Here is a 231,022-nt window from a genome sequence, read left to right as displayed (position 1 = left end):
CTGGTTGCCTGGGAGAAGAGGCCGACTCCCACTGTGCTACAACCTCCCTTCAGGTAGTTGTAGACTGCACTAAGGTCACCTCGGAGCCTCCTCTTCTCCAGGCTAAACACCCCCAGCTCCCTCAGCCGTTCCTCATAGGTCAGACCCTCCAGACCCTTCACCAGCTTGGTCACCCTCCTCTGCACTCACTCCAACACCTCAACCTCTTAAAAACCTCATCATATTAAAACATATGAATACACAAAGAAAGGCACCAATTCTTTTCAAAAGGTTATGATAACTTTTCTCACAAGTAGGTCCTCTATTAAATTCCATGACAGACTTTTTTCTTCAACACTATTTTTTCCCAATGAGATTTGGGGCCAAACGCCTTGCCAGGCTGCGTACAGCCACTCCAGCCGTTGCATCCCTCTGGGATACGGGCAGCACTTAGGACCAGTTGAACACAACCAGCTGGTAATTTCCCCTTCTGAAGTCACTCTGCCTTTATCTGGCAGCAAACTCACCAAAAACCTCCCTGATCCCATATTCACCCCTTACCTAAACACCACTGGGTGCCCAGACTTCCAGCAGAATTTGAGTCTAGGGGGACAAGAGCAGCGTTTTCTGGCAGGTGTCTGAGGTAGTTTCAAAAGCAGGAAAGCTATCATCAGCTTGAAATATTACGAAGTCTGCCAGGTGGTGTCTGTGTGATTGTTTTTACTCACCATCCTTATTCTGTTTATTAAATCTTAGTCAGAAAATGTATAAAAACACAATCTGTGCTCAGGTGCGCAACAACGCCAAACCTCCTCTAAGGAATCTTAATTTAAAGGATGCAGAAAGCAAAACTTACACAAAAAAAAGCTATTGAGAGGCCATGTGGCTTCTTCCCCTAAGATACCCAGCAGTTTTTGGTCTCTAGCTCCCAAAAATTTGTCCCAAGGATGAGAGAAGACACCCAAATTCATAAACGGACTCAATGCTTGGCTGGGGCAGATCTTGCACCTCTGGAAACCAGCTGGTCTGCAGGGGTTGACATGGCTCCCTCCAAACATGCTGTGCTTGAAGTTTCATTTCATCCCACCCAAATCTATACAATTTAAACGCTGTCCTGATGAACACTGAATTGCTCAAAGGAAAAAAAAATAAATTATAAGATGTGAAATTAATCGTTCACGTGGTGCACGGTCTGGTGCCCATCACCATGGCCAGTGCCCTGGATTTCTCGTTGTGCACCCCAGCCTCCAGGACTCCAGAAAGAAACATCAAAATGAAACTGGAAACAACATTTTTTGAGAAGTGAGAAGCTAATTATGGGGTTGTAGTGGTTTTTTTTTTCTTTTCCAGATTATTTCTAGCTACCTCAATGCTTTTGCATACCAGCTGTTGAGTCTGAGCATGATTTAGCTGAATGGTGTCATCTACAGGTGTAGATCTCTTCATCTGACCATTCTCCACCGCGTTGCCAGGTGCTCTAGGAAGCAATTCATCTTGCTCCAAAATAAACATCCTAAATAACTTATCTGAATGTTACCTAAAAGTTCCCACTTCTCCCCATCGACTGCAGAACTCAGGTTACCTCCTGGACCAGGAACACGGAGGTGAAGGATGCTCTGGAGAAACTCCTAGGAAGAGTTCTTGTTCCCTCCCAAATTCAGACTGGTAAAAATATATAATCAACTAAATGCAAATAACTCGGATGTTCTTAAGATTGTATCTTTGTTCTGCAGCTATAGTGATGAAAATAATGAGCACAGAACATGGAGAGCCATGAAAGCTCTGAAAATTCTCTTTCTGGGGTGCAGGGAGTAACTCCGGGGATCTCTGGGGGATGCACAACGGTGCAACAACGTTTTGTCCACTGCAAAGGCCACACCGAATAGCTGAACTACACACTTCAGGGACTGGGGCTTTAAGGAAACGCAGAATTAGGATAAATATCCCATCAGTGCTTCCTGGGAGAGACCATGAGTAAGTATTTCTGGGCAAAAAGGGCCAAGAAGGGATATGGTGTCACGGATAGCCAAGAAGATAAATCTTCAAGGGGATCCATTGAAAATTCAGTAGCTCAGGTGGAGCTCCATGTGTCGTGAAGTAACATGGGCTGCCCAGGGAGGTGGTGGAGTCACCATCTCTGGATGTGTTTAAGAAAAGCCTGGCCATGGCACTTAGTGCCCTGGTCTAGTTGCCATGGTGGTGTCAGGGCAATGGTTGGACTTGATGATCCCAGAGGGCTCTTCCAACCTCATTGATTCTGTGATTCTGTGAACATGGCTCTGCTCCTGAGCTGTCCCAGTTGTTTCTTCATGATGCTGTATTGAACCACACAAATACCCTTCACAGTCCCAGAGTATTTTCCTAGTGAACCGTTCACACCAGTGTGGATAGGGTGGGTCGGATTGGAAGGACCAATGCCAAGAAGCACAGAAGCATCTGGGATTGAGTTCAGTTACCTGAACGTAGACTATTAACACCCTAGAGATGCCCCCAGGTCTCCCTCTGAGCTTGCAGATGTCGCTCTAGAATGGCCCAACTCTTCTGAACGTTGCATGGCACACGTCAAGTGCATGTCAATGTCCCTGGCACCACAGGAGAGAGCAAATGGCACCAGATTTCTACAAGAGGGCAACCAAACCTGGACCTGGCCTGGGGAATTTCACTACATCTTGCTCCTTTCCTGCAGCTTAAGCAAAAGTTTCCAGCAGCACTTGTAGGAAAACATGCAAAAAGGGTGAAGAGGTTTAAAAAAGATGAAGTGGTTTCTTAGCTATTAAAGTATCTTTTATTTCCTTTATGAAGTTTTAGTCCAGCTGAAAGGAAAAAACAAACAAACAATAAAGCTGTTTTTTTATTATCATTAAGAATGTTGGGAGGAGGGATTAAGTGGTCCGAAGTGATTCGTCGCCTTCAAATTTACATAAATAAAAGCTGAGGGATTAAGTCAGAGTTCCTTGTCTCCATTTGTGATCAATAAAGATGTGTTTCTGTTCTAGTTTTTGTTCCAAGAGTGCAGTTTGAAGAGTTTAAGTTTGAAGAGTTTACGTTTGAAGACCTCAAGTTTGAAGACCTCCCAGCTTTCTCCCTTCACTGTGTTTTCGTTTGCACCACAGGCTGGGGTCAGGCTGCATGAGCTGGGTTCCTTTGGGATGAAAACAAAGTGAAAATGGGGCACCTAATGCAGTTTGACCTTCAGTAGGTGTTCAGATCCCTGGACCAGAATAAATTTAATCCAGAGGAAACTATTCTGAAATGAGTATACCATGGACAGCAGGTCAGTCCTTTTGATGTTCAGACCTGCTCCTGTTGCACCACATTCTTCAAATCACCCCCTTAGCAAGAACCAAGGGAACCACATTATCTGCACATGTCATGAAGACAAGGATGTCTCTTTCTTTAATGAGTGTCTACGACCAAGCTTGTTCAGGCACAGAAAGCCCTCCAGCAGGCCCGAGCTCCAGGCTCTCACCATACAGGTGGTCACAGCTATTTCCATCAGAAGTTATGCTGTCCCCTTCTGAGAGCAAGAAGTGGTCCTTTGGGACCAACCACCCTTCCAGGAGTCATCAGCTTAACAAGACCTTCTGGGGTTTACCAAGAAAGTTTCCTAATCACCATGAAAGCTTCTCAGAGGGCTTGTAGTCAACTTACTTCATTCTTCTTAACAAGCCATGAGAGACTAATTAGCCGGGGCTAACAAGAAAGAAACTTTGTTCCTTGTTAACAACAAAGTGTACTTCTACAGCTGCCTTGCTTGTCAGAGCTCCAAAGCCAATGAGTTGGAGGGTCAGCGTGTTGGCATGTGACTGTATTACAAAGAATTAGATGGGCCTAGATGGATGGAGAGCAATGCTCCTCAAGGTTTCTCTGATTAAAGTATCTGCCTCTCATCCCCAAGGTTAAAACCTTACTTGGCAGACTGAGGTCCTTCTTCCTTGGTGGGATGGTGCAGTGACCCAGCAGCACCCTGAGCTCCTTGCTGAGGAGGTTTGGTGGTGTGCTTGGCAGGAGCACTGGTTGTGGTGGGAGCTTCTTCCCATGCCAGTCTTGGGTCTGCTTGGGATCACTTCTAAATATTTCTACCCCATATTTGTTCCTGGTCAGCACTCTTTTCTCTCCTATTGGTCACAGAATCACAGAATCAACGAGGTTGGAAGAGCCCTCTGGGCTCATCAAGTCCAACCATTGCCCTGACACCACCATGGCAACTAGACCAGGGCACTAAGTGCCATGGCCAGGCTTTTCTTAAACCCCTCCAGAGATGGTGATTCCACCACCTCCCTGGGCAGCCCCTTCCAATGGCTAATGACCCTTGCTGAGAAGAAATGCTTCCTAATGTCCAACCTGACCCTCCCCTGGCCAAGCTTGAGGCTGTGTCCTCTTGTCCTATCGCTAGTTAGATCTGTGGGGTTAGCTACACTACAGTTACTAAAGTTTGTTAATCATTCCCCTGTATCATTATTTATTTTAGAGGGGAAATCTCACAATTGCTCAAAACTAAGCAAAACCAGTTAATAATAATATAACCAAAATAAGATCAAAATGCCGGGATAGGGAGCAGGTACCTGTCTAGTGGGTAATTTTAGCATTACTCAGGAGATGCCCGATGATAGCTCCCTGGTCCTTGAGCAAGCTGCAGGCACTGCAGAATTTTCTCAAATAAATTTGAAAATACAGCTACAGTTGAGCTAAAATAAGTTGCAGAAAAAGCCTGATGAGCATTTGTTACAAAACCCAGTGTCTATTGCTAGTGCTGGGAGCACTAAATTACCCGAGTCTTGTGTTCACCAGAGATGTGCCCATTATTTGATATGAAGAGAGCTCTGGTCATCATTGTCATGCTGAAAGCAAGAGGTGTTATTTGTTGTCATTGCCCAAGACAACAGTGGTAACACATTCTCAAACCACAAATTGTCATAAGGGCTTAAGTTCTTGAAATTAAAGTAATATCAGGCAGTAAACACAAATAAAAGTAGCTAACACATCCCTGAGACAGGTCAGTGAATGGCCTCATCCAAGAGAAGTTAACGACCCAGTATTTAGGAACAAGGTAGAGGTTTCCCAGTACATTGGTTGCTAGTAGCTCACAGGAGAGCACTGCTTCTTTTATACCATAACAGTACAGAAATGGAAAGTATAAATGTTTCTGAGAAGACCTCTCAGTTCCTCTGATCCACCAGGGAAAACTATTTTTCAGATGAACGTTTCCTCTCCATCACTCTCCCCAGCGCATTCTTCACCTCCTTGTTCCTCAGGCTGTAGATGAAGGGGTTCAGCATGGGGGTCACCACAGTGTAAAACACAGAGGCCACTTTGTCGAGGTCCTGGGAGTGCCTGGAGCTGGGTCGTGAGTACATGGATGCAGCAGACCCGTAGAAGAGGGTGACAGTGGTCAGGTGGGACACGCACGTGGAGAAGGCTTTGTGTTTGCCCGCGGCCGAGCGCATCCTCAGGATGGCGGCCAGGATGTAGGCGTAGGAGATGAGGATGGTCAAGTTGGTGACAAAGAGGTTGAAGCCAACCACAATGTACATCATGATCTCATTGATGGTGGGGTCCGTGCAAGAGATGGCATAAAGCGGGGGCCCCTCACAGTAAAAGTGGTTGATGATGTTGGGACCACAGAAGGACAACCGAAGGGCAAACCCCGTGTGGATAGTGGCATTCACGATCCCAGCAAGGTACGAGATGGCTACCAGCAGCACACAGACTCTGCTGGACATGGAGATGGCGTAGAGCAGTGGGCTGCAGATGGCCACGTAGCGGTCATACGCCATGCCAGCCAAGAGGTAGCACTCGGTGGTGGCAAAGACCACATAGACATAAAACTGTGTGAGGCACGCAGAGTAAGAAATGACCTTCCTTTCTGCTAGGAGATCCGAGAGCAGTCTGGGGGTGATTGAGGAGGAATAGCAGATGTCTAGGAAGGACAGGCTGCTCAGGAAGAAGTACATGGGGGTGTGAAGCTGGGCATCCAGCCTGATCAACACGAGCATCCCCAGGTTCCCTACCAGAGTGATCACGTAGATCACCAAGAAGACCATGAAGAGGACAGCTTGGATGTCCTCCTGCTCTGAGAACCCCGAGAGAACAAATTCAGCACTGGGGGTGCCATTTCCTTTGGCCATCATCGTAACACAGTCGCTGGAGGAAAGCAGAGCTGCAGAGAGACACAGAGTCAGCATATTCCTGGTTTCCCCACAAACAAATGCTAAAGGTGCATTTATTTTTATCAGGAAATACAAATTTCAGAGGCAGTTGAACAACACATTTAACATTTGTCTCAAAATACATTTTAAATGAAACAAAGTGCACGAAATAATTTATTTCTAACGGGTTTATTCTGGTGTGGTCACTACTAATTTGGTTTGATAAAGTCACTTTGCAAATCACAAGTCTTATTCTACCTCCTGAAGAAGTTTGTTACTCCTCAGATCCAAGGAGGTAACCAGAGCAATTTGTTCTGACATTAGAAGTCAGTCTGCATTTAAAAACAAAGAAAGAAGCAAAAAATCCCCCTCAAAAAAATTTTTTAAACCCCCCTGTTTCAGAAGATTGAAAGAAAATAATCAGTGGTGAGAGATCACGACATTTTTTAAATAATTTCCTTTAGGAGAGTCAGAACAAGTTAAAATAAAACTCTAATTTCTTCCCTCCCATGAAACTCTGAAATTAAGTTTGAAACAGGAGGTTTAGTGTGAGTATTAACCCCCCTTTAAATATGATGGTGTCTGTGTCGTTCTTGTGGCGCCACTGAATTGAGAAAGACAGTGGAAAGGGCTTTAAAAGGTTCATACTGGTGGAAACCGCAACAAAGCTACAGTGCTGTAATGAACTGGGAGGGGAGTAAGATGCTGATAATGCAGTTAAAGAAGAAAAAAAGATAAAATTAAGCTCATGTCTTCTTAAAACAGGGGTTAGAAATAGGCACAGAACTTGCTCACTGAGGGTTTTTGGACTGTTGAACAAGATGCCATCAGAAAAGACCCTTCTGCATGAGGAGAGTTCACCACACGTGCCCTTGCTTGACTTATTGAGCCTCCCTTAAATCCAGACTTAGCCAAACAAATGTTTTTATTTCACTCCAGCATTAAATCCATTGCAGAAACTTTCACACCCTCTAAAACAATCTGAAGTTTGCCAAATAACCCTGGTGGTGCTTCTACGCCGTGATCTTCCCAGTAGACCATGCACCATCTGTCCTCTTACCCACTTCGTGTAAAAGCTCTGAGATGAACCAGAACTTGAGGACAGCAAGGGGGTTTTGCCAGCATGATAACACTTTGTAGAGCCACTTCATCCACTTGTCCAAGCTGCTGCCCTCTCCAGCCCCTGGACAATAATTATAAATCGCAGTAATCTTGATTAAAATAATGAGCTGAGATTGAGGGGCAGTGCCTAGGTGTCTCGGTTGGCTCTACTCATAGCCTCAGCGAGTGGCCGCCTTAAATTTGGGAAAGCAGCTTATAAATGCCTGGGTTTTGCATGATATATCACCTTGGGTGACTATTTCATGTGCAAACAGGCTCCTGCTCCAGTCCTCCCCTTGCAACAGAGCAACTCTTTGTAGCATTATTTAGGCTAAAACTCACCTGTTTGCTCACATCTCGGTTTTTGGTCTATCAGAGACTCATTATCTCCTAGACCAAAATTTTATCTGAGAAATGAGCCCTGATTCCTCCCAGTGTTGGTGTTACAAGCAAGAACGATTTGCCAGTCATGAAGGACATCAATCCTTGACCAAGAAAAGCCACGGTTTATAGGCTTCTTTCCTTGCAAGACCAAGGGTTTTGCCGCTGCTCTCCCCTTGGTGTCACGCAGGAAATTCCTCGTGGGAATTGATGACTTTGGAAACAGCTCCTTAAGGAGGAGACATGAACTGATAAACACAATTAGTTTCAGCAAGTTAAATGTACGCCTGAGTGTTTCCCCCACTTCTTTTTTTATATATATATATATAATTTTGTGTGTGTATATACGTATAAATTTAACTCTTGGAATATATAATTCATCTCTTGGAATCACAGAGAATTAAAAAGAATTGGTGTAATAAATAGAGGTTCAAGGATTGGGAAATAGCTCAGGGTTTGGAGAAGTGTTGCAAATGCTCTTGGGGAGGGGAAACTACCCAGAAACTCTTGTGCTGCCATTTGTTTTAACATTATCTGGGATATCCTGGTGTTTAAAAAGCCAAAGGGTTGGATCCAGGCATCCAGCGAGAGGACAAGAGGACACAGCCTCAAGCTTGGCCAGGGGAGGGTCAGGTTGGACATTAGGAAGCATTTCTTCTCAGCAAGGGTCATTAGCCATTGGAAGGGGCTGCCCAGGGAGGTGGTGGAGTCACCATCTCTGGCGGGGTTTAAGACAAGCCTGGCCATGGCACTTAGTGCCCTGGTCTAGTTGCCATGGTGGTGTCAGGGCAATGGTTGGACTCGATGAGCCCAGAGGGCTCTTCCAACTTCATTGATTCTGGGATCTGTGGGAGTCAAAGCCAGGTTTATGGAGAAAAGTTTCTCCTTTATTGCTCTTAAAAGAACAAAAGGGTACCAGTATCTGTAATCAGATCTAGGGAATTATTTCCGATCCAGCCATGGAAAATACAAACCTTTCTTCAGGAAGGTAATATCTGGAATTAGTGAGCTTTATATCAAAACAAAAGCATAGCTTTGATGCTATTTGTCATCCATTTTGCTTTTCTGTTCCTTCCAGAAAGTGCTTTGTGGCTGCTGAGCATCTAAGCTCAACTGAATTATACATTATTGATTAAAAGCTAGTTTCACCTTCACACTTTTGAGTGGGGTTGTTGAAGGACTCCAAAACATCAGCATGGTAAGCTGAAGCTTTCCCCCTTATAGAATATGTTTTATTTAATTAATTTCTTAGTTAATTTATGTAGATTTAGTTAATTTATGCTGAAATTAGCTCTTCAGAATATGCCCTGAGTGTGACTGCTCTGAACAAAACCCACATTTGCCGTGGAGCCACGTCAGCCCCTCACCCTTCTCTGCCAAGCAGCACATGGAGAAAACCACACATTTTCCAGAAGAATTCATCTCACCCTGATGTGGGTGTTTAAAATAGATCAGATGAATCAAAGCCCCCAAAAGCATTGTTGTCCCCATAAGGGGAACCAATGGTGACTAATTCAGATGTGAAAGCCCACAATTAGATCAGATGACTCCTGGACCGAGATGACTCAACCCCTGAAACCTGGAAGCAGAAATTATTAATAAGATATTATAAGAAATTAATATTTCCTGGGATGGAAAATAAACTTTGCCTGGATGGAGACACATACGTAGGAGAGGAGATTGTGGGGGAGTTTTGGCCAACGTTGAGAGTCTTGGAGCCATTGAATGAGTCAGGCATGTCTGAATACAACATATGGCCAGGAGCATGGTGGCTTTCTGTGTTGTCAACACCAGATGACAACCTGGGAAAAGCCAGGACTGCTCAGACAATGTCTTGAAAGACCATTCCTGGCCAAGCTGAGTGACTGCTTGTCACAGGGGATAAAACTCCACCCTGCTCCTAGGCAGAAGAGCGTGTCATCATGGTAGCTCCAGGCTGGTAGATGTCCACAGGGAAGATCCATCCAGGAAAGCAAGATGCCCAGCACAATGGCTGCATGCAATATCTATGGAACATGAGGGGGGATGTGCTATTCCCCATGAAGACTATCTTTAGACACACCAGAGAAAAAATAATAAATCAGGTTTATTATACTAAAGCAAAACCTTAGGCAACTACTTAGAAAATTTGAAAACAAAGTTATGACAGACATTGTCCCTCTCCAATGTGTAGTCTTTATTTAGCTTGTCCCCTTCTGCTCTGAGCCACCTCTTTCAGCCCACGGAATTTAATGTTGTTGTAACATTGAGTAAACCTTCTTTGGTAAAAACTACCAACTGTGCATGTCCTAGAGGTGCTTATGAGTTCATTTACTCCAAAAAGTTTCACTGGCACTATGTGTTTTTAGGATGGTCTGTCTCTCCTGCATTCTTTCCTTCTTTCAGACATTGTAATTACAGGTAATTTATTTTTGAAGGGACCCCCAACATGGAACTAACTTGTAATTCAAACCCTGCGGTGTTCAGCACGAGGTAGAGCATGTACATCTCACCAGATGCACAGAAATGTAGAGTGCCCTTCTTCTGCCAGGTGTCAGCCTTATTTCTTCTGCTCACTCCACTGTGGCAGGTGATACTTGCTTTGGTTTGGTTAGAGCAGAACCTGTGGGAATACACTCAGGAGAGGAGCTTGTTCATGGCTCTTCTGAGGGTGCTCCTCACCTCCTTGTTCCTCAGAGTGTAGATGAAAGGGTTGAGCATGGGGGTCACCATGGTGTAGAAGATGGAGGCTATTTTCCCTTGATCTTCTGTGTGTCTGGAAAAGGGATGGAGATACAAGAAAGCTGCAGAGCCGTAGAAGAGGGCAACAGCCATGAGGTGGGAGGTGCAGGTGGAGAAGGCTTTGTGCCTGCCCTCTGCAGAGCCAATGCTCCAGGTGGTAAGCAGGATGCAGGTGTAGGAGACAATGATGGCCAAAACCGAGGTGGTTGTGATGAAGCCAACACACACAGCCATCACCATCTTGTTGAGCCAGGTGTCGGAGCATGAGAGCAGCAGCAGCGGTGGGATTTCACAGTAGAAATGATTGACAAGGTTTGGGCCACAAAAAGAGAGTCGGAGGAGAGCGATGGTGTGCACGAGGGCATTTAGGCTCCCGGCAGCATAGGAGCCCACGACCAGCTGGACACAGACCCCATGGGACATGGCTGCTGAGTAGTGCAGAGGCTCACAGATGGCCACGTAGCGATCGTATGCCATGACGGCCAGAAGGATGGCTTCCGTGGTGCCGAATACAGCAAAGAAGAAAAACTGTGTCATGCAGCCATTGAAAGAAATTATGTTTCTCCCTGCAAGGAGGCCTGACAGGAGCTTCAGCATGGTGGATGAAGAACAGCAGATGTCCAGGAAAGAGAGGTGGCTGAGGAAGAAGTACATGGGCACGTGAAGCTGAGAGTTGGTCCTGATGAGGACGATCATCCCCAGGTTCCCCCCCAGCGTGGTGATGTAGTTGAGTAAAAAAATCACGAAGAGCAGCTCCTGCAGGTTGGTGAAGCCCAAGAGGACAAACTCGGTCACGCTCGAGTGGTTTCTGCCAGCCATTCTCCTCGTGCTGGCACAGAGGAGACAAAGAAACATGGGGAAGAGGTTAAATAATTTCTCTCAGCTAACACAAACACGTAGTGCCTGAGGCTAACGCAGGATTTGGTGTTTCCTGGATGAATACAGCCGCTTATTTGGAGAAAAAATATTATGGAATTGCAAAAGATCTTGCAAATGGTGTCTTCTCATGAACAGCCAGGTTTTTTCCAGCATGTTTGGGAGGTCTTCTATCCTTTTGTTTCATGGGGGCTGTTCTTATTTAGAGGGAAGTAAACACAATAATATTGTGCCTTAATTTCTTCACTGAAAGAGTCATTAGGCATTGGAAGGGGCTGCCCAGGGAGGTGGTGGAGTCACCATCCCTGGAGGTGTTCAAAAAATGTCTAGATGTGGCACTTCAGGACGTGGTTTAGCAGGCATGGTGGCATTGGGTCAATGGCTGGACTTGATGATCTTTTAGGTCTTTTCCAACCCTAACAATTCTATGATTCTAATTTGCCACATTAATTGGTGTTGCATTAAATAGATAACAGACCACATTGGAGTGATTTTCTGGCTCTGTAGTGATATGTTTGGGTCAATTAAAATGAGACTATCATACCTGAGTGATTGTCATTTCATGTATGTGCAGCTTCAAGAGAAAAACACCCCCTTCTGATGTGAATCATGCCTTCACGCCATCTTCCTTGTGCCTCTTGGGTTTGCTGAGAGCAGGAATTGTTATCCAAAATTCGAGTTATGAATTAGGACTCAGATGTACCGGAGTCTGCGTTTTTTCCTCCAGGAGGGACCTTAATAACTTCAATATTGCTTCATGGCAGGGTTCCTGCTTCTGCAGGGGGTGGACACGCTGGTTAAGGAAGCCCTTCCCCATTCAGCAAGAAAATTGTCTCAAAACCTCTCAAAATTTCACCCTCCCTCTGGTTAACGGTATCTCGAGTCGTTCTCAGCAAGAGACTCGCTGGTCCTTGAGCTGAAGCTGAAACACAAGCTCCATGGGGCTTTTCAAAGCCAGGAAGGTGTCCCCATGGCAGCCTCCAACGTGGCTGGAAGATTGAAGTTTTACCCCGCGCCCACAGGACAAATTAGCTCTGGGCACCTGGGAACAGAGTGAGCCTTCCCCAAAGAGCCCGGGATAAACACCCAGGTATCTCCCCAAGGTTTGAGGGATGGGATCCCCACGGCACATCAGAAATGATGCCTGCAGAGCCTGAGCAATTTGAATTGTGTAATGAGGAGCAGAACACAAGGCAAGGCATTTTTGTTGAAGACTCAGATTTGAAAGATTTTTTTTCTTCTCCAGGAACATGGGAGAAAAAAAATGATAACTAAGTAATGGATTAATTTAAGGAAATTATTGCTCTATATTTGCAATGATCAGTTAGATTAATTTTCTTTAGTACTATGTATTTCCATAGAGCAAATCACAGAATCAATGAGGTTGGAAGAGCCCTCTGGGATCATCGAGTCCAACCATGGCCCTGACACCACCATGGCAACTAGACCAGGGCACTAAGTGCCATGGCCAGGCTTTTCTTAAACCCCTCCAGAGATGGGGACTCCACCACCTCCCTGGGCAGCCCCTTCCAATGGCTAATGACCCTTGCTGAGAAGAAATGCTTCCTAATGGCCAACCTGAACCTCCCCTGGCCAAGCTTGAGGCTGTGTCCTCTTGTCCTATCACCAGTTGCCTGGGAGAAGAGGCCGACTCCCACTGTGCTACAACCTCCCTTCAGGTAGTTGTAGACTGCACTAAGGTCACCTCTGAGCCTCCTCTTCTCCAGGCTAAACACCCCCATCTCCCTCAGCCGTTCCTCAGAGGTCAGACCCTCCAGACCCTTGGACAGATGTGGACATATTAAAGAAAAAGTGGGTTGAAATGCAGACATCAGTTTTCCATTGTGTTGTCACTTTCCTTTTTTGAGATAACTTGTCATTTTCCATCCATGCTCGAATCTTTTTGCACCATTGCTTCCCAGGAGGCAGTCTCAGAGCGGGTCCTATGAGCAGCATTTGCAGGGATGCAGCTCTCAAAGCCTTTCTCCAAGGGTAGGGTGCATCACCCATGCATGTGTTGGGACGGTGAACTTGGACTTAGGTCTTCTAGACATCTGCTGTTAGGGGCATGAATTTCAATCAGTTCTTTTTTTAATTTTTCTTTTTTTCCTCCTGCTACCCATCTGCTGGTCAGACACCTTGGGGTTCAGTACCATGATAATTTTACCTCGTGTATTTTTCTTCCTCTGTTCTTATTCATGGTTTAAAAAAAAGAGAGGTGACTGCTTCTCACGTTATCCACTAGAGATGACCTTAAAATATGTGTACTGCCTGTTTGAGAAATGAGTATTACCATTTCCTCCCTTCTCACTTCCCTCTTTCCATCAGCCTCGCTGCCTGTTTTGTAGCACCAGCGAGATGACCGTTTCTTCAGGACGATTCCTCTTCTCCCATCACCCTTCTCAGAGCAGCTTTTACTTCTCCATTCCTCAGGCTGTAGGTCAGAGGTTCATTGCAGAAAATCCCTTGACCCGCTGCCAACACTCTTAGGGTGCTGGTGGGTGTCTTTTCTGCAAGGACATATTGATGGCTGATCTTCAGCTTGGTGGCCACCACAACCTCCGTGTCCTTCTCTGCGAAGCTGCTCTCCAGACTGTCCTGGTGCCTGGGGCAATTCCTCCCCATGGGCAGGACTCAGCATTTTCCCTTTTTGAAGTTTGTGTGACTCCCATCTGCCCATTTTGGACCAAAAACCTGCCTCCAAAAAGCCCTTTTGCATCGTGTGCTTCAAAATTAACGTATCCCCAGGATGGGTGTCTTGTGAAAGCAGGAAAGGGAACCAATAGTGGCTTGTTCCTTGTAGAACAGAGCAGCTGGTTGCAGACAGGGTTATGCTAAATTGCTTTAACACCTTTAAATGGGTTCAGGAGATCCAACTGCAGCTGGTTACACCTGCCTTGGGCAGCAGGAAGGGGGCTGCTGCTGCTTCCCATTGCTAACACCTCACACGTGGGATGGCCATCTCCTCATCCTCATTAATATCCTTCCCCACCTCGAGTGGTGTTTATGTAACTGAGCAGAAACACCTAAAACACACACATTCCATCTCTCAGCATCCAAACCAGAAGTTCTCAGTGCCCCTGCTAGTCTGTACAGAGCAAAACATCATCCATCCCACCTCAAACAGCCACATTTTACCTCACCCAGAAGCATCCCTTTCTCTGGGGTGTCTGCCTTAGGTGCACGTGCTGATGTTGCAGGTGTCTAAAACCAGATGAAATTATTCCTGCCCCATGTGTCTCTCCATCCTTGCTCAACCCAACCTTCCCCTTCTCACTTCCTCCCTTTCTCAAGATGTGGAAAATGCAAATTTCTCTTTCTTGGGTTCAAACTGTCTGAGACACGAATGGTGGTAAAGGCAAACACAGAGAGGAACTCACCGGTGTCTGAATAGGGTCTCCTTGCTTCTTCCACCAGGACCTCAGGAGGGTTTTTTGCTCCAGAAAAGTAACTGTGTCCAAAATGAGCCATTATAATATCTCCCAATTCTCTGCCAAAAACAAGAGAGAGATACCTTGGGCATCAATTTTAGAGGGAGTGAGGCCAAACTGAGACTCTCCCTTTTGTTTCTGTACTCAGGGAAGCTGAAGGTAGCTCAGTTTCCAGCTAGCCTGGAGAGAAGAGGTTCCTGGTTCTTCCCATACCTCCAGAGGAGACGTTGCTGTAGTGGGGAGCTATTTGTGAGCTAAGGTCTCGTTACAGCTAACGCAACTCCAGCCATTGCAATCAGCAGTTTATTGATCTATTCAGCTGGAGAAATGGAGGGGTCTGCACCCCACCCCACCCCACCAATGGATTTGGCCAACTGTCACTCAGCAGTAAAGGGAGCTGATGTACCCAGTTAACGTGGAGAAGTGACGTGGTGTATTTAAACGTAAGGAGAGAAGTCCTTTGCCTAAGGACGTTTGTGGTGATTCCCAAATCTAATCATTAATTACCTAAACGAGGGGAGGTGTCTCCTTCCTCTGTGACAGCAGCTCTCTGTTTAAAACAGATTTAATTAGAATTAAGGCAGCTCCACCTAAAAGCAGAGCCTGTTTGGAGGAGAGGAGACAAAGCAATTGGGGGCTAATCAGCGCGAATGCCAAACAAGATGCAAGACGGTCACTGCCCGTTCATCATGACCCACCAGGAAGGTGGCTTGCAACGCTGGGTGCTCCTTCCCCCTCCTAGGACCACGCGTGGTGTTTCCCACCGCTCTCATGGTCAGATGCCAACCCCAGGGGAGTCAGCCGTTAGACACAGCTGGTTTCCCCGAACACCACGAGCTCTGCTTGCACAACGAGCAAAGAGCTTTCGGTTTTGGGAGCAGCAGCTCCAGCACGAAGCTACGACGAGCAGAGCAATAGTGCTGTAGACACAGACTTGGGCTTTTAAGACACTAAGAGCTCACATTCCTGTTTAAACACGGGGTGAAGGTGAGACCAGCTGGACACAAAGCCATTGGATATTGTTGTATTTTACTTATTTCCAACTAACATCTGTAGGTCACTGCAGCAAGAAGAGATGCTCTGGGACTGTAAATAAAACATTAAAAATAATCTTGAGTCTTAAAGAAAAAAGCATCAATCTTCCCTGCACCTGAATTAAACAAAACCCTGAGGGTGACGGTCACGGAGGAGCAGAAGTGTGGGAGAGCAGCAGGAGTCATACATGGAGGTCCCAGTCCAGTAGGTCCTGATGAACACACTTGGAGACATGGGAGATGATGAAGAGAGGGGAAACCTTGTTCGCTGTGGCTGTGTCCAGGCTCTCACCGTCGTGAAAAGGGTAGTCTGCATGTAACGTGAAATATCTATGGCTGAGCACATTTTGTAACTCATTTCAGGGTCAAAGAAAGGATACGTGAAGGAGTTAATAACGTCATATTCCTGTTGACTTGATGCCACCAGCATGATGGTGCTTCACATCCCAGAGGAGGGTAAACCTGAGATTTTCTATCGTGAATTGAAACATGGGAAATTCCACTTAGAAACAAAGGAAGGGAAAAAAAACACTGTAAGGGTGGTCAGACAGTGAAATAGGGGCTGGGGAGGGTGTGAAACATCTGCCCTTGGTGGTCCTCAAGGCTCAGCGGGACAACGGGGTCTGAGCTGGCCCTGGCTGGTGTGGGTGGCTGTACCGGAGACCTCCCGGGGTCCCTGGCGTGGGGGACCCAGCACAGCCCCTCCTGGGCAGGGCGGCCCCGACGGCAGCACCGCTGACCAGAGAGGAAGAGGAGCACAAACAGCCCGGGAGGAGGTTTGCCCCAGGCTGACGGGGCGAGCCGGGCAGGCGACCGTCGGCTGGATTAAACAATAACCAGGGAATTATCAGGAAGCTTTGGGAACAAAGAGGGATTCAGCTGATTGACCCTGGGTGCCTGTCAGTTGTGTGTGGTTAATAAATCAACAAACCGCTTTGATCCTGACTGGATTTAATCCAACTGTGCAGCTTCTCCCTCCAACCCGAGGTATTACACATCCCTGGGACAGCACTGAGGCTAAGCCAGCGCTCCAGATTTCCCCGTGGTCCTGACAGAGGCTGCAGCCTGTACGGGCTGAGCTAATACACAAATTGGAGTATTTTTGCTTTTTTTTTTCATGTGTGCAACGTTTATGCACCACCTGGCCGCCCTCTCTGCAGGAAAGCAGCAGGAGAGGTCATCAGCCATTGGAAGGGGCTGCCCAGGGAGGTGGTGGAGTCACCATCTCTGGAGGGGTTTAAGAAAAGCCTGGCCATGGCACTTAGTGCCCTGGTCTAGTTGCCATGGTGGTGTCAGGGCAATGGTTGGACTTGATGAGCCCAGAGGGCTCTTCCAACCTCATTGATTCTGTGGTTCATTCACAACAGAGGTCACCTGAAAATCATATTTAACTGTTGGTGTCCTGAGGCCAGTTGTTATGGCCCTTAATGACGTTACAACGCTGTCTTGAAATGGAATTTCGTTTAGTGGAATAGTAGACTTCACTCCCTGTTTATTCTGGTTTGCTAAGCAAAAGGCAGAGCAACACATGACCTGGTTCATCATTTGAGTCCAGCCAATTGTAGACATTTTTGCCATGTTCCTCTGGTTTAATTTGGCCTGACACGTAGGACTGAATAAATGCAAGAGGGTAAAATCTTAAATGAGGAGTAGTGCATGCTTACAGTTCTCTACCTGTGTCTTCGTTAGGTTAAATTAACTACTAAATATGATTACTGATGTTTGGAGAACTGAGTGAAATTATGAGTATCCTGAACCAGCTGAGGATATTGAATCAGCCAGTGCAGCTTCTAAGTCAAAGTGCAGAAGACCCCAAAAATGCTCTCGATCAATATTTAATCAAAAACTGTGAATATCGCCCACATCTCCATTCGATCTGGCTGTAAATTTACAACATTGGAGATCATTTTATTTTTGTGAGTCTCCTCAAAGCCTCCTTCACCTCCTTGTTCCTCAGGCTGTAGATCAAGGGGTTCAGCATGGGAGTTACCACGGTGTAGAGCACCGCAGCCCATTTGTCTTCTCTTGAGCTGTCTGAGCTGGGCTTTAAGTACACAAAAAACACTGTCCCATAGAAGAGGCTCAGAGTGATGAGGTGGGAGGTGCAGGTGGAGAAGGCTTTGCGCTTGCCCTCGGCTGAACTGATGCTCAGGATGGCAGAGATGATGGCCACGTAGGAGACCAGGATAACCAAGCTGCTGGACACACCAAATAAACATGCTGAAGTTCTTAGGATAACGTGGCTGAGGGTGGTATCAGAGGTTGAGAGTGATATCAGAGGGGAAATGTCACAGAAGAACAGGTCGATGACACTGGAGCTACAGAAGGATAAAGTGGACATGCCAATAGTCTGACCTATGCCATTTGTCAACCCTATGAGATACGACCCAGTCACCAGCTGGAAACAGCATTTTGGGGACATGACAAGGGGATACAGCAGGGGATGGCAAACGGCCATGTAACGGTCATACGCCATCGTAGCCAAGAGGAAGCCTTCGGTCATCCCAAAAAGATCATAAATGAACACCTGAGCCATGCACCCAGCATAAGCAATGCCCTTCTTTGAGATAAAGTCAACCAGCATCTTGGGGGTGATGACGGTGGAAGAACAGAGGTCTACAAAAGCCAGGTTACCCAAGAAATAATACATGGGGGAGTGGAGCTGAGGGCTGACTTTGATTAACAGGATCATCCCAAGGTTCCCCAGGACGGTGACAAGATAGATCAGCAGAAACATCAGAAATAGGGTGACCTGAGTCACTGGGTTGTCCGTGAACCCTGTTAAGGTGAACTCAGTCACTTGGGTGCAATTGCTTTCTGCCATTCGTTGGACGTGTGCTTTCTGTGTGAACTCCTTGCCGGAGGTTTCTTCTAAAACAGGCAGATCTCTCCCAGGTGGAAAACCCTCTCTCCAGTGGGACCTGCTTGCAGACAACCACACAAGATCTAAAGGAGGAGTTTAGGCACAGATCAATTAGAAACAGCTTGCCAAAAGTCCCATCACAGTGGGGGTGCTGCAAAAGCAAAGCTTTGCTCCAGCTGTAAAACCCCACGGCACAACGTGGTGTGTGGTCCCCTGGCTCACTTCTGGATGCTCAGCAACAACCTTCGTGAAAGGCTGTAGGGAGGTTACACACCCGAGTAGCTTTACCTCAGTGCTACATTTCATCCCCTTTGTTAGTGTGCAGCCTGGGACTCTGAGGTCATCCAGCTCGACCTGAAACACAGAGAAACAGAGCAGAGCTGATTATTCATCCTCTCGTTGGCATTTGCCAACCACCCGCTTCTTCCCTCTTTGCTGGGACTTCTTCCTAACTATGAAACCTTACACAGAGGTTTACGTTGGTTTCCCCTCCCTCCTGATGCACTGTTTTATCTATAAAAACTTCTCCTAGGTCTTCAGCCTGTTCCTAGACTCTTCAAATTGAAGTGGGCAACCCCCAAAGCTGAGCAATCTCTCCTTGAAAATATTTTTGGGGAAAAAAATCATCTTTTGGACCTGCCTCATCTCAGCAGTGGCAAGGTGCCTAAATATTCTTTGCAGGAAAGCTTCTAGTCCTCATCCAGGAGCCCTTTGTGGTCAACGGGGAGAGGAAGCCTCCTGAGCATGCTCTCCAACAGAGTGACCTCCAGACCTCCCTTCTCAGCAGTTGTGTGGTGAGGACACAGGACAGCCAGCTCCTTGGTTTTGGTGGAAAGTCCAGAGTAGTATGAAGAACTGAAGCCCAGGACCCTGCAGGTAGGGTGTGAGATGAAGATAGGAGATGTTTCTTTTCTGCCAGAGAAAACGATGGGAGATGGGTGGCTCAGCACACACTGTCCTTGCTCGTGAGTGTGGTGCTGGAGCTCCCGCTTGGGCTGAAACACGATGACCCTCACTTACATCTCAGCACTCTCTCTGCTTCCCTCCTGATGCTCTTGGAGCTGGATGTGAAGGTGCATCTGCCTGAAGCTCTTCAGGGGAGCCTGAAAATAAACCACCGTCAGCAAACACCCTTAGTATGTCACATAATTTGGGGATTTGGGGACTGAGGATGTCTTTGAGCCCCAGGAGAGTGACAAAGCCCAAAGCGGGTCATTATCTTTTCTCTGCACTTCGTAGTTTGGAGAAGGGTACCCAGAGGAGATGACCTCAGCTTGAGTGAACAACAGGGCTTTGGGCTCTCTTCAGAGCAAACCACAGAACAACACCCCGTTCTCACGTCCACTTTTTGAACATTTCAGAGGCAGTAGAGGCTCCACAAGTGCCATGGTGGACATTACCATGCCAAGGAGCTGAGGGGGACCTCATCGATAGGGCACAGTCCCGCAGGGGCTAATCCAGGGCTGGCAACAGGGTCCATCAGCAGTCCCAGTCACCGTGGACCATGAACCACCTTTCTACCTATCTTAAATTCCTTGTTTGCGAACCATAGCTCACAAGTTTGGCTGCAAGGAGCCAACAGAAGATCGTGGTGACCTTGCTAAAGCTGAGGTAAACGCCACCCACTGCTCTCCTTTTCATCCACACAGCCGTCATCTCATCACCCAAGGCACTCAGGTTGGTCAAGCATGACTTGCCCTTGGTACATCCATGCTGGGTACTCACGGTCATCCTCCTGTCCTTCCTCTGCCTGGAGAGGGCTTCCAGGGGGATTTGCTTCTTAATCCTGCTGGGGACTGCTGCAGCCCGCAGTCCTTGTGCCCTCCATCTTGGTGATGCCATTTACCTTCTTCCACCCATCATGTGGGAAACACACCAGCCAAAAGGGCTAACAGGAGCCTGAGGGAGAGGTGCCCAAAACTGGCAGGAAGGTGGTGGGAAGGATCAGATAAGGAGCATGAAGAAGGACTGAAAGGGACAGCAAGTAGGGAAAAGGACCCTTCTGAAGGGATGAAGGAAAGCTCTAGGGCTGGCCCTGTCTCTGACGGAGATTCCCAAGCCCAACAGGAGATGTAAACCACCGTGGGATAAGGTCTTTTGCGGAGTGGGAAGTGGCTTAGATGCAGAAAGCCCTGACCCACACTCTTTGCAGGCTGAAACCTCCCAGAGCCCAACACAGAATCACAGAATCAATGAGGTTGGAAGAGCCCTCTGGGCTCATCGAGTCCAACCATTGCCCTGACACCACCATGGCAACTAGACCAGGGCACTAAGTGCCATGGCCAGGCTTTTCTTAAACCCCTCCAGAGATGGGGACTCCACCACCTCCCTGGGCAGCCCCTTCCAATGCCTAATGACCCTTGCTGAGAAGAAATGCTTCCTAATGTCCAACCTGACCCTCCCCTGGCCAAGCTTGAGGCTGTGTCCTCTTGTCCTGTCGCTGGTTGCCTGGGAGAAGAGGCCGACTCCCACTCCACTACAACCTCCCTTCAGGTAGTCACACGGAGTCACACCAGTTTGGCCACATCCAGGCCTCCCCCTCTGCTCTTGGTGAGGAAACACTGCTCCAAGCGGGGCTGGCTCAGCCGTCACCTCGGACACCGCGAATGGCTCCATCCTCCTCCGCACTGTCAGCGCTGCCTCTCGCACCTCCTCATCTCCTCGCTCGATACGGGCCCTGCGGCCACGGCTGCCTGACAGCGGGAGATGGATGGGGCCGCGCTGGCACCGCAGGGCAGGGGACACGTGCGGGGACGTGATGGATGCGGGGGGCTTAGGGAGGTGGCCCCTCCCTGCTTCACATCCCTGCAGTGCAGGGAGGGGGTTCAGCCCTTGCCCAGTGCCACCATCACCGGGGTACCACAGAAAGCCACCAGCATCCCTTGACCATACCCCCTGTCCCCTCCCGACCCATCCCCAGAGCCCCAGCGTCCCCCATCCCACCCGAGTACCCTCCCGTGCTGTGCAATGAGATGGTGTCCATCACCCCGCTGCAGTTCGGAGGGGGCTGGGGGGGCTCTGGGGTAGGCCCTCTGCTTCCCCTCCCCCCCCCGTGTCACCTCCCTACACACATCCCTCACCCCCGCGGCACCGGCTTGTCCCCATCCATCTCCCGCTGTCACACCGGCATGGATGGGAGGCACGGGGTGGTGGGGGCTCAGCCCCGGGGCAGGACCAGCATTTGGGGTGGGTGCAGGGGAGGGGGGAGCACTGTTGTCCCCCTCCCCGGAGCCGCAGAGGCTCTGCGGGAGCCGCTGTTGTGGTTTTACTGGCGGGTGTTGACGGCTGCCACGTGCCGAGAGGGGCTTTGCCCAGGGGAGAGGGTCAGAGCAGCCCCCATCTCCCCCCGCTCAGGTGTGTGACAAGAAGGGGACAAGGAGACCCCAAAAGAGCTCTCCGTGCCCTGCGTGGGGTACCCCAAGATCCATCTGGGGACCAGTGGTGGTCCCAGGGCCACCACTCACCTCCCGTCCATCATCGTTGCGTCAAGGCGCGAAGGCAGGTCGGGGAAGGGAGGGGGGGCCGTGCTCCGGCCCCCCGGCTCCAGCCCCCGCGTCTCCACCCCCGAGCTGGGCCATAAAAGCCCCCGTCAGGCTGCGGGGGACGGCGCAGAGCCGGCGCAGCGCTGCGGGGGGCTGCGTTGGGGTCCCCACCGCCGCCGCGCCGGGGGACGGAGCCACGGACACACCTCGTGCCCACCCGCTGCACCCATGGCAGGTAAAACCCCCCCGCAGCAACGCTCCCCTGCACCCACCCCTGGGGTCCCGCGGTGTTTTCGGGGTGCGGTGGTGGGTTGCAATGGGGAGGGGGATAAAACCCCGCTACAGCGCGGGGCCAGGACCCCCCCCGGTCCTCCCACCCCCTCCATGGAGGGAGGATGCGATGGGGTGGCTGTGGGTCTGCTCCCACATCTGGGGTGCAGGATCAGGCCCCCCAACACCCCCCTCACCCCTCTGCAGCCTTCCTGGGGGGTCCGGGCGAGGGGTCCCCCTGCGGCACCGGCCTCGGGTGGGCAGGCGAGGGGCAGGGGTCCGGCGGCAAGAGCCGGCACGTGTGCCACGCCGCGGCGCGGCTGGAGATGGGCAGCCTCTGGGAGGAGTTCAACCGCCTGGGCACTGAGATGATCGTCACCAAGGCGGGCAGGTGGGTACGGCAGCGGGGTGGGGGGCAGCTGGGGTGGGGGGGGCACCCCCTTCCCACCCCTCCCTCCCCCAGGAGGATGTTCCCCACCTTCCAGGTGAAGCTGTCAGGGTTGGACCCGCTGGCCGACTACGTCCTGCTCATGGACTTCATCCCGTTGGATGACAAGAGATACAGGTGGGCACGGGGCGATGGGGATGCTGGGGAAGGGGGGGGTCGGATCCTGGTGGTGCTGAGCCCCCACACCCCGCAGATACGCCTTCCACAGCTCCTCGTGGCTGGCGGCGGGACGGGCCGACCCGGCAGCCCCCGGCCGCGTCCACTTCCACCCCGACTCGCCGGCCAAGGGCGCCCAGTGGATGCGGCAGATCGTCTCCTTCGACAAGCTCAAGTTGACCAACAACCTCCTGGATGACAACGGCCACGTGAGGACCCGGCCCTGGGGCGGGCGATGGAGGGGGGGGCACAACTCACATAGAATGTGAGGGGTTGGAAGGGACCTCTGGAGATCATCGAGTCCAACCCCCTGCCAGAGCAGGACCAGGCTAGGGCAGGTCACACAGGAACACATCCAGATGGGGCTTGGAAGCCTCCAGAGAAGGAGATCCCACACCCTCTCTGGGGAGCCTGTGCCAGGGCTCTGTCACCCTCACAGTAAAGAAGTTCTTCCTCATGTTGAGGTTGAACTTCCCATGCTCCAGCTCACATCCATTGCCCCTTGTCCTATCACAGGGCACAAGTGACAAGAGGTTGCCCCTTCCCTCTTGACACCCACCCTCATCTATTTATACCCATCAATCAGATCCCCTCTCAGCCTTCTCTTCTCCACACTCAAAAGCCCCAGGTCTCTCAACCTTTCCTCCTAAGGCAGGTGCTCCAGTCCCTTCATCACCCTCGTAGCCCTCCATTGGACTCTCTCCAGTAGATCCCTGTCCCTCTTGAACTGGGGAGCCCAGAACTGAACGCAATACTCCAGGTGAGGTCTCACCAGGGTAGAGTAGAGGGGGAGGAGGACCTCCCTCGATCTGCTGGACACACTCTTAATGCACCCCAGGATCCCATTGGCCTTCTTGGCCCCAAGGGCACATCGCTGTCCCATGGGTAACATGGGGGGGGTCCTGCCCACCTCCCTCCCCTCCTTCCCCAGATCATCCTCAACTCCATGCACCGCTACCAGCCCCGCTTCCACGTGGTCTTCGTGGACCCGCGGCGGGACAGTGAGCGCTTCGCCCACCAGAACTTCAAGTCCTTCAGCTTCCCCGAGACCCAGTTCATGGCGGTGACGGCGTACCAGAACCACCGGGTGAGCCCCGGGGTGGGGGGACACTGGGGTGAGCCCCGGGGTGGGGGGGACATTGGGGTGAGCCTTGGGGTTGGGGGGACATTGGGGTGAGCCCTGGGGTGGGGGGGATATTGGGGTGAGCCCTGGGGTGGGGGGACAATGGGGTGAGCTCCAGGGTTAGGGGGACATTGGGGTGAGCCCCGGGATGGGGGGACATTGGGGTGAGCCCCGGGGGTGGGGGGACATTGGGGTGCCCCCCCAGGACCCCCTGACCCCGCTCCCCCCCCTGCAGATCACCCAGCTGAAGATCGCCAGCAACCCCTTCGCCAAGGGCTTTCGGGACGGTGACCCCGAGCCGTGGTGAGACCCCCCAGCCCCAACGCCGCCCCGACGCCACGGTGAGGGGCTCCGTGCCCCCCCACCCCCCCACCCTGAGCCCCCCTCATCTCTCCCGCAGGTGCAGGGTGCCGGCGGGGTCCCTGCTGGGTGCGATGCCCCGCGCCCGGCCCACCGCGCTGCCCTCCCACCCCGAGAAGCAGGAGGAAGGTAGAGGGGCCTGGGGGGGTGCTGAGCACCTCGCGTTGTCTCTCCCCACCCCAGGGGCTCCCCACAGCCATGGGGCACCGGTTGCCACCGTACCCCCACCCCCTTCCCCCCCTGGCTTCCCCGAGCCCCCCTTCCAGCCCCCCACCTGCCCCCCCGGGCTCTACATGGGGGCCAAACCCCGCACCCTGCCCTACCCCCTGCCCGCCTTCCCCCCGCTCAGCACCTTCGGCTATGGGCAGCAGTGATGGGGGGGGCACCCCTCGCCACCCCCCAAGACCCCCTGCCCACCCCCAAGACCCCCTGCCCACAGAGACGCCGAGCTGGGGACGAGCCACGGGGACGGCTTTATTCGCTGCCGAGGAGGGGATGGGGAGGATGGGTTTGGGGGGGTGGGTTTGGGGGGGATCCCACCACAGCGGGGTGGGGGATTGGGTCCAGCCCCCCCCGGCTACTCGCAGGCGTCGGGCGCGAAGGCGAAGGGGCACAGCTTGTACCCGGCGCCCACGTAGAACTTATTCTGGAACTCCACCCTGTGAGGAGAGGCGACGGTGAGGAGGGGTGCCAGGGGTGGGGGGGACGGTCACCCCCGGTGCCAGGCTCACCAGTGCAGGCGCAGGGCGTGGAGGAAGGCGGAGAGCCCCTCCATGACCAGCAGGATGGCCACGGTGAGCAGGGCGAAGGCGGCGAAGACGGGCACCAGCACCACGGCGCCCACGTAGCTCAGGCGCACGAAGCCCTGGCGCATCACCATGGTCCAGAGCACCTCGGAGAGCTCTGGTGGGGACACATGGGGACAGGAGGAGGGGGTGAGGGTCTGCCGGACCCCTTGGTGGGGGGGCACATGGTGGGGGGGGGACACTCACGGGCATGGGCCAGGCTGAGCGCCCAGAGCCGGAGGTAGGACGCGGTGTTGGAGACGCAGCCCAGGCAGAACTCGATGGTGTGGATCGCCTGGTGCATGAAGACCTCGGCGAAGTCCTTGTGCTGCAGGGACACGGGGACAACATCAGCCACCCCCCACCCCATTGCTTCCACCCCGCTGAGCCTACCAGCCCGGCGCCCCTCACCTCGGCGTCAGGGCTGTGCCCCCCGCTCTCCACGTCCTCCTTGGTGGCGTTGACCGAGTTGCCGTCCTCCTGCCCCTCCAGCAGCGGCTCCTGGTCCCTCGTGGCCACCGGCTGCGTGGGGACAGCACCGGTGTGAGACCCCCCCCCCACAACCGAGCCACCCCCCCTCCCCACGGTGTGACCCCCCCCCCCCAGCCTTACCGCGGGGCGGCCCGTCCCCCGCCGGCACCACACGTACAGCGGCGTCCCCAGGAGCAGGACGGGCACCGACGCCAGCGCCAGCACCACCAGCACGGTCTGCACCGGCACCTGGGGCACAGGGACACCGGCTCAGCGTGTCCCCACCCCACCCAGGGGGACCCCAACCCCACCTGGGCTCCAGCCTGGGCAAAGAGGAGGGTTCCCAGGTGGGTGCCCCCCCACCCACCACCTCGGCGGGGTCCTACCTGCCCCCGGTAGAGCGGGAGGTTGCCGGCGTTGGAGGTGAAGAGGAACATGTCGATGAAGTGGATGAGGATGCTGGGGGCCACCAGCGAGTCGGCGGCGCTGAACTTGACCCACTTGTAGAAGATGAGGAAGACGAGGTAGCCGAAGAGCGCCAGGAGGAAAACCAGCTCGGGCAGGAGCTCCAGCACCAGCCGGTGCCGCTGGCGGAAGTGCCTGGGCAAGGGGGGACACCAGCCTGGCACGGCGCATCCCACCCAAGGTACGGGACTCCACTCGCCCACCCCACTCGGGTGAGTCCAGCCCCGGTCCCCTTCACATGGCCATGGGGTGGCTGCACCCACGGGGACTCACACGTGGTTGAAGGCCCCCAGCACGACGCCGAAGCCCATGTGCACGATGCCCAGCACCACGGACATCTTCATCTTGAAAGAGTTGAGGAAGTTGAGGTGGTTGGTGGCCAAGCTCCAGATCTGTCATGGACAAGGTGGGTGAGACTCTGGGCCACCCCCACCGAGGGTCCCACCCTGTCCTCCCCCTCCACGGGACACTCACTGGGTCGATCCCGAAAGGATAGGGCCCTTGGAAGACGCCGGTGATGTTGGGGTCCAGGGTCAAGACGGGGTGGGTGGCGAGGTAGTCAGAGCTGTGGGCAGAGCGAGGGGGTGTCAGTGCAGGCAGGGACCTGGTGGGGTGCTCACAGGGGGGCTGGGGTCCCACCTCCAGGAGGAGTGGTTGGCCATGGTGGCCACACTCCAGGCGGAGGGGAAGATGACGGTGGCTTTGCTGAAGCACTCGTTGTAGATGAAGCCGGTGTAGATGGAGAAGGCCCCCATGAGCAGGATGAGGTAGCGCCCCTCAAAGAACGTCTGCCAGATCTGGGAAGGGGGGGCAGACGTGGCTCCCATGTCCCACACCACCTCCCCTGCCCCACACCATCCCCCCCCCACACCACCAGCCCCATCCTCTACCACCAACCCCGTCCCACACCTCCAACTCCATCCCATGCCTCCAACCATGTCCCACGCCTCCAACCATGTCCCACACCTCCATGTCCCACGTCTCCAACCACGTCCCGTGTTCTCCAACCCCATCCCACGCCTCCAACCATGTCCCACACCTCCAACTCCATTCCACACTTCCAACCCCATCTCATGCCCCAAAACATGTCCCACGCCTCCAACCCCATCCCATGCCTCCAACCATGTCCCATGCCTCCAACCATGTCCCATGCCTCCAACTCCATCCCGCGCCTCCAACCCCATCTCATGCCTCCATGTCCCACGCCTCCAACCACGTCCCGTGTTCTCCAACCCCATCCCATGCCTTCAACCATGTCCCACGCCTCCAACCCCGTCCCACGTCTCCAACTCCATCCCATGTCTCCGTGTCTCACGCCTCCATGTCCCACACCTCCAACCACGTCCTGTGTTCTCCAACCCCATCCCATGCCTCCAACCCCATCCCACGCCTCCAACCCCATCCCACGCCTCCAACCCCATCCCATGTTCTCCAACCCCATCCCACGTCTCCAACTCCATCCCATGCCTCCAGGTCCCACGCCTCCAACCACGTCCCATGTTCTCCAACCCCATCTCATGTTCTCCAACCCCATCCCACGTCTCCAACTCCATCCCATGCCTCTAGGTCCCACGCCTCCAACCACGTCCCATGTTCTCCAACCCCATCTCACGTCTCCAACCCCGTCTCATGCCTCCAACCCCATCTCATGCCTCCAACTCCATCTCACGCCTCCAACCACATCCCGTGTTCTCCAACCCCATCCCACGCCTCCAACCCCGTCCCACGTCTCCAACCCCGTCCCGTGTTCTCTAACCCCATCCCATGCCTCCACCTCCATCCCATGCCTCCAACCCCGTGCCATATCTCCAACCCTGTCCCACGCCTCCAACCACGTTCCATGTTCTCTAACCCCATCCCACACCTCCAACCGCATCCCATGCCTCCAACCACATCCCATGTTCTCCAACCCCATCCCACGTCTCCAATCCCGTCCCACATCTCCAACCCCGTCCCCACCGTGTCCCCCTCACCTCGTTGCTCGCCTGCCGCAGGCTGGGCCTGTTCTCGTACAGCACCATCCAGAGAGCAAAGAGGAACATGAGCAGCCCGTGCCCCACGTCCCCAAACATGATGGCGAAGATGAAGGGGAAGGTGATGATGGCGTAGGGCGCTGCGGGGGCACAGGAACCGTGTCACACGGGGCACCCCCCCCTGCAGCCCTGGGCCGTGGCAGGGGGCCGGGGGGGCCTTACCGGGGTTGACCTCCTGGTAGCTGGCCACCCCGTAGGCATCCACGATGCTCTGGAAGCCGGCGGTGAACTTGTTGGTGCGGATGAGGGTGGGGGGGCTCTCGGCGGTGGGGATGCGCTGCACGAAGCACTCCACGCTCGAGCCGCTCTTGTACTGCGGGGAGGGCACCCGGCGCCTGACCCACGGCACCCACCCCACCACGGCAGGAGGGCACGGGGACACCGAGAGACCTCTGGCATGGGGACACGGGGGCACCAAGCAACCCCTGGTGTGAGGACATGGGGGCACCAAGCAAGCCCATCACAAGGACATGGGGACACCAAGCAAACCCCAGCACAAGGACATGGGGACACAGAGCAACCCCTGGCACGAGGATATGGGGGCACCAAGCAAGCCCATCACAAGGACATGGGGACACCAAGCAAACCCTGGCACAAGGACATGGGGACACAGAGCAACCCCTGGTGTGAGGACATGGGGGCACCAAGCAACCCCTGGCGTGAGGATATGGGGACGCAGAGCAACCCCTGGCACGAGGACATGGGGACACCAAGCAACCCCTGGTGTGAGGACATGGGGGCACCAAGCAAGCCCATCACAAGGACATGGGGACACCAAGCAAACCCCGGCACAAGGACATGGGGACACAGAGCAACCCCTGGTGTGAGGACATGGGGGCACCAAGCAACCCCTGGCATGAGGATATGGGGACGCAGAGCAACCCCTGGCACGAGGACATGGGGACACCAAGCAACCCCTGGCGTGAGGACATGGGGACACCAAGCAAGTCCAGCACGAGGACATGGGAGCACCAAGCAACCCCTGGTGTGAAGACATGTGGACACCAAGCAAACCCCAGCACAAGGATATGGGGACACCAAGCAAGACCATCACAAGGACATGGGGACACAGAGCAACCCCTGGTGTGAGGACATGGGGACACCAAGCAAGACCATCACAAGGACATGAGGACACCAAGCAACCCCTGGCATGAGGACATGGGGACACCAAGCAACCCCTGGTGTGAAGACATGTGGACACCAAGCAAACCCCAGCACAAGAATATGGGGACACCAAGCAAACCTGTCACAAGGACATGGGGACACCAAGCCATCCCTGGTGTGAGGACATGGGGACATCAAGCAAACCCCAGCACAAGCACATGAGGACACCAAGCACCCCTGGTGTGAGGACATGAGGACACCAAGCAAACCCCATCACAAGGACATCATGGGGACACCAAGCAACCCCTGTCACGAGGACATGGGGACACCAAGCCACCCACCGATCCCTGGCGCAGGGCATCCTGCACTTGGGTGAGGTCCCGCACGGGGCACCAGACCTCGGCGATGAGGCACTTCTCGGTGACGTCGAAGCTGCACTGGTTGAGGACGAGGTAGATGGCCTTCATCTTCTGGACCTGCACCCGCCAGGTGGGCAGCGCCAGCACCACCTTGTCCAGCACCTGCGCCAGGTACTGCTCCGTCTCCTCCAGCACCTGCGGGTGCCCGGCGTGGGTGAGGGACTGGGGGGGTCCCAGCGTGGTCCCGTCCCCCCCGTGGTGCCCAGCTCACCACGCTGAGGTCCTGGATCTGGCTGTGCAGCCCGCTCATGGTGTCTGCCCGGCTGGCCTCGCTCTCCGGGTAGGGGTACACGTGGCAGTGGAAGCTGGGACAGATGGGTGCCAGCGCGTTGAGGGGTGCCAGGGCTCCCCAGCTTGTCCCCGTGGTGGGGGGGTCCAGAGTGGGTCTTGCTAAATAAAACTCTGTGGTGTGGGGCCACCAGCTCACCAGTCCGAGATCTTGCGGATCTTCTGCCCGATCTGCTCGCCCCAGTAGGAGATGAGGAAGATGACCCAGGTGACGCTCTCGCCCTGGGGACAGCACAGCCCACGTCAGCCCCGGCCGTCCCAGCCCCCCTCCCCTGCCAGCCCCCCGCTCACCGTGGCCGGGTCCTCCATGGGCTCGGGCATCTCCACGAAGCTGGCCACCAGGTAGCCGCGGCAGGCCCGCCACAGCAGCCGCTCGAAGGCGCTCACTCGCCACGGGTGAATGACACCGGTCACGAAGCTGCGGGGACATGGCGGGGGCGCTGGGGAGGGCACGGCTCCGCTGCTGCCCCTGCCCCGTGGCCAGGCCACCGCCCCATGGTCCCTCTCCAACCCTTACCCTACAGCCAGGCCCCATGGGAAGGCTACTGCCCCACAGCCCCTCTCCAACCCTTACCCTACAGCCACACCCATTGCCCCATGGCCACACCACTGCCCCATGGCTCATCTCCAATCCTTACCCTACAGCCATGCCCATTGCCCCATGGCCAAGCCACTGCCCCATGGCCCCTCTCCAACCCTTATCCCACAGCTTCCCCAGCTGCCCCATGGACAAGTCACTGCCCCATAGCTCATCTCCAACCCTTGTCCCACAGCTTTCCCAGCTGCCCCATGGCCAGGCCACTGCCCCATAGCCCATCTCCAATCCTTACCCTAGAGCCTCTCCTGCTGCCCTATGGCCAAGTCACTGCCCCATGGCTCATCTCCAACCCTTACCCTAGAGCCTTTTCTGCTGCCCCATGGCCTATCTCCAACCCTTATCCCACAGCTTCCCCAGCTGCCCCATGGCCACACCACTGCCCCATGGCTCATCTCCAACCCTTATCCTACAGCCATGCCCCATGGCCGGGCTACTGCCCCACAGCCCATCTCCAACCCTTGTCCTACAGCCTTTCCTGCTGCCCCATGGCCTATCTCCAACCCTTATCCCACAGCTTCCCCAGCTGCCCCATGGCCAAGTCACTGCCCCATGGCTCATGTCCAACCCTTGTCCCACAGCTTCCCCAGCTGCCCCATGGCCACACCACTGCCCCATGGCTCATCTCCAACCCTTATCCTACAGCCATGCCCCATGGCCGGGCTACTGCCCCACAGCCCATCTCCAACCCTTGTCCTAGAGCCTTTCCTACTGCCCCATGGCCAAGTCACTGCCCCATGGCCCCCCTCCAACCCTTATCCTACACCCATTGCCCCATGGCCTATCTCCAACCCTTACCCTACCGCCATGCCCCATGGCCACACCACCACCCCACAGCCCCTCTCCAACCCCCCACCCCACCCTCCAGCCCCCCTCACTTGATCTTGCGGTCGAGGTGCTGGTGCAGGGAGGGGTCGAGGATGGGCTCACGCTCCGATGACGCCCGGGGCCGCGGCGGGGAGCCCAGGGGGGCCTGGGGTGACGGAGAGCGAAGAGATGAGGCTGGCTGGGGTGGCGGGTGGCACCCTTGGGGTGGCGGCCCCACGGCGGACCCACCGGCAGGCTGGTGAAGCGCTGGCCCTCGCGCAGCACGTGCAGGTACTGGCGCAGGTCCCGCAGGCGCCCGCGCAGCGACGCCCGGTTGCCGCTGACCTCCCGCAGCTCCCGCGCCAGCTGCTCCGACTGCTCCTGCACCCGCAGGGCCTCCCGCGCCAGCGGGGCACGGGGGCTCTCGGGGCACGGCCCCAGCGCCCGTCCCGCGCCCCGCAGCTCCTGCTGCAGGAAGGCTGCGAGAGAGGGGGGCTCAGGGGGGCTGCACCCCCCCGGAGTCAGCCCCACGTCCCCCCCGGGCACTCACTGAAGGTCTTCTCCATCTCCTCGCAGCGCCGCACCTCGCCCACGAAGCGCCGCTGGAAGGGGCTCACCTTGGGGTTCAGCTGGGGGGGGGTGCACATGGGCACGGGCATGGCACAGCGGCGGTGGGAATGGGGGGGCTCGAGCATCCCCGGGCAGCCCCAGCACAGTGCCACAGCCCCCAGTACACGGGGCACCCCGAATCACCCACACCCGTTCCCTGCACCCATGGCACCCCAAAACACCCACACCCACCCACTGCACCCCAAGCCACCCACCCCAAACTCCCTGCACCCGTTCCTTGCACCCATGGCACCCCAAACCCACCTGCACCCGTGGCACCTCAACCCCCCTGCACCCGTTCCCTGCAACCATGGCACCCCAAACCCCCTTGCACCCAGTCCCCTGCACCCACAGCACCCCAAACCACTCACCCCAAACCCTCTGCACCCAGGTCACCCCAAACCACCCACCTCAACCCCCCTGCACCCAGGACACCCCAAACCACTCATCCCAAACCCCCTGCACCCAGGACACCCCAAACCACCCACCCCAAACCCCCTGCACCCAGGACACCCCAAACCACCCACCTCAACCCCCTGCACCCAGGCCACCCCAACCCACCCAGGCCAAACCCCCTGCACCCAGAGCAACCCAATCCACCCAGGCCAACCCCCTGCACCCAGTGCACCCCAAACCACCCACCCCAATCCCCCTGCACCCAGGGCACCCCAAACCCACCCCTGCCACCCCCCGGCCCCCACGTACGTCCCTGAACTCGAGCAGCCCCCGCTCGCCCAGCTCGCTGACGCAGCTGTAGGCCGAGGCGGACTGGAGGAAGAGCTGGGCCAGGCAGACCTCCTCGCTGCGGAACAGGGAGCCCATGGTGCCCCCTGGGCTCCCGTGCCAGCCCTGGGGTGCAGAGGCACGAGGGCACCCGCCTGGGGCAGGGGGTGGTGGACAGAAGAAGGGGGTGAGGGTGGGGGGGTCAGGGACGGGGGTGGCAGCAGGGCTGGGGGGGTGGCAGAAAGGTTGGGGGGGTCACCCCAGAGGTGGCAGCAAGGCTGGGGGGTCACCCCGGGGTTGGCAGTGGGGCTGGGGGTGCGGGGGTCACCCCGGGGGTGGCAGCAGGGCTGGGGGGGTCACTCCAAGAGTGCCAGAAGGGTTGGGGGGTCACCCCGAGGGTGGCAGTGGGGCTGGGTGGTCACCTCGAGGGTGGCAGCAGGGCTGGGGGGGGTCACCCCGAAGGTGGCAGAAGGGTTGGGGGGGGTCACCCCGGGGGTGGCAGCGGGGCTGGGGGTGTGGGGGTCACCCCGGGGGTGGCAGAAGGGTTGGGGGGGTCACCCCAGGGGTGGCAGAAGGGCTGGGGGGGTCACCCTGGGAGTGGCAGAAGGGCTGGGGGTCACCCGAGGGTGGCAGCGGGGCTGGGGGGTCACCGCGGGGTCCGGCCGGGGGTGCCGGGGCGGCGGAGCCGGGGTGTCCCCGCAGCCGTGGCCGGGCGAAGTGACCCGCTCCGGTCCCACGCGGCTTTTCCCAGCACCGGCCCTTGCACAACCCTTCCCGGCTCCCCCCCCTTGTCCCCCCCCCCCCCGCTCAGCTGCCCCTGAGTCAGCGCCAGCGCATCCCCCGCCGGGCACCGGCCGCCTCCCCCCGGGCACGGCGGCTCGGGCTCCCCCGGACCCCCCCCGGTGCCCCCCCCCCGGTGCCGCCCGCCCCTACCCGCAGCCCGGGGCCGCCGGGGCTCGGCACTTCCTCTTCCCCAGGAAGGGCCCGGCCACGGGGAGGGACCGACCGGCCCGCCCGGCCCCCCCCTCCCGGGACTCCCCTTCCCCGGGGCGCAGGGGACCGGCAGCGCACCCCTCCGGTCCCCCTCCCCGCGGGGGGCACCTCTCGGAGCCAGGACCCCCCCACCACCATCCCCCCGAGGAGCACGGAGATGGAGACCCCACCCCCCGGAGCCGGTACCACCGGACCCCCCCTGAATGGTCCCCCCACAGCCCCCGAGCCGGCTGCAGGCAGGGACATCCCCCCTTGCCACCCCCAAACCCCTCTGACCCCTCTGTCCCTGCCCCTTCATCCCTGCCTGCGCCCCCCAAACCATTCCTGACCCATCCCCTCCCCACCCCACACCCTTCCCTGCCACCATGTCCCTGTGCCCCCACCCACGGTGTCCCCAGGACCCCCCTTCCCTTCCCCAAGATGCACCCCCAGGGCTCCCCCCGCCCAGGGGGGCTCAACCCCTCCCCTTCCCCAGCGCTGGCAAGGAGGAGCCACGGAGAAAGCCGGACCTCTGGGTTGGGAAGGGGCAGATGCGGGGGGGGCAGAACCCCCCCCAGACCCTTTATTAGGGGAGCGGGGAGGGGACGTGGCGGCCCCCCGGCCGTCACCGGTACAGGTAATCGGCTTGGATGTTGGCGGCGATCTCGGCCTCCCACTTGTCGCCGTTGTTGAGCAGCTTCTCCTTGTTGTAGAGCAGCTCCTCGTGCGTCTCCGTGGAGAACTCGAAGTTGGGGCCCTGGCGGGATGGGAGACGGTTGTCCCCAAAGCTCGCCGGACCCCCCGCCACCACCCCGGGCACAGGGGGGGTCTCTGTGTGCGTCCCCCCACCCTAAATCTCACCTCCACGATGGCATCCACGGGACAGGCCTCCTGGCAGAACCCGCAGTAGATGCACTTGGTCATGTCGATGTCGTAGCGGGTGGTGCGGCGGCTGCCGTCGGCGCGGGGCTCGGCCTCGATGGTGATCGCCTGGTGAGGAGGGGGGGGACACACCGTCAGCTCCCGCTTTGGGGAAGGCCCCGGGGAGGATGAGGAGGGGGATGAAGGCTGACCTGGGCCGGGCAGACGGCCTCGCAGAGCTTGCAGGCGATGCAGCGCTCCTCGCCCGAGGGGTAGCGGCGCAGGGCGTGCTCCCCGCGGAAGCGCGGGCTCAGCGGGCCCTTCTCGAAGGGGTAGTTGATGGTGGCCGGCTCCCGGAACAGGTAACTCAGCGTCATGGCCAGGCCTGGAAGAGGGAGAAGGGGGCGGGGGGGGGGGTTAGGGCACCCTCTGGCACCCGGGACTCGTTGCTCTCACGGAGGAACCAGGCTCACCTCGGAAGAGCTCGGTCCACAGCAGGGTCTGGGCGGCGCGGTCGGTGATGGAGCGCATGTCCATGGCCGGCTCCTGCACGTTGACGTACTCTGCGGGGAGGGGGACGCGCTGTGCCCACCCCGTGGGGACATGGAGGGGCTGTGCCCACCCCGTGGGGACATGGAGGGGCCGTGCCCACCCCGTGGGGGGCACCTGGGAAGGGACGGGGCGGCAGCACCCCCCCTACTCACTGTAGCAGCCCCTGGGGCTGGTGGTGCTGAGCGGGCGCAGGTAGCCCAGGGGGGCCGGTGGGCCTGGGGGAAGGGGAGAGAGAGAGAGGGGTCACGGGGGGTTGGGGACGAGGGAGAGAGGGGCGAGGGGGTGCCCGGCGCGGCTCTCACCTGCACGGGCAGCCCGGGACAGCAAACGCAGCGTCGCCATGGCCGGTCCTGCTGCCGGCAGAGGGGCCTGGCCTGACGCTCGCCACCAGCCCTCAGCAGGCAGCTGGGGGGGGGCCAGGCCCCCCCACTGCCCACAGGAGACCCCAACCCTCCACCAGAAGAGACCCAGACCCCCCAGGCACCCCTCCTCCCGCAAGGGACCCAGGTATCCTATCCCCCCCCCCACCCCAAGAGACCCAGAGCTCCTACCCCCCCCAAATGAACCCAGGTATCCTGCTGCCCCCCCCACACCTCCCCCAAGGGACCCAGATGTCCCACTGCCCCCCAAAGGACCCCCCCCCACCTCCAGGAGGGACCCAGGCTGCTGTTCCCCCCCCCAACTTCCCACAATGGGCCCAGGTGTCCCCTCCACAAGGTACCCAGATGTCCTACCCCCCCCAAATGGACCCCCCCACCTCCCCCAAGGGACCCTGGCTCCTGTTCCCCCCCCTAATGGCCCCAGGTGGCCCCCCAAGGGACCCAGGCTCCTGTTTCCCCCTCCCCCAATGGCCCCAGGTGGCCCCCCAATGGCCCCAGGCATCCTGCCCCCCCCACACACACCCCCCCAGACACACAGGCAGGCTCCCCCACACCCAGGGACCCACAAGCCCTGCCCCAAGCCCCCCTCCCCGCCCTCCAGCACCCCACTGACGGCCCCCCCCACACCGCACCGAGCCCCCCTCACACCCCCGGCCCCAGGAAGGCCCCAGGCGCCCCCTATGAGTGTCTCCAGGGAGGGGGCCCAAGCGGCCGGGCCGCCCCCTCGCTCCCAGGCGGGTTCTGGGGACCAGGACAAGCCACCCTGGGCCCCCCCAGCCCCGGTCAGGCCCCCCCCGCCGCCCCAGGCCCCCCCAGCCCCGGCCGGGCCCCCCCCGCTCACCTCCCCCAAGGACCCGGGCGTCCTGACCCCGCCCCGCCCACAGCGCGCACTGCGCAGGCGCGGCCGGCAGCGGCGCAGGCGCAAAGCGGCGCCGGCGTCACGGGGCGGGCCGCCGCGCTGGAGGCGGGGCTTTGGGGGGTAGGCGGGGCCACGCTCGCTTCCCATTGGTCGGAAAGCGCTGAGGAAGGGAGGAGCTTCGCGGACTGGGCGGGGCGGCGGCGGAGCGGAGCGGTGATTGGTCGGAAGTGAGGCGGCGGGGCGGGTCCGGAGCGTAGGCGGAAGTGGGTGTTTGTTGTGGCGGCGTGGGGCGAGGGCCGGTACCGGGGCAGCGGACGGAGCCCGGAAAGCCACCGGGAGGGAGCGGAGAGGGGCTGCGGAGGGCAGCACGACCCGGACCGCTGCAGGACGCGGCCTCTCGTCCCTCCTGTCACCTTATCTGTCCCTCTGCTCCGGGCTCGGCTGCCCGTGCCCGCTCCCAGGCCCCTGATGGCTGCGCCAGCCCGTGCCGGAGAAGGGGGGGTGGATGCCCGGGCAGGGGGCGGAGGAAGATGGGCTCATCCCAGCTCAAGGATCCGGGAGGGAAGCGTTGCCGTGGGCCTTTTAGGGGGAAGAGTCCCCAAGGTGGGGGGTACGGGCAGCAGGAGGTGACCACCGGCATCACCCCGGAGCACCCCACCAGCCCTTCCGCCCCCCCGGCTGCGGTGGGGCCAGGGGAGATGGAGGAGGATGGGTGTGGAACCCGTAGAGCCAGCGAGGGGCTGTGGGACCTGTGTGGGGTGCGGAACCTGTGGGGTGCAGGAGGTGTGGGGCACAGGAGCTCTCTGGGGTGCAGGGAGGTGGGGGGTGCAGGAGCTCTCTGGGGTGCAGGGAGATGTGGGGCACAGGAGCTCTGGGGTGCAAGGAGCTCTGGAGTGCAGGGAGGTGTGGGGCACAGGAGCTCTGTGGGTCCGGGGAGATGGGCACAGGAGCTCTGTGGGGTGCAGGGAGGTGTGGAGCACAGGAGCTCTCTCGGGTGCAGGAGATGTGGGGCACAGGAGCTCTGTGGGTGCAGGGAGGTGTGGGGCACAGGAGCTCTGTGGGTGCAGGGAGATGTGGGGTGCAGGAGATGTGGAGCACAGGAGCTCTCTCGGATGCAGGGAGATGTGGGGCACAGGAGCTCTCTGGGGTGCAGGAGATGGGTGCAGGGAGATGTGGGGCACAGGAGTTCTGGGGTGCAGGGAGATATGGGGCACAGGAGCTCTAGGGTGCAGGGAGCTATGGGGCACAGGAGCTCTGGGGTGCAGGGAGCTATGGGGTGCAGGGAGATGTGGGGCACAAGAGCTCTGTGGGTGCAGGAGACGTGGGGCACAGGAGCTCTGTGGGTGCAGGAGATGTGGGGCACACGTGGCTCTGCCCCTACCTTACTGGCCAGCAGCTCCATCCCATGCCCTGACCGGAGGGTGGCCACGGAGGCAGGGGCAGGCAGGAGGCCACCGGTTGCAGGGAAACACCTTTCATTGCACGTGGCCACCAGGACCACTGTGACCGGCAAGCAGGAGCCATCACGGGGCAGCCAGGGGCCCTCAGAGCAGGGTGCAGGCCCCCTTGCGCTTCACCTCGGAGGCGGCGCGGACGATGCCCAGCTTCTGCGGGCTGTAGGGCGGGTAGCGCAGGGCGTTGAGGGCCTCCCGGCCCATGCTGCGGTGCAGGCAGCCGCGGTGGTGGGTGAAGGTGTCGAAGGTGAACTTGCCGTGGTACATCCCGTGCCCGCTGCTCCCTGCAACACACGGCACGGGCGCCCCGTTGGTGGCTGGGTCTGCCCGTCGCCCACCCGTTGTGGTCCCCTCTCGAGGAGGAGGCGCCGGCGATGGAGACCTACCGATGCCACCGAAGGGCAGCGAGGTCAACGTCACGTGCATCAGGGTGTCGTTGCCGCAGAAGCCACCGCTGCTGGTCCGCTCCAGGACCTGGTTCACCACCTGGGAGGGAAGCAGAGAAGGTGGACACGGGTCTCACACCCTGTTCCCGCACCTCCAGCTGAAATCCTTCCCCCACAGCAAGGGCTGTCTGCTCTAAAGATAATTTTTGGAGCGTGAACATGGCTGAAGACACCCACCAAGGAGCATGGGGCAAGCCCAGCCCTGGCCATGGCCACAGGGCTGGCCCTGGCCTCACCCAGCCCGTATGCTCTACCTTGTCATCAGAGGAGAAGGCGTAGACAACCAACGGCCGCTCACGGCTGTTGATGAAGTCAATGGCTTCATCCACGTTGGCCACAATGACAAAGGGCAAGATGGGCCCGAAGATCTCCTCCTGCATGATGGGATCAGAGGGCTGCAAGTCCACCAGCACCGTGGGAGCTGAGGAGGAAGAACCCCAAACGCATCAGCCACGCAGAGGTGATGACACCTTGGTCCTCTCACCAAGACCCACACCTCCTAAGGCAGGACACCTCACCAAGCTCCCCTGCAAACCTCCCCTAAATGTCACTTCCACCTAGAACCTTCCCTCCAGTTGTGAGACCCTCTCCAAAATCCAAGTCCACTCCACGCAAGGATGATGTGAAGCTCAAGCCCTCACCGATGTAGCGCTCCTTCTCGACCGTCTGTCCTCCGATGACCACGCGGCCGCTGCGCATCAGCTCCTGCACCCGCTGGAACTGCTTGTCCCCCACGATGCGGCCGAAGTCGGGGGACTCCTGGGGGTTGGGGCCATAAAACTCATCGATGGCCTTACGCAGGGCGGGCAGCAGCTTCTCCTGCATCACCACGCTGCACAGCACGTAGTCGGGGGCGATGCAGGTCTGCCCCGCGTTGAAGAAGCGGCCCCAGGCCACCCGCCGGGCCACGTTCTGCACGTCGCAGGAGTCGGACACGTAGCAGGGGTTCTTGCCCCCCAGCTCCAGCGTCACGGGCGTCAGGTGCTGGGCAGCGGCCGTCATGATGATCCTCCCCACCGAGGGGCTGCCTGTGGGACAGGAAAAGGTGCATCATGGTGAGGAACCCACCACGCTACAGCCCAACCCATGGCCTTACCCTTATGAGGAGCGAGGGACAGGGAGGTCATGTCAAGTCCCACTCCTGTCCTGCACCCACCCTGGTGAGCAGCACGTGGCTGAGCCCTCACCTCGAGCACCCTCTCCAGCTCCACCATGGCATCCCCCAGCTCAGCCATTACAAAACCCAGTTATGGCCACCAGATCCTTAGACATGTTGGTGGCAGATCCTCCACTGGATCCTGACACCGGATCCCCAACACAATGAGCCCTCCCCTTCACATTGATGGGCCCAGTAAGCCCTGGTGGGAACCCCCATCCCATTCTGCACGAGAAACCAGGCAGGGCTCAGCTCTGGCCTGCGGGACGGACCAGTGTAGAAGATGTAGTCAAACTTGTTCTCCAGCAGCCTGGTGGTCTCCTGCACGCCGCCAGTCACCACAGCAAAGCAGTCCTGCAACAGAGGAGGAAGGGTCCTGTGCTGTCAGCATCTGCAACCGCCAGGGGAGGGTCAGGTTGGACATTAGGAAGCATTTCTTCTCAGCAAGGGTCATTAGCCATTGGAAGGGGCTGCCCAGGGAGGTGGTGGAGTCACCATCTCTGGAGGGGTTTAAGAAAAGCCTGGCCATGGCACTTAGCGCCCTGGTCTAGTTGCCATGGTGGTGTCAGGGCAATGGTTGGACTCGATGAGCCCAGAGGGCTCTTCCAACCTCAGTGATTCTGTGAGCCACTCTGTCCCCATTCCCACCAGCAGCATCCCGGGCTGCTGGGCCTGTGGCCACCAGCTGGGCATGGAGAAAGGAGGCACGGCAGCACCTGAGACCGGGGATGGTGTGGGCTGGTGTGTGCAAGGCAGGCGCAGTGCCAGGAGGGCACAGCTCGGTGTGTGCAGGGGGTGGGAACACCCCAGCCGTGAGACAGGGAGAGCTGCTTACTTTGTCCAGGTAGCTGGGCAGCACTTCAGCCATGAGTTTCTCCGTGTTCTTGGTCATCTCCGAGGGTTTGACGATGACACAGTTACCTGGGGGGAGATAGGATGTCAGAGCAGCGACACGGTGACACCAGCCCTTCTGGCACCTCAGCTGGGGGACAAGGTGCCCTCACCAGTGCCCAGCACTGCCTGGATCCTCCAGGCCAGGGTAGAGGTTTGGCCCACCTGCAGCAATGGCCCCAACGAGGGGCCCCACGAGGAGGTTGACGGGGTAGTTCCAGGGCGCGATGATGAGCACCACCCCATACGGGTCCTTGCGGATGAAGGCAGAGTCCAGCTGGGTCACCTGCAGGACACCCACCCTGTCAGGAGTGCTTCATGGCAGGACAGGTCCCAACCTGCACCACCATCTCCATGCCAGCGTCCCACCCAGCTCTGCCCAGGCGGTGGGTCCTTCCCCCCATCCTCCTCCTCTTCCCCCTTACCAGAGTCTTGTCCACGTTCTCATCCTTCACCCAGTGGGACAGGTTGTTCAGGGTCTCGTGGAGCTCGTTCTTGCAGAGGAGGATCTCGGAGAACTCGGCTTCGAAGGGCGGCTGGGGATGCAGAGCACATGTCACATACACGTCACCTCGGCACGTGCTGCACGCTCTTACCCCTGCCCTGCGTGGCTTTTTACCCAGGATTTGGGGACTCAAGGCCCTCACGTCCCGTGGTGGATGCACACTTTGTGCTCACCCCAAACAGAATCACAGAATCAATGAGGTTGGAAGAGCCCTCTGGGATCATCGAGTCCAACCATTGCCCTGACACCACCATGGCAACTAGACCAGGGCACTAAGTGCCATGGCCAGGCTTTTCTTAAACCCCTCCAGAGATGGTGACTCCACCACCTCCCTGGGCAGCCCCTTCCAATGGCTAATGACCCTTGCTGAGAAGAAATGCTTCCTAATGTCCAACCTGACCCTCCCCTGGCCAAGCTTGAGGCTGTGTCCTCTTGTCCTAGCGCTGGTTGCCCGGGAGAAGAGGCCGACTCCCACCCCGCTCCAACCTCCCTTCGGGTAGTTGTAGACTGCACTAAGGTCACCTCTGAGCCTCCTCTTCTCCAGGCTAAACACCCCCAGCTCCCTCAGCCGCTCAACCAGGGACCCTTCAATGTTCGCCCTACAGTTGGGTTTCTTCTCACCCAGGGCTACAGTGGAAGGTGAGGTGGATGGGGACTGGTGGGGAAAGGGCAGGTTCCAAGGATAAAACCCGCCGGGCCTGGGGGATATCCACCACCCAGGTGTCAAGATTTGGGAGGAAATATGGGAGAAAAGGGAATATGCAGATTTTGGAGCCTGTACGTGCAGGGTTTTTTGGCAGAGTGAGCTGAGGAGGTGGGGAGGAGATCCACCACCGAGCCTAGGAAGGAGGGAGAGCAGGAAGCAAAGGCTTCCAGAGGTTGTCCTCAGCAGGACTGGAGGAGGGATAGCCACGGGGAGAGGGAGCACGAAGGGCGGAGGAGTTTGGGAGCAGTGCAGGTGTGGGGCTCGGCACGACGTCGGGAGGAGAAGCAAGATGAAGGAGAAGCTGGGCTGCTCCTCAAGGCAGATGGCATGAGCAGAGCCACACGCTGGATGTCTCTTCCAAGGAAAAGGGAACCTCAAGCAGATGAGGAAGCACAACTGACACCAACGATAGCGATCAGCCCACTGCGGTGGGCACTGGGACGAGCGGGGTGTCTCGGGTGGGCTGGAGCGGCTGGGCTTGTGCCAGGGGATGCGGCCCAAGCAGGAGCTGAGCCCCGCACGGGGCTTTCCGAGATGAGGCCAGGGAAGCCCGAGGCTGGTACCTTACTGGGGAGCAGAAGAAAGAAGAAGCAGAGACACAGCGACCAGGGAGGGCATTGGAGGTGTCCAACAGTGCCATGGCAGCATGGATGGAGCACACCCACGGCTCTCACTGCGGGTGTGCTCCATCCTTGGATGGAGCATCCATGGATGGAGCATCCTTGGAGCATCCTTGGATGGAGCATCCATGCATGGAGCATCCTTGGATGGAGCATCCATGCATGGAGCATCCTTGGATGGAGCATCCTTGGATGGAGCATCCATGCATGGAGCATCCTTGGATGGAGCATCCATGCATGGAGCATCCTTGGATGGAGCATCCTTGGATGGAGCATCCTTAGATGGAGCATCCTTAGATGGAGCATCCTTGGAGCATCCATGCATGGAGCATCCTTGGAGCATTCATGCATGGAGCATCCTTGGAGCATCCTTGGATGGAGCATCCTTGGAGCATCCTTAGATGGAGCATCCTTGGAGCATCCATGGATGGAGCATCCTTGGATGGAGCATCCTTGGATGGAGCATCCTTGGAGCATCCATGGATGGAGCATCCTTGGATGGAGCATCCATGCATGGAGCATCCTTGGAGCATCCTTGGATGGAGCATCCATGGATGGAGCATCCATGGATGGAGCACCCTCCAACCAGGAGGCAGCACTGCTGGCTTCCAAAAATATTTGGAAGTATCACGTTTGCCCCGTTTCTGAGCATCCTTCAGCGAGCCTGGGCTGGACAGACCTTAGATCTCACTCAAGGCACCATCCTTGTGTCCATGGATGAGCTGGAGGGGGTTACTAAGCCATAGCAATCGCCAGCAGCTGGGGGATAACCCTCAGCAAGGTGCTGCCAACCCGGGCTTGGTGTGGGCAGGGAGAGGCAACCATGTGATTGATTAAAAAAATAATTCGTGCCTGGACTCCTGTGAAATGGTTAATAATTGTACGAAGGAAGAGGTTAAATTTTAACCCCCAACAGCATTGCGCCGTCTTGGGTTCGTCGGCAGAGTTTTTCCATCTCAGGTGGGTGGTTATCAGCCACCGCTGGTTTTCTTATCTCATGCTGAAGGTTGGATGGGCAAGACCTTCACCCGAGCACTGAGTGCCAGCCCCGGCCACCACCAGTGGCTGGGCACCACAGAATCAATGAGGTTGGAAGAGCCCTCTGGGCTCATGGAGTCCAACCATTGCCCTGACACCACCATGGCAACTAGACCAGGGCACTAAGTGCCGTGGCCAGGCTTTTCTTAAACCCCTCCAGAGATGGTGACCCCACCACCTCCCTGGGCAGCCCCTTCCAATGCCTAATGACCCTTGCTGAGAAGAAATGCTTCCTGATGTCCAACCTGAACCTCCCCTGGCCAAGCTTGAGGCTGTGTCTTCTTGTCCTTTCGCTAGTTGCCTGGGAGAAGAGGCCACCACGTGAGCTGCGAGCCCTGCACCAGCCAGGCCTGACTGGAGATGCTCACCAGCGGGCAAGGGAGGGAAGGTGGCCCCATGTCTCTCCACCGAGGGAGCATCTCACCCGGGATCGAGTCAGCCCTTCCCAAACCCCACCTGGAGGCTTCCCAGTGCAGGTGGGTATGAGGCCACTGCCCAGACAAGGAAAGGAGAAGCACAAAGGGTGCAGAAGGAAATGGGAAACAGGGTGGCACACCTTTCCCTCAGGGGATCAGGCGTTGCTCTGGGTCTCCTCCCAGCACAAGAGCTGCTTAAAAATAGGAGAAATGATGTGGATCCCCTGGATCCAGACTGCGGTGAGGAGGGGGAGGATGTTCAAAGGGAAGCTGTGGACAAGGGTGAAGAAGGAGGGATGCTGAGCCCTGTGTGGTGACAAGGCTTTGGCTGTGGGCAGATGAGCTGTACCGAAGGGGGAACTGTTGGGCTGGGGGGACTGGAGCTCCTTGGGGACTTATGGAGACGCAGGGGACAGGTCTGCTCTGCCTCTGTCCTTAGTGGCCCTGACATAGGTGTGGGGGAAGGAGCAAAGAGGTGGGAGACGATGCAAGGCCGGGGGGTCTGGGCTCTGAGAGCTGCAGCCTGGGTGAACACCAAGAGAGGGCAGGGGTGGCCCTCTGGTGATTTGGTGGAGATTTGGTGGCCTCCACCCACACCCACTGGCTCCGAGCCCCGACCAGGTGGGGAAGCTTCACCAAGGCATCGCATCAGCCCTCTACCAGCCGCTACCCCTTGGCTCCCCCAGCCCCTGGGTGCCCCGGTTCCTGGCCCCCTCTCACCTTGCCCATGTCCAAGGCGGTGGCATCCAGGATGTCCTGCTTCTTCTCATCCAGGAAGCGTCCCAGGGCCTCCAGCTGGGCCATGCGGTACTCCATGGGCCGCGTCTTCCCCGAGAGCCAGGCTGCCCGCAGGTCATCCACCAGCCTCGCGTAGGGGTTCCCGCTGCGGGGACAGGGATGTCAGACATGACCCAGCCCCATCCCAGCCCCTCGTGCTCCCAGTGACAAGGGAGAGGAGCTTCACATCGCCCCAGCACCAAACCAGAGCCCTGGGGACAGGGCAGAGCACCCGGACCCCTCCCCTCTCCCCTCTATGCCCCGGCCCCACGCTCTCACCTCGTGGCATCGCCATCCACGCTCCCCTTCCCACCACCACCATCATCCTCGGGAGCTTTGCCGGCCCCACTGCCCAGGGGCTGCTGCACGCTGGGCTGCGGGGAGACGCCGCCGGTCTCCATGGTCCCCTGGCAGCGGCACGGGGCTGCCCGCGGGCTGGGCAGGCTGCTGGCAGCCTCACACCAGCTGGGCTGCGAGCCACGGGTTCCTCGCCCCAGCTAACGGGGTGGCTTCAGGGAACCCAGCCAGCACCCTGGCACCGCAGCCAGGACCCTGCCGAGCTCTGAGGCTGGCTGTGGTGCAGGCAGGGTGCAGGCAGGCTGCAGGCAGGGTGCAGGCAGGCAACCGCCCCTGTGCCCGCTACCGGCTTCCTGCTCTGCCCCTTGGCTGCCTGCCCCACCGCACGTCACCGCTGGCTCCGCTCCAGCCCAAACCACTTGGGATGTGAAACAAGGCCCGGCTCCAGCCTTGGGCACCTCGCTGACACGCAGCCACCAGGCACGGGGTGATGGAGGGGGACACGACCCCAGCGGGGTGCGACGGTGTGGCTGAGGGGGTCGGTGTGATGGGTGGGGACATTGGGGGTCTGGGCATGCACCCCCTGGGGCTTGGCTACCAGATTCCTGCCTAACACCCCCCCCCCAAGCCAGGCGACGAAGGCACGAGGCGAGGCCAGGCAGGAGAGCTCAATGCAAAGGCTTTACTACAGGCAGGTTACACGGAGGAGAAAGCCAGCACTGAGAGGAGGGAGAGCGAGGTTCACCCAGGAGGAAAGGGCCGTCTAACGGGCGACGGGGCTAACGGCCGGTCCTCAGCCTCGTGGGGACCGTTCCGCCGCTGGGAAGAGAAGTGTGGGGTGAGAAAAAGGACCTGCTGCCACTTCAGATGCGTCCCAGCAAACGGTGTGGAGCAGAGGCAGCTGGGGAGGAGCGAGAGTGCGGGAGGAGATGTCCGTTCCCCTGTCTGATGGGCATCAGGGAGGCGAAGGACATGCCAAGAGGAACGGGGTGCTGAGGAGTGAGGAGGACACCAGCCTCCCGGGGAGCGTGGGTTTGCTCCCCCGGGGGGGGGAACCCAGCCAGAAGTGCCCCCCGTGGTCCGTGCCCGGCGCGGAGCAGCCCTCAGAGCAGGGTGCACATGCCCTTGCGCTTGACCTCGAAGGTGGCCGTCACCAGCCCCAGCTTCTGCTCATTGTAGGGCGGGTAGCGCAGGGCGTTGAGGGTCTCCAGGCCCATGTTGCGGTGCAGGCAGGCGCGGTGGTGGGTGAAGGTGTCGAAGGTGAACTTGCCGTGGTATTTCCCCAAGCCACTGTTTCCTGCAACACACAGCACGGGTCCAAACTTGCCCCGGGACTCTGCTCCTCCCCATGCTGAGCATCATCGTCAGCACAAGGAAAACTCCTCAGTTTTTTTTATCCAAATGCCATGGAGGAGGAGATCTCACCCTCCCCTGGGCCTTGTCCCAGCTCTACTCAGCCCAGCAAACCCTTCTGCAGCCCACCACTCTTCATAGGTCCAAGTGCATCATTTTGACCAACCTACTTTTATCTACATAAGCTTTGCTGGGTCTACAAGGCTTGATGTCCCCCTACCACTCCTACAGTGCTCTACCATATCTACCCATGGTTAGGAGCTACCAGCATGGCCCCTACAAAGGTCAGCTTCTTCCTGGAGCTCTTAAAAAATCTGAGCCCCATTGGCAGCACCGGCAGCTCCTGATTCCTGTGGCTGGTTTAAGCTTGAGGTTGCAGATGGAGGTTAATAGCCCAATGACTTCACGTCCGAGCTACTGCGGAAGCTTTGGCAAACGCCATCTCACCCCGATGACTTCAGACCCTTCACCTGACCGAGCTGCTATAAAATGGCTTCACCTGATAATTTGAGGCACTTTGTCTGAATCATTTCCATAAAGATAAGTTACAGTATTGGGAATCACCAAAAATTGTTCCCTGAGCCACAGGCAGGCGAGGAATTAATTGTGCTTTGCTGTCGTGGTGTCCTGTGATGTCTGAATCAGGCGTCAGCCCCGACAGAGATGCTGAGCATGGGCAGCAGAAAAGAGATATTTTCCCCAGAGAATGTTCTGGAGAAGAGAGCAGGAGATGGGGAAGTGTCCTGGGGAAACCTCATCAGAGGCATCCTGTGTTCCTCTGCTCTTCCCTGGACAACCAGGGCTCAGGGCTGGGCAGGCCACACTGTCCACCCAAGAAAACAATTGTGGTTGCCCCTGGAGAGCAGAAACTCTCCCTCTTCGCCGAGGAGGATCCCCAAGTTACCATCAGCAGGTTCACCAGACATTTGTAAGCATTTTGCTCCCACTGTTTAGTCCTAAAAGGAGCTCCCGGGGAAGCCTGAGCAGGGCAGGAACCCAGCCCTGGCACAAAATTCCCTCGCGGTGCCCACGCTGCTCAGAAACACCAAGGAAGGATCCCAGCGGTACAAACTTCTCTACAGTCCTATGAAGCAGGGAACACTGCGCTTGGGGTGGCAAACACGGAGAGGAGAAACCTCAGAGGGCTCCACGTGTGTGCAGCAGAGAAAGGGCTGCAAAGCCTGAGAGCTCAGCCCTGGCGCAGCGAAGCAAAGGGCTTCTGGTGGGGTCCTACCTGGTGCAGGATCTCCCTACAGAGCACTGAGCCCAGCCCTGGGTGCCCCATCTCCCCTGAGACCCTTCCTCACCAGGGGTAGGGTCACGCCTGGCTCACATTGGCCAGGGGCAAACAGGCCCAGGGGATTTGGACCTACCGATGCCACCGAAGGGCAGCGAGGTCAACGTCACGTGCATCAGGGTGTCGTTGCCGCAGAAGCCACCGCTGCTGGTCCGCTCCAGGACCTGGTTCACCACCTGGGAGGGAAGCAGAGAAGGTGGACGCGGGTCTCACACCCCAGCTCCACGAGCAGCGCTTGTCAAACATCCCCCACCTCATCCATCAGCCCGGTGTGCTCGGAGCAGCCAGGCTCCAAAAGACCCTTCCAGAGCATTTCATGGGGTGTCGGTGAGGTGGGCACTGGCCCCACCACCCCATTTCCCTCACCCCCCTTTCTGGTCCCTGCACCACACACACCTTGCAGTCACAGGAGAAGGCGTAGACAACCAACGGCCGCGGCCGCGCGTTGATGAAGTCAATGGCTTCCTCCATGTCGGCCACAACGACGATGGGCAGGATGGGGCCGAAGATCTCCTCCTGCATGATGGGATCAGAGGGCAGCACGTCCGCCAGCACCGTGGGAGCTGAGGAGGAAGAACCCCAAATGCATCAGCCACGCACAGAGGTGATGACACCTTGGTCCTCTCCCCAAGACCCACACCTCCTAAGACAGGACGCCTCGCCAAGCTCCCCCATTCCCCTGCAAACCTCCCCTAAGTGTCACTTCCATCTAGAACCTTCCCTCCAGTTGTGAGACCCTCTCCAAAATCCAAGCCCACTCCACGCAAGGATGATGTGAAGCTCAAGCCCTCACCGATGTAGCGCTCCTTCTCGTCCGTCTGTCCTCCCATGGCCACGCGCCCGCTGCACAGCAGCGCCCGGACGCGGCGGAACTGCTTGTCCCCCACGATGCGGCCGAAGTCGGGGGACTCCTGGGGGTTGGGGCCATAAAACTCCGTGATGGCCTCACGCAGGGCGGGCATCAGCTTCTCCTGCATCACCACGCTGCACAGCACGTAGTCGGGGGCGATGCAGGTCTGCCCCGCGTTGAAGAAGCGGCCCCAGGCCACCCGCCGGGCCACGTTCTGCACGTCGCAGGAGTCGGACACGTAGCAGGGGTTCTTGCCCCCCAGCTCCAGCGTCACGGGCGTCAGGTGCTGGGCAGCGGCCGTCATGATGATCCTCCCCACCGAGGGGCTGCCTGTGGGACAGGAAAAGGTGCATCATGGTGAGGAACCCACCAGCTATGGCACAGCTCTGGGATGTGGCACTCTGGGGAGCCAGGGCCAGGGGAAGAGGAAATCCCTCTTCCTCGCTGCACAGAAACCAGGCAGGGCTCAGCTCTGGCCCATGGGACGTACCAGTAAAGAAGATGTAGTCAAACTTGTTCTCCAGCAGCCTGGTGGTCTCCTGCACGCCACCAGTCACCACAGCAAAGCAGTCCTGCAACAGAGGAGGAAGGGTCCTGTGCTGTCAGCATCTGCCCGAGCCACTCTGTCCCATCCCCACCAGCAGCATCCCGGGCTGCTGGGCCTGTGGGCACCAGCTGGGCATGGAGAAAGGAGGTAGGGTTGGAACACCATGGCCCCAGGGCAAGGACAGGGACAAGGAGAGCATCTTACATTGTCCAGGTAGCAGCTCAGCATTTCAGCAATAAGTCTCTCGGTGTTCTTGCTTATCTCCGAGGGTTTGACGATGACACAGTTACCTGGGGGGGAGACAGACAGGTCATCAGAGCAGTGACATGGTGACAGCCATCCCTTCTGGCACCTCAGCTGGGGGATGAGGCCCTTGGCCAGACCCCCTCGCCAGTGCCCAGCCCTGCCTGGATCCCCCAGGCCAGAGGACAGGTTCTGCTCACCGGCAGCGATGGCCCCGATGAGGGGCACCAAGAAGAGCTGGGTGGGGTAGTTCCAGGGCGCGATGATGAGCACCACCCCGTACGGGTCCTTGCGGATGAAGGCACAGTCCAGCTGGGTCACCTGAGAGGAAGGCCACCATCTCAGTGCCATTCCCACCACCTCCTGCCCTGCATCAGCCCACTCTGCCCATCCCCACCATTTCTCTCCCCCTCTTCCCATCCCAGGTCAGCCCCGAGCTTCTGCCTCACCAGATTCTTGCCCACGTGCTCGTCCTTCATCCAGTGGCACAGGTTGTTCAGGGTGTTGTTGAGCTCGTTCTTACAGAGGAGGATCTCGGTGAAGTAAGCCTCAAAGGATGGCTGGGGACAGACATCACATAAGTGTCACCCCAAGTCCGACCCCATCTCCTCCCCGTCGCCATCTCTCCCCTCTTCTGCCCACGAAGAGCAGAAGCTGTTAAGCAGAAGGTTGCTGCCACCTCCTGCAGCCCCCAGGGAATATCACAGTCCCTGAAATTTTATGAAAATAGGTATTTGGCCAGAGAAAAAAACCAATATTTAACATCTTCACAATATCTAACAGCCTCTTGAGCTCAGCATCGGTGAACAGAGCTCAGAGCCAAGGGGGGACCGAGCAATGTCACCAGAAAAGCTGGTACCAGTCTCAGAGGCAGCTCCACACCACTGACCTGGGATGGGACAGTGCTCTTGCACTGTGTCCCCACCGCTTGGGCACAGAAGCTGGAAGCGAAGCCCCGAGCTCCCTCTCACAGCCCGCACACAAAAGCTGAACTTAAGGCCTTGCTTTGGTCAAAGAGAAATGGGAAGAAGAGCAACCGCTTAATTAACCACCTCGTGGTGGAGCTCAGCTGAACGCCACCAGACCCCCACCCCAGGCAGAAACCCCCCGTAGCTCCTGGGGCTCCTGCAGCGAGCTGGCACGTGGCTGGGCAAGGCAGGTCGGGTGAGACACCCCGGTCGGGGAATTAAACAAACCCAGCAGGTTGCTCTAAGATAGACCATCCCAACAGGCAATGACTAAGTGGATGGTGACTCAGGTGGTGGGATGTCAGAGCCGGGATCGCAGTGGCCGCTGAGGCATTTCCTGCAGGTGCTGGGTCCTCTCCGCTGCCATAACCACAGCTGAGAAGCACCAACTCTTTGGATCCACCCAAAAGCATCCCCAGCTGGGAGCCGTCCTCCATCGCTGCAGCAAAACGCCACGTTGGGGTTGGGAAGTTTGGTTGCTGACTCCCAGGAGGCAACAGAATCAATCAATCAGGTTGGAAGAGACCTCTGGGATCATCGAGTCCAACCTCTCCTGCTCCACCACCAAGCCTCACTCAAGAGACCTTCAGGTCTCTTCAGGAGGCCGAGCTGCTCCTACACGTGAGGGCTCAGCAGGCCCATTGGACGTCCCGTGAAGCGACGGGGCCGCTCTCGGCCCGGGATGACGGTTGCATTACTGGGAGGATGAGGAAATTGCTGGTAAAGATGGACCACGAAGGGTTTTGATGGAACATGGAGGTTGAAAGATTAAGTCTGAGGTCATCCAAGTTCCTTCGATCATCGGTGGAGAGAAACCGGCATCCCTGGAGGTGAGGTCACCTCAGATACGTCAGACCAGATGAATTGTCCATCTAACTATGAAGGCCCGACTGCATAACAAGCACATTACTAGACAACGAGCTCTAATTACACGCAATTAGGAGAGATGAAGGACGCATTTCGAGCACTGATGCCTATCGAGCCCTGGCTGAAGGAGAAGGCGCTCACCTCCAACAAACAAGGCAATTACAAGCCCAGGGAGATGTCACGACGTCGAAACGCGTGTCTGAGGGCAGGGCCGCTGCGGTGATACACCCACGGACACGAGTCTGAGCACTCCCACTACCAGACAAGACCAGTTAGGCTGCACCAGGGCAAAGCCATCCCTCCAAAAACGTTTCCTAAAGCCACACGACCAAAGCGTGCGGTGGGTCTGTTGGGCTGCAGCACGTCAGGAAAGGAGAAAGGGGGACAAAAGGGTCCTGAAGCCACCAGGCAGAGAAGAGATGAGCTGAGACCACTAGACACTGAAGGGAGGTTGTAGTGAAGTGGGAGTCGGCCTCTTCTCCCAGGCAACCAGCGATAGGACAAGAGGACACACCCTCAAGCTTGGCCAGGGGAGGTTCAGGTTGGACATTAGGAAGCATTTCTTCTCAGCAAGGGTCATTAGCCATTGGAAGGGGCTGCCCAGGGAGGTGGTGGAGTCACCATCTCTGAAGGGGTTTAAGAAAAGCCTGGACATGGCACTTAGTGCCCTGGTCTAGTTGCCATGGTGGTGTCAGGGCAATGGTTGGACTCGATGAGCCCAGAGGGCTCTTCCAACCTCATTGATTCTGTGACACGGCCACGGCGGGGATGCTCCCGCTCCCTCGGCAGAGCTCCCGGCGTGCCACGACACCCAGAGCCACCCCCAGGTCCCCACCTGTGCCACCGCACGGCTCAGCACCGTGCCAGCGGAACCAGTCCCCGCGAGGCCGACCGACGAGCCGCCCCGGCCCTGAGCAGCCCCGGGAGGAATGTGCAAGGCCAGCGCGTTGCACAACGCCGGTAATCCTGGGTGCAACCTCTGTGAAGCCACCGGGGACCTGGCACGTGGGGTGGATGCGGCGGGTGAAGCTCGGTGACGCTCAGGTTCCTGGTTCAAGTGCACCAGGGATGGGGTTGGCAGCATCAACCCTGCCCAGTGGCACAGTCCCTACATGTGCTGTGGCCAACCCCGGCTATGGAGAGCTCCGCAGGGCCCCAGCACCTATGGGTGCTCCACACCAGCCCTGGAGCACATCAAGGGGGATGCAGGACCCCAACGAGGGGACCCCCACGCCCAGAGCCCCACCCCTCACCCAGGAGGATGCAAGACCCAGACAAGGGGGTACGCAGAGCCCCAGAGACGTGACCCCGGTGGCCAGCACCCGGCCCCCTCTCACCTTGCCCATGTCCAAGGCGGTGGCCTCCAGGATGTCCTGCTGCTTCTCCTCCAGGAAGCGTCCCAGGGCCTCCAGCTGCGCCCGGCGGTACTCCATGGGCCGCGTCTTCCCCGAGAGCCAGGCTGCCCGCAGGTGGCTCACCAGCCCTGCGTAGGGGTTCCCGCTGCGGGGACGGGCATGTCAGAGGGACCCCAGCCCCATGCCAGCCTCTCACACTCCCGGTGAGGAGCTCCACATCACCCCAGCTCCACATCGCCCCAGCCCAGCATCAAACTGGAGCCCCCGGGGTTCCTGGGGACAGGGCAGGGACTCCACACCCCTGAGTCTTCCCCTTGCTGCCAGGACCAAGGGCTCCTTGTGCCCCCTCCACGGCACCGTTCCCTTGGGCCATGCCAGCGTGTGGTGGCCCACAGACCCCAAACTTGCCACCCAGCATCCCGGGGACCCCAGCACTGCCATAGCACCCCTGCCCACCTCTTCCCACCACCCCATCTCCCTCCTGCCCCCCAGCCCCTCGCTCTCACCATACGGTACTGCAGATCACCGGCCCCTTCCCCACGCTGCCCGCGCTGCACCCCACGGGGTGGCACTTGCCGTAGCCTGGGGGCTGCTGCCCGGGGGGCTCGAGGTGCTGCTGCACGCAGAGCTGTGGGACGGGGCTGCAGGTCTCCATGGAGAGCGTGGTGGCCCTGGGGAGAGACACGGGGTGGGTCACGGTGGAGCTGGAAGCGCCGGCTGGGTCCCACGAGGAGTCACCTCGCAGCGAGACATCCGTGCCCCGAGCTGGCTGGGGCTGCCCGCGGCACCTTGGAAGGGTGGCTCGGAGCTCGGGGCTGTCCTGGCCGTGGGGTGACTCAGCCCGGCGCGGCTGCCCGAGGCCCCGGGGCGCCCGGCGGGGGATGCCTGGGATTCCCAGGTCGTCACGGAGCTGCTCGGGCTGCCCTGCCGACACGGGGGCACCCTGCGGGGACCCCAGTGTGGGGCAGCATCCCAGGCTGACCCCTGGAGACCCCAGGGATCCCGGTGTGGGGCAGCATCCCAGGCTGACCCCTGGAGACCCCAGGGACCCCAGTGTGGGGCAGCATCCCAGGCTGACCCCTGGAGACCCCAGGGACCCCGGTGTGGGGCAGCATCCCAGGCTGACCCCTGGAGACCCCAGTGTGGGGCAGCACCCCAGGCTGGCCCCTGGAGACCCCAGGGACCCCGGTGTGGGGCAGCATCCCAGGCTGACCCCTGGAGACCCCAGGGATCCCGGTGTGGGGCAGCATCCCAGGCTGACCCCTGGAGACCCCAGGGACCCCAGTGTGGGGCAGCATCCCAGGCTGACCCCTGGAGACCCCAGGGACCCCGGTGTGGGGCAGCATCCCAGGCTGACCCCTGGAGACCCCAGGGACCCCGGTGTGGGGCAGCATCCCAGGCTGTCCCCTGGAGATCCCAGTGTGGGGCAGCATCCCAGGCTGACCCCTGGAGACCCCAGGGACCCCGGTGTGGGGCAGCATCCCAGGCTGTCCCCTGGAGACCCCAGGGACCCCAGTGTGGGGCAGCATCCCAGGCTGACCCCTGGAGACCCCAGGGATCCCGGTGTGGGGCAGCATCCCAGGCTGACCCCTGGAGACCCCACTGTGTGGCCACTTGGGCCAGCAGCGGTACTGCCACAGCCCAGCCCACCTTTGGGCACAGCATCGCTCCTCCAGCACGTGAAGACGTGCCCAGAGCTGGGGGGCAGAGACGCAGCCCCACATCTGCCCCCCCTCCATGCCCAACGCACCCCCCCCTTCCTCGAGAGAGCCCACCCAGCGGGGTGCCCAGTGCCCCACAGCCGTGGGGCCAGCCGAGCGCCACGCAGGGGGGTCCGGTCCCCGGGGTGCCTACCTGGGGGGCTGAGTGGCGGCGAGAGGAGCACGAGGCCGGGCTGGCAGTGCCGAGGCTCAGGGTGCCCCCCCTAAATGCTGTGGGGCTGGTGGCTGAGCCCCATGGCCAGGGGCGGGCAGGACTGTGCCCCGCCTCCATGGGGCTGGCAGTGGGGACAAGGGATGGGATGGGATGGGATGGGATGGGATGGGATGGGATGGGACCTCCCCCATGGGACGGTGGCACTGGGGAACTCCCATGGCCACCAAACCACCACCATGAACCCTGACCCACAGAGATCCCACAGATACCCCTCACCCTGCTCCCCAGGGCCACCCTGACCCACAGGGACCCCATGGGGACCCCCTACCTTGCTCTCTGGGACCACTCTGACCCACAGGGACCCCACAGACACCCATCATGCTGCTCCCCAGGGCCACCCTGACTCCCAGGCTCCATAGGGCTGCCCCTTCCCACCCCAGTACCAGCCGGCTGAGCCCCCGGCTCACCCCATGCCCATCCCTGCCCACTGGCACCAGTTCCCCCCACCCACCACCGCAGCCCTCACCTCCCCGACACCCACGCCCCGCACACGCACTCCCCCGCCTGACCCTAATTACCCCTCTTCGTAAACAGGAAGGGCAGCAGCCCTGCCCCACGCACCCTGTCACCGCACCCCGGGCTCAGCCCCCTGTGGCCACGCTCCCAGGGGACCCACGGCAGCCCCCCAGGGAAGGGGGAATGGCCTCAGCACCCCAAACTGGCACCGTGAGCTTAGCCATGATGCCTGGGGCAGCCCCAGGAGCCAGCCCTGGCTTCGAGGGGTGCATCAGTACCCGGAGTGGGCTCGTGGGGGGTACCAGGGTCCCCCACCCCACTCTGGGATGTGCCTGGGGACGAGATGCTCCGCACGGCCCCCGGGGATGGGGAAAACCGGGGGGACCAGCTCCCCGTTGGCATCACCGGAGCCTGAGCGGCGGCGGCTGCAGACCCGGGGGGTACGTGGAGCTGGGGACCCACATCGGCCCCAGGGGGACACGCTGGGGCGGGGGGGTGCACCCAGAGCCTGGCTCGCTGCTCGCCATCGCTCGGGTTGGGGGCCATGGGCACGCAGCCCCCAGGAAGGGCCTTTTCCCCCCTGCAGGGCCACATCCTGCACCACTGCCATGCCCCCCTGTCCCACGGCCTCAGCGCCCTCCCCACGTGGCGCTGGCTGCTCCTCCAGCGCAGCTCAAGAATCCCCCGGTACTGGCTGGGCCAGATCCTGCCCCAGCTCCTCGTGACGGAGATTTCGCCCTCTCCACCCTGCCCCAGGGCACTGGCACGGCAAGGCCGCGGGCACCCCGGCATGGCCACGTGCCTGGGCGCCCTCCTGGCCACGGGTTTTGGGTGACGTGGGGAGAAACGTATGCCCCAACCCCTCCCCAGAGCAGCCCCGCACCCCAAACCCTGGCACCCCCCACCCTGACACCCTGCCACAGCACCCAGGCCGGGAAGGGGAAGCGAGAGCAGCGGGGCCCAGGGCAGGCACCCAGTGCCACGGGCCACCCCGGGCAGCACCAGGGCCTGGTGAGGGTGCTACGGGGGACAAGGGTGCTGGGGGGGGGGCAGAGGTGCTGTGAAGAGGGTGGGATGGGGGCTGTGGGGGTTGGGGTGCATGCTGTGCAAAGGGGGTGCAATGGGTGCTGTGCAGAGGGGGTCAGGGTGCTGTGCAAAGGGGGTGCAATGGGTGCTGTGCAGAGGGGGTGCAATGGGTGCTGTGCAGGTTGGGGTGGGATGGGTGCTGTGGAGGGGGGAGGTCGGGACGCTGAGGACGGGTGTGGGTGGGGGGCGCTGGGGGTGCAGACCAGAGGTGGCAGCAGTGCAGGCGGGCGGGGATCGGGGACCGGGAGGTGCGGGGTCCTGGGGGGTGCGGGACCCAGGGGGTGGGGGGGTCCTGGGGGTGCGGGAGCGGCCCCTTTAAACGTCCCCGTCCCGCCCGCCCCGTCCGAAAGAGGAAGCGGCGCCCGCCCCGCCCCACACAGCACCAGGGTGCACGGACAGGGTGCTGGGGTGCAAGGTGCTGGGTGTAGGGGTGCAGGGTCTGGGGGTGCTGGGTGTAGGGGTGCAAGGTGCTGGGTGTAGGGGTGCAGCGTGTGGGGGTGCTGGGCACAGGGGTGCAAGGTGCTGGGGGTGCTGGGCACAGGGGTGCACGGTGCTGGGTGCAGGGGTGCAAGGTCTGGGGGTGCTGGGCACAAGGGTGCAAGGTGCTGGGTGCAGGGGTGCAAGGTCTGGGGGTGCTGGGCACAAGGGTGCAAGGTGCTGGGTGTAGGGGTGCAGGGTCTGGGGGTGCTGGGTGTGGGGGTGCTGGGCACAGGGGTGCAAGGTGCTGGGTGTAGGGGTGCAGGGTGTGGGGGTGCCGGGCACAGGGGTGCTGGGTGTAGGGGTGCACGGTGTGGGGGTGCTGGGCACAGGGGTGCAAGGTGCTGGGTGTAGGGGTGCAAGGTCGGGGGGTGTTGGGCACAAGGGTGCAAGGTGCTGGGTGTAGGGGTGCTGGGTGTAGGGGTGCAGGGTGTGGGGGTGCTGGGCACAGGCGTGCAAGGTGCTGGGTGTAGGGGTGCAAGGTGCTGGGTGTAGGGGTGCAAGGTCGGGGGGTGTTGGGCACAAGGGTGCAAGATGCTGGGTGTAGGGGTGCAGGGTGTAGGGGTGCAGGGTGTAGGGGTGCAGGGTGTAGGGGTGCAGGGTCTGGGGGTGCTGGGTGCAGGATGTAGGGGTGCAAAGCACACGGGTGCAGGGTCTGGGGGTGCAGCTCTGGGGGCACAAGACACATGGGTGCAGAGCTTGGGGGTGCCAACAGGGTCCCCCCCCACCCCAGACACCACCCAGGCCCACCCCCACCCAGAAGCAGCGATGGAGAAAGACCCCAGCTGCTACCAGGATGCGGCCAAGACGGTGGCGGGTGACGGGCTGGGCGCCGAGGGGACGGAGGCACAGGTGAGGCCGGGGTGGGGGGACCCCCTGTGGTGGCTGTCCCCAGGGCTGACGGCCGGGGTCACCCACAGCTGGACGACGTGGTGGGTGCTCCCCCCGACTACAACGAGGAGGAGGAGGAGCAGAAATATTTCCGCCGCAAACGCCTCGGCGTGGTCAAGAACGTGCTGGCCGCCAGCCTGGCCGGCACCCTCACCTACGGCGTCTACCTGGGTAGGGGCAGGGACCCCCCGCCGTGGTGGGGGGCTCGGGGTGGGGTGGGTGACAGCCACAGGACCCCCCCCACCCTCCCCAGGCCTCCTGCAGATGCAGCTGATCCTACACTACGACGAAACCTACCGGGAGGTGAAGTACAGCAACATCCAGCTGGAGGACATCGACCGCAAGGTCCTCATGGGCATCAACGTCACCCCCGTCGCGGCGCTGCTCTACACCCCCGTCCTCCTCAGGTACGGCGCCACCCCACTCCCTGTTGGCACGCTGGCACGGGTGCCCACGCTCCCCTCGCTTCGCCCCCGCAGGTTTTTCGGCACCAAGTGGGCCATGTTCCTGGCGGTGGGCATCTACGCCCTCTTCGTCTCCAGCAACTACTGGGAGCGCTACTACACGCTGGTGCCCTCCGCCGTGGCCATCGGCGTGGCCATCGTGCCCCTCTGGGCCTCCATGGGCAGCTACATCACGCGGTAGGCAGCGGCGGGGGCGGCTGGGGGTGGCCGACGGGCACGGGCTGAGCCCGCCACGTCCACGCAGGATGGCCCAGAAGTACTACGAGTACGTCAACTACAAGGAGGAGCACGTGCAGGAGCAGCAGCGGGCGCCGCGGGGCGCCTGCAACGCCTACGTCGTCGTCTTCCAGACCATCTTCTACGCCTGCTTCCACGTGAGCGCCGGCGGGGCGGGTGGCACGGGCGAGGGGCTGTGCCAGGCAGCCGGGCGCTGAGCACCCCTCTCTCTACGTCTTGCAGCTGAGCTTCGTCTGCGCTCAGATGCCCACGCTCTTCTTCCTCAACAACTACCTCTACCAGCTCAACCACACGCTCTTCGGGGTCAAGCACTGCGGTGAGCGCGCGGGACGGCGCGAGGATGGCGTGGTGGCACGGGGACCTCCCCGGTTGGGGCTGAGCTGTGGCGTGTGCCCCCTTCCCTGGCAGGGACGCTGAGCCACGGCACGCTGCCCGGCTTCAACAAGACGGTGCTGCAGAGCCTGCCCCGGAGCATCAACCTCATCATTGTGGAGAGCGCCCTGATGGCCGCCGCCTTCCTCGCCATGCTGGTGGTGAGCGCATCCAGAGGAGGGGGACCAAGCTGGGGAAGGGTCTGGAGGGTCTGACCTACGAGGAACGGCTGAGGGAGCTGGGGGTGTTTAGCCTGGAGAAGAGGAGGCTCAGAGGTGACCTTAGTGCAGTCTACAACTACCTGAAGGGAGGTTGTAGTGGGGTGGGAGTCGGCCTCTTCTCCCAGGCAACCAGCGCTAGGACAAGAGGACACATCCTCAGGCTTGGCCAGGGGAGGTTCAGGTTGGACATGAGGAAGCATTTCTTCTCAGCAAGGGTCATTAGCCATTGGAAGGGGCTGCCCAGGGAGGTGGTGGAGTCACCATCTCTGGAGGGGTTTAAGAAAAGCCTGGCCATGGCACTTAGTGCCCTGGTCTAGTTGCCATGGTGGTGACAACCCGTGGCTGTGGGGCAGGTCCTGGTGCTCTGCGGCTCGGCGCATCGGCCCACGGAAGAGATCGACCTGCGCAGCATCGGCTGGGGGAACATCTTCCAGCTGCCCTTCAAGCACGTGCGGGACTACCGCCTGCGCCACCTCTTCCCCTTGTTCATCTACAGCGGCTTCGAGGTGCTCTTCGTCTGCACCGGCTTCTCCCTGGTAGGGCGCGGGGACGGGGCGGGGGGTGACAGAGCGGGGACAGCCCGGCCAGGTGACGCTGAGCCTCCTCCTGGCGGCAGAACTACGGCGTGTGCGCCCTGGGGCTGGAGAAGCTGGCGTACCTCCTCATGGCCTACGGCTTCTCCGCCTCGGCCTGCTCCAGCCTGGCCCTCTGCATGCTGCGCCTGCGGCGGCAGATCCCGCTGCTGGCCGGAGCCCTCGTCCACGCCGCCCTCCTGGTGACTCTCTTCTGCTGGGCACCCGAGCCCCGGCACCTGGTCCAGGCGCCCCTGCTCTACGCCATAGCCGTGCTCTGGGGCATGGGGAGCGCCCTCAACAAGACCAGCATTAGCAGTGAGTACCAGGGCGGTCCTCAGCACAGCCTCTCTTGTCCACTGGCACGGCCAGGTTGTCCCCAGCTCCCCGCTGCATCCTCTCCTCACGTCCCCTGGCACCGCAGCCTGGCAGTCCCCAGCTCCTTGGACCCACAGACAAGGAGCAGGACAGACCCACTGTGGTTAGGTCCTGCTAACAGTGCCCCAAGAGGGGACACGGGCACAGGAGGGGGCCGCTGACAGCTGGTCTCCTCTGATCCAGTCCTCCTGGGCATGCTGTACGAGGACAAGGAGCGCCAAGACTTCATCTTCACCATCTACCACTGGTGGCAGGCCCTGGCGATCTTCACCGTCTACCTGTGGTCGGGGCTGCCCATGAAGGTAAGCACAGACAGGTGGGCAGCTGTCCCCACAGTGTCCCCAAGCTGGGTCCATCGCCTCCGGGGCCTGCCAGGCTCGGGGGGGTGCAGTGCCACCACGCCAGTCCTCCTGTAGGCCAAGCTCTCCATCATGCTGCTGACGCTGGCGGTGGCGGTGGGGGCCTACCTCTGGATGGAGCACAAGCTGGCGCAGCACGTGGCGTACCGCCTGCCCCGCATCCCCCGCCCGCGCCACAAGATGCACGGCTACCGCTACTTGGAGGAGGACGACTCGGACGAGACGGGCTCGGAGGGCGATGGCGGCAAGGACGACAACGACGAGCAACCGGTGGAGTCCGCCAGCGGGGACGAGCTGCCAAAAGATGATGGGGATCAGCTGGGTTAGAGACAGCCTGTCCTGCCCCACCGCCGTGGTGGCCCCCCCGTGCTCTCTGAACCTGAGGGGGGGTCCACAGCCTTCCCTGGAGCTGCCCAAACCCCCTGAGCAGGCTCAAACTTCCACAGGCCCCCCTCAGGCCAGGCTTGCAGCACCCCCAAGCAGGCCCACAGGCCCCCTAGCCAGGCCTGCAGCCCCCCTAGCCAGGCCCACAGCTCCTCAGGTCAGGCCCACAGACCCCCCCCAGGCAGGCCCGCAGACCCCCTCCAGGCAGGCCCACGTCCCCTCACGCCAGACCCACAACCCCCCAGGCCAGACCCAAGAACCCCCAGGCAGCCCCACAGCCCCCCAGGCCAGGCCTGCAGCCCCCAGCCAAGCCTGCAGACCCCCACGCAGGCCCACAGCCCCTCACGCCAGACCACAGCCACCCCAGGCCAGGCTCACAGTCCCCCCAAGCAGACCCAAGAACCCCCAGGCAGCCCCATAGCCCCCCAGGCCAGGCCCACAGAACCTCCAGGCCAGGCCTGCAGCCCCCCAGGCACACCCACAGCCCCTCACGTCAGACCCACAGCCCCCCAAGCCAGGCCCAAGAACCCTCAGGCAAACCCACAGCCCCCCAAGCCAGGCCCAAGAACCCCCAAGAACCCTCAGGCAGGCCCACAGCCCCTCACACCAGACCCATAACCCCCCAGGCCAGCCCCAAGAACCCCCAAGAACCCTCAGGCAGGCCCACAGCCCCTCACACCAGACCCACAATCCCCTAGGCCAGACCCAAGAACCCCCAAGAACCCTCAGGCAGGCCCACAGCCCCTCACACCAGACCCATAACCCCCCAGGCCAGACCCAAGAACCCTCAGGCAGGCCCACAGCCCCCCAGGCCAGGCCCACATCCCCTCAGGCCCAGCCTGCAGCCCCCCAACCAGACCTACAGCCCCCTGAATACCACACCCAAGCCGGCCCGGCTCCCTCTTTCCACCCCTATAGCTCAATAAAACCTCTCCCCTCCGCCACCTCCGCTCCCGGTGCCGCCGTACTCTGCCTTCGCGTCGTCGCGGCCTCACCACCCTCCATGAGGGGAAGCGCCACACCCGGGCGGGGACTACAACTCCCGGCGTGCACCGCGCCCCGCGCGGTGCACGCCGGGAGTTGTAGTCCCCGCCCGGGTGTGGCGCCGGTTGCCGCCCCCTCCGCGGACTCCATCACCCACAATCCCCCGCGCTGGGGTAACGGCGGGGGTGCGCGCTGTCACGTGTGCCGGCGGCGGCGCATGCGCGCTGCGGGCTGTTGTTGTGGCGGCGGCGGCGCGGGCCCCGGCGGCTGCCACCGGGCCGGTTTCCAGCGATGAGCGACAACGATGACATCGAGGTGGAGAGCGACGTGAGTCGGGCCCCGTCACCGGGACAACACCCCCCTGCCACCCCCCAGCGCCGGGGAAGGGGTAACGGTGGTGGGGGGGGTAACGTTTGGTTTCTCTCTCTCCTTCCCCTCCCTCACGGCCCCGGTTCCCGGTTCCCTCTCTCCGCCTTCACCTTCCTCTTCCTCCTCCTCCTCACCGGGCCCCTCAGGAGGAGCAGCCGAGGTTTCAGTCCGCGGTACGTTGCTGCAGCTCCCCCCCCCTCCCCGGTACCGGGAGCACGTGGGGGCGAGAGGGGCGGGGGGGGGCGGTGCGCCTGCGCGGGGGGGGGGGGGGGGTGTTTTGGGGAGGGGGGTGACTTTAGGGGGGGTCTATGGGGTGGATCTGTGGGGCTGGGGGACACACGCACCTGTGGGGTTGGGGGGGGTGTTTAGGGGGGCATCTGTGGGGCTGGGGCTCATGGGGGGGGGTGACAGCTGTGGGGTTTGTGTCTTTTGGGGGGGGGAATGTGTGGGGTTGAGGCTCTTGAGGGGGGGGACTTGTGGGGCTGGGGTTTGGGACACACACACCTGTGGGGCCATGTCTGTTGTGGGGGTGTTTGGGGGGGGGTGACTTTAGGGGGGATCCTGTGGGGCTGGGGCTTGTGGGGGGGGTCTGTGGGGCTGGGGTTTGGGGGACACACGCACCTGTGGGGTTGGAGGGGGGTGTTTAGGGGGGCATCTGCGGGGCTGGGGCTCATGGGGGGGGTGACAGCTGTGGGGTTTGTGTCTTTTGGGGGCAGCTATATGGGGGCATCTGTGGAGCCGTCTCCCCTGGGGGGGCTGTCACTGGTGGGGGGGGTGTGGGGCCACATTTTGGGGGTGTATGCGGGGGGGGGGGGGCTGTTTTTCTTGGCAGAGGGCAGATGGGGGGAGCCTGTGTCTGGTTGGGGAGGGGGGGGCGTGTCCTGGGGGGCAGGGGGGGCAGGACAGAGGGCTGCGAGGTGCTCCCCTCCCCTGGGGCCATGCCGGGCCCCCCATCCCCAGCTCTGCCCCCCCCCGGCGGGGCTCGGGGCTGCCCCGGCAGCAGGAAGCCCCGGGGAAACCGAAAGTGAGGGGAGGCGCCTCCTCCCCACACCCTCCCACTGCCGTGGAGCCGTTGAGGAGGGCCCGGGGGCTTCGGCTGAGCCCCCCCACCGGCTCGGGGGTCTCACGGTGGTGCCCCCCCCCCTCGCAGGCCGACAAACGGGCTCATCACAACGCGCTGGAGCGCAAGCGCAGGGACCACATCAAGGACAGCTTCCACAGCCTGCGGGACTCCGTCCCCTCCCTCCAGGGAGAGAAGGTGAGTGTATGGAGCGCGGTGGGAGCCCGGCCCGTGGCACCCAAGCTGGACAGGGCTTTCCACGGCTGAGCTGGTTCCCTGCCCGCAGGCCCTGCCCAGTGGCATTCCCCAGGGGCAGGTCGTGCACCCCGGCCTCGGGCACCGCCTGGGGTTTTGGGAAGGTGGAGGGAGGAAGCGAATCCATCTGGTGGGGCTGGATCTTCCGGGCTCTGCCACGGGGGATAGCGGTGGTGGGGCTGGCAGCACCCTCGTGGTGACTTCTCATACTGGGATGTCGCCGTGGGGGACGTTTTGGTGGGGGCTGGCTCTCTCAGCACCATCAGCGGGGTCCAGAAATGACCCTTCCTGGTGCCAGCAAGGCACTGCCCCACCACGGGCATCCCCACTTGGGTCCCCGGTGGGGACAAGAGCTGGGCACCGGTTCCCACGGTGGCAACGGTGAAATCCTTTCTGCTGCGCCACGGATGGGACGGGGCAGACGAAACCCCGTTGGTTTTCCACCCCCCACCCCAGGGGCAAGGTCTTTATCTCGCCTCTGGCTTTTCCCACTATTGCAACAGGCATCCCGGGCCCAAATCCTGGACAAAGCCACAGAGTACATCCAGTACATGCGCCGGAAAAACCACACGCACCAGCAGGACATCGACGACCTCAAGAGGCAAAACGCTCTCCTGGAGCAGCAGGGTGAGCTGGGAGGGGGGTGGGTGTCCCATAGGACACGGGGTTGGGGGTGACAGGTCACCCACGGTGAGCTGGGAGGGGTGGGTGTCCCATAGGACACGGGGGTGGGGGTGACAGGTCACCCAGGGTGAGCTGGGAGGGGGGGGTGTCCCATAGACATGGGGTTGGGGGGTGATAGGTCACCCAGGGTGAGCTGGATGGGGGTGGGTGTCCCGTAGGACACGGGGTTGGGGGGTGACAGGTCACCCAGGGTGAGCTGGGAGGGGTGGGTGTCCCATAGGACACGGGGTTGGGGGGTGACAGGTCACCCAGGGTGAGCTGGGAGGGGTGGGTGTCCCATAGACACGGGGTTGGGGGGTGACAGGTCACCCAGGGTGAGCTGGGAGGGGTGGGTGTCCCATAGACACGGGGTTGGGGGGTGACAGGTCACCCAGGGTGAGCTGGGAGGGGTGGGTGTCCCATAGACATGGGGTTGGGGGGTGACAGGTCACCCAGGGTGAGCTGGATGGGGGGTGGGTGTCCCATAGGACATGGGGGTGGGGGGTGACAGGTCACCCAGGGTGAGCTGGGAGGGGTGGGTGTCCCCATAGACACGGGGTTGGGGGGTGACAGGTCACCCAGGGTGAGCTGGGAGGGGTGGGTGTCCCATAGACATGGGGTTGGGGGGTGACAGGTCACCCAGGGTGAGCTGGATGGGGGGTGGGTGTCCCATAGGACATGGGGGTGGGGGGTGACAGGTCACCCAGGGTGAGCTGGATGGGGGTGGGTGTCCCGTAGGACACGGGGGTGGGGGGTGACAGGTCACCCAGGGTGAGCTGGGAGGGGTGGGTGTCCCATAGACACGGGGGTGGGGGGTGACAGGTCACCCAGGGTGAGCTGGATGGGGGTGGGTGTCCCGTAGGACACGGGGGTGGGGGGTGACAGGTCACCCAGGGTGAGCTGGGAGGGGTGGGTGTCCCATAGACACGGGGTTGGGGGGTGACAGGTCACCCAGGGTGAGCTGGATGGGGGGTGGGTGTCCCATAGGACATGGGGGTGGGGGGTGACAGGTCACCCAGGGTGAGCTGGATGGGGGTGGGTGTCCCGTAGGACACGGGGGTGGGGGGTGACAGGTCACCCAGGGTGAGCTGGGAGGGGTGGGTGTCCCATAGACACGGGGGTGGGGGGTGACAGGTCACCCAGGGTGAGCTGAGAGGGGTGGGTGTCCCATAGGACACGGGGTTGGGGGGTGACAGGTTACCCAGGGTGAGCTGGGAGGGGGGTGGGCGTCCCATAGGACACGGGGGTGGGGGTGACAGGTCACCCAGGGTGAGCTGGGAGGGGTGGGTGTCCCATAGACATGGGGGTGGGGGGTGACAGGTCACCCAGGGTGAGCTGGGAGGGGGGTGGGTGTCCCATAGGACACGGGGGTGGGGGGTGACAGGTCACCCAGGGTGAGCTGGGAGGGGGGTGGGTGTCCCATAGGACACGGGGTGACAGGTCACCCCGGGGTGGGTGACGCGGTGGCCCTGCCTTGCAGTGCGTGCGTTGGAGAAGGCTCGGTCGAGCGCCCAGCTTCAGGCCAACTACCCCTCGACGGACAACAGCCTCTACACCAACGCCAAGGGCAGCGCCATCTCCGCTTTCGACGGCGGCTCCGACTCCAGCTCCGACTCGGAGCCCGACGAGCCGCAGAGCAGGAAGAAGCTGCGCATGGAGGCCAGTTAGGCCCCCCCGGCGCCGCCGCCGCCGGCCCCCCGCCCGCCCGCCCGCCGGCTGCGTGAGGACTCTCTCCCTTCTCTCGTAGAGGCTCTGGGACTGCAGCTTCCCAGCCCTTTCCCCGCTCTACCCGCACCGGCCCGGGGGGGAGCGGGCCAGGCAGGGCCTCGCAGCGCCCGCCCGACAGACTTGGGGGGGGGATGTGGGGGCCACGAGATGTCCCCGGCCCCCTCCACAACTAGCCAGCCCCTCGCCCCTCTGGTTTTATATGAGCATTTCTATTTATACCCGGGGACCACGGCAGCCCTGAGCTGAAGGGTGAGGCTGTGCAGGAGCCGGGCAGCACCCCCCTGTGCCCACCCCCCCCAAAAAAAGGCCAGGCCCTGAGGGGAGCTGCCCCCACCAGCACCGGGGGGGGTCTCGCTATTTATTTTCTCGCGTGTGCAATTCCACCTGCCCCCAGCGCCCGCGGGGAGCCAGGGTGGGGGGCAGCACCCACACCCCCCCCTCCACCCTGCAGCGCCGAGGGGGGCCGGGCCGGGTGATCTGCGTGGGCATCCTGCCCCCTTTTCCTTCTCCTTCGCCTCCCCCGGCCCCCTCCCCACCTCCGTGGCATTTTTCTGACCTCTATAGTGTCCCGTCCCTGCCCCGTAGGTGCCCCCCCGGCCCCCGTTTTAATGTCATTCCATGGATCTAAGGTATGTTGTACATACTACCCAGAGTTGTCTTGCAAGTTAAGGCTTCCCTTTACTATAAGACTATAAATAATAATAAAAAAAAAAAAAGCCAACTTATTTTATCCTTCCCACGCGTTCTTGGGGCGGGAGGTGGCCCCGAGGTCGGTGTCACCTCCTGCCCTGCATCCCCAGGGCCACCGTCGGCGGCAGCTCCGTGCCCTCCCTGCGCACAGGACATAGTAGGTGTCAGTTGTGGTTTATTGATGCCAAAAGCTCCGCCACGGCCCCGTGCCCCCCCTCAGCCAGCTCAGCTCCTGCCGGGGGGACAGCGGGGCGCCCGGCACGGCGGCGGCAGGAGCCGGTGGCCTCGGGGCAGGCCGGTTTTTGGTATTGCTAGCACACCCTGAGGACCTCGCTCTGCCCCTCTGCGCCGAGACGCCGGGGCAGCTCCCCGTGAGCCCCGGGGCAGGGCTGCTCCGCACAGTCCGGGGGGGGCAAGCAGGACCCCCCCCCACCCCTAATCAGCAGCGCCCGCCGGCTCCAGGCCGGGCACAGGCTGCTGCAAGAAGTGCATCACCGCTCTCACCACCTTGTCTGGGGTGATGTTGTAGACAGGGTGCGTGGCCTGCTGCCAGAGAGAGAGACAAGAGGAGGTTAATGTCTTTTCGTGGCGTGGTGGAGGACAGGCAGCTCAGCCCTGCCCGCCCTGGCACCCCCCACGGCCATGCCCAGCACCTACCAGGCGGTTCTCGGGGACCCCCAGGACCACCTCGTGGTGGAGGTCGCCGCTGCCGAAGTGCTGGGCGATGGCCAGGCCGCTCAGGCAGTAGCAGGTGTGGTAGAAATCCCGGGACCTGGGGGCAAGGGTGGGGGGAGAGTGGGGTGCTGACCCGGGGCACCCAGCAGCCCCCCCCCTCCTCGAGCTGGTACGCACTTGCCCGGCTTGTCGAGCAGCCCCCCGGCCGGGCACTGGCAGCACAGGAGGATGTATTCCTGCAGCGCCGACTGGTCGAACATCCAGCGCGACATGCTGAGGGCTGTGTCGCCTGGAGGGGGGGAGGCAGTGAGACACCTGGGGGGGTGACAAACCCCCAACCCCGGGGGTCTTCCTGCACACCCCAGTCACCGAATCAATGAGGTTGGAAGAGCCCTCTGGGCTCATCGAGTCCAACCATTGCCCTGACACCACCATGGCAACTAGACCAGGGCACTAAGTGCCATGGCCAGGCTTTTCTTAAACCCCTCCAGAGATGGTGACTCCACCACCTCCCTGGGCAGCCCCTTCCAATGGCTAATGACCCTTGCTGAGAAGAAATGCTTCCTAATGTCCAACCTGACCCTCCCCTGGCCAAGCTTGAGGCTGTGTCCTCTTGTCCTAGCGCTGGTTGCCTGGGAGAAGAGGCTGACTCCCACCCCGCTCCAACCTCCCTTCAGGTAGTTGTAGACTGCACTAAGGTCACCTCTGAGCCTCCTCTTCTCCAGGCTAAACACCCCCAGCTCCCTCAGCCGTTCCTCGTAGGTCAGACCCTCCAGACCCTTCACCAGCTTGGTCGCCCTCCTCTGCACTCGCTCCAACACCTCAACATCTTGAAGTGCGGGGCCCAGAACTGGACCCAGTAACCTTGCTGCCAAAAAGCTGCGGGGACACACGAGGGCCCCAGCAGGGACATGGGGACACCTGAGTTACCCCATGCGCTGTTCCCTCGCTAAAATCCCTGGAGAGGCCGTTTTGGTGGCAGAGGAAGCCGGGAGCCCCTTGCCCACAGCCAACTCACCCCTGGCGTGGAGGGCACGGTGCAGCAGGGGCAGGAGGCCGGCTTGCCAGAACGAGTAACAACCATCCACCAGCTTGTTGCAGCGGCCCTGGAAGCCGCCCTCAAAGCGCATCTGCCGGCCGGTCACCCAGTGCTGTGTGGGACAGAGAGGAGCAGGGTGAGGACAGGGACCCCCCCCAAGCACCTGGGACCCCCCCCAGCACCAGGAGAGCCGAGGGGTCGTGGTGGTGCTCACCAGCAAGCTGCGGAGGTTCAGGAGATGTTCCTTCTTGAGGATGACCAAGGCAGCCACGCCGCAGAAGGTGTACCCGCCGTGGGCCTCCATGCCCGGCACCCCGCCGATGCCACCCTCCCAGTTCTGGCACCTGCACGGGGCAGCAGCGGGATGGCACCGAGGCGAGGGGCTGCCCCCCCTGCCCCACCACCCCTCCTCTCACCTCGCTATCCATTCAGCCGTCCCGGCGAAGAGCGCGGGCGTGAGGACGTTGGTCAGCGAGGCCACGGAGGCGGCGCAGTAGGCGCTCCTGGGGGAGGCGGTGGGCGCTCAGGACCGCGGCACCGGCTCCCCCCCACCACGGCAGAGCCCCCCCACCCCACCCCACCACGGTGCTCACCCACCTCACGTCCACCTCGCCGCCGACGTGCATGAGGAAGGAGCCGTCAGGCTGCTTCAGCGAGTGCAGGTATTCCAGCAGCTTCTTCCTGCGGGGGCCAGCGGGCTGTGAGGGGGGGGCACAGATCCTGCTCCCCACCGGCTGGCCAGACCCTCCCCCCCGGCACCGCCACCGCGCTGCCCGTACCTGTCGATGACGCCGAACGCCTCCTCCGTGCCGATGATGCAGAGCGCGTTGACGGCGGCGTAGGTGGGGGCGAGGTGGGGGTGCTGGCCCGGACCCCCCCCAAAACCACCCTGGGGGCTCTGGCAGCGGCTCAGGAACTGGCAGACACTGGGGGGGGCACAGTGGGGAAGGGGCTCAGCACCCCCCAACCGCACCCCTCAGCACCCGGTGGGGTGATACTGCCCACCCAGGCGAAGGAGACCCCTCCTCGCCCCCCGTTAAACCCCCCGGCGCCCCCGCCAAGGTCAAGGCCGGGGGTTCTCCCCCCCCCCATCTCCATCCGTCACGAGGCGCCGGCCGGAAGAATAGGCGGCATTGACGGTGGCGGGGGACACAAAGCCCTCCTGTGCTCCTGCCAGCGCGGGGACGGCGGGAGGTGGCACCTCCGCCATCACGCGGGTGGCCCGTGGGGCCTCCGGCTGCGGCCAGCTTGGTGGTGGGGGTCACCAGGCTGCCGTTGTGTGTGTCCCCCCCCTCCCCAGCAGCTCTCACCGCACCGGTGCCGCTTACTCGGAGGCGACCGACTGGGGAATGGGCTCGTCCAGCAGCTCGAGGCTGTGCAGGATCCAGTAGCAGAGCCAGGGGCGGCTGGCATCCAGACACTGCGGGCACCAGAGGGCACAGTCAGGGTGGCAGGGGGTGCGGGCAGGAGCGGGCAGAGCTCTGGGTGCAGGCAGGAGAGCCCCAAGAGCTGCTGCTCCAGAGCATCACGGCGGGGGGACAAGCGTGACCCAAGGGGACACTTGGAACTGCTGCGTCTGCCCCGGGGCTGGCAGTGACAGATCGGGGATGGCAAATGCCCGGTGGCAACTCCAGGGCGAAGGAGGGCAGAGCAGGGAGGGGGCAGCCCTGGGGCAGGACAGCCGGCACAGCGGGTACCTCGTAGGCTTCGGTGAGCTGCCGGAGGCCTCGCTTCAGGTAATGGAAGTGCTTCGCCCGCTGCAGGAGGAATCTGGAAGACAGGCAGGGCTCAGCAGGCAACGTGCCAGCCGAGGGGGGCCACCGGCGGTCACTGGTTTAGGGGAGGCGTTTGTTTATTTATCGTTATCGAGGGTTTCTGCAGCAGCAGGAACTTACGGCGAGGCGTGATGGTTCGTCTTGCAGGCGTCAAAGACCTCCTGCACGATGTCTTCCACCTTGGTCTGCGCCGGGGGGACACAAAGGCCACGGTTGAGCTCAGAGAAGTGGCACTGCCCTTCCCAAAGTCAGTGGCCCCCCCCACGGCTCCCAGCCCGGCCAGGGGAGGCCCCGTCCCCATCCCAGGGCTTTAGCTGCCTCCCGGTACTGGTAGCACTGGGAAAAGCAAAGCCACCGAAAGCCACTCAGTGCCTCCTGCCCCCGGAGCGGCTTAGCAGGAGCTGCCGAGGAGCTTTGTGCCCGGGATTAGGGGGGGACTCAGCACCGGCGGGGACTCAGCACCGTCCGCTCGGGCTTTTCAAAGGCAGCGGGTTTAGGGACAGAGTTTGCTTCGTCCCGGGGACCTCCACGTAAAATGCCGCGGCCTTAGGCCTTAACCGGGGACTTGTGGCACCGTCCCCCCGTTTTAGGCTTGAGCTTAACCCCCCGCTGGCGCCGTCCCAGGCTGGGGTAATCCTCCAGAAAACACCCCGGCCTGCAGGACACGGGCAGCCCCGGCCCCCGGCGAGACCCCCCCGGATTGAGAAACGCGGGTGTCACCCTTCACCCCGCCAGGGCCCGTCCCGGTGCCCGGGGGAGCGGTGGCGGCGTCGCAGGGTGAGGCTCGGCCTGAGCGGGGAGGGGGGTCTGGCTGTGCCCCGGGACCCCCGCGCCCTCCCCGAGGGGGCACAGGGGGGTAGCCCGACCCTGGGTGACAGCTGTCACAGCCCCCGTGGGTGTCCCCTGGGAGCCCCCCCCGAAACCCTGGGTGCCCGAGTGGCTGGTGTGGGGCCAGCAGCTGCGTGGGGAGGAACTGGGGTGGGGATCACCCAGCCCCACGGCGGCTTGGCACCCTCAGAGCCAGCCCCACGGCACCCCACGGCCCAGCCCCACGGCACCCCATACCCCAGCCCCACGGCAGCCCAGCACCCTCAGAGCCAGCCCCATGGCACCCCACGGCCCAGCTCCATGGCACCCCATACCCCAGCCACACGGCACCTCATGGCCCAGCCCCATGGCACCCCATGGCCCAGCCCCATGGTAGCCCAGCACACTCAGAGCCAGCCCCATGGCACCCTCAGAGCCAGCCCCATGGCACCCCATACCCCAGCCCCACAGCACCCTCAGAGCCACCCCCATGGCACCCTCAGACAGCCCCATGGCACCCCACGGCCCAGCCCCACGGCACCCCACGGCCCAGCCCCACGGCACCCTCAGAGCCAGCCCCATGGCACCCCACGGCCCAGCTCCATGGCACCCCATACCCCAGCCCCATGGCAGCCCAGCACACTCAGAGCCAACCCCACAGCACCCCATACCCCAGCCCCACGGCACCCCATACCCTAGCCCCATGGCACCCCATGGCCCAGCCACATGGTAGCCCAGCACACTCAGAGCCAGCCCCATGGCACCCCATACCCCAGCCCCACGGCACCCCATGGCCCAGCCCCACAGCACCCCATGACCCAGCCCCACGGCACCCCATGACCCAGCCCCATGGCAGCCCAGCACCCTCAGAGCCAGCCCCATGGCACCCCGTGACCCAGCCCCACGGCACCCCATACCCCAGCCCCATGGCACCCCATACCCCAGCCCCATGGCAGCCCAGCACACTCAGAGCCAACCCCATGGCACCCTCAGAGCCAGCCCCACGGCACCCTCAGAGCCAGCCCCACAGCACCCCATACCCCAGCCCCACGGCGCCCCACGGCCCAGCCCCATGACCCAGCCCCATGGCCCAGCCCCACGGCGCCCCCCACCCAGGCCGCCCCCCTCCCAGCCCGCTCGGCGCCCCCGTCCCGCACCTGCTCGGCGGAGGTGGCGGTCCGCAGTCCGTCGTCCCGCAGCCGCCGCCGCCGGCCCGGGCTGGGAGGGGGGGACGCTCCCGCCATGCTGCGGGCGGCTCGCGCCGGCGGGGGCAGCGGGGCGACGGCGGCCGGGCGGGGACACGCGGCCCCGCCCCCGGCCCCGCCCCCGGCCCCGCCGAGCCCCGCCCCGCCACCGCCCGGCGCGGGCGCGCATGCGCGGGGGAGCGGCCGGGAGGGCGGGAGCTGCGTTACCGCGCGGCTGCGGTACGTCACCGCGGCGTGACGTCACGCTGCACTGCGCTGCGCTGCCTTGTGGCGTCACTGCACGCGTCATCACCCCGCAGCGCTGCGTCGTCACACCGCGGCACGGCGGCACGGCGGCGCGGGGCCGTGTTGTATCAGCACCCCGCGGCACCCAGCACCGCACCCAGCACCGCACCCCAGCACCCAGCACTGCACCCCAGCACCCAACACCGCACCCCAGCACCCAACACCGCACCCCAGCACCCAACACTGCACCCCTACACCCAGCGCTGCACCCAGCACCCAACACTGCACCCCTACACCCAGCGCTGCACCCCAGCACCGCACCCCAGCACCCAGCACTGCACCCAGCACCCAACACTGCACCCCAGCACCCAACACCGCACCCAGCACCCAACACTGCACCCCAGCACCCAGCGCTGCACCCAACACCGCACCCCAGCACCCAGCGCTGCATCCCAGCCCCGCACCCCAGCACCCAACACTGCACCCCAGCACCCAACACTGCACCCCTACACCCAGCGCTGCACCCCAGCACCGCACCCCAGCACCCAGCACTGCACCCAGCACCCAACACTGCACCCCAGCACCCAACACCGCACCCAGCACCCAACACTGCACCCCAGCACCCAGCGCTGCACCCAACACCGCACCCCAGCACCCAGCGCTGCATCCCAGCACCGCACCCCAGCACCCAACACTGCACCGCAGCACCCAGTGCTGCACCCCAGCACCCAGCACCGCACCCCAACGCTGCACCCCAGCACCCAACACCACACCCCAGCACCCAACACCGCATCCCAGCACCCAGCACCGCACCCGAGCACCCAACAATGCACCCCAACACTGCATCCCAGCACTGCACCCCAGCACCCAACACTGCACCCAGCACCGCACCCCAGCACCCAGCACTGCATCCCAGCACCCAGCACTGCACCCCAGCACCCAGTGCTGCACCCCAGCACCGCACCCCAGCACCCAGCACCGCACCCCAGCACCCAGCACTGCATCCCAGCACCGCATCCCAGCACCCAGCATCACACCCCAGCACTCAACACTGCACCCCAGCACCCAGCACCGCACCCCAGCACCCAACACCGCACCCCAGCACCCAGCACCGCACCCCAGCACCCAGCTCTGCACCCAGCGCTGCACCCCAGCACCCAGCACCTCACCCCAGCTCCCAGCACCGCATCCCAGCACCCAACACTGCACCCCAGCACCGCACCCCAGCACCCACTGCGGCCCTGCCCGTGGGGCTGCCCCGCTCTGCCCCGGGGCCCCTGCCGCCCCCTGCCCTGCTCCATCCTCAGCCCTGGGGACACCCCAGTGTCCCCTGGGTGCTCCCCCCAGTCCCTCCGTGAGGGTCCCCTGGGCCTCCCCTGCACAGCTCCCCATGTCACCCAGTGTCCCCTGCTGCACCCCGGCCGTTCCCCCTGTGTTCCCCACGCTCTCCTTGGGGGGGTCCCCAGTGCATCCCCAGATGTCCCCTCCCCATATTCCCCAGGGCATCCCCGTGTGTCCCCCGCTGCACCCCCCGTGTCCCCCCCCGGTGCCCCGGAGCATCTCCCGGTGTCCCCAACAGTGTCCCCTGGTGTACCCCTGGCTGCCCGTCACTCTGCCCCCTCCGTGTCCCCCGCGGTGCCCCGGAGCGTATCCCTGCCCGTGTCCCCTGCTGCATCCCCCGTGCCCCCCACCGTTCCCCAGAGCATCCCCCGGTGCATCCCCCGGTTCATCCCCCGTGTCCCCTCCCCGTTCCCCAGAGCATCCCCCGGTGCATCCCCCGGTTCATCCCCCGTGTCCCCTCCCCGTTCCCCAGAGCATCTCCCGGTGCATCCCCCGTGTCCCCTCCCCGGTCCCCAGAGCATCCCCCGTGTCCCCTCCCCGCTCCCCCCGGTGCATCCCCCGGTGCATCCCCCGTGTCCCCCGCTCCGTTCCCCCCGGCTCATCCTCCGGTGCATCTCCCGTGTCTCCTCCCCGTTCCCCCCGGTGCATCCCCCGTGTCTCCTCCCCGTTCTCCCCGGTGCATCCCCCGGTGTATCCCCCGTGCCCCTTCCCGTTCCCCAGAGCATCCCCCGGTGCATCCCCCGTGTCGCCCCCTGCCCGTTCTCTCCGGTGCATCCCCCGTGTCCCCTCCCCGTTCCCCCCGGTGCATCCCCCGTGTCCCCTCCCCGTTCACCCCGGTTCATCCCCCGGTGCATCTCCCGAGTCCCCTCCCCGTTCCCTCCGGTTCATCCCCCGGTGCATCCCCCGTGTCCCCTCCCCGTTCCCTCCGGTGCATCCCTCCGGTGCATCCCCCGGTGCATCCCCCGTGTCCCCTCCCCGTTCCCTCCGGTGCATCCCTCCGGTGCATCCCCCGGTGCATCCCCCGTGTCGCCCCCTCCCCGTTCCCCAGAGCATCCCCCGGTGCATCCCCCGTGTCCCCCCCTCCCCGTTCCCCCGGTGCCCGCCCCCGCCCCGCCCCGGTGCCAGCCCGGCGCGGCGGCGGCGGCGGCGGCGGCGCGTTCCCGCCCCCGGTCGCGGCGGCAGCGGCGGCGCGGCCCGGCCCGGCCCGGCCCGCCATGGCCAAGCAGTACGACGTGCTGTTCCGGCTGCTGCTGCTGGGGGACTCGGGCGTGGGCAAGACCTGCCTGCTCTGCCGCTTCACCGACAACCAGTTCCACCCCGCCCACATCTCCACCATCGGTACCGGGGCGGGGGGACCGCGAGCGACGGGCGGCAGCGGCACCGCGGAGCGGGGGAACCGGGGAAACCGTGGGAACCGGGAGAACCGGGCAGCAGCGGCACCGCGGAGCGGGGGAACCGGGGACAACCGGGCGGCAGCGGCACCGGGGAGCGGGGGAACTGGGGACTACCGGGCAACCGGGAGAAACGGGCAGCAGCGGCACCGGGGAGCAGGGAAAGCGGGGACAACCGGGAGAACCAGGCAGCAGCGGCACCGGGGAGCGGGGCAACCGGGAGAAACGGGCACCGGGGCAACCGGGAGAACCGGGCAGCAGCGGCACCGGGGAGCGGGGGAACCGGGGACAGCCAGGCAACCGGAAGAACCGGGCAGCACCGGGCATCAGCGGCACCGGGGAAGAGGGAAACTAGAGGAACCAGGGAGCCGTGGGCACCGGGCAGCTGCAGCACCAGGGAACAGGGAAACCAGGAGAACCGGGGAACGGTGGGCACGGGGAACGGGAAAACCGTGGGCACCGGGGAACCGGAGAGCCGTGACACCGGGAGCACCGGGCAGCCGTGGCACGGGAGAACGGGGGGCACCGGGCAGCCGTGGCATGGGACAACCGGGAACACCGGGCAGCTGCAGCAGCGGGGAACCGAGAATCCGTGGGCAACGGGGAACGGGAAAACCATGGGCACCGGGGAACCGGGCAGCCATGGCACCGGGGAACGGGAGCACCGGGCAGCCGCAGCACCAGGGAACCGGGAAACCATGGGCAGCGGGAAGCCATGGCACCGGGCAACAGCAGCACCGGGGAACGGGAGCACCGGGCAGCCGTAGCACAGGGTCATCGGAAAACCGGGGGTACCGGGGAACGAGGCAACCGGGGAGCTGCGGTACCGGGAAACTGGGAGCACTGGGCAGCCGTGGCACGGGGGGGACTGGGAGACCGGGGGCACTGGGCAGCCGCAGCACTGGGGAACCGGGGACTGGGACGCTGGGCAGCCCCGACAATGGGAAACTGGGGGCACCGGGGAACCGGGAGCACTGGGAAACTGGGAGCACCGGGGAACCGGGAGCACCGGGCAGCTGCAGCACCGGGAAACCATGAGCACCGGGGAGCCGCGGTACCGGGAAACTGGGGGCACCAGGGAGCGCTGGCACCAGGGCACCGGGAAACCGGGAGCACCGGGGAACGGGATGCACCGGGCAGCCGCGGCACCGGGAAACCGGGAAATGAGGAGTGCCAGGGAGCTGCGGCACTGGGGAACCGGGGGCACTGGGGAACCGCAGCACGGTGAAACCGGGGGCACGGGGAGCACCGGGGCTGGGGCCAGCACCCGCACAGTGACCCAGCACCAGGGCCAGCCGCCAGCCCTGGGACCGGCTGTGGGCACCGGGCTGCTACCGGGGCACCGGGCTGCGGCTCTGGGCACGGGGTGGGCACCTGGTTTGGCAGCACGGGGTGGGCCAGGAGAGGGTGAGGGCACCGGAGGGACCCTGGTGACAGCAGCACCGGTGATGGGGGGCCACCGGGGCACCCCGTAACCTCTCCCCACGCCAGGCGTCGACTTCAAGATGAAGACCATCGAGGTGGATGGCATCAAGGTGCGGATACAGATCTGGTGAGTGCCAGCGAGGGGGGCAAGGGGGGGTCTGACCCCCGCTAGGTGCCACCCAGGGTGGGGGCTGAGCCCTGCCACACTCATGCCGCTGGTGGTGGCACTGCCCCTGCCCTCCCCGGCTGCAGGGACACAGCGGGCCAGGAGCGGTACCAGACCATCACCAAGCAGTACTACCGGCGGGCACAGGTACGGGGGGGCCCGGCGCGGGGTGGGGAAACTGAGGCACGAGGAGGGTGTGTGTGTAAATGCCCCCCCCCCCCTCACAGGGCATCTTCCTGGTGTACGACATCGGCAGCGAACGCTCCTACCAGCACATCGTGAAGTGGGCGAGCGACGTGGATGAGGTGGGGGTGCTGGGGGGGGGTCTGGGGGGGGGTCTCTCCCTGTGGTGGGGGGGGTCCTCACGCCGCCCCCTCCCTCCCAGTACGCGCCCGACGGCGTCCAGAAGATCCTCATCGGGAACAAGGCGGACGAGGAGCACAAGAGGCAAGTGGCCAAAGAGCAAGGGCTGCAGGTGAGCGGGGGCTGGTGGGTGCCCCCGGGGGGGGGGACAGGGCCCCCCCTGCACCCCCAACATCCCCAGGCCCCCCTGCACCCCCAGCATGGCCAGGGCCCCCCCCCAGAGCCCCCTTTGCCCTCCTCAGGGACCCCAACAACCCTCCTGCAGCCCTACCTGTGCCCAGGGACCCACCCTGCACCCCGAGCATCCCCAGGGCCCCCCCCCCCCAGCATGGCCAGGGACCCCCCACCGTCCTGCAGTCTCCTCTGAAGCCAGGGACCCCCAACGCCCCCCCCCAGCCCCCAGTGTATCCAGGGACCCCCCCCCCACAGGCTCCTGCACCCCGTAGTGAGTCGAGGGACCCCCCCACGCTGCCTGTGCACCCCCAGTGCTGTTCTTACCCCCTCTGTTCCCCCCCTGGGGACCTCCAGGCCCCCCCCGCACCCCCAGCATGGCCAGGACCCCCCCCCGAGACCCCCTCGCAGCCCCAACAACCCTCCTGCAGCCCTACCTGTGCCCAGGGACCCCCCTGCACCCCCAGCATCCCCAGGGCCCCCCCCCCCCCCAGCATGGCCAGGGACCCCCCACCCTCCTGCAGTCTCCTCTGTAGCCAGGGACCCCTAACCACCCCCCCAGCCCCCAGTGTGTCCAGGGACCCCCCCCCACAGGCTCCTGCACCCCGTAGTGAGTCGAGGGACCCCCCCATGCAGCCTGTGCACCCCCAGTGCTGCTCTTACCCCCCTCTGTTCCCCCCCCGGGGACCTCCAGGCCCCCCCCTGCACCCCCAGCATAGCCAGGGCCCCCCCACCCCCAGCATGGCCAGGGACCCCCCCGAGACCACCTCGCACCCCCAACAACCCTCCCACAGCCCTACCTGTGTCCAGGGACCCCCCCTGCACCCTGAGCATCCCCAGGCCCCCCCCCCCCCCCCAGCATGGCCAGGGACCCCCCACCCTCCTGCAGTCTCCTCTGAAGCCAGGGACCCCTAACTGCCCCCCCCAGCCCCCAGTGTGTCCAGGGACCCCCCCCCACAGGCTCCTGCACCCCGTAGTGAGTCGAGGGACCCCCCCACGCTGCCTGTGCACCCCCAGTGCTGTTCTTACCCCCTCTGTTCCCCCCCTGGGGACCTCCAGCCCCCCCCCGCACCCCCAGCATGGCCAGGGACCCCCCCCCGAGACCCCCTCGCACCCCAACAACCCTCCCACAGCCCTACCTGTGTCCAGGGACCCCCCCCTGCACCCCGAGCATCCCCAGGGCCCCCCCCACACCCAGCATGGCCAGGGACCCCCCCCAAAACACCTAGTGCCCCCCTGTGCCCCCTGCACCCAGTGCCCAGCCCCAGGGGATGCCCCTGCGCCAGCCCCCCCGTACTCCCCCCGGGCAGCACAGCTCGTCCGTCTGTCCGTGCACATCCTGGGCGGGGGGACATGGGTGGTGACCCCCCCCCAAATCACGGTGCCACCCCCTCGCCCCGCAGCTGGCCAGGGAGTACGGGATGGATTTCTACGAGACCAGCGCCTGCAGCAACCTCAACATCAAGGAGGTGCGGGGGGGGCCAGGGAGGGGTCTGGGGGGGTTTGGGGGGGTCAGGGGGGGGTCCCCAGCTCACCCCCCCCCTCCTCTCCCGCAGTCCTTCACGCGGCTGACGGAGCTGGTGCTGCAGGCGCATCGCAAGGAGCTGGAGGGGCTGCGGGCACCCCCCTGTGCCCCCGCCCTGGCCCGCCTGGACGAGGAGGAGCAGCCCCCCCTGGGCAGCGAGGACAGCCCCAAAGCCTGCTGGTGTTGAAGCCTGGACCCCCCCTCTGACCCCCCCCCAAACCGGGCTGTGCCAGGGCGGGGGGACATGGTGCGGGATTGGGGTGTCCCCAATGGAGGGGAGTGGGTGGGGGGTGACCCAGGACCCCCCGTGGGGATGGCATGGCAGGGGTGCCCCCTATCCCGGCACCCGTGCTCCCCCTCGGTGTGCGGGGTGGGGTGGGGGGTGTCACGGGTGCTGGTGGCACTGGGATGGTGGTGGGCACTGGGATGGTGGGCGCCAGGATGCTGGTGGCACTGGGATGGTGGGTGCCAGGATGCTGGTGGCACTGGATGGTGGTGGCACTGTGCCCACCCTGTGCCCGTGGGACCCCCCCCCTGGTTTTACACACACGGTTTGCAGAATAAAGGTGATGCTGGAGGTGGCCGGTGGCTCTGGTGCTGCCACGGGGGGCTGTGGGCATGGTGGTGGCACGATGGCTGTGAGCTACCAGAGCCCCCTGGCACACCAGGGCGGCCGCCACGGGCAGAGCCAGGCTGCGGCAACCCGAGCGGGTATCAATAATTGAGGCTGTGCCGCTGCCACCGCGACGGTGTCCCGTTTCCTGGCTGGGCGACGGGTCCGTGGGGCACCGTGGCCACCACCGCTGCCCGGCTGGGCTCAGCCCCGGTGGGGACAGGGCTGTCACGGTCAAAGAGGATGGTGGTGGGCACTGGGATGGTGGGCACAAAGATGCTGGTGGCACTGGGATGGTGGGTGCCAGGTTGCTGGTGACACTGGGATGGTGGGTGCCAGGATGCTGGTGGCACTGGGATGGTGGGCGCCAGGATGATGGTGTCACTAGGATGGTGGGTGCCAGGATGCTGGTGGCACTGGGATGGTGGTGGGCACTGGGATGGTGGGCGCCAGAATGCTGGTGGCACTGGGACAGTGGGCATGAGGATGCTGGTGCACTGGGATGGTGGTGGGCACTGGGATGGTGGGCACCAGGATGGTGGTGGGCACCAGGATGGTGGTGGGCACTGGGATGCTGGTGGCACTGGGATGGTGGGCACCAGGATGGTGGTGGGCACCAGGACGCTGGTGGCACTGAGATGCTGGTGGCACTGGGATGCTGATGACACTGGGATGGTGGGCACCAGGATGCTGGTGGCACTGAGATGCTGGTGGCACTGAGATGGTGGTGGACACTGGGATGGTGGGCACCAGGATGATGGTGGGTACCAGGACAGTGGTGGGCAGCGCAGGAGCTGGATGTGGATGCTGGCACTGGGACCAGTGGGCACCGGGACTGGTGGGCACTGGGGGAAGGCAGCAGGCCGCAGGGTGGCAAGCACAGGAGGCCCCAGGGGTGACGGGGGACGCCAAGGCAGCCCCAGGGAAGGAGACGCGCTGGGGCACCCATGCCCCATGGCACCCCACCTCCTCCACCCCGCACAGCCCCAGCTCCCGGAGTCCCGTTATCCCCCGACTGCCTGGGGTGTTCCCAGCCCTCAGCATCCGCCCGTGCCAGGCTGGTGGCACCGAGCCCCGCGGCATCCCACAGCGCGCGGGCACGGGGCAGAGCGGCCGTGCCACGCCATGAATTATTGAGGCAGGTAGGAGCATCACCTCGGCCCCGCGCCACCTGCGCCCTCCCCTGCCTCTTCCTCCCCGCCTTGGGTGGGTGCCAGCGGGCGGGATGGCTCCGGTTTCTGCCAAGTCACCGTGAGGCGAGGAGACCTTTGGAGCTGGCACATCACGTGGGCACCAGGCAGCCCTTAAGGTGCGCCCAGAGGCACCGGGGGAGGCAGACACACGCGCGCCCGCAGCCATGAGCGTCCCCATCGCCAAGTCCTTCTACGACCTGAGTGCCACCTCCTTGCAGGGGGACAAGGTGGACTTCAACGTCTTCCGGGGCCGCGTGGTCCTCATCGAGAACGTGGCGTCCCTCTGAGGCACCACGGTGCGGGATTACACCCAGCTCAACCAGCTCCAAGCCCGCTACCCCCGTCGCCTGGTCGTGCTGGGCTTCCCCTGCAACCAGTTTGGCTACCAGGTAAGTCACGGTGGTGTGAGGAGGGCAGGGGGAGGACGTGGCACAGCCCCATCTTTCTCCTTCCCCGCCGCAGGAGAACGGCACCAACGAGGAGATCCTCAACAGCCTGAAGCACGTGAGGCCGGGGGGGGGCTTCGAGCCCAACTTCACCCTCTTCCAGAAGTGCCAGGTGAACGGGCACGACACCCACCCCGTCTTCGCCTACCTGAAGGCTCACCTGCCCGCGCCGGCCGACGAGGCGGCCCAGCTGATGGCCGAGCCCCGCTTCCTCACCTGGAGCCCCGTGAGGCGCTCCGACATCTCCTGGAACTTCGAGAAGTTCCTCGTGGGGCCCGAAGGGGAACCTTTCCGCCGCTACAGCCCCCGCACGCCCACCGCCCAGCTGGAGCCCGACATCCAGCGCCTCCTCAAGCTGGCCAAGTAGGGCTGGCTACGGCGTCCCCCCCACTCTTTGCCACTTGCCACCCCCCCGGGATGGCCCCAGCTCTCCGCCGGGTGACGGTCCCCTCTGAAACTGCCACAAGGAGGGGGCTCGATGGGGGCAGAGCGCCGGAGCCACCGGGGCGTCGTGGGCTTGGTGGCAATAAACGAGCCGGAGGGAGCGCGCCCGTGTCCGTGTGGTTTGTGGGGGACAGCCAGGGACAAGACCCCCCCCCGGGGAAGGCAGGAGGAAGCAGCCCCAGGGTGCTGGATCCGGGAAATGGGTGCTGCGGGGATGGAGAGGTGCCAGGAGCTCCCCGCGGGCGTTGCTGGGGCTGGGTGCCAAAGGCAGCACCCCACCCCACCCCAGGGGAGTGATTTTGGCAGCCGTGGCTCACCCAGCTCCTTCCCACCCCAGGAACGTGCATCCCCCGGTGGGGCAGGGCTGGGTTACACCTCCCACCCCAGAGAAACCGGCCCCGGGGGGGTGCAGTGACCCCATTGAGTCGCTTCTCAGCAGGGTTGGGGAGAGCACGAGGAGCAGAGCGGGGTCTGGGATGCAGGGGAGGAATCCCACAGGCTCCCGGGCTAGGAAAAGCCCCCCTGACCCCTGCACTGGCCCCCAACACCCTTCACCAGCTATGGGGAGCCCAGGGGGGGGTGAAGCCCACCCTCAAAGCGCTCCTGCCTGCACCACCGAGCTGTAACACACCACATTTATTGCCCCACACACATGGGCTCCTGAGGCAGGATGGGGGGGGACATGACATCCTTTTGGACCCCTTTTTGGGGTGACAACATGCTGGGCCCCCTTCAGGTCTTCAGCACAAGGGGGGGCTCAGGCTGTGGTGCTTCACCCCGTCCCTGCAGCCGGGGTTGGAGCCACAGGGCAGCGGGCACGTGGGAGCATCATCCAGGCTGGAGGTTTGGAGAAGAGAGTCACGTAAGGGACAGTGCTGTCCCCAGGGATGCCCGTGCCAGGGATCCAGGGATGTCCCGGTGCCGCGGCGCTGCACGGTGGGGAGCAGGGAGGGAGGTCCCAGGGGTACAAACCGGCTTCAGAAGAGCGGGGTCATCTGGCGGGGGTCGTCGGGCAGGATGCTGATGGAGTCCTCGGCCCGGCCGCAGAGCAGGCACAGCATGGTGTACTCCTGCGGTGGCACAGGACGGGGGGGCACTGCCAGAGCCACGCTCTGCCACGGCCCCACGCTGCGGGCACAGCCAGGGAAACGTGAGCCAGGGCCGGCACCCGATCCTCAATTGCAATCAGAGCTGGGGGATCTCGTTTCAGCCCCCGCCATGAGCCCCCCTGGCTCCCCCTCGCCCATTTTCCAGCGTTTAGCTGCTGAATAGGAGATGTGCCAGGGAGGAGGGGTGGGAGAGCCACAGGGCCCTGTGCCACGCAGCCACCTTTTGCTGCTCCGCACCACGCACATCACTGCTGCTCCCACGCAGGGGAGCAGAGGTGAGCTGGGCTGTCCCCCATGAGGCAGGGACTAGTGCCATGGGGCTCCAGGTAGCCCCCAGCAGAGGGATGTGGCTCAGAAACCTTCGAGGCTGGCACCATGGCTCACCTCTGAAGCAGCCTGGCTCCCTCCAGGGCAGGCAGGAATGAGCAGGGCTGCCTGGGCACGGGGTGGGTCTGGACACCCGGAGGCAGAGGGACATCTCCGGGGGGGCCCAGAGGGGCTGGGGGGGGGACACGCCGCTCCCCTGGGTGTACCTGGTAGTCGTCCACCACGCTGAAGGTGTACTCGTGGCGCGCGATCAGGTGGTGGCAGTTCTTGCACAGGTCTGCGGAGGAGAGAGGACAGCGGGTTAAGGGGCTGAGGGGACACAGCTGCCAGCCCTGGTGCCACTGTCCTTGGGGTATCCCCCACCCTCTGTGCCACCCTCACCCCCGGGGCACTGACCCCTGCACTCCTCAGGGTGGGTCCCAGAGCATCAAACCCCCCACTTCCCCCCCGCCAGCACCTAACCCCCCCCTTAACAGCCATCACCTCCTTGCCACCCCCCCATCCCCAAGCCTTCAGATCCCCCCCGGGCACCACCTCCCCAGCCCCTGCCCCCTCAAGACCACCAACCACCCCACCCCCAGGGCCCCCCCCCAAGTATCAGGCCCCCAAATCTTCCCTCTCCAAATTAACCCTCCCTCAGGCATGTCCTGCCCCACGAGCCCCAGGCCCCAAAGATCCCCCTCAGCCCCAGGCCCCCCCTGAGCCCCAGGCCCCAAAGATCCCCCCCAGGCCCCAAGGGTCCCCCCAGCCCCAGGCCCCCCCTGAGCCCCAGGCCCCAAAGGTCCCCCCCAGCCCCAGGCCCCCCCTGAGCCCCAGGCCCCAAAGATCCCCCCCAGGCCCCAAAGGGCCCCCCAAGCCCCAGGCCCCAAAGGTCCCCCCAGCCCCAGGCCCCCCCCAAGCCCCAGGCCCCAAAGGTTCCCCCAGACCCCAAAGGGCCTCCTCAGCCCTCAGGCCCCCCCCCAAGCCCCAGGCCCCCCCCAAGCCCCAGGCCCCAAAGGTCCCCCCTGACCCCAAAGGGCCCCCACGAGCCCCAGGCCCCCCCCAAGCCCCAGGCCCCAAAGGTCCCCCCCAGCCCCAGGCCCCAAGCATCCCCCCCAGCCCTCAGGGCCCCCACGAGCCCCAGGCCCCAAAGATCCCCCCTGACCCCAAAGGGCCCCCCCAGCCCTCAGGCCCCCAAGGTCCCCCCAGGCCACCCTCGAGCCACAGGCCCCAAGGGTCCCCCCCAGCCGTCAGCCCCCCCCCCAAAGCCCCCAGCCCCGCCCCGGCGCACGGTCGTAGGTGACGATCTCGTCCCCGCCGTGCAGGCCGGCGGCGCGGTTGCCGAGCAGCACGAAGTCCCGGCGGCCGCACTGCGCGCAGCCCACGAAGTTGAGGAGGAAGGAGCCGCCCTCCAGGCAGGTGGTGCCCTAGGGCGGCAGCACGGCGCTGGGGCCGGGGCCGGGACCGGGGCCGGGGCCGGGGCCGGGGCCGGGGCCGGGGCCGGGGCCGGGGCCGGGGCGGGCACCGCGGCCCCCCCCCGCCCGCCGCGGCCTTACCCGCTCCGGGTACTCGGTGCCCACGCAGCCCCCGCACATCCCGCCGGTGCCGCCCCGCAGATCTCGCGAGACTTCCGCGTCGGGGGCGGGGCTTAGCGCCGGGGGCGTGGCTTAGGCCGCTAACCCCGCACGTGGGCGTGGCTTAATGACTATATATGGTACGTGGGCGGGGCTTTAGTGGAGGGGGCGTGGTGTGTGCGGATAGACCCGCCCAGTGGGCGTGGCTTAAGTGTATTTATGGGCGGGGTTTGTGCTGGAGGGGGCGTGGCTTCGTGAGGAGGGCGGGGCCAGCGGCGGCCCCCGCCCGGGGCAGGGTTAAGGGGAGGCGGGTGCGGGCCGGGCTGTGCCCCCCCGGAGCCCCCAGGGACCGGGACCACCGCGGGCAAGGTGGGATGAGAGGGAGAGCGGCTGGGGGCTGGGCTCTGCAGCCCCCCGCAGGCAGCCAGGGCTGGCTGGGGGCAAGCAGGGCTAACCGTGAGGGTGACTGGGAGCATCTGGGGCTAGCTGGGGGACACCTGGGCTAGTGAGGGACACCTGGGCTAGTGAGGGACACCTGCCAGTATCTGTGGAGTGCCTGGGGCTAGCTGGGAGACACCCAGGGCTAGTGGGGTACACCTGGGAGCATCTAGGGCTAGCTGGGGGACACCTGGCAGTATCTGTGGAGTGCCTGGGGCTAGCTGGGGGATACCCAGGGCTAGTGGGAGACACCCCAGGGCTAGCTGGAGGGTGCCTAGGACTAGCTGAGGGGCACCCCAGGGCTAGCTGGAGGGTGCCTAGGGCTAGCTGGAGGGTGCCTAGGAGTAGCTGAGGGGCACCCGAGGGCTAGCTGGAGAGTGCCTAGGAGTAGCTGAGGGACACCCCAGGGCTCGCCAGGAATGCCTGGGACTAGCCAGGGGTACTTGGAGAGAGCTGGGGGACATCTGAGCTAGTGGGGGACAGGCAGGGCTAGTTGGGGAACACCCAGGGCCAGCTGAGGTGCACCCTGGGCTGTCTGGGGGCATCTAGGACTAGCTGGGGGACACCTGGCAGTATCTGTGAAGTGCCTGGGACTAGCTGGGGGACACACAGGGCTAGCTGGAGGGTGCCTGGGACTAGCTGAGGGACACCCCAGGGCTAGCCAAGGGTACTCGGGGAGAGCTGGGGGACATCTGAGCTAGCGGGGGACAGGCAGGGCTAGTTGGGGGCCACCCAAGCCTGGCTGAGGGATGCCCAGGGCTAGTTGGGGAACGCCCAGGGCCAGCTGAGGTGCACCCTGGGTACCTGGGGGCATCTAGGGCTAGCTGGGGGACAGCTGGGCTAGCGGGGGACACCTGGCAGTATCTGTGGAGTGCCTGGGACTAGCTGGGGGACACCCCAGGGCTAGCCAGGAGTGCCTGGGACTAGCTGGGGGACACCCCAGGGCTAGCCAGGAGTGCCTGGGACTAGCTGGGGGACACCCCAGGGCTAGCCAGGAGTGCCTGGGACTAGCCAGGGGTACTTGGAGAGAGCTGGGGGACAGCTGAGCCAGTGGGGGACAGGCAGGGCTAGTTGGGGGACACCCAGGGCCAGCTGGGTTGCACTTTGGGCTAGCTGGATGGTGCCCCGGGCTAGCTGGGGGACAGCGGGGGCCCACCGGAGGCTGGCTAGGGGGCTCGCTGGGGGGCTAGCCCGAGCTACCGGGGGCCGGCGGAGCCCCGCCCGTGGCAGCGGGGCGCTGCGCAGCCCGGCAGGTGCCGGTGGCGGCGGCGGCGGCGGCCGGGGGGGGCCGCTGTGCTGCATTGCGGGGCGGCCCGGCCCCGCCGCCGTCCCCGCCCGCCTCCGCCCGCCCTCCCGGGGGGAGCGGGGCTATCTGGGCCGGGCAGCGCCGCTGGCCCCGGGCAGGAATGTCCCTGCGCGCCCAGATAATGTTATTTATATCGCGGTGTAGGGCGGCTCCGCTCCCCCCGCCCCGCTCCGGTCCCGGCTCCGGCCCCGGGGCCGCCGCCGCCGCCGCTCGTCCGCCCGCCGCCCCGCGCAGGTGAGAGCCCCGGTGGGCACCGGGATGCGCCGCCTCCGGGGGGGGGGAACGGTGGGCACCGGGATGCGCCGCCTCCGGGGGAAGGGGAGAGGAGGGGGGGTACCGGGAGGCGCCGCTCCCCGGGGAGAAGCGGCGGGCACCGGGACGCGCTGCCCGCCCCGGGGACACCGGGTTGGGGGTGGTGGAGGGGGGGGTGCTGGCTCCGTGCGGCACCGGGCACGGTCCCGGGGGGCTGCGGGCGCGGAGCAAAGTTTAGCGGGGCCGCGGGAGCCCCTCCGGGGGGGCTCAGCACCCCGTTCTCCCCCCGCGGCGGGGGGCCCGGTGTCCCCCCGTGTCCCCCGGGGCTGCTCTGCCCGCTGGGGACACGCGGCTGCCGGGAAGGACGGGGCGGGCGGGTGGCGGTGACGTGCTGGGGACACCCTGGGGACACTCTTCCCCCCCCCCCCCCCCGGTGCCAGCCCCGAGCGGGGTCCCTGCGCCGCTCCTTGGCTCTCCCGGTGCCACCAAACACGTGCCGGTGGGACGCGGTGGGCAAGCTGGCTCCGGAGGTGACGTGTGGGGCACGTCACCCAACCCGCTTCGACCACCAGTTTTTAGCAACTGGGGAAACTGGAGTTACTGGGAGGAGTTTTGGTGCTGCCGTGCCCTTGGGCCACCCGGCGCGGTGGCAGGAGGATGCTTGTGGGCAGGCGTCGGGCTGGGGGAACTCTGCCCACACCCCTATAAGCCAGGGGGCCACCTGGGCTGGTTGCCCAGCTCCCCTTTCAGGGTGGCTTTTACCTTTGTAAATCACCAGCTCCCGGAGTCAGGGGATTGCGGTGCCCTTTGTGCCGCTGGATTAAGCCAGCGCGGAGCGTTTGAGGGGTGGCACGCAAAGGAGAGCCCTGCAACCCGGGTGGGTGCTGGCATGGCCCCCCCCGAGAAGAATTTTGGAGCTATGGGGTGTTTTTAGGGGCCTGGCTGGTGGTTTTGGGGTAGGCGAGGAGGTGCAGGGGGGCAGCTCCGAAGAAGGGAGCGGGGCTCGGCCCGCGCCGTGCGCAGGGGAGGCCTATTTATAGCCAAAAAATGTGTGTGGAGTGTCAGCACGTGTGCGTGTGGCCGCTCGGTACGCCGGCGGGTTCGGTGACATGGGACACCGCTGGCACGGCTGGCATCCGCACCCACTCCGGCCCCGGGGAAACCCAAACCTTCACCCGCCGCGTGGGAGCGCGGCCGGAGCGGGGCACCGCCGGGCGGAGGAGCTGTGCCGTGCCGTGCCCAACGACGCCGTGCTGTGCCGAGCGGCCGTGCCGAGCGGGGCCATCTGCTCCCGGCCCTGGCCGCGCGCCTCAGAGGCAGGCGGCTGTCGGGGGGCCGCGGGGATGCCCCCCAGCTCCCACCGGGAGCGTGCCTGACCGCTGGCATGGCGGGGGAGCGAAGCAGCTGGGGCGATGCCGGGCAGCGGGTGCCCCGGGGACATGCCAGGCTGCGGGCGGAGGTGATGGGGCACCTATTTTGGGGTGTTTTGGGGGACCCTGATGTGCTCTCGTGTGCCAGCAGCCAGTGTTTCGGCAGCACCCTGCCGTGGTGAGGGCTGAGCCGGGAAGGGGCTTGTGGGTGGTGGGTGCCAAACCCTGGTTGCCCTTGGGGTGCAGGGGGCACCTCGGCAGCAGCACGGTGCCAGCCCCTCGCCGGGAAGTGCTGATTCACGGCGCTGAGCCGCTGGCCGGGGAAAGCACCGCTGCCCTGGCCGCAGGGTGCTCACGGCGGGGCCGGCGCCCCGGTGCTTGCGCTTCCCTCGTGCCGAGAGGGTGGCGGGTGCCGGTGCCGGCGTGGCTCTGCCATTGGGAAGCGCCGGTGTGGCAGAGGGAGATTTAAGGGGTCAGCGAGCACCCGCGCTCGCCACGCACGCTGGCGGCTCCCTGGGGCCCCGCTGTGGCTGCCTTCGGCGCGATCCCCTCCTCCTCCTCCTCCTCTGGTGCTCACGGCCGTGGCCCCGCTGTTGGGGTGGCCTGGGGGAGGCTTGGCCAGGACCGAGGTGCCCCTCCGGGCTGGCAGCACAGGGCTGGTGCAGAGACCCGACACAACTCGGCACACCCAGCCCGTCCGCAGCGCCCGGGCAGAGCAGCTGCGGTCCCTGCAGTGGTGGGGTGGGGGGTCCCCACATTTGGGGGCTTGGCTGTGGGACAGGAGGGTGAGCCCGGGGCCGGCTGGCAGCAACGTGGTGCCGTGGCACAGAGGGCTCTGGGCCCCCCCTTGCACGCTCCTGCACACACTGGCATGGCCTTGCACGCTCTCACGAGCCTGCTTGCACATGCTTGCATGTGTTCGCGTGTCCTCGCTTGCACATACACGCTCCTGCATGTCCTTGCTCGCATGTGTGTGCTTTTACACGCTCTGGCACGCTCCTACACGTCCTTGCTCACACGTGCATGCTCTGGCACGCTCCTACACGTCCTTGCTCACATGTGTGTGCTCTTGCACGCTCTGGCATGTTCCTACACGTCCTTGCTCGCATGTGTGTGCTTTTACATGCTCTGGCACGCTCCTACACATCCTTGCTCACATGTGTGTGCTTTTACACGCTCTGGCATGCTCCTACACATCCTTGCTCACATGTGTGTGCTTTTACATGCTCTGGCACTCTCCTACATGTCCTTGCTCACACATGTGTGCTCTTGCATGCTCTGGCATGCTCCTACACGTCCTTGCTCACATGCACATGCTCTGGCACGCTCCTACACGTCCTTGCTCGCATGTGTGTGCTTTTACACGCTCTGGCATGCTCCTACATGTCCTTGCTCACATGCACATGCTCTGGCACGCTGCTACACGTCCTTGCTCACATGTGTGTGCTTTTACACGCTCTGGCACGCTCCTACATGTCCTTGCTCACATTTGTGTGCTTTTACACGCTCTGGCACGCTCCTACACATCCTTGCTTGCACGTGTGTGCTTTTACATGCTCTGGCACGCTCCTACACGTCCTTGCTCACATGTACATGCTCTGGCACACTCTGGCACGCTCCTACACATCCTTGCTCACGCATGCACACTCTGGCATGCTCCTGCATATCCTTGCTCACACGTACACACCGTTGCACGCTCCCTCATGCCCTCGCACGCTCTGGCACACGCTCCCCCGTGCAAGCCGGCTCCCCCGCCGCGGCCCTGCCTGCGCCGCTGCGATTAGGGCGCAGGGACGGGGCCCAGCCCAGCCCTGCCGACACCCGATAAAGCTCCCCTGCCCGCGGGGTGCCCGGGGGTCCCCGGGGGCTGTCACGGCTCATGGGGACACGATGGCTTTGGGGGCACCCGGGGCTTCCCCCCGCTGCGCCGTGCGGCCGAGGGCTCTGGGGGGTCCCAGCCGGGGTGGTGGCCATGGGACCCCCAGCCCGGCTGCCCTCACCCTGCGGGGGCCCCAGCAGCCTCCTCCCGGCCGCCGCCAGCTGCTCGCCGGCATTTTTAGATACGGGCCACGTCCTATCGGTGTCTCAAATGTCCCCGGGGGTGGGCAGCCCCCCCCTGCCCGCAGCTGTCACCCGCTTTGTGCCACAGCGAAGCCCCTCCGCGGCGCGGGCGGTGGGGTGGGTGCGAGCGGCACCCGGGGGCACCCCAGGGGTGGGGGGGACGCCCTGGGGACCTGGCGCAGGGTGCTGGGTGGGCAGGCAGGACCTGGCTAGTGAAGCCCCGCTGTAAGTAGCCATTGGCATGGGTCCGTGCGTGCGGCACCCAGGTGCCCCCCAACACCTGGTTGGAGGCGAAGATAAATCCCTCTGAGCAGCTTAACCCTGAGCTGCAAATCCCCGCGCGCGGCGGGGCCGGCGAGCCGCCGCGGCCACGCCAATGCCCACGGCCCCCCGCTCTCCCCCAGGGGCCTGGTAGCCGACGGCCACCCAGCCGGGGGACGCCGGGACCATGACCTCAGCCAACGACTACGAGCAGCTGGAGCTGCAGCAGCAGTACAGCCGCGTCAACGTCCGCTGGGACGCCTCCGACGATGAGCTGGACAACGACAACAGCTCGGCGCGGCTCTTCGAGCGCTCCCGCATCAAAGCCCTGGCAGGTCAGGGGTGGGTCTTGGGTTCCCCTCGGTTCTCCTGGGTTGTCCTCGCCGCCGGTGCCACCGCGGCTCGCTCTCGTTGCAGACGAGCGGGAGGCCGTGCAGAAGAAGACCTTCACCAAGTGGGTGAACTCGCACTTGGCTCGCGTCACCTGCCGCATCTCGGACCTCTACATGGACCTCCGGGACGGGCGCGTGCTCATCAAGCTGCTGGAGGTGCTCTCAGGAGAGCTTTTGGTAGGACTTCTGGCCATCCCATGCCATGCCATCCCATCCCATCCCATCCCATCCCATGCCATGCCATGCCATGCCATCCCATCCCATCCCATCCCATCCCATCCCATGTCATCCCATCCGATCCCATCCCTGGTGCTCCACCAAAGCTGTTGACCTTGGCATTGACCAAGGCTCCACCAGAGCTGGGATGGCAGCAGGGACGTGGGGGTGTGCCCGGGCAGGGGTGGAGGTGCCCGGTGTGGAGGGGAGGGTGCTGAGCACTGTCATGCCCCAGCCCAAGCCCACCAAGGGCCGGATGCGGATCCACTGCCTGGAGAACGTGGACAAGGCGCTGCAGTTCCTGAAGGAGCAGCGGGTGCACCTGGAGAACATGGGCTCCCACGACATTGTGGATGGCAACCACCGCCTCGTCCTCGGCCTCATCTGGACCATCATCCTCCGCTTCCAGGTGGGGCCGGGTGGGTGGGGGGCACCCCATGGCTCAGCACCCCATGGCTTGTTCCTGAGCAGGAGCCCTCCTCCATGGATGTCTTCTTCCAACCCCGGGATGTCCTTCTTGCCCCCCAGATCCAGGACATCATCATGGAGACGGAGGAGGGCCGGGAGACACGCTCTGCCAGGGACGCGCTGCTGCTCTGGTGCCAGATGAAGACGGCGGGGTGGGTAGTGGGACCCGCACCCCACCGTGCCGGGGACAGGGGGTGCCCGGAGGGTGACGGTGACACCCTGTCCCCATCGCAGGTACCCCCACGTGAATGTCACCAACTTCACCTCGAGCTGGAAGGACGGGCTGGCCTTCAATGCCCTCATCCACAGACACAGGTAGGTGGCACGGCGGCAGGCACCGGGATGTGCTGGGGCAGCGGTGGCACCAGAGGGTGTCCCACGGCTGTGCCACCACCATCCTGCGCCCTCTGTCCCCAGGCCCGAGCTGGTTGACTTCCAAAACCTGACCAAATCCAATGCCCGGCACAACCTGGAGCACGCGTTCAGCGTGGCGGAGCGGCACCTGGGCATCACCCCGCTCCTCGACCCTGAAGGTGAGGCTGCTGCTGCCCACCCTCCTGCCTCAGTTTCCCCATTACACCCTGGGACGTGCCCCATGGAGGGACAGAGGTTTCCACCCCGTAGAAGGGGGGTCTGGGTGGGGGGACGTGATGAGGCCATGGTGACCCATCACCGCTGGGGCTGGGGTGGCACCCTGGGGTGGTGCAGAAGCCAGGTCAGGACTGAAGCCTCTCGCTCACGCCGGGCAGATGTGTTCACGGAGAACCCTGATGAGAAGTCCATCATCACCTACGTGGTAGCCTTCTACCACTACTTCTCCAAGATGAAGGTGCTGGAGGTGGAAGGCAGGCGTCTGGGCAAGGTAGGGCACGGCGTTGGGGTGTGGGGGGTCCTGCCAGGGTGCTGGCACCCAGTGCCCACCACCGGCCCCACCGCAGGTCATCGAGCATGCCAAGGAGACGGAGCGGATGATCGAGGGCTACGGGGGGCTGGCCTCCGACCTGCTCACCTGGATCGAGCAGACCATCGCCTCCCTCAACAGCCGCAGCTTCGCCAACTCGCTGGCCGGGGTGCAGCACCAGCTGCAGGCCTTCAGCACCTACCGCACTGTGGAGAAGCCCCCCAAGTAAGCACCCCCCCGGTGCCCACGCGGTGGTGGTGAGCACCCATGGGTGTCCTGGGCTGAGCTCTCTCCGGGGCAGGTTTCAGGAGAAAGGCAACCTGGAGGTGCTGCTCTTCACCATCCAGTCGCGGATGAGAGCCAACAACCAGCGCGTCTACACCCCGCACGAGGGGCGCCTGGTCTCCGACATCAACCGGGTACGGGGCCCGTCACGGTGGCCTGGCCACGTGCTGTGCCATGGGGACATGTGGCTGCTCCCACGGCACCTTGTGACCTAGGGGCAGCTCTTCCCCCAGTATCTCCAGGGGCTTTGCTCCCTGGGCTGTCCCAGGGCAGGTCAGGGATGTCCTGGGGCAGTTCAGGTCCATCTCGGGGCAGTTCAGGTCCATCTCAGGGCAGTTCAGGTCCATCTCAGCACAGACTGGATCTGTTCTAGAGCAAGTTGGGTCCATCCCAGAGCAGTTCGGGTCCATCCTGGGTTGGGTCCATCTCCTGGGGCAGGTTGGGTTCATCCCAGAGCAGTTCAGGTCCTAGGGCAGTTCGGGTCCATCCTGGGATGGGTCATAGAGCAGGCTGGGTCCATCCTAGAGCAGTTCAGGTCTTAGGGCAGTTCGGGTCCATCCTGGGATGGGTCCATCTCCTGGGGTAGGTTGGGTCCATCTCCTGGGGCAGGTTGGGTCCATCCCAGAGCAGTTCAGGTCTATCCCAGGATGGGTCCATCTCCTGGGGCAGGTTGGGTCCATCCCAGAGCAGTTCAGGTCCATCCTGGGATGGGTCCATCTCCTGGGACAGGTTGGGTCCATCTCCCAAGGCAGTTCAAGTCCATCCCAGGACACACTGAGTCCATCCTGGGGCAGGTCAGGTCCATCCCAGGGCAGGCTGGGTTCCTCCAGCCATGCTCCCCCACCCGTGGGTCACGTTGGGGTTCACCAGCAGAACAAGACATGGGTGGATGGGGTGGACATGGGATGTGGGTGCCACCCCTGTCCGGCGCCACCTTCCCCCAGGCCTGGGAGCAGCTGGAGAAAGCGGAGCACGAGCGGGAGCTGGCGCTGCGCACCGAGCTCATCCGGCAGGAGAAGCTGGAGCAGCTGGCGCGGCGCTTCGACCGCAAAGCGGCCATGCGGGAGGCCTGGCTGAGCGAGAACCAGCGCCTGGTGGCACAGGTGAGACCGGGGACACCCGCCCTGGGGACTAGGGTGCCCCACCAGAGCCTCACCACGGGCTTTGTGCCGGGGCAGGACAACTTTGGCCAGGACCTGCCTGCGGTGGAGGCGGCCAAGAAGAAGCACGAAGCCATCGAGACGGACACGGCCGCCTACAGGGAGCGGGTGCAAGCCATCGAGGCGGTGGCAAAGGAGCTGGAGGTGGAGGGCTACCACGACATCCAGCGCATCAACAGGCGCAAGGACAACATCCTGCGGCTCTGGGAGCAGCTCCTGGAGCTGCTGGCCGCCCGGCGCCAGCGCCTGGAGATGAACCTCGCCCTGCAGCACCTCTTCCAGGAGATGCTCCACAGCATCGACTGGATGGATGAGGTCAAGGTGAGCCGTGGGCGTTGGGTGCAACTGTGGGTGGGGTGTGCCTTGGTCCCACGGGGCAGGGCGTTGGTGGGACCCAACCAACCTGGAGAGCTGTCGTGGAGTGGGAGTCAGCCTCTTCTCCCACGCAACTAGCGATAGGACAAGAGGACACAGCCTCAGGCTTGGCCAGGGGAGGGTCAGGTTGGACATGAGGAAGCATTTCTTCTCAGCAAGGGTCATTAGCCATTGGAAGGGGCTGCCCAGGGAGGTGGTGGAGTCACCATGTCTGGAGGAGTTTAAGAAAAGCCTGGCCATGGCACTTAGTGCCCTGGTCTAGTTGCCATGGTGGTGTCAGGGCAATGGTTGGATTTGATGAGCCCAGAGGGCTCTTCCAACCTCATTGATTCTGTGACCCCCCCTGGAGAGGCAGACGAGGTGCTGGTGGTGGCTCTTGGATGGCAGTGGGTGCCGGAGCCGGTGGTGGGTGACGGCCAGGGCTCTCCCGCAGGTGCAGTTGGCATCACCTGACTCCGGGAAGCACCTTCTGGAGGCGGAGGAGCTGCTGCAGACCCACCGGCTGCTGGAGCGTGACATGGCCCTGCAGGCGGAGAAGACACGGGCCATCAGCGCCGCCGCCCTCCGCTTCGCCGACGCCAAGGGTAGGCATGGTGGGATGTGCTTGGACCTGGGGAAGCCAGGACGCCCCGCTGATGGGCGCCCGCCCCGCTCCCCGGCCAGGCTACCGTCCCTGCGACCCCAAAGTGATCCGGGACCGCGTGAGCCACCTGGAGCTGTGCCGGCGGGAGCTGCAGGCGCTGGCAGCGCGGCGGAGAGCCGTGCTGGAGCAGTCGCGCTCCCTCTGGACCTGCCTGTGGGAGCTGGACGAGGCGGAGGGTTGGATCAAGGAGCAGGAGCAGCTCTACTCCTCGCTGGACTTCGGGAAGGACCTGCCGGGCGTGCTGCTGCTCCAGCGCCGGCACGCGGGCTTCGAGGCCGAGCTGCAGAGCCGGGGCGAGCGGCTGGAGCGGGCGCTGGCGGCGGGCGAGGGGCTGGCGGCGGCGGGGCAGGCGGCGGGGCGGCTGCGGGAGCGGGGGGCCGCGGTGCGGGCGCTGTGGGGGCAGCTGGAGGAGCTGGCGGCTTTCCGCCGGCGCGGCTTGAGGGAGGCCGAGGGCTTCTTCCAGTTCCAGGCGGAGGCGGAGGAGCTGGCGGAGGGGCTGCGGGATGCCCGGCGGCGGGCGGCCGCCGAGGAGCTGGGCCAGGATGAATCCCGCACCCGCGTCCTGCTGCGGCAGCACCGGGAGCTGCTGGAGGAGCTGGCGGCGGCCCGCGAGCAGCTGGACGGGCTGGCCCAGCAAGCCGAGGGCTTCCCCCCGGAGCTGCGGGCTGGCCCCGAGGCGCAGAGCCGGCTGGCAGCCCTGCGGGAGCTGCAGGCCGAGGCGGCCGGGCTGGCCGAGCGGCGGGGCCGCCAGCTGCAGGACGCCCTGGACCTCTACACCGTGTTCGGGGAGAGCGACGCTTGCCACCTCTGGATGGGGGCCAAGGAGACGTGGCTGGGGCAACCGGAGGTCCCCCAGGCGCTGGAGGACCTGGACGTGGCGCAGCACAGGTAGGGGCACCCGCCATGGCGCCCGTGGCCGTGTCCCGAGCTGCCACCCGTTCTCAGCCTGGCTGTCCCCGCAGGCTGGACGGGCTGGAGCAGGACATGGCCACCGTGGCTTCCCAGATCGCCGCCGTCAACCAGGCAGCCGACGGCCTGCTGGCCAGCGGGCACCCCCGCAGCCCCCAGGTCCGGCAGTGCCGGGAGCAGCTCAACGAGAGGTACGGTGGTGGGTGACACCAGGGCGAGGGGGTGATGCCGGGGCGGTCAGGCTGGTCCCCACCGGCCACATCTACTGTCACCCACCTCCACCCCTCAGGTGGGACCGGTTCAGGGCGCTGGCGGCCGAGCGTCGCCGGGCGGTGGGCTCGGCCCTGCGCCTCCTCAACTACCGTCTGGAGTGCGAGGAGACCCGGCAATGGCTGCAGAGCAAAGCCCGGGCCGTTGAGGCCACCGCCGAGCTGGGCCGCGACCTGGCCGGCGTCCTGGCCACCCAACGCAAGCTCTACGGCATCGAACGGGAGCTGGCGGTGGCCGAGGGCCGCCTGGCCGCCCTGCGCTCCCAGGCTGAGCGCCTGGCCCAGGAACGGCCTGAGGTGGCCGGGGAGGTGGCCAAGCGTCTGGCGGCGGCGGTGGCCGCCTGGGAGGAGCTGCAGAAGGCCCTGGGCGAGCGGGCGGCCTCCCTGGGGGAAGCCGGGCAGCTCCGGAGCTTCCTGCAGGACCTGGATGACTTCCAGGCTTGGCTCTTCGGGGCCCAGAAAGCCGTGGCGGCCGCCGACGAGGTGCCGGCGTCTTTGGCCGAGGCGGAGGAGCTGCTGCGGCGGCACGAGGCCGCCCGGCGCGACGCGGAGGAGCACGCGGCCGCCTTCGCCGCCTTGGTGGAGGCGGGGGAGAGGGTGGTGGGCGAGCAGGACGACCCCCAGTACGAGGGGCTGCGGCAGCGCCTGCACGGCGTGGAGGCCGGCTGGGCCGCCCTGCGCAGGATGGCGGAGGCCCGGCACCACTCCCTCGCCCAGTGCCGCGACTTCCAGGAGTTCCTCCGCGATGCCAAGCAGGCGGAGATCCTCCTCACCAACCAGGTGGGTGCCCAAGGGGGGGTCCTTGGTTCTCGGGTGCCCTGAAAAGGCGCTGACACCCCCGCCATGCCCCCCTTCCCCCAGGAGTACGCGCTGGCACACCTGGAGCTGCCCCCCACGCTGGAGGGCTCGGCCGCCGCCCTGCGCCGCTTCCAGGACTTGCGTGCCGGCGTGGAGAGCAGCGCCGAGAAGGTCCCCGAGGTGGTGGCCAGTGGCACCAAGCTAGTGGCCGAGGGGAACATCTTCTCTGAGAAGATCACAGAGAAGTGCCGGGCCCTCCAGGAGCGGTGAGTGTGGCGAGGGGCCGGCGGGCACGCGGGCAGGGGGGTGGTGGGGCTGACGCTGCCTGTCTCTGGTCACCCTGCCAGGCTCGAAGCCATCATGGCCAAGGCAGAGGAGGCGTCAGGTTTGCTGCAGGACAACCACGAGCTGCAGACCTTCCTGCAGAGCTGCCGTGAGGTAGGGATGCGGCACGGCTGGTGGCACCAGTGGGTCCCTGCCAGCCCAGCCCTGACACCCCGCGCCCACAGCTCGATGCCTGGGTGGAGGAGAAGATGCTGACGGCACAGGACGTCTCCTATGGTGAAGCCCGCGGCCTCCATGGCAAGTGGCAGAAGCACCAGGCGTTCATGGCCGAGCTGGCACCCAACGAGGGCTGGCTGGAGAAGGTCGAGACGGTGGGTGCTGGCACTGGAAGCCTCAGTGCCCCCGGGCTGGGCGGGAGGTCCCTGTGGTGGTGTGGAGCCACGCCGTGGTGGCCACCAACCTCTTGGGTGTCGCTGGCAGGAGGGGAAGGAGCTGGCGAGCCACAAGCCGCAGTACGGTGAGGTGGTGGCCCGGCAGCTGGGCGAGCTGCAGGGGCGGTGGGACGGGCTGCGCGGCGCCGCCGAGGAGAAGGGCCGGCGGCTCTTCGAGGCCAACCGCTCGGAGCTGTACGCCCGGAGCCACGGGGAGCTGGCGAGCTGGCTGGGGCGGGCGGAGGAGGAGCTGCGCGCCGCCGAGCAAGCCAAGGACCTCACCGCCACCAACCTGCTGCTGAAGAGGTTGACGGTGGGTGGTGGCACCGCCGGGCGAGCGGCTGGGGGGGCGGAAGGGTGGTGGCACCTCGCCCTTTCCTTTGGGTAGGGGTGAGCTGCCCGCCGTTTGGGGTGGGGGTCCAAGGTGTCTGTGCCATGCCGTGCTTTGCCGTGCTGGGACATCCCACGTCAGCCCAGGCTGTGCCATGATGTGCTGTTAAATGTCATCCTGTACCATGCTGGGTCATGCCATTACATACCATCCTACGGCATGTCGTGCCACGCTGTTACATGCCATGTCCCTGCATGGGGCTGGGTGATGCCTGGGGGGTCCCCAGCTCTGCCCCCTGGTCACCCAGCCCTTCCCCACCAGAGGCTGGAAGAGCAAGTGAGAGCGCGGATGAAGGAGCTGGAGGAACTAGAGTGGCAGGGGCCCCATCCTGCCGGGGACGTGCCGGACGCCGACGGGCACGAGCAGAGGCTCCGGCAGCGATTCCTCGACCTGCTGGAGCCGCTGGAGAGGAGGAGGAAGGAGCTGGAGACCGCCAAGGCCATGTACCAGCTCCGGCGGGATCTGGAGGACGAGACGGTGAGCATCCTCGCCGCGGTGGGGTCCGGCGTGCCGTGGGGCACCCGTGGGTGCTGCGCGGTGCTCAGCGGGCGCTCTCGCCCCGCAGCTGTGGGTGCAGGAGCGGCTGCCCCTGGCGCAGTCGACGGAGCACGGCACCGACCTCCCGAGCGTGCAGCGCCTGGCCAAGAGGAACGAGGTGAGCCCAGGCGCGGCGGCCGGTCCCTGGGGGCCACCCGTGCCGCGGGTGCTCCCCGCCGTGACCACCCACCCCGCCGGCAGACACTGCAGAAGGAGCTGGCGGGCCATGCCCCCCGCCTGGGCGAGGTGCTGGGCCGGGGCGAGGCGGCGGCGGGCGGCGAGGAGGCGAGGCCGGAGCTGGAGGAGCGGGTACGGGAGCTGCGGGGGCTGTGGGAGATGCTGCGGGCGGAGGCGGCCGCCCGGCACCGGCGCCTGCGGGAGGCCGGCGAGGCCCAGCAGTACTACCTGGACGCCGGCGAGGCCGAGGCCTGGGTCAGCGAGCAGGAGCTCTTCATGGGAGCGGAGGAGAAGCCCAAGGTGAGGGGTGGCTCCGTGTGGTGCCCCTGTGTCTTGGGGGGTATCTGTCCTGTACCATGCTGGGTCATGCCGTCACACGCCATGCCATGCCATTACATACCATCCTACAGCATGTCATGCCACGCTATTACATGCCATGTCATGCTGTGCTATAGCGCACTGTCCATCCCATGCCATGTTGTGTCGTTCCATGCCATGGCATTACACACCATTCCGTGCTATGCCATGCTGTGCCGTTACATGCCATGCCATTGTCGGTCATGCCATGCCATGCCATTACATGCCATTATAGGCTATCCCATGCCATTATAGGCTATCCCATGCCATTATAGGCTATCCCATGCCATTACATGCCATTATAGGCCATCCCATGCCATTATAGATCATGCCATGCCATTATAGGTCATCCCGTGCCATCCCATGCCATTATAGGTCATCTTGTGCCATCCCATGCCATTATAGGTCATCCCATGCCATTATAGGTCTTCCCGTGCCATCCCATGCCATTATAGGTCATCCCATGCCATTATAGGTCTTCCCGTGCCATCCCATGCCATTATAGGTCATCCCATGCCATTATAGGTCTTCCCGTGCCATCCCATGCCATTATAGGTCATCCCATGCCATTATAGGTCTTCCCGTGCCATCCCATGCCATTATAGGTCATCCCATGCCATTATAGGTCTTCCCGTGCCATCCCATGCCATTATAGGTCATCCCATGCCATCCCATGCCACTGTAGGTCATCCCATGCCATTATAGGTCATGCCATGCCATGCCTTGTCATTACACAGCACACTGTGCCATTACAGGTTGTGCTTGGCCATTGCCATCCATCCCACGCTATGCCATTACATGCCATCCCGTCCCATGCCAAGCCATGCCATGCCACACCACCCCGTGCCATGCCGTGCTACGCCATACCCCTCTGAGCTCGCCATTGCTCCCCGCTGCACCGGACAGAGGCAGGACGTGCCCGTAGGGTGGGCACCGGGGCTGGACCCCTGTCCCTGTCCCACGGCCATGCCGGGTGCTGATGGGCGCTGGTGTCTGCCGTGCCACAGGACGAGGAGAGCGGCTTGGTGATGCTGAAGAGACACGTGCGGCAGCAGCGGGCCATCGAGGACTACGGCCAAACCATCAAGGAGCTGGCAGGGAGGGCCCAGCAGCTGCTCTCCGCCGGCCACCCTGAGGGGTAGGTGCCACCACCGCGTGTCCCCTGTCCCTCGGGGCAACCCTGTGCCCTCAGCCCCGTGCCCTCAGCCCTGGGGTGGTTGGGCTGCATCAGGGAGGTGGTGGCAGAGGGACGTGGGGAGCGCAGGGTGGGTCCCTCCCCCAAACTCCACTAAACTCCACCCCAGTTGGCAACACGGACGGGTCGGGGGCACCTTTTCGTGGGTGAGAACCGGGGTGTCTGTGTGCCGGGGCCGCGCAGGGAGCAGATCATCCGGCTGCAGGGCCAGGTGGACAAGCACTACGCGGGGCTGAAGGAGGCGGCCGAGGAGCGGCGCCGGCGCCTGGAGAACATGTCCCACCTCTTCCAGCTGAAGCGGGAGGTGGAGGACCTGGAGCAGTGGATCGCTGAGCGCGACGTGGTCGCCTCCTCCCAGGAGATGGGGCAGGACCTGGACCACGTCACGGTGAGGGTGCCGGGGCAGGCGTGGAGGTGCCAGTGGGTGGTTTTGGGGGGGACAAACTTGACTCTTCTCCTCCATGCAGCTCCTGCGGGAGAAGTTTCGGGAGTTCGCCCGGGAGACGGGCAGCGTGGGGCAGGAACGCGTGGACAGGGTGAACCTGGCCATCGAGGACCTCATCGACGCGGGGCACGCCGAGGCGGCCACCATGGCCGAGTGGAAGGACGGGCTGAACGAGAGCTGGGCAGACCTCCTGGAGCTCATCGACACCCGCATGCAGCTCCTCGCCGCCTCCCACGACCTGCACAAGTACTTCTACGACGGCGCCGAGCTGCTGGCCCTCATCGCTGCGCGGCGCCAGGAGCTGCCGCAGGACCTGGGCGAGGACGCGGGCACGGTGGAGGCTTTCCACCGCATGCACAGCGCCTTCGAGAGGGACCTGCGGCTGCTGGAGACCCAGGTGAGGCTGCGCCCCGGGGTCGGCAGGGACGGCCGCGGCATCTCACAGGCTGCAACCACCTCACCCTCCGTGGGGCAGGGATGGAGGGATGCAGGGATGCAGGGATGCAGGGATGGAGGGATGCAGGGATGCAGGGAAACGGATGCAAGGATGCAGGGAAACAGGGATGTGGGGATGTAGGGATGCAGGGAAAAAAGGATGCAGGGAAACAGGGCTGCAGGGAAAAGGGATGCAGGGATGGAGGGAAACAGGGATGCAGGGAAATGGATGCAGGGATGCAGGGACGCAGGGATGCAAGGATGCATGGAAACAGGGATGCAGGGAAACAGGGATACAAGGATGTAGGGAAACGGGGATGCAGGGATGCGGGGATGTAGGGATGCAGGGAAACAGGGATGCAGAGAAACGGATGCAGGGATGGAGGGAAACAGGGATGCAGGGATGCAAGAATGCAGTGAAACAGGGATGCAGGGATGCAAGGAAACAGGGAAGCAGAGAAACAGGGAAGCAGGGAAACAAGGAAGTAGGGATGCAGGGAAGCAGGGGTGCAGGGAAACGGATGCAGGGAAACAGGGATGCAGGGAAACAGGGATGCAGGGAGGCAGGGAAACAAGGATGCAGGGAAACAGAGATGCAGGGAAACGGATGCAGGGATGCAGGGAAGCAGGGAAGCTTGGAAATAAGGAAGCAGGGATGCAGGGAAACAGGGATGCAAGGATGTAGGGAAATGGGGATGCAGGGAAACAGTGATGCGGGAAAACAGGGATGCAGGGAAACAGGGATGCAGGAATGCAGGGATGCAGGGAAACAAGGAAGCAGGGAAACAAGGAAGCACGGATGCAGGGAAACAGGGATGCAGGGAAACAGGGATGCAGGGAAGCAGGGATGCAGGCTGCAAACCACCTCACCCTCTGTGGGGCAGGGATGCAGGGAAACAGGGAGGCAGGGCTGCAGGCTGCAAACCACTCCCCCCTCAGCAGGGCAGGGGTGCAGGGCTACAGGGCTGGAGGATGCAGAGCTGCGGGCTGCAAACCACCTCGCCCTCCACGGAGCGGGGCTGAGGCCCGGCCAGGGTCCCTATTTCGGGAGGCAACGGGGTTTGCTCGGGGCTTTGGGAAGGGGCCAGCCCCCTGCCCCGCCGCCGCTCACAAGGGTCGCACAGGCACCCTCTGCTGCGTCTCAGCGTGGCACCTGGGAGCCGGGCGAGGAGTTTTGGGGTGGCGTGTCCCTCAGGTGTCCCCGAGCTCCGTTTTTAACCCCCGCTCTCCGGCTCTGCTGGGCAGGTGCAGCAGTTTCGGGAGACGGCGGCCCGCCTGCAGACCGCCTACGCCGGGGAGAAGGCAGCGGGCATCCAGGAGCAGGAGCAGGAGGTGACCCGAGCCCTGCGGGCGCTGCTGGAGGCGTGCAGCGGGCGGCGGGCCCGGCTGGTGGACACGGCCGACAAGCACCGCTTCTTCAGCATGGCGCGGGATCTGCTCTCCTGGATGGAGAGCACCGTCCGGCAGATCGAGACGCAGGAGAAACCCAGGTATGGCTGTGCCCACCAGGCACCCAGGGACCCACCAGGCACCCAGGGACCCAGCGCCGATGCCAGCGCTGACGCCGGCACCTCTCTATCTCCAGGGACGTCTCCTCGGTGGAGCTGCTCATGAAGTACCACCAAGGCATCAGGGCCGAGGTGGACGCCCGGGACAAGAGTTTCACCACCTGCATCGAGCTGGGCAAGAAGCTGCTGCAGCGCAAGCACCAGGACTCACCCGAGGTGATGAAAACATCAAGATGTTGAGGTGTTGGAGTGAGTCTGGAGGAGGGCGACCAAGCTGAGGAAGGGTCTGGAGGGTCTGACCTACGAGGGACGGCTGAGGGAGCTGGGGGTGTTTAGCCTGGAGAAGAGGAGGCTCAGAGGTGACCTTAGTGCAGTCTACAACTACCTGAAGGGAGGTTGTAGCGCAGTGGGAGTCGGCCTCTTCTCCCAGGCAACCAGCGCTAGGACAAGAGGACACAGCCTCAAGCTTGGCCAGGGGAGGTTCAGGTTGGACATTAGGAAGCATTTCTTCTCAGCAAGGGTCATTAGCCATTGGAAGGGGCTGCCCAGGGAGGTGGTGGAGTCACCATCTCTGGAGGGGTTTGAGAAAAGCCTGGCCATGGCACTTAGTGCCCTGGTCTAGTTGCCATGGTGGTGTCAGGGCAATGGTTGGACTCGATGATCCCAGAGGGCTCTTCCAACCTCATTGATTCTGGGATTCTGAGGTGAGGGCATCCAGGGCCATGGCGTGGTGGGCACGGTGCCACCGAGGTCACCCTGTGACGGTGTCTCCTCGCAGATCAAGGCGAAGCTGGTGGAGCTGGTGGAGAAGAGGAAGGCCATGATGGAGACGTGGGAGCAGCGCTGGGAGCGGCTGCGGCTGCGTGAGTGTGCCGGCGGTGCCGGAGGGGACACGGTGGCTCAGCTGGGGGGGTGGTGGTGGCAGGGTCTGAGCACCGGCCGTGCCCCCCCCGCAGTGCTGGAGGTGTGCCAGTTCTCCCGCGATGCCTCGGTGGCCGAGTCGTGGCTCATGGCGCAGGAGCCCTACCTGGCCAGCAGCGACTACGGGCAGACGGTGGACGCGGTGGAGAAGCTGCTCAAGCGGCACGAGGCTTTCGAGAAGTCCTCGGCCACCTGGGAGGAGCGCATCGCCGCCCTGAGGAAGCTGACGACGGTGAGGAAGGCTCGGCATGGGGGGGTCCTGCCCGCCCTGCCTCAGTTTCCCCACCACCCCCTAACGCCTTCATCCCCTTCCCCGGCAGCTGGAGCTCCTGGGCGGGCGGACGCTGAGCGAGGGGCTGGCACGGGACGGGGTGGCACGTGCCGAGGGTCCCGAGTACCGCCTGGATCTGGACGGGGAGCTGGAGGCCGGGTAAGAGATGCCAGTGCCATCACCTGGTAGCCACGGGGGCAGCCTGTGGTGCCCAGCCAGCTCCTGGGCATCCCTCTTCCCAAAGCATTTTGGGGTTTTTTAGCCATTTGCCCTTTCCAAGCCATAAATAGGGGCAGAGGAAGAGTGGGGATGAAGGTCGAGCCGTGCCAGGGCTGTCATCCCTCAGGGGGGACAGGGAGCAGCGGCCGGTCCCAGCTCCCTGGGATGGGGACTTTGGGGGTGCCGGGGGCGCTGAGCGGGGCTGCCTCCCTGCAGGTCCGAGGAGGAGGAGGAAGAGGAGAAGAGGAAGGGCACGAGCACCCAGGACCTCTCTCCACCCACCGCCGACGGACCAGAGCCGGTCAGTTCTCCAGTTTAGCTTTCTCCTTCCCTGGCACCAAAACAAACGTCTCCCCGCATGTCCCGCAGGCTCCTGGCACACCCCGTGACCGTGACCGTGACCGTGGCATGCTGGCGGCTCCCCGCACCCCCCAGCCCTTGCCTTGTTCCTTGCCCTTGAGTTGAATAAATGCTAAATGACCCCAAAAAGGCCGGGCGGGCGCGCGGGTGCTGCACCTTCCCCTTCACCCCTGCGGCGGCTCGGAGCACCCCTGATCCCCGTGACCTGGGCTGGCACCCATGGGTGCACGGGTGGCTCTGGCATTGGGGCAGCAGCCAGGGCTGGAGCGGGCAGACCCCAACCACCGTCCTCTGCTGTTGGCGAGGGGGGACAACCCTGTGGGGACACCGCATGGCCCCGGCCACGTGGCACCCGGCTGTCCAAGCACCCAGCCCAGGGAGAGGGACCGGCTCTGCCCTGGCATGGAGGGGACATCGGGCAGAGCTGCCCACGGACACACATCAACGGTGCTACTGGCTGCCTTGGGCATCGTCACCCCGTGGGGATGTCACCCAGTGAGGTATCGTCACCCCATGGGGATGTCACCCTGCGAGGCATCATCACCCTGTGGGGGTGTCACCCTGCGAGGCATCGTCACCCCAAGGGGCATCGTCACCCCAAGAGACATCATCGCTGTACAGGGCATCGTCACCCTGCAAGACATCGTCACCCCACGGGGTATTGTCACCCTACAAGGCATCAGCACCCTGCAGGGCATCATTACTCCACGCAGCATCGTCACCCCACGGGGCGTTGCCACCCTCGGGGCATCGTCACCCTGTGTGTCAGCCACCTTCTGCTCGCTGCCAACCTTTCTGCTCCTCCTGCCCGCTCTGCCTGCTCGGGGACACGATGGCTTTCTGGTCGCTCTGCCTGCTTGGGGACAGGAACCCCTTCTGCCTCTTCCGCCTGCTTGGGGACATGGGCATCCTTGGGGACAAGGTTGCTTTTGCCTGCCTGGGGACATGATCCCTGAGGACCTGCTCAGGGACAAGATCATTTCTACCTCCTTGAGGACTTGGGCATCTTCTGGCTCCTTGGGGACAGGGTCCCCCTCTGCCTGCTTGGGGACACGGCCACTTTCTGCTGCTTGGGGACAGGAGCCCCTCTGTCTGCCTGGGGACAAGACTAGTGCCTGCTTGGGGACACGATCCTTCTCTGCCCGACTGCTTGGGGACATGGTCAGCTCCTGGCTGCCAGGGACAGTGTCCCTCCTCCTGTCCCCCTCGGTGGGACACACCACAGGACTTCCACGTGCCCCCCGTGGTGCCAGCAGACAGGGCAGGGCTGGGGCCACCACTGGGCACAGGAGGAGGGGACAGGCACCCAAGCTCCTCCTGTGGCACCCAGCTGCTGCCCCCTTCACCAGGCACCACGGCCCCCAGCCCGACCCCAAGTGCCCACCAGCCACCCCCACTGTCCCCAAGGCCCCTGCACGGGGGACAACAGTGGGGTGGCTCAGCTCAACGCTGTCACCTCAAATCTGTGTGGCACCACGCTGAGCCCAGGGTGCAGGTCCCAGAGCTGGACCAGGTGCCAGCCCCTCGCTGGGGTCCTCCCAGTAGCCACCAGCTCCTCAGTGGGGTCACTGGCTGGCACCTACCGCCGGGCCACCATCTTGGGGACCACGAGCCCCCACTGGGCACAGGGATGTGCGGTGCCACCGTGGGAGGGGACATCAGGATGTGGCTTTCGGTGGCAGGCGGTGACACCGCGGGGTAACAGGGCTGTTGCTTTGCGGCAGCTGGCGCGGACGACGGGCGAGGAGGAGCCGGTGTCACCGAGCCCATGGCCACCACGGGAGGAGCCGGAGGAGCCGGCCACGCTGCCAGCCCGCACCTCCAGCGTCCAGCTTGAGGGCTACCTCGGCCGCAAGCACGACCTGGAGGCGGCCACCAAACGGGCGTCCAACCGGTAGGCACGGTGGCAGCTCCATGGGGGTGGCCAGAGATGTCCAGGGGGACAGAGGGTGGCTGGTGGTTCCCAGGGGCCACCAGCAGTGCCCCAGGGGACATGGGGGTGGCCAGAGATGTCTAGGGGGACAGAGGGTGGCTGGTGGTTCCCAGGGGCCACCAGCAGTGCCCCAGGGGACATGGGGGTGGCCAGAGATGCCTAGGGGGACAGAGGGTGGCTGGTGGTTCCCAGGGGCCACCAGCAGTGCCCCAGGGGACATGGGGGTGGCCAGAGATGTCTAGGGGGACAGAGGGTGGCTGGTGGTTCCCAGGGGACATGGGGGTGGCCAGAGATGTCCAGGGGGACAGAGGGTGGCTGGTGGTACCCAGGGGACACCAGCAGTGCCCCAGGGGACATGGGGGTGGCTAGAGATGTCTAGGGGGACAGAGGGTGGCTGGTGGTTCCCAGGGGACACCGACAGTGCCCCAGGGGACATGGGGGTGGCCAGAGATGTCCAGGGGGACAGAGGGTGGCTGGTGGTACCCAGGGGCCACCAGCAGTGCCCCAGGGGACATGGGGGTGGCTAGAGATGTCTAGGGGGACAGAGGGTGGCTGGTGGTTCCCAGGGGACACCGACAGTGCCCCAGGGGACATGGGGGTGGCCAGAGATGTCCAGGGGGACAGAGGGTGGCTGGTGGTACCCAGGGGACACCAGCAGTGCCCCAGGGGACATGGGGGTGGCTAGAGATGTCTAGGGGGACAGAGGGTGGCTGGTGGTTCCCAGGGGACACCGACAGTGCCCCAGGGGACATGGGGGTGGCCAGAGATGCCCAGGGGACACACTTGGGACCAGTAGTGCCTGAGGGGGGGACACACGGGACACAGGGTGACCAGTAGTGACCGGCAGGTCGTGGAGCACGCGGTACTGCGTCCTGCGGGGTGGCCAGCTCGCCTTCTTCAAGGATGCCAAGAGCCGGGCGCTGGGGCTGCCGTGCCACGGCGAGGAGCCGCTGGGGCTGCGGGACGCCCTCTGCGAGGTGGCCGCTGGCTACAAGAAGAAGAAGCACGTCTTCAAACTCAGGTGAGGCCCCGGCGCGGCGCGGGGTGGCACGGCACGGCACGGGGTGGCACACACCTCACTGGCACCTGCGCTCTGTCCCCAGGCTCAGCAATGGCAGCGAGTGGCTCTTCCATGGCAAGGATGAGGTGAGGGGCATCCCAGGGGGACACGGGGTGGCCAGCAGTGCCCAGGGGGACGTGGGGTAGCTGGAGATGCCCAGGGGACATGGCGGTCACCAGCAGTGCCCAGGGGGACAGGGGGTGGCTGGAGATGCCCAGGGGACAGGGTGGTCACCAACAGTGCCCAGGGGGACACGGGGTAGCTGGAGATGCCCAGGGGACATGGCGGTCACCAGCAGTGCCCAGGGGGAAGCAGGGTGGCCAATGGTACCCAGGGGGACAGAGGGTGGGTGGTGGTTCCAAGGGGACACAGGGGGGACACAGGGTGGCCAGGGGGACACAAGGTGGTTAAAGATGCCCAGGGGGACACAGGGGGGACCAGTGGTGCCCAGGGGGGTACCGGGGTGACACAGGGTGGCCAGGGGGACAGAGGGTGGTTGGTGGTTCCAAGGGGACACGGGGGGGACACAGGGTGGCCAGGGGGACACAGGGTGGTTAAAGATGCCCAGGGGGACACAGGGGGGACCAGTGGTGCCCAGGGGCATACCGGGGTGACCCAGGGTGGTTAAAGATGCCCAGGGGGACACAGGGGGGACCAGTGGCACCCAGGGGGACATAAGGTGGCTGGTGATGCCCAGGGGACATGGGGGTAGCCAGAGATGTCTAGGGGGACAGAGGGTGGCTGGTGGTTCTCAGGGGACACTGGCAGTGCCCAGGGGACATGGGGGTGGCCAGAGATGCCCAGGGGACACACTTGGGACTAGTAGTGCCTGGGGGGGAGACACGGGGTGGGTGGTACTGCCTGCGGGGCTATAGGGTGGCCAGGGGTGCCATGAGGGCAGGGTGGAGGGCTGGCGGTGCCCGGGGGGACATGGGTGACTGGGGCAGCTGTGGGGCAGCTGGCATCACCCAGGGAGGACATGGGTGGCCCCCCCTGAGCCCCGCCTGTGCCCGCAGGAGGAGCTGCAGGCCTGGCTGCAGGGGCTGAGCGCCGCCATCTCCGAGTGCGGGGGCAGCCGGGGCAAGGCGCAGAGCCTGCCCCTGTCCCTGTCCCCAACCCCGGCGCCCCCCGAGCCCCCCCTGCCCCGCAAGGACAAGGAGAAACGGTTCAGCTTCTTCCCCAAAAAGAAATAACCCCCCCACGGCGGGGGGGGACCCTGCGCCCTGGGGATGTCACGCGTGCTCGGGAACACGCGTGTGCGCGCCTATGGGTACAGCTGGGGCTCTGGGGCGGCTGGCGGGGGCCCTACGGCCCCATACGGGCACACGCGTGTGCATACAGACAGCGGCACGTGTACAGGCGTGCACACCCCGTGTGCGTCGCACACGCGTGTATATATATGTTTATATTTATATATATACATCCACCCCCACGCTCGAGGGCACGTGGCCGTGTACGTGCCCCACGTGCGCACACGCGTGTGCGTAGCCGTGTCGCCGCCCCCCCCAGGCGTGCGTGGCAGCAGCCCCCTGTGCACACGCGTGTCCCCGCACGCACACGCGTGTCCCCCGCATGCAGGCGCACCCACCGCACGCGTGCATGCCTCCCACCTGGCACCCAGCACCCACACAGGGGGCTGCCGCAGGCCCCCCCCCACCCCAAAGCCATACCCCTGCCCCCCCAAGCGTGGGTGCAGAGGGGGCAGCCCCGGCCCCCCCGCGGGCACCAACCAAAGAGCATCAGCCCCTGGGTGCGTGGGGATGGGGGGGGGGACACCGTTTGCCACCCCCCCTCGCCTGCACCCACCACCCCGTGTCCCCACCGGCGCTGCCAGGGCAGGGGGACCCCCCACCCTGCACCCACAGCCGGGCCGAGCCGCCCTGGGGAGGGCGCAGGCGACCAGAGAGGAACTTTTGGGTCAGTTTGGGGTTTTTTTTTGGTTTTCTAATAAAGATCTGAAAGCGAGCCGGGCGCGGTGCTGGGCGCCGGGGGGCATGGGGGGCTCCTGGGCTGGGGGGGGCATGGGTGCCCCTGCTCCTAGGTCAGCTGGGGGTCCCTGAGGTGCCCCTGCTCCTGGGCGAGGGGGGTATCCATGGGGTGCTCCTTCTTCCAGGTAGGTTGGAGGTCCATAGGGTGCTCCTCGTGGTTGAGCTGGGTCCATGGGGGTGCACCTTCTTCTGGGCAAGGTGGGGCTCCACGGGGTGCTCCTTCTCCCAGGTGAGCTGGGGGTCCACAGGGTGCCCCTTCTCTTGGGCAAGTTGGGGTCCCATGGGGTGCCCCTTCTTCCAGGTAGGTTGAGGGTCCATAAGGTGCTCCTCTCAGGTGAGCTGGGGCTCCATGGGGTGCCCCTTCTCTTGGGCAGGTTGGGGGTCCTACAGGGTACCCTTTCTCCTGGGCAAGGTGAGAATCTATAGGGTGCCCCTTCTTGCAGGTAGGTTGGGAGTCCATAGGGTGCTCCTTCTCCTGGGTGAGCTGGGCGTCAATCAGGTGCTCCTTCTTCCAGGTAGGTTGGTGGTCCATAGGGTGCTCCTTCTCCTGGGTGAGCTGGGGGGGGTCTATGGGGGTGCTCCTTCTCCCGGGTGAGCTGGGAGTCCATCGGGTGCCTCTTCTCTTGGGCAGGTTGGGGTCCCATGGGGTGCCCCTTCTTCCAGGAAGGTTGGAGGTCCATAGGGTGCTCCTCTCAGGTGAGCTGGGGCTCTATGGGGTGCCCCTTCTTCCAGGTAGGTTGAGGATCCATAGGGTGCTCATTCTCCTGGGCAAGATGGGGGTCCCTGAGGTGCCCCTTTCTCTTGGGCAGGTTGGGGGTCCTACAGGGTGCCCTTTCTCCTGGGCAAGGTGAGTATCTATAGGGTGCCCCTTCTTGCAAGTAGGTTGAGGGTCCATAGGGTGCTCCTTCTCCTGGGTGAGCTGGGGGGTCTATGGGAGTACTCCTTCTCCTGGGCAAGGTGGGGCTCCATGGGATGCTCCTTCTTCTAGGTAGGTTGAGGGTCCATAGGGTGCTCCTTCTCCTGGGCGAGGCGGAATCCATGGGGTGCTCCTTCTTCCAGGTAGGTTGGACGTCCATAGGGTGCTCCTCTTGGTTGAGCTGGGTCCATGGGGGTGCCCCTTCTCTTGGGCAAGGTGGGGCTCCACGGGGTGCCCCTTCTTCCAGGTAGGTTGGAGGTCCACAGGGTGCCCCTTCTCCCAGGCAGGTTGGGGGTCCACAGATGCGGGGGTTCCCTGGGTGTCCGCGGGACGCCCCTTCTCCCCATCACCCGCCTAGCTGGCAGCGTCGAGGGTCTGAAACTTCTGCCGCAGGTCCCTGACGAGGCCGTGCCGGGGGGGCTCGGGGCTGCCGGGGGGCTCGGGGCAGCGCCGCCGGTACTCCTCGGAGGCCTGGTAGGCCTTGCACCGCTCCACCACCGCCTTCAGGCAGATCTTCTCCCGGGTGGTGGGCGAACGGATCTGCACGTAGGCCGGCGGCTCGGCGGGCACCGGCAGCCGCTCCAGCACCAGCACCCGCTGCCCGGGGCCCAGCGGGGCCTCCGCCGCCACCCACAGCGCCCCGTCGCTGCTGTGCCGCACCGGCGCCGGCTCGGGGGTGCTGGGCCCCCCGCCCGCCTCCGCGCTCCGGCTCCGGCTGCCGCCCCGCTCCTTCTCGGCGGGGCGCCCGCCCCGGCACGGCCCCTCGGGCGCCGAGCGGCTGCGGCTCACCGGCGCGGGCCGCGGGGCGCCGAAACGGGCCCGGAGCTCCCGCACGTCGGGCCAGGCGAAGGGCTCGGTGGCGCTGGGGCTCGAGGGGCTGCGGGGGACACCCGGGGAGGGGGTCACGGGGGTGCTGGCACACGGGTCCCCCTCCTCCGGCTGCACCAGGGAGCATCGGGCACCGGCGCGGCGGCTCTTGATGCGGAGGCTGTACTGCCGCGCCAGCTGGAACACCTTGGTGCCGGCGGGCGCGGGGGTCAGCAGCAGCCGCGGGGGTGGCCTGGCTGGTGGCCCTTCACCCCCGGTGGCCACGTCGTCCTCCTCCAGGATGAGCAGCGGCTCGGGGGGCTGCAGCCCGTTCTCCCGGCACGGCTCCTCCGGTGCCGGTTGGGCGGGGGGCTCGGGGCTGGCCGGGGGCCGGGGGAGCCCGTTGAGGCGGCACACGGAGCTCCGCACCAGCCCCTTGGGGATGAAGGAGAGGCTCTCGCGGCGGCGGACGCCGAAGGTGCCGTCACGGTGCTCGGCGTGGCCGTAGTAGCTCTTGATCTTGTCGAGGAGCAGGCGGTCGCGGCTGGAGAGCTGCGACTCCCGGCGGGCTCCGGCGAGGGGCTCGGGCGAAGGGCCGGGGCTACGGGACCCCGTGGGCTCGCTGGGCTCGTGTTGGGGGCCACCATCGAGGCTGAGGGTGCTGCCGCTGCGGCTCGCCAGCCGCCCCGCCGGCCCCTCCAGCGCCAGGCTGCTGCGGCGCGAGAAGCTGCCGCCGCCGCCGAACCGCTCGGCGATGACGCTGGCCTGGTCCAGCACCGAGGGCGGCAGGATGCTGCTGCCGGAGCCGCCTTCCTCCTCCTCCTCCTCCTCGCTGCTCAGCCCCTGAAAATCCTCCGGCGGTGCCGGTGCCCCCACCGAGGATGGGGCTTCGGGTGCCCCCGGCCCCTCGGGGTGCTCCCCAGCGCTGCCGGCTTGCGGAGGGGTGGGTGGGTGGGTGCTGGGTCCCTCGGCACCCCCCGGGGCCGCACTGACCTTCTCGCAGCTCCCCGGCCCCCAGCTGCTCGGCCGCTTGGGACCCTCCGGCGCCGGTGGGTGCCCCCCAGCCTGGGTAAGAGCAACAAGAAGGGGTGCCCTGGGAGTGATGTGGGGTGCCCTGGATGTGGGGTGCTCTGGGAGAGACGTGGGGTGCCCTGGGGATGATGTGGGGTGCCCTGGGAGTGATGTGGGGTGCCCTGGATGTGGGGTGCTCTGGGAGTGATGTGGGGTGCCCTGGGAGTGATGTGGGGTGCCCTGGATGTGGGGTGCCCTGGGAGTGATGCGGGGTGTCCTGGGAGTGATGTGGGTGCCCTGGGAGCGATGCGGGGTGCCCTGGGAGGGATGGGGGGTGCCCTAGGAGTGATGTGGGGTGCCCCAGCAGCGATTTGGGGTGCCCTGGGAGAGATGTGGGGTGCCCTGGGAACAACATAGGGTGCCCCAGGAGCGATGTGGGGTGCCCTGGGCAGCACTACACAGTGGGTGCCCTCCCTGGGGTTTTGGGGGGTTGGGGGAGGTACCTGCTCCTCCTGGGGTTCCACCAGCAGGTCCTTGGCCCCGGGCAGCTCCTCCGGGTAGTCCTTGCCCAAAGCCTCCTCCTCCTCTTCCTCCTCCTCCACCACCAGGTCCTCAGCCCCCGCCCAGTCTCTGGGGTGCTGGGGGGGCTCCCCCACCTCCAGGAGAGCCCCGTCGCTGCCGGCGTGCTGCTCGGGGGTGAGCGCTGGGCTCAGCGCCCTGTGCCAGGGCTGGGGTGCCCAGTGCCCCCCAGCCCACCCTGCGCCCCGGCCTTACCTTGAGCCCTGCCAGCCGGGAAAGAGAAGGGCGGAGGTTAGTGGGGGGCAGCACCCCAAAAGGACCCCCCCAGCCCTTGGCACCCCCCTCCGCTCACCTCGCTCTCCCAGCTGCCGCAGGATCTGCTCGGCGGGCTCTGCGGGGACAAGCCGGGCATCCAAATCGGGCAACAGTGGCATCGTCCCTGTGCCCCCCAGCCCACCCCCAGCACCCCCAGCCCATCCCCAGCCCCCCCACCCCAGCTGGGGTCCCCGGTCCCCACCACCATCCGCACCCGACTGCCTGCGCCCCATGTGCCCGTGCAGCCGGTCCGGCAGCGTCTCGGCACGGTCCCGGTGCTCGAAGGGCTCTGCAGGGACAGGGACACCCGTCAGTGCTGGCACTTAGTGCCCACCATCGAGGTGACCCGGCGGTGGCTTCGCCCCAGGTAAGGGACATGGTGGGGGGGGGGGGCACGTGGCTCTCACCAGACTGCCGGCGGCCCTGGCGCGGCTCGGCGGTGGGGTCACCCAGGGGCTGGCACGACCAGCTCTTCTTCAGGCGCTCGGGGCTGCAGCGGGGCAGGCGCGGGGGGTCTGCGGGCACAGGGGGTGATGCCAGGGGACGGCGGGGACAGGCGAGGGCAGGGAGGGGACCACGAGGTGCTGGTGGCACTCACAGAACAAGTCCATCTCCAGGATGGCTTCCTTAGCCTGGGGTGGAGAGAGACGGGGTGGGGGTGAAGCCAGGGCACGGCTGCCCCCTCCTCACCATGCAGGGGGGACCCCGGTGCCAGCGTGGTGCCCGTCCCCCTCTGCCCTCACCTTCTGGGGGATGATGGCGTGGTGGTTCTCCAGGATGAGCCGCTTGATGTGGTGGGTCCACACGCGCTTCTCCTCCACGCTCTTGGCCTGGGGTGGGGGAGTTGGGTGGGGTGGGGGAGTCCCAAGGGTGCCCCCCACCCCGGGCACCCCCTTACCTGCAGGCTGTGCTGCTGCTTGCCGTGCTTGTAGTGAGCCAGGCTGAAGCAGAGCGAGTCCCGCGTGCTCTCGATGAGCATCAGCGAGGAGCACTGCGGGGAGTGGCCGTCAGCACCCCAGCCCCAGCACCCCCGGGCACCCCATCCCCAGCACCCACCCGTCCCCCCATCCCTGGCACCCACCAGTCCCCCCATCCCTGGCACCAGAAGATCCCCCATCCCCAGCACCCCGAAGTCCTCCCATCCCTGGCACCCACCAGTCCCCCCATCCCCGGCACCCACCAGTCCCCCCATCCCCAGCACCCACCAATCCTCCCATCCCCAGCACCCACCAATCCTCCCATCCCCAGCACCCACCAGTCCTCCCATCCCCAGCACCCCAAAGTCCCCCCATCCCTGGCACCAGAAGATCCCCCATCCCCAGCACCCCGAAGTCCTCCCATCCCCAGCACCCACCATTCCCCCCATCCCCAGCGCCCCCGGGCACCCCATCCCCAGCACCCACCCGTCCTCCCATCCCCAGCACTCACCAGTCCCCCCCATCCCCAGCACCCCAAAGTCCCCCCATCCCTGGCACCAGAAGATCCCCCATCCCCAGCACCCACCAATCCTCCCATCCCCAGCACCTACTATTCCCCCCATCCTCAACACCCACCAGTCCCCCCATCCCTGGCACCCACCAGTCCCCCCATCCCTGGCACCCAAAGTCCCCCCATCCCCAGCACCCACCAGTCCCCCCACCCCCAGCCCCCACCCGTCCTCCCATCCCCAGCACCCACCAGTCCCCCCATCCCTGGTACCCAAAGTCCCCCCATCCCCAGCACCCACCAGTCCCCCCACCCCCAGCACCCACCCGTCCTCCCATCCCCAGCACCCACCAGTCCCCCCATTCCCAGCACCCACCAGTCCTCCCATCCCCAGCACCCACCCGTCCCCCATCTCCAGCACCCACCAGTCCCCCCATCCCTAGCACCCAAAGTCTCCCCATCCCCAGCACCCACCAGTCCTCCCATCCCCAGCACCCACCAGTCCCCCCATCCCTGACACCCAAAGTTCCCCCATCCCCAGCACCCACCAGTCCTCCCACCCCTGGCACCCATCAGTTCCCCCATCCCTGGAACCCAAAATCCCCCCATCCCCAGCACCCCAAAGTCCCCCCATCCCTGGCACCCACCAGTCCCCCCATCCCCAGCATCCACCAGTCCCCCCACCCCCAGCACCCACCGGGATGTGGCTCTTGTACACGTAGTGGTCCCCGCGGCGTTTGGTGATGAGGAGGGTCTTGTCGAAGAGGAAGACGGCGCGCTCGTGGCGCACCCGCTGCACGCGGAAGGTGCCCTCCAGCACCAGCTCCCCGTAGCTCGTCAGGTCCGGCCCCTTCCAGCCCAGCAGCAGCGACTGGATCTCCTGCGCGGGGTCCCCAGGGGACGGGGGGCATCAGGCCACCCGCTGCCGCGGTGGTGCCCACCCGGTGCCACCGGTGCCCACCTGCTGGCGGATGGCGTGCTCGTGCTTGCGCTTCATGTCGTTGATGTACCAGGCGACGCAGGTCATGGTGTCGATGGCCTCCAGCACCACCTCGTAGTCGTCCCCTGACTTGTGCTCAAAGTGTTTGGCGATCTCCTGCCGGCAAAGGGCACGGTGTCGGGGGGACCGGGCTGTGCCAGGGGGATGTGCCCTGCTGGGTGCCTGCACCATGGCATCATAGACTCATAGACTGGGAGGGGTTGGAAGGGACCTCTGGAGAACATCGAGTCCAACCCCCTGCCAGAGCAGGACCAGCCTAGGGCAGGTCACACAGGAACGCATCCAGACGGGGCTTGGAAGGCTCCAGAGAAGGAGACCCCACACCCTCTCTGGGAGCCCGTTCCAGGGCTCTGTCACCCTCACAGTAAAGAAGTTCTTCCTCACGTTGAGGTTGAACTTCCCGTGCTCCAGCTCGCATCCATTGCCCCTTGTCCTAGCGCAGGGCACAAGTGACAAGAGGTTGCCCCTTTCCTCTTGACACCCAGCCCTCATCTATTTATACCCATCAATCAGATCCCCTCTCAGTCTTCTCTTCTCCACACTCAAAAGCCCCAGGTCTCTCAGCCTTTCCTCCTAAGGCAGGTGCTCCAGTCTCTTCATCACCCTCGTAGCCCTCCGTTGGACTCTCTCCAGTAGATCTCTGTCCCTCTTGAACTGGGGAGCCCACAACTGACCGCAATACTCCAGGTGAGGTCTCACCAGGGTAGAGGAGGAGGAGGACCTCCCTCAATCTGCTGGACACACTCTTAATGCACCCCAGGATCCCATTGGCCTTCTTGGCCACGAGGGCACATTGCTGTCCCATGGGTAACTTCTTGTCCACCAGGACTCCAAGGTCCTTCTCCACAGAGCTGCTCTCTAGCAGACTATCAAACACCTCCCTAAGGTCAAGGTAGACCATCAAACGCCTCGGTAAGGTCAAGGTAGACCATCAAACGCCTCACTAAGGTCAAGGTAGACTATCAAACGCCTCACTAAGGTCAAGGTAGACCATCAAACGCCTCGCTAAGGTCAAGGTAGACCATCAAACACCTCCCTAAGGTCAAGGTAAACCATCAAACGCCTCGCTAAGGTCAAGGTAGACCATCAAACGCCTTGCTAAGGTCAGGGTAGACTATCAAATGTCTTGCTAAGGTCAAGGTAGACCATCAAACCCTTGCTAAGGTCAAGGTAGACCATCAAACACTCGCTAAGGTCAAGGTAGACCATTAAACCCTCGGTAAGGTCAAGGTAGACTATCAAACCCTCGCTAAGGTCAAGGTAGACCATCAAACACCTCGCTGAGGTTAAGGTAGACCATCAAACCCTTGCTAAGGTCAAGGTAGACCATCAAACCCCTCGCTGAGGTCAAGGTAGATACATCCACTGGTCTCCCTGCACCTACCCATTCAGTCACATCATGGAATGCCACCAGGTTGGCCAAGCGTGGTGTCCCCTTGGTAAATCCATGCTGACGACTCATCCCCCACCCCACGCCAACGCATGCGCTGTGCCATGAGCTCACACCACGCTGGGAGCCCTGGTCGTGCCATGCTGGGTACCAGACCGTGCCGGGTGCCCACACCACGCCGCCTGCCCACCCCGCGCCGGGCACCATCTCACCTGGAGCAGCAGGTGGTACTTGAGGATCCTCTGGACGGGCTTGAGCAGGTAGGCACCGAGGGGCAGCGCGTGCCGCAGCCGCTCCTGGCACTCGCGGAGGAACCGAGCCTGCGCTTTGCTCCTCATGCACTCGGCCAGCGCCGCCACCGAGCTGCGGGCAGGGAGCAGGGGGGGGGCTCAGCCCCTGCCCACCCCCCCGTGCCCACCCACACCCCCCACACACACTCACCTCGGGTAGTTGTTGCAGTACTGGGTGTAGATGGCGAACTCCTGGCTCTGCGGGTAGGGGGGGGAGCACGGTGAGAGCCTGGCACTGCCACCCCCTGGTGCCCCCCCCGCCGTGCCCGCCCTTACCCGGGTGACAAAGCAGACGGCCACGGCCACCGGGTCGCTGGCACAGCTCTCCAGGTTTTGCAGCAGGGTGCTGGGGGGGGACAGAGGTGACAGAGGGGACGGGGTGATGGCAGCCACCCCCTGGCAGCACCCACCGTGCCCCCCTGGCAGCACCCACCTGCTGAGCTCGTAGATGTCCTCGATGTTGCCGAACAGGGCGCTGACCTGCTCCGGCCGCAGCACCGGCTCCTCCGCGTCGATGATCTTGCCCAGGTAACCCTACCGAGCACCCGCGGTTGGCAATGGTGGCACCGGGGTGTCCCCAAACCCCACCCGAGGGGTGGGTGCCCCCCACCCAGCGCTCACCTCCACGATGCTGCGCAGGTCACGGGCGTAGGTGCGCTCCGACTCCACGATCTCCAGCACCACCCGCCCCAGGTAACTGGGCTCGGTGCTGGCACCACCAAAAGGTGCCAGGGGGTGCCCGCCGCGGGCACCCGGCCACCCCGATGGGGACGCGTTGTTGTTGGCGTTGCGCAGCCCCTCGGCCCCGCCGCCACCCCTCGGCTCCTCCATGGCACCGCCGGGCTCCGGCACCGGGCTCAGGGCAGGGCGCTGCGGGCAGGCGGGCACCGGCATGCCGGCATCCCCCAGCGCCAGCGGGGCACAGGGTGGGTCTGGGGGGGGGGAGCAGCGTGGTTAGGGGGTGTGGAGACCCCCCGTGAGGTCTGGGCAGCATCGTGGGGGGGGTCCCACACCCCTTTATGGTGAAGAGCCCCTGATGGCCGAACCCCCCACGCCGGGGGGTGCCAACCCCAAAAATCCGTGGCTACGGGTCGGCCGAGGCAGGGTACGGCCCAGCCGGGTCCTGGCACAGCCCACCGAGGGTCCTGCCCGCCGAGGCCCCAAGATTTGGGGGTTCACCCCCCCCTCCTTACCCCCAGAAGCGGGGGGCACCCCGGTGGGGCTCACCGCGCTGAGCCCCCACCCGCTGGCACCCCGCGGCAGAGCCGTGCGTCACCGCCGCGCCCGTGGGCCACCTTCCCGGTGAGCTCAGCGCCGGCTCACCCTTCCGGGCTACCGGAACCACCGGCCGCTCCCCCGCGGCACCGGGATCCTCCCGCGACACCCAAACCGCTCGGTGCCACCCGAAGCGGCGAGGCCGCCGTGATTTGTGGCACGGGGACGGTTTGCGGGTGGCCCCGGGGACGGTGACCTTCAGCCAGGCCACGTGCTGGCGGCGGGGCCGCCCGAGCTGGGGGGCACTGGGGGTGCCCCGGCACCCAACCGGTCATGCCGGTTCCCGGCGGCTCCTCCCCGCGCCCGCCGTGCCGCGTGGCCGCCCTCCCCGGGGCTCGCCCACGTGAGCCAGGAGCCCCCCCATGGTGTCCCCCCAAGTGGGGCCGGCGACAAAACCCCACGTCCCTCGCGCTGGCACCGGTGGCTCAGCACAACCCCGGCCCCTGCCTCAGTTTCCCCACGCTGGGGGGTTTTGGGGACCCACCGTGCCGTGGGGCACCCCCTTGGCACCGCGGCTCTGGGGGATTTGGGGAGCGGCCATCCCACCCCCCAAATCCTTCAGCTTTGTCCCAGCCCCACGGGCACCGGGGGGGGCACCCAGCCCCACGGCCACCCCGTACCACTGGGGACACCGGGGGCCACCCCGTACCACCGGGGGGGCCAGGAGACCCCAAGCACCCACCCCCAGTGGGGTCCAACCGGGTCCCTGCTGGGGGGACAAGAGGGGACGCCCCGGTGGCATCACAGGGGCACGGGGGGGGGGGATGGCACCCCGGTGCCCACGAAGAGTCCCCCACGTGATGCCCGGCGGGGGATTTGCGGCCACCGCGGCTCGTCCTCGAAGGCCACCCCCGGCCGCCCTAATCTGCTCAGCGCGCCGGGATTACGGCGCCGGCCCCACGTCACAGGGACCGCGGGCACCCGCCTCTGCCCCCCCGGGTGCCCCCCTGCCGCCTCCTCCACGTGGGGATTAGCCCTGACCTTCACCCCCCGCGGGACGGGCTGACACCCCCCGACCGGGGGCTACCGGGGGGGCCCTGGGCACCCCTAAACCCCACCGTGGGGACCGCGACAGCCCCCAGGTGCAAGGACACGGGGCGGGGGGGTGCCAGCCAGCTCTGGCACGGTGGGTCCCCAGAACCCCCCGGTGTGGGGAAACTGAGGCAGGGGCCAGGGTTGTGCTGAGCCGCCGGTGCCAGCCGAAGGGACGTGGGGTTTTGTCGCCGGCCCCGTTGCACATTCCTGCGCCGGGCAGCGAGGCACGGCCCACGGCGCGTTCCCAGGGCCCTGGCATGGCACGGCACGGCACGGCACGCCGGGAGAGGAGAGGGCGGGCAGCTGGCCGAGCGGGGCCATATAAGGGCAGGCGGTTCACCATTTCCAGGCGTTTTCTGGGAGCGGGGAAGGTCGGTGCCGCCGCCAGCCCAGCTGCCACCACGGCTGCGCCCGTCGCACCCGGCCCCGGCTGGCACCGCCGGTGCCCGGCGGGCACACGCTGGCTGCTGGCACCGCCGCCCGCAGCATCGCGCTGCCGCAGGTGGGCTGGCACGACGAGGGTCCCCGTGCCATCAGCGGGGTGACCCCCGCACCACGGCACCCACCACGCCGTGCCCCGGTGGCACCGGCCGTGCCGCGCTGCCGGGACACGGTGGCATCGACCCCCCGGGGCTGCCAAAGCCTCTTAGTGCCCGGTGCCCCGGGGCGCCCCGTGGGGCCGGTGGCCACCTCATCCTGGTGGCGCAGGGCGGGCGGCTGGGGGTCCCGGTGCCCACCGCAGCCCCCTGGCACACACCCTGGGGTCACCCCACACGCCGCAGCCCCTGTTGCCCCCCGCCCCACGGCTGCCCGCCCCGGGTGCCCCCCAGCACCCCCAGCACCCACGGCTCCCACCCCATGGGGACCCACAGCTCCTGCCCCATGGGGACCCACGGCCCTGGGCACCCTGGGACCCACGGCTCCCACCCCATGGGGACCCACAGCCGCTGCCCCATGGGGACCCACGGCTCCCGCCCCACCGGGACCCACGGCTCCCACCCCATGGGGACCCACAGCCACTGCCCCACTGGGACCCACGGCCCTGGGCACCCTGGGACCCACAGCCCCTGCCCCATGGGGACCCACGGCCGCTGCCCCATGGGGACCCACGGCTCCCGTCCCACGGGGACCCACAGCTCCTGCCCCACGGGGACCCACAGCCGTGCCCCCCACAGCTCCCGCCCCACCGAGGCACACAGCCCCGCCAGCACCCACAGCACCGGGCACCCCGGGACCCACAGCTCCCTGTCCCGCTGACCCCCACGGCTCCCGCCCCATGGGGACCCCCGGATCCCACCCCACCGGGACGCAACGGCTCCCACCCCACCGGCACCCCCGGGACCCGCGGTGCCCGTTCCACCGGGACCCCCGGGGCTCGGCACCCCCGGGGACCCACAGATCCTGCCCCACCGGGACCCACAGATCCCGCCCCACCGGGACCGACACGTCCCTCCCCGCGCACACCGCGTCCCGTTCCCGCCGGCGCGCCCCGGCCCCGCGCGCCCCCGCTCCCGCCGCCCGCGCGCCCCGCGCCGGACTCACCGCGCGCTCCCGTTCCCGCCGCCGCCACCGCCGCCGCCCCGGCCCGGCCGTGCCCGCAGGAAGCGGCGGGAGAGCCCCGGGGGCGGGGACTGCGACCGCTCCGCCCGGGCTGCTCCGGCATCGCCCCGGCCCCCGCCCGCTCCCGGGGCACGGGCCCGGTGCGGTGCCGGTGCTGTCCCGGTACGGTGCCGGTACAGTGCCGGTACGGACCCGGTACAGTCCCGGTACGGTGCCAGTACGGACCCGGTACAGTCCCGGTGCTGTCCCAGTACGGTCCCGGTACGGTGCTGGTACGGATCTGGTACAGTCCTGGTGCTGTCCCGGTACAGTGCCAGTATGGACCCGGTACTGTCCCGGTGCTGTCCCGATACGGTCCCGGCACGGTGCCGGTACGGTCCCGGTACAGTCCCAGTGCTGTCCCAGTACGGTCCCGGTACAGTCCCGGTACAGTCCTAGTACGGTGCCGGTACGGACCTGGTACAGTCCCGGTACGGTCCTGGTACGGTGCTGGTACGGACCCGGTACAGTCCCAGTACGGTCCTGGTACGGTGCCGGTACGGACCCGGTACAGTCCCAGTACGGTCCTGGTACGGTGCCGGTACGGACCCGGTACAGTCCCAGTGCTGTCCTGGTACAGTCCTGGTATGGTGCCGGTATGGACCCGGTACAGTCCCGGTACGGTCCCAGTACGGTGCCGGTATGGACCCGATACGGTCCCAGTAAGGACCCGGTACAGTCCCGGTATGGGTCCTGGTGCTGTCCCAGTATGGACCTGGTACAGTTCCGGTGCTGTCCTGGTACAGTCCCAGTACGGACCCAGTACAGTGCTGGTGCTGTCCCGATAAGGCCCTGGCACAGTCCCGGGGCGCACCGCGGCACAGCATGGGGGAACCCCACACCTCCCGGGGCACCCCACGGGGTCCCAGCCCGAGGGGACACAGTCCCCGCCGTGGAGTCCCTGCGCCGTGTGGCCCCGCCAAGCGGGCACGGCCCCCGGGGTGCCACCGCCGTGGGGTGGGGTGCCACGAGCGAGCCCCCCGCTTCGGGCCGGGGCAGCGCGGGTGCCCGGGGTGCGGGGACATGCCCGGTGTCACCAGTGTCACCGCGTCTGCCCCTTCCATCGCCACCACCCGTGACACCTCTGCCATGTCACGAGCCCCGACGCACGGCTGGTGCCAGCTCCCCGGGGCACTCCGAGCCCCCCACGTTAAGCAGGGGGTCACCCCGGCCCACGTGCCGCACCCTGGCACATGCCGCCACCAGAATAGGCCCATTCTGGTGCCTTGTGCCACCGGTGCCAGGCCCTGCTCAAAGGCCAGATTGTTTGGGCCCGGCCGCCCCCGGCGTGCCCAGCCGGGCCCCTGGCACCGACACCGCGTGCCGTCAACGGGGGAGCACGCGGTGTCGCCGGCCTCACCGGGCCGGTGGGGCTCGGGGGTCACCGCCATCGTCACCAGCGTGCCAACACGTGCCTGGCACGCACCGCGCCAGCCCGGGCAGGTGGCTCCCGGCTCCTTCAGCGGGGCCGTGGCGCAGGGACCAGGCGGGTGCCCGCGCCGGGACGGTGGGTGCTGCCTAATGGGGGGACACGGGGCTGCTCCGGCCCCCCCTAACCCACCCCCTGCCCTGTGCCCCGTGGCCGTCCCCTCTCCCAGCCCCTCTCCCCATATCCTCTCCCCAAACTCCTTCTTCCCACACCCCCTCCCCAGACCCCCTCCCCAAACCACCCTTCCCAAACCACCCTCCCCACACCCTCTCCCCACACCCTCCTCCCCAGACCCCCTCCCCAGACCCCTCTCCCAGGACCCTCTCCCCTGTCCCTTCCCTCAGCCCCCTTGTCCCCAGACCCCCTCCTCAAACCCCCCTCCCCAGACCCTCTCCCCAAATCCCCCTCCCCTGCCCATGTCCCCAGACCCCCTGTCCCCAGACCCCCTCCCCAAATCCCTCTCCCCAATCCCCCTCCCCTGCCCATCTCCCCAAACCCCCTGTCCCCAGACACCCTCCCCAAATCCCTCTCCCCAAATTCCCCTCCCCAGACCCTCTCCCCACACCCTCCTCCCCAGACCCTCTCCCCAATCCCCCTCCCCAGACCCTCTCCCCAAATCCCCCTCCCCTGCCCATGTCCCCAAACCCCCTCCCCAAATCCCCCTCCCCAGACCCTCTCCCCAATCCCCCTCCCCTGCCCATCTCCCCACACCCCCTCCCCAGACCCCCTCCCCAAACCCCCCTCCCCAGACCCTCTCCCCAATCCCCCTCCCCTGCCCATCTCCCCAGACCCCTGTCCCCAGACCCCCTCCCCAAATCCCTCTCCCTAGACCCTCTCTCCCCACACCCCCCTCCCCTTCCCCTCTCCCCATACCCCCTCCCCAAGCCCCCTCCCACCCTCGCCCCCCCCTTTCACCCGCCCGCCCACCAGGGGGCGCCGCAACACTCCCCCCCCCCCACTCCCCCCCAGCCCCGCCCCTTCCCGTCACTCCCCGCGCTCTCCCTTCCCGTCATGCCCCGCGCGGGCGAGGCGGGAAGGTTGGCGGCAAGATGGCGGCGGCCTTGACGGAACGGAGCTACTTGGAGCTGAACGCGGCGGCTCAGGGTTTACCGCGACGGTTACGGGAGGTGGTTTTTAACCCACCGGGAACGGCTCCGCTTCCCGCCGGTCGCTACGGGGACAGCGCGGGGGGTTTCTGCTACCAGGAGAGCGCGCAGCTCGCCGCCCCCACCAGGAACCGCTTCGTGAGGTGGTGAGTGCGGGCCCGGGGGCAGGCCGCCCCCTCCCCGCGCCTGGGCCTGCCCCCGGGCCCCGTTGGGACCCCTCTGCTTGTGCCGGCTTCACCCCCCGCTCTTCTCGGGCCTGCCACGGGCAGGGACACCTTCCACCAGACCAGGTTGCTCCAAGCCCCATCCAACCTGGCCTTGCCCCCTCCCTCGAGGTGTTCATCCACAGCTTCTCTGGGCAACGTGGGCCAGGGTCTCACCACCCTCACAGCAAAGAATTTCTTCTTAATATCTCATCTCAATCTCCCCTCTTTCAGTTTAAAACCGTTCCCCCTCATCCTATCACTCCATGCCCTTGTAAAAAGCCTCTCCTCCTAGCATGCACACCCAGGGACAAAAGCACGCTCATTATATAATTATAGAAAAATGAATATTCATACAATTCTGACTAAAGCCCACCTATTCCAAGAAACCTTATGCATATGCTAATATAGTTTGTAATTGTCTTTGCGCATGCTTACTAATTTGGGGAAGGGGTCTTGGGTGGGCTCTGGTGGTCTCTAGTGGCCGTAACCCCCCCATAGTGATGCTGTCCACTGTGTAACCCCGCTTCTGCACAAGCGTGGTCGAGGCCTTCCTGTTGACATGTGCAGGTGGCTCCAAGGAGAAGATCCTGATCTGATTCTTACAGGATTTATCTCTACTCCTGGCGCCAGAGATGTGAATCAAGTCAGTTAAGACACTACAAAGATATTCACAGTCTTGCCTGTCTCTGGCCCTTCTTTGTAATTAGCGAGAAATTTAATAGAGACCTTGGATTCTCTAAGACTAAGCACAAGCAAGAATCAGTGATGACTATAGCTCTGTTATCAGTCCCAGAAGCAGGCCCTGTCTTCAAAACACACCGTTAGCTTCAGAACGTGCTGTTATTATAGCTGAAAGGAAAATTGCTGAAAGAAAAGTTGATTCTGTCTAAAGGTTACACAGAGTCGGCCTTTTAGGGCCTACTTTGAGGCTGACTTCTACTAAACCATCTGGTACCAACACCTCCCCCGGTCTCTCCCCTCAGGACTACATCGGGAGACACGGTGGAGCTGGTGGAGGAGTCTCTGGACGTCAACTTGCTGAACAACGCCGTCCGCCTGCGGATCCGGGGCTGCCCGTTCCTGCCGGGCGGCGTGCACCTCTGCGAAGTGCAGAGCCACTTGGTCATCCTGCTCGTCACCAGGCAGACGGTGCATCGCCTGCTCCTGCCCCATCCCGCCTGCATGTACCGCAGCGTGAGTACCTGCCTGGCCTCCTCCCTGCCTGGGGCAGCCGCCTGCCTCGGTCCTGCCCACCTGGAGCCCTCAGCAAAGCCACTAAATCCATTCCAAAATAGCAAAGGCCTTGGCGTGCTTCTCACCTGTACTGGTTTTGCCTGGGGCAGAGTTAATTTTATCATCACAGAATCACAGACTGGTTTGGGTTGGGAGGGACCTTAAAGATCATCCAGTTCCAACCCCCTGCCACGGGCAGGGACACCTTCCACCAGACCAGGTTGCTCCAAGCCCCATCCAACCTGGCCTTCAACACTGCCAGGGAGGGGGCAGCCACAGCTGCTCTGGGCAACCTGGGCCAGGCTCTCACCACCCTCACAGCAAAGAATTTCTTCCCAATATCTCATCTCAATCTCCCCTCTTGCAGTTTAAAACCGTTCCCCCTCGTCCTGTCACTACTTGCCCTTGTCAAAAGCCCCTCTAGGGGGGCTAGGGCAGAGTTAATTTGGGCTAGGGCAGAGTTAATTTGGGCTAGGGCAGAGTTAATTTGGGCTAGGGCAGAGTTAATTTGGGCTAGGGCAGAGTTAATTTTGGCAGGCATAGAGTTAATTTTCATCATAGTAGTTTGTGTGGTGCTGTGTTTTGGATTTGTGACCAAAATGGTGTTGATAACGCACTAATAATTTAGGTTTTGCTGAGCAGTGTTTGAGCAGCCTCAAGGCTTTCTCTCTTTATCACTCTGCCCCCCCACACCATGAATAGATTTGGGGTTGTGCGATGGTCTGGGAGGGGACACAACCAAGCAGATGATCTGAACTAACCAAAGGGATGTTCCTTGCTGATTTTTTTGCCTGCCGAGCAGACCTCATACTGGTTTTGACTGGGCTGGAGTTGGTTTTCTTTGCAGCAGCTCACGTGGTGCTGTGTGGAGATTTGTGACCAGAGTCACGTGGTGCTGTGTGGAGTACTGCATCCAGCTCTGGGGCCCCCAACAGAAGGGCACGGAGCTGTTGAACTGAGTCCAGAGGAGGCCACGGAGATGCTCAGAGGGCTGGAGCCCCTCTGCTCTGGAGACAGGCTGAGAGAGCTGGGGCTGTTCAGACTGGAGAAGAGAAGGCTTCGGGGAGACCTTCTAGCACCTTCCAGCACCTGAAGGGGCTACAGGAAAGCTGGAGAGGGGCTTTTGACAAGGGCATGGAGTGATAGGACGAGGGGGAACGGTTTTAAACTGAAAGAGGGGAGATTTAGGTTAGATATTGGGAAGAAATTCTTTCCTGTGAGGGTGGTGAGACCCTGGCCCAGGTTGTCCAGAGAAGCTGTGGCTGCCCCCTCCCTGGCAGTGTTCAAGGCCAGGCTGGATGGGGCTTGGAGCAACGTGATCTGGTGGAAGGTGTCCCTGCCCGTGACAGGGGGTTGGGACTAGATCGTCTTTAAGGTCCCTTCCAACCCAAACCAGTCTGTGATTCTATATGACACTTCTTACTGGAAAAATCCTTTTCATTGAGTAGCTGCATTGCAGTTGCCGTTCCACAGGTGTCTGGTTGTTTTTTCTGTGCCTTGTGTACACGTGCTCAGGATTTTCACCCTCTGCCGTTTCCCTCCTCCAGGAGCTGATAACAGAGAGCCAAATACAGTCCGTGTTTACAGATATCAGCAAAATCAACTTCAGAGACCCTTCCAATTACTACGTGATTCCCAACGTGCCAGGCCTGCCGCCTAATTCCGTCGCCTCGGTGGCGTGGCTCAGCTGCGAGGGGGAGGCTCTCTTCGCTCTGCCCTCTGCTTTGGGAGGGATCTTCGTCCTTAAGCTGCCTCCTCACGATGCACCTGGTAAGGAGTGGGAAGGGGCTGCCCCCTCACAGCCTCTCTGCGAAGCACTGCTCAGTGTGGCACCCCCACACCCTCTCTGGGCAGCCTGTTCCAGTGTTCAGTCACCCTCACCGTAAAGAAGTTTTTCCTCATATTTAAGTGGAACCTCCTGTGTTCCAGCTTGCACCCATTGCCCCTTGTCCTGTCAAGGGATGTCACTGAGAAGAGCCTGGCTCCATCCTCATGACACTTGCCCTTTACATATTTATAAACATTCATGAGGTCACCCCTCAGTCTCCTCTTCTCCAAGCTAAAGAGACCCAGCTCCCTCAGCCTCTCCTCATAAGGGAGATGTTCCACTCCCTTCATCATCTTCGTGGCTCTGCGCTGGACTCTCTCTAGCAGTTCCCTGTCCTTCTTGAACTGAGGGGCCCAGAACTGGACACAATATTCCAGATGTGGCCTCACCAGGGAGGAGAACCTCTCTTGACCTACTAACCACACCCCAGGATGCCACTGGCCTCTTGGCCACGAGGGCACATCGCTGGCTCATGGTCATCCTGCTGTCCAGTAGGACCCCCAGGTCCCTTTCCCCTATGCTGCTCTACAACAGGTCTGTCCCCAACTTATTTTTTAATATCACTTTTATTTGGATAGGAACGGTTTCAGTTGTGGAATTGAAACAGAGCTCAGTGATGCAGCGTTTCCTCACCGGTTGGATGCCAACTGCCATCAGGTTAGTGTCTGGTGACGAATGAATGGAACTAATGTTGTTTTTTTGATTCCCTCACCTCGAGTTTCTCACTGAAGTCAAGAACAGGCAAGTCAGCGTCTATAAATACTCTGCTAAAAGAGTTAACTGGGTCACGGGGCCTGTCACAGTACGGGAGTTGGAACTCAAACACTGGATTGGTTCATCTTACCGGGGTCCCGCTGATTCTTGTGTGTCTGTGTCTACAAATACGTTCTGTCTAGTAATTGGCCTCCAAGGATTTGCCCAGGATGTGGCTCGCAGCCAGCGCGGATTAAGGATTACAGCAGTTGTATGTTCTTGCCCTTGTTCTGAAATGTCAGGCTTGTCCCTGACCGGCAGAGGTGACGTGTGGGTGACACAGACTGGGCTCGGTGTTGGATTGTCATCGATGCTGGATCTTAGAGCGCTGCTCTAGCCCCTGTTGGAAATGAAAGCGAGTCCCCTGACGCCCTGAATGACTTTGACCCATCGCTTGGGGCTGGTCGGATCCTTGCTCCCCTCTGGATCCGCAAGCGCCAGGCTGGGGAAGCTGGGGATGTCCTTCAGCTGTGCCAAAGCGGGTGAAGGACTGGGTGGTACTGGTGTGGTGGGCTCCTCTGGACCTTGGGCGCTGACCACGCAGTCCTGAAACGCTGCTCTCTCTGCCTGGTCTCACACTTAAGTACAGTGTGATAGAAACCCTGTGGATGTGTGCGCTAGTCTTGATTTTCTTCTAAGCTGTTGACACAAACTCTGTGTTTTCAGAGGTGACGGTGGCCCGTCGGACCTGCCCATCAGCCTCTCCGTTCACTGCCTAGATCACGATGCCTTTCTCTTTGCCCTCTGCCAGGACCATAAACTTCGGATGTGGTCCTACAAGGTGAGTGAGGCCCGGATTTGGGAGAGCAGCATCTTCCATCTCTGCTCGGGCGATAGTCTCAGGGAGGTGGTGGAGTCACCATCTCTGGAGGGGTTTAAGACAAGCCTGGACATGGCACTTAGTGCCCTGGTCTAGTTGCCATGGTGGCGTCAGGGCAATGGTTGGACTCGATGAGCCCAGAGGGCTCTTCCAACCTGGTTGATTCTGTCTGAGGTGGGTTTTCTCTACAGCAAAGCCTTGCAAGGGTAAGAGGCAGTGTTGGGTTATTTACAAATGTCCTGGAGCATTCAGGAAGGCGGGCAGGAGCGCTGCAAGGGCCGAGGAGGCACAGCAAGTGGATTTTCTACTGCTTTAGTGGTAATAAGAATGTCTGTAACGTGGCTCCTCGTCAACAAGAAGTTAATAAAAGCCTCTGCTCGCTGCATGCCACTTGCTCCAAATACCCGTGCCAAAGCTAATCGACCAGCACAACTGCTTTCACGCCTCATCTGCGCTGGAATGCGTGCGTGCAGGGAGGGGAAGCTCGATCCTACATGCCTGGGCTCCAAAAGCCCACGTACTCGGTGGGAGAGGGCACAGGTGAGATGGAGAAAGCTAAACAGTGCTTCAGGCATGTGTATAGATGCTTTACATCCTTTAGGGGAAGGTCTGGGCAGACTGGCCGGAAGGGGAAGGATAAGAGAGAAGGGCAGTTCCTCAGTCCTGATTTCCTGTGCCACTTTCCTGATACCTTTGTCTTGTGTAGGATCAAATGTGCCTGATGGTTGCGGATCTGCTGGAGTTCATGCCCGTCAGCAGGGACCTGCGCCTTGCAGCCGGCACCGGGCACCGCCTGCGCCTGGCCTTCTCCCCGTCCCTGGGGCTTTACCTCGGCGTGTACATGCACGCACCCAAGCGAGGGCAGGTATGGAGTGACGGGGCGTCCTCACTGTGAATGCATCTTGCTTGGGCTGCGTGGAAAATAGGTCGTTCCCTCTTGTTTTTGATGTGTAAGGCAAGAAATAGGGAAAAGTTTCATGTCTGACCCTCTGCAGAGAGCAGTGCTTCCTGAATGAACATTTTTGCTCTCAAAACAGTGTAGCATACACGTGCTCTCGCCATGGGAGTGGAATTCCCTGTGTGACTAAGCTGAGCTGTGAGTTCTAGTTCACCTCCTGTTCTGGTAGGATCCCGAAAGCACATATGTGCCGTGGGAAAAAGAGAGGTCTGTGAGGAGCTAAAAGCATGGAAACACTCACAGTATGTTTATGTTGGGCTCCTGGGAGCATGAGGACGCATCGCTTTGCGTTGCCAGATGTGGACTTCTGTAGAACTTCTGCTCCTCGTGGTGAATAATAAATTTAGCAGGACAGGAAGGAGAGCACAGAGTAGTCTCATCTGTTGGACAGCTTACCCTTTCCATCCTCCAGGGGATTCACATGGAGTAGAAGAGTATATCGTGACTTCTGCTGTCCCTGCTTGCTCTGGTGAGGACACGCAGAGCTCGGTTTGTGACGAGTGGCCTGAGGACCCAGGGCTTTTCCATCTTAATCTCCTTGCCCACGTCGTGGTGCTACCGTTTTTCTAGTTTGGTCTTTCAAAAGACAGGTAGGAGTCCTTCAGGTTCAGGCAGAGAGGAGTGTCCCTGCTGGGAAGGCTGAAGCCAGCAATATTAGTACATGGCGCAGAGGGTCAGCTTGGCAGGGTCCGTGGCTGGCTGCGTGTGGTGTGCTCAGCTTAGCCCTCCTGCCCTCAGCCCTCTGGGGTCTGTTGGCTGTAGCATCAGGCAGGGAGAGGGAGCAGACAGATGAACTTCCCCGTGACATGCTCGTTATTGTCTTAGCCGTCCTTTAATGAATGACTTACAAGGTGTGTTTGTAGTTCTGTGTCTTCCAGCTGGTGAGCACCGAGAGCAACCGCTACAGCCTTGACCACATATCCTCCCTGTTCTCCTCACAGGTGAGTGCTGGGACCTGCCTCCCAAAAAGGAGGCAAGATGGAGGGTTGCTTACTGAGAGATCAGAGGCCTGGACTTGGGGATTTAACTGTGAGCAAAGAATTCTTTCCAGAACGTGGTTAAATCATAGAATCACAGACTGGTTTGGGTTGGAAGGGACCTTGAAGATCATCTAGTTCCAACCCCCTGCCACGGGCAGGGACACCTTCCACCAGACCAGGTTGCTCCCAGCCCCATCCAACCTGGCCTTCAACACTGCCAGGGAGGGGGCAGCCACAGCTTCTCTGGGCAACCTGGGCCAGGGTCTCACCACCCTCACAGCAAAGAATTTCTTCCCAATATCTCATCTCAATCTCCCCTCTTTCAGTTTAAAACCGTTCCCCCTCGTCCTGTCACTCCATGCCCTTGTCAAAAGCCCCTCTCCAGCTTTCCTGTAGCCCCTTCAGGCACTGGAAGGTGCTAGAAGGTCTCCCCGGAGCCTTCTCTTCTCCAGGCTGAACAGCCCCAGCTCTCTCAGCCTGTCTCCATAGCAGAGGGGCTCCAGCCCTCTGAGCATCTCCGTGGCCTCCTCTGGACTCACTCCAACAGCTCCATGTCCTTATGTTGGGGGCCCCAGAGCTGGACGCAGCACTGCAGGGGGGTCTCACTAGAGCAGAGTAAAGGGGCAGAATCCCCTCCCTCGCCCTGCTGGCCACGCTGCTGGGGATGCAGCCCAGGACACCGTTGGCTTTCTGGGCTGCCAGCGCACGTTGCTGGCTCATGGTGAGCTTCTCATCACCCATCACCCCCAAGTCCTTCTCCTCAGGGCTGCGCTCAATCCATTCTCCACCCAGCCTGTGCTTGGGATCGCCCCGATGAGGGAACATCTCTCCTCTGTACTTGAATATATAAGAAGGTAAATATGTGCTCTCTCTCCTAGGAGACTCTCGTTGACTTTGCCTTAACCTCGGCTGAGATCTGGGCGCTGTGGCACAACGAAGAGAACCAAACCGTTGTGAAATACATCAACTTTGAGCAGTGAGTTTCTGCGCTGGGTCGCTGGCGTTGGTAGCCTTGAGGGGGTAACAACAGGAGCAGCTCCTGGATGCTGCTGGTGTCACATGCACCACTGTGTCTTCCTGCAGTGCAGATTACGTGGATTTTTAATATTTTTTTTTGGTTCTGCTTTATAATAAAGCTACAACTCAGCTGCAGGAATGTGAAAAATGTAAAAAGCCGGGCGGCAGGGTGGCTGGGAGTGGAGTCTGCTGTGAGTGTGTTGGAGGGAGGGCTGTACTTCACCCACAGCTCCTTCAAATCATAACTAGCTTGTCTCTTCCAAGAAAGATCATGTTTTGAGGAGACCAGTGATGTGAAAGAATCATCCCTGTCTTGATGTGAAAGAATCATCCCTGTCTTGATGTGAAAGGATCATCTAAAGCTGAGAGGGCAGAGTTGGTGCCTGACCACACCAGGGAGTTAAATAGTGGGTGAAAAAATGCTGTGAGTGTGCAAGTTTAGGCAGAAGAATCTGAGAAGGTCACTTGGTGAGCACATGTGATGGGGAGAATGTTATAAATGAAGGAATCCAAGCTGCTCTGTTAGCCCAGGGCTGGGGATGCTGCTGTTAAGCTCTCCTGTCACTTGTCACTTGTCAAAGCTCCTGTTACCACACCCAAAGGGCCGCGGTTGCTGTGAAGTCTGTGGTCGCTGGTGGAAGTGGCAGGTTTGGTTCAGGTAGCTGCTCCCGGGCACGCTGTTGGAGCACTGCAGTGCAAAGCTGAGGCTGGGTTTGGTTTTCTTCCAGAAACGTGGCGGGGCAGTGGAACCAGGTCTTTGTGCAGCCGCTGCCTGAGGAGGAAGTGACGGTTCGACACGATCAGGACCCCAGGGTGAGCCGACTGTAAAATACCAACAAGGAGCAATGAAGTTTTTCTGCCCAGGAGGAGAATGTTAAGAGAGTTCAAGTGTACAAATTATATTGATACAGTCTTAAGATCACTCCAAATTAAAGGGGACGAGCTTTAGCCTCCGTTACCACAGCATTAAAGCGCTAAGTATGGTTATAAAACCAGAAGTTTAGACGTTGGAATGGGCTGCCCAGGGAGGTGGGGGAGTCACCATCTCTGGAGGGGTTTAAGAAAAGCCTGGCCATGGCACTTAGTGCCCTGGTCTAGTTGCCATGGTGGTGTCAGGGCAAGGGTTGGACTCGATGATCCCAGAGGGCTCTTCCAACCTGGTTGATTCTGTGATTCTGTGAAGTTAAGGGATGAGGAGAATTCCAAGTCAGTCAAGAGACAACCTTGAGACAAGACGAGTGAATAAACAAGATCTGGAGTGTGTGGGGAGCAGTGTTCTATCACGGGGTTGGAAGGGGAGAGGTTGGAGCAGGATGTGGGTGTGAACTGAACTTGGAAAGAAATACAGATACAGGGAGTGAGTTTGAGAATGGGAGGAAAGACCAGAAGCAGTGTCTTAAATGCTCTCCTCCTGACACGTGTGTTTCCTTAAATTGGAATCTCTTTCTCTGCAGGAAACCTACCTGGAGTATCTCTTCATGCCTGGCCGGTTCACAAACGCAGCTATCCAGAAGGCTTTACAGGTTAGTGAGAGGGCATTTGGTGTGCTCTCTGTCCACCTTCTCCTTCCTGGCCGTTAGATGTGAGGCCACAGGGTTCCTTGGAGCTCTTGGTAGGCATCAATTTGCATTTGATAGTTTGTCGACCTGTCAGTAGTCACTGAAGCAAGTTAGTGACCTCAGCAAGGGTCATTAGCCATTGGAAGGGGCTGCCCAGGGAGGTGGTGGAGTCACCATCTCTGGAGGGGTTTAAGGCAAGACTGGCCATGGCACTTAGTGCCCTGGTCTAGTTGCCATGGTGGTGTCAGGGCAATGGTTGGACTCGATGAGCCCAGAGGGCTCTTCCAACCTCATTGATTCTGTGATTCTGTTTCCAGAAGATGTTTTCCCTTAGGACAGCAGGTTGCTTTTCATTGCCTGCTGCTTTAGGGGGGTGAACGGAGGCACTCAGCCCACTGTAGTGTGTTTCTCAGAATATGTCTGCTTAGTTCTGGCTCCTCTAGGATTTTTTACTTTAAAGTATAAGTTTACTCTGCTGCTTTTCAGATCTTTTCTCAAGGAACTGAGAGACACGTGGATCTGACGTGGGATGAGTTAAAAAAAGAGGTTACCTTAGCTGTGGAAAGCGAGGTGAGATATTTTTTCCCCATGTTTTCTTACCTCTGTTGTATGCAGTATGATGATGGTTCGGTGAAGTTAAATGAGGTGCAAAGTGACCCAAGTACAAATCTTCCTCCTTCCTGCCTGACTTCTCCATTCCCTCTTCTTTTTGGAGTCCTTTCTTGGTGTTCTGCTCTCTCTGCTCCCTGGGTGCATGGGGTGTGCTTTGGGCAGCATGCCACATGTGACCAGCATTCACAGCTCCTTGCACGTGGGTGCTGGCCACCACCACGCAGAGCTGGACCCCAGAAGATAACCTGCTTAGGGGGCCTAGCTGAAAGATCAGCTGGCTGTCCTTTTGGGTCTGAATTTCCCTCATTTTATCCTGTGTATTCATCTGAAGCCTTGTTTTGGTCCCGCCAGTTCCAGGGCAGTGTGACGGAGTACGAGTGCTCGCCGGAGGAGTTTTGGCAGCTGCAGGTGGAGTTCTGGTCCAAGTTCTATGCCTGCTGCCTTCAGTACCAAGAAGCTCTCTCACGGCCTCTAGCTCTGCACTTGAACCCCTACACCAGCATGGTGTGCCTGCTGAAGAAGGTGAGACTGAGCTCTTTGGCTGAAGAAGGTGAGGTGGCTCTTTGGCCGCTGTGGCCAACTGAAGCACTCCTCTCTGGGGACGAGTTCTTCTGACTGAGGTGTGGATTTGGGGAGCTCAGAGAAGACCTTTCTCCTCACCTTTTCTAGGGCTCCCTGTCTTTCCTTGTGCCCTGCTCCTTGGTGGACCATCTCTATCTCCTCTCTAACGAGCACCTCCTGACTGAGGACGACGCTGCCATCTTTGATGGTAAGTGAGGAGACATGGAGCTCTTTCATTGTTGGAGGCTGAAATATATCAGCGAAGCCCTAGGCAGTGGGATGGGGGAGTTTCCACAGAGGCCTCTTGAAGTGCTCCCAACTCCATAATTCTCTGTATGAAGATAGTTTTCTTATTTTGGCATTTGTAGGGAGTTTTATTTTGTGAAACCTGCCATCGTGCTTGCACCAGCAATTAGAAAATGATGTCAAGGCTGCAAATCTGCCTCATTTCAGATAACTTAAGAAGGAAGAAACCTAGATTTCAGGCTGTGTGTTGCTCAGTGGCAGGCACCTGCTTCGTGTTACCTCAGCTGGGTGTTTGCTCAGCTTTGCCATCCCCACCAAGAGCCACAAGACCTACTCTGACTCGGTACAAGCAGTTGTTTCATAAAATTTCCCAAACTCTCTGTCTTGCTGATGGCATAAACAACTCCCTTCAAAGATCACACACAAGAAGGAACGTTGTGGTCCTCCTGGCACCCTGGGCTCCACTGCCCATTTCTGCAAATGTCATTTTTAGTGAAATGGTGTATAAATGTTTTTGTGTAAGCTGTGGAGAGGGGCTGTGCCATTTCTTGTCTCCAGGAAGTAAATGCCAGTGTGCTCAAAAGTTGTCGTTAATATTGTCACCACAGTGCCCTCTAGGCTCTGCTGGCCGTGGAATGACGTTTCACAAGAAAAAGGCAATGGAAAATGTTACCTAAGCTCCACTTTCATGCTCGAATGATTTTTTTTTTATATATATTTTTGTAAAGAATCATCGTCATCCATTTGGTTGAGCTATTTTGGGCTCTGAGGGAAGGAAAGCTGGAGGCCTGGGCTGGGTTTGGGAGGCGAGCAGTTCCTGCCCTGTCTGTTTCAGACTTCTCAAAACATGTGACTTAATTTTAAAAACACAGACATAAAGGATTGCATCGCAAAGCAGGGGGTTAAACCCTCAGTACTGAATTTTCAGATCACTTCTAAGAATGTGAAAGTCCTTCAGCTGTGAGAGGTGGTGCTGCTGTAGGGAGAGTGTGTTCTGCTTGGCAGAGCTAAGCTGAGCAGTTTGCTCTGGGCTTTTTTTGCTCTTACGCTGCACTAATTGCTTCCTTTCAACCTGTGGCTGGAGAAAATCCCTTGGAGGGAATTTCATTGTTTTATTGTTGCATCAGTATTTTTTTTTTTTACTTTCCAAATAATAAAGCCCAAATCTTTCCCTTGACAACTCCTAAGTAGTTAGCAGGGAAGGGTCAGTTTGACATGTGGGACTGAGACCAACCATCTGCTCATAGTTTGCTGATAGGGGCTGAACTAACTGGTTTTTGAATGGTCCTCCCACCTTCCCTTTGAAATCTCGTGTGAATATACAGTTAGATTCTTTCATTGCAGATTTGGAGATGTCTCGTGATGTTGTCTGTCTTGTCCAGTGCCTTCGACTGATCGGAGAATCAATTTCCATGGAAATGGCATTCATCATGGAAATGGCTTGCTCCCGCCTCCAGCCTCCAGAAAAGGCTGCAGAGCAGATCCTGGAGGACTTGATAGCTAATGACACGTAAGGAGATGGTTTTGCAGCAGCTCCCCTGCAGGGAGGCACGGTTGGCTGAGCAGGGGTTGCCTGGAGCTGTCCTTGATCGGCATCAAAGCGCTTTGGGGATGTACAGGAGCCTTTTCCAGGTCCCCTCAGAGGTGGGGAATAGGGGTATTTGTGGTGTTAGCAGGGTCTTTCATCCAGAACTCCCTTCAACCCTCCTGAAAAACCATTTTGGGGATTCTCAGGTGAGACAGAGAGCAGAAGAGGAACAAGTTCCTCTTAGGTGATCATTGTAGTGTGGAAAGCAAGTGCCTGCAGATGTGAAGGAGAGGTCAGAGCCTTGGTCAAGCCGTGTGGTTACTGTGCTAACCTCCTGAAATCATCCCCCCGTGGAATGCCAGCTATCCTGGTATTTCCTGGTAGCCTGGGGGAGCGGAATAAATAAGACTGGTCCCTGCAGGCGCTGTAATAAAACTCCAAGCCAGAAGAGGATACCCATCAAGAATGTCCAGGCTGATCAGATACGCTCCTTTCCAGGGAGGATCTGCGAGGGAGGAGAGGGAGCCCTCTTGAGTTTAAATCTCCTGTTGCTGATTATTCTTCTTCTATTTTTCCCTTTGCAGGGAAAATGTGATGGAGGATATACACAGCAAACTGCAGGAGATCAGAAACCCCATCCATGCCATCGGAGCGCTCATCCGAGAGATGGACTACGAGACAGATGCTGACATGGAGAGAGGTGAAAGCTCTGCAGCAGGGCGTTGGGGCTGGGCAAGCGGCGGCGTGGCAAGGGTTCTTGTCAGTCTAGTTCCTCCCCTTATCGAGGTGATTTTATCTTTCAGCTCATCATCTAAATATGCGCCTGAACCTCACCCAGCTCTATGGCAGTGGTACCGCTGTCAACGTGGTTTGCTCCGGGGTGTGTAAGATTGCCACGATCCGTTTCCTCATCTGTCGGGACCTGTTGATCCTCCAGCAGCTGTTGCTGAGGCTTGGAGATCCTGTGAGTACAGCCCTCGGAGCTACTGCTACGCTCTTTGAACTCTTGGATCTGCTGGTGCCAGACTCTGAGCTCTGTCTCTTCCCACAAAACACTGGAGGCTGTTTGAACTAGCCCCAGGCTTGGGCAAGCCCTGTTCTCTCTTCCAGCTGCTTTTGTCAGCCTAAGCAAAGCAGCAGCGCGCTGCGCTCACACCCTAACTCCCTCTTTCCACACTGAGCATCCAGGAAGCAAAACTCTCTTTGAGGGAGGAGGGCATCGTTTCCAGCCTCCTGTCTGAAACAGCACGGCCTGAGCACGTACAGTTCTCCCATCTATTCCCCATCCCTCCCACGCCCCTGCACAGCCCAGCACGCCCACGACTGCAGCCCTGGCACCTCTGCGTCACAGCAGCAGTGTTTACCCAGAGGCCGCGGTTCCAGCTTCTCCGAGGCTGCTCCAGCCAGTGCAAACAGCTGTGTTTGTGGGTGTGGGGTGGGCTGGGTCCATCCTGCTGGCTGTGTGGCCGCACGAGAGGTGGTGCTGACGGTTTGGGTGGACGCAGGGATGCGGAACAAGTCCCCAGACAAGGGGAGTGTTGTTTAAACCAATATTATTTACTTAGAAATGTCACTGCAGTAGTGTCTTGGTTGAAAAGAAATCCCCTTCTTCCTGGATAAGGTTGCCCTGGTAGCACTTAAAGCACGTTGCAAGGTGCCCTTCTGGATCCAGGCCCTTACAGACCACGAGGCATGTGACCTGCTGCTTGCTTGATGAGCAACTGCTGCTTTGCCACCTTGGCGTGCTTGTGTCCTTCACAAGCGTGGATTGCTTTTCCTCCCGTGTCCTGCTGGTCCCCTGGGTGGGTTGGGTTCGCTGCTGGGCTATTGACCACCTTGGCATTAGCAGGAGGGACGAGCTGAGCCCGATACAAACCTCCCTGATTGCCCTTGTCCTGCCATTGCTCTGGGCTCGGCCTCTCGGTGAGCCAGCCTCTGTGGTTTGCTTGCAGATGGTTCTGGGAGGGGGACAGCTGTTCCAGTCTCAGCAGGACCTGCTGCACCGCACCTCTCCCCTGCTGCTCTCCTACTACTTGATCAGGTGGGCAAGCCAGTGCCTGGCGTCGGACGTCCCTGTGGACACGCTGTAAGTCTCTGCTGTGCTCGTTCTGACTTTGAATGATTGTAGGTTCCTGTTAAATCCACCTGAAATGCCCTTCCTGGTGTGAAAAGCTGGTGGTTGCTGGGGGAGTTTCATTCTAGGTTGTGCTGGGGAGGAGGGTTTTTTTTTTATCTTCCATGTTTTGAGCTCTTTGCCTTGTGCTAATTCTGCCATGTGAGGTCTCGCTGTTGCCTTTTTCAGCAGCAGGAGTCATTTGAGTTGATCAATGAGCACAATTAAAGCGGGAGGCGTTCTGTTATCTCTTCACTGATGGCATTTTCTTCTCTAGGGAATCTAACCTGCAGCATCTCTCCGTGTTGGAGTTAGCAGACACCACTGCTCTAACACCCCATAAGCTAGGTAAGATGTCCACAGCTTATTAGCTCTTGGTTTCCGCTGTTTATACCTCTTGCACTCTGTGTCTGCATCTCTGCCACCCGAGGGAGGTGCTTCATGCAGGGAGCTAATGGAGTGCGTGGTGAATGACCCCGCTTTACGTGGAGGTGTTTGCCACACTGTCCACCAAAAAACAACAACAACAAAGCACCTTGTAGCAGTGGACCCAGACCAGAGACGTGGATCTTACTCTCAGCCTGAGGAGGATGGAAAAGCCTCGCTTGACCAACCATCATTAATTCTGGCTCCGACAGTCTCAGCCAAGCTCACCACTTGCTCCTGTACAGTGGCTGCAGGGGCTCAGGCCAGGTCTGTCCTGCTCGTTGCCTTCATCCCCCAGCGAGCAGGAGCAGCAGCTCGGGGTAGCAAAAGAATGTAGAAATACTTCCCCAAACCAGGCTTATGCTTCCAACACTTTGCAATTGAGACATGAGTGTTGCTCACAGCCAGGACCTCAAGGGGGAAATTGCAGCTGGTGATTTGTTCCCGTTGTAAAAGTCTTGCTGCAAAGACGTACGCTCTGGGTTACTGTCTTGGGGGAGAAATCCTAATGGGGGAGAATATAAGGCAACTTAATTAAGAGGATGTGTACCTTGAAGTGGTTACAGAGGGAGGTGGTGAGCAGGGCAGGAGAGAAAACACACAGGTAAGAGCCTGCTGTAACTAGTCTGCGTGGCGCTTCGAGGCTGAGATGCTTCGGAGGGAGCTGAAAAAATCAGTGACAAACAGGCAGCAGTGCCACATGTGAAGGGCTGTGAGCTGGGGAAGAGTTTCCTCCGCTTGCTGACGAGCCTGGGGTGTCTGTGCTCTTTGGAAGCAGGCTGTGATCTCCAGAGTCTGAGCTCTCCCTGAATGAGAGGGGGGCAGTTGTGTTGATGTAAATGCCAGCGCGTGAAAGTGAAATTGAAAACATCCTTTGTGTGTGCCGGTGTCGTGGGTTTATTTCTTGGCCTGCTCATGAGGAAAGTCCTGTTTGGCTGCTGTGCTTCAGGAAAAATATGTGAAATGTAGGGAAGATAGAAAGGAGGTGGCGGCGTGGGGAGAGGCGTTGAGAACAGTTAGCTGATGGGAGATTGGACTGCTCAGGGTCCTGGAATGAGGAGGGGGGCGCATTTGGACAGAGCCAGATAGCCAAATCAGCACTCCCTCAGCCCTGCAAAACACTCGGTCCTGCTGGAAAGCTGCAGCTGGGTTGTGAATAGTGAACTGGAGAGAGAGCACAGCCCTTTCTTTTTCTTTTCATGTTCTAATTGAGCTGCGGTTAATAAACATTGCGGTGTGTGGCTCTTTGATCTCCTGCTACTCCCTCTGACTTAACCAGACGGCGAGAGAAATCCAAAACCAACAAGCTGGAGTAGTGAACGTGCTTGTTGTTTTGCTCTGAGTTCATCTGTGGTGGTTGGGCTGGTGAGCACAGCACGGTGGAGAAGGCCTGGGATGGCTGCTGCGGGCCCTCTTCTCAGCGTCTCTTTAACTTGTATTTTTAGTATCCGGCCCTCAAACCATCGTGGAGCTGTTCTTTCAGGAAGTGGCCAGAAAGCACATCATATCTCGACTCTTCTTACAACCAAACACCTCTTTGGCTGAAACAAGTTTGAACTGGCCCCATCTCATGACCGCAGTGGTGGCTGACTTTCTGCCGCTCCTGTATCCTTGGCTGTAAACCCGCTGCGAGGTGCTGGCTCTTGGTCTGTGACCAGGGGGAGTTTCTGTACGGTGTGGCAGTGCCAGAGCCCCTGTGTGAGTGGTGTGAGATTGTGGTGTCCTGGTCCTGAGGCTGGGAGCGGCGGTGGGTCTGGGGGAGGAGGGTTGGGGCTAGCAGCAGGGTTAGGGTGGGGGGCTGCGCGGTGCTCGGGGGCTGGAAGTTGGCCATCACCACCACCGAGCCCCCTGCAGTTCCAAAATCAGTGTTTTCCACCCCCAAATTTCAAAGACAAGTCTCCTGGACAAGTGCCTTGTTAGTATTTAATGGGATTTGTGGGTATTTTAAGATTTCACAGAATCCACCCCGTTTAGGTGCACAACAAAAGATTTGAGGTTTTGACTTTAAGCCCCTGAGCTCTAGCAACTTGACTTGGCGAGGCGCGATGCCGGGAGATTTGGAAGGGCGACAAGATCTGGGCAGTCGTGGATTAGATGGACTAATGGTTTTGTTCTGGGATGGATAAATATTACAGAATAATGACTTGTATAAAGAGCAGCTTAATCTTCTCTCCTTTTCCCCCCCCAAACTGAGTGCGAGAGGCGTGCTGACTTCCACACCAGCTCTCCAAGCTCTCCAGACTGGATTGCCCTCTGTTCCTTAACCTCCCCTCAGATGGCCCAGCAATCCCGGCTTCCTCTTCCCCGAGTGCCTCATGGGGAGCTGCCAGTACACCCAGTTGCAGGTGAGTGCTTCACACCAGCTCTCTCACAGGAGCTGGAAGGGGAAGGGCAGGAGTGAGGAACGGCTGAGGGAACTGGGGGATTCTACCCAAAACATCACCTTCCCAGGTGCTGGAGGTTGTTCTGCTTTCCCCTAGTTGCTGCTCTCTGAGCTCAGACATGAGCTAATCTTCCCAAGCGCCCTTCTCCCATGTCTCCCTTCAGGAGATGATGGGCTGGAGGTTTGTCCTGCGGATGAAATACACTGAAAGGCACGATTGTTGTGGAGAATTGTTATAAATCTCTCCTATAACTATCACAGTGTCAGTGCAGTGAACAAATGTGAGGTAGCAAATATACAAGTACGTGGAGTACTGCGTCCAGCTCTGGGCCCCCAGCAGAAGGACATGGAGCTGTTGGAGCGAGTCCAGAGGAGGCCACGGAGATGCTCAGAGGGCTGGAGCCCCTCTGCTCTGGAGACAGGCTGAGAGAGCTGGGGCTGTTCAGCCTGGAGAAGAGAAGGCTCCAGGGAGACCTTCTAGCACCTTCCAGCACCTGAAGGGGCTACAGGAAAGCTGGAGAGGGGCTTTTTACAAGGGCGTGGAGTGACAGGACGAGGGGGAACGGTTTTAAACTGAAGGAGGGGAGGCTGAGATGAGATATTGGGAAGAAATTCTTTGCTGTGAGTGTGGTGAGACCCTGGCCCAGGTTGCCCAGAGCAGCTGTGGCTGCCCCCTTCCTGGCAGTGTTCAAGGCCAGGCTGGATGGAGCTTGGAGCAACGTGATCTGGTGGAAGGTGTCCCTGCCCGTGACAGGGGGTTGGAACTAGATGGTCTTTAAGGTCCCTTCCAACCCAAACCATTCTATGATATCTTCCATCTTCCTCCTGCATTCCTCTCGTTCCCTGTAGCGTCCACCTTAACCTCTGCTAACAGAAGGGATTTTTGCTAAATGTCTCATACCTAGAAAACGCCCCGGAGAGTTTGTAGGGGAATAATTCAAGACGGTAGTCATGCATTTCCTCTTTTATCTGTTTTCACAAAAATCCAGGCAATAAGTGCTCAGGATTATTATATACCCTTGTTGTGGAGGAGATCAGTCTCCCAGGGCTGGTACTGACAGCGTGATCCTGTGCACAAGAACCATCTTTGCGGAGCTTGTTTAAATATCACAGTGAGCCCTAGCTGCTGATGCGCCCACAGCCTTTCCTGTGGTGCTGTTGCAAACAGATTGCCCACGGGGCTGGAGTTCAGAAGCACTGTTTCAGGAGGGCTCATCTATTCATTAAATATCATTACTAATCAAAAACAGCGTAAGAAACATCCATCATCTTTCCATCCCCTACCAACATCCTCGTAGGAGGGTGAGTGAGCTGCTCTTTCAGGTGTCTCCGTGGAGTGCTGCATTTCAGACCACTGTTTCTTCACTGTCTCTTCCCATCTCGAGCGAGGGGCTTGGTACTTGTAGCTGCTTGTGCTCTACTTCTGGACTGCACGATTTCTTCTCTGCAGAGCCACGTGACAGTTTCATTCCCCACCTGACTGACGGCAGTCCTTGAGGCACGCAGGGCTAGGCAGGCTGCTATTCCTGAGATGTTTTTTCCTGTGCTTAGCAGAACCTTTTATTCTCCCAGCCCCTTACACCTGGGGGCTGAATTGCTTTCTTTTGCTGAGAAGAATGTCAAATCTGCAGAGCTTTTGAGCCAGGAAATGCCAGGACGGTTTGGGCAGCGTCGTTGTGCCTCCTGGCATGTGTGCACTCTCGTGGCGTGAGCACGCTTTGAATTTCCTCGCATTGCTTTCGCCTCGCTTGCGTCCCGCCTTGAGGAGGTACGAGAGACTTTTCTCTCTGCAGGAGCGGGCTCTTCCTCCTCCCCGCTACCTTCTGTTACGCTTGCTGATCCCAGTCGGTCACGTAAACTTGGATTAAGTGCGTTGACCTCGGGGAGCTAACACCAGCTTTGCTGTGAGCGTGAGCACGGTGACCCAAATAGAGGTGGAGACGCAGGAAGCACCCTGCAAGTAACAGGCGAGCACGGAGAAGGTCTAGTGACCAAAGCACTGGCCTGGGACAAGGGCCAAACCTCTCCTTGTTGCTTATTCTGTATGACAAGCTGTTGAGCAAGCCTGGGGGGGGGGGATTTAGCTGTTGTAGCTGGCTAATCCAGGCTCAGAGGATGCGTTGCCACATGGCTTTCAGCGGACCCGTGGCTGGGGTAGGCGAGGTGTATGTGCTGGTGCTTTACACACAGGTGAAGATTCAGGTCAGCTGGTGAAACCTTCACTTTACCTCCTGGTCCTGGCTTCTCCTCCTCCTTTTCTGCTGAGTCCCAGAGCCCTGCTAGTGGGACATCTCTGCTTTTCCCAGTATGAAGAGCATAAGCCACTCTCCCCCCACAAGGGATGCCAGCTTTGAGTTTTCATCGTGCCTCCTAACTGCTTCTCGATAGGTGATGACACTTTGCAGCCTTTCCATTACCCTGACAGAGCAGGCACAGGGCCAGGCTGAGTCGGATCGCCCTGGCCAGCGTCCGGGTTGTGGCTTTATTGCAGCGTGTCCTTGCTGCTGTCAGCGCTCCACCCCATGCCTGTCAGTTCGCTGCTGTAACCTGTGGTCTTCCTTGGCTGCTCTCCCTCTCCTGCCCTGCTGCACAGATACTGCTCTTCCAACGCCTGCTTCGCTGCTCTCCCGCTGCCTTCACACATGCGCGCTCCCGTTCGGGCTCTGTGCGCGCCAGGGTGGTGTTTCCTCTCCAGTTTCCAGCAGTGGTTGTAGAGAGCCTCGTGTCTAGGTGATAGGACAAGAGGACACAGCCTCAAGCTTGGCCAGGGGAGGTTCAGGTTGGACATCAGGAAGAATTTCTTTACAGAAAGGGTCATTAGCCATTGGAAGGGGCTGCCCAGGGAGGTGGTGGAGTCACCATCTCTGGAGGGGTTTAAGAAAAGCCTGGCCATGGCACTTAGTGCCCTGGTCTAGTTGCCATGGTGGTGTCAGGGCAATGGTTGGCCTCGATGAGCCCAGAGGGCTCTTCCAACCTCATTGATTCTGTGATTCTGTGTGTGATTTTTGGGGATGTTGGGTGCTATTTCTGAAGTGCTTTGTAGAGACACCGGAGCTGTTCAAAGCAGGTTGTTTCCTGGGAGCACGTGAGGGATGTCTCCCCATCTATGAACCAAGGGGACTTTGGGGCTGGGGAAACCAGCCCCCGAGGTGGAAGAGTGGGATTCGTGTGAGCGCTGCAGCTAAAGGGGCCACCAAAATAGCGCCTTGGTGTTACAGACCTAAACCTTCCTCTGGTCCTGGGTGCCCGCAGGTCACGAGCGAGTGCCGACCTGAATCGCAACTCCCGTTCCTCCTCTCCTGTAGGAATACATTCGCCTGCTGCAGCCATGGTGCCACGTGAACATGGGCTCCTGCTGCTTCATGATGGGCCGGTGCTACCTTGTCATGGGTGAGGGGCACAAGGTAAGGCCTTTTTCTCCTCCTGGTGCTGCCTCCTTCTTGGGTCTGGGACCTTTTTCCTTGGGAGGGTGGAAGCGCACAGGTAGGGCCAGCCTTGTTTCTGCTGTGCAGGTCAGGAAACGTCCATCTCGAGCTCTGCCTTCTTTGGGATTGGAGTGGGATGGTGTGATCTGCTCCTGGGGAAGTTTGGGGCCAGCAGATCTCATGCACTGGAGCTGGAACGGGCAGCACTGTCCTCTCAGCGGTACAGCAGGCTAGGTCAGTGCCCCCAGGGGCACACACAAGCTGCTTTCTGGTCTGCTTCTAGGCTTTGGACTGCTTCTGCCAAGCTGCATCAGAGGTGGGAAGAGAAGAGTTCTTGGACAGGCTGGTCCAGCCAGAGGAGGGTGAGATGGTCTCCACTCCACGCCTGCAGTACTACAACAAGGTACGGCTGAGCCGGCCCCGCGTACACGGTCCTGAGCAAACAAATTGGCACTGAGTTGTTCCACACAGACACTGCTTGGAGGGAGAATTCCTGCTTGGAGACATCTGAGACTCAGAAAAACATACTTTTTGGAGGTGAACCCTCAGTGTAGTCTGTTTGCTTTCTTTGGGGGGTGATGAGGAGGTGACTACAGCATGAAAGCTAGGTACTTTCCACCTATTAGTTTCCTAATAGCAGAGGGCTTTGTCAGGCAGCAGAAAAAGGCAGGGTGAGATCCAGCTGCTGGAGGCAGCAGCCAGACATGCCCAGGCTAGATGTAAGATGCTGCTTAAGGGCAAGGTTATTAAGCTTTGAGGCAAAGGAAAATTAATGTCTTTAAATCGAGATAGGATCTTCTTGCATAATACCACAGTTCAGACAGGCTGCAAGCTCGGAGCTCAGCTCCTTGTAAGGGATTCCCTGATTTTAAAATCCAGAAAACACAAGGATTGTCAGGTGCCCTTGGAGAGGGAACTTCTCTCTCTAATACAGCTGTGTGCATGCTTGGGAACAGCATCGTTTACCTCTCTGCCACAGGGGTTTACTGCAACCATCAGTGCTAAAATGTGTCAGAAAACTCACATATGTGGAGATAAATCCTCCAGAAAAGCCGTAGCCTGGACCTGTTGTGCTGGGATTTGATTCAGATCTCTGTGACTTACCAAAGTCTTTCCTTTTTGAGTCAAATCACTTAGAAACATTGGCAAAATCTTTTGACTGCTTTTATGGTTAGTAAGGGCAGGAGTAGCTCTTAAAAAAGAAACAAAAAAACAACAACCCCAGCAACCTGACCTGTTCTTGAGTACTGCTGCAGCCAGGGTATTGTCTTCTCCAGGTTCTGCGCTTGTTGGACGTGGTTGGTTTACCCGAGCTGGTCATCCAGCTGGCCACCCTGGCTATCATGGAATCAGCAGATGACTGGAGAAGCCAGGTACAGGTCCCTTCTGCATCAAGATATTTCTTCAGGAGCTTACGTGGGAATTTCTTTTTAGTTGTGTAGCTCAAAACATGCTGGTTTGTGCTCTTGGGTGTTTTTAGGCTACTTTGAGGACTTGCATCTTCAAACATCACTTGGATTTGGGACACAACAGTGAAGCATACGTAGCCTTAACACAAAACCCAGACCCAAGCAGGTAGGTGACAGCTTTATGCCTTTATGCTCGCTTGCCTCAGACCAATTTTTCCATCAAACTGAAAGGAAGATACGACGCTTTGGGGTAGGACGTGGCTGCTGTGTGAAGAGGTGCTGTTTAGCACGTGTAAAGGGGTGTTTAAAAAGGCAAGCTTCATTTTTGTGAGAACAACTGGGATTGGTGCTGTCTCAAAGGAGGAAGCTGGGATGGGGGGAAAAAGCTGGTTCAGGGAAGAGCCAAAAGAATGGCTAAAGGCTGGCGTGCAGCTTTGCATGTTGAAAAGCTTTTGCAGTCTACAACTACCTGAAGGGAGGTTGTAGTGGGGTGGGAGTCAGCCTCTTCTCCCAGGCAACCAGCGCTAGGACAAGAGGACACAGCCTCAAGCTTGGCCAGGGGAGGGTCAGGTTGGACATTAGGAAGCATTTCTTCTCAGCAAGGGTCATTAGCCATTGGAAGGGGCTGCCCAGGGAGGTGGTGGAGTCACCATCTCTGGAGGGGTTTAAGAAAAGCCTGGCCATGGCACTTAGTGCCCTGGTCTAGTTGCCATGGTGGTGTCAGGGCAATGGTTGGACTTGATGAGCCCAGAGGGCTCTTCCAACCTCATTGATTCTGTGAGTCCAGTATATTAAATAATATATTTAATAAAGAAAAGACTTGGAGTTGAATTTTCAGCTTGGGTGAAGTGAACTGGGTAGAGGAAGCTTCACCTGAGCAGAGGAGGATGTGATGAGCAGGAATGTCTGGAACAGACATTCAGAGGAGAAGTAGGAATGCATTTTAATTGAGGCTGAAGAAATTCTTACCAAATAGAGCTGAGGGAGGGAGACTGCCCTCCGGGGAGAGCTTTGCAGAGGATCTCTGCTGTCCAGGATCTCTGTTTCCAGCGCAGGAGAAGTCTGAAGGGGCCTCTTGGTTCTAAACTGGAAAAAAACCTTAATGCCTGCACCCTGGAGAGGGGTTTGTTCACCGGTTGTGCTTCTCTCTCCGCAGGCAGCTGGACTGTCTGCGCCAGCTAGTGGTGGTTCTCTGTGAGCGCTCCCAGCTCCAGGACCTGGTGGAGTTCCCCTACGTGAACCTCCACAACGAGGTAATTGTGAACCTCCACAACGAGGTGATTGTGAACCTCCATAACGAGGTGATCGTGAACCTCCACAACGAGGTGATCGTGAACCTCCACAATGAGGTGATCGTGAACCTCCACAATGAGGTGATCGTGAACCTCCACAATGAGGTGATCGTGAACCTCCACAACGAGGTGATCGTGAACCTCCACAACGAGGTGATGGGGCAGTGCTGGGAGGAGGAAGAGGAGCACAACGGCCCTCTTAAAGGAACTGTTGACCTATTTGAACCTCTGTGTGCTGCAGGTCGTGGGGATCATCGAGTCTCACGCTCGAGCCGTGGACCTGATGAGCCACAACTACTACGAGCTGCTGTACGCTTTCCACATCTACCGCCACAACTACCGCAAGGGTGAGGCTCGGGGTGGGCACCTTGTACCAGCCTGCCTGCCTGGGATGCTCCTTTCCCCTACCCCTGCGTCCTGGCTGATGTCTCCCCTTCTCTCCTCAGCTGGGACGGTGATGTTTGAGTACGGCATGCGCCTGGGCAGGGAGGTGCGGACGCTCCGGGGGCTCCAGAAACAGGGCAACTGTTTCCTGGCTGCTATTAACTGCTTACGGTTGGTCCGCCCCGAGTACGCCTGGATAGTGCAGCCAGCGTCTGGAGCTGTGGTAGGAAACTCTGAGCTTGCTGGGAAGCCTCTGACCTGAGCTGTTGACTGTGGGGACACTTAGAGCTGGAATTTAGGGAAGGAGCTTCCAAAATCCTTTCTGATGCGACGAACAGAGGCGTTGGCCGCCTTAATCTGCTGCTTGCATCTTCTTGGCCAACCTGTGCAGCACTGTCTTGCCCCACTCAATGGAGACATCAGACTCTTGTGTCCTTGCCCCTTTTTGGAGCAGGGTGGAAGCAGGACAACTTTTGGGAGGGGGCTGGTGTGTGTAGATGGGAATATATCCCCTTTTGTCAAAGAACAAATCTTTTTGGGGAGTCTGATCGGCCGAAATAGCGGTCAAAAGGAGAATTACTGGGACATGGTTTGTGTTTCAAATCTGTTTGTGGGGAGGTGGTGATTGTAGCCTCATCAGCTAATGCTGTGCCACATTTCTGATAGCCAGAGATAAAGGTAACCTGAGCTGCCAAGGGGTTGTGTGGCTTTGCTGATTGAAGTGGAGGCTTGAAACAGAGCTGGTGTTGGGGCTGTGTCATATCAAGGCAGTTTGTCCTTTGGAAACCCGATGGGCATAAACCCTCTTTCTGCTTTTTCCTGCAAGTACGAACGCCCTGGAGCATCCCCGAAGAGAAACCACGATGGGGAGTGCACGGCTGTCCCAAGTAAGTGCCCAGGCCAGGTATTCCCTGCATCTCTTGTGTTTCCACAGCCTCTCCCCTGCCCTCGGAGCTCTGCTGCTCCCGTGTGAGCTGGGAGATGGCTCAGGGCAGCTCTCACCTCTCTCAGATCAATAATTTGGGGGACTGTAAGGTAGTTAACTCTCCCAATGTTGTCTCCCAGTTGCAATGTGCTGCCACGTAACAGCTGTTCCCCGAGGAGCTTCTGTGCACACTCCTCTGCAGTTTGATGTCTTGTCAGCGCTTTTGCTTTCAGTGGAAATAACTTGTAATTTAAAAAGAGAAAAACAAACCTTTGTGAGGCAATTCTAGTGGTTTAAGACTTTCATTGTTTGTACTCTTGGAAACCCTGCTGACACAGTGAGTCTGTGCTGGTAAGGACTCCACTCTGCCTGTGTCTGCCAAAGCACAGGATGGTGGGGCTGGTTGGACTCGTAATCCTCAGCATTACAGCAGAAGAATTGAAGGTCAGGTATTTTTAAAACAATTCTTTCTGAACGAGCTCTTTGGTAGCATACTCCTGGCAGTCAGAGCAGCAGCAGCTGTTACCAAACGTTAGACAACATCTCATAGAGGAGGCATGGGAGGTTTGTTTCAAGGAGATGGGCACAGCTCGATGTAGCAAGGAAGAGGCAGCAAAACCTGACCTCTGCTTTGGTGCTTTCTGTGGTACAGCTCCTCTTAGGGCAGCAGAGGGCTGTAGGCGTTCTGCACGATACCCAAGTAGCCCATTTTAAAATGCTGAGAGCCCTTCGTGTCCATCTCTGACAGCAACTCGCCAAATCGAGGTGCTGGAGCTGGAGGATTTGGAGAGGGAGTGTGTGTTGGCCCGGATCCGGCTGACTCTGGTGCAGCACGACCTGTCGGCAGCGGCTGTGGCAGGTAAGAGGGACGTGGCGCAGCCGCCTCTCGCTTCCCCTGAGGTTTTTGCTGGTTACAGCACTTTCAGTTGCAGCTCGGGTGAGGAGCAATTTTGTTCTGACCCAGAGACAAACCCGGGAGCTGGCAGGAGCCGTTCAGTTTGCCTCCCTAGCATGAAATCATAGAATCACAGACTGGTTTGGGTTGGGAGGGACCTTAAAGCCCATCCAGTTCCAACCCCCTGCCACGGGCAGGGACACCTTCCACCAGACCAGGTTGCTCCAAGCCCCATCCGGCCTGGCCTTGCCCCCTCCCTGGAGGTGTTCATCCACAGCTTCTCTGGGCAACCTGGGCCAGGGTCTCACCACCCTCACAGCAAAGAATTTCTTCCTAATATCTCATCTCAATCTCCCCTCTTTCAGTTTAAAACTGTTCCCCCTCGTCCTGTCACTCCATGCCCTTGTAAAAAGCCCCTCTCCAGCTTTCCTGTAGCCCCTTCAGGTACTGGAATGTTGCCACCAAGTTTCAGCAGCTTTGGAGAGGCAGATCAGGAGAAACAATTTTAAGTTTTCCGTAGTTATTTTTGGCTTTGCTGACCTTTAGTAATGGTCTGCGTGGGGCTGGGGTTGAGGTCGTGAGTTGAGACAAAAAGGCATCTTTTTGGCTTGCTGGAAATTGCCCCCAGATAAAAAATTAGAAAGCCCTAGAAAAAAAACCACTTGTTTAAATTATTGTCCTGGGTAATCCTGCTTCATGACATGCTGTTGGCTTATCAAAATTGTTCCTTGCTGGGGTGTAGAAAGATGCAATTGGCCCACCCTGACCCTTTAAGTGTGTTCTGCCACTTTCTGATACGAGTTATGCAACGTGTAGACATTTTTCCCCTTCAAGTGTCAGGAGGAGATGACTTCCCAGTAAGGGATTGCAGGAAAAGGATTGAACAGCTGCTTTGAGGGCAAACTGGAGGCGCAGGGAGCTGAGTGCCACAGTGTCATCTCCCCTTCTGCTGCTGCCCCTCCTGCCTGTGCTGGCAGAGCTGAGCTGCTGCCTTGTTTGCTTGGTACAGGCCTGCTGTGCCAGTGGCAAGGCTGTCCCCTCCCTGCTCGCCTAAATAGCGGCAGCATTTGGCTACAGGCCATGTGTTGCTGCCAGTGTCCCTCTCCAGCTGGTGCCTGGTGAGGGACAGCTCCGTGGGTCACTGCTGCTTTGTGCAGTCCCTCCAGGGACGGCTCCTGGGCTCACGAGATGCTCCTGAGGCCAAGAAAGCCTCAAGCCATGCGATGAGAAGCCCTGCTGCAGGGTGTTTTAGTTGGGGCCGTTAGCACGGTGCTGCTGTAACTCTGCCACTGAATTGCGTGAGGTTAGGCCCCAGTAAGCACTGGGGTGTGACTGGGGGAGATGCTTACCTGGTCCCCCTTCCCTGCAGGCAACTCTACGCCCGAGGAAACGGTTGCTCTCCTGGTCCGGGCCGGCCTCTTCGACACCGCCATCACCCTGTGCCAAACATTCAAGCTGCCCTTGACACCCGTCTTCGAGGGACTCACGTTCAAGTACGTAGCGAGGAGCTTCTCCTCCCCGCCTCGGGTGATGTGTGGTGCTTGGCAGGGTGCAGCTTGCAGCTCCCCGGGGTCAGAAGCCAGCGCTGCCCTGACCTGTCTGCTCACCCTGTCTGCTGACACCACGTGCAGCCTCAGCAGCCGCTGCCTCAATGGTTTTGAGGTGGAACTTGCTCTTCACACCTGAAAAGGACAAATAAGGGAGCCTTGCTGAGCAGGTAGTGGAGGAGGAGAGATTTCTCCCTGGTCTCAGGGCAGAGAGGTGGCATCTGACAGTCGCAGGTGACCCCAACCATCATCTGGAGACCTTTCTGGTGAGCTGGCTCGTGGCACACTCCTGCTTTCAAAAGATTTGTTCAAGCTGTTGAGCAGCTCTCAAACAGCGGCTGGCAGAGCGCTGCTCTTCTCTCTGATCTCTGTGCTAGCCCTTTGCTCTCGTGCCACATCTCCAACCCCAGGATTCCTCTTCCCCTTCGCATCTCCACGCTTCCAGAGACGTGTTGTGCCTGTAGAGTTGTTCAGGAGCTCTGCTGCGACCTGTGGCTGGATGCACAGAGAGCATCTCTTGCCCAAGCTCGGGCCCTAAAGCTTTCTAACACCAAAGTTATTAATTCCTCTCTGGCAATTAGAGCAGCTTAGAAATCACCCTAATGGCCACCTTTTCCTGCCAAGCCAGCTAATTCGTAGCCATTGCTGGGAATAGTCCTTGAGGGGTGGCTTTGGGGCTGGCGGCTGTGGCGAGCAGGCTGAAAGGGCTGGCTCCTGAAGGCACCCACCTTTGCACCCCTCTGTCTTCCAGGTGCATCAAGCTGCAGCTGGGAGGGGAGGCGGCGCAGGCAGAGGCCTGGGACTGGCTCGCAGCAAACCAGCTCTCCGCACTGGTTACCACGAAGGAGTCCAGGTAGGTCCTTGTCCAAGAACAGAGACGCTCATTGTGAGAGTGGGACAGAATCACAGAATCAATGAGGTTGGAAGAGCCCTCTGGGCTCATCGAGTCCAACCATTGCCCTGACACCACCATGGCAACTAGACCAGGGCACTAAGTGCCATGTCCAGGCTTTTCTTAAACCCCTCCAGAGACGGGGACTCCCCCACCTCCCTGGGCAGCCCCTTCCAATGGCTAATGACCCTCGCTGAGAAGAAATGCTTCCTCATGTCCAACCTGACCCTCCCCTGGCGAAGCTTGAGGCTGTGTCCTCTTGTCCTATCGCTAGTTGCCCGGGAGAAGAGGCCAACTCCCACTTCACTACACCCTCCCTTCAGGTAGTTGTAGACTGCACTAAGGTCACCTCTGAGCCTCCTCTTCTCCAGGGACATTTCTGGAGGCAAAAACCTTGCAGGAATCCAGAGGGTCACAGGTTCATAAAGCCCTGGGGCTTTACAGCAGACCTGTGGGGCTGGGACAGCAGGAGAGCTGTGCTTCCAGTCACCAGCACATCCCGCTTTGCTGGGCACACGTTGAACCCGGGCAGCGGGACAGGTCCCCCGGAGCACGCCATGGCCTCGCAGACAGCGGCGGGGGCTGCTGGCACAGGTTCTGAGGGGAAATACCGCTTTGCAGCGCCACGGATGAAGCCTGGAGGCTGCTGTCGGCCTATTTGGAGCGTTACCCGTCCCAGAACAGCCTGTACCATCGCTGTGTCATCAACAAGCTCTTGGCACACGGGATCCCTCTGCCCAACTGGCTCATTAACAGCTACAAGGTGAGAACGGGGCGAGGGTCACGGCTCAGTGCGTGCTGCTGCCTGTCCCAGAGCTGTGGGATCACCTTCACTTCGACACCTTCCCCTTCCCAGCTCCAGGAACCTGTGCTGGATGCTTTGTGCCTGTTGCTGAGACTCAGAACAGGTTCCTCTCGCCATCGTGGTGGCTCCTGGGGGAGTTCCCTGGCTGATGGTCCCTCTTTGCTTGCAGAAAGTGGATGCTGCCGAGCTGCTGCGTCTCTATCTGAATTATGATCTGCTGGAGGAGGCTGTGGAGTTGGTGCTGGAGTACGTAGATGCTGTGCTGGGCAAAGGGCACCAGTATTTTGGAATCGAGGTGAGCTCATGGGATGTGGCGGGGACCCTTCCTTGGGGCAGAACCCGCTTGGGGTTTGGGTGTTGTGACCACGATTTGGGAGAAAGGAGCATGGATAAAAAAAACCTGTCTTACTGCAAGTTTTTTCCAAACATCCTTAAAAAACCACCTTGGATCAAATCCAGAATGTTGCTGAAGGTGTTGAACTATTAGAAAAGGATGAGCTTTTCTTATGTCTGTAGGGTAATGTTTCTACCTCGGGTTTTACTACTTGTCCTAAGAGACAAGACCTGTCCCTTGTGCCATTCAGTGTTGCTGATTTTGCAACAGGGAGCACCATCAGCAGCGAGCCGATACCTTATAGAATCACAGACTGGTTTGGGTTGGGAGGGACCTTGAAGATCATCCAGTTCCAACCCCCTGCCATGGGCAGGGACACCTTCCACCAGACCAGGTTGCTCGCAGCCCCATCCAGCCTGCCCTTGAACACTGCCAGGGAGGGGGCAGCCACAGCTTCTCTGGGCAACCTGGGCCAGGGTCTCACCACCCTCACAGCAAAGAATTTCTTCCCAATATCTCATCTCAATCTCCCCTCTTTCAGTTTAAAACCGTTCCCCCTCGTCCTGTCACTCCATGCCCTTGTCAAAAGCCCCTCTCCAGCTTTCCTGTAGCCCTTCAGGCACTGGAAGGTGCTAGAAGGTCTCCCTGGAGCCTTCTCTTCTCCAGGCTGAACAGCCCCATCTCTCTCAGCCTGTCTCCAGAGCAGAGGGGCTCCAGCCCTCTGAGCATCTCCGTGGCCTCCTCTGGACTCGCTCCAACAGCTCCATGTCCTTATGTTGGGGGCCCCAGAGCTGAACGCAGCTTAATGATTAGAACATCTCACCTTAATGATTAGAACATCTCATTTACCCATCCCCGTTCAGTTATGGCTCCTGTGCCACCTGGTCTGGTGGAAGGTGTCCCTGCGCATGGCAGGGGGTTGGAACTGGATGAGCTTTAAGGTCCCTCCCAACCCAAACCAGTCTGAGTCTATAACCCACCCTAGAGAAGCGGGAACCCCTCGGTGGGACAAGCAAGCGTGAGGACATCACGGTTGGGAGCTCTTCCTCGCCGTGGCTGTGGGGAGGAGTGTTTTTGCCATGAGCAAAGCACAACACAAGGGTTCCTCTTCTTCTCCCTTCCAGTTCCCACTGTCCGCCACGACCCCCATGGTGTGGCTGCCCTACACCGCCATCGACCAGCTGCTCCAGGCGCTGCGGGAGAGCACCACCAACCATCACAACGTCGTGGTAGGTACAGCTGCCCCGGGGGAAAGGGAGGGTGGTCACAAACACCCCGTGGAGGGGCTGAGGGGTGGCTGGGAGCACCACAGGGGCCTTTCCTGGGCCCTGGTGGGACAGGGTGGGAGCACTTGTCTGACGCCTGCCCTGCCCCTCACCCAGCTCTATCAGAAGCTGCAAGACAAGATGGAGGACTACCAGCAGAAGGTCAGCATGGCCACCCAGGATCGCCTGTACCGCCGCAAGTAGCGGCAGCCCCATCGCCCACCCGCCCTCGGCCACCGCCGCGGGCCCCCACCTCTGCCCCAGGGGACAGTGCCTGCTCCAGGTGACGTCCCCGGGGAGCTGACGCCGTCCCACCCCGCGCTGGCTCGGCCGCTGGTGCTGGTTTTACTCATTTTTTTTTCCGTAAGGGTCCAGTTCGGGGAGGTGGAGTGCGCCTTCGGCGTGTCACCTCGCTGCCCCTGTCCCCTCTGGGGGACTGGCAGAGCACCGGGGTGCAGCCCTCGCCAGGGCAGCCCCCTCGCTCTCCTCCTGTACCGTACGCGGCAGGTTTTGGCGTTTCTTTTATTTATTTGTTGTGGTTTTGGATGAGCTTTAATAAAATCCAAGCGTTGTTACAGGTCTGTGGTGGGACGGGTGCTGCTCCCCCGGCCCCCCTGGGAGCAGAGTGGGGAGGGTGGGGGTGGAGGGGTGAAGCAAATGGGGGCTGTGGGGCTCCTCGCTTGTAGGGAACTCTCTATAGGGCCATGCTATAGGGCCCAGGGCAGCATTGTGCCATAGAGCACAACAGAGGGGGGACACCTTCCTATAGGGCTGAGGGGCAGCACTGTGCTATAGGGCAGGATGGAGCGATCAGCCTGAGGGGGCAGAGTGCTATAGGGTAAGAAGAAGGGGCTATAGGCGGCCCCTTAGGCTATAGGATAGGATGGGGCTGCAGGGCAGCACCATGCTATAGGGTAGGATGGAGTTATATTCCAAAGGAGCAGCACCATGCTATAAGGAAGGATGGAGCTATAGGTCTAGGGGCAGCACCGTGCTGTAGGGTAGGATGGGGGCTATAGGCTCCAGGGGCAACACTGTTCTATGGGGGGGGGGGCTATAGGCTCCAGGGGCAGCACCACGCTATAGGGTACGGGGGGGGCTATAGGCTCCAGGGGTAGCACCGTGCTATAGGGTAGGGGGGGGCTATAGGCTCCAGGGGCAACACGGTGCTATAGGGTACGGGGGGGGGCTATAGGCTCCAGGGGCAACACGATGCTATAGGGTACAGGGGGGGCTATAGGCTCCAGGGGCAGCACCGTGCTATAGAGTACGGGGGGGGCTATAGGCTCCAGGGGCAGCACCGCGCTATGGGGTACGGGGGGGGCTGTAGGCTCCAGGGGCAGCACCGTGCTATAGGGGGGGGCTATAGGCTCCAGGGGCAGCACCACGCTATAGGGTACGGGGGGGGCTATAGGCTCCAGGGGTAGCACCGTGCTATAGGGTATGGGCGGGGCCATAGGCTCCAGGGGCAGCACCGTGCTATAGGGTACGGGAGGGGCTATAGGCTCCAGGGGCAGCACCGTGCTATAGGGTACGGCAGGGGCTATAGGCTCCAGGGGCAACACTGTGCTATAGGGTAGGGGGTGGGCTATAGGCTCCAGGGGCAACACCGTGCTATAGGGTACGGGGGGGCCTATAGGCACCAGGGGCAGCACTGCGCTATAGGGTACGGGGGGGGATATAGGCACCAGGGGCAGCACTGCGCTATAGGGTACGGGGGGGGCTATAGGCTCCAGGGGCAGCACCGCGCTATAGGGCGGGGGGCGGGGCTTTAAGCCCGAGGGGGCGGGGCTTCCTCGACGCCCCGCCCCAACGCCGTGACGCAACACGCACCGGCCCCGCCCCTTCCCTCTCACCGCGCAGGCGCGGCCGCAGCCCCGAGGCGCCGCTCCCGCCGCCGCCGCCGCCGCCATGGGGAAGAAATCCCGCACCGCCCCGGGCCGCCGGCCCATCCTCCAGCTCTCCCCTCCCGGCCCCCGCCGCGACGAGGCGGCGGTGCCGCCGGTTGAAGGGGTTGACTCGGGTTCCGAACCGGGTAACGGCGGAAGGGGATGGAGGGAGGGGCGGGGGGGGGCGCTTTGTTGGCGGGGCGCGGCCTTGTGTAGGCCTCGGCGCGGCCTCCTCGTAGCGCTGCGGCCTAGTGACGGTACCGGCGACGGGGGAAGGCGGAGGCGGGCAGGGACACACACACACACACCCCGCCTTCCCCCGGCCTCAGCCCCCCCCGTGTCTAACGGCTCTTCCCTCACAGATGAACCCGAAGCGGTGGCGGAGCCCCCCCGCAGCACCCCCAACCCGCCGCCCCCCGCGCCCGCCGCCGTCAAACCCACAGGTACGAGGTCCCTCAGGAGAGAAACAAGCTATAACACCCCCTTAAAAGAAAAAAAGGCTGTGCCCCCCCGGTTTTTAGGGGAGGACCATCCCCCACTGCCTAATATTCCTAAAAAAAAAGGTGTTTTTTATCTTTTAAATGTAATTTTTTCGTTGATCCACTCCATTTTTTTTTTTAAAGGGAGATCATTGTCCCCCTTTAAGTGCTTTTTTTCAAAAAGGGAATAATTAACCCCTTCCTAAGTAATTTCAGTTGATTGCCCCCTTTTTAATTGTTTTAGTTTGTTTTTCAAGTGGGGTGATTGCCCTTTCTTAAGCATTTTTTGTAATTTATTGCTGAGGTAGGATGATTACCTCATTTAAGTGCTTTTTATCTGGGGGAGTGGAGTGATCCCCCAGCTTTTTTTGGGGGGGAGCAGGGTTATTGCCTCCACTGAGCTGGTTTTGGGGTGATGGTGTGATGTGAAATCCCCCCCTGCCTTAAGTGATTTGTGAAGGGGAGGGGATTTATTATCTGAAAAATCTGGACTAGGAGATATTTTTCTGCCCAGTATTTTTTTTTCGGGGGGGAGGAAGAAGTGATTTTTTTTTTTTTACTCTAATACTATTATTAGCTCTTAAATAAATTTAGTATCAATTTAATAACTAATATTAAAACATTGGTATTTTGGAGAGCGGTGACTCCTTCCTCTGTGGTTTGCAGGCAGGATATGATATTCCCCCCGAGTCTTTTCTTCAGGAGTGGGGAACTTTTTCTTCCTAGCGTTGTCCTGTGGGTTTTTTCCTCAGGGAAGGTATTTCCCTCTCCCAGCGTGGTTGGGGGGCTGGTCCTCCATGATTTTGGGGGCTCAGAGATGTCGCCATGGCTGTTTTGAAGAGGGAGGGGTGGCGTTCATCCCCTGAGTGCTCACAGAAGAGGGGTGCCCGTCCCCCCAGGCCATCCCTGCTGCTTCCCACGGGGCTGCTCCCCTCTCACGGGATTAGGGGGGTGACGGAGGGGGTTGGATCCGCTGCACCCTTTACTGAGGGTCCACTGCTCCCCCTTTCCCTGGCCAGGAGGCTTGTGCCTGCTCGGTGCCTACGCAGACAGCGACGACGAGGAGGGCGAGACCCCAGAGAAGTCTGCCCGTTCGGCGGACGCCAACGGCAATAACTCGGCAGACATCGACAGCACGCTGGCAAACTTCCTGGCGGTTAGTGCGGCTCCGGGGAGCGTGAGGGGGAGAGGGGGGCGGAGGGGAGCTCCTCCTTCACGGTCCCAGACGTTGTCCTCTGCCGTTAAGTGCTGTGGCTCCGCTTGTGCCCCCCCTGGGGTTTGAAGGTGACGTGGGGATGTTGTTTTCGCAGGAGATCGATGCCATCACGGCTCCTCCGCAGCCCGCCGAGCCCACGGCCGCCTCCTCCTCCGCGCCGCCCCCCACGCCTCCCCGCCCTGAGCCGAAGGAGTCGGGCTCGGGCCAGTCCTCGGGCACGGCCAACGGTGCCACGGGCTCTGCGCCGGCCCCGGAGTGGCAGTACGACACCCAGTGCTCGCTGGCGGGAGGTGAGCGCCTCGGGGGGGCTGCTGTCCCCCGCTTTGCACCCCAAAGGGACCTGAGGGTGGTGACAAATGGTTGATGCCAAGGAAAGGGGGGTGACAGCGGCCTGGGGAACCGGTGCAGTTGGCAGTGGGATGCTGACTCTGCGTGTCCTCGTCCTCCTGGCAGTGGGGGAGCTGGAGATGGGCGACTGGCAGGAGGTGTGGGACGAGAACACCGGCTGCTACTACTACTGGAACACCCAGAGCAACGAGGTGACCTGGGAGCTGCCGCAGTACCTGGCGACGCAGGTCCAGGGCCTGCAGCACTACCAGCACAGGTGGGAGAGACCCCCGTCCCCGCAAGGGAGGGCACCGGGACGCTGTCCCCGAGCCCGCCCTTCACTCCCTCCTCTTCCTCAGCAGCACCGTGGCGGGTGCCAACGGCAGCTTCGCAGCGGCTGCCGAGCTGTACCCCCAGGAGAAGGGGGCCACCCCGGGCAGCGTCAGCCGTGGGGCCAGCCTTGCCAAGCGGGAGGTGAAGAAGGTCAGTCAGAGGGGCCAAGCGCCGGGTGCTGGTTGCCCCTTTGGGCTTCCTGGGCAGCGGGTGGGTCACTCTGCTCCGTTCACAGCCCGAAGAGGGCCCAAGGAGCAACGGGGCCACCCAGGCTCCTTCCTCTGCGGGCTGCTGCCCCCTTCGCTGCAGGGGGAAGGTGTGGGGCTGGGATGAGGGGGCAGGGAGCCGCGGGCGCTGCCGGAAGGCTGAGGCGAGGCTCGACCCACAGGAAGTGAACGAAGGCGTGCAGGCGCTCTCCAACAGCGAGGAGGAGAAGAAGGGGGTGGCTGCAGCCCTCCTGGCACCGCTCCTGCCCGATGTGGTGAAGGAGGAAGAGGAGCGCTGGAGAAGAAAGGTGATCTGCAAAGAGGAGGTCGAGCCGCCTCCGGAAGAGGAGGCAAAAGCAGAAGAGGCAGCAGGTGCTCCCGAAGAGCCGGAGCCCAGCAGGGATCCCCTGGAAGACACGCTGCAGGAGGAGCTGTGCAGCGTGGTGCAGTCAGGGGAGAGTGCTGAGGAAGAGGAAGAGCAAGATACCCTTGAGCTGGAGATGGTGCTGGAGAGGAAGAAGGTAAGGGCAAACGTTTTTGTCATGGCAAGGAGGCAGCAGGTGCAGCCAAGGATGCTGCATTTCCCATGCTGCTCCTATATGGGCTTGGGCATCATATAGACCTGGGCACTGATGGCCACAGCTTCACACGAACACTCTGCAGAAGACTCAGTGGCCCTTGGCCAACTCTTGCTCCATCTTTGCTGCTGTTAACGCAGTGCCCTGCTCACGAGTGACTCTGTAGCCGCTGCTGCTCTTCGGGGCAGGCTCAGGTCCCCTGTCGTGTCTCTTGGCAGGCGGAGCTGCGTGCCTTGGAGGAGGGCGACGGCAGCGCCTCGGGCTCCAGCCCGCTCTCCGACGGGAGCCAGTCGGCCTCGCAGGACGTCACCCGCAGGCTGGCCTCCAAGCGAGGGAAATGGAAACTGTTTGTCGGAGCCACCAGCCCCGAATCTGCCAGTCGAGGCTGCAGCAAAACGGGCCGGGAGAGCCCGGAGGCGGGAGAAGCAGGTAATTGGCGAGGCTGCCTTTGGAGGGGGGAGCGGGTGTTCGGAGAGGCCGCGGCCCCCTCCTGCCACGGTGCCTGGAGCCTGCTGAGCCCCTCGCAGCGCGTAGAGGGGCCGGGACGGGCGGCGAGGTACGTGTGCCGGGCTGGGGACAGGCCCAGAGGGGTGGCTGTCACCTCTGTCACACACAGCTGAGCTCGCAGGCTCGGGGCAGCGTGGGGATAAGCTGAGGCTCTGTCAAATTCTCTCCTTAATCCTATAATTAAAGAAAACAAACAGGAGAGTGCCTGCCTTCACCACAGTATCAGAAAATAAATAGGAGAGAGCCTGTACTCGATGCTTTGATCAGAGGGTTGGAGCCCCTCTGCTCTGGAGACAGGCTGAGAGAGCTGGGGCTGTTCAGCCTGGAGAAGAGAAGGCTCCAGGGAGACCTTCTAGCACCTTCCAGCACCTGAAGGGGCTACAGGAAAGCTGGAGAGGGGCTTTTGACAAGGGCATGGAGTGATAGGACGAGGGGGAACAGTTTTAAACTGAAAGAGGGGAGATTTAGATGGGATATTAGGAAGAAATTCTTTGCTGTGAGGGTGGTGAGACCCTGGCCCAGGTTGCCCAGAGAAGCTGTGGCTGCCCCCTCCCTGGCAGGGTTCAAGGCCAGGTTGGATGGGGCTTGGAGCAACCTGGTCTGGTGGAAGGTGTCCCTGCCCGTGGCAGGGGGTTGGAACTGGATGGGCTTTAAGGTCCCTCCCAACCCAAACCAGTCTGTGATTCTTTATCAGGAGAAGGAACACAGAAGCGTGACAGTGGCTGTTTTGCACCCCACCACCTCCTGCTTTCTTCCAAATATCATCAATCCTCCCCGTGGCACGTGGGGAACTGTCACCTTCTGCTTTTCCACTTGTGTTTCTAAGCTTCTTGGTAACAGTCGCCACATTTCAGGCAGCTGAGGTGCTCCCCGAGAGCCGCTGCGGCTCCACGCTCGCCGGTGCTTTGGGAACACAAGGCAGGAGCTCACTGCGAGGAAGATCTGGTTTGTGTGAGGGTGGTTTGGTACCGGGTGTGCGCTGGATAGATCCCTGGAGCAGCACCCAACCCTCGGCAGAGCTTGTGTCCTGCTCACGCTCTGCTCTCCTGTGGTACAGCCACGAGGGAGGAGGGCACAGCAGCGCCCAGAGCAGGCTGCGTCCTGCTGGTGTGGGAGGCGGTGCCCCCTCCAAACCCGGGTTGATGCGGCCCCGAGGTGCGTCTGCTTAGGGCAGACGTGGAGTTGTGCCTTGGAGCTGGCATTAGGGCAGCCCCAGGGTGGCTCTGGGGGGTGGTTTTGCTGGAGGGTTTTCCTCCTGCCTCACAGGCTCACGAGCAGACCCCCTGGAGCCAGCTCTTCTAGCAGTGCTGCTTTCCCACTCACCCTGGGGAACAGGGAGCTGTTACCCTAAAAGATCCCATTTACAGTTGAGCACCCTGCTGCTGGAGGGCGATGAGGGCTCTGTCCTGCCCTTCAGTGCCAGGACACACCAGGAACGTGGGGTTTTTTCCCCCGAGGGCTTTAGGAATCCCTCAAAAAACTTCCCTCCCTGGAATTTGTCACTTGGATGGTGAATTAGTCACCGGTGCCTGTGATGCGGTGGAGGCAAAACCGTGTGGTCTTGGGGGAGCTCTTCAGTCTTTGACAGTTGACTTATTTAATACCCTTTTTTTAACAAATTATTAAACCCCCGGAGGTCAGTGGCTGCCTGCCTGCCCGTTAGCTGTCTTCACACTCCTGGAAGCCCTGTGCTCCAGGCTTCCTGCCCTTGTGCTGTAGCAGTTGTAATTCTTCGCTTCCCATGCTGTCCTTCTGGAAGGACACCCCCTCCCCTCAAAACACAGAGGCAGGGACCCTCTCTCCTTTTTAATTTCAGGCTGTTGTCGCTGGCTCCTGCAGGAAAGAGGCCCCGGCTCTTCCCCTGCCCTCTCCTGCATGGGCTCTGGCTCCCCAGCACGGTGTCTCCAGCACTGTGGCAGTAGAAGGGCTCACGTGTCGTTTCTTCTCCTGCAGCGGCGAGCACAGAAGCAGCTGACGTGAATTCAGACAAAGAGGCAGAGTCTGAGGAGCCCCAGGAGAAGGCGAAAGCCCAAGGGGCACCAAAAATGGAGGAGGAGGAGCAGGACCTAAAGGTACGGAGACGCAGAGGTGCGTGTCGGTGAGATCCATCCCAGCTCGTGTGGGGGGACGTGCTGGCTCTGCTCAGGGGACGCCACCAGCCCACGGGGACACCTGAGCTTTGGGCTGGGGGTTTGGCCCAGCTGCAGCGACCTTGGCCTGCCAGCGGGACAGCACCAGGAGCTCTAAACCTCATGTCCCTGTGCAGTCCCAGCCCAGCTTGCCCTGGCCCTGTGAACGAGTGGCCATGCAGGATTGGGCCAGCATCTCTGCGGCCCGGGGTCCTGCTGCCAGCAGCAAAGGCTTGAAAGTGCTTAAATGTAAAAACAAAGGGGGTGTGGGGGGGATAAAGACTCAGCCCTGGGGCTGGTTGTGAGCGAGAGCAAGCACTTTTGTCTTGACTTTCTTTTCACCAATAACAATATCACAGTCCTCGAGCACCTGCCCCCTCAATCTGGAGACTTCTTGTCCGTAAACCCTCCGTGTCTGGGGGCTGCCAGTACCTGTCACTGCCCTTGGCCCGCCGTGACTTTTTGAAGTTAGATTCAAGCTGGGGAAGCCCTGGGGATTGCTGAGACTGTCTTTTCCGAGCCTTGATTTGCTCTTTTTGGCTGAATGATTCCTAGAGCCCCTTCCTGAGCTACAGCTACGCAGAGAGGTAGGGGAGAGCTTTTCTATTTGTCCTTGGTCACTCGTTACCTTGACATCTCCTGCAGTGTTAAATTTGGCTCCTGAGTAATCTAATTTCGTTAGCAAATGCTGTCACCTCCCTGTGACAGCTGGTTTACAGATGGGGAATCACCCTCTTTGGTAGAACCCCGGTGGAAACTGGTGGCACGGGCTGAGCTCTGTCCCTGCCCTTGTTTCCCACCACTGCATCGTTTCTCCTGGGTGAAAGGGAAGGGCGTCATCGCTGTCCTTGTGACAGATTTATCATCTCCTGTAAAAAAAACTCTTCAGGGAGTTTTGAGATGTGATGTTCCCTGCCCAAAACCACTGAGCCCTCCCTCACTGTAGCATCTACGTGAGGCTCCTCTGTTTTCTTAATTTATTTGAAAAAAATAAGAAACAAAACCTGCAGCAGGGCCACACTTGGCTGCTGCGCCGCCCAAAGCCTTCGAAGCTGTCCCGTTTGCTGTCCCCTCTGGGTCCTGGCGGTGCTGCGACAGGCTGTGCTGTAGCATCGTGCTCTCCCTCGCAGGATCCCCTTAGAGCTGTCGGAGGAATGCCGTCTCCTTGGGTGATCGGTACCGTTCGCTTCACCGCCTCGGGGTAATCTCTTTTCTGCCAGCTCTCTGGTTTGCAGGAGATCCGCTGGGTTCCTCCGCTGCGAAGTCGCCCTCGGCTGCGGGATCTTCGTGGCTTCCACAGCCACCTTAACGCAGGAATTCATTTCCCTGCCTCGGGCTTCTCTCTAGCGCTGCTTGTCTGTCTTGCCCAGCCCCCTCTCCGGAGTCACACGCAGCTTTGGGGACCTTCCAAAGCCTCTTCTGAAGAGTGAAGGAAAAAAAAAACCTTAGAGCCCTCCCTAAAGCAATCGTGGTGCCTCTCGCAGGCGTCCACCCCGTTTCTGCCCGTGATTGCTGCCTGCCTTGGAGCTGCTTTCACGCAGTCCCCTCAGGGGCATCGACACGTGGGATCCCCGTGGCCCTGTGCCCAGACTGGAGGTTTGACTCCTGCGGGACGCTGGGGTTCAGTGACGGCGGTGGCTGGCCTGAACCTTAACGTAGCTCCTGTGTGTGCTCAGGAGGAAAGGAGCTGTCAGCCCTCTCCTGCGCTTTCCAGGTAGTGCCTCTGGAAAGCGGCTGTTTACAGAGGCTGAGATGATGTCCTGGCCCCTTTCTTTTGAAATATTATATTTAAGGCTTCCTGCCCTGGCGATTGCTGTAACTCCAGAGCCAGGGCTCCGAAGCAGACTGAGCCCGTGCCCTCCTTCAGCTGGTTCGGAGGGTGACGGTGCCGGGAGGCGCTGGGGGCAGGGAAGGGTCTGCACGGAGGAGCTGGGGTTCGCTGGCACCTCCCGCCACCCCACACCGACCCCGTCGTGGGGGCCTTAGAGGAGGGGGTGACAGGCACAGACACCCAGGGTGGCACATGCCAGGCCGAGGGGCCGCGGGCAGTCCCGAATCTCGTTTGCCGGGGAAGGCCTGGAGCCGCGGGGGCCGCAGCCGCCCGGTGACGCTACCCGAGGGCGGCTCTTGACTCTCCCCTTTCTCCCCGGCAGTTTCAGATCGGAGAGCTGGCAAATACTCTGACTAGTAAATTGGAGTTCCTGGGCATCAACAGACAATCTATCTCCAACTTCCACATGTTGCTGTTGCAGACAGAGGTAACCGAGCCTTCGCCCCTCGCTCCGGCCTTCTGTTCCGAAGCGGATCAAATAACTGTCCGCCGCTCGATGCTGCGTGAACCTCGCGGCGCCGCGCGCCCGCCCGCCTCCTGCAGGGCCCTTCCTCCGCGGGGGGAGAGCATGGCTTTGCACGGAGGCGGTGTCTTCCTCCTGGCCCCCCCTGAGCCCCGTTGCCGTAAGGGAAACCTCTCCCGGACCTCGAGTCCTGTCCCGAGGGCCGCTCGCAGCTTCCCTCACCGCCTTCCCCCCTCCGGTTCTTGCCCTCTAGACCCGCATTGCAGACTGGCGAGAAGGTGCTCTCAATGGAAACTACCTCAAACGCAAACTCCAAGACGCAGCCGAACAGCTAAAACAATACGAAATAAACGCCACCCCTAAAGGCTGGTCCTGCCACTGGGACAGGTACGCGCTCTCCTACCTTTCTCACCTTTCATCTCTGACATCTCAGACATGATTTGTGACCATCACCACCCGACGACGTGGCGCCGTCCCTCTCGGAGACTGAGAGCAACTTCTGTTAGCTGGGCAGGCAGAGAAACGTCCGGCACTCGCAGAGTTTGGGGCCAGCCACCAAACTGGAGGAGCCGAACCGGAGTGCTCAGTGCTTTTTGAGACGGAGCTGATTTCCCTGACCGGACAGAGCTGGTTTCCACTCTCGCGAGTGCAAAGCGCTGTGGAGGGCGGGCCTGGGGGGTCGCGCATGCGAGAGCTCTGTGAACTTTGCAGGATCTCTGGATCACCTCTTCTGACCAACAGCTCTGACAAAGGACAAACTACAACTCACCAACGGAACGAAGAACAAGAGTTCTGTCACCTGCCAGCAGGTCAGACCCAAACATTTCTTTGTCTATTTGGCTTTCTTGATTAATTTTCCTTTGTTTGAAATCTTTGCTCTTTTGTTTTTCAGCTCCCAGATCCGCTCCCTCTCTCTAGCATTCACTGTTGTGTTTGACACCAAGAGTTGTTATAAAAAGCGACCTCCGCGCACCACGGGGTAGGGGGGGCAGCCGCTTCTCTCTCCACTGGGCTGTTCCCCCGGTGCCTCTTCTCGGAGGGCGACTTTGCAGCCAAGGCAGCGGCTGAAAGTCCCGGTGGTGCTTTTCGCAGCCCTCCTCTCGGAGCGGGGGAGGCTCAGGGCGACGTTCATGCAAAAAAAAACAAAACAAAACACCACAATACAAACCAAAAACCAGAGCTTAGAGCAACTGGGCTCGGGCCTCTCCTGCCTCTTGTCCTCCAAAGCCGTTTGGTTGCGTTTGGGAGAGCGGCAGCCCGGCTGCAGAGGGTCTTCCCTGCGAGAGCGCAGCGCTGTCGTGGGCAGGCCCCCCTCGGAGTGTCCGTGGCGGAGGAGGGAGTCTGAAGCCTTCCTTCTCTTTCTTGTGATTTAGGGAGCATAGACGCTATTTCTATGTTAACGAGCGCTCCGGAGAGTCGCAATGGGAGTTCCCCGACGGGGAGGACGAAGAGGAGGGACGGCGAACCACCGACAGAAAAGCCGACGGTCCTCCTCAACCCCCTCCAAAAGACAAAGGAGAGCACGCCGGGGACCCCGCCGAGCGCCCCGCAGGTACACCCCGGGGGGGGGCCGCTGCGGTTGGGGGGTCCTGGCCCCGAAGCGGGGTGTCGTGGGAGCGCTAGAGCAGTACGTGGTGGTGCTCCCGGCCACCTCGTGGTGGCTTCAGCGAAGCTGGGACGAGCGCCCCTTCCCCGCCCGAGCTGCCCCCGTTGGTTTTAGGTGTCCTGGCGGTGCCGGGGAAGGCGGCGTGCGGCTTGTTGGCCTGAGCTCTGCCCTGGCAGGGAGGCAGCGGGCAGGAGCAGGCAGCGCGGTCCGTAGCCTGGGTTTTCAAGCCTGTGTCAATATGTATTCTTCAGGCTCCCTTTGTAAAGAATCCTTCTCAGGCCAAGTCCCTGCTACGTCTCTCATGCCGCTCACTCCATTTTGGACTCTGCTTCAGTCCTCTGTCCCGGTCCTCCAACCTCCTTTGCCTTTGGAAATGCCTCCGCCGCCTCCGCCTCCCCCGGACTCTCCCCCGCCGCCCCCGCCGCCGCCCCCGCCGCCGCCCGGAGAAGACGGTGAGATCCAGGAAGTGGAGATGGAAGATGAGGGGGGCGAGGAGCCGCCCGCCCCGGGAACCGAGGAAGACGCTCCCCTGAAGCCTCTCCCGCGCCCAGCTGCCAGCAGCAGCCAGGTGAGCGGCCGGGTGAAGCTGGGGCTCGGCCGGTCCCACCGCACCGTGCCCAGGGCTCGGCACTCACGTCGCCGCTCTCTTCCAGGCCGCCGTTGAGCCGAGCCCGGCGCCGCTGCTCTCCGCCAAGCCCCAGAAGAGGAAAGCCGTGGAGATGAGCCCGGGGCTGATGCAGCGAGCGGCCACCATCGGCAGCTGCCCCGTCATCTACAGCCAGCCCCTGATGGCCGCCACCAAGTACCAGCCTCCGGCCGTGCCCCTCGCCTCCCTCAGGCCGCGCCAGCGCCTGCAGGGCGAGATCCAGGCCCGCCCCAGCCTCCGCCTCGCGCCGGGCCACACCGGCCCCCAGCCCGCCGCCACCCTGGGCCTGCAGTCGGGCTACCTGGGCGTGACGGCGCCCGCCGCCCCTGCCGTCATGAGCTACTCGGAGTGCGCTGTGCCCGCCAGCCTGCCCGCCGCCACGCAGCCGGCCCCGGCACGGGGAGCCCTGCCTGCCGCCGAGCAGCCGCCTCCCCCGCCGCCCCCCCAAACGCCCCCGCCTCCCACCCCCAAGGCGCCGCCGCCACCGGAGAAGGAGAAGCTGAGGAAGGGGCGGAAGAACAAGGTAGGGATCGCTCTGGGGCCAGTCCCTCGCCGGGCACCCTCTCCTCCCTTCCCAGCCGCCCTCACCGCGGCCTGTTGGCGTTTCTGGCACAGGGCAAGAAGGGGAAGACGAAGATGCCGTCGCTGGTGAAGAAATGGCAGAGCATCCAGCGGGAGCTGGACGAGGAGGAGAACTCCAGCTCCAGCGAGGAGGACCGGGAGACCACGGCCCAGCGGCGCATCGAGGAGTGGAAGCAGCAGCAGCTGATGAGGTGCGGGCCCATTCCCCGGGGCAGCTCGGCTCCTGGAGGGGACGTTTCCTTGTCCCCTGGAAGGGCAGAGCGTGGGGATCCACATCCCTGGCACCATGAGGGTGGTGGGGACGGTCACCTCGTGCCACCCGCGTGCTGACACCCTGCTTTGTCCCCGCAGCGGCAGGGCGGAGAGGAACGCCAACTTCGAGGCGCTGCCGGAGGACTGGCGAGCGCGGCTGAAGCGCAGGAAAACCGCCTCGAGCACGTGAGGCGCGCCCCGCTCTTTATTATTTGTTTCTTTTTTTACAGTTGTACAGTTCAGAGCCCCCCTCACCCCCTGCCCGTTGTCCAATAAATCGTAGCAGTTTGGGTCGTGCCGTCTGGTTGCGCGGGGGGTGTCCCTGCCACGGGGGCTGGTGTGCGCGGTGGCCCTGGCTCGGGCTGACGCCGTGGGGTGGCCCGTTGTGGCCCCGCTCCCCTGGGGGTGTGCCAGGGTAACGAAATCCCTCTGGCTCCTTGCCCAGCTCTGGGACTGCCCCGGCCCTCCCCGCTGCTGGCTGGTCGCTCAGCGACCGCGTCCTGAATCCTTGGCACGGCCGGGCCCGGAGCAGGGTCTGGCCGGGCCCCTCGCAGCCATGCAGCCCTGGGGGGGCCCCGCTGCCCCGGGACAGGGGGGGCTTGGCGCAGGGCTGGTCCCCGAGCCCTACGACAGCTTCATGCGCAGCCACCTGCGCTACTACGGCTACTTCCGAGGTGAGCGTGGCCACGGGGACGCGGCCCCTCGCCCCCCGGCCCCGGGCTGCAGCCGTGCTCTCCCCAAGGCCAGAAGACGGGCGGGCAGAAGAGCCCCACGTCCCCGGGGGTCCCCTCGGAGCAGCGCCCTGCTGGGGTGCCCACGGGCAGCGCCAGCCCCGGCTGCCTGCGGGGTTCTGGGCCGGAGCCGAGCCGTGAGTGAGACCCTGCGGTCCCCCAGCACCGGGGTTGGTGTCCTCCTGGCATGGAGAGCACGGGGGGCCTCTCCCTGTCCCTGCCTTGGGGTGGCGGGTGGTTTTGAGGGGGGTCCCCACCCCAACCCCCCTCTGTGGGAGCCATGCGGTGGAGCCGGGAGCGCACGGGAGCCCCCCAGCCCCTCCTGCTTCCCTTGTAGCCCCTGGGGTGCAGGAGCTGGCCCCCGGCCGGGGCACACGGGTCCCCTCGGCGCAGCACCGCGTGTCCCCAGGGGAGCCACGGGCTCTCTTTGCCCTGCCCTCGGCGCGGGGCCCCCTGCCCGCTCCCCGCTGGCCCCTCGAGTGCGAAGTCATCAAGGAGACGATCGAGCACGTCGGTGAGGGAGCGCTCCGGCCCTCCCCCTCCACCCCCCTGCGCCGCACCCCGCCGTGCCCATGGTGCCCGTCTCTGTGCCCCCCAGAGTGGGTCCCCCCTGAACCAGAGCCCTTCTGCCAGCCCACGGGCCCGGAGCAGGCCCCGGCCGCCCTCGGCGAGGAGCAAGGCACCCTCGTCTACAACCTCAGCCCAGGTAGCGGGAGCGGGCAGCACCCCCGGGTGCACCCTCAGTGTCCCCAGGCCCCATCGCCGCCCCTCTGGGCTTCCCCTGCAGCACCCCCAGGCTCCTGCTTCACCCGTGCTCGAGTCGGGGGGGCCCCGGGCCCTCTTTCCTCGCCGGCCGCCGCCCTGGCCGGCCCCGAGGACACCACGCTGCTCTTCGAATCCCGCTTCGAGAGCGGCAACCTCCAGAAAGCCGTCAAGGTGTAAGAGAGGGGCCGGGGGGCGAGGGCGGGCAGCGGCAGCGGGGCCGGGAGCTGGAGCACGGCCCGACCCGCCGCGCAGGGGCCCCTACGAGTACGTGCTGACGCTGCGGCCGGACCTGTACACGGCCAAGCACACCCAGTGGTTCTACTTCCGCGTCCAAAACACCCGGCGGGACCCTCTCTACCGCTTCACCATCGCCAACCTGGCCAAGCCCAAGAGCCTCTATGGCGAGGGCATGCGCCCGCTGCTCTACTCCCAGCGCGACGCCCAGAGCCGCGGCGTCGGCTGGCGCCGCGTCGGGGCCGACGTCCGCTACTACCGGGGCGGCGGCGGCGGCGAGGAGCCGGCTGCCTTCCGGCTCTCCTGGACGTCACGCTTCCCCCACGACGGCGACACCTGCTTCTTCGCCCACTCCTACCCCTACACCTACTCCGACCTGCAGCGCTACCTGCGGGCGCTGGCGGGCGACCCGGTGCGCTCGCGGTACTGCGCGGTGCGGGCGCTGTGCCGCAGCCTGGCCGGCAACACCGTCTACCTGCTGACCATCACCGGCCCTGGTGGCACCCAGGCGCCCAAGCGGGCCGTGGTGCTGAGCGCCCGCGCGCACCCCGGGGAGAGCGGCGGCTCCTGGGCCATGCGGGGCTGCCTCGACTTCCTCCTCAGCGACCGCCCCGACGCCCGGCTCCTGCGCCGGCTCTTCGTCTTCAAGGTGGTGCCCATGCTCAACCCCGACGGGGTGGTGGTGGGCAACTCCCGCTGCTCCCTGGCTGGCCGGGACCCCAACAGGGCCTACGGGACGGGGCTCTGCGGCTCCTTCCCCGGCGTGTGGCACCTGCGGGCCATGGTTGAGAGGTGAGGCGGTGGCGCGGGGAGGCGGCGGGACGGTGCCGCTGCCGTGGCCGTGCCGGTGGCCCGATCCTAGTGCACGCAGGGTGCTGGCGGAGCGGGAGGTGGTGCTGTACTGCGACTTCCACGGGCACAGCCGGAAGAACAACGTCTTCATGTATGGCTGCGACGGCGGCGGGGCCGGCGCCGGGCCGCGGCTGCGCCAGCGCGTCTTCCCCCTGATGCTGAGCAAAAACGCCCCCGACAAGGTGGGAGGCCCCAAAGCCGTCCAGGGAGCCAGGGAGCCGCCTCCTCGCTGAGCTTCCCGGTGCCACCAGCAACGTGGCCACCGTGGTGTCCCGGTGAGGCTGGGGAGGGGGACGCATCCCCCCCCGTTGTGCTGACTCCAGGGCCGGCCCCAGTTCTCCTTCCCCAGCTGCAAGTTCAAGGTGCAGAAGAGCAAAGAGGGGACGGGCAGGGTCGTCATGTGGCGCCTGGGCGTCTCCAACAGCTACACCATGGAGGTGGCCTTTGGTGGCTCCACGCTGGGTGAGGGGCCGCGGGGGGCGGGGGTGACGGTGTCGGGTGTGTCGGCGGGCGGGTGGCCCCCGGGGTTGGGAAGTTGCGGCTTGTTTCCTTCTCCCCGGTCCCCTCCAGGCGGGAGGAGCTCACATTTCACCGTGGAGGACCTCAAGTCGCTGGGCTACCACCTCTGTGACACCCTGCTCGACTTCTGCGACCCCGATCCCGCCAAGGTGGGCCAGCAGCCGTGGCTCAAGACGCAGCACCCGCTCCTGGTGCCTTAGGGTGGCCGCGGTGACACCGGCTCCGTCCCTCAGTTCCAGCAGTGCCTGGCGGAGGTGGACGCGCTGCTGCGGCAGCGGCTGGGCCGGGAGCTGGGTTCCAGCAGCAGCTGGAGCGACATCTCCCCCTCGGAGCTCGAGTCCAGGTACGTCCCGGCCGCGCTGCCCGGCACGACCCCCGCGGTGCCGGTGGGGGCTGCAGGCGCTCGTCTCCCCTGAACAGCACCAGCGGCTCCGACAGCTCCGTGTCCGACGAGCCCCCAGCTCACCCCCGCGGCGCTGCGCAGCCGGTGAGTCCCCAGGTGCTGCTGCTTTTGGGGTGGGACAAAGCAGTGGGGAGGCACGAGGTGTCACGGGGTGCAGGTGCCCTGGCACCGCTTTGCCATCCGGCACCGCTTTGCCATCCGGTGCAGCTGGAGCAACGGAGGAGGAAGAGGCTGCGGAGCCGGAGAGCGAGGAACACCCTGCGCCGGACAAATGCCGCCTACCAGAACCGAGCCAGCGTCCTGCAGGGACGCTTGTCCCCGGTGCTGTCCCAACCTGGTGCCAGCACCTCTGGGGCTCCACGTGGGTCTAACCCCCCTTCTGTGACCCCTCAGGCCAGGCCGGGGCCCTCCAGAACCCGCAGGCAGCCCGCTCCCCGCGGCACCCCGAGGGGAGGCAGCGCAGCGGGAGGGGAGCCTGGAGCCGGCTCGGGTGTGACCTTTCGCAGCGCAGCTGGAGCAGGGGACGGCCGCCACGCTGCCATGGGGGGGTCTCAGCGGGGCGGTGGCACAAGCGTGGTGTCACGCCGTTGGCCGCCGCTGAGCACCCCCCACCCCCGTGTCACCGGTGATTCCTCCCGTGATACAGCTCCGGGAACCAAAGCAGGGCCGTCCCGGCGGCGGGGCGGGCAGGGGGCTGCTGCCCGCAGGCGCAGGGCGCGTCCTCCCCTCACCGCCCCCGGCAGGGCCCTGCCACCCGCCGCCACGCACTGCTGCGCCTGTGCTCGGCATTAAAGGCGGCGCCAGGGCCATGCCTCTGCGTGGTGACAACTGGGTTCATCGTGCCGTTCCCTCGGGGCTCCCCCTCGGCCCCCAGCCCTCCGGCCTGCCCAGGGGCTCCCAGGCCCTGCCACCACCATGGGGCCTCAGACCCTGCAGGCCCGGTCACCGTGATGTCACCTCAGGCCACCGTGGCACCACCTCAGGCCGCCGTGGCACCACCTCAGGCCGCCATGGCATCACTTCAGGCCTCAATGGTGTCACCTCAGGCCTCAATGGTGTCACCTCGGGCCCCGTGGTGTTACCTCAGGCACCCATGGCATCACCTCAGGCCTCAATGGTGTCACCTCAGGCCTCCATGATATCACCTCAGGCCCCATGGTGTCACCTCAGGCCCCCATGGCATCACCTCAGGCCCGGTCGCCATGGCGTCACCTCAGGCCTGCAGGCCGCGGCGCGGCCCACCAGGCCCCGTTGCCATGGCGACGCCTCAGGCCTTGCAGGCCGCGGTGACGCCTCGGGCCCCGTCGCCATGGTGACACCCCCCGCCCTCGTTGCCATGGCGACCCTGCGGGCCCGCCCCTCCGGCCGGAAGCGATTGGCTGGCGCGCCGGAAGTACCGGCGGGGCGGAAGCGGAAGCGGCGGCGGTGTCCTTCTGGGCCGTGACGCCGGGGCGGCACCATGGCGGACGCGGCTTCGCAGGTGCTGCTGGGCTCGGGGCTCACGGTGCTCTCGCAACCCCTCATGTACGTGAAGGTGCTCGTGCAGGTAAGGGGGGGCCGGTAACGGAGAGCTGGGGGGGGGGCGGCGGAGGGGGGCGCCGGGCCCGGTACCGGCTGCAGGCTGCCTGTCCCCGCCGCAGGTGGGGTACGAACCGCTGCCGCCCACCCTGGGGAGGAACATTTTCGGGCGCCAGGTCTACCAGCTGCCCGGCCTCTTCGCTTACGGTGAGTCTGGCCCGGCGGTGGGGCTGCCCCGTGTCCCCCCGCCGGGGGGGTCCCCCGGGGGGGTCCTGCGTGGCGTGACCGGTCCCCGCCGTCCCCAGCCAAGCACATCGTGAAGGTCGACGGAAGAGCGGGACTCTTCAAAGGCCTCGCCCCCCGCCTCTGCTCCAGCGCCATCGGCACCGTCGTGCACGGCAAAGTGCTGCAGGTACCGGAGGGGACGGGGACGCGGAGACCCCCCCCCCCCCGCGCCCCGTGTCGCCGCTTCGGGGCTGGCGGGGCCTCCCCCGTCCCCCGCGGAGCGCTAACCCTGCCCTCTCCTCCCCAGCAGTACCAGGAGGCCGAGCAGGCTGAGGTAGGCGCGAGGCCGCTTCCCGGGGCATCCTCCATCCCCTCCCTCCTTCCCGTGGGCAGAGCCCGCCCGGTACCGAGGGCTCTGGCGGGGGCTGCGGGGGGCTGCCGAGCCCGTCCGGGGGGGCACGGATCCTTGCAGGGGGACGGGGAGGGAGCGGTGCCTTGCGGGGGGCTGTTCCCCACCTCATGCCTCTTTCCCTCTCCAGCCTGGAGCCAGCAAGAAGGAGCCCGTGTCCTCGCTGGAGCAGGTCGTCAAGGAGGTGAGGAGGAGGAGGAGGAGGAGGAGGAGGAGGAGGAGGAGGAGGAGGAGGAGGAGGAGGAGGAGGAGGAGGAGGAGGAGGAGGAGGAGGGTGCTGGGGGGCCGCTCCGGTGTCAGAGGCCCCGTCACCGGCCCCCCCAGCCCCCTCCCCGTGACAGCCCGTTTCTCCCCAGACCTCCCGAGAGATGGTCGCTCGCTCCGCCGCCACGCTCATCACCCACCCCTTCCACGGTAGGTGCCCCCCCCGCCCCCCGTAGCCGGTGACACGTGGGTGACTGGTGCCCTGTCGCTCCTGCGTCACTCCGGAGCGTCCCTGCGCCCCCCCTGACCCCCGTCTGTGCCCGCAGTGATCACCCTGCGCTGCATGGTGCAGTTCATCGGCCGGGAGACCAAGTACAGGTAACGGGGGGGGGGGGCCGGGGCTGCCATGGGGGGGGGTCTGCCTGCCCGCGGGGCCCCCTCTGACCACGGCCCCCTCTGACCACGGCCCCCTCTGACCACGGCCCCCTCTGACCACGGCACCCTCTTCTTCCTCCCTGGCACAGCGGGACACTAAGCGCCTTCGCCACCATCTACCGAGAAGAGGGTGTCCTGGGCTTCTTCGCGTGAGTGCTGCCCACCGGGGTTGGGGGGGGGGACACAGGGGGGACTGTCCCCACAACCCGTGGGCCTCACTGCACCCCAGCTCTGCCCTCGGTCGCTGCCGGGGCTCACAGTTCCCCGTTCCACCCTCCCCGGGGGGAAACGGATCTGGCAAGCCCCCGCCTGGTAGCCACAAGCCCTGGGTTGTGTGGGTGATATTCAGTGCCAGGGATGTGAAAACAGAGCCAGGGTGCTGTGACCCTGCCCCGGGGGTGTTTGGGGTCCCTCTGGCAGCTCCCCCCTGTACCTGTGTCATCTTGGAGCCACTTGGCCGAGGATCCTCGCTCCCGGGGCTGGGGGCTCCCCCGTCACCTGCCCCTTGGGGGGGACGGCTGCTCCCCAGCTCCCCCCACACCCAGCCCTGGCTCTGCCCGGGGCTCACCTCCCCGCTGCCTCTTCTCTCCTCAGCGGCCTCATCCCACGGCTCCTCGGGGACATCCTCTCGCTCTGGCTCTGCAACATGCTGGCCTACCTCATCAACACGTACGCGCTGGAGAACGGGGTACGGGCTCTGTGCCCTGCTGGGGGCCTGGGGCGGTGGCACTGAGGGACGGGGGACACTCAGGGGACAGGCCAGGGGGGCAGGACCCCGCTTTGGGGTGGCTCCGGGGAGGCTGAAGGTGCCTGTTCTCCTCCTGCAGGTCTCAACCATGGCTGAGATGAAGAGCTACTCGCAGGCGGTCACCGGAGTGAGTAGAGCGTGTGGGAGAGGGGCTCCCTCCCAGGGGGTCCCGGGGGATCTTTTGGGGGTCCCCAGGGGGAGGGAAGCGGGGGGGGCCGCTGCCCACCAGCCCCTCTCTCCCTCCCAGTTCTTCGCCAGCATGCTGACCTACCCCTTCGTGCTCGTCTCCAACCTGATGGCCGTGAATAACTGCGGGTGAGTCGGCCGCTGCCACCCCCCTCCTCCTGCTGCCCCCCCTGAGGGTGACCCCGCGCTGGGGGGGGTGCTGGCGTGGGTGGGGGCCTCCCTCTGTGCCAGCTCAGCTCCCAAAACCACGTTGCCGAAGCTCCCCGTTGGCAGAGGTGTTCCCTCTGTGGGGCTGCTCCCTCAGCAGCAGCGCTGGAGGGGGGGGACGTGGGGCAGGAGCCTGGTCCCCAAAGGGCTGTTTTGGGGGGTTCAGCCCCCAGCGGGGCTGCAGAGGGGCCGGGTCCTACCCCGCTGGCTCAGCCCTGGGTGGAAATAACTCCCCGTGGGTCTCCTGTCTCCAGGTTGGCCGGGGGCCTCCTCCCCTACGCGCCCACCTACTCCTCGTGGCTGGACTGCTGGAGCCAGCTGCACCGGGAGGTGAGTGGCCGGAGCTGGGCAGCGCTGGGATGAGCTGGGTGGGAGCCCTGGGGGGGCTGCACCAGGGCACGGGGCAGCCCCGACTCACCCACCGATGGTCGTCTCCCCCTTCCAGGGCAACATGAGCCGAGGGAACAGCCTGTTTTTCCGGAAGGTGCCGGCGGGGAAGCGATACGTGTGGGAGGAGAGGAGGTTTCGCTGAAGCCGCCGTCGTGAAGCCACCGTCGGCCTCGGGGGGCAAAGAAATGATGCGAGAGTGGTGATTTCTATACAGTTTTTTAAAATCATGTAATGCTGAGAAAAAGTGGGGGTGTGAGAGTCTGTCACGGGGCCGGGGGCTCCCGGGGGGGGCTGGCCCGGCTCTGGTGTTCCCCCCCCCGATCCAGCGCTGGCCCTGTCCTTCCCTGTGTTTCTCTGGTCCCTTTTTGGCAGCCCGGCACCCCCACGGACCCCCCGGAGGTGCCATCGGCCGGGTCGGGCACTGGAGGGGCAGAAATCCCCCTCCCACTCCCCGCCGTTGCCCCCAGGAGCTTTGTCCTGGCCCTGGACCCCGCTGAGGTCCAAGGAACTTGCCCCGTGTGCCCGTCACCCCCTGCCCCACAACCCCTCGGTTAAGGAGTGGCTGCTCCAGTGTCACGGGGAGCCACGGCCCCAACTGCCCCCGGGGGCTGCCCCAGCCCGGGTGGGGCCGGGGGCCGCTCGTTAAGGGCTGGGGATAATTGCCGGTGGTGGAGGAGGGCGCTTGCCCAAAGGCTGCCGCTCCCGTGCCTCAGTTTCCCCTCCCTCGGGGCAGAGATGGGCTCTGTCCCACCGGCGGCGCGCCCCGGGGGTGTCACCGCACCGCCAGGCAGGGGGGGACGCGGGGAGGGGTGGGGGCACGTCGGGGCGGGGGGGTTGCACAGCTGGATGGAGGGTTGTGCAGCTGGAGGGGGGGTTGCACAGCTGGTGGGAGGGTCACACACCTGGTGGGGGGCTGCACAGCTGGATTAAAGGTCGCACACGTGGGGGCTGCACAGCTGGATGAATGGTAGCACAGCTGGATTGAGGGGCTGCACAGCTGGACGGAGGGCTGCACACATGGTAGGAGGGCTGCACAGCTGGTGAGGGGCTGCACAGCTGGATGGAGGGTCACACACCCTGTGGGAGGACTGCACAGCTGGTGGGGGGCTGCACAGCTGGATGGAGGGTCGCACGCGTGGTGGGAAGGCTGCACAGCTGGATGGAGGACTGCACAGCTGGATGGAGGACTGCACAGCTGGATGGAGGGCTGCACAGCTGGAGAAAGGGCCATACAGCTGGATGGAGGGTCACACACACGGTGGAGGGCTGCACAGCTGGATGAGGGGCTGCACAGCTGGATGGAGGGTCGCACACCTGGTGGGGGCTGCACAGCTGGAGAAGGGGCTGCACAGCTGGCTAGAGGGTCGAACAGCTGGACGAGGCGCTGCACAGCTGGCTGGAGGGTCACACACCCCGAGGGGGGGCTGCACATCTGGAGCAGGGGCTGTTGCCCGTGCTGGGGCAGTTTCCCACCCGCGGGGCCGCCCCGCAGCCGCCGGCCTCGGCCCGTAGCCCCGGGGGCGGGCCCGGAGAGGCGGAGCCAGGGGAGGCCGGTCCCGGACATCCTCCCCGCCCTCCCGGCGCCATGGCGGAGGCGGGGGCGGGCGGCGGCGGGGGGCTGCTGGGCAGCGGGAGCGAGCGGCGGTGCCGGGCGCGGCTGGCGGCGGCGGAGGGGCGGCGGGGGGCGGCGGCGGCGGCGGCGGCGGCCGTGCTGGTGCCGCTGTGCTCGGTGCGGGGCCGCCCCGCGCTGCTCTTCACGCTCCGCTCCCGCCGCCTCGGCGGCCCCCACAGCGGCGACGTCAGGTACCGGCGGCGGGGAGCGGGCACCGGGGCCCGCCCGGCCCGGGACGGTGCCGTTAACTTCTTGTAGCTTCCCCGGGGGGCGGCGGGACCCGGCGGACGGAGACGCGGTGGCCACGGCGCTGCGGGAGACGCGGGAGGAGCTGGGGCTGGTGGTGGGGACAGCGAGCGTCTGGGGACAGCTGCGGCCGCTGCCCGACGGGGTACGGGGCACCGGGGGCACCGGGGGGGGCACCGGGGTGGGGTTGGGGGGCGGTGGGGGGTGTTTGGGGGCACGGAGGGGCTGGGGACACCAAGGACACGGGGTGACGAGGACACGGGGTGACAAGGACGCAAGGGCAGGGTGACAAGGACAAGGCAGGAGGGACACGGGTGATGGGTTGGGATGTGGAGGGTGTTTGGGGGCACAGGGGGCACCAAGGACACCGGGTGAGTAGGATGGGGGTGACTAGGACACAAGGGCAGGGTGACAAGGACAAGGCAGCAGGGACACGGGTGATGGGGACATGGGACAGAGGTGAGGGTGGCTTTGGGTGACAGACACGATGGGTGGCTGGGGGTGGGTGCAGGGGGTCAGGGCGAGTGGGTGGCACTTTGGGGACAGGGACACGATGGGTGGCTGGGGGTGGGTGCAGGGGGGTCAAGGCGAGTGGGTGGCACTTTGGGGACAGGGGCTGTCACCCCCCTGTCCCTTGCTGACGCCCCTTCCAGCAGGGACACATGGTGGCTCCCGTCGTGGCCAACCTGGGGCCGCTGGAGGACTTGACGCTGACGCCCAACCCCGACGAGGTGGGTGACCCCGTGCCGGCCGTGGCCCCTACCTGGGGCGAGCACCCCCTTTGTCCCCCGGTGACGCCGCGGTGGCAGATGGCCCCGGCCACCCCCTCGGTGCCCGTGCCGGCAGGTGGAGGAGGTGTTCACGGTGCCGCTCGCCCACCTCCTGCGGGAGCACAACCAGGGCTACACCCACTTCCGCACCGCCGGCCGCTACGGCTACACCCTGCCCGTCTTCCTCCACGGCCCCCACCGCGTCTGGGGGCTCACGGCCGTCGTCACCGAGCTGACCCTCGAGCTGCTGGCGCCCGGCTGCTACCGCAGGAAGACCCACGTGCCGGCCCGCAGCCCCGCGGGGAGCTCGGCCTGACGCGGGAGGGGATGGGGTGGCCCTGGGTGCCAGGGAGGGTGTTTTTGGGGTGGGGGGGGGTGTACCCGTGCCTTGGCTGTGTGGCTGCTGCCGCCTGCCACACATGGGGACGGCGTGAGGGGGGTCCCCAACCGCGCCGAACCCCCGCTGGGCCCCACGCGTGATGGTGTGTGTGGTGATGAGTAAAAAGCCATGATTTGACCCGCTTGTGTCACAGAGCAGGGCAGGCCCTCGGTGCCAGCACGGTGGAGGGGACAGGTGACACACGACAGCCACCTCCCTGGCTGCCCTGGTGCCGGCGGTGACAGCAGTGGGGGGGTCCCCAGGGAAGGATGCGTGGCCATGTAACACCCCGGCTGCCTGGTTGCGGCTCCACCACTCCCACCTCCCCACCCTGCCACCGCCCTGCAGAGAGGGGACGTGGAGCCTCATGGAAAGCCAGGCTTTTCCCTCGGTGGGGCGCAGACCTTGGCTGTGTGACCCCCCCCCCAATCCCTGGGGCCCCCCCCCTCCAGGGGAGGCAGGACCCCAAGCCCCCCAGCATTCCCCCCCCACAGCCTCCTCCTGTCCCCCTCCAGCAGAGAGAAGAGCCTGTGAGCGCAGCAGTGTTTATTGAGGACCCCCCCCCTCAACACGGCCCCACAACCCCCTGTGAGAAGCCCTGTGGGCCCCCCAGGAAGCCCCTCCGGGCAGGGCAGGGCCACCACCATCACCACGGGCTCCTCACGCTGCCGCTCGGGCTTTGGCCTCGCCGTAGCGCCGCATCCTCTCCTCCAGCTCGGGGCGGAAGTGGCGGATGAGCCCCTGCGCAGAGCAGAGGGGATGGAGTTAATGGAGGTGGGGGGTGAGGGGGGGGCCCCAGCCCCTGGTCCCGGCCCCCAGCCCCCCCCCACCTGCACGGGCCAGGCGGCGCCGTCGCCCAGGGCGCAGATGGTGTGGCCCTCGATCTGTTTGCTGATCTCCCAGAGCGCGTCGATCTCGGCCGCCTGCGCGTCGCCCCGCACGAACCGCGCCATCACCTTGTTCATCCAGTCGACGCCTGCGGGGAAGGGGAGGCCGTGAGGGGCCCCGCAGCCCCCCCCCCATCCCACCCCACACCCCCCCCACCGCTGCTCACCCTCCCGGCACGGGGTGCACTGCCCGCAGCTCTCGTGCTTGTAAAACTCGATGAGGCGAGCGATGGCTTTAACGACGTCGGTCTGGGGAGGGAGGGAGGGGAGGGTGAGGGCCCCGCCGCGGCACGGGGGGGGGGGCCGGGGAGGGGGCTCCCCCTTACCGATTTGTCCATGACGATGACGGCGGCCGTGCCGAGCCCGCTCTGCGCCTGCACCAGGGCGTCGAAGTCCATCAGCACGGTCTCGCACACCGACTTGGGGAGCAGCGGCGTGGAGGAGCCCCCCGGGATGACGGCCAGCAGGTTGTCCCAGCCCCCGCGGACCCCCCCTGCCACAGAGGTGGGGACAGGAGGGGGCTGAGCCAGGCCCCGGCGCCGGCCCGGCGCGGCTCGGTGGCTCGCGGCACTCACCGGCGTGCTTCTCGACGAGCTCCTTCAGCGGCACCGACATCTCCTCCTCCACGGTGCAGGGGTTGTTGACGTGCCCCGAGATGTTGAAGAGCTTCGTCCCGGAGTTGCGCTCCCGCCCGAAGCCGGCGAACCAAGCGCCGCCGCGCCGGCAGATGGTGGGGGCCACGGCCACCGTCTCCACGTTGGCCACCGTGGTGGGGCAGCCGAAGACACCTGGAAGAACGGGGAGCTCTCAAGGTGCTCTGCGTGCGGCGCGACGGCGGCCCGAGGACGACCGGTTCTGCCCGGTCGCTGCCGTTTTGTCGCGGGGAGAGCCGGGGCCGTACCCACGTCGGCGGGGAAGGGGGGCTTCAGGCGCGGCTTGCCCTGCTTGCCCTCGATGGACTCGATCAGCGCCGTCTCCTCCCCGCAGATGTAGGCTCCGGCGCCTCTCACCACGAACACGTCGAAGGCGTAGCCCGAACCGCAGGCGTCTCGCCCCAGCAGCCCGGCCTCGTAGGCCTCCCGGATGGCTACCTACGGCGGGGGGCGGCCGGTGGGGCTGGGGGCTCCCACTTGCCACAAGCAGGAGCCCCCGCCCAGCCCCTCCCGGCGCTCACCTGGAGGTTGGAGGCCTCGTTGTAGAACTCGCCGCGGATGTAGATGTAGGCGGCGCGGGCGGCCATGGCCCGGCCCGCCACCAGGCAGCCCTCCACCAGCTTGTGCGGGTCGTGCCGCATGATCTCCCGGTCCTTGCACGTCCCCGGCTCCCCCTCGTCCGCGTTCACCACCAGGTACTTGGGCCTGGAGGGGGGGGGAATGCCATCAGGGCCGGGTTCCCCGTGGGGAGGGGGCTGCGCTGGTGCCGGTACCGGCCTCACCTGCCGTCCGGGGGTTTGTTCATGAAGCTCCACTTGAGGCCGGTGGGGAAACCGGCGCCGCCGCGGCCCCGCAGCCCCGAGGCCTTGATCTCACCGAGGATCCAGTCCACCCCTTTGAGCAGGATCTCCTTCGTCTTGTACCAGTCACCGCGGCGCAGCGCGCCCTGCAGCCTGCGGGGACGGCACGGCCGGTGGCACCGGGACGGGCCGCACCGGGCTGGGCCGCACCGAGACCACCCCCCCGCCGGTACTCACCTCCAGTCGTGCCGCCCGTAGAGGTTGGTGAAGATCCGGTCCTCGTCCTTCAGCGACCCAAACTGCGTCTTCTTGGGCGCCGTCTGCGGGGTGAACAACACGGAATCGGTAACACCGGAATCGGTACTACCGGGATCGGTACCGGCGAGACCCGGCCCGGATCACCCGCTCTCCGCGCTCACCGAGAAGGAAGCGGCGGGCAGGCGCCGCAGCGCCAGCAGCTGCCGGGCAGCCATGGCGGGGGCGGGGGGGGGGCACCGGTACCGGTACCACCGTCACCTTCAGGCGCCCCCGCAGCGTCGCGCCGGTGATGACGTCAGCAGCGAGCGACAGCGGCGTGACCACACCCCCCACGGCGGCCTCGCGTGGCTTGGGGGCGTGGCCTCGTGGAGGGGGCGTGGCCTCGGAGAGGGGGCGTGGCCTCGTGGAGGGGGGCGTGGCCGGGCTGCCACGTGCCCCGTTGCCCCGGCGCGGGTCGGGTTTCGCGGCGGCTGAAACCGGACGCCCCCATCGCCCCCCCCCGGTGCCCCCCGGGGCGCCCCGTTCTGCCCCCCCGTTAGCCCCCGGCACACCGGGGGGGGCTGCACCACGCTGCTGCGCCCCAGGGCCCCCCCACCCCACCGCAGGTCCTGCTCTCCCCCCGCCGCTCCCCGGTTTGGGGCTTCGTCCCGGCGAGGGAGCGGGGCCGGGGCGAGCGCCGGGCCCCGGGGGATCCGGTTTCGCTCCGGTCTGGCCCGGGGGGGTGGGGAGAGGGAGCGGGGACCGGTTGCGAGCGGTGGGACAGGGCGGCGGGCGGCATGTTCTTCCTTTTCCGCGGGCCCCAGCGGCGGGGCACCGGCAGCCCCGCGCCCCCCGCCTGCCGGGGCACCTCCCAGTCTCGTGGCTCCCCCGGCAAGCGGGGCAACCGCCGCCTCCGCCCGGCCCCGCGGCTCGGGGGACAGGGGGGCCCCAGCACCGCCAGCGTCCCGGGGAGCCGGGGGCGGCCAAGCCAGGGCGGCGCATCCCCGGCGGAGCGTCGGTGGGCCGCCGAGGCGCCGGGGCCGCAGCCGCTCCCCGGTTTGAGGCAGGTAACCGGCGGCAGGGGGGAGGGCTGGGGTACAGCAGGGCCGGTGGGCACCGGGGGGGACCCGAGTGCCCCCGCGGGGAGGCTGGGGAACAGCTGGGCGGCTCCCCACATCTGGAGCAGGGCGGCCGAGCGGGGAATAATCCGGGGGATTATGCGTGTGCGCGGGCGCGGGGCCGCCCCCCCCCCGCCGCCGCTGCCCTGCATATCCCCGGAGATTCCATAAAAACCTCAAATCCCTGCGCAGCCCCGGCCGCTGCCCCCCCCAGCCCCGCGCCAGGCATGCCCTGCGCCGCGGGGGCACCCCCCAGCCATGGGCAACTGCACCAAGACCCCTGAGCGGAGGCTCCCCAAGGTAAGGCCGGGCGTTGCGTGACCAAGGCGGGCAGGAGGAGGGGGGGGGGAGCCCCGGCTTGACCCCCCCCCGCTGACGCCCGCTCTGCCCGCAGGACGGGAAGCCGCGCTCCGGCCCCCCGGCCCCCGGTGACCCCGAGGAGGCGGCGGAGGCGACGCAGTCCCCGCCGTTGCAGAGCTACTCGGTGCTGCAGGGGCTGGTGGGGCCGGCCTGCATCTTCCTGCGGCAGAGCATCGCCATCACCCAGCTGGTACGTGCCCTCCCGCCGCACCGGGCACCCCGCAGCTGCCCCCCAGCCCGCGGGGGGATTTAGGGCAGGATCCCGTGGCACAAGGACCCCTCCTTCAGCTCTTCCCTCTTTCTCTTCCCCAGGACCGAGAGCTGCGGCCGGAAGAGATCGAAGGTGAGGAGGCGTGGGGGGGTCTTGGCCCCGGGTGGGGGTGGGCGGCGGTGCCAGGGTGCCAGCGGTGACACCGCGCCGCCCCCAGAGCTGAAGCAAGCCTTCCGCGAGTTCGACAAGGACCACGACGGCTACATCAGCTACAAGGACCTGGGCGAGTGCATGCGGACCATGGGCTACATGCCCACCGAGATGGAGCTCATCGAGCTGTCCCAGAAGATCAGTAGGTGGTGGGGTGCAGGGGGGGGGGCCCCCCACCGGCGGCCAGACCTGGCCCCCCGCCCCGGTGACACCCCCCGCTTCTCCCGCAGCCGGGGGCAAGGTGGATTTTGATGATTTCGTGGAGCTGATGGGCCCCAAGATGCTGGCGGAGACGGCGGACATGATCGGGATCAAGGAGCTGCGCGACGCCTTCCGCGAGGTGAGGGACGGGGACGGGGGCGGGGGACGGCCCGGGCGCGGGCAGGCCGGTGGCACGCCGAGGGCGACCGTCGCCGACGGGCACTTGCCGCGCAGTTCGACACCAACGGGGACGGGCAGATCAGCGTGGCGGAGCTGCGGGAGGCCATGCGCAAGCTGCTGGGGCAGCAGCTCAACTACCGGGAGGTGGACGAGATCCTCAAGGACGTGGATCTCAACGGGGACGGCCTGGTGGACTTCGAAGGTAGGGGCCGGGGAGGGGGGGGCCAGGAACAGCCCCCCCGGGGGTATCCGGGATGGCCCGTACGTATTCTCGTGCCGGCAGAGTTCGTGCGGATGATGTCGCGCTGAGGGCGGCGCGTGCCAACACGGGACCCGAGCCCCCGCCGTGCCTTACCAAGAGGAGGGGGCCGCGGAGGAGACGCCCGGCTGGGGCCATGCCGGCGCGGCGCCCGAGCCCGGGGCAAGACCCTCGCTTCGTCAGCGCCGGAGGTGCTCACACTCGCCCTCGGCCGCGCGCCTGCCCGGCCGCCGAGGTCCAGCCGCGGCGTGGGACGCCGGGGCTGACGCCGGGGCCCTTTTCGGCGCAGACTCAGCCGGGCTTTGGTCGCTTGCGCCCTGATCTCTGCTCTCTCCAGCTCTCCGCCCCGTAGCATCCCCCTTCCCACCCTGACCCGTCCCCACACGCGCTGCTCCCTTCTCCTCCAGCCCTTCCGCCTCGTCCCGGCCCCGGTACCCAACACCCGGCCCCTCACCGTGACCCCGCGCCCTCCACGCTGTGATTTAGGGCTGCCCCTACGGCCTAACCCCCGGCCTGTCCCCTATTACCGCGGTTTGGGCTCAGACCTACCCCGGACCCCGCTCTGTCCTGCCCGGTGCGGGTGAGGCACCCCCCGCATCCCCCCGCACCCCGGGCCGAGCCGGGGGCTGTCACAGACGCTCTCTCCGGCCCCCAGCACCGGGGAACGTCCTGGGGGTTTGGCGCCCCGGCCAGGACAGCCTCGAGGGAAGAAGCCGGGAATAAAGCGTTCCCGGGCGGGGAGGGGAGAGGCTGCGGGCACGGCTGGCACCGGCACCCGGCCCTGGGCACCGGTTGGGGTCATTTTTGCGCCTCCGAGTTACGGGAATCCTGAGCTGCCCCGGTGCCGCTCCCCGCCTCGGGCCGGGGGTGGGATCTGACCAAATCCGTTCATTTTTTTTCAGTCTTTGCCCTTTGGAAATGAAAATCTCTCTGTACGGACCTTGGTTTGTCTTTATGTTGGGTTTCAATAGAATTTACTCGCTACCGTTCCGTCCACGGGTGTCACCCGTTAGCCCCACCGGCTCCTACAACCGCCGTGTCTCCCGGTGGCAGGAGGCCGGCAGGGAACACCTCACCGTGCCGTGCCGTGCCGTGCCGTACCGGGCCCGGGAGCCGCTGACCCCCAGCAGGCCCCAGCCGCCCACACGGACCCCCGGCACCCCCTCACCTGCGCAGGCCCGGGGCCGCGGCACAGGCTTCTCCTGCACGGGGGTGGGGCCGGTACCGGGGCCGGTACCGGGGGGTGGCAGCTCCCTCCCCGCCGCCCCCTGAGGGGCCGAGGCGGCGGCGGCCGCTGGTCTCGCGCGGGGGCGGGAGAGGGAAAGGGGCGGGACCGACGCCGCGTGTCTCCACGGTGACCGGAGGGGGGGACGCGGTGACGTCGGCGCGATGACGTATGCGCGGCGTCGCGCGGTGGCGTCATCAGAGCGTGCGGCGGTGCCGGCGGGGGGAGGCGAGGCCGGGTCAGGCCAGGCCAGGCCGCGGCGGGGCCCTGCGCAGCGGGACCGGGCCGGAGCCGCCGCGCTCCGCTCCCCGCCGCTCGGGTCGGGTCCGTGGGGCTGAGCGGAGCTGAGGAGCGGCGGGCAGCGGCGCTACAACCGGCGGGGCGAGCGCGGGGGCCGCTCACCGAGCCCCGCCGCCGCGCTCCAGGGATCCCGGAGCGGCGGGCGCCCGTCGGGGATGTCCTACAAGCCCATCGCTCCCGCCCCCGCTACCCCCGGAGCCGCCAGCGCCAGCCCCGCCCCGCCGGGGCCCGGGGCACCGCCCGCCGGTGAGCGCACCCCCCGGTAACCGCGGGGGTAAGGGGGGTACCGGGGAAGCGGGGGGGGGGAGCAGCCGGTAACCCGCCGTTTCCCGTAGCCACGAGCGTCCCGTCGCCTTCCGGCTCCGTCCCCGGCGCCGCCGCCGCTTTCCGGCCGCTCTTCAATGACTTCGGGCCGCCGTCCATGGGCTACGTGCAGGTGAGGCGCGGGGGGGGCGGCGGGCGGCGGGGCCGGGGGTGGCGGCGGGGGCGGCCCTCAGCCCCTCCGTGTGCCCCCCGCCCAGGCGATGAAGCCCCCCGGGGCGCAGGGCTCGCAGAGCACCTACACCGACCTGCTCTCCGTCATCGAGGAGATGGGCAAGGAGATCCGGCCCACCTACGCCGGCAGCAAGAGTGCCATGGAGCGGCTGAAGCGGGGTAGGGGCCGGGGGTGGACACCCGGGACACCGGCTGGCCCCCGGTCCGGTGTGTCCGGGGGTCCCCTGCCCCGGGAGGCTGATGTGGGGTGTCCCTCTGCTTCTCCCCGCAGGCATCATCCACGCCCGGGCGCTGGTCAGGGAGTGCCTGGCAGAGACAGAGCGAAACGCCCGCACGTAACGGCTGCTGTCACCCGGGATCCCCCCGGGACCCCCGGTGTCCCCGCCCCGCTGGCGGCGGGGGGGAGGCCGCCGTGCTGCCCGCGCCCCCCCTGCGCTCTCTGCTCTCTTTATAAATGCCTGTTTTTATAAATAAAGGACGTGGTTGGGACTCTGCGTCCCCGCGGTGGTGGGGGCCGAGCTGAGTGTGGGGTCCCCGCGGTGACAGGGGGAGCACGGGTAGGGTGGGGGTGTCGGTGTCCCGGGGGCTGTGGCCGGTAACGGGGGCACCGGGGAAGGGCTTGGAGCTTTGAGGGGTGCGGGAATGAGCAAAATCCTCTTTTAGCACTTAAAAAAAACGTGGTTTTTTAAATAAAAAAACATTTTTTCTGAGCCGCAGGGGCGGGGGGTGGGGGGGACACCGGGGCCGGTACACGCGGGATGCCCGTGCAGCGGCGCTCGCCGCCTTCCCGCCTCTGACGTCACGCCCTCCCCCCCTTCCCTACGTCACGGCCGTTTCCGTAGGAACGGGCTGTGATGTCACGAGGGGCCGGTTCGGAGCAGCGCAGGTTCGGCGGGGCCGGGCCGCGGGGGGCGGGCGGGGGCCGAGCGGAGCCGGAAAGAGCCGGGCGGGGCCGAGCGGGCGGGGGGCGCGTTGCCATGGGAACGGGGCGGGCCCGGGAGCGCCGCAACGGGCCCGGCCGGGCCGAGCCGGGCTAACGGCCCCCTCACGGGCCCTCCCCCGGGCTAACGGCACCCCCCGGGGCTGACGGACCCCCCCCACCCCCCGACTAAGGGCATCCCCCGGGGCTGCCGGCCCCCCCGCAGGCGCTGCCCCCCGCCGCCATGCTCATCAAGGAGTACCACATCCTGCTGCCCATGAGCCTGGAGGAGTACCAGGTGGCCCAGCTCTACATGATCCAGGTGGGGCTGAGCGCGGAGCCTGGGGGGGGACATGGGGCTGTGGGGCTGAGTATGGGGGGGCTGCATATTGGGGGGTGCAGGGGGCTGTGGGGCTGAGCGTGGTGGCTGAGTATGGGGAGCTGGGGAGGTGTAGGGGGCTGTAGGGCCGAGCCTGGGGGCTGCAGGGGGCTGTGGGGCTGAGCATGGGGAGCTGGGGGGTGCAGGAGGCTGTGGGGCTGAGTATGGGTGACTGGGGGGTGCAGGGGCTAAGCATGGAGCCTGGGGGGTGCAGGGGGCCGGACGCTGACCCCAAGGGACTGGCAGGGTGCGGGGGTGGCAGTGTGGTTCAGGTGGGTTTGGGGCTGCCGAGCCAAGCAGGGGGTCCCAGGTGCAGGTGTGGGGCTGGGGGGGGTACGAACATGGGGACTGGGGGCTGCGGGGAGGGTACAGGGACCCTGGGGGCCTGTGAGGTGCCAGGCCTTAGGGGGGTGCAGGTGTTGGGGTTAGGGGGGGCCGTGCTCACGCAGCGTCTCTCCCCACAGAAGAAGAGCCGGGAGGAGTCGAGCGGCGAGGGCAGCGGGGTGGAGATCCTGGCCAACCGGCCCTACAGCGACGGCCCCGGCGGCAGCGGCCAGTACACCCACAAGATCTACCACGTGGGCTCCCACATCCCCAGCTGGTTTCGGGCGCTGCTCCCCAAGGCCGCGCTGCAGGTGGAGGAGGAGTCCTGGAACGCTTACCCCTACACCCGCACCAGGTGGGACCCGGCGGGGCCGCGGGGGTGGGCTGCGGGGCCCCCTGTGCCGCCAGGCTGAGCCCCGTCCCCACGCGTCCCCCAGGTACACCTGCCCCTTCGTGGAGAAGTTCTCCATCGAGATCGAGACGTACTACCGGCCGGACGCGGGCCAGCAGACCAACATCTTCAACCTGAGCGCGGCCGAGAAGAGGCAGAGGATTTTGGGTGTGTACGGCCGCCGCGGGGCTGGCTCGGGGCGCCGGGCGGGACCCGGTGCCTGCCGGGGTTCCCAGTTGGGTGTGTGGGTGCGCCGTGGTGCCCACGGGGCTCAGCTTCCCTGCCGGCGCTCGGTGTCTGCAACGTGCTCGGCTTTGCCGTCCCTCGTGTTTTGGGGACAGCTGTGGGGGGAGCCTGGCAGGGGAAGGCGCCTGTGCCCCGAGCCCCCTGCCCCGAGCCCCCTGCCCTCTCCCTGGGCAGCGCCGCTCAACTAGACTCTGCGTTAAAGCTGATGTTGGGGGGCAATTTTGTCCTCTACCTTCTTCCCTTGCCTGCACGTCTGCTGGCAGCTGTCCCCTCCCTGGTGCCACCCCGCTCCCCTCTCCCTCCCCATCCCAGCCCCTGTCCCACACGCTCTGGCACGGCTTTGCCCTCTCCGGGTGCACGTGGGAGCCTGCGCTGGGCTCCTGCAGGTGTCTCGGGGGAGCTGGCAAAGCGTGGCCCCATTTCCCACCCCCCCGCCCTGCTTCCCCTGCTCCCCAGGGCTCTGCTCCACATCTCTGGGTCTGGGCCCCTCCGCTGCTTGCCGGGGGGACCAGCGGGCAGAGCCGGGAGCCTGGGCTGGGATTCCTCCCTCGCCAGCGGGTTTGGCCCCGGTCGCCGCGGCCTCCCTTTCCCGGCGGTGTTGGTGTGGTTGTTTTGGGTGCTGGAGTGCAGAGCGTGACGCGGTGCCTCTTAAAATGGAGGCCTAAAATAGGAAATGATTCATCTGACCTATTTCTCTCATTGGCTCTCGTGGCACCGGGGATGTCCGGCCAGGATGTGCCAGCAGCTTGGGCCGGGGGGGGACAAATTCTGCCCCTACCACCCCCGGGGCCGAGCGGATCGCGGGCAGGGCATGGCCCTGTGCCCTCTGCGTGCTGCCCTGCCTGAATTTTCCCCCTCCGCTGCCCATCCCGTGGGCTTTCCGTGGGGCACGCTGTGTCTTGGGCTAACTGGAGGTGACACAGGGCTGTGCTTGGGGCAGGGTGATGTGCCCCCCACCCCGTGCCAGCCCCGGGATGTCCTCTGGTGCCACACGATTCAGGTGCCGCCGGCTGCTTTCCCACCCCACGGTGGGTTTTGCAGGCTGGGGAGGTTTGGAGGGGTTGTGTTTCAGCCCCTCACCATTGCTTCAGAGCCCCTGCCCTGCAGCTGGCCCTTGATTTCTGCGCCTGAAATGTCCTTTTTTCCCCCTTTTTTTTGGCCTGAGCTGGGGGAAGGGGCCAGCGGGCACCTGGGGGGCACCAATGGGGGCAAGTAAATCCGGTGTATGGCAAAGCCTGGGGATGGGCTGAGTGGGGACAGCTCTGTGGGAAGGCCCTGGGGGGCCAGTGGGGTGCCCTGGGACCCCCCCCAAGACCAGGCTGGAGGGAGCTGGCCTGGAGCAGCCAAACTGCAGGAGCCTTTGTGCAGGATCAGGCCCAAACGCCCCCCCCAAGGTCTGTTGGATCACGTTTGCCTGGGTGCCATCCCCGAGCCCCCCCCTCCAGTTTTGGGGAGGCCACCCCTGTTTGGGGAGAGGAGGGATGTTGCCATCGCACCCCCCGGCTCGGCGGGGGCTCCTCCTGGGCCGCGGGGTGGTTTTGCTGTGCTCCGTGCCCCGTTACGGGGGGACCCTCGGGTCTGGGGGGGGGGGGGGGTCACCGCTGCGCCGAGCCTCTCGAGCTGGCACCAGCCCCAGCTGGTCCTCAGCGCCAGCCCCCACGTCCCCCGGGGTCGCCGGGGCCGCTCTCCCAGCTGCCAAATCTCCTGGCTAATGCTCGTATGTGTGTCAGAGCCGGCTCTCCGCTGCCTCCCCCCCGCTGCCCCCCTCTCGCCGCCGTGCCGCTCCGCGGGGCACCGCATCAGCCCCCCGTGCTGGGCCGGGACACATTCGGGTGCACCCAAGGGTGCCTTTGATGATGATGGAGAGTGTTTGGTACAGGAATTTGGGCACGTGGCTTCTGGGAATGGTTTGCCGGGTGGCCCCTCTAATTTTTGTGTGTTTTTCCCCACTTTTCTGCCCGAGGGGGGGGCTCCCACCTGCGCGTGTCCCCTCGGCTGCAGGGTGCTGAGCCCTCTTCTTCCCCGCAGACACCATCGACATCGTGCGTGACCCCATCTCCCCCGGGGAGTACAAGCCCGAGGAGGACCCCAAGCTCTACCACTCGGCCAAGACGGGCCGGGGTCCGCTGGGGGACGACTGGCTGGAGGTGGCCGCCGGCGGGCCCCTGATGTGCGCCTACAAGCTGTGCAAGGTGGAGTTCCGCTACTGGGGGATGCAGTCCAAGATCGAGCAGTTCATCCACGACGTGGGTGAGCCCTCCTTGACCACCAGCACTGCTGGGAGGGGAGGTTTGGGGAGCCCCGGGGCCATGCCAGGCTCGCTGCCCCCCACCCTTCCCCATGGCAGGTTTGCGGAAGGTGATGCTGCGCGCCCACCGCCAGGCTTGGTGCTGGCAGGACGAGTGGACGGACCTGACCATGGAGGACATCCGGCAGCTGGAGGAGGAGACGGCGCGGATGCTGGCGCAGAAGATGGCCAAGTGCGGCGAGGCCGAGGAGCCCCCCGCCGCCGGGCCCTGCCCCGAGGGGCAGCCGGAGCCTGGCAGCGCCAGTGGGCAGGAGGGGGCCGAGGTGCAGGGGGTGGCCGATGCCTCCCCTGATGATAGCTTTGCCAAGCAGTGGTCCACCTCTTCCCGGTCCTCCTACTCTTCCCAGCATGGAGGTGAGAGACCAGGTCCTGCGTGGGTGGGATGGGGACCCCCAGCCCCCTGGCTGCTGCTGTTCTCCACGGGAGATGCATCAGGGGACCCTCTCTTCCCTGGCCTGGGTCTCCTGGGGGGGGTCTCTGGGTGCCCCGGGGCTGGCCCTGCGTCTCCCAGGGTGGTCTTTGGGTGCCCCGGGGCTGGCCCTGGGTCTCCTGGGGATGGCTCTGGGTGCCCCAGGGGTGGCCCTGGGTCTCCAGGGGGGTCTTTAGGTGCCCCAGGGATGGCCCTGGATCTCCTGGGGATGACTCTGGGTGGCCCTGGGGTGACCCTGGGTCTCCAGGGGGGTCTCCGGGTGCCCTGGGGCTGGCCCTGGGTCTCCAGGTGCCCTGGGGCTGGCCCTGGGTCTCCAGGGGGGGTCTCTGGGTGCCCTGGGGCTGGCCCTGGGTCGCCCGGGGTGGGCTTTGGGTGCCCCGGGGCTGGCCCTGCGTCTCCCAGGGTGGTCTTTGGGTGCCCCGGGGCTGGCCCTGGGTCTCCTAGGTATGACTCTGGGTGCCCCAGAGATGGCCCTGGGTCTCCAGGGGGGGGTCTCTGGGTGCCCCAGGGATGGCCCTGGGTCTCTAGGGGGGGTCTCTGGGTGCCCCAGGGGTGGCCCTGGGTTTCCAAGGGGTTCTCTGGGTGCCCCAGGGGTGGCCCTGGATCTCCTGGGGATGACTCTGGATGCCCTGGGGCTGGCCCTGGGTCTCCAGGGGGGTCTCTGGATGCCCCGGGGCTGGCCCTGGGTCTCCATGGGGGGCTCTGGGTGCCCTGGGGATGACTCTGGGTGCCCCAGGGATGGCCCTGGGTCTCCAGGGGTGGGCTTTGTGTACCCTGGGGATAGCCCTGGGTCTCCTGGGGATGACTCTGGGTGGCCCTGGGTCTCTTGGGGTGGGCTCTGGGTGGAGGAACAAGGGGGAGCTGTGGGGCAGGAGCGGGGTCTCGCTGTGGGGGGGGCTCTGGGTGCTGACCCTGCGCCGGTGGCAGGGGGGGTGTCTTCTCAGAGCCTGTCTGAGTGGCGGATGCAGAACATCGCCCGTGACTCTGAGAACAGCTCCGAAGAGGAGTTTTTCGACGCCCACGGTACGGCGGGGCAGCCCCACGGCTCAGCGTTTCGGTGGCAGGGACCAGGCACCGGCTCTGGGTGGGCTGGGTGCGGGGGGGCCCTCGTGGGCTCCCCACCCACGGCCCCCTCCCTGCCCCCGCAGAGGACCTGTCCGACAGCGACGAGGTCTTTGCAAAGGAGATGACCAAGTGGAGCTCCAACGACTTCTTGGACACGCTGGAGCGGCCGGCGGAGCTGGATGAGGCGCTGGGTGAGCGGTGGGGGGGGGGGTCCTGTCCCCAAACCCCAGCGTAGGTGTCCTGGGAGGGGGCTGACCCCTGCCTTGGGCCCCTGACGGGGACTGTGTGCTCACAGGGGACGGAGCCAGCCTCACCAAGGCGGATGGTGAAGGATTGGGGGCGTCTGGCTTCCCCGAGGTGCGTGCCCCCCTCGTCCCCTCCCTCGGGCTGTACCCCCCTGGCACGGGTGCCAACGGCAGCGCTGTCCTTCCCCCAGGGCGGCTCGGCGGAGAGCGCGGCGCAGGCCTGCCAGATCCATGCCCTCTTCCTCATCCTCCACAGCGGCAACATCCTGGACCAGGGAGCGGGCGAGCCGGGCTCCAAGCAGGCGGACGTGCAGACGCTGGCGGCCACCTTTGACGCCGTCACCCGCGTCCACTTCCCCGAGGCGCTGGGGCACGTGGCGCTGCGCCTGGTGCCCTGCCCGCCCATCTGCGCCGCTGCCTATGCCCTCGTCTCCAAGTATGCCACGTGCCGGGGCTGTGTGCTGTGCCACGGGGCGAGGAGGGGGGGCTGGTCCCCTGGAAAACCACCCCAGGGCTGTGGGAGGGGAGCGGGGAGGTGGTGGCCTCAGAGAGGGGACTTTCCTTCTCCTGGTGTGGCATTCAGGATGGGATGGGATGATGTTGAGGTGTTGGAGCGAGTGCAGAGGAGGGCGACCAAGCTGGTGAAGGGTCTGGAGGGTCTGACCTCCGAGGAACGGCTGAGGGAGCTGGGGGTGTTTAGCCTGGAGAAGAGGAGGCTCAGAGGTGACCTTAGTGCAGTCTACAACTACCTGAAGGGAGGTTGTAGCGCAGTGGGAGTCGGCCTCTTCTCCCAGGCAACCAGCGCTAGGACAAGAGGACACAGCCTCAAGCTTGGCCAGGGGAGGGTCAGGTTGGACATTAGGAAGCATTTCTTCTCAGCAAGGGTCATTAGCCATTGGAAGGGGCTGCCCAGGGAGGTGGTGGGGTCACCATCTCTGGAGGGGTTTAAGAAAAGCCTGGCCATGGCACTTAGTGCCCTGGTCTAGTTGCCATGGTGGTGTCAGGGCGATGGTTGGACTCAATGAGCCCAGAGGGCTCTTCCAACCTCATTGATTCTGTGATTCTGTGTGATGGGATGGGATGGGGACAACTCCTGGTGCAGCATCCCAGGGCGAGCAAGCATCATGCAGTGGGATGGGGACATGGGGACAGCCCCGTTCATCCCCCTCCCCGTGTCCCCCTCAGGCTCAGCCCCTACAGCCACGACGGGGACAGCCTGTCCAGCAGCCAGGACCACATCCCGCTGGCAGCCCTCCCGCTCCTGGCCACCTCCTCGGGCAGCTACCAGCACGCCGTGGGTGCCCTCATCGCCCGCGCCAACCAGGCGTACAGCACCTTCCTGCACTCCGGGGAGGGGGCTGGCTTCTGCGGCCAGGTGAGGGGGGGCAGATGGAGGAAACTTCACTCCAGGCTTGGTTCCACCAGGGACCACGTTCCCTGTGTGTGGAGGGCTCGGGGGCTCCATCCTTCCCCGTGCCCTCTGCAGGTGGTGCTGCTGGGGGACTGCGTGGGCGGCATCCTGGGCTTCGACGCGCTCTGCCAGAGCCGGGCGGGCTCGGGGGGCAGCCGCAGCAGCAGCCGCCGCGGCAGCCTGGTGAGTGCTGGCACCCTGGGGAGGGGAGGGTGGGGAGGGGGATTGTGCCGCTGGGTGCAGGGTGGGTGGGGGCTAAGCTAAGGGTCTGGAGGGTCTGACCTACAAGGAACGGCTGAGGGAGCTGGGGGTGTTTAGCCTGGAGAAGAGGAGGCTCAGAGGTGACCTTAGTGCAGTCTACAACTACCTGAAGGGAGGTTGTAGCGCAGTGGGAGTCGGCCTCTTCTCCCAGGCAACCAGCAATAGGACAAGAGGACACAGCCTCAAGCTTGGCCAGGGGAGGGTCAGGTTGGACATTAGGAAGCATTTCTTCTCAGCAAGGGTCATTAGCCATTGGAAGGGGCTGCCCGGGGAGGTGGTGGAGTCACCATCTCTGGAGGGGTTTAAGAAAAGCCTGGCCATGGCACTTAGTGCCCTGGTCTAGTTGCCATGGTGGTGTCAGGGCAATGGTTGGAATTGATGATCCCAGAGGGCTCTTCCAACCTCATTGATTCTGTGATTCTGTGAGCAGAGGCTCATTGCTTCTCCCCCTGCAGAGCATGGAGCCCATCTCCCCTGAGCTGTGTGGCAGCAGGGACCCGCTGGCCGACGGAGCAGACGGAGCAGCAGTGGGATTGGGCCAGGCCAGCCCTGAGCTGGGGGACAGCCACCATCACAGCTCCTCGTGCAGGTGAGAGCGAGGGGGACGGGCGGCAGTGCCATGGCTGTGATCTCCTGACTAATTTTGGGCTGCCCAGGGAGGTGGTGGACTCACCATCCCTGGAGGGGTTTAAGAAAAGCCTGGACATGGCACTTAGTGCCCTGGTCTAGTTGCCATGGTGGTGTCAGGGCTCCCCTGCTTCCAGCAGCTCCTCCAGGCTCTCAGGGCCATGCTGGGTGCAGCTTTGTCCCCAGGCTGGTGGGAGCGGGCTGGCTCCCTCCCCGTGCCCACTGGCCCCCTGTCCCAGCCTGCAGGCCAGCGAGGCCGCGCTGGAGGCAGAGGCACCGCGGAGCAGCACCGTGGCACTGGACGGCGCGGAGGGCACCGGCACCCGCCTCGACTTTAAGGTATCCGGCTTCTTCCTCTTTGGCTCCCCGCTGGGGCTGGTGCTCGCGCTGCGCAAGACCGTCATGCCCGCTCTGGATGGTGAGGACCCCCGCCAGCCCCGGTGCCAGCCCCCGACCCTCTCTGCCAGGCTCAAGCCCTTGTCCCCAAGTCGTGCTCCCCTCGCCCCCTGCAAGCCTGAGCCCCCCGGCACCTCCCCAAAGAGCCCTGCTTGGGTTTGAGCCCCTGGCACACCCAGCCCTGGCTGCACGGGTGTCGGCGTTGGTGCGTGCCCGAGCATACCCTGCCCTGCTCTGTGCCAGCCCCAGCCTGTCCCACCTGGGGTTTGCCTCCCCTTCCCTCTCCCTGGGTCCTGCTTTCTCCCGGCTGCGCTGCCCCGTGCCCATCACCCCTCGTGCCCTGTCCCCGCCGCGCGGGCTGGGCAGCCCCGACCCCCCCCCCTCTGTGCCGCAGTCGCCCAGCTCCGTCCCGCCTGCGAGCAGATCTACAACCTCTTCCACGCCGCCGACCCCTGCGCCTCCCGCCTGGAGCCCCTCTTGGCCAAGGCCTTCCACGCCGTCCCACCGCTCAGTGTGCCCCGCTACCAGAAGTACCCCCTGGGCGATGGCACCTCCTCCCTGCTGGGTGAGTGGCCCCTGCACCAGGCTGGCCCCGGGCACCCTGGGGTACGTTACGGGCTCTGGCATCGTGCCGGCGTACCCAGAGCACCCACAGCACTGTGGGAGCCCAGCTGGGGTGGGGGGAACGAGATGTCCAAGCCCTGCTCAGCCCTTTGGGGCTCTTCTGGGGATGGTGCCAGGGTGGTTGGTGTCTCCGGGGGCTCTGGGTGTCCTCACTCGTGTCTCTCCGCAGCGGAGGCCCTGCAGATGCACTCTGCCCTGTTCCTGCCCGAGGTGGACATGGCTGCCCCCCCTACCCCCACCGGCAGCTTCGGGGGCTTCTGGAGGGGCAGCGAACCGGGAGAGCCGCCCACTCCCGCCAGCACCAGCGAAGTCGTCAAGAGTAGGTGCCACCCCTGCCCATGCCACCCCACACTGGCACCTCGGGCTGAGGCCCCGGGGACGGATTCATTCCAGCTCTCCCCACAGTCCTGGAGCGCTGGTGGGGCCCGAAGCGCATCGACTACTCGCTGTACTGCCCCGACGCCCTGACCGCCTTCCCCACCGTCACCCTGCCCCACCTCTTCCACGCCAGCTACTGGGAGTCCTCCGACGTGGTGGCCTTCATCCTGCGCCAGGTACGGCGGGGCGGGCGGCGCGGCGTGCCGGGGCCGCCCGAGGCTGAGCCGGGGCTGCGCTGCTCGGCAGGTGATGGAGAAGGAGGGGCCGCAGCCAGCGGAGAGCGAGGAGAGCTCCATCTACAGCCCCGCCATCCCCCGGGAGAAGTGGCAGCGCAAGCGCACCCAAGTGAAGATCCGGGTACGTGCCCCGTGGCTAGCGGGAGCCCAGCCCTTTGCCGGGGTGGTGCCAGGCTCTGGGTGCCCCGGGCAGACGCTGGCCGTGGGGCGATGCAGCAGGGAGGGTTTGCTCCCATCTGCTGGGGGATGCCGTGCTGGTCCCACAGCCCAGCGGGACCCACGTGCTCCCACGGGGGCTCCTTGGGGTGCCACCCACGGCGCAGGCTGCTGAGCCCCCCCGTGTCCCTGCAGAACGTGACGGCCAACCACCGGGCCAGCGACGTGATCGTGTGCGAGGGCAAAGCGCAGGTCCTCAGCGGGCGCTTCATGTACGGACCCCTGGACGTGGTGACGCTGACAGGGGAGAAGGTACCGCCGGGCTCACGGGTGCCACCCCGTCAAACGGGGCGGGGATGTCCAGGAGGGGGCATAGGGCTGGTGTCACCCATGGCAGGGGAAGGGATGTGGTGAAGGGGACCCCTTAGGACCTTGTGGGCTATGGGGAGAGGGGCATAAGGACTCATAGGTTGGGGAGGCAGCAGGATCTGGAGGTTCAGGCTGTGCTCAGCCCTCTCCCCCTCCCAGGTGGACATCTACATCATGACGCAGCCGCTGTCGGGGAAGTGGCTGTACTACGGCACCGAGGTGACAAGTGGCAGCGGGCGCCTGACCTTCACCGTCCCTTCGGACAAGGCTCTGGCCATCGGCATCTACCCCGTGCGCATGGTGGTCAGGTGAGGCGCGGGGGTGCGGTGCCACCTGGGTGCCAGCCCTTTCGGCAGAGGGGGAACCTCTGCCCCGTGCCCCCTCGGCGGCAGAGCCGGCACCGATCCCTCCCTGCTCTCCTGACCCAGGGGGGACCACAGCTACGCCGAGGCGTACCTGACCGTGGTGGCCCGTGGCACCGAGTCGGTCGTGTTCAGCATCGATGGCTCCTTCACCGCCAGCGTCTCCATCATGGGCAGCGACCCCAAAGTGCGGGCGGGGGCTGTCGATGTCGTACGGTAGGTGCCCTTCGGGGACAATCTCCCTTTCATGGTGTGGTGACAGCCTTCAGCCTTGATAAAATCCCTGGGAGGAGGAGGAAGGTTTTGGATGCAGCACCCATGCGTGATGTGGTGGGAGATGCTTGGTGGCCTCCTGCCAGCAGGACCGTCCCCACACGGGCTCCTGGCACCACCCTGTGTCCCCTCCTAGGCACTGGCAGGACTCGGGCTACATGATCATCTACGTGACGGGGCGCCCCGACATGCAGAAGCATCGCGTGGTGGCCTGGCTCTCCCAGCACAACTTCCCCCACGGCGCCGTCTCCTTCTGCGACGGGCTCACCCACGACCCCCTGCGCCAGAAAGCTGCCTTCCTCCAGAGCCTGCGCACCGAGGTGGGGACGGGGACAGCGGCGGGGTGGGGACGTGGGGCTGGTGGCGCTGGTGGTAGTGTGGGCTGTGCCGTAGCCCGTGCCCCTCTCCATCCCTGGGGTACGGAGGTGCTCGCAGCTGGCCCACGTTGCCTGTGGGCGTTGTGACCATCCCTTGTGAGGGTGTCCCAGTCCCCTGGGGGTGGCTGTCCCCGCGGGAGGGGTTGGTCCCTACCCTAATGCTCCTCTCCGTGGGCAGGCAGAGATCACCATCGTGGCTGGCTACGGCTCCACCAAGGATGTCTCCGTGTACAGCTCGCTGGGGCTCGCGCCGGCGCACATCTACATCGTGGGCCGGGCCGTCAAGAAGTTCCACAACCAGTGCCAGGTACGGCGGCGGGGCTGGGGACAGGCTGGGGCTGCAGGGGACGATCGCTGACCCCCCCAGGGCGCAGGGAGCGTGCGCTAGCTGGGGCTGCTGGCTCACGCTGTCCGTGTGTCCCGCAGTTCCTGTCCGAGGGCTACGTCGCCCACCTGGCCCAGCTGGAGGCGGCGGCCCTGGCCCACTCCCCCAAGGGACCCCCGCGGCCCGTGCTGGGCAAAGGCACCTACGGCTGCCCGGCGCCCGTTGACTTCCTCCGCAAGCAGAGCCAGCTCCTGCGGTCGCGGGGCTCCAGCCAGGCGGAGCGGGACGGGGGGCCCCCGCCGGCACCCCCGGCCCTGGCCTGGGCCAAGCCCCGCAGCGTCAGCCTCAAGCTGGAGAGTGAGGAGTGAGGGTGGCGGGGCCACCGTCCCCCCCGCCTCCACCACAGCCTCCGTTTCCCAGCCAGGATCCCCTGGGGCTGGAGCCCACCATGGGCCCTGAGCCGCGAGGAAGGAGACAAGGGTGCTGGGTCCCCTGAGACCCCCTGGAGACAGTGCTCTGAGCCACCCCGGGGGCCAGAGCCATCCCCTCGGGGCTGAGCCACCCTGGGTCCCCCTTACTGCCCCCCCCTGCTACCCTGTCCCCCCTGGTCCTTTGGGGCTGCAGAGCTGCTGCTGGGCAGTGCCTGGTGGGGTTCTTCCCTGCGGAGCTGGTGTGCTGTCCCCTGGGGTCCTCTGTCCCTCGGCAGCATCGGGGAGGCCACGGCTACGCCCCAGGGCCAGCAGCACCCCCCTTGCTCCCCCCCTATTTATTTCCCTTCGGTGTCGCCAGCCGCGGGGCAGGGGAAGGGCCAGGACTCCCCAGCGGTTCCTCTGTTCTTTTCGTTCCGTTGCGGTGTGAAATAAAGCGATTAAATGAGGGGCCGGGGCCCGCGTGGCTGCTCTGTTACCCGGCTGTGGCATCGGCACCGGGGCTTCCCCCAGCCCAGCAAAGCCCTGGCCCCGGGAGCCTCGGACAAGGGCACACGGTGTCACGCTGAGACGTGGTCTTGGGGTTTTACTTTTGTTTATCTTGGCATAGCACGAGCAGTGTTTTATAGAGATAGCAGGAACAAGCAGTTATTCTATATAAAATATTTACGACGTTGATGTGACGACGTAGCACAGAGGGAACACAGTCTTGGGGTGATAGCAGCAGCCTTGAGAAGTGACGATGCAGGACAGGCACAAAGGGGTAAGAGAAGTGGCTGAGGCTTGGCACCGGAGCCCCCGTGGCCGTGAACTGCTCGGCCAGCCCCGGGCACGGGGGCTCAGCCCAACAGAAAGTATAAAAACATCAAACAATGGATAAAAGAAGGTGGCAGAGAGCAGCGGGCTCGAGCTCACGTCACCCTTCCCGGCGGGACGCTGAGCTTAGGCTGGAGCCCGGCGAGGAGCTGCGCTTGCTAAACGCTGCTGCCCACTGCGCCGTGGCGAGCTCCCGGGCCGCTTCCAATAAGTACAATTTATATTAAACATTAATAAACATCCATGACCATTCCACATGTGGAATATCTAAAAGAAACCTGTTCAGAGAGCGTCGGGCTCTCCGCTGCGGCCGCGGGGCCCTACTGCGAGAAGATGCCCTTGAAGCGGATCTTGTCCTCGGCGTCCTTCTCGCGCAGGCGGGCTTCCAGGCTCCGCAGCTCCTTGGCGACGACGGGCCGCAGCGAGGGGTCGAGGGCCAGCACTTTGGCGAAGTCAGCCTGCGCCTCCGCCACGTTCCACACCGCCGCGTGCGCCTTCCCCCGCTTGAAGTAGGCCTTGACGTTGTCTACGGCGAGAGAGAGCTGCTGGGCCAGCGGAGCGCCGGGGGGGCCTCCCTGGTACCTGCTCGCCCCACCTGCGCCCACCCGGGCTGGCCCGTGGCTCCTTACCCTCGTACTTGTTGAGAATGGAGGAGCAGTGGTCCAGCACCTCGTAGTACTCCTCGCACTGCAGCTTGCACTGGCAGTAATTCAGCAGCAGCGGCGTGATCTTCTGGTCGAGCTGGATCCAGTCCGGCGAGCCGGGCTGCTCCTGCAGGGTGACGGGGATGATGAAGGGAAGCTCCCCAGCCCTGCACGCCGGGAGGGGTTGGGGGAGGCCTGCGTGCACCCCCGAGAGGGGCCGGGGAGCCCCACCTTCATCTGCAGGTTCTTGAGACAGGCGATGGCGTCGTAGTATTTGGCAGCCGCCTCCTGCACCTTGCCCTGCCGGTACAGCTCGTTGCCCTCCTTGTGGATCAGGGGCACGGCCTGCAGCTTCTCCTCATCCGTCATGGCCCATGGGTCCTGCTGGTAGGAGCCGGGTGCCTCCACCTGCCGGCACCCCCTCGTGAGGGCAGAGCCCCAGCGCCCGCCTGCCCGCAGCCTCCACCCGGGGCTGGGGTGCTGGTGGCCGTCCCCGGGGCTGGCAGAGAGGGGACCCTTGGTGTCCCTCCCCACGCTGGCACGAGCGGGTGCCTCACCTTGAGCACCTCGATGTCGAAGATGAGGGGCTGGGGGTTCTTCTGGAGCTCGTCGAGGTCGGCGTAGCCCAGGGAGTAGTGCTCGTGCAGCTGGGCCACGCTGCAGCAGTGCCGCTGCCCCTCCAGCGGGTCCTTCCCCGCCGCGATGTTGCGCAGGCTCTTGGCCACCAGCGGGTAGAGCACCACGTGCTGCGGGACCGGGGGAGGCGCCGCTGGGCCGGGGCGAGGGGGGGGGGCCGGGACCCTCCCGGCATCGCGCCCGGGGCCGGGGCGCAACGGAGGTGGCGGGACACGTGTGGGCGTGGTGCAGGCCACGCCCCCAAACCAACAAACCACGCCCCCAGGCTGTGGCCACGCCCCCCACATTATGGCCACGCCCCCACCATCAAACCACGCCCCCCTGGGCTGAGTCCCCGCCCCCCAACCAATCAAACCACGCCCCCTACGCTAAGGCCACGCCCCCAAACCACGCCCCCCCGGCCCCGGCCCACCTTGACGTCGCAGCGGAAGCGGGCGCGCTCCCCCGCCCGCATGGTGCGCAGCGCCGCCTCCCACACCGGCAGCTTGAACTTCTTGCCGGCGATCAGCTCCATGGGCTTCCCCCGCGCCCGGCTGTCGTCCAGCGGCGCCTCCTCATCCCCGCACCGCAGCGTCCGGTAGTGGAAGGTGGCCTGAAGGGAAGGAGTAGGCCGCGGCGTCACCATGGCGACGAGGGGGGGTTGCGCATGCGCGCCTCGCCCGTCTCCCCCCCTCCCTGCCCAAGCCCCGGAGGCGGCGGCGCGGCCCTGACCTTGGTGCCGTCGCGGAAGTCGGGCAGCGGCCCGGTGCCCTCCCGCAGCACCTCCTTGTACACGCCGTCCGCCCGCAGCTGCTCGACCTGCTCCGCCATCGTCCCCGCGCCCCGCCCCGCCTCGTCTCGCCTCCCTTCGGCTGCCTCCGCCGCCGCTCGGCTCCTTCCGGAGCGACGCGGCCGCGCGGCAGCGCCCCCTGGCGGCGGGGAGGGCGCGGGGCGGGGCCAGCCCGGGGCGGCGGCGGCGGGTCCGGTTCCCCGCCGGTTCTCGCCGTGCCCCGGGCGCTCCTTGAGGGTTTCCAGGCTAAAACCCTCCGGTGACGCTCGGCCACGGCCCTGGAAGCGCCGCGCGGTGGGGCTGGGGGCGCTCCCGGTGTCCCCGGGGCCCGCGGTGAGCGTCACCTCCCGCCCCGGTGGCACCGAAACCGAGTTGTCCCCCTCCTGCCAGCCCCGGCGGGGTCTCCAGCCCCAGCGGCTCCCCCCGGGAGGTACAGGCAGCCGTGGCAGGTCCGTGGGGGACAGCCCTGGGGACACCGGCGTGGGGTCAGCCCCGGAGCCGCCCCCGGTGGCACGGGGACGTTGGCAGGTGGCGGGTCCCCGGCCCCTCGCCGAGGCTGGTGGCATATGGCAGTGCCCGCAGGTGTGTCCCCGCAGCCCCCCCCGGTGCCGTGCCAGCTCCGTGCCCCCTCAGCGGCATCCCGGCGGGCAGAACCACGGTGTTACCGGTAGCGCTGCAGGTGGCCGGGGAACCGCGTGCGGTCGGTGCCGACGCCAGGTCCCCGCTCGGGGCAGGGCGGGGGAAAAACCACCTCCTTCCTGCCGGTGCGGCGGGCACGGGGCACACCTGCGGGCCATGTGCCGCCGGCCTCGGCGAGGGGCCGGGGACGTGCCACCTGCCAACGCCGCGGGGAGTTCGCCGCGGAGTCTCCAGGGAGGGGAGCACCCCAAGGGTGGGTGCTGGTGTGCCGGGGTCTTCGGGTTTTACCCTGTGCCGGTGCTGAGGGTGGCCCCGGGGAGGCTTCGGTAGGTTTTGGGGTGAATCCTGTCGCCGTCGGGGCTGGGCTCTTGCGGGGTCAGGGACACGGGCGGGGAAGGCCCGCGTTCCCCGTGCCGGCGGCAGGTGCCTTGGGGTGGGGGCTGGCTCCCCGCGGGGACATCCGGGCGCCGACCCAGCGTGGCGAGGTGCGTGACGCCAGAAGCGGAGCCGAGTCTCATATTTGGGCACAGAGCAGGTTATTGGAGGCCGGGGCGCCGGCAGCCGGGAGATAACCCGCCTGATAACGGCTCAAAAGGTGCTGCCGCCTCCATTGGCTCCCGCCTGCCTATATATCACCCGCCCCGCGCCCCGGGGGGGGGGGTCCGGGACGGCAGGATGGTGCCCATCGTGGTGCTGGGGCTGCTCCTGTGCGTGCAGCTCTGCGGGGGTGAGCGCCGGGGCATGGGGCAACCATGGGGCAGGGACCCCAGAGCCCCGGGCCGGGCTCAGCACCCTCCTCGCCACAGGCACCGGGGAGCTGCGGCTGGTGGGCGGTGGCGGGCGCTGCGCCGGGCGCGTGGAGGTGAAGCACGAGGGCGAGTGGGGCTCCGTCTGCAACTACGACTTCGACTGGGATGCCCGGTGGGCCGCCGTGGTGTGTCGGCAACTGGGCTGCGGGCCGGTGGCCAAGGCGTCCGTCTACGCCCCGTTCGGGAAGGGCACCGGGCGGATCTGGCTCCAACCCTTCTTCTGCCGGGGCAGCGAGGCGGTGCTGCAGGACTGTCCCCATTTCGGCTGGGGACAACACTTCTGCGGCCACGAGCGGGACGTGGGGGTGACCTGCGCAGGTGAGGGGTGGGGGGGGTGGCCGTGCCGGGAGCCCCGCCGCGTGCCGCGGCATCCCGTGGGCAACGGCTGAGGCCGCGCCGCTGCCCCGGTGCAGACGCGGTGGAGCTGCGGCTGGCGGCTGGCGGGGGTCCCTGCGCCGGGAGGGTGGAGGTGAAGCTGCAGGGCCGCTGGGGCACGGTGGGGGACGACGACTGGGACATGCAGGACGCCGAGGTGGTTTGCCAGCAGCTGGGCTGCGGCTCGGCCGCCGGCGCCTACGCCGCCAGCACCCGCTTCGGCAAAGGGACCGGGCCCATCAGCCTGGCTCTGGTCGACTGCCGCGGGGACGAGGGCACCCTCTGGGAGTGCGAGGTCCGCGGCTGGGGACCCTACAGCAGCGTTCATGACTTCGACGTCGCCGTAGTTTGCCAAGGTAGGAGCTGGGTGGCGGTGGAGGGGACACGCTGGTGCTGGCACATCCCTCACCGGTGACCCTCTCCCGCAGGGTTTGTCCGGCTGGTCGGCGGCGACAGCGGCTGCGCCGGGCGGCTGGAGGTGCGGCGTGGCCGAGCCTGGGCCGGCGTCTGCGAGGACCACGTGGACGTGGAGGCCGCCCGGGTGGTGTGCCGGGAGCTGGGCTGCGGCGCGGTGTTGGCCATCCCCGGCGCCGGGCGCTTCGAGGCGGCGACGGGGCCGCTCTGGGAGGGGGGATTTGAGTGCACCGGCAGCGAGCCCCTCCTCGCCGCCTGCGCCCGCCGGCCGCCCCGCAGCCAGGGCTGCGCTGGCCCTGCTGGCATCATCTGCTCCCGTAAGCACCGGGGACGCCGGGGTGTGCCGGGGGGGTCCCCACGCTGTCCCCCCCCCCCGCCCCAACGCCCTTTCTGCCGCAGCCTACACGGGTTTCCGGCTGGCGAACGACAGCTCGGGCTGCGCCGGGCGGGTGGAGGCGGCGGCGGGGGGGACGTGGGGGTCCCTCTGCGCCACCGGCTGGGACCTGCCCGATGCCCACGTCCTCTGCCACCACCTCGGCTGCGGCCCCGCCGCCGCCGTGCCCCCGGGAGGCTCCTTCGGCAGCGGGGGACGGGCCGCTGCGGCCGGACGCCTTCGGCTGCGGTGGGAGCGAGGGGCACCCGGGCGAGTGCCCCACGGCGGTGCTGGGGGAGCCCGCCTGCCCCCCCGGCCACGCCGCCGCCGTCAACTGCTCAGGTCTGTGTGGCACCCGCCGGGAAAAGCCTTGAGGGGCTTTTGGGACACCCCAAAAACGGGGAGCGGAGGGCCCAGGGCCATTTTGGGGTGAGGGGAGGGCAGGTGCCGCGGCCCCACGGCCCCGCCGGGGACTTTGCAGGCGTCGCCGAGCCCCTGCGGCTGGTGGAGGGGGAGAGCCGGTGCGACGGGCGGCTGGAGGTCGCGGCGAGCCCCGGGGCCTGGGCCCGCGTGGCGGCGGGGCTGTGGGATGCGCAGGGTGCCAGCGTGGTGTGCCGGCAGCTGGGCTGTGGCGTGCCGGAGAAGGGCTACGCCGTGCCGGGCTCGGGCACCGCGGGGCTGCGGTGTGCCGGCACCGAGGAGAGCCTGGCGCAGTGCAACGCCTCGGGGACGGCCACCACGCCGACCGGCAGCCCCGAGGAGGTGGCCATCGTCTGCTCCGGTGAGTGTCCCGGGGAGGGCCGGGGGGTGCCGGCACCCCGAGTGCCACCCCAGCGCGGTCCCCTCCGCAGGCAGCCGGCGGGTGAGGCTGGCGGGCGGCCCCGGGCGCTGCGCCGGGCGGGTCGAGCTCTACGTCAACGGCACCTGGGCCACCGTCTGCCAGGACACCTGGGACCTGCCGGATGCCACCGTCGTCTGCCGCCAGCTGGGCTGCGGCACGGCACTGGCGGCGCCCGGGTCGGCTCGCTTCGGGCCCGGCACGGGGCCGCCGTGGCCGGGTGCCGGTGGCTGCGCCGGCACCGAGGCGTCGCTCTGGGAGTGCCCGGCCTCGGCGCGGCGCGGCTGCCGGCGCAGCGGCGGGGCGGGCGCCGTCTGCTCAGGTCGGTGCCGCGCACCCCGGGACCAGGGGGTGTCCCCCCCGGGGGGCTCCTGGCCAGCCCTGCCGTGACCCCCCCGCACCCCCTCGCAGGGCAGCTCTCCCTGCGGCTCGTGGGTGGTGACAGCCGCTGCGACGGGCACCTGGAGCTGCTCCGCGACGGCACGTGGGGCCGCGTGTGCGCCAACGGCACCAGCCCCGCCACGGCCGCCGCCGCCTGCCGCCAGCTGGGCTGCGGGGACGGCGGGAGGCTGGCGGCCGCCCCCGCCGCGCGCCCGGCCCCGGCCTGGCTGGCCTGGGTGGGCTGCGAGGAGGGGGCGCGCTCGCTGTGGCGCTGCCCCTCGGCGCCCTGGCGCCTGCAGGCCTGCAGCCCCGGCGGGGACGCCCACGTCACGTGCGATGGGGATGGGGACGGCACGAGCGGGACGCCCACCCCGACCCCGGGGAGCAGCTGCCCGGATGGCACCACGTGCACAGGTAGCTCTGCCCACGCCGGCAGCCCCCCATGCCAGGCTGGCGGGGGTCCCCCCCCTCACTGGGTGATGTCCCTGCAGGTGTCCCCAGCAGCACGGTGCTGGCAGTGGGGCCCGTGGCGGTGCCCACGGTGCTGTGCGGGGTCCTGGGGACGCTGCTGTGCCTGGCCCTGGGTGCCCTGGCCGTCCAGGCGTGCCGTGCTCGGCGCCGAGGTGGGTGCCAGAGGGTCCCGGGGTGGCTCAGAGGGTGGGCAGCGGGTGCCACCCATGGTCCCCACGGCCCCGGGTGAGCTCTGCCCGTCGTTTCAGGCCCTGGCAGAGACGCTGACGCCGTCTCTGACGCCGTCTACGAGGAGCTGGATTACACCGTGGCACCGGAGTACCAGGAGGTGCCCAGTCGCTCAGGTCGGTGCAGCCCCCCTGTGCCTGGCAGCTCTGCCCAGAGAGGGGGTGGTGGTGCAGCACTGGCTCGTCCCCGTGCCGTGGGGGTGTCCTCTGGGCCCCCCGCGGCCCCGCTCTGTGGTGAGGGGCCATGCTGCCGGCTCCAGCCACGCCAACACCCCGTCCTGCCCTGCCAGGCTCCCTGTCCGAGGGCTCGGGGACCAAGTTGCCGTATTACACCGGGGACAGCGTGGAGGAGAGCGATGCCAAGGCAGCCCCAGGTAGGGACACGGGGGCAGGAACCCGTCAGGGAGCCCTGGGAGAGGGGACACGGCTGGGCGCTGGGGCTGGGGCACCGAGGGGACACGGCTGGGGCACCGAGGGGACATGGTTGGGGAGTTGAGGGGACGTGGCTGGGGAGCCATGGGCAAGCCCAGCCCCGCTGTGGCTCTCACGAGCGTGCACCAAAGCCACACCTTTCCCTGCCCATCGATCCCTGCTGCAGCTCTGGCCGAGAGCTCGCAGCCCCAGGGCCACCAGGACACCCCCGGTGGCATGGCCGGAGGGGGGTGGCACAGCCAGACCCCTACCACGGCCTCTGGTTCACTCCCACCCCCCCCGGTGCCCGTCCCAGCCTCCCCTGCCCTGCATGAGCACGGCCCCCCGGACGGCTACGATGATGCCATGGCTGTGCCCGAAGAGTCCCCCGCTCCCAGCACTGGGGACGTCTCCGAGGGGGTGGCACGGAGGAGCTGGGGCTGTGGCCCACCCACAGGTAAGAGGGACCACAGCCACCCTGTCCCCTGGAGAGCCACCTCCGGGGGCGGGGGGGGGGCTTGGCTGCGGGGTCTGGCAGGAGGGACACGAAGCAGCCCCCCTTTGCTGTCCCCTAAGGTGGGAGCTGCCGCCCCCCAAGTCCCCCAGGAGCCACAAGGGACCCCCTGGCACAGCCCGCGGGGGACACGGACTACGACGATGTTGGCAGCAGCACCCTGGGGACATCGCTGTGAGGAGGCCCCAGCCATGCTACAAGAGTCCCTGGGGACACACGCGTGGGGCTCTGTCCCCAAGAAGGGGTGGCCCTGGCTGCAGAGGGGGTCACCTCTCCCTGCCCAGTGGCGCCCATGGGGCTTTTTTTATTCTTTCACTGTGAATTTATCTTTTTTTTTTCTATTAAAACTCCAAAACTGGCCGGAGACTCACTCCCAGGGCACGTCCCTTGCTCCTGGGGACATCAACCATCTTCTGGGGACGTGGGGCAGGAGCAGGACCCCCCAGATGCATCCGTGGGCATGGCAGGGACGGGGTGGGAGGATGGGGAAGAGCACGGAGGGACTCGTGGGACAGACCCAGCGCCTTTACTGGGCATCGCCCAACACCCCCAGCTATTCCCACCGCCACGAGTAACCCCAGCGGTGTGGGGTGGGGCTGGGATCAGGCTCTGCAGGTGGGGCTGGAGGGTGGGCAGCTCAGGGCTTGGGGGCTATTAATACCCCCCCAGGGGCAGGTGGGCTTGAGTTTTTACTGCGAGGGCTTTGTCGGGTGCTTGTGTGCTGCAACAGCGGTGAAGCCACCTTGGCTGCTGCAGCAAAGCCATGAGAAACGTCCTTTGTCCTGCTTCCCTGGCAGCACAGAGGTGAGGAGGGCTGGCTGCTGCCCAAATACCTCCGGGGTCTGCTGCTGCGGAGCCTTTCCCCCCTCTCCAGCCGGGGGTGGGCTGCAGCGGGGGCTCTGGGCAAGGAGGGAGGGTCCCGTGGGGGTTTCTGATGCCCCGGGGTGGAATGAGGGTGAGCCCCTCCTGTGACCCGCTGTCCTGCTTTCCACGCTCTGGTTTATGAGCAGTTTAAGCCTGGGTCTGAGTTAGGAGGGGTAAACCCCCGCTGAGGGGGAGATGGGGCTGGGGGACTGGGACTGGGGTCTGTGGGGATGCTGCAGCGGAGGCTGTTGGCTGCTGGCAGCGTCCCCAGCGCTGGGCTCTCACCCAGGGGGGATGGAGAAGAAAATGCTTTGGGGGGTGTTTAGCAAAGCTGCCTTTGAGGGGGGCTGGGAAAGGCTGTTTTAAGGCACGTTGGGAGTTTAAAGGTGGGGGAAAACAGACTCTTTATTGTAAACGGTGCAGGGACTGGGATGCTGAGCTAGGAGGCTTTGCTGGGGAGGGCAGAGCTGGAGGGAGGATGATCCAACCCAAACATGGTCCATTCAGGGTGTCACAGACCCCAAACGAGCCTGTCTCTGGGGCACCATGGACCAAGCTGTGTCCATCCAGCTCGGTTCCCCTGCTCGGAGCCTGCCATCATCCTGTCCCCCAGCTCGCAGGACATCATTTAAGCCTGGGAATAACTGGAAGCTCAGGGCACGCTCCACTCCTTCCCGAGGATGCTGCCACCACCAACCCCCCCAGCAGGGCTTGCCGGGGGGTCCCCAGGAGCCAGGGTTGTCCTTGTCCCCACTAACTCACCCTGGGGTGTGCTGTGAGCTGGGAGGGACGAGGGAAAAGCAGCAGCACCGGTGCTAAAGCTTCATGTCTCTGTCTGACCTTGAGGAAGCCGTTGTCACCTTGCTGTGCCTGCACTGGTGCTTGGCTGCCTGGCTTCTCCCTCCCTCTGCAATGGACGGGGTGAGGTTAGTGGTTTTACAGCTCCTTTCCTTCGCTTCCCCTTTTTTTTTTTACATTAGTAAAAGTATTTTAAAATTCAAAATCTGAGGCATATAACACAGGTTCAAAAAGCATGTAAATACATCACGTGGGGCCGTTTATCTCCTAAGGCGGAGGCAGCATGTGTGAGAGCAAGGAAATCGCAGCCAGAACCCCCCTGGCCTCAGCTCGTCCAGGCTCTGGGGACCAGAGCCGGCGGTTTCCACTCGCAGGAGGCTCCCTCCTTCCTCCTGCCGCACCGTGGGGAGGTGCAGAGGCCCGGGGAGGGGTTTCTGCCTGATGTAGAAGTGGCAAAAAGGCTTTATGCATCCTGGCTTGGCTCCTGTGGGCCAGTTGGGCAGAGCCAGAGGGGCTCAAGGAAGAAAATACTGATTTTTATTTATTTTTTTTTCCCTGAGTATGTCTGTGGTTGGGCTGTTGCTTGGCTGCTGTTTATGGGAGGGAGGCAAACACGGTGGCCACAGAAGTGAAGTGAGTTCTGGGCCCCGCACTTCAAGAGAGATGTTGAGGTGTTGGAGCAAGTGCAGAGGAGGGCGACCAAGCTGGGGAAGGGTCTGGAGGGTCTGACCTACGAGGAACGGCTGAGGGAGCTGGGGGTGTTTAGCCTGGAGAAGAGGAGGCTCAGAGGTGACCTTAGTGCAGTCTACAACTACCTGAAGGGAGGTTGTAGCGCAGTGGGAGTCGGCCTCTTCTCCCAGGCAACCAGCGATAGGACAAGAGGACACAGCCTCAAGCTTGGCCAGGGGAGGTTCAGGTTGGACATCAGGAAGCATTTCTTCTCAGCAAGGGTCATTAGCCATTGGAAGGGGCTGCCCAGGGAGGTGGTGGAGTCACCATCTCTGGAGGGGTTTAAGAAAAGCCTGGCCATGGCACTTAGTGCCCTGGTCTAGTTGCCATGGTGGTGTCAGGGCAACGGTTGGACTCGATGAGCCCAGAGGGCTCTTCCAACCTCATTGATTCGGTGATTCTGTGTGGTTCTGAGTTATTCTTCAAGCGGCCAAGCTGACAAAGTTGGTTTCTCGTGGATTATTTCTGGGTGTGAGCTCCTTAAGGTGTCTGTGCTTCCTACGAAATCACGTGAAGGTGGTCGGTGGGTCCTGAGGAGCTGCACGGGGAAGGTGGGCGAGCGTCACGCAGCCTGATCCGCTCGGGAAATAAGGGCTAAAGGAGCTCTGAACAGTCCCAGGATGCGGATGCAGGTTGGGGTACGAGCAAGATCTGACCCGAGTGATGTGAGATTGGAGACCTGTGCCCGGCTGGAGGAGCGGGGCTGTGACAGGGAGGGCTCGTGGCTTTGAACCACGAAGCGCCGGAGGCGGCTGCGTCCGGCATGGAGAAGGGCCGAGCTGGCCTTGGGCTGCCTGCAGCCCCTCACACGAGGTCTGTAAGGGGAGGCAGACCCCAGCCCACTGCGGCAAGGGGAGGTTTGGGGAGCAGGGAAGCAGAGCTGGCACAAAACTACCCCAAGGCGCAGCGTTTTTGCTTCATCCTCCCGCTGTGCAGAGCTGCTCCTTGGCAAGACTCGTTGCCAGCCCTTAGCTCACTGCTGGGGGATTGCCACGCTCTGAGATCCCTTATCCTGGCAGGGGGGACCCCATACTCCTTTTTTTTTTCCTTTTGTCTTCACAGAAGCATCCCAATTTATCAGGCTGCCTCCCTCCCACTTCCCCCAGCATGTTCCCCCCTCTTTGTGGCTGTATTCACCACAAACCCAGGCAGGCTTTGGGGGAGCAGGCGGGGGCTCGGCGCTGCGGGGACAGCCCTGAGCTGCCGAGCCAACCCCCCACTAACAGGGGCTGTAACAGGGCCTTGACCACCCTGCCAGCCCCCCTCCTTGGCGCCCTGTCCCCCCCCAAAGTCCCAGCCCTTCCCTCCGGATTGGAGCGCTGTCCCCCCCTTCCCCTCCCCTGCTCTCCATCTTCATGCAGTCTGCAGAGGTGCATTGTGGGAAACTCCCAAGTTCCCCCCTCCTCCTCCTCCTCCGCCTTCCTCCCTCCCTCCTCTCTGCGCAAGAGCCAGCTCCTGAGGTGTGACTCTGCGGCCGGAGGACAGGAGGTAAGGGCTGCCCCTTTCCCCTGGGGGGCAAGGGGCCAGAGCTGCCGGGGGTCCCCAGCTCTCGGCGCAGAGACGGGCAGGGTGACATAGCGAAACGGAGACGCAGACCTACCTGGTCAAGGTGAGTGTCCGCCTCCTCGCAGCGGCCTGGGATGGAGGCCAGGGGCTGCCGTGCCGTCCCGGGAGCGCGTCCCCACGCAGCTCTCCCCGTTAACGGGCAACGGTGCTGCTTTGACCCCAAAACAAGGAGCGCAGCGAGGACGGCCGGCCCCGAGCAGCTCCCTTCCCAGCCCGGCTCCCCTCTTCTGCTCCCTGAAGGTCAGGCAGCCAGAGGAGGCATTTCCACTCCCTGCTCGCTCCCTGCCTCCATGTACCCGCCATCCGCTCGGCTGCCCTTGCGGGACGCGCTGTGCTTGCCCAGTCCCAGCTGGGGTGGCCACCAGCCACCGGGCTTCGGCAAGGGGGAGGCAGCAGCCCTAGGATGGAGACTGGGCTCTGTGGCTCCGAGCCCGGGGAAGCGGAGCCGGCCGTGGGGAGGGAGGAGAGGAGGCAGCAGCATCCCCAGCCGAAACCCCCCAGCCTCGGCAGCAAAGCCTGTGAGCCTCCCCGAGAGGTTTTGATCGGGTTTCCAGCTGCGTTTCCCCTCCCATCTCCATGGGCGGTGGGATTTGTCTGCCCTTGGCTCTGCCTGGATGGGTTTAATGTCTCTGAATTGCTGTGAGGCAGGAGGCCAGCGTGGCTAGGAATGGCCAGCAGCCCTGGCTACGAGTCCTCACCCTTCCCAAGGAAGGAGCTGGGGGTGGTTAGGCAGGGGGCTGTGGGGGTATCCTTTGATACGAGCCCTGTCTCGTGCTGGGAAGGAGCTCACAAAGGGGAATCTGCCCAAAAAAAGACCAAAATGGGGAGAGAATGATGGAGGCAACGGTGCCTGTGTGAAGCTACGGGGAGAAGATTGCACCGAATGAGGGGAGGGACGAGGACACGGGACCAGGACTCTCTGCCAGGGGTGAAGGCACGAGGGGATGGTTGGCGCACCTCACTCTGTCCCTGCCTCTCTGCGTGGGTCTGGGCACCCGTATGTGTGCAGAGCCCTGCTGGTGTGGTCCCCGCTCCTGCCTGGCTCTCTGTGACCATCTGGTAGCTTCTCATGGGGTTGGGGTGGGAAGGAAGAGGATTTTTGTTCTGGAATCGGGGCCAGCCTGGCAGAACTTTGGCGCTGGGGCGATGGGAGGAAGCGTCGGCGTCGCAGTTTCCCTTGGGTGGGGCTTAGGCAGGATGCTGTCAGGAGCTGGAGGATGGACTGCGCTGGAGTGAGCTCCCTGACTGCCCTCCACGAGTCTGACCTTCACAGGTTTGACCTTCAGCGTTTTCCATCTTCCCTTTCTCAGCCACGGTGCCCAACACCAGCCTCTAACCCCACGGTATTGTGGCAGGACGGGGGGAGAAAATCCAGAATTCCCCTAAATGGGGATGTTCATCCCTCCGCATCCATCCCCTCGGCGGGCAGGCTGCCAGAACCAGGGACCGGCGAGCGCCCTGGCACGCTGTCCCCATCCTTGGTAGGGCACAGGGATGGGCAGACGGGGTAGAAGGGGGGGATGGAGCGCTCTAAGCAAGCGTTTCTGTGCCAGAGGAGCTCTGGGCATCCTTCCCCAGCTCTCTGCAGGGAGGGAGAGCTCTAGTTTTGCCTCCGTAATCTTTTCCCCGGCCACAGCTGAGCAGCAAAGGGGGGTGATGCCACTAAAGCCTGGTGCAATCCCGCATCCCTCAGAAGGGTTTAGGATGCCCACAAGCTGACAAGGGCTGTTAAATTCACCGCTGCTTACAGCAGCGCTTGGGGCTATTTTGCTGTGTCAGAGATAACCCTCATCATTTTTGCTTGTGGATATTGAATTTGAGGGATACAGGATGTGCTGACTTAAAAGCATCAGTCTGTTAGGAAGGAAATCTGCCTCCTGCGCCTGGGTACCAGCTCCTGCCTGCCTGAGGAGCAGCACCCCAGACTGGCAGCCCCTGCCCCCTTGCCCAGGGCAGCTCCCCAAGCGCTGGCAGGCTCAGCGTGGAGAGGAGGGCTTTGAGGTGAGGAGGAGCGTGGGGTTCACCTCTCCAAGAGGCACAAAGGAGGCAGGGAACCCTCCCTGACCCTGCCACGATGCTATGCCTGAGGTGGCATCGCAGACCCAGTGCTGAGCGGGGAACTGAGACATGCCCCATGGCCCTTTTCAGTAGCAAGGCTGCGGGGCCAGCTTCTGCTGGGGCTTTTGGGCTCTGGGGCCTCCCTTCTGATCTTACAGGAGGTGCCAGCTTGTCCTCAGGAAGGGATGTGCCACCTTTTGGTGCAGCAGCTTGTCCCCGGTGCCACAGAGCTGCTGGCGTTGAATTGCTGGCTTTGGGAGGGCTGGAAAAGGATTATAAAGAAACAAAATGAGTGTGTTTGCAAAATGGTGCTGGTGGCAAAAGCCCAGACACGGGGGGGGATGCAGGTGTGGCACAGCAGCCTGGGACACAGGATGCACCCAAAATAGCTGCCATGGAAAAAAGTCACCCTGGTGAAGATCCTTCCCTTCGTTCCCCTAAACTTCTGCTTTGGGGTGAGTGATGCTCAGCCCTGTCAGGGAGAGGCTAAAGATATAACACTCATGATTTTTGAAGGGTAAAAGCTATAATCTTGTTCCACTAAAAAAAAATGGAACTATATAGTTGAAAACCAGTATTAAAGGTGGAGGGCACAGCAAAGTGAGGTGCTCTGAAATGGTGTTTGTCCCTCTTTGTGGGCTCCGCACAGTGTTACGACCCTGACAAGCCAGGCTTTGCAGCAGAAGGATGTTTCCAACCTAATCTCAGCCAAGTATTTTCAGATTCTCTCTAATTCTAGAAACAGCTTTGCTGTACACTGGGGCTGGGAGTGCAGCCGGTCCAGCTGCATCGCGGGGGCTGGTGGCACTTGAGCCAGGCAGGTTGTACAGCCTTGCCAGGCGTGACGTTGGGTCCATGCTGGGTGTAAGTGTGTCCACCCCATGGATGTCAGTCAGAGCACGTGACTGGCACCGCGGGAGAGCTCCTGACAAAACCTTCTCTGTCCCAAGGCTGTTTTGGTAACGCTTTCCTGATTTCTGCCGTGTTTGGGGACAGCCGTGAGCCCAGGCGTGACAAAGGGGTTTGTGTTGGTTCTGTGTCCAGGTGGTGAGTTGTCCCTCTGGGACCACGCATGGTGGATGCTCTGATGGAGGAGGGAAGGAGTGGGTTTGGTTGGGGTTTCAGGCAGCAGCCAGTGTATTTTTAATAGAGTCATGGGCAAGAAGCTGAACTGAGCTGCAAGTGCTTTCCAGCCCACGTTGCTGCAGAGGAATGGCCGGGTTTGTGCCCGCGAGGTGCCCTGGAAGGAGCTTTTGCAGATGGTGCAGTGGGAAACGTGCACCGAGAGCTCGGTGCTGGCGTGTGGAAGGGCAGGGTGAAGCAGCAGCCAGCCGTCCTTCCCTCCTTGGTGCCACGGGTTTAAGGGCAGAGTCAGGTTTGTACTTTTTCTCGTGGTTCTTGTTGCTTTATTTTCACGTGGGATGAGAGAAGATAACGGCACAACAACGTGGAGTGGGTTTTTGCTGTGTATGGGGCTGTGTAGAGGCAGAGAGCCTCAGCAGCGGAGTTAGAGCTGTGCTTTGGGCTTTAAAAAACCAAGAAAACAGCAGTAAAGCCCCTGGCAGGGTACGGTGTGCGTCTCTGCAGCGTTGCCTCCATCCTTCAGGGTGCAAAACGTCTGCCACGTCCATCCCAGCGAGATCTTTGGGGTCAGGATGAGCGTGGCGTGCAGATCACAGAATCACAGGGTCAATGAGGTTGGAAGAGCCCTCTGGGCTCATCGAGTCCAACCATTGCCCTGACACCACCATGGCAACTAGCCCAGGGCACTAAGTGCCATGTCCAGGCTTTTCTTAAACCCCTCCAGAGATGGTGACTCCACCACCTCCCTGGGCAGCCCCTTCCAATGGCTAATGACCCTTGCTGAGAAGAAATGCTTCCTAATGTCCAACCTGACCCTCCCCTGGCCAAGCTGGAGGCTGTGTCCTCTTGTCCTAGCGCTGGTTGCCTGGGAGAAGAGGCCAACTCCCACTTCACTACACCCTCCCTTCAGGTAGTTGTAGACTGCACTAAGGTCACCTCTGAGCCTCCTCTTCTCCAGGCTAAACACCCCCAGCTCCCTCAGCCGTCCCTCGTAGGTCAGACCCTCCAGACCCTTCCCCAGCTTGGTCGCCCTCCCCTGCACTCGCTCCAACACCTCAACATCTCTCTTGAAGTGTGGGGCCCAGAACTGGACACAGGATTCAAGGTGCGGCCTCACCAGTGCCGAGCACAGAGGGACGATCCCTTCCCTAGAACAGCTGGCTACACTATTCCTCATAGAGGCCAGATGTGATGCTTAGCTCAGACCTCATCTCCCGCAGAGATCACAGCGTAGAAAAAGGCCCTTTATCATTTTTCTGGGCTCATGCTGGTGGGGAGTGCATCAGGGCTGGCCGCGGGGCTCCGAAATGCTGTGTCACCCGTGCGGGGAACGTGTCCTGTTAAAATACTTCCAGCATCTGACGCTCTCCACATCAAGACTCAAAGGGTTTGTTTGAGAGGGAAACGTTTAATCCAGGGCTGGGGGGAGGGATGTGGGGAGTAGCAAACAACAGATTGGGAAAAGGATTCATAAATATCTCATCAGAGAGAAGTGGGTCAACAGCGTTCGCTGTGACTTGGTGCCGTTGTCCCCAGGGCTTGGCTTTGGGAGGGCTGGGAACACGGCTGTCCCCCTTCACAGCCTGGGGCACTGAGGCTGTTTAAAAGCACCTACAACAAGTGGCTCCCGCTTGCGTCGTGTTTTATCACCTTTGCTGTGCGTTGCGTCAGGAGCCGGGGGCCAAAATAAACCGTGAGGCAGCTAAAATCCTCCTCGGGGAGCTGCCCACGGCAGCTGAACGAACACCAGCACCTTATGTAAAGCTGTTGTAATATTTATGGTGGTACTGGGAGGCACTGCATTGCCTCATCTGTCTTCACAGCACTTCTTGGCGACGGGGGGGAGGCTTAGTCACACGCTGCTGTCACTTACCGGAGGTGCTTGCCTGGCATCTCGCCGCCTTTAACGTGTTTATTCCCCCAGCAGCTCAGAAAGGGGGAGAAATGCTCTTTGTCCCCCTTGGATGGGGGGAGTTGGAGCATTGGGATACAAAACGAGCTGCTCAGGTGCAGGAGGAGGCTGGGATGGGGCAGGGGACTGAACACAAACCCTTCCAGCCCTGATGGATCACTCCCCCGTACGGCAGATGAAAGGGGCACAGAAACGGGCACAGCCTCAAGCTTGGCCAGGGGAGGTTCAGGTTGGACATGAGGAAGCATTTCTTCTCAGCAAGGGTCATTAGCCATTGGAAGGGGCTGCCCAGGGAGGTGGTGGAGTCACCATCTGTGGAGGGGTTTAAGAAAAGCCTGGCCATGGCACTTAGTGCCCTGGTCTAGTTGCCATGGTGGTGTCAGGGCAATGGTTGGACTCGATGATCCCAGAGGGCTCTTCCAGCCTGGTTGATTCTGTGTGTGATTCTGTGTGTGATTCAGACCCCGAGGACACTTCCCAAGGGACAGTGTCTGGTCATTCAAGCTGCATCACTTCGGGGTAGGACAAGAAGGTCGAGAGCCCAAGTGTGACCCCCTTGGAGCCATCAGCAGCTCCCCACTTCAGTGGGGGGAAAAGGCCCCATGAGGAGCAGCTGAGGGACCTGGGGGTGTTTAGCCTGGAGAAAAGGAGGCTGAGGGGAGACCTTCTCGCTCTCTACAACTACCTGAAAGGAGGGTGTAGCGAGGTGGGGGTCGGTCTCTTCTCCCAGGTAGCAAGTGATAGGATGAGAAGAAACGGCCTCAAGTTGCACCAGGGAAGGTTTAGATTGGATATGAGGAACAATTTCTTCACCAAAAGAGTTATCAAGCAGTGGAACAGGCTGCCCAGGGCAGTGGTGGAGTCACCATCCTTGGAGGGATTTAAAAGACAAGCAGATGTGGTGCTGAGGGACATGGGTTAGTGGTGGCCTTGGCAGTGCTGGGTTAACGGTTGGACTTGATGATCTTAAAGGTCCTTTCCAACCCAAACGATTCTAAAATGAAGCAGAGCTACATAAATGAGAAGCCGTGACTGATGATTCTCCTTGAGTTTCCAGAAGCAGTGGGGATGCCCTGGTGACTGATATGAACTCTCTGATGGGCAGATGTCCTCAAAGGACAGTGGAGGTGCCATATTTGAGCCAGTGAGGTTTCTTTTTTTTATTTTAAGGTGAATCCTATGGGGGAAAAGTAGGGCTGGCCTGGCTGTGAGTCAGCAAATGGTTCTAATTTCTACCCTAAAATAACTCAGCAGTGGGATTGCAGCTCTGCCTTCAGCCTGCAGCTGCGGAGGGACAAATCCTGGTTTATTTTTTTGATGAGTTTTGATGGTTTCTTACATGATGTTCAGCTGAGCTTGGCAGGACTCGTGCTCCCTCCTGCACTCTGCTCATTTCAGCCCGTGCTCCCAGTCCCTCCTTTCCTTAACTCCCTGCCGAGCCACTTTGGTGCACGGGGGGATTTGCTAATCTTTGGAAGAAGAAAGGGAGGTGACAATGCTCTTGAGCCTCAGGGTCTCAGGAGGGACACCCCAAACCCTGTGCCCGTGGCTCTCTGAAATAATGCCTTCTCCAGGGCAAGGTGCTTGGAGCCTATTTCTGCCTCAAGCTTCGCCAGGGGGGGTTCAGGTTGGACATTAGGAAGCATTTCTTCTCAGCAAGGGTCATTAGCCATTGGAAGGGGCTGCCCAGGGAGGTGGTGGAGTCACCATCTCTGGAGGGGTTTAAGAAAAGCCTGGCCATGGCACTTAGTGCCATGGTGGTGTCAGGGCAATGGTTGGACTCGATGATCCCAGAGGGCTCTTGCAACCTGGTTGATTCTGTGATTCTTTTGCCATAAAATGACAAGTGGCAACAAGCTGGCAACCAGCTGGCATTGCCCTGTGGCCGGGAACCTCAGACCTCTTTGGAGAAGCCTTAATCTGTCAGAACAGGCTACCTTTCGCCTGGCTTTTCCCTCAGGACATTGTGATCCCACCTCAGCCGTGTGCTCCAGCTGATTTTCCTCTGACTGCTTCAGCCAAGCCCTCTTTGGTGATGGTAATACCCCGTGTGACCACGCTGTCCTCCACCTGAGGGTCTCGCGTTGGTGAGTTCAGTTGATTTGCACTGAAGGAGAGACACTTGCTGCAGGCTGCAGACCTCAGTCTGACATTACCTGCTCCTCACCCACCAGCTGGTGCTGGCGCCTGGATCCAGGATGGTTAATTCAGTCCTGTGAGCCAGTGCTGGCAGGTGCAAATTGCACTCACCAAGGGGAAGCTGGCCGAGAAGAGGGCTGGTTTTTGTCCCTCACAAAGCTAGTTTGGTCTTTAATGACCAAACGCAGGTGTGCCAGCTGAGACTGACAGGACCTGCTGAAGGGACCTGAAATTAATTGGTATTCGGTGTACGTTCTTCCTCCGTGACACTGAAAACCTTTCCCTGTGGTGGTGTAAGAGCAATTGACTGAAGAAGATGATGAGGACTGCGTTGGGCGTTGTGTTCTCAGGTTCAAAGTCCTCCCGTAGCTTCAGGAAGCTGGACGCAGCACTGCTGGGGGGGTCTCACGAGAGCGGAGTAAAGGGGTAGAATCCCCTCCCTCGCCCTGCTGGCCACGCTGCTGGGGATGCAGCCCAGGAGATGGTTGGCTTTGGGCTGCGAGTGCACGTTGCTGGCTCATGGTGAGCTTATAGGGCTTGGGGCTGGTCTGTGCAGGGGCAGGAGGACCTTCCAAGGGTGGTGTGTCACGGTGAAGCCAGCAGTGACTCCTGTGCTCCGTTCGGCGCAGGATTGATGCAGCTTTCATCTGCGCACGCAGGAGATGGGTGAATAGATGTATTTTCTGGGGGTTGAGGCAGAAAAGGTGCCCTTCAGGGAGCCAGGGAAAGCTGCTTGTGCTGGCTGAGTCTGACCACGCTGACTTGGAGAGCTGCAACAAGCAGAAGCATCCCAGGAGGGCTGCGGTGTTTGTGTGCCGCTGCGGCAGGAATTTGGAGGGCTTTGCTTTGCCTTTTTCTCCTTGATCACTGGTTTCAGGATCTCTTTTCCCTCTTCCCAGCCTGGGAAAAGAGCTGGTTGGCTGCTGGCAAGTGAAAACCTCCCTGAAAAGGCACAGATTGTTAAACAAAGACATAGCGGGGGGGGAAAGGGAGGGAATGAGGCCTCTTTCCCACAAAACCTCGTTCCCAAGGGCTGCTGTGTGTGTGGGAGGCAGAGAGGGAGCTGGAAGGGGGAGGTGTGGGTAGATGGGCGCAGACAGCGACTGAGGAGGAGAGAAAAGGGAGGAATAAATAGATGTGAGGAGCTGTAAGAGAGCAAAGGCAGAGAAACAGGCCATTAGAGAAAAGCTGTGTGTGATGGAATGAGGAGGAGACAAAGGGCTGGGGAAAAATCCCTCACACCTGTATGTGCAGTTTTTGAAAATGGGGCCAGCACCTTTCTTTTCTGTCTGTGGGACACAGGGGTGCTTAAAGATGAGCACATGCTCCTGCCCTTGAAAGCACAGGGCTGGAAAGGGGAAGGAGAGGGTCATTAGACATTGGAAGGGGCTGCCCAGGGAGGTGGTGGAGTCACCATCTCTGGAGGGGTTTAAGAAAAGCCTGGCCATGGCACTTAGTGCCCTGGTCTAGTTGCCATGGTGGTGTCAGGGCAATGGTTGGACTCGATGATCCCAGAGGGCTCTTCCAACCTCATTGATTCTGTGAGAGCAAAAGGAAAGAGGGGATGATACCCAAGGCAGGGAGGCTGCTTGGGAGGGAGCTAATGATGTACAGAAGAGGGTTAAATACTGTGATGGAAGAGGATGAGCTGCTAAGGGTACCCTGGGTGAGGAGGAGGAGGAGGGGGGCAGCATTTGACAGCATCAGCTCAACCACGCCAAAGGGTCTGCGGAGACACTGGGTGATTCTGTGGCTACTTCCAGTGATGGAAAACCGCTGACAGAAAGCCACGTGGGCACGTAAGAACTGTTGATATTGGTCCATCAGGGGTGTGAACGTGAGAGGATATGGATACACTGAGGTTCTTGGGCTGTGCAGAGTCCTCGTTTCTCAGCTAAGAGGCCAGTTTGCCCCCAAAGTGATTTATCCCCACCATCTCTGTAGGCTGCACAGGGCTTTCCTAGGGAGCAGCAGAAGTTTAATGCACGGTTCATCCAGTGTTACTGCACCAATACTAGAGGGTGTGTGAGCAGCTCAGCTAATTGATATCAAAATGATTGAGTGGGTCATTTAATATTTATGACGTGATGAATCTGACTCTCCCTGCTTTAACCTCGAAGCCTGCTTCAGTCTTGGGCCCCACTTACTATTTCTTTGTGTCATGGTTGTACCAGATGTAAAATGAGGATAAATTGCTCCCAAACCAAAAGAGCAGAGTCCTGTGAGTGACTGTGGGTGACCTCAGCATGTAGGAATACAGCCCTGGATGTACATAGGATCTCCTCTGAGCAGAGCAGTCTGAATGCTCTTTGGAGGCAGTAGGAAGGAGAAGGTGAGGCAGGTGGTATCTACAGAAATATTACAGCATGAGTGAGGAGAGGAAAATGTTCTTGCACTTGGCCAGGACCATATGTTTATCTACCAAGTCCCACAAAGGAGGTCTCAAGCTTGGTGAGCACATTGTGCTTGTGTGGTACAAGAAGCCCAAGCATATGATACATCTTCAGTGAAGCAAGAGGAGACGGTGGTGGTGGTGGTTTTCCAAAATGGTTTAACATATCAAGCTCAGAAATATAAGTGTTGCTCAGCTGCAGTCAAAGAGACTATGCTTTTTTACACCCAAAGCAGATCTGGCCCATGTAGAGCTGCTAGGGAAATGAGATTGCTGGGTTTTAAACAAGTGAAGAACTAGTTTGATATTTTTTTTTTTTAATTCCATGGGAAGAGCTTGGAGTTAGACTGAATTGAAAACCTAAGGGAAGAGTAGCAACAATCCTGCTTAACGCTGGCTATGAAACCCTGGGGGCAGGTAATCTGCCTCTCACCTTTCAATGGTTTCTTTCAAAACTGGCCAGCTTGGGTCATCTAATGCCTTTTGGAGACCTCAGGTTCCACCTCAGCAAACACTACCCAGCTAAAATTCATCCCCTCTAAGGGAGGTGAGTAAGGTAGGTCCATGGAAAGCCTTCTGGAAGTGCCTGTCCCATGTCCATGCTACAGGAAGAGCTGAGAGGACTCTCCTAGGCCAAGCGCCAACCTTCCAGACAGCTTTTTTAGTATATGGTGTACTAGTCTCATGGTCACCATGTCTGGTGCAGCATATGAGCTATGGACTTTAGTGACTTCAGTGCAGCAGTTCCCTCAGTCAACTCCAGTTGACTGGCTTTGGAGAAGATTGTGGCCATCAAACAATGGCTTACAAGGGAGAGCAGGAGAGGGGGGAGATTCTATCTCCTACCAAGCCATAAGGTGTTGCCCAGCTTTGCTTTGGACCCAAACCCAGCATTTCTGTGAGCAGGTTTCCTCCAGGCCAGCGTTTCTGCCTAAATGGAGATTAAAACCCTGCATTTGTCAGCCTGTTTCCCAGAAGAGGCGGCAGCAGCAGCACAGACCGTTGCTGCAACCCGGGGACCTTCTCCCTGTCTGTCATTGAAGGAGTGATCTGCACTCTGAGCTGCTTTGGAAGAAACATCTCTCTGTAGAGGTTCGAGGAGCATCTTTATTTCTAAATCCAGACAGCTAACGAGCTCATATGTCACTTAGCAGGCAGAAAGCTCTGGGCAGGCTTCCCGGCGGTGCTGAAGGTCAGCAGGGAGGTGATGAAGCAGGGCACTCGGATCTAACCGCTGCCTCCTGCCTACTCGTTATTTCCTAGGCTCAAAGCTGACGTGGTGGTGCACCCTCGGAGGCCTGATGGCAAGCTGCCCCCCAGCCACCTCCTCCTCACAGTTACTAAAGAGCGAGCCAAGGGTTTTCCAGTCTTGTCTTCTGCCCTCCTCTGTTGCCTCCAGGTAGAATGGTGCTGGCTTGCTCTGTCCTTTCACCCACCTCTCATTGCTCTGCTTCCTCTTCCAGGTGCTGTATCATGTCCAGATAGGACCCCGCCAGCGTGAGACTCGTTCCAAGGGGCTGAGCTGTCCCTCTCAGGTGGCTCCTCTGCTTTCTCCAGCAGCCAGGCAAAGGAGAAGAGCTGGGATAGTCCCACGCACGCAGCGTCCAGTCGCTACCCACAGCACTCGTAGGGATGGATTCCAAAGGCAACGTCCGAAGCGGAAACAAACCCGATGCCAAGACCCCCAGCTCCGGGAAGCCAGAAAAGCCCAACCCTGGGCCTGCCACGAATGCAGACAAGAAGGAGATCCCCAAAGAGCAGCCTGCTCCTGCCACTGCCACCTCTGCCACCAAGAAGGCAGGTGGTGACGCCGCCGTCGTGAACAACCACAGCAACCTGAAACCCAGCCCCGCCGCCACGGAGACGCAAGAGGCCACCGGCCAGTCCCCTGACTCTGACCACAAGGGAAATGGCTCCGAGGAGTCCCCAGGCAGCATCTTCGACAACATGAAGCCCTTGATCATCATCGGAGGAGTAGCGGTGGCTGCGCTCGCTGCCATTGTGGGAGTGGCGTTCCTAGCCCGGAAAAAATGAAGACCGAGACGGGGTGGGGATGAGAAACCCAGCCCAGCTGTACAGCGCCTTTTGAGACAAATGCATGCAGAAAAATTCTATACATATCTATATATAGAGAGAGTGAGCTAGATAGGTCAGCGATGCACAACTGCAACTCCAAGGGTCTTGTTCAAGACGACTGTGCCAGTTTGACCCGGTGTGGGTAACTCCATGCACTCAGCGTGTGCTTTCATGTACTATAACTTGGCTTACACCACTGTGTATAGATTACAGCTTCTCCTGATCGGTGTCAATGACGGTGTCCCCTCCCCTCCCCTGCTGTCCTCCCTGGGAGACACCCCCACCTCTCCTGAAGGCCCCTGTTTTCAAGTCCAAAGTGTTCTACGTCCCATCCAGAGTCCCCGCTTTGTGTTTTGGTTTCCGTTCGGTTTGGTTTTAAGTTGGGTTGTGGTAAAGAAGACGTAAGGGGAGAGGGAGCGTAGGGTGAAGACCCGGTTTGCCTGTCGCTGCGTGTTGGGGTGGTGTTTAACCAGCCACCCCTGGGGCAGGGGAAGCAGTGGGCAAACGCAGGCCAAAGGCAGCTCCTTCACCCCAGCAGCGAAGTGTGGTCTCTAACGGGTGTCTTGTGTACCTGCTGCTCAGCAACTTGGAAGTGCTCTAGAGAAAACAGGCTGGCTGTGGCTGGGGGCTGAGACTGCAGCGTGGCAGAGCTGAGTGTGCAACCTGGGACGTCACACCAAGTCACTTCTCTGGCTGAGGTGCCAGCGGGGCAGCGAGCAGAGGGGCCGTCCCGTGACCGACAGCAGTTAGCAGTGCGTGGAGGTGCCTGGCCAAGTCCCACGCCGGCGTCGGGCAGAGAGCAGCTGCCATCTGCTTGGCTGCTTGCACGCCTTCAGGATCCCACGCCTCACCAAGGTCGTATGGGCAGTGTTTGGGGCTAGAGAGACTTTGTTTTGGATCTAGTATTTCCTAAAGTTAGGCTGGGATTTGCAGGATGCTGTGGCCTCAGCGCAAACTCCCTTGAGGTCAGCTGGACTATTTCTGTTTGCTTATTTGGGCTTTGGGTCAGGCCTTTTCACCTGCTTTTTTTCCCACTGAAGATTATGGTCTTCTTAGTATGTGAGAAGGTAGAAAAAGTGGAGACTTGAGCTGATTTTAGGGGCAGAGAGGACCTGGAATCCCAAGAGAGTAAGACTGACCTGCTTTATACCAGGGAAACCCTGTTCAAGGGCACTGGAATCTGTCTGTCCTGGGGGGATTTCTTACCTCCCTCCTATGACAGCAGCAGGGATTTGTGACTCCTCCAAGCTTTGGAAATGGAAACAAATTCCCAGCCCTCGGGAACAGCCTGGTTTCATCGGTGAGAAGCTCGGCTCTAAAGCCCGACCTTGTGAAGGGGAGAAGGCAGGCAGGTGATGAGAGAGGGTGTTCGGTGCGTTGGCGGATGCCCTTCCCCTAACACCAAGAAGTGGGCAGATCTCCTTCTTCTGAAAGTTTCCATCACTACTCTTGGCTGCTGCGAGAAAGAGTCTTGCAAAAAAGACCTTGCATTTTGCTTTTAAATTGGGTCAGAGATGAGATGGGGTCAGGACTGCGGAGTCTCCGGAGCTCGGCAGCAGTTGCAGCCAGTGAGGAGGGTTTTGGAGCGATGATTAGCAAGAGGTTGTGACAAAGTGGAGTGAGTTCTGTTAAAGAGCCCAAGTCACACATCTGGACGTATAAATTTGGTGGGTGCAGGGCCAGAGAAAGGCGTATGTTCCTCAGGTACTGTCTTTGCGCTACCTGCTTCTGGCAGGACTACTGGACAGGGTGGTGGGTGTGTAGAACCTGATCTGGCAATTCTTCTCTTGACTCACGTCTGTCTGATTTACCCCAAATTTGGTGTGCTGAATGCATACAGCTTCCCCAAACCAAAGGACTTTTGATGCAGCCTGGCCATCCCCACGGTGAGATTTGTCACCCTCTTTTCCCCAAGGCCCATAAAACATCCCCAAAGGTGTGCAGCCTCTGGGAGTACCACATGCTGTCTGCTGAGTTTAATGTCTACCTCTGCCTTCACCAGTAGGGACAGGGGGTGGGCACGGTGGGTTCATGGTGGTTTTTGGAATGAGTGCTCCAGCCCCAGGTGAAATCCTGGTACCTTAAAGCACTCTCTGGCTGTAGTGTGGGTGTCTCCCAGGAGCTGTATGTCACTCACAGCCTGGAGGATGTATTTGGTTTGAAGCAGAAGGGTCTGTGATGGGGTGTTTTTATAATGCCACTTTTGTCTGGAGAACTGATTTCCCCTCGTCCTGTTTTGCAGATGTTCAGAGGTTATTTTTGAGGGGGAAAGGGGAGGGCAAGGGAACAGGGAAGGTATTTGGAAAGCAGAGATGTGAGAGAGAAGGTAGCTCAGGAGCAGTCCCAGCACGGCTCCCTTGCAGGGACGGCAGCTGGGCTTTGTGAGAGGACACAGGGAGGCTGCTGCGTCTGCACTGAGTCTGGGAGTGCCACAGAGCCCCAGACCCTGGCAGTGCCCTGGGCACATCCCCTTGCCATGCTGGGAGAGACCCCATTGCACACCAGCTCCCCTGCTCCTGCCTGCACCCTGAACTGTGCTTTCTGCTTCCTCACATGGAAATTTGGGGGCACAAGCCAGAAGAAAACTGCAGTGCAGCCCTGCCAGGAACCTGCCCTCCGTGACTGGGGGGCCTGTGCCCACTGGGTGCAGAGTAACGTCTCCAGACTACCAGGGTCTGGATGTGGGGATGGCTGATCCCGGGCTCCCCGTCTCTCAGATCTCTGAAGCACAAAGCTCTTGGCTGTAGGGAAATCTTCCTTACGTTGCTCGTGAGGAAGGGAAAATCGGCCACCCGTGCTCCGATCCGTGTTTTGCCAAAGTAGGGTGGTGATTTTCAGACAGAGACTTGTGTGTGCAAGTGGGAGGCCTGTCTCCAGGAGATGCTTCCACCTGTCCTGTCTGTTCGCTCTCTCTCAGCCCCAGCATATGATTATTTTTTTTTATCAGTGTGTGATGACATTACCCATACAGCATCTATCTATTCTGCCCTGACCAGCATAGATAGATACAGGGTGAGGAAAAAAGAAACACCTGCTTTATTCGAGTCTCCTGTTTTACTTTCTGAAGTGTTTTTATTTCCTTGACTAAACCTTTGGCAACAGAAGAGGGGAAAAACAGTTCTCAGCCAATGTGGGCCTTAACCATTTCTGTCCGTCTCCGAATCCCCCTGCCCTTAGAGCACTCAGATGCAAGGCCAGTATTTCATCCAGAAACGCACCACGGAGGTGGTGATGGGACTGCAGCTCGTCATCTGGGTACGTAACCACGTGCAAACCCTCCCTGGGCGGTAAACACAGTGTGTCCTGTTCATCAGGGGTTTTCCACTTGCTGTGATCACTTAACGTTGCTCTTTGCTGTCCCGAATCGCTACCTGGAACCCTCCTCTTTGGCAGTTTGGTTTGGGAAATGTTTGTGTGTGTGTGTATACACCGCCCTGCCTTGAAGAATATTCTGCACATGTATGTATACATATATGGTTATATTACTGCAGTCTGGGGAGGGGAAAACCAAATCAACCTGGAGATGGCCCTTCATTTGTTCCCCCGCCTTCACACAAAGTGTCCGTGATGTCTTCTCGTGCCATTCGCATCGTGCCATGCAGCACCCGAGTTCCTTTTTAGTCCTGGTTCCTTCTCAGTGCAGAGAATGTGTGGCTAGTGAACTGCTGGATGTGCGGCGTGCCAGTTGTGCTAGAGGCTCCAAATTACTGTTCCCCTCCCCGGATAGTCGTGTGGGCTACTCGCTTTAAAACAAGGCACTTTTAGGCTATACTGGCCTGTGTTGTAGCGCTTTTCAAAGTGTGGGTCTAGTGTTGGTTTGAGTCAGGTAGCTCAAGCGTAGATGCCATGCAAGCTCCCAAGCACCCAGCTGGGGCAACGCGCTTCAGCCCTGACTCACAAATGCCATCCTCTTGGCAAACACCTCCTGTTCTGCCTTAACGTGCCAGGCTGTGCGGGGGTTTCGTTTTGAGAGGGGAGAAAAAAAATAAAGTCCAGTGAGAACTAGGCTGAGAAGAGCAAATTCACCTCTCAGAATGGAAGCGAGACCGCAAACCAAATTTGTCGAAGCAGAAGGCTTAAATGACTGAACTCGCTGTGCTAAATAAATAGTTGTCTTTTCTCGTACTGAGCACACGCCGTTATTTGCTTGATGTTATTCTTTGTGTGGTGTTTGTGATATGAAGTTCTTCTAGTGATATCCCTGTGGGGAGAATGAACTAACGCTTAAAACTAATCCGATGCTGTGCTTGGGATTTGAAGAGATCTAGATTGCTAGTTTACTCTTTTGATAAAGTCTATAAATTATAAATTTGCAAAACTGACTTCAGACGTTGTAGTTTATAACTAAAACTAGAGATTCAATTACTACCCCTGCTCTCAATTGCTTTTTAAGGAGCCATAAGTTATAGTTGAATATAAAGACATCATTATGCTCTCGTGGACAACTTAGTAGGTTTTTGATGCTTTAAGAAAGACGAGATGGATTACACTTCTGCTTCCTCTTTTTACTGATTTAATAGGCTAGGGATAAGTCCTGTTATTCCTAACAGTTCTGCAGTAGGATGCAAACAAACCTGGAAGCCAGAGGACAATGCAGCAGCGTTTTCAGGAGGGTAAGAACACGTTCTTGCAGGTGCTGCTCACCTCTTGGGTTCACACTTAAAGCACTGACCAGTCGCCTGCCCTGCAGCACTTCTTAGTTCCCTTAGGCCGAGTGAGAAATTAAAAATGGGTTTATGTCTCTGCTGAATCAAAGTTTAGGGGTTGATCCACAGGCTACTGCAAACAAGGGGGATTTTCCCATTGGCTTCACCATGCTCTGCTCAGGCCTTTGAGGTCCCGTTGGCACCAGGGATACGATTGCAGGTCATCGTGAAATGTAAAGTCCTCTCAGTGGCACATTTTTTTAAAAACTGACAAAAACATGCCGTAGTTCTTCTGCTGAGTGTAAGGGAAGTCTTTTCTGGTACTGAGGCAGCCGTGCTCACAGCCACGCTTATGCCTACATTACCATTTGTGTATAAACAACAGCAGCGTAACTAAACCCAACCAGAGTTGGTGAGAGATGATTTCTGCCTTAAAAATTTCCCTTCCTTGCCTGGAAATGCCACTAGGGTTTAGAAATCGGCATCCTTCTAACTGTTCTTAGAATGGGTTGAAAAGAACACTCCTGAAGATTTGAGAGGAAAATTGTTCTTCAAGAAACAAACCAAATAAGGAAGGTGATGAAAAAATGTCTTTGAAAGGTGAAATTCTTGGAATTTCAATCAGCTCTACAGAAAGCTTCAAGTCAGCGCCTCTGGAAGGGTACAAGAAACAGCAGAGAGAAGTGCAGAGGAAAACAAGCATGATTTCCTTAACAGTTTTGGTAAGGACACATTAACTTTTATCCCCTATCCACTTCTGTTTGGGTTTTTTTTCTTGGACAAAAGACAAAATGACCAACTCTGATGCCAGGCAAATTAACCTTCGCTAACTGATTTTTCCAAATGAATTTTTGCTGGCTCTGTTTGATGTTAGAGGGTTCATGAAAGAAGAAAAAAGACCTGAAGTTTTCTACAACCAACTTTGTGTGATTAAGGGAAATTGGAAGTTTATTATTTGGGCATTTTGAAATGCTGAGCTCTCTTTTCACATGCTTTGCTATGAAAAGGATGGAAAATCCAACCTGCTCACCCTTCCATCCTCTTAGTCTGCGACTTCATGCTAGAGCAGGGATGCTGGTTCCCTTCCCAAGCCATGTAGCATCTTACCGTGGTCTTATTCCCTTCACCACGGAGCTGGGAGATGTCCCAAATTAGGAAGAGCCACCTTCCGTCGGGGTAGGCAACCACATCACGTCATCTTTTCCATAAACTGACTGCGGTTCTGCTTTACAGGTTGGGCACCTCCCTTGGCGAAGAGAATTGGCTTTGACCTGGATAATCAAAATTCTGTATCGAAGTTAGTTAAATTCTCAGCGCAGGAGGCTGGAATCAGAATATTTCCTGTATTTACACCAGAGGCATTAAGGGCAAAGAGCACAGAATAATATGTCTTAGCTGTCATCGTGCATACGTGGCAAAAATGAGAGGGTACTTAATGTAGGTTCATCAGACTGAAGGTGGCTATACAGAACATTGATCTCCTTGCGCTAGATTATCTTGGATTGAGCAGCCAGATGATGACATAAGGTGCTACTGAGGGTACTGCAACGTAACGGAGATGTTGGCTTGGAACGTGCCCCATGTGCCATTCAGCTGGGCTTGCCTGGGTCTGTGTCTGTTATTGCATCTTGCTGTGGTAAGCTCAGATCTCATTACCTTGATTGACTGGCCCTGGGGAGTTTAATCCGTTGCGCAGAGGGGTTTTATGGTGACTTTTTCCTCTTCTCTTTTAGATCATCAGTCCAGCCCTGTGACCTGCTTTCCTTTTTAATGCCCAAACTCTTAGGCTGGCTGCTCATGCCGGATCTTTAAGTGCTACACACTACGTGGCCCCGTTGGTTTCTGGAGATCTGACTCATTGCTTGCACTTCACTGCTTCTTTGGCCACTGCGCTCTATTCCCTTTCCTTCCCCTGCTTTCTTCCCAGGCAGCTTTGCAGATGTGGCTCCTCCACAGCTTGGCAGAAACCCTGCCCCAAGGCAGAGGCAGATTTTGGGCAGCCCTGCTCGAAAGATACAGGCGATGTTCAGCCACTGAGCACCTACGGGGAATGCAGACACTGTGTGGCACAGCAGGGAATGCACAAAGCTCTGCTCTTACCTGCCACAGGAGCTCAGCCGATGAGGAAAGCACAGATGGAAGGTCCCTTTCTTGTCCTGGCTCTTCATGTTGGTAAGTCACTGCGTGGCCATGAGCCCTGCTCAGGATGGAAGCCTGCCTGCCAAGCGGGTGTGAGGCGTTCTGGCTGCCCAAGCGCTGCTGCCACGGCGTGAGCACACATTACGCTTGGCTGAAGCTTGTGCTGCTTCAGTCCTCCAGTTCCTGGAGCACCAACGATACAGGCAAAGAGAGGTTCTCCAGCACTCCAGCGCTGGCTCTCAGCTCAAGTCAATGACCTGCGTTTCTGCTGGCCTTGGAGGATCGGCTCATGTGCCAGGGGCAGGACTGGGGACACAGAAGGCTGCAGGGATGTCTCCGTTTGCGTGGGCTGCTCAGGTGTTACTGTTTGATAAAGCAATGCCAGACTGCTTCCCAGATGCTCTGCCCTGGGCTATGGTTTTGCTCGCAGCTTTGGACAGTGTGTGCTCTGTGCGGACGCTCTGACACGCAGCACCAGGGGACTCGTGCTCTCTGCTCTTTGATGCTACGCTCTTCAAATTAAATAGATTTTTTTTTTTCTTTTTCTGAAAAATACAATTTGGGTTAAATAGGATTAGGACCAACATTTTACTCTTGCTCCTGCTTCTATTTCAGTTGCTCCCAGCTTGAAATTCAGACAATTCCATTGTTTTTTCATTCTTTCTGTCTGTGCACGATGGTGCTACAGCACCAAACTCCAGCAGGAAGAGAGGAATCTTTCATCATCTTTGCAACAGTGAAGACCTGCATTGTATCCCTTGTTTTGCCACAGCAGCTTCAAGCAGTCTAATTTCTGGGGCAATTTGATAAGAACAAAGGATGACATATGATTTTGTCATATTAAAAAAAAAAAACACCAAACAAACCAACAAGTGAATAATTTGGCTTTACTAAGTTTTGAGCAGCCCTTCTCGAGCCTGGTGCCTTTCCCTGAGTCACTGGTTAGGACCCTTTCAATCGAAATCTTTAAAAAGTGCAGTCTCAACTCTCCAGTGAAAACCAACTCTTGTAGTGGTAGGTGCAGGCTGTTTACAAGCTTGTGGAGAAACTAATTGTAGAAAGGGAACTTGAAGGTCAGATTACAGGGGATTTTTTTTTTTTCCATTTGGTTTGCTTGGATTCTGTTACTTTTCCAGGGACTGATCCAAAGCCCTCGGAAGTCGGATGGAAAGCTCAAACACTGGCAGCAGGGAAATGCCTGCTGCTGCCTCGGAAGCCCCAGGCATCTTTCCGAGGACGCCGGTGGGTTTTGAGTCAGCCCCTGAACGTCTTTTTCCAAATGACAGTAATTTTCAGAGTGACACCTTGATTTCTTCCCTCTACAAACAGACCTGCTTGTCACTTACACATAGTTACCTGTGTTCAACATACAGGTTTGGTTTTTTTTTTTTTGCTGCTAGATGCATTTCCTGGAGGGAAATGGACACCTACCTACACACAAAGCTCTATAGCTAATTTATACCTTGTTGAATTTATAATCTTGTCTATGCTTCTATGGACACTTTGTATGGGCTGCAGCTCAAATCCTAAAATAGTCAAGAATTTTTCCTTTCCCATATAGTATTCTATTTACTTTGACTTAAAAAAAAAAAAGCGTATAAATGCAATAATGCAGGTAGACTAGAAATACTAGATTGAAAATTAAAGTAGTTTAGCTTGTCCCATTGTGACTGACAGTGTTGTCCGACACCCAACGCTGTACCCTGACATTTTCCAGGCTTTCTACGTAGCTGAATCTAGTATTAGCTTTGAAAACCCATTGTATGAGTGGTGGGTGGGTGGGTTGGAAACGTGTGCTCTCTACACACTGTATGTTACTCACGTCAGAAGCTGTATGGCCACTCCATGTGCTGTGAAACTGTAAATGATTCCCAATACACCTGTAACTCTTACCAGGATTGTGAGAAATAAACTATATATAGAGATATATATACACACATAGATATATTGTATAATTCCTCATGTCAGCATCTTTGTGTACGTGGGGGTGTGAGTGAAAAGGGCTGTTCTCCCCCTCACTCATGTCCGTGTGTCCTGCAGGCTCAATACGTGCCAGGATTAGCGATCCCAGGGAGAACTGTAAGAACAGGCAGTCCCTGCCCCGAGGAAACTCCAGCCTGCAGAGGAAGATTATTGTTATTCCCACGTAGGAACTAAGGTGTAGAACAACTAAAGCCCTCTCCAGAGCCCCAGAGGAAACCCTTTCCCGTCCCGGGGATCCCCTGCTCTGCAGGCTGCTCTCCCGGCGTTGCTGCGTGGTTGTTTGCTGTGAGCTCTCCCCTGCCAAACCAGGGTGTGCTCCCTGCTGTCCTTGGGTTTGTTTTTAAGCTGGCCCAGGAGCATCTGTCCCCACAAGGAGTAAACCCTCCCCTGAGCACCTGGCTGATGGCCGGGGGGGTCCCTGCACATCAGGCTGAGCCGGAGACTCCCTCCAACGTGTCAGAAGGGAGGAGGGATTCAGCAGTACACGGCACTGTGAATAGTTGCTGTCACGTTACACCAGCCCAAAACAGGGTCTCTGCACAAGCCTGCAGGCTTTTGGAAATGAATTTCTTAAGAACTGGGAAGACAAATATTGCAAACTCCTCGGGGTGAGGAAAAAGGGGCAGCTTTTCGTTGCAAAAGCATTGATTGTCTGAGCTTTTTGCTGCAGGAACAGAGCTGAGGACTCAAGTTTTAGCTTGTCTTAATAGTCATAAAAGCAGGAAAGCAAATAAATTTTTCTTTTCTAAGTCTGAATCCGGACTCTGAGAAGCTGGGATGGGTGGGTGCCTGGCCCTCCCTGCTACTCCCAGTTAGGGAGTGTGAAACAGCACATACATTGGGCCAGGGAGGTGTGGATGAGCTGCCTGAGAAGAGATGGCAATTTATCTCCCCTGCCCTACCCCGGCTGTGAGAGAGCGCTGCTTCAGAGGAGCTGAGGCTCTTCAGCAGTTCCCAGGCTGGGGAAACTTACCTTCGCCCAGCTAGAGCCTGGCCCATCATCCCTGAACAGAAGCGGGTGTGCAGCCGTGACTGGGAAGGCAGCAGGGGGGTATGGCTGCAGGGTGGTACGGCAGCAGGGTGGTATGGCAGAAGGGTGGTACGGCAGCAGGCGACGCTGCAACTTGGAAGGATTCCCTGTAATTTGGAATCAATGGAGGCACCTGCACAGTCCTCATCGGCCCAGGAGGGTCCACAGACCACAGACGCAGCGGTGCAGTTGTGGTGCCAACCGAGGGAGCAAAGTCAGCATCAGCTCAGGGCTTTCAAACCCAGGTTTGGTATCTTCCACCCATCCATTCTGTGTTTCTTCTACTTCTTTCCCTCCACATATTTATAGAAATTTTAAAAGTGTGGAAAGCAGAGGCTGTGTTTACAGTTATCTTAAACTATGCATTGCTTTTCCCTGCTCCCTTCTACTCTAGCCATCATTTAGCCATGGAAAATGACACGGCGCTGAATCGCTGCGCTTTTAACGAGAAGCACAGCAGTTATGTTTTACCAGATGGGATTTGAAGGGGAAGCACTCAGCTGACTTGACATAACCATATCGCCGAGGCTCTACCAAAACCAACAGTCTGCATGAAGTAGCAAATGATTTATATTGCTTTGGGTTTGTTTTTTATTTTTTAAAATCATTTTCTGGTAGCTAAGCTGGAGCAAAGAGAGAGGAACATCCAGGTACCTCTGTGGTTAACCAGCCTATGGTTTCAGAACACACTTTTGAAGAGAAAAGGAGACTGATGGACAGATGATTGATGAGACGGACAAGCAGACAACCCGACGGCATGAGCTACATTTCCTTTAGGAAGCCAGGCTAGAAATTAGGTCCTTTCAAATAAATAAACAAAAATAATGGCAGAATTGTACTGTCTTCATTTTATATCCAACATTTTATAATGGCATTGTCTCTTTGTAACACACTAGCAACCATCGAAAGATAAACAAACACAGAGATGAAAAATGCAAATCCAGCAACTGAACAAGGTTTACAAAAATTACTTTTCCTCTGATGAGCCACAGAGACGCAAGCAAAGACACCTGCAATAAATGAACATTTTTCTTGAAGAATAACAACTCATTAAAGATTAAGAGTATATGCAAATCAGGCAATCTGGAGCAGATATGAGGGATGGGAAGGACAGCTTCAGGAAGGTTTGGATGCCTTTATTTAGTTTGCAATGCTGATGC

General features: G+C 62.3%; 27 protein-coding genes and 1 pseudogene across 41 annotated transcripts; 16 read left to right on the top strand and 12 right to left on the bottom strand.

Annotated features, from left to right (window-relative positions):
• Positions 1-5,165: 5,165 nt before the first annotated feature.
• On the bottom strand, positions 5,166-6,164 carry LOC137661962 (olfactory receptor 5AP2-like). Its single transcript, XM_068397788.1, has one exon. It carries the CDS (start codon positions 6,162-6,164, stop codon positions 5,166-5,168), a length of 999 nt encoding a protein of 332 aa, XP_068253889.1.
• Positions 6,165-10,226: 4,062 nt separating this feature from the next.
• Positions 10,227-11,150, bottom strand: LOC137661967 (olfactory receptor 5P60-like). The gene has a single exon (XM_068397796.1). The coding sequence runs from the start codon at positions 11,148-11,150 to the stop codon at positions 10,227-10,229; it is 924 nt and encodes a 307-aa protein (XP_068253897.1).
• A 6,425-nt stretch (positions 11,151-17,575) lies between these two features.
• On the bottom strand, positions 17,576-18,496 carry LOC137661968 (olfactory receptor-like protein COR1). The gene has a single exon (XM_068397797.1). It carries the CDS (start codon positions 18,494-18,496, stop codon positions 17,576-17,578), a length of 921 nt encoding a protein of 306 aa, XP_068253898.1.
• Positions 18,497-21,663: 3,167 nt separating this feature from the next.
• Positions 21,664-24,748, top strand: TBX10 (T-box transcription factor 10). The gene is given in 9 exon segments (XM_068399497.1): positions 21,664-21,721; positions 22,083-22,219; positions 22,222-22,252; positions 22,495-22,678; positions 22,751-22,852; positions 22,929-23,100; positions 23,823-23,978; positions 24,250-24,317; positions 24,415-24,748. Coding segments are annotated over 9 exon segments (1,242 nt in total).
• A 76-nt stretch (positions 24,749-24,824) lies between these two features.
• TCIRG1 (T cell immune regulator 1, ATPase H+ transporting V0 subunit a3) lies at positions 24,825-33,635 on the bottom strand. Of its 2 annotated transcripts, none has more exons than XM_068397723.1 (20): positions 33,607-33,635; positions 32,656-32,828; positions 31,892-31,970; positions 31,591-31,820; positions 31,413-31,507; positions 30,231-30,357; positions 30,079-30,161; positions 29,863-29,956; positions 29,574-29,786; positions 28,291-28,441; positions 28,069-28,208; positions 26,735-26,892; positions 26,570-26,660; positions 26,369-26,487; positions 26,017-26,230; positions 25,772-25,879; positions 25,571-25,681; positions 25,367-25,487; positions 25,106-25,277; positions 24,825-25,033 (listed from the first exon to the last, which is right to left on the bottom strand). In XM_068397723.1, exons 2-20 carry the CDS (start codon positions 32,770-32,772, stop codon positions 24,952-24,954), a joined length of 2,505 nt encoding a protein of 834 aa, XP_068253824.1. In that variant the 5' UTR covers positions 32,773-32,828; positions 33,607-33,635; the 3' UTR covers positions 24,825-24,951. The 2 variants fall into 2 exon arrangements, with proteins under 2 accessions (XP_068253824.1, XP_068253825.1); XM_068397724.1 differs by having other exon boundaries at positions 32,656-32,799; positions 33,607-33,630.
• Positions 33,636-34,176: 541 nt separating this feature from the next.
• NDUFS8 (NADH:ubiquinone oxidoreductase core subunit S8) lies at positions 34,177-36,340 on the bottom strand. Of its 3 annotated transcripts, none has more exons than XM_068397816.1 (7): positions 36,280-36,340; positions 35,361-35,408; positions 35,211-35,273; positions 34,980-35,069; positions 34,719-34,891; positions 34,507-34,635; positions 34,177-34,402 (listed from the first exon to the last, which is right to left on the bottom strand). In XM_068397816.1, the coding sequence occupies exons 2-7, from the start codon at positions 35,398-35,400 to the stop codon at positions 34,271-34,273; spliced, it is 627 nt and encodes a 208-aa protein (XP_068253917.1). In that variant the 5' UTR covers positions 35,401-35,408; positions 36,280-36,340; the 3' UTR covers positions 34,177-34,270. The 3 variants fall into 3 exon arrangements, with proteins under 3 accessions (XP_068253917.1, XP_068253920.1, XP_068253919.1); XM_068397819.1 differs by having other exon boundaries at positions 35,361-35,411; positions 36,280-36,325; XM_068397818.1 differs by having other exon boundaries at positions 35,361-35,427; positions 36,280-36,321.
• Positions 36,341-37,761: 1,421 nt separating this feature from the next.
• Positions 37,762-44,788, bottom strand: LOC137661939 (aldehyde dehydrogenase family 3 member B1-like). The gene is made up of 10 exons (XM_068397747.1): positions 44,586-44,788; positions 44,250-44,412; positions 40,670-40,780; positions 40,410-40,530; positions 40,189-40,274; positions 39,626-39,707; positions 38,839-39,225; positions 38,452-38,618; positions 38,138-38,237; positions 37,762-38,035 (listed from the first exon to the last, which is right to left on the bottom strand). Exons 1-10 carry the CDS (start codon positions 44,705-44,707, stop codon positions 37,842-37,844), a joined length of 1,533 nt encoding a protein of 510 aa, XP_068253848.1. The 5' UTR covers positions 44,708-44,788; the 3' UTR covers positions 37,762-37,841.
• A 593-nt stretch (positions 44,789-45,381) lies between these two features.
• ALDH3B1 (aldehyde dehydrogenase 3 family member B1) lies at positions 45,382-52,183 on the bottom strand. Its single transcript, XM_068397759.1, has 9 exons — positions 52,066-52,183; positions 49,343-49,453; positions 49,094-49,214; positions 48,855-48,940; positions 48,594-48,675; positions 48,047-48,433; positions 47,650-47,816; positions 47,330-47,429; positions 45,382-45,900 (listed from the first exon to the last, which is right to left on the bottom strand). The coding sequence occupies exons 1-9, from the start codon at positions 52,159-52,161 to the stop codon at positions 45,707-45,709; spliced, it is 1,344 nt and encodes a 447-aa protein (XP_068253860.1). The 5' UTR covers positions 52,162-52,183; the 3' UTR covers positions 45,382-45,706.
• A 3,747-nt stretch (positions 52,184-55,930) lies between these two features.
• UNC93B1 (unc-93 homolog B1, TLR signaling regulator) lies at positions 55,931-60,850 on the top strand. Of its 2 annotated transcripts, XM_068397741.1 has the most exons (12): positions 55,931-55,975; positions 56,771-56,889; positions 56,958-57,099; positions 57,182-57,335; positions 57,408-57,569; positions 57,637-57,766; positions 57,852-57,945; positions 58,038-58,162; positions 58,576-58,758; positions 58,839-59,112; positions 59,356-59,474; positions 59,589-60,850. In XM_068397741.1, the coding sequence occupies exons 2-12, from the start codon at positions 56,806-56,808 to the stop codon at positions 59,856-59,858; spliced, it is 1,737 nt and encodes a 578-aa protein (XP_068253842.1). In that variant the 5' UTR covers positions 55,931-55,975; positions 56,771-56,805; the 3' UTR covers positions 59,859-60,850. The 2 variants fall into 2 exon arrangements, with proteins under 2 accessions (XP_068253842.1, XP_068253841.1); XM_068397740.1 differs by having other exon boundaries at positions 57,182-57,569.
• Positions 60,851-61,117: 267 nt separating this feature from the next.
• On the top strand, positions 61,118-64,997 carry MAX (MYC associated factor X). 2 transcript variants are annotated; one of them, XM_068397825.1, is made up of 5 exons: positions 61,118-61,226; positions 61,415-61,441; positions 62,419-62,526; positions 63,081-63,210; positions 64,727-64,997. In XM_068397825.1, exons 1-5 carry the CDS (start codon positions 61,191-61,193, stop codon positions 64,912-64,914), a joined length of 489 nt encoding a protein of 162 aa, XP_068253926.1. In that variant the 5' UTR covers positions 61,118-61,190; the 3' UTR covers positions 64,915-64,997. The 2 variants fall into 2 exon arrangements, with proteins under 2 accessions (XP_068253926.1, XP_068253925.1); XM_068397824.1 differs by having other exon boundaries at positions 61,176-61,226; positions 63,087-63,210.
• An 825-nt stretch (positions 64,998-65,822) lies between these two features.
• FNTB (farnesyltransferase, CAAX box, subunit beta) lies at positions 65,823-71,238 on the bottom strand. Of its 2 annotated transcripts, none has more exons than XM_068397763.1 (12): positions 71,118-71,238; positions 69,274-69,338; positions 69,076-69,148; positions 68,707-68,798; positions 68,158-68,304; positions 67,976-68,059; positions 67,795-67,881; positions 67,593-67,722; positions 67,358-67,490; positions 66,517-66,628; positions 66,322-66,436; positions 65,823-66,210 (listed from the first exon to the last, which is right to left on the bottom strand). In XM_068397763.1, exons 1-12 carry the CDS (start codon positions 71,202-71,204, stop codon positions 66,100-66,102), a joined length of 1,236 nt encoding a protein of 411 aa, XP_068253864.1. In that variant the 5' UTR covers positions 71,205-71,238; the 3' UTR covers positions 65,823-66,099. The 2 variants fall into 2 exon arrangements, with proteins under 2 accessions (XP_068253864.1, XP_068253865.1); XM_068397764.1 differs by having other exon boundaries at positions 65,823-66,207.
• A 2,707-nt stretch (positions 71,239-73,945) lies between these two features.
• RAB15 (RAB15, member RAS oncogene family) lies at positions 73,946-78,265 on the top strand. Its single transcript, XM_068397820.1, has 7 exons — positions 73,946-74,069; positions 75,614-75,674; positions 75,800-75,860; positions 75,941-76,018; positions 76,099-76,188; positions 77,651-77,716; positions 77,804-78,265. Exons 1-7 carry the CDS (start codon positions 73,946-73,948, stop codon positions 77,957-77,959), a joined length of 636 nt encoding a protein of 211 aa, XP_068253921.1. The 3' UTR covers positions 77,960-78,265.
• Positions 78,266-79,687: 1,422 nt separating this feature from the next.
• Positions 79,688-80,569, top strand: GPX2 (glutathione peroxidase 2). The gene is made up of 2 exons (XM_068397821.1): positions 79,688-79,967; positions 80,041-80,569. Exons 1-2 carry the CDS (start codon positions 79,743-79,745, stop codon positions 80,389-80,391), a joined length of 576 nt encoding a protein of 191 aa, XP_068253922.1. The 5' UTR covers positions 79,688-79,742; the 3' UTR covers positions 80,392-80,569.
• A 520-nt stretch (positions 80,570-81,089) lies between these two features.
• On the bottom strand, positions 81,090-83,511 carry CHURC1 (churchill domain containing 1). The gene is made up of 5 exons (XM_068397843.1): positions 83,440-83,511; positions 83,175-83,310; positions 82,111-82,181; positions 81,441-81,538; positions 81,090-81,305 (listed from the first exon to the last, which is right to left on the bottom strand). The coding sequence occupies exons 1-4, from the start codon at positions 83,476-83,478 to the stop codon at positions 81,446-81,448; spliced, it is 339 nt and encodes a 112-aa protein (XP_068253944.1). The 5' UTR covers positions 83,479-83,511; the 3' UTR covers positions 81,090-81,305; positions 81,441-81,445.
• Positions 83,512-85,325: 1,814 nt separating this feature from the next.
• SPTB (spectrin beta, erythrocytic) lies at positions 85,326-108,051 on the top strand. Its single transcript, XM_068397682.1, has 36 exons — positions 85,326-85,435; positions 89,289-89,480; positions 89,563-89,714; positions 89,989-90,162; positions 90,282-90,373; positions 90,456-90,536; positions 90,639-90,754; positions 90,971-91,083; positions 91,160-91,347; positions 91,424-91,541; positions 92,352-92,510; positions 92,586-92,888; positions 93,376-93,526; positions 93,606-94,473; positions 94,548-94,685; positions 94,784-95,543; positions 95,625-95,827; positions 95,909-95,999; positions 96,071-96,217; positions 96,327-96,590; positions 96,930-97,145; positions 97,234-97,323; positions 97,407-97,682; positions 98,747-98,877; positions 99,118-99,322; positions 99,402-99,776; positions 101,060-101,304; positions 101,400-101,538; positions 102,101-102,185; positions 102,279-102,475; positions 102,564-102,673; positions 102,950-103,034; positions 104,818-104,987; positions 105,874-106,047; positions 106,130-106,172; positions 107,103-108,051. Exons 2-36 carry the CDS (start codon positions 89,333-89,335, stop codon positions 107,277-107,279), a joined length of 6,984 nt encoding a protein of 2,327 aa, XP_068253783.1. The 5' UTR covers positions 85,326-85,435; positions 89,289-89,332; the 3' UTR covers positions 107,280-108,051.
• On the bottom strand, positions 107,507-119,618 carry PLEKHG3 (pleckstrin homology and RhoGEF domain containing G3). Its single transcript, XM_068397848.1, has 17 exons — positions 119,600-119,618; positions 116,369-116,679; positions 116,181-116,281; positions 116,024-116,093; positions 115,899-115,945; positions 115,670-115,820; positions 114,029-114,163; positions 113,765-113,947; positions 112,541-112,633; positions 112,386-112,472; positions 112,241-112,274; positions 112,050-112,157; positions 111,857-111,931; positions 111,680-111,718; positions 111,583-111,590; positions 111,312-111,494; positions 107,507-110,862 (listed from the first exon to the last, which is right to left on the bottom strand). Exons 2-17 carry the CDS (start codon positions 116,639-116,641, stop codon positions 109,345-109,347), a joined length of 3,105 nt encoding a protein of 1,034 aa, XP_068253949.1. The 5' UTR covers positions 116,642-116,679; positions 119,600-119,618; the 3' UTR covers positions 107,507-109,344.
• A 2,495-nt stretch (positions 119,619-122,113) lies between these two features.
• On the top strand, positions 122,114-153,162 carry NUP160 (nucleoporin 160). Its single transcript, XM_068397684.1, has 35 exons — positions 122,114-122,337; positions 123,381-123,591; positions 125,178-125,400; positions 126,037-126,115; positions 126,878-126,992; positions 127,738-127,896; positions 128,853-128,930; positions 129,848-129,945; positions 130,715-130,799; positions 131,441-131,509; positions 132,032-132,115; positions 132,509-132,679; positions 132,827-132,926; positions 134,309-134,474; positions 135,077-135,192; positions 135,296-135,456; positions 136,445-136,578; positions 136,883-136,953; positions 138,477-138,636; positions 139,307-139,376; positions 142,720-142,818; positions 143,123-143,242; positions 144,117-144,212; positions 144,320-144,414; positions 145,405-145,501; positions 145,782-145,887; positions 145,987-146,147; positions 146,751-146,811; positions 147,598-147,708; positions 149,114-149,237; positions 150,043-150,144; positions 150,805-150,946; positions 151,158-151,283; positions 152,447-152,551; positions 152,705-153,162. Exons 1-35 carry the CDS (start codon positions 122,135-122,137, stop codon positions 152,789-152,791), a joined length of 4,185 nt encoding a protein of 1,394 aa, XP_068253785.1. The 5' UTR covers positions 122,114-122,134; the 3' UTR covers positions 152,792-153,162.
• Positions 153,163-154,455: 1,293 nt separating this feature from the next.
• On the top strand, positions 154,456-165,924 carry FNBP4 (formin binding protein 4). 4 transcript variants are annotated; one of them, XM_068397699.1, is made up of 17 exons: positions 154,456-154,622; positions 154,839-154,919; positions 155,975-156,111; positions 156,266-156,461; positions 156,625-156,775; positions 156,861-156,981; positions 157,220-157,558; positions 157,834-158,044; positions 160,076-160,194; positions 162,405-162,509; positions 162,799-162,932; positions 163,257-163,354; positions 163,919-164,097; positions 164,486-164,719; positions 164,805-165,320; positions 165,413-165,570; positions 165,731-165,924. In XM_068397699.1, the coding sequence occupies exons 1-17, from the start codon at positions 154,499-154,501 to the stop codon at positions 165,819-165,821; spliced, it is 2,994 nt and encodes a 997-aa protein (XP_068253800.1). In that variant the 5' UTR covers positions 154,456-154,498; the 3' UTR covers positions 165,822-165,924. The 4 variants fall into 4 exon arrangements, with proteins under 4 accessions (XP_068253800.1, XP_068253798.1, XP_068253802.1 ...); XM_068397697.1 differs by having other exon boundaries at positions 156,858-156,981; XM_068397701.1 differs by lacking the exon at positions 163,257-163,354 and having other exon boundaries at positions 164,403-164,719.
• Positions 165,925-166,187: 263 nt separating this feature from the next.
• On the top strand, positions 166,188-170,206 carry AGBL2 (AGBL carboxypeptidase 2). Its single transcript, XM_068399489.1, has 12 exons — positions 166,188-166,305; positions 166,374-166,499; positions 166,700-166,876; positions 166,961-167,068; positions 167,150-167,300; positions 167,380-168,153; positions 168,233-168,395; positions 168,549-168,675; positions 168,784-168,881; positions 168,966-169,075; positions 169,153-169,219; positions 169,343-170,206. The coding sequence occupies exons 1-12, from the start codon at positions 166,188-166,190 to the stop codon at positions 169,925-169,927; spliced, it is 2,604 nt and encodes an 867-aa protein (XP_068255590.1). The 3' UTR covers positions 169,928-170,206.
• Positions 170,207-170,527: 321 nt separating this feature from the next.
• MTCH2 (mitochondrial carrier 2) lies at positions 170,528-173,701 on the top strand. 2 transcript variants are annotated; one of them, XM_068397802.1, is made up of 13 exons: positions 170,528-170,681; positions 170,776-170,860; positions 170,959-171,065; positions 171,189-171,212; positions 171,418-171,471; positions 171,644-171,701; positions 171,818-171,869; positions 172,016-172,075; positions 172,521-172,614; positions 172,754-172,801; positions 172,922-172,989; positions 173,322-173,397; positions 173,513-173,701. In XM_068397802.1, the coding sequence occupies exons 1-13, from the start codon at positions 170,595-170,597 to the stop codon at positions 173,597-173,599; spliced, it is 900 nt and encodes a 299-aa protein (XP_068253903.1). In that variant the 5' UTR covers positions 170,528-170,594; the 3' UTR covers positions 173,600-173,701. The 2 variants fall into 2 exon arrangements, with proteins under 2 accessions (XP_068253903.1, XP_068253902.1); XM_068397801.1 differs by having other exon boundaries at positions 170,529-170,681; positions 171,186-171,212.
• Positions 173,702-175,027: 1,326 nt separating this feature from the next.
• Positions 175,028-176,602, top strand: NUDT8 (nudix hydrolase 8). Its single transcript, XM_068397815.1, has 4 exons — positions 175,028-175,260; positions 175,328-175,460; positions 175,969-176,046; positions 176,162-176,602. The coding sequence occupies exons 1-4, from the start codon at positions 175,043-175,045 to the stop codon at positions 176,399-176,401; spliced, it is 669 nt and encodes a 222-aa protein (XP_068253916.1). The 5' UTR covers positions 175,028-175,042; the 3' UTR covers positions 176,402-176,602.
• Positions 176,603-176,995: 393 nt separating this feature from the next.
• NDUFV1 (NADH:ubiquinone oxidoreductase core subunit V1) lies at positions 176,996-179,346 on the bottom strand. 2 transcript variants are annotated; one of them, XM_068397751.1, is made up of 10 exons: positions 179,224-179,342; positions 179,042-179,124; positions 178,787-178,957; positions 178,526-178,709; positions 178,253-178,442; positions 177,927-178,139; positions 177,678-177,844; positions 177,519-177,600; positions 177,295-177,440; positions 176,996-177,205 (listed from the first exon to the last, which is right to left on the bottom strand). In XM_068397751.1, the coding sequence occupies exons 1-10, from the start codon at positions 179,275-179,277 to the stop codon at positions 177,125-177,127; spliced, it is 1,371 nt and encodes a 456-aa protein (XP_068253852.1). In that variant the 5' UTR covers positions 179,278-179,342; the 3' UTR covers positions 176,996-177,124. The 2 variants fall into 2 exon arrangements, with proteins under 2 accessions (XP_068253852.1, XP_068253851.1); XM_068397750.1 differs by having other exon boundaries at positions 177,295-177,600; positions 179,224-179,346.
• A 492-nt stretch (positions 179,347-179,838) lies between these two features.
• On the top strand, positions 179,839-182,484 carry LOC137662781 (calcium-binding protein 2-like). The gene is made up of 8 exons (XM_068399470.1): positions 179,839-180,108; positions 180,352-180,459; positions 180,554-180,709; positions 180,832-180,862; positions 180,948-181,082; positions 181,171-181,280; positions 181,376-181,523; positions 181,605-182,484. Exons 1-8 carry the CDS (start codon positions 179,839-179,841, stop codon positions 181,628-181,630), a joined length of 984 nt encoding a protein of 327 aa, XP_068255571.1. The 3' UTR covers positions 181,631-182,484.
• A 531-nt stretch (positions 182,485-183,015) lies between these two features.
• Positions 183,016-184,089, top strand: CDK2AP2 (cyclin dependent kinase 2 associated protein 2). The gene is made up of 4 exons (XM_068397839.1): positions 183,016-183,351; positions 183,441-183,541; positions 183,627-183,759; positions 183,872-184,089. Exons 1-4 carry the CDS (start codon positions 183,261-183,263, stop codon positions 183,937-183,939), a joined length of 393 nt encoding a protein of 130 aa, XP_068253940.1. The 5' UTR covers positions 183,016-183,260; the 3' UTR covers positions 183,940-184,089.
• Positions 184,090-184,585: 496 nt separating this feature from the next.
• PITPNM1 (phosphatidylinositol transfer protein membrane associated 1) lies at positions 184,586-197,201 on the top strand. Of its 3 annotated transcripts, XM_068397686.1 has the most exons (23): positions 184,586-184,841; positions 185,363-185,577; positions 185,660-185,781; positions 187,888-188,109; positions 188,207-188,521; positions 189,525-189,620; positions 189,746-189,853; positions 189,958-190,019; positions 190,099-190,343; positions 191,093-191,282; positions 191,394-191,501; positions 192,035-192,168; positions 192,446-192,624; positions 192,997-193,167; positions 193,396-193,545; positions 193,632-193,780; positions 193,851-193,961; positions 194,192-194,308; positions 194,525-194,673; positions 194,794-194,943; positions 195,137-195,320; positions 195,556-195,684; positions 195,804-197,201. In XM_068397686.1, the coding sequence occupies exons 1-23, from the start codon at positions 184,764-184,766 to the stop codon at positions 196,068-196,070; spliced, it is 3,651 nt and encodes a 1,216-aa protein (XP_068253787.1). In that variant the 5' UTR covers positions 184,586-184,763; the 3' UTR covers positions 196,071-197,201. The 3 variants fall into 3 exon arrangements, with proteins under 3 accessions (XP_068253787.1, XP_068253788.1, XP_068253789.1); XM_068397687.1 differs by lacking the exons at positions 193,851-193,961; positions 194,192-194,308; positions 194,525-194,673; ... (2 more) ...; positions 195,556-195,684; positions 195,804-197,201 and having other exon boundaries at positions 192,446-192,545; positions 193,632-193,788; XM_068397688.1 differs by lacking the exons at positions 191,093-191,282; positions 191,394-191,501; positions 192,035-192,168; ... (9 more) ...; positions 195,556-195,684; positions 195,804-197,201 and having other exon boundaries at positions 190,164-190,337.
• On the bottom strand, positions 196,685-199,054 carry AIP (aryl hydrocarbon receptor interacting protein). Of its 2 annotated transcripts, none has more exons than XM_068397789.1 (6): positions 198,938-199,054; positions 198,639-198,818; positions 198,148-198,336; positions 197,822-197,998; positions 197,576-197,717; positions 196,685-197,472 (listed from the first exon to the last, which is right to left on the bottom strand). In XM_068397789.1, exons 1-6 carry the CDS (start codon positions 199,034-199,036, stop codon positions 197,267-197,269), a joined length of 993 nt encoding a protein of 330 aa, XP_068253890.1. In that variant the 5' UTR covers positions 199,037-199,054; the 3' UTR covers positions 196,685-197,266. The 2 variants fall into 2 exon arrangements, with proteins under 2 accessions (XP_068253890.1, XP_068253891.1); XM_068397790.1 differs by having other exon boundaries at positions 197,308-197,472; positions 197,584-197,717.
• Positions 199,055-200,309: 1,255 nt separating this feature from the next.
• On the top strand, positions 200,310-204,625 carry LOC137662771 (antigen WC1.1-like; annotated as a pseudogene).
• A 4,983-nt stretch (positions 204,626-209,608) lies between these two features.
• On the top strand, positions 209,609-225,169 carry CEND1 (cell cycle exit and neuronal differentiation 1). The gene is made up of 2 exons (XM_068397838.1): positions 209,609-209,677; positions 219,452-225,169. Exon 2 carries the CDS (start codon positions 219,621-219,623, stop codon positions 220,020-220,022), a length of 402 nt encoding a protein of 133 aa, XP_068253939.1. The 5' UTR covers positions 209,609-209,677; positions 219,452-219,620; the 3' UTR covers positions 220,023-225,169.
• Positions 225,170-231,022: the final 5,853 nt, after the last annotated feature.

Source organism: Nyctibius grandis, chromosome 4 (genome assembly GCF_013368605.1).
Source record: "Nyctibius grandis isolate bNycGra1 chromosome 4, bNycGra1.pri, whole genome shotgun sequence".
Classification (NCBI taxonomy): Eukaryota; Metazoa; Chordata; class Aves; order Nyctibiiformes; family Nyctibiidae; genus Nyctibius; species Nyctibius grandis.
This window is presented reverse-complemented; position numbering and strand designations above follow the sequence as displayed.

What these genes read in the sequence shown, in the direction of transcription:
- LOC137662781 (XM_068399470.1), top strand. Translation starts at nt 179,839, where the DNA reads ATGTTCTTCCTTTTCCGCGGGCCCCAGCGGCGGGGCACCGGCAGCCCC. An exon ending in TGCGCGACGCCTTCCGCGAG is followed by an intron (nt 181,281 to 181,375) that starts GTGAGGGACGGG and finishes CTTGCCGCGCAG; the next exon opens with TTCGACACCAACGGGGACGG. An exon ending in CGGCCTGGTGGACTTCGAAG is followed by an intron (nt 181,524 to 181,604) that starts GTAGGGGCCGGG and finishes TCGTGCCGGCAG; the next exon opens with AGTTCGTGCGGATGATGTCG.
- CDK2AP2 (XM_068397839.1), top strand. Translation starts at nt 183,261, where the DNA reads ATGTCCTACAAGCCCATCGCTCCCGCCCCCGCTACCCCCGGAGCCGCC. An exon ending in GCCCGGGGCACCGCCCGCCG is followed by an intron (nt 183,352 to 183,440) that starts GTGAGCGCACCC and finishes CGTTTCCCGTAG; the next exon opens with CCACGAGCGTCCCGTCGCCT. An exon ending in CATGGAGCGGCTGAAGCGGG is followed by an intron (nt 183,760 to 183,871) that starts GTAGGGGCCGGG and finishes TTCTCCCCGCAG; the next exon opens with GCATCATCCACGCCCGGGCG.
- NUP160 (XM_068397684.1), top strand. Translation starts at nt 122,135, where the DNA reads ATGGCGGCGGCCTTGACGGAACGGAGCTACTTGGAGCTGAACGCGGCG. An exon ending in CTATCCAGAAGGCTTTACAG is followed by an intron (nt 131,510 to 132,031) that starts GTTAGTGAGAGG and finishes GCTGCTTTTCAG; the next exon opens with ATCTTTTCTCAAGGAACTGA. An exon ending in GTTACCACGAAGGAGTCCAG is followed by an intron (nt 150,145 to 150,804) that starts GTAGGTCCTTGT and finishes ACCGCTTTGCAG; the next exon opens with CGCCACGGATGAAGCCTGGA.
- LOC137661968 (XM_068397797.1), bottom strand. Translation starts at nt 18,496, where the DNA reads ATGGCAGAAAGCAATTGCACCCAAGTGACTGAGTTCACCTTAACAGGG.
- NUDT8 (XM_068397815.1), top strand. Translation starts at nt 175,043, where the DNA reads ATGGCGGAGGCGGGGGCGGGCGGCGGCGGGGGGCTGCTGGGCAGCGGG. An exon ending in CCCCACAGCGGCGACGTCAG is followed by an intron (nt 175,261 to 175,327) that starts GTACCGGCGGCG and finishes AACTTCTTGTAG; the next exon opens with CTTCCCCGGGGGGCGGCGGG. An exon ending in TGCGGCCGCTGCCCGACGGG is followed by an intron (nt 175,461 to 175,968) that starts GTACGGGGCACC and finishes CGCCCCTTCCAG; the next exon opens with CAGGGACACATGGTGGCTCC.
- FNTB (XM_068397763.1), bottom strand. Translation starts at nt 71,204, where the DNA reads ATGGCGGGAGCGTCCCCCCCTCCCAGCCCGGGCCGGCGGCGGCGGCTG. An exon ending in CCCCAGTCGGTCGCCTCCGA is followed by an intron (nt 68,305 to 68,706) that starts GTAAGCGGCACC and finishes TGCCCCCCCCAG; the next exon opens with TGTCTGCCAGTTCCTGAGCC. An exon ending in GCGTTCGGCGTCATCGACAG is followed by an intron (nt 68,060 to 68,157) that starts GTACGGGCAGCG and finishes TGGCCCCCGCAG; the next exon opens with GAAGAAGCTGCTGGAATACC.
- NDUFS8 (XM_068397816.1), bottom strand. Translation starts at nt 35,400, where the DNA reads ATGGCGACGCTGCGTTTGCTGTCCCGGGCTGCCCGTGCAG. An exon ending in CAGCCCCAGGGGCTGCTACA is followed by an intron (nt 35,070 to 35,210) that starts GTGAGTAGGGGG and finishes CCCTCCCCGCAG; the next exon opens with AGTACGTCAACGTGCAGGAG. An exon ending in CCGTGGATGCCATCGTGGAG is followed by an intron (nt 34,403 to 34,506) that starts GTGAGATTTAGG and finishes CCATCCCGCCAG; the next exon opens with GGCCCCAACTTCGAGTTCTC.
- RAB15 (XM_068397820.1), top strand. Translation starts at nt 73,946, where the DNA reads ATGGCCAAGCAGTACGACGTGCTGTTCCGGCTGCTGCTGCTGGGGGAC. An exon ending in CCAAAGAGCAAGGGCTGCAG is followed by an intron (nt 76,189 to 77,650) that starts GTGAGCGGGGGC and finishes CTCGCCCCGCAG; the next exon opens with CTGGCCAGGGAGTACGGGAT. An exon ending in GCAACCTCAACATCAAGGAG is followed by an intron (nt 77,717 to 77,803) that starts GTGCGGGGGGGG and finishes CCTCTCCCGCAG; the next exon opens with TCCTTCACGCGGCTGACGGA.
- TCIRG1 (XM_068397723.1), bottom strand. Translation starts at nt 32,772, where the DNA reads ATGGGCTCCCTGTTCCGCAGCGAGGAGGTCTGCCTGGCCCAGCTCTTC. An exon ending in ATCCGCAAGATCTCGGACTG is followed by an intron (nt 29,957 to 30,078) that starts GTGAGCTGGTGG and finishes CATCTGTCCCAG; the next exon opens with CTTCCACTGCCACGTGTACC. An exon ending in GGCACAGCCCTGACGCCGAG is followed by an intron (nt 25,488 to 25,570) that starts GTGAGGGGCGCC and finishes GTGTCCCTGCAG; the next exon opens with CACAAGGACTTCGCCGAGGT.
- SPTB (XM_068397682.1), top strand. Translation starts at nt 89,333, where the DNA reads ATGACCTCAGCCAACGACTACGAGCAGCTGGAGCTGCAGCAGCAGTAC. An exon ending in CCCGCTCCTCGACCCTGAAG is followed by an intron (nt 90,755 to 90,970) that starts GTGAGGCTGCTG and finishes CACGCCGGGCAG; the next exon opens with ATGTGTTCACGGAGAACCCT. An exon ending in ACCAGCGCCTGGTGGCACAG is followed by an intron (nt 92,511 to 92,585) that starts GTGAGACCGGGG and finishes GTGCCGGGGCAG; the next exon opens with GACAACTTTGGCCAGGACCT.
- FNBP4 (XM_068397697.1), top strand. Translation starts at nt 154,499, where the DNA reads ATGGGGAAGAAATCCCGCACCGCCCCGGGCCGCCGGCCCATCCTCCAG. An exon ending in CAGCTGCCAGCAGCAGCCAG is followed by an intron (nt 164,720 to 164,804) that starts GTGAGCGGCCGG and finishes GCTCTCTTCCAG; the next exon opens with GCCGCCGTTGAGCCGAGCCC. An exon ending in AAGCAGCAGCAGCTGATGAG is followed by an intron (nt 165,571 to 165,730) that starts GTGCGGGCCCAT and finishes TTGTCCCCGCAG; the next exon opens with CGGCAGGGCGGAGAGGAACG.
- PLEKHG3 (XM_068397848.1), bottom strand. Translation starts at nt 116,641, where the DNA reads ATGCCGGTGCCCGCCTGCCCGCAGCGCCCTGCCCTGAGCCCGGTGCCG. An exon ending in AGCAGCAGCACAGCCTGCAG is followed by an intron (nt 112,473 to 112,540) that starts GTAAGGGGGTGC and finishes CCCCCACCCCAG; the next exon opens with GCCAAGAGCGTGGAGGAGAA. An exon ending in CCAGGGCCGCCGGCAGTCTG is followed by an intron (nt 111,932 to 112,049) that starts GTGAGAGCCACG and finishes CTGTCCCTGCAG; the next exon opens with AGCCCTTCGAGCACCGGGAC.
- UNC93B1 (XM_068397740.1), top strand. Translation starts at nt 56,806, where the DNA reads ATGGAGAAAGACCCCAGCTGCTACCAGGATGCGGCCAAGACGGTGGCG. An exon ending in CCGAGGGGACGGAGGCACAG is followed by an intron (nt 56,890 to 56,957) that starts GTGAGGCCGGGG and finishes GGTCACCCACAG; the next exon opens with CTGGACGACGTGGTGGGTGC. An exon ending in TCTGCACCGGCTTCTCCCTG is followed by an intron (nt 58,759 to 58,838) that starts GTAGGGCGCGGG and finishes TCCTGGCGGCAG; the next exon opens with AACTACGGCGTGTGCGCCCT.
- AGBL2 (XM_068399489.1), top strand. Translation starts at nt 166,188, where the DNA reads ATGCAGCCCTGGGGGGGCCCCGCTGCCCCGGGACAGGGGGGGCTTGGC. An exon ending in TTCTGGGCCGGAGCCGAGCC is followed by an intron (nt 166,500 to 166,699) that starts GTGAGTGAGACC and finishes CTTCCCTTGTAG; the next exon opens with CCCCTGGGGTGCAGGAGCTG. An exon ending in CTCCAGAAAGCCGTCAAGGT is followed by an intron (nt 167,301 to 167,379) that starts GTAAGAGAGGGG and finishes CCCGCCGCGCAG; the next exon opens with GGGCCCCTACGAGTACGTGC.
- NDUFV1 (XM_068397750.1), bottom strand. Translation starts at nt 179,277, where the DNA reads ATGGCTGCCCGGCAGCTGCTGGCGCTGCGGCGCCTGCCCGCCGCTTCC. An exon ending in CCCCTTCCCCGCCGACGTGG is followed by an intron (nt 178,140 to 178,252) that starts GTACGGCCCCGG and finishes CCGTTCTTCCAG; the next exon opens with GTGTCTTCGGCTGCCCCACC. An exon ending in GCTCGTCGAGAAGCACGCCG is followed by an intron (nt 177,845 to 177,926) that starts GTGAGTGCCGCG and finishes CCTCTGTGGCAG; the next exon opens with GGGGGGTCCGCGGGGGCTGG.
- CHURC1 (XM_068397843.1), bottom strand. Translation starts at nt 83,478, where the DNA reads ATGTGCGGGGGCTGCGTGGGCACCGAGTACCCGGAGCGG. An exon ending in GCACCGAGTACCCGGAGCGG is followed by an intron (nt 83,311 to 83,439) that starts GTAAGGCCGCGG and finishes CTGCCGCCCTAG; the next exon opens with GGCACCACCTGCCTGGAGGG. An exon ending in GCGTGGTGGACGACTACCAG is followed by an intron (nt 81,539 to 82,110) that starts GTACACCCAGGG and finishes GTGCCACCGCAG; the next exon opens with GAGTACACCATGCTGTGCCT.
- ALDH3B1 (XM_068397759.1), bottom strand. Translation starts at nt 52,161, where the DNA reads ATGGAGTACCGCCGGGCGCAGCTGGAGGCCCTGGGACGCTTCCTGGAG. An exon ending in CATCGGGGCCATCGCTGCCG is followed by an intron (nt 48,941 to 49,093) that starts GTGAGCAGAACC and finishes TCTCCCCCCCAG; the next exon opens with GTAACTGTGTCATCGTCAAA. An exon ending in TGAGCTGCTACCTGGACAAT is followed by an intron (nt 48,676 to 48,854) that starts GTAAGATGCTCT and finishes CCTCTGTTGCAG; the next exon opens with GACTGCTTTGCTGTGGTGAC.
- MAX (XM_068397825.1), top strand. Translation starts at nt 61,191, where the DNA reads ATGAGCGACAACGATGACATCGAGGTGGAGAGCGAC. An exon ending in AGCCGAGGTTTCAGTCCGCG is followed by an intron (nt 61,442 to 62,418) that starts GTACGTTGCTGC and finishes CCCCCCTCGCAG; the next exon opens with GCCGACAAACGGGCTCATCA. An exon ending in CGCTCTCCTGGAGCAGCAGG is followed by an intron (nt 63,211 to 64,726) that starts GTGAGCTGGGAG and finishes CCTGCCTTGCAG; the next exon opens with TGCGTGCGTTGGAGAAGGCT.
- AIP (XM_068397789.1), bottom strand. Translation starts at nt 199,036, where the DNA reads ATGGCGGAGCAGGTCGAGCAGCTGCGGGCGGACGGCGTGTACAAGGAG. An exon ending in ACTTCCGCGACGGCACCAAG is followed by an intron (nt 198,819 to 198,937) that starts GTCAGGGCCGCG and finishes CCTTCCCTTCAG; the next exon opens with GCCACCTTCCACTACCGGAC. An exon ending in GCTTCCGCTGCGACGTCAAG is followed by an intron (nt 198,337 to 198,638) that starts GTGGGCCGGGGC and finishes CCGGTCCCGCAG; the next exon opens with CACGTGGTGCTCTACCCGCT.
- MTCH2 (XM_068397801.1), top strand. Translation starts at nt 170,595, where the DNA reads ATGGCGGACGCGGCTTCGCAGGTGCTGCTGGGCTCGGGGCTCACGGTG. An exon ending in GCCCGGCCTCTTCGCTTACG is followed by an intron (nt 170,861 to 170,958) that starts GTGAGTCTGGCC and finishes CGCCGTCCCCAG; the next exon opens with CCAAGCACATCGTGAAGGTC. An exon ending in CATCACCCACCCCTTCCACG is followed by an intron (nt 171,702 to 171,817) that starts GTAGGTGCCCCC and finishes CTGTGCCCGCAG; the next exon opens with TGATCACCCTGCGCTGCATG.
- LOC137661939 (XM_068397747.1), bottom strand. Translation starts at nt 44,707, where the DNA reads ATGGAGACCGGCGGCGTCTCCCCGCAGCCCAGCGTGCAGCAGCCCCTG. An exon ending in GTGGATGGCGATGCCACGAG is followed by an intron (nt 44,413 to 44,585) that starts GTGAGAGCGTGG and finishes CTGTCCCCGCAG; the next exon opens with CGGGAACCCCTACGCGAGGC. An exon ending in GCTGCCCTTCGGTGGCATCG is followed by an intron (nt 38,036 to 38,137) that starts GTAGGTCTCCAT and finishes CGTGTGTTGCAG; the next exon opens with GGAGCAGCGGGCACGGGATG.
- LOC137661962 (XM_068397788.1), bottom strand. Translation starts at nt 6,164, where the DNA reads ATGCTGACTCTGTGTCTCTCTGCAGCTCTGCTTTCCTCCAGCGACTGT.
- LOC137661967 (XM_068397796.1), bottom strand. Translation starts at nt 11,150, where the DNA reads ATGGCTGGCAGAAACCACTCGAGCGTGACCGAGTTTGTCCTCTTGGGC.
- PITPNM1 (XM_068397686.1), top strand. Translation starts at nt 184,764, where the DNA reads ATGCTCATCAAGGAGTACCACATCCTGCTGCCCATGAGCCTGGAGGAG. An exon ending in GGGCTGGCTTCTGCGGCCAG is followed by an intron (nt 191,283 to 191,393) that starts GTGAGGGGGGGC and finishes TGCCCTCTGCAG; the next exon opens with GTGGTGCTGCTGGGGGACTG. An exon ending in TGGCACCTCCTCCCTGCTGG is followed by an intron (nt 193,168 to 193,395) that starts GTGAGTGGCCCC and finishes GTCTCTCCGCAG; the next exon opens with CGGAGGCCCTGCAGATGCAC.
- CEND1 (XM_068397838.1), top strand. Translation starts at nt 219,621, where the DNA reads ATGGATTCCAAAGGCAACGTCCGAAGCGGAAACAAACCCGATGCCAAG.